At 42.7% G+C, this 286814-nt stretch overlaps 7 protein-coding genes and 2 long non-coding RNA genes across 29 annotated transcripts; 5 read left to right on the top strand and 4 right to left on the bottom strand.

Moving 5' to 3' along the window:
* Positions 1-54687: 54687 nt before the first annotated feature.
* On the bottom strand, positions 54688-64238 carry PRDM13 (PR/SET domain 13). Of its 2 annotated transcripts, none has more exons than XM_055811286.1 (4): positions 63500-64238; positions 61671-61802; positions 61452-61596; positions 54688-58057 (listed from the first exon to the last, which is right to left on the bottom strand). In XM_055811286.1, exons 1-4 carry the CDS (start codon positions 63638-63640, stop codon positions 56586-56588), a joined length of 1890 nt encoding a protein of 629 aa, XP_055667261.1. In that variant the 5' UTR covers positions 63641-64238; the 3' UTR covers positions 54688-56585. The 2 variants fall into 2 exon arrangements, with proteins under 2 accessions (XP_055667261.1, XP_055667262.1); XM_055811287.1 differs by having other exon boundaries at positions 61452-61572; positions 63500-64231.
* A 17307-nt stretch (positions 64239-81545) lies between these two features.
* On the top strand, positions 81546-99998 carry CCNC (cyclin C). The gene is made up of 12 exons (XM_055811291.1): positions 81546-81703; positions 82448-82554; positions 86397-86481; positions 86725-86794; positions 88307-88358; positions 91175-91230; positions 92464-92499; positions 94269-94360; positions 95075-95142; positions 95426-95505; positions 97458-97576; positions 98239-99998. Exons 1-12 carry the CDS (start codon positions 81672-81674, stop codon positions 98291-98293), a joined length of 852 nt encoding a protein of 283 aa, XP_055667266.1. The 5' UTR covers positions 81546-81671; the 3' UTR covers positions 98294-99998.
* Positions 99999-102980: 2982 nt separating this feature from the next.
* TSTD3 (thiosulfate sulfurtransferase like domain containing 3) lies at positions 102981-105559 on the bottom strand. The gene is made up of 3 exons (XM_013298688.3): positions 105109-105559; positions 104718-104877; positions 102981-103402 (listed from the first exon to the last, which is right to left on the bottom strand). Exons 1-3 carry the CDS (start codon positions 105542-105544, stop codon positions 103339-103341), a joined length of 660 nt encoding a protein of 219 aa, XP_013154142.2. The 5' UTR covers positions 105545-105559; the 3' UTR covers positions 102981-103338.
* A 3426-nt stretch (positions 105560-108985) lies between these two features.
* Positions 108986-169285, top strand: USP45 (ubiquitin specific peptidase 45). Of its 16 annotated transcripts, none has more exons than XM_055811276.1 (20): positions 108987-109118; positions 112679-112768; positions 114786-114843; positions 117461-117570; positions 119701-119870; positions 121467-121570; positions 122073-122173; positions 131396-131541; positions 132820-132915; positions 135013-135143; positions 149549-149636; positions 153313-153394; positions 154354-154460; positions 156528-156584; positions 161515-161655; positions 163520-164189; positions 165857-165954; positions 166333-166419; positions 166882-167035; positions 168170-169285. In XM_055811276.1, the coding sequence occupies exons 4-20, from the start codon at positions 117471-117473 to the stop codon at positions 168301-168303; spliced, it is 2466 nt and encodes an 821-aa protein (XP_055667251.1). In that variant the 5' UTR covers positions 108987-109118; positions 112679-112768; positions 114786-114843; positions 117461-117470; the 3' UTR covers positions 168304-169285. The 16 variants fall into 16 exon arrangements, 15 of the variants coding, with proteins under 15 accessions (XP_055667257.1, XP_055667253.1, XP_055667251.1 ...); XM_013298726.3 differs by lacking the exon at positions 108987-109118 and adding an exon at positions 109554-111187 and having other exon boundaries at positions 154369-154460; XM_027785946.2 differs by lacking the exon at positions 108987-109118 and adding an exon at positions 109554-111187.
* Positions 163793-175283, bottom strand: LOC114012000 (uncharacterized). Of its 3 annotated transcripts, none has more exons than XR_008748267.1 (4): positions 174835-175283; positions 170738-174245; positions 166107-166183; positions 163793-163913 (listed from the first exon to the last, which is right to left on the bottom strand). It is a non-coding gene; the product is annotated as an uncharacterized LOC114012000 (long non-coding RNA). The 3 variants fall into 3 exon arrangements; XR_003554176.2 differs by lacking the exon at positions 163793-163913 and adding an exon at positions 164183-164346; XR_008748268.1 differs by lacking the exon at positions 166107-166183 and having other exon boundaries at positions 163895-163913.
* A 118-nt stretch (positions 175284-175401) lies between these two features.
* On the top strand, positions 175402-203896 carry PNISR (PNN interacting serine and arginine rich protein). 2 transcript variants are annotated; one of them, XM_005236883.4, is made up of 12 exons: positions 175402-175583; positions 188356-188474; positions 189727-189912; positions 192914-193137; positions 194798-194984; positions 195258-195445; positions 196065-196202; positions 197251-197350; positions 198063-198116; positions 199411-199581; positions 202215-203316; positions 203564-203896. In XM_005236883.4, the coding sequence occupies exons 2-12, from the start codon at positions 188387-188389 to the stop codon at positions 203592-203594; spliced, it is 2469 nt and encodes an 822-aa protein (XP_005236940.1). In that variant the 5' UTR covers positions 175402-175583; positions 188356-188386; the 3' UTR covers positions 203595-203896. The 2 variants fall into 2 exon arrangements, with proteins under 2 accessions (XP_005236940.1, XP_027641825.1); XM_027786024.2 differs by having other exon boundaries at positions 175436-175583; positions 202218-203316.
* Positions 203897-206753: 2857 nt separating this feature from the next.
* Positions 206754-209114, bottom strand: LOC114012007 (uncharacterized). Its single transcript, XR_003554181.2, has 2 exons — positions 209006-209114; positions 206754-207825 (listed from the first exon to the last, which is right to left on the bottom strand). It is a non-coding gene; the product is annotated as an uncharacterized LOC114012007 (long non-coding RNA).
* COQ3 (coenzyme Q3, methyltransferase) lies at positions 208299-215252 on the top strand. 2 transcript variants are annotated; one of them, XM_055811288.1, is made up of 7 exons: positions 208299-208436; positions 209465-209576; positions 209938-210090; positions 210242-210341; positions 211970-212212; positions 213365-213524; positions 214966-215252. In XM_055811288.1, the coding sequence occupies exons 1-7, from the start codon at positions 208346-208348 to the stop codon at positions 215160-215162; spliced, it is 1056 nt and encodes a 351-aa protein (XP_055667263.1). In that variant the 5' UTR covers positions 208299-208345; the 3' UTR covers positions 215163-215252. The 2 variants fall into 2 exon arrangements, with proteins under 2 accessions (XP_055667263.1, XP_055667264.1); XM_055811289.1 differs by lacking the exon at positions 208299-208436 and adding an exon at positions 208749-209329.
* Positions 215253-227575: 12323 nt separating this feature from the next.
* Positions 227576-250064, top strand: FAXC (failed axon connections homolog, metaxin like GST domain containing). Its single transcript, XM_055810675.1, has 6 exons — positions 227576-227922; positions 228464-228599; positions 233522-233718; positions 242065-242282; positions 247961-248077; positions 249608-250064. The coding sequence occupies exons 1-6, from the start codon at positions 227648-227650 to the stop codon at positions 249889-249891; spliced, it is 1227 nt and encodes a 408-aa protein (XP_055666650.1). The 5' UTR covers positions 227576-227647; the 3' UTR covers positions 249892-250064.
* The last annotated feature ends 36750 nt before the right edge of the window (positions 250065-286814 follow it).

The raw sequence follows: 286814 nt of genomic DNA, 5'->3' as shown, positions 1-286814 counted from the left end.
CACTGCCTTCCCATAACTCTTTCCACCATGCATAAATTAAAGGAAATCCACCAAGAAGCTGGAGATAGAGCCAAGTATGCACAGGTGAAAACACTGAAGGAAAAAGTACCAGTAGCATAGGTACAGCCATAGTAGGGGGATACACTCTAGGCTAACCATGTTGACTTGGCTGGTCACTTGCAAACATGGGCAATGATGGATTACAAAATTAACAATCCACATATCAAAACCATTGGGTGTATAAACAATTGTAGAACAAGACCCTCATCTGCTCACAAAATTCTCCTTGGAATTGCAACAGAGAGGTTTTCTAGTGGAAATAATAAATATTTATAGATGGGAGGAGGAGAGAATTTTGTACCAGAGATAAGCTCATGTTATTGGTCCAAGGAAAAATTGTTGATATTTAAGTGCAGGATGACCATTCTGTCTGTTTTGTTGGCAATTCATGCTTTATATGACACTAAATTTAAGTAAGATTTTCTGTAAAATTAGAGGAGAAAAAGCAGCAAGCATAATTACTTATCTTCTGGCATATTTTTTCTACAATTCAATTATATACTTATCCCACCAAGGTGGTCACACTCTCAAATATCAGTGTGACACTGATCCATGGCAATTTACTGTGCTTATGCCAAAACACATTGCTCCCCATTATTCTCTCATTGCACATGTGCCTTAACATAGGTGCACAACTTTTAGAAGCGTTGCATTAAAATTGTGATTCAACCAGTTTTGCTTAGTCACTGCAGAGATACACAGAGATACAGAGCAGTGGTGATAATACCCAGACGAGCAACAGGCTGAAGACTTTAATGATCAAGTAAAGCACAGCTCTGCACTTGCACTGGACATCTAGATTCGAGCCCTCAATTACTTAAATACAGAAAACATATTTGTGACATCTGTTTTTTCTTTTGTGACACATCACCCCTGACCTCTAACCATTAAATAACCATCTCTCTGAAAATTTATTGCTCTGAATTTCAGTATTATATGCCAAACATTTTGTTACTTATTCAGATGAGATTACCCACTACTGAATTCAGTGATATTTGTTGTAAAAATATTGTGACCAGTATTCAGCTCATTTTTATGGGAAGGATTTCATCCAGTGCCCCTAGTAGACAGGAATTGTTTTTTAAAGATAAAAACCAAATTTACTACACAGCCCAGATTGCAATAGATTAAAACGCAATTGTTAATATACAGGGGTCCTCCTCTCTCCTGTGGAAAAAAACAAATAAACAAACAAACAAAAAAAGAACAAAAAAAACCTCCAAACAACAACAAAAAAATATCAGGCTTTCAGGCAGCAAAGTGGTAGCAGAAAGTTGGTGATTTTCCCTTCCTTTCTACATACCTAACTCAATCCATTTGCAAACCATAGTGTCTGCACCACGCTGCCTCAGGGATGGGAGACCAGAGGTGCTGCAAACCAGGACTGATGTGCCTGACAGAGCTGCACAGCAAAGTCTGAGTGATGACCTGAGCCATGCCCGGCAGTAGCCAAAATTATGAGTCGTTTTTCTTTCCTGGAGCGCTGCATTCAACTACAATCACAAATGTGGCATATGTAGTAGCCAGTCAGCTGCCAGTTGATTCTATATATATTCTCACATTAAGTTTTTGAAAGCCATGTAAGGAAAATATTTTACATGCAAAGAAATATGCTGCAGCTTGGTGATTTTCAGAAAGCTTTAGGGGCCAAAGCCAGAGTGGTACATTGGGAGATATTGCTTGGCATACACAAGAGTGCTTTCTCTTAAAAGAAACGTTCAAACCTGAGATATTGCCGACTAGATAAGTGCTGTAGCTTGTCCCAGTGCAGATGGAATTTGTTTAACCTATTATTGTGTCCCAAATTAATGTACCAGCTGGGAAAGATGGTGTTCAGCTACTTTACTCATTTATGCAGCAACCAGTAAAATTAATCATATCTCTTTATGGCTGTATTTTGCTCTAAAGGTGTTCAAATGTAAGAATAGAAGTATCTCCTTAAAAAATAAAGGGGCCAAGGAACACAAAAGGGTCTATCTAACAAGTGAAATAGCTGAAAACAACAAACAGCTTTTTTAAAATAATTCTAAGTTGCTAAGTCAGTGGAGTAGAATTTAGGTAGAGGACGAATCTTGGATTATACTGAAAAGGAGTCATGAAAGAGTCATACCCTTTCATGACAGCTTGGAAACTGGGAGCTTTTCACTTCACATTGCCTATTATTTTGTAAAAACATGCAGCAGTCATTCTCAGACACTGTTTTATTGTCCGTTACTCTGTGTATGTTCATGGACGAGTAAGCACTCTGAAACTGTGACTAACTTACAGTTTAACAGTTAGTTTTCCAAAGTGTCCGTCGAACATCAGTTCTAAAAGGTGAAAGCCTGCACTATCTGCAGACTTAAACTTGGATCTTTAGGTTTACAACTCTAAATCATTTCTTTTGCCACTAAAGATAGTAGTGTGCTTGAAAGCTGGTGACCTTTGTAGTTTAGCCACCTATAAGAACTAAGAAAATGCTAAAAAAAAATAATAAAACCACATATTATCGCCTTCTTGACACACACATGCATACACACAGAGAAAACTAGCAGCTCTGTTAAGAATGGGTTGGCATGTGGCTTTTCAAGATCTTCCATGTATTTTCACTGAGAGGTCTAGGAGAAAAGCAATTGGAAAACTAAGGACAAACAGCCAACAAAAAAGTATTTTCTTTTTTCCCCTTTAATTAGAATTCGGTTTAGCTACAAATGATCAGGGAGTAGTATCTGAAAACCCACATTAAAAAAAAACAGAACTGAGAATAATTTTGCAACCTCTCTGGGAAAGGAAATCAAGTCTACAAGCTTTTGTGCTACAGTTCATCCTGATATAATTTGTAACAGCTAGGAAATTAATGCTAAACAATGAAGCTCATAATGAAAACATTGTGAATGACAACATTAACACAATACAGAGAGCGACTCACTTCCCATCTACCAACAGCTAAGGTCCATTACCCATATGCAGGATGCTCAAGTAAGGAAAAAACAGGCCAGGTTTCTAGCTGCTAATCAGTGTTGATAGAAGAGCAGTGTGCAGTAGCAGAAGAAAAGATGAGATTAAAGTGAATATTGTACTAATGAGCATGTTCTTCCTGATGAAAGATTCTAATGTAGACTGTAAATCCCTTTTTCTCTTTCACATGCTTATCACAGATGTCTCTATCAGGTAAACTTAACCACAGAATTATGTGGGTAGATGCCAATGGACATGTATTTAGGTCTGCAGCTAAAAAGGATTGAGGTGTTTTGACTCTAAACCCTGCAAGGCCCTACTTCAAAGCACCTGAGTGCAGCAGCAAATTCCAATTCCTGTGCTAGGTCTGTAATATTGTACACGACACCAGGGCCAGGTTAGGCTATGTCTGTATCAGGGAGTACCGCAGCCCAGCAGGACACACCCTGTAGTGCAGAAATGCTGGTGCTGGGAACCCAGTCACTGCAGAACATGCATTTCATAGGTTTACATCACATCATCCTAGTCTGGTGCCATGGACCAGATGCTCCAGCATGGGAGTATGCCATGTGTCCTCCCGGAACAGTTTCTGATTTCGTTTCTTGCAAAAGAAACCAGATTGAGCACTGTGAGAGTACACTGCAATGCAAAGCAAGTGCTGTGAAGGGGGATCAGTGGGAGAATCAGTTTAAGAACATACTCCTGATCCAAACAAATATGTTAGTGCACATACTCTTTGCTGCCTCAAACCAAGCCATTGAAACAAGCTGCACGATGAGCAGAGCCAGGACAAGCTGAAAATATCAGTGTATGTTAAATCTATCCACCTTTGGAGATGAAGTGTCATATTCACAAACAGGTTAATGTTCCTCATCCAATTCATATCCATGAGTCTCCACAGAGCACAGGGGCTTCATTGTGATGAAGACCCTAAAGAAGCACCTCAACCTTTTTATTCAGTTAGTGAGTCCTTAAGATAGAGACTCAGCCCCTAGATGCCATCGCTGCACACCTGTATCATCACACACATCACACTGACTGAAAAAGCTGCCAGACTTAACAGACCAACTGCATCTCATTCCCAGTGTTCTCTGAACCCACTGTTGTCTGACATACTGTCTGAACAGGATCCATGAAGTTCCCACCTGTACTGTGGGCTGCACAAGTCCATGTTTTATCTCTACCTGCAAGGAGTCACAACTCCTAGGACTCAGCCAGGCAAAGTGAGGGAATGCTTTCTATCCCTCCTATGAATTTATTCTGTTATACAGAAAAAGAGTTCAAAATGCACTGAGATTTAAAAAAAAAAAAAAGAAAGAATAGCAGATCAAACAAAAGTCTGTAGATCAGCAACCTCTATATCCTTCTCAGGAGAAGCATGGCTAAGCAGGACTAGGCAGAGCAGGAACAAATACAACTGATCAGAAATACAGGTCTGTACAAGTCTGTGTAGCAGGTCCTCCTTGCCATGGTGAGTAGAGCTGCACTCCCCAGAGTGATCGCTGGACTACTGAATAATCAGTAGAAAAAAAAAAGAAGACATGGAACCTAGGTCCTCTCCAGTCTGCCTGAGCACTCTGCAGACTGGGTACCTCTGATCATGACTTCTCTACTGCTGTGTTTTAAAGGAGAAGCTGCTGACTTAGTGTGGATCTCGGTATGGGGTGTTGTTGGCTGTGCCCTAGAGAAGCCCCATGAGCTCCAGATACGCGGGTTGTGAAAGTGCTGGACCATAGGCCTGCAGATCCCAAGAGGGCTTAGGAATAAACTGAGATCCAAAACATAATCCTCTACAATAAAAAAAGTTCAATACAGGAAAAAAAAAAGGGGGGGGGGGGGGGGGCGGGCAGCGGGTAAATAAGCTCCAAGAGAATTTCAGGGCTATTAGTATTAGACAAGTGTATTCAAGAGCACAAGACTGCAGCATTGCTGAAGAGCTTTTAGAAGTTGATTTAGGTGTTCATTGCTTTTTTAAATTAAAGCACTCAGGTATAGCATAACTTAAACTATTTGTGTGTTCAGGATGTAATTTTAGTATCTATATCCTGCCTATTTCTGCCTTAATTGTCTTTTACTATGACTTTACAAAGACTACTTGACATTCTGTATGCATGAATCTTATCCACAGCTTGTTGAGCAAACCTGAGATGCTCTTGGTGAGTCTGAGAACCAAGAAAGGGAAAAAAGGGCAGCAAAACAGACAGCAGTTATGTTTCTTGTTCCTCACTGAGGGCAAAAGAAAGCAACTGTGAGCAGCAAGGGAAATGTTTGGTCCCATCACAATTTACAAGTGAGTGAAAGTTGCTGTAATTCCCCAGGATGTGCTCTGCTGACTAAATAGCACCAGACTGATGTCTCCAAGGAACAGTTGCTAACTACCACTGGGGCAATAAAGGTGTACAGATAGTTGTTCCAGCTTAATAACAACTAAAAGCTGACATCCAAATCCCTATTTGGTTCCATGGGCCAGTTTTCAGGCCTCTTGAAATCTCTTAGTATCAGATGGCATCTAATCTATTGCAGTTGTATCTGAATTAGAAAGTATTGATGTAAAATTTAGTGAACCTTCACATTCCAGACTACAGAGCATATAGTAATGCAATAGCAGCTGTATTTTCTGGGTTATTTTATTAACTTTGAACTAGTAATATTAAGCTCCTTTTCTACTCTGTTTTTGACTTGTACAACTAATATTTCATTAAAGAATAATTTTAAACATCCTGCAATCATTTCAACTGCAAAATTATTTTGTTTACAGATCATTCAGTAATAAAAAATGAACTTCGGCCATGGTAAAAATAGCAATTAATTGACTCCCATTTTGAGTCACATGGTAGCCTGCAGATGAAATTATGGTTTTGTGTGACTGAAAATAATGAATAATACACAAAGGAATTCATGCAATTATACGTCTAGTGTCCTGTACAAAGAACCAGTGAAACCATGAGATCCTTATGTTAGAAGAGCTACCTAAAAGGCCATCTGCAGTTGCCAAATGCTGGGGAAAATATTATTGCAGCCAGAAACACCAAAACCAAACCTATTTATCTGAACTATCCCTGAAGCATGAGTATAAAAATGAAATAAAATAGACATTGCTTGTTGGAAGCACATATATTTTGGAGCAAAAAGTGGACCCGAGTGCTCCCATTTGGAGAATGAAATTAAGATGGGAACACTATGCAGCGTTGTAGTTCCACCCTGACATGCTATGAATCCAACTACAGGCTGCTGTATTGCCCTTCTTTTCCCGTCTCAGACCCCTCCAAGCTCTGGTTATGTATTCCAGCCTACCTACCTTGAGCCAGAGAGGACAGCTGATCTGGCTGAAAAGCCATTTTCCCCACACACGTACAGAGGCTAGTCTGCAGCTGTTCAGTAATTTTTTTACACAATCTAAATCACCTCTTCACCAAACACTAATTTCAATATGATCTTCTAAAACCTTTTGTCCTTCCTTGAGCTAACCATGGAGCCCTGCACCTACTAATCTGACAGTCTGGCAAACACAATTTGAAGTCAGCCATGAGATACCCAACCACTGGATACTCAGTGGCAGGGCAAACCTTTAATTCAGAGCAGCTGACACTAAAGGCTGTCTTTAGTGTCTTTAGACACAAACTGTCTCTCCTAGCACCATAATCATCATTTCAGCACAGAATGAATAAAGGTCCAGGCTTCTCTCTCTAAATGAAGGGAATGAAGAGTTTATAACATCAGAGAAGCTCAAGTAAAAAAACTATACACTTTTAAGATATATTTTTAACATTTTATTTGCTGTGACAGAGGACTGGACACAGGGCTCAAAAGCTCCTCTTCTTTTAATTTCCTTCACATAAATTCAGTGACACAAGCCCAGCAGGGGCTATTAGACATAATGATCGAAATTCTGGCTGAGGTAGTCCCTAGCATGGTGTCTTCTGGAAGCTTGAAGGGTATACAAGAGGGGGGATTAGTCTCCTATCAAAACTTTAGTGTTTCAGGTACACTTTTCCTTAAATATCTACTACTGGCCTAGAAGAAGGCATGGGATTCACCCAACCTTTGACTAAATCCAGAGCACAGCCAACAACATACAGAACATACAGACACAGGTTGAAAAGAGCTCTCCCCTGTATCCATTTCTCCTGTCTTACATAGTGAACATTAGGGATTGCTTCTTAAAACTGGACCTTGGGAAGAAGCTACAGTAAGCTTTGGGGAAAACACAGCATGGAGATCTCTCGATCAGAACAGGGTATTTTATCAGGGTACCAGGTAAATTGAATGAAACAGTAAGGAAGTACTGAATTATAAGGGAAAGAATGCTACAAAAAGTACAAGGTAGGATAGGATATGTAAAGAATATGTAAAATATGTTCATCAGTATAAAAGAATTCCTCCAGGGAATCAAGAAAATATAGAGGAAAAGAAAAATTAGGGGTTTTTTTCTGTTTCAAAAGTCTTTAGTAATATTCAGCAACAGGGGGCTATTAAGGAACTGACTATAATTTTCAGATTAGTAGTTTGAAGATTAGAATTTAAAATGAATGTGAGGATGAAAGAACAGCAACAGTGCGTTTTCTGTATAACAGATGATAAATAGACATAATTAAGGCAGTATTGCCTAATAGAGAGAGGACCTATGGTAGCTGGCAAAGAAAAAACCAAAAACCTGGGGTCATAAAAGATGCAGGTGATTGTGAAAACAGTTGGGCTGTAAACTCATGAGCACAGAGGCAAAGTTGAAGGTTTAAACCAGGGGTCCTCAAACTACGGCCTGTGGGCCAGATATGGCCCCCAAGGGTCCTCAATCCAGCCCCCAGTATTTACAGAACCCACCCCACCCCACCCACACCCCACCCCCACACCCCCCCGCCGGGGGCTGGGGGGGGAAACCAAGCAGCCGCAGATGACTTCCTGCCACTTCATCCGCACGCCGGCCCCTGTTTAAAAAGTTTGAGGACCCCTGGTTTAAACCCTCAGCAAGCAGTGCTGTAGCAGCTGTGTGCACATGAGCAAGCTGTGCATTTGAAAGGCTGATAATCCAGCAGGCTGCACTTTGAAAAACAAGCATGAGAAAATTGTCCTCAATCCACCCAGGGAATACATCCCACAGTTTGGGAAGGGCTAAGCTGCTTTTAGAGCTTGAGATATGTTCTGCCATCTTTTTCAAAAGGTGGCTTCACTCACCAGGCCCAGTCGATGCAGGTGTGATTTGGCCCTGGGCAGCTGCTGAAATCCCTTCAGAGTCAGCTGAATGACTCTGGCTCAGGGAACTCACTGTAAGCAAGGATGGGTTGCGATGCAATGGCAAGTGTGATTTGCGTGTCCTTCTCAACCACTGCAGTCAATGAAAACATACAGCTGATGAGCAGCAGAGGATCGTTCTTAATACCTACAAAAGCCAGACCATTTAGCCACATTTGGAAGAATATAGAGTGATATGAGCGTCGTGATAGACCACCAGCACGTCCTGAACTCACATTCATTGAGTTTAATCAGTTTGTTCTTCCTTCAAAAAATACATGCAAAATATGCAACATTCAAGCAAACTGGGTAGTGCCCTGTCCCCCAGAAGCAACGAGCTCCTGCATCATTTCCAGCACATGCAGCAGCTGTTCCCTTGTCACTACCCCACAGCTGCAGCTGACCAAGACCCATAAGCCTATGAGCCACCAAGTACCGGGACATGCAGTGGGAGCCAGACCTGGATCACACACCTCCCACATAAAGGGAGACAAAGGCAGGATGCAGGAGGGGTGTCAGAGGAGCATGTCCTGCCTGCTGGACCACTCTCAGGCAACAAGGAAATACCATGTTCACATCTAACACCTGCCTGAATCCACATCAGCACCTGGATGAAACAATTCTTTCCCAGCCCACATAGCCAATTGGCTATACGCTGGGGGAGGAAGACAAACTTCAGCTTCCCACAAGTTGGATGAGCTCTGATAACTGCTGGTTTTCAGCACTGATCACCCTGGATTACTGGCTTTCACCCAACAAACAGGTAAGTTAAGGCCTACTGGGAAAGAGTGGGAGAGTCACCCTTTTCAGAAGATGCCATAGCAGAACTGTCAGTGTGCTGTCCTCAGCAGCTGGATGTGTTTACTGAACCTCCTAGTGCACAAGAAAAATAAAATGTGCGTCTGTACCCAGGTCTGACATGAGGCCTGTTTGCTGTTTTAGTCCCATGGAAGATTCCATGGGACAGTGTAACTCAGAAGCATATTTGGGGATGATCCAAGGCACAGTTTAAGTTTCGCTTCTCCAGATTTGAAGAGAGCTTTGAAAGATATTTTTTCTTCAGATCAACCATGGATTCCTTTTCCTACCAAAAAAATTCACTCAATTTCTTTTAAATCAGCAAGCAGGAAAACTCAAAGCAAGTATTTTTGCTTTGAATCAAGTTTCTAAACAGTTTTCCTAAATTGCCGCCCAATTGGCATCCTGTCCCTGCTAATGGCCATGTTAACAGCCCTTCAGGTGGTTGGTTTTTTTTCTCTTGGCTCCAAATCCCCTCTTCCCATATCCACTTTTTCGCCCAACCACAACACCTCCTTTCTGTGTAGTAACGCTTCCCAGATCTCCAAAAATACCTTTTGTCACAATGTTCTCAATTTGCTTGTGCCAGTGGGAGACAATCTCCAGAGCCAGGCTCCCTCCTGCCACACATCCTTCACCAGCGGAACTCCAGGTGCTCAGGTCCCACCTCCCTGTACCCGCTCCGCTCTGGTTCCCCCATACCCACCTCCCCGGTTATTACCTTCTCCATCGTGTAGACTAAACTGTTCCACTGCACTTCTAAACTGGATCTGGTAAATTATCTAATCCCAAACAAAAGAGAATAAAAGAAAGTCTTCCTCCTCACAAATTGGGGGGGGTGGAGGTGGGGTGTGTGTGGAGGATGTGTTGAAACAGCTTGTTTGGCAGATCCAGCCCAGAGCCAGGCTGCAGGAACAATGGGAGGAGCAGGGCTGAAGGGGGGCAGCAGCCTCCCATGGAGGTGGGTGGGAACACACAGCTGGGGGAGGCAGAAAAAAGGTGGAAAGCTCTTCAGTGCTGCCAAGGAAACATAAGGGAGAATTGCAGGTGTATCTTACGAGCTGCATGAAATAAGTTAAATTCTATTAGTGGGTAGGTCAATTTAAATTAAGAGTGGAGTGCTAAAGGAAACAACGGAACAGCAAGTGACTAAGGGGCAAGTTTTTTCTTGAGGAAGCTGCTCGTACACTACATTATTTTCTGGCAAGAGTGAGTTTTTTATTTCATTATGTTTCCTGGTTTTGTGTGGCTGGATGCCTGACACAGGTAAATAGGAAATAAAATGTGTTCTTCTCTTTCTTTTTGTTCTTTTTATCAATTTCTTCCAGTAGTCTATCTTTTTTTAATTTCTGTAAAACTAGGAAAAGGACAAAGAGGAAATGCATGTGCCGGTGTAAAAGTGGATGTTGACAATTACTAACTGAATCTGAATATTTCTCACACAGGAAAGAAAAATACAATCCAATTCCAAATTATATCAAATAAGAATAAAATTTAATGTAATTTTGTATCATAATATTAGTTTTTCTTTTTTAATTAGCACTTTTTAATTGCTTTGCAAATTCTCAGCGCTGTGATCTACACTACTCTTCTTAAGTAAAACAAGCACTATATTAACAGAAATCACCCTACAAAAAAAGCCAGATTTTAAGCAAATGTGACATGTGAAAATGTGATACATTTGACTGACACTTACAGTGAGTTGCATGAGTGTAATCAAAGTTTCCTTGTATGAAAGACTCTTATATAAATACAGAAATGTGCTAATATTAAGTGACTAGTACTCACAGCTACTCACAGGCAAAACCAGCATAAGGCAAAGAATACTCATAAAAATAGTGAAAACACTATGTAGCATAGGATTGCAGAGGCCCCTGAGGTTCAAAAGCAAGTTGTGAAAGCAGCTACAGAAGGTTTAGCCCAAAAACACTTTCACGTGGCCAGTTAGTCCATATGGGGAAGAGGGCTGACAAGCAACGCAGTAAAAGTCACAGCTGTCTGCTACCTGCAGACTGGCCTGCAAACCTAAAACATGCACATCTGTAGGTAACTGCAAGAGCTGCCTCCAACAAAATACTTACTTTGCCACATGGCTAGAGTAGCTCTCTTGACACAAGCCGCAAAAGGTTTTGCATTGCCTGTTACACTGCCTCTCCCAACAGAAGTGCTTGCTGCAGCTTGCCACCGGCACACAAAAAAGCAGCTATAGCTCCACCACAGAGCACAATTGCTCCAATAAACAAGCGTTAATCATGCACATTATGCACAACATAATACATGTGAGCTTGTCAGCAGGCAGAGAGCTCCATCTCTGAATAAGATCCCTTTCCAAATTACGAGAACCAAATTACACAAGCAGACAGCTGTTTGCTGACCTACCTACAAAATTTGGTGGTCACAGTCCAGTTCCTCCCGGGCAGGTGTCTGCGGTGCAGAAAACATCAACACCATTTGCATTAGTGACAGGCCGGCTAGCAGGCTCAGCAGGCAGGCCAGGACAGGGCTGGCCTTGCAAAGGCTTTTTTCCCCTGGCCCCAGGGCTGATCCCCCCAGGCAGGGAGGACAGGCTGGGAATGCTCGTAATGGCGGTCAGCCTCCAGCTAGAGGCTAAAAGGATGGGCATGAATTTCCAGTCATCTCAGTCTAGCCCACAAATAGTCTGTTCCACTGAAAGTGAAAGAAAGCACAAGAACCATGTCAGTTAACTAATTAAAACTCACTAAGCACTGATGGATTTTGAGAAAGAAAATCTAGGATATCACAGCTCTGTTTAGTAGGAACCTTGCTTTTATCTGTCTAGAAATCCTGTCCTGAATTCAGCAATAATGGACTTCATTCTCCACAGCTTATTTATTTCCAGTATCTTCAAGCAAAGCACGAGTAAGAAATAAAGATCATGGGCTTTTAAAAGTTTGCTTTTCACTCTCTGCTTGAGGTTTTTATTATGCTGTAATGATTTGCACTATTCTAGGGAATTAAGTCCGCTGCTTTGTACCCATTCTGCATACAAGAAAACTCATGCAGAAAGAGCTTACGTATTTGACAGAAGCCAACTACATACCTCAGGTGTAAAGCCCAGGGAGAGAAACAAGATATCCCAAGTGTCAGCACATACATTTAAGCTACCAGTGTATAAACTCAGTCGTTTTTCCATACCAAGCTTTAAGATGCCGAGCTTCAAAATCATCCAATTCTCCAATCAGTCTGAAAGGACTTGTATAAGCATCTTCACAACAAATTCCAGAAGTTTCACTTTTCCTTCCAGCTTAGAACAGAGTAGACATAAGAAAGACAACTGATAAGTCTGGAGTAGATTCTCCACTCTTAGTCTTTTCACTGCTTGAAAAGAGCATTAGGACCACTGACACTCCAAAATGGTACCTTGTCCTGAGATTCAGTAACTAAGGAAGCAGCTCAGCAGGTATTCATATAACATCCAAGTTACTTGTTTGAATGCTGCCACATGGGGTTAACTGGTGTCACTACCACCTTCACTTGTTCCAGAAACTCTGAATTTGAATGTCAGGAGCTTTTGTTACTGATGCATCTGTAAATAATTAGCATTTCTTTGTTGAACACTAATTGTGTCTGCCATGCAGCTGTGCCAGAGAAAGTCTCAAAATAGATGTCATAAACAGCAATGGACCTAATTGTCTCCTTACTCTTGGCTGACCCCAGAACATCAGAGCTGTAAGTCAGAGCACAGCATGGCCTCAGGGGCCAAATTCACCTCTGGGTGAATCTCTGCTGTTCAGTTTTATGAGCCATGCATTTATTAATCAGCCTCACACAGTGAGAAGCTGCTGTTTGTCAGGAACAGTCACGATAGCTGGTAACCTCTTTATCCAGCCTTGGGCTGGCCATGTGACTTACTGAAGAAGGGAAGACCAGGGGGGATGGGGCGATAAGCCACACACCTTGCACTCACTCAGCAACAGCACTGTTTTGAATTTCTCTTCTAAAAAAAGAGCACACCTGTGGATCCTACTGCAATGGTCTTCATTTTCAACGCTCTGGATATTCACAATGCTATAGACAAATAGATCTCTTCTCCATCAGTCATACCTCTTTATGTCAGTGAGAACATACCCTCCACCTGTAAAAGAATACTTGCTACTCCCAAAACACCCTCTCTGCAATTATCTTACTCTCTCCACCTATTTCCACAATTTTTCCCACATCCAGCCCCCCCAGCTGCCCTACGAATACCAGTTCTCAATCCCATTCTTATGCCCCTCTTCCTTCATCTGTATTGGTATTGTCCCTTAATTACTCTCCAATTTCCCAAAATATCAACAATATGTATCTATGACACCAACACTTCACCTATATTCCTCCTGCATATAGACACTGCGCACATAGCTACACACATATAGCCACTATCTTCCTTCTCTAATTTCAGCTCCCTCTAACATCAAATCATGATTTCAAGTGAGATGGATTATTTTGGCTTCTGAACTAGGAAAAAAGGAGCAAGATCAACTTCCCCCTTCAGCTTCCTGAGACTAGCTTATTTCCTTCCTGACAAGTGTCAGAGCATAAAGCACTCAAGAAATTCCAAAGCAGTTTTTAATATGTTCTTCTCATGTTTCTTTTGGCTGAAATAACTATAAATTCATAAACATTAGCCATCCCATGACTTCATTTTTCAGTGAAAAGTTATTTGTGAAAGAAAAACAACATCTCTTTATCATCTAGTGTTTTCTCTGGACACCTATACCTTCTCCTGCACTTAACAGCACTTCCACCTCCTCAGCATCAGATTTCCCTCAAACTTCACCACATTACAGAGTAGCTGTTATTGGAGCATCTCATCTGCTGTATCCCCTTATTTCTCCCTCAGTCCATTAGATTCCCCTCCAGATTGTATTGATTTTTTTCTTTATTGTTTTCCACTTTTCTTTAGGAAATTATCACCATATGCTTGCACTATTGCAATTCTCTTTCCCCAAGTGGCATCTTCCTTTGGCCATTGTTAAAACTAATATACTTGACTAGGTCTGACTCAGTGTGGCCTTTCTTATGTTAGCCCTAATTGAAAGTACAGCCTCAATCTCTGCATCTGTCTTCTTCCAGCCAATACAATATCCTAGCCTGCCACTACGGCATTCCAACTGAAATATTTAATCTCTGTCATGAATTTAACACAACCAGAGCTGAATTCTTGAGCTTGAGTTCTTGACCACAATATGACAACACATAGGCAAATGGTACTCAGGTTTTAAATCTCATTCAGGTTCTATTGAGGTTGCAAGTCCTTGCAACTTTCTAATGTCTGTACTAAATGCCCTCAATTTGTGAAACACTGTGACACAGATGACTCCTGAGATTGTAATTTTGACTGTCATTCCCATGTGTTAACTTGCTGCTGTTCCTTTTGCCAGATGAAATTTCATACTTAGACTTTCATTCTTGATTTTGAAGGCTAAGATAATTTTACTTGTCTCAGCCTTGCCTCTTCATGCCTGTTTCCTTAATGACACCAGCAAAGACAGTCTGAGTGCAGTGGCTGTTTTCTCACCCTTTGTCCCATCCTGCTCATGGGTGGCAGAATGGCCCAGTCAGTGATATCACCCCATTCCAACCCCTGCTCAAACCTACTTTATTTCATGACACTCACTTTCAACAGTTTATTTTGCTCATATTAGAAGTATCGAAAGGAGAGGAGACCTGGGAAGGACTCTAGTACAATAGAAACATGACTGCAGGAGTCATGCAATGCAGAACAGTGGATGGAGGTTGAGAATTTAATATCCTTTAACCAGAGGGTGGGGAAGGCGAGGCCCCACAAACGAGCCCATTGATGATTACTGAGCTGAAGCCTGATGTATCCACTTCCCTCAGCTCATCTGTATTTTTTCATACTGTGCACCCTTAAGAAGAGAGAGTGTGCTATACCCACAGATAACTATACAGCCAACAACCTGGCTCTAGTAATTATTCAGAAAAGATACACCCACATGGACCCATAAACAAGGACTGCTGTGTTATTAAGACTCTCGTTAGGACTTTGTGATAGATACCCTGAAGTGGCCAATCTTCATACAGCTGCAGTAGCTGATTACTTCTGCCCCTCCACCGCAGTGGATGCTGTGGGGTCTGCGAGCAGAAATGCCCTGGAGCCCTGGCCAGCGTTTCCACCTCTGGGGTTTGAACTGTGCCCACTTACTGCCATGTGGCAGCTCCTGGAAAGAAATTAGAATAAAGGCTCCTCCTGAGGAGAGCTAATGTTGCAGCTCGGGCAGAGGCTCTCCATCAGCAGCAATGAGATGCTAACATAAGGCAGCGCAGTTTGCTGGATTTTAATTCAAAAGGCTGTCTTTCTTTTAGTAGTAAAGTCAGGAGCTGGAGGGGGTAGGGAGCTGCATGAATCCTGAATAATGGTGCAATGCTAGCCAAAACAAAAAATTCTTTGTAGTAGGAACCTGTGGGCAACTAGCCCCTTGAACAGCTCACACAGTGTAGAATGGACTAAAGCACTTGCCAATTTAGAATGCAAGTACCACTGGAAAAGTTGACTTGCTGGACTGTATGTTGTATCTTCCACTGAACCCAGATGAATTAATTAAGAAGACCAAAGTCCAAGAGCATCTTCCTGACCAGAATTAACATTCCCATTTTCTTTAATTTCACAGACTTGAAGTGATGGGCAGTTCTTCATTATTTTTATTCCTTTTCTTATCTTTGAAGCGATCTTCAGATCTCTTCTCATCCCCACAGTACCAAACTACAAATTAGGTTTATTTCTTTTTGAGATAGAAGTGCTTATAAGCTGACAGTGCAAAAATCTGTGCCACAACATTACACACAAAAAAATACCAAATATCCCATGAAATTATGTAACATTTTGTATATCTAAAGGTAATCATAAATACTAATCCATGCTGCTTTCTTCCCAAATCAGATTTTCTGCCAAACTCCTCCTGAATTCTCTGTTGTATCTGAGCCAGGAGTCAGATCTTTCAGTGACTTGCACTTTACAACCTGTATCCAAGTAACTAATGAATGAGAGCATCCCTGAAAAAAACTTCCACTACAAGGACTGAAAATTTAAACCACAATATAAATGTTTGATGTTTCCTCCTTAAACTCTTCCCCTTATTTCCACTCCTGCTTTATCTTCTGCATCCACCTTTGTAAGTGTATTTCTCATATTTCTATATTCATGCCTCCTAATCATTTTTTCTTTTTTTTTTTCTTTTTTTTTTTTCAAATGGAAAGCTACTGGCTTGAACAGTCAGTAATTTTTGTGACAAAATGTCTTTCAGCTGGGTACTATGGACATCTGAGCTCCTGCTCCCACCAATAAACAATTAATTTTAGAGTTTCAAAGCCTACAAAGCCTACAAAGAGACATTACTCTGGAAAACCAGTATATCAGATAAACCCAGCAACTCTGGCTTGGGTGGAAGGGCAAAGAGCATCCAAAATGACAGTTCCTTGACTAAATGTACATCACTATATTTTCTTCTTTGGTGATATTTTCCAAATGCATTTACAAATTTCTTTTACACATACCCTTTTCTCAAGTCTCAGAAAAACAAAACCAACCCCAAGCTTTCACTTCACTTTCATGAAGTCCTAGCCACTATAACTTGCAGTCACAGATGCCTCCCTTCTCATTTGCTCTGTCTGCACCTCCTGCAAAGCAATCTCACCAGAATCACCACTTACTTGAAAATTCTGATACAAGTCCATAAAAAATAAATCCGAATATCTCTAACCGCATGTGCATGAGGCTCCAAAAGAAATATTTTAAAGTTGAAAAAATTGCAACCTAACATCAGTATTTTTCCAGCTGCAGCATGTTTTGGGGATGATTCCCAGCTTGCAGTACTGAAAGCAAAGTTATTAGCAAGAAAAAGTAAACAAGCTTGGAGTACACATTTCAGTCAGAAAAACTTCCAATGCATGGGCATGCAATTTCCACCCTTTTAGATTTTGACAAAATTAAAGCCCAGTGGCCACAGTAGATCAGCTGGACTTTACAAATTCCTTCTTGTGATTTTTGTTTAAAGCCATCCACATTGTCCCAAGTAGTTAGATCAACTTCACATATTTTTGTCCCACAGTCAAATAGATGTCAGTCTGCTTTACCAGCTGCAACGATATAGTTACTTGATTGTGTTGGATTGGATCTGTAACAAAAAGTTAGCATGTAACAGAACTGAATTTACAGAGCAACTTTGGCTGGCAGATTTCTGCTGTAGCCATGCCCACAGAAATCATAGCCCAGTTGTTTCTGTCATTGTGACTTTTAACAAAATACGCATATCAAGGAGCTATTTTTCACAATGCTGTCATCAAAGGACCTGCATCACTAGCACTGCTAGTTCTATGTCATGACATTTACACAAAGTAAGTGCCATGTGGAAACAACACAAATGTACACACGAATTGTTGTTTAGAGACATTTGTGCACATGATGCCCCACTTTGCACCTATTATCATAGGAACTGTGCTTGCAAATAAGCCTTGTCCCTACGCTGAAACATCAATCCCTTGATGGGACTGGCTACTGAATTTGCAAATTTTTCTTAGATTAATAAAGCTCAATTATGTAATCATTTGTGCATGTATTTCTATTGTTTCCACATGCTGTGTTGAAGGCAAATTTTACCAGTAAAGGCCAAGGCAAAGCAGGCACTGAGCAACTTAAGGGCCTTCTCAATATCCTTTGTCACCAGATCCCCTAGTCCATTCAGCAGTGAGCCTAAATTTCCCCCAGTCTTCTTTTTGCTGTAATGTACCTGTAGAAACACTTCTTGTCTCTAGGCAGCTTCAACTGCACATGGACTTGGCTTTCCTAACCTCATCCTTGCATGTTCAGACAGTGTCTTTTTATTCCTTCCAAGTCACCTCTCCCTTCTTCCACCTATTGTATATGTTCTCCTTACATTTAGCTTAGCCAGAAGCTCCTTGTTCCTCCACGCAAGCCTCCTTGTTTGCAAAGATGAGGTCCACAAAGCATCTCCCTTCACTGCTCCTTCATCGCCTGTGCCAGGAAGTTACTGTCAATGATCTCGAGAAACCTGCTGTATTGCCTGTGCCCTGCTGTGTTGTCCCTCCTGCAGATCTCAGGCTGATTTAAGGACCCCATGTAAACAACATGGCTTGTGAATGTGAGGCTTTTTCCAGTGGTCTGGAGGAGGCCTCATCTACCTTTTACTTGTCAGGTGGTCTGCAGCAGACTCACACCACAACATCATCCATAGTGGTATGCCTGCTAGTAGCAAAGCTCTAGGCTGTTTCATCATCCATCCCTAGGCAGGACTCCACTCATCCCTGCCCTCATCTTCTGCCAGGCACTGAACCTATTTTGGAGCATCAGATCTGCAGGTGAGGCAGGAGCCATTGTCTGGTGGCAGAGCTCACAAGTTCCCAGCCTTCCCCACCCTGGGAGTCTCTGTTTTCCCAATTCCATAAGCACAGATTCTGCCTCTGCACCTCCTTTGGTACAGCTAGGGTTCAGGCTCTGGTAGCTACAGGGTCTTGGAGAAGATCCAGTCACTCTCCCCTTCATCATCCTCTGAATCTGCACTTTCCTTTGCTTTAGGAAAAGTCCAGTCCAGGGCTGGTTTGAGATGGTTTTCTTTGTTAAAAAACAGCCCCAGTTAAGAAGAGATGCCAAGGCAATAGAAATGTTATCCTTCAGAATTATTTATAGCTAATGATGAAAAATGGGAAGGTTGATATCTGGGAGGCAAGAAAGGTTAAAGCAGTCCAACCTACAAGTGAGGCTGCATATACACAGAGCAGCAGTCACATCCTCGGGTCAGTAAGCCTCCCATAAGTTTCTATAATTGCAAATATTTTATAAGGAAAGTTAACAGTAAAACTGGTACATCCATGAGTGGCCAGAGAGCTAAGGGCAATTCTTTAGATATAGGAAGTACAAACAAAATCTTTAAAAACCCCAAAACACCTGTTTATTGTAAAGAAATGGTTTTTATGTTATTCTTGTGTTAAGTAATCTGCGGATTTTGAAGGCTTATTCAGCCTTAGAAAGGAAAAAACCTCATTGGCTTTGCTAGTAAGTATATATTCAGGGAAGAAATTTCTGGTGGTAAGTAGCTTCTTCATGGATCAGATCAAGGTGTAGCGGTTAGAAAGTGAAATAACACAACCCTAGCCACAACCAGGGGGGAGAATTTTCAACAGTGAAAAATGTGAGGCCCTGAAACAGCCACAGACATGGTGGCATGTCACCATTTGAAGCCCTCAAATTCCAGCAGTACTCTTTCTCAGAAGTACATCACTTACTCAAGCTGGTGTTATAGGCTTAATTACAGGTACTGGATGAGGATCTTCACATGTGATCTACAAGCTGCCAGACTACACTATCACCCATAGATATTTAGGACCACCGGGAATTCTGATGCTAGTGATCTACAAAACTAAACACAAAGAATGAAAACATTTCCTTGTATTTGGAATTTCTGAACCACTTATGTGTTGTGTACTCATGTGTACTGTAGAGTTGCTGGAACACCTTATAATACTGCTGTAAGAACCTGGAGGAAAGGATATCTGGGTTGGTTTGTTTTTTGAACAGATAGCAGAACCCATAACAGAGCTGTTGCCTGCCACTGGATCATATAAATGGACTTCCCCAAAAGATTCCAACACTGTTTTTCTCCCATTCTAAATGAAAAGACTATTCTACTACACACCACAACACATTTGTAGATCAGGTCCATGCAGTAGTGGTATACCACCTTTGTGTAGTGAATAGCAGGGAAAACCACAAGCTGTATAATCAGTATTCTTTTATTAAAAGATTCCTTAACTTATTTCCTTAACTGATCTGTTAATTTCTTCTTTCCATATTCATTACCTGAACCTCTCTGAAGAATGTACAGATTGATATTTTCTATATATAAATAATTCCATGATCACTGGCACGTAGCAACTCTTTACTGGCACCAGCATATAATGATGTTTGCACAAAAGACCAGACTCAATGTCGAGTGCTTCAGTTGCTGGACAAGGTCTCAGATCAATAGGTGATATCTGTGGAACACATGCTACCTTATTAGAGGTGCAATTAATTCTTATTCATTCATGGGCATCATGCATCCGGGAATGAAAACAAAAAATACCTAATGCTGCTGTGAACAGATAGGACATAATCTGTCACACAATAAACAAAAATAAACTAGAAAAATCCTTCTGGATGCCGTAAACACAGTGCAGTATGTGAGGACCAATAACTCGCCGGGAACCCTGAAGAGGGGCCATGGGAGCAGAGGTCTGCTCTGTGCAGACCTTGGAGCAGGTCTCTAAATTACAGCCTCTGTCCCACATGGCACTCTAAATTATCCACATGTCCACATAAATCCATCAGAACTATACCTCAGACAAACAAAAAAAAAGAGTATTTCACGACTGACCTATCCTGGTCAACTTTTCCTTTTTTAAATGCCCCATGTCCAAATAGAGTTGTATGAAACTACCTGTGTCTGTAACTAGAAGGGAGTTATTTCCAGAGACTCGGAAACTAATTCAATTTATTCCTCATATTTAAAATATTTTTTTAGATTTATAGAATAATTATCCCACATAATGTTCCAAAGTAAAAGTAAAATAGCATTGAATCTGTTTGGTCGGAGCTGATGTTAAGAAGCACTTCTTTAAACATTTACATTAGCATGTATGGTTTTTGTTGGTTTTTCTAGACCAACTAGAAAACCTGACCTGATTCTGAGAAACAGCAGCTTTAATGTTTCGCAAACAAAACCTGAAAAAACCCTACCGATATCAACCATGGGGACGAATCCTCTGTAACAACCTGTGGCTTGTCTGCAGACCTTAATTAGTTAGAGAGATCATGATATAGAGCCTCTTCAAAGAGGGTAAGAGTGGTAGTTCTCTATGGAGAAACAGAGCAACCTTTTGTACCTGGTAATTTAAGGAGCAGCAACAGGCTAATCTGCCGCCAACACGGGGCGTAGCATGTGGTGCGGTTCTCAGCAGAACAGCAGGCCCCTAATGAGCTCCAGGAGTGGATAGCAGCTGGTAAACTCGGTGCTCAAGTAGGAGGCTCGGAGAGCCTTTATTCACTAACAAAAGGCTGCAAATTGCTCAAAGGCCCAAGTAGGCAATGAGAACATGTTCATATGGTCAGCCAATATATAAATTTTCAAAACAAATATTACAATATATATGTTTTCATTGCAGTGGGCAGCAGTGGGGGTTCTGAGGACGGGGCAGTTCAGAAATCACTGGCACAGCGGCCTACTAAGAAATCGAGTCCTCCCAGAAATTACACCTGCTCTTCTCTCTGTATTGCAGCAAAGGGACTACGCATATGCATATATTATATTTGCATGTAATTTTCAGCATAAAATAATTTCAGGTGAGCTATGCACATTAAAAAATGTTTTTACTGTATTCCACTGCCACTTGAGTCTGAGAATTTTATTGGCTTCTGAAGTGTAACAGGTGGGGAAAGATGGACTATATATCAATCAAAGGGCTTTGAGAAAGGGTATCATAAACCATAAGTTCAAAGATCAAGTGTTTGAACAAGATTAGAAGCTGAGATTTACCCAAATTTTGTTATGCTTCTGGCCTTATTCGTTGCTTTCATACATTATAGTGTCAGTATAATTCCACTGGTCCACAATTTTGTTTAATTACATGTTATAAGTATGTTTCAAAAGCAGCACACCACTGACAAAAGATCAGTCATTATTGCTACCTCAAAACTAAACAGGTCTCAGCCCCCACTGGAACATAAGGATTACTTTCTGTTATCACAGCAAACACTAATGTAATTTGTTAATTGTTTCCTGAAAACTATGTAAACAGGAGATAGAATCAGATTTTGATTTAAAAAAACCCTAGCAGTACATGTTCCTTATCATTGTAACAAAAAGGTAACACAATTATAGGCAAGTAACTTTAAAATCATTTCCATTGAAGCTCTGGTAATAACAGAAACCCTAAAGACAAATGCACTTGAGGGAATCTGGTCTCCCCATCTGGTTGACATTTTGTTTTAGAACCACAAGGTGCTATAGAATGTCTTCAGGACTTTTTTAAATTAATCAGGCCCAATAACATTAATCTGGGACAAAATATATGGCAAGCTTTTACCTAAAATTTGAGCTCAGTTTTTTCCTGATCTGTGAGATTGGAAATTACTTCAAACACAGACTCAGAGATTCTCTTGCATTGTTCCCATTAATTAAAGTCTAAAAAGCACCATATTTCACCAGGCTTGGAGAATGAGATTACATAATTGTCAAGTAATACATCAAATACAGTTATAGCAATCTTGTGAAATCAATTTCTCCATTAAATCCCTGTACTGCCTTTTCCCGGCCACATGAGTTAGATTAAGAATTCTTTTTATTAACCTGAGGATAAGGATAAACAGAACATTTTTCTAAGCCTTCTTCTCTCAAACAATGAAAATGTGGGTTGCAGCACTGTTCATAAATGAGAACTTTGAATCCTCAACAACAGGAGTTTCCTAGCTTTGCTGCAGACATGAGGACAGTTTAAAGACTGCCACGCAAAAGCAGTGAATAAGCTCAGTCTCGGTACTAAACCTGAGCTGGCAGTTTAAGCCCAGACATTTACAACGCCAGAGAGTGGCAGCATCTCAGCAAGGTGCTGAGCCTCTTTGCGCTCACCAGCACTGCTGTGCTGCCCCGTGCCCTTCGCTGGCAGCAGGGATGGGTTTCCACCAGCCTCAGTAGAAGCAAAGGCTGTGTCCCTCACTGTTTTGCCTCCTGGGTGGCCTTTGCTGCAACGTGGCTCACAGGCTGGGGAGGGGGCTCCCCAGCAGCTCCCCCAAGAGATAGGGCAGGCAGCTGCCAGTCACTGTCTGGCCCTGCTCCTTTTAGGTCAGGAGATGCCTGCTGGTGACCATTTTTTGGCAGGTGCAGTTTTGGAGGAAAGCATCAAAGGAATCGGTAGACACAAAACAGAAGTAGTTTATTTCTGTCTAACAAATATGGCTGTTGGGTCAGTTTCTTTTCAGTAGAATCTGTTGGGCAGAGATGCAATGTAATATTTTACAATTGTACTGGTATAAGAAAATGAACCTCAAGGCAGAATATAATTTAACTAACTCTATTGCAGGAAATTATGATTATCAGTACTCACTGAAGTTAGACCAGTGTGTAATCATCTGCAGCTTTCAGAAAATATATGCTACTTTAACTTTGATGAACTTGACTCAATAGCACACCATCTGAATAGGTTCTCATTTGTGAGTATTCATTATGTATTCAGAGAGCTTTTGGTACAAAATAAATTCTCAGGGCTGTAGGACCAGAACCCTGCTAGACATTTAATAATGCCACAGAGGCAACATGTTTGTCACGGTTTCCTCCTTATAGCTTTATTTTAAAGCAGAGACTGGAAAGATTTTATACTGTCTTTAACAACAGTGCCAAGCAATCAATAAATTTGAAAAACAAATATTCAGGTACCTATAGATATAAAAACATGATCATATGGGCTGTGTATTTTTGACTCAGTGGATCTCTAAGCCTAAGAGTAGGCATCTAAAAAGGGAAAGAGAGCAACAAATTGCCAGATTATGTTAACATCCATTCACAAGTATAAGTAGAGCAACTTGAAATGAAAACTGGCCCGTGAAGCCCTTTAGTAGACTCTAGCAAAAGTGCATGTAAATATCGATACATGATCCTGCACCATGAAGTAAATACATACAGATTTTGCCACAGGTTACACTGGGGCTGAAATTCAGTCTTTAAAGAGTACATTATGTAGATTAATTGATAGAGATAAAACAGCTTAATTTTGTTTTGGTAAAACACTTATTAGCAACTATTGATTTGCTTACCAGAGATATAAAATGCCAAAAAATGTGTAGTAATATAGATGTTCATATTTTTACAAAAGATAGATAAAAAAGCAGAACTTAGTTTTAGTTTAATTCCTGAGACAATGGAAGCAGAATTTGACCCAAGGAACTAAGTGGGAAAGATGAGAAACATCCAATTACTTTTTATACGCATGTGTATTTGTGAATGTTCTGTCGGTATGAATATAAAGTTCTGCAATTTACTTCATAGTTACAACATGTAAGAAAACCAAGTGTCACACCTGTTATTAAAATACAGTAATTCATCTGGTACAGTAGATTATTTTATTGTTATCAAAAGGCACTATTGATTAATAACTTCAGTGTTAATTGTTCTATAGGTAACTCCATAAACAAACTGTGAGTTTTATTTTCATGATGTTGCATGTGAAAATAATTTCAACCACCTCACGCTCAAAAGCTGCCAAATGGCTACAGAAAATCTTCAGATACTGGGGGAGGGCAGGGAAGTCCAAGATTATTTTAGTCTTTTTAAAAACACATTTATCAACTTCATTGTTTCTTGGCAGTGGTCTGTCTCTTTCTGATAGACAGTTTGTAGCACTGGATGGGGACTGAGATGTAATGCAAAGAGAATGGCTCCCTGGAGGAAAGTTTGAGATGGGGCCAATTGCCAACAAGAGAGTCCAGGTCTGAATAAAAGGAGTGAAATCCTGGCCCTATTGACATTAATGGCATACTCCCAATTATTTTAATACAGCAAGATTTCAACCCTGGGGAGAGGGAACAATCACCATCAGTGCAGGGAAAGATACACTTTACTGCTTGTTTTATTTCCCTCATCCTTTTTAAAAGAGAAAATATTATTTATTCCATGTGAGATCTCCTCAGCTCTGATGCTTTTTGATACATCCTTGAAAACTAAGAACTCAAGAATAGGAAAAATATTGTGTACTTTCTGCAGTTATTTTCCTTTCCCAAAACCTTTCACCAAAGAGACTACTGAGCCCAGAAGGGGTGCAGCAGACAGTTGATGATCTCACACACCTTTTTTGCCTTTTCAATCGATAAACCAGTTTCAGATCATCTGATGTCAACAGTAAGCAGCTTTTTTTGTTTGGTTGGTTGCTTTGCTGGAGGCTAGCCCTAAGGACCTGGCTGTGTAACAGCCTCTCGCGCTCAGGAGGCTCTCAGGCCTGTTGTGGCACCGGCATCTGCTTTGTGTGCGGGGATGTGCAGAGAAGCTTAAGTAAGTGTGGGAAAACAGCAACTGCAGATCAGGATTTGCCATAAGGCAAGACCTAACACATAGTTCTTTCTGGTTCACCACAAACAGATGGAAAAGCACATAATAGGCTCCAACTAAAAGTCTTCTGTTCTATTCTCTTTCTTATGAATATACCACTGAGAAATTAGCAAAGTTTTTGAAGAACACAAGAACACTCGCAGAGAAAGTAGCTGCATAATTGCAAAGCCTTTTTCTATTAATGATTTTCATACAGATATGGGAGACGTAATGATTAAAGGAATATGTGTGCAATGTAGTTCACAATGAACACATTCATTTTTACATACCACAATTTCTGAGCAACGCAGTAATCTTTAACAGCACAAAGGAAAATGAAGCTGGTCACATTCACAGCCTGAGACCTCATATGCAAAACAGGGGGGAGGTTCTTCTGCAGAAAAGACTCCCCCCTGCCCCCCTTGCCTTTTTTTCCCCGTGTGACCTTATAGGGTGGTGGGAACAGAAACAAGCAGCAGGAAGAGACTATGTCTATACTTGTGGCTGCTCAGTGAAGCTCAGGTAAAGCCCCTCCAGATATAGGGAATAGTATATAAGCCTTTTCTTACCAGCTGGGCCTTTTCCTTGTGCCAGAATCAGCAGTTCCATTTGCTGAGATTGATAGCAGAAAGTCTTGGAGTTATAATCTTCCATGGGCATCACATGCTGACAGCCTTTAGGGGTGGTGGGGGAGGTATGGGTGAGAATGAGCAGAGTTTTCCCTACTGTAAGTTGGCCAGGGTGGGTAGTTTTGCTGGTTTGTTCCTCGTGTGGTCCCCTAGCACTTCAAGAACCTGGGGGCTGTCAGCTAAGAAATAGGTTCAGAGAGGCTGCAATGTAACTGGTGCTCCCCAAAAACACTGATAAAATATAGAAGGCAAGTCCCCTTTAGCTCTCATAGCAGAAAGCTAGAATTTACAGGGCGACTAAAAATTAATTCAATCTAGAGGGGCTTAAAATTGAGGAATGTAATTAGGTACCTTAGCATGGTTTCATGTTCTGTAACCTGAGACCTCTACATCTCTAAATACCTGCAACCCAGTTAATCATCCAAACTGTATAACCCATGGCAATGAATGGGCACTTCTAAGTTACATCTCATCCTAAAATAGACAATAGGTCAGAGGATTGTATGTTAAGAGTGCCTGTTTTTCTCTCCATCAATTACAAAGGGAGCCTATTGCAACTACCTCAGGACCAGGTACCTGAATAGATGTCGCTCCCACATTCCCCTCCAGGTACTGCTGTATCCCCACTGTCTGGGCAGCCCTGCACGTCTCAGCTGGCAGGTGATCTCCACATGCTGCCACAAAGTAAGATGACCTCTGGCAAATCTTTCTACCCACTCCCTGCAAAACTTAACCAGCCTCTTGGTTGTGCACAAAAGCACCTTCCCCTTCCTTGCCAGCAGGAAGGCCTGGCACACCCTGTCTGTCTGCTGGTGGAAAGCAGGAGTCCTCCATGGTACCCCCTGACAAGGATCTTTTCATCAGTTGTTCAGAACTGAGCCTGCCAAGCCGTTATGGACTGACATGGACTGCCTTGTACACCACCTTGCACATGTGTTAAAAGCGTATACTTAGACAACCTTCGAAATTATTTTCTCTCTTTCTCCTAGAGATGCCCTGCATTCAGTCTGCAGTAGGGTACTTGGGATAGCATCCTACACAGCTTTGTCCTTTGTTCCCCCAGGGTGTGTTCTGCTTGCCCCCAGGTGTGCATGGAAGGCACATTCATTCCTAAGGAAAACCTGTGTTTCATGCTATATCACTAATATACATCCAAAACACAATCAGATTAAAGCATTTCCCCTCATTTTGTCTTTCCTTTTTTGTTTGGAGAAACCAAACAGGTATCAGTGATCCTGTATGGACAGATGAAGAGCCTCAGCATCCCTCCTCTTACATCCACCTGCAGCCACAATAATTAATTTGTTTCCCATGGAGTTATTTTCACTTCATATGAGTGGGCAAGAGGAGAGAAGTTGACCCATTACCACTTTCTCAGAGCTTTAATAAAAATAACTCTCTTTCTCAGGCGAGCTAGCCTCCGGTGGCAGTCATTGAGGAGCAGAGATGTCTGCCTGCCTGTCCTGGTGTCTAACAAGAGAATACAGACCGAAAAACAGTTAACGAAAGATTGATGCCAAAAGGCAACTGCTCATTTATTCACATACATGCTTATTATATTGCACTGGAAGCAATTAAAGCAAACCTGTCGTGGGAGTGCTGCAGTTGTGGTGTAGCTCAGTGCCAAGTGGTGGAAGTAATGGCAATGCCTGAGCCATCTACTGCTGAGCTGCAGAAAGAGCTGCGTTTGGCATGCTTTTGCCTGAGGAAAGGTCCGACGAGCAGATGGAGAGATGGGCTAAGGCTCTGACGCGCTGTTAGCCAGCGCGATGGCAGCAGTCTCATTCAGCGTGGTGTCTGGCTGCTGGCAAGGGCTTTAGAAGACACCCTACTACTTGGCCAACACTAACGAAGTTACCACCACAGGAGTTAAGCTCCTGCAGCTCCAGAATGTTAAAGAAGGAGGGAAGTAAGGTAATGCTGGGTACTTAACAGCAGGCAATGCCCGAACAAGAAGGCCAGGTGGAAGGAGTGAAAATATCACCTTCAAGGGTCTGACCCCAGATGGGAATGAGAGGAATTCCGTAAAAGTTAAGAGTTAAAAACAGCCCTCATCCCCACATCACAGCGACAGACAGCCTATGAGGCTGAGAGGGAAAGACTTGTGGTTTCAGCCACCCGCTGTCCTAGAGCACAGGCACAGCTGGCCTCCCAGCCCAGCCCCACCCAGCACAGCTGGCTGGTGACCGCCACCATCCAGCCAAGCGGGAGGCTCCCACTGAGCTCTGTGAGCTGCATCCACTGCCCTCCCACCAAGATAACCATTTGGGTAAGCATCAGAGCTGGTAAGTCCCCCGCAGCTCAGTGTCCCATGGCTGGCATCTTTCGAAGATGCCAAGAAATACAAAAACATCTTTTGCAGAAACAGGCAGTATGCTTTTTGCTTTAGTGAGTTCTTCTTCAGAGGAAACAAAAATCTGAGTTATAAATCTAGCATGAATACCTGCACCATTTTACTACTTTGATTAAACATATGAGAGTAATTCCAGATTCTGGCTGCTGCTGGCATTACATCTGAATGTACATTTTGTTACTGGATGGAGAGTATCCACAGACATGTTCTTATGTATATTAATTTTTTTTATGTAATTGTACGTCTCTTAAGCAGTTTACCTGGTCTTGATCTTTAGATATTAATGATATATTAGTGTAAAACAAATTAGCTTTTGGTTACTAATATATTATTTGTGGGGTTTCAAATACTTACATGAAAAATATACAAGGCCATGTACAAGACTCTGCTATAGTATTGTGACCCAGTTCCCTCTAGACTATGCAAGAGACTCACAATATGTTCTGATTTCTGATATTTCCTCTTAATGTTCTTTAAAATAATTATATGCAGTTACAAAAAAGGCACATAAAGAGAAACTGCTTGTAATATTATAAATTACAAGTCTAAAAACACAGAAAAAAAATTGATGGCTGATCCTACAACTTCTAAATTTCCTTAAACCCTTGTCTCCCACGAGACTGATAAAACCTAATGAAAATAATTCTGCACTGATTAAGCTGCAGTTATTAACTGAAATTCCATTCAATAGACAATAATCTACTAAGCAGTTGTACTTGTTTCAGCAGGTGACAAATGGATGGGATTCTAAGACACAATCTTCTTTCTAAATTATTGCACATCCAGTATGCTAATTTCTAAATACAGGTTAAATTTTGCATTTGCCTGCATGCTCATTTTATCTTAATAGAAGATTAGCAAGGGATCTAAAGAATCACCCCTCCTATTTGTTCTTTTACTTTGGCCCATGCAGCAAATAAATGAAGAAAGGCCCTGAATTTGGCCAGCAAGTTTTCTAACGTGCAAGGTAGAACAGACCCCCATTGGTCCAGAGGTATGCATGGGAAAATTTTGCTCTACAGAGGCTCAAGACAATACTGTAAGTCTTTCATTTTCATTTTCCATTTAAATGTGCTATTCAAATTCATTTGTAAGCATGAGACAAGCCTTTCAGTAAGTATAGAAAGGAAATTATAACTGAAACTAACTAATGTTGCTTGGTGGGCTCATTTCACCATTCCTCCCATTGAGTCAAGCACCAGCTTCTTTGAGCAATTTGCAAAAGAGTAGAAAACAGCCAGTGACGGCAAACTTTCCTACACAAAAACAGAGCTGCATGCAGGTCTGTGTAGAGCTACATTTCACAACATAATGTGTTGCAAATCTTTTCTTACACAAAAAGAATGTAAATCTGCAGTATCTGGTCACCAAATTTCCAAGAAAGAACTCTGTGCTATCAGCAACACTACTTACAAGTTTTATTCATATAACTGTAGAGATGGCAATGTTTTGCATGAGCAGCAGACTCAGTTAGTTTTCAGTCACATCCTGTGACCATTAAGACCACACTAGGATTTAGTTAAATCTTACCTTAAAACAGGTGAACCATAAATATCATCTGTGAATTTAAATTCCCTGCAAGACTTTTTGCCTCCCTATCCAAAACTTTTCTAACATTATCTACGCAGAAATGTCAGATGTTTCTTTGCAACTCATAACCTCTTTACTTGTTCTACAAGTCGTTAAAAAATCATTCTTTCTTTTGATTGCATTGTGCCTTTCAGCTCCAGCTTCCACTTAGATTAATAAACTCACATTTTGAGGAAGCATTTTCTCATATTTTGTCATAATTAATCTGCTAGCATAATACTCCAGTGAAAAGGTATGAAGAAATCTTTTACAGTGGTTTTACAGAGGTAGCATCTTGGACCTACATCTTGACAACTGGTCTTACGAAGAAGGCAATTTGGTTGGAGTTGTGTTCTTAAACCTGCGGCTCCCTGGCATAGCCATGGAACACATTCATTTTTGCCTAACAGTATCAGTTTCCCCTATTACAAGAAGAGCAATCCAAAGACAGGTGTGGCAAGTTGCTGGCATTATGTTCAATGTTTCTGGCAGAAATCAATAGGGCTTCCCTATTTCCCTGGTCATCAGAAAGGTTAGAAAATATCCTTCTATTTCAATAGGAAGTAAGTAGGTGGAAATACTAATCTGGGGCTTCGTAGCTCCCTGTCACGCTATGTGTTGATATATGCAGCTGGACATCGTTCAGGGCAGCATTAGTTGGTCCTCCTTCGTTTCATCATCACTGGCTGCTCTCACCAGGGCCACCCCTCCCACCATTCACTGCTTTGGCAAACACCGATGCCTCACCGTCACTGAGAGGAGGTTTGTACTCAAGGAATAGCTTCTATATTATTTATTTAGTTCTATTATATATACAGAGACTGTACCGAGTAATATCTTAGAAATATGATCCTGATCATCTTTATATTACATCAGTTTCAATTTCTATGACCTGTATGTGATCTGCAAAAAGACATGTGCTTTACAAGAAAGATTATTAACATTAATTTCTAGTGCAACAAATTGCATGTAATAGTAACTCCTATTAAAATAGCAAGAATGATATAATGGAGTCACAAATACTGACAGTTGCTGGAATATTGGCAGAGATTAGTAACTAAATGTTAGAGAAAACCAATTTGTTTCACAGGTCTGTAAGCAGATGAGGTAAGACACAGGTAGAAGCTTTGTTCCAAGCTGAAAATAGCAATTATCTGTAGTAGTGTCAAGCTGCTGAAATTGATGGTCCCTCCATTTGAGATGACTGTGGGAGGTCAGTGCACTCCTGCAAGGGACACCCATGGTGGCTGGTCCTTCTTATCAATACAGAATAGCTGAACATGAGTCCCTGCAAATCTGTCCAACATTATAGAAATCATTGATGTAGGAATTTCTAAGAAACAGTGAAAGGCAACATGTTCATTTTCTCTTTCAATAGCTTGTTTTCTCTCTTCGGCACTCCAGGACTCCTTTTAGTGGTTTTAATACAATCATGTTATTTTTCAATATTTATACCTCTTCAGCAAAACTAATTTGTTGAGCACTTTTCTACTTTGGGATATGATTCTGAGAGCACAGCATCAGTTGGAGTTCAGGGTATGTTACACCTCATAAATCACCTTGCAGAGCATACATTATTATGGGTGGCATCTTCATATGCTACAGTGAGCAGTGTAATAAAATGCTCTGAATGCAGGCAACAATTTTTAATACATAGTATCAGCACAAGAACCTTTACTACAACCTTTGTCTTAAAAAATACTCAGTTTCTCGAAAGCCTATTTTGGTTTTATTTTAACCTTGCTACACATCAAAGGATGAAGCTTTGTTCCTGCTGTCAAGACAACCACTGCCTCTTCAGCAGAAGGGAAAAAAAATCAAAGACTTGTAGAATGCCAGCTGAGTTTGAACCTGAAGGCCACGGTCTCTGCGCACACCTGGTACTCCCCACAAGAACAGGATACTCAAGAAAATTGAGGCTTCAAATGAGCTTCCATGTAACAACCTATAATTTCTTTTCAGGGAGTGGGGGAAATGTTAAAGGAAAATTCAACATGACAGTCCCTTTGCTGAAGCACAAGGAGGAGTTCAAGATGATCTTCAGAATGCTGCAAAACAAAAGCCTCATTACACGTAATAACTGCTTACCAGTACCCCAGATTGATAACAAGCTTCCTCTGCCAATTTTACTCCATCATTATACTAAGAGATAATTAAATTATTTGACAAATCAACTTTCCTGTGCAATATGGAGTTCTTGACCTCAGGTAGAACAGAGCAAGGTTAGGTAGTGAAGGGGGCTAAGCGGCATGGCAACTTTAAAATGGCAATATTTGTCCAAAACTTAGCTACAATACACAGGAAATATTCAAGGTAACTAGTGAGCTGGTATGTATTTGAAAGCGAACAAATATATGTTGTGGCTTTATAGGGTGTGCCAGCCTTCAGGCAACACCTTGTATGTATTGCCTCCTTCTCCCTGGCATGTAGAGGAACTCTCCCATATGTAATGGTTCCTGGGCTTCCCTCCATCTCCACATGAGCCCTGTGTGGCAATGGCTGTCGTGGTCAGCTCAGACCAAGCAAGGCTTCCCAGGCTATTCACAGCAGGCTGCTCAGCTCACTTCTTTGCCCCTCTACGGGTTTCTGGAACAAAAGACCAGCTATGCCACAGGCCACAGCAAAAATGCTGTACAGATAGTTGCAACACAGCAGCTGGCCATGTACTCTGGTCCTGTGATTTACTGGTGCAGACACAACCAATTTTTTCCACTTCATCATTTCAAAAGACATTTCTCCGATAACCAGGATGTTGGGGGGGTGTTATTCCCTCATTGCCCATTTGTAGTCTTTCTTTTGAGGAGCAGGAGGTCTACACCAATTACCTTTTTTTTTTCCTGCTGGAAACTTGCAATCTCAGATCCTGCAATAGGAAAAATATGGCCAAGAGCAAAAAAGATGTCTTGAGTAACACTAGCTGAATCTTCTGTGCTGAATCATTCTTACTCAAGTGATCATGACTAAGGTTTATGCAGAGTTCAGATGCTGTGAAAGTGAAAACAAGGCCACACACAAAGGTCACTTTTGATAAGCAGCCCCACTCTTGGTGAAGTCAGCAGCAGGCACCTTTCCAGGAACAGCTTCTACACAATACCAACCTACTGCTCTGTAAGAAATGAACAGCCTAAATGTGAGCCGGCAGCTTAAGTGAGATTGGGGTGGGTAAAAGCAAAGATCAGGCTGATGTAGTAGTGCTCTGACAGTGCACAGAACTAAGCTGCATAACACCCCAGTACAAGTATATTCCAAATTAGCAAGTAAGAGGTGTAGAAGAAGAATCGTCATCTGGGGACTGAGTGGGGAATTGCTCCTTCCACCTAAAAGTGGACACAGAACCCTCACCATGGCCAGAGCTGTCTTGTCCAGGCTCAGCAGATCAAACCAATGCTTCTTCATTCCCCTACACAAGGTAGTCCCAAGCACCCCCAATGGCTTCTCCAAAACTCTTCTGCTTCATACCTCACCTTAGCCAGCAGGCAACCACCATCTCATTGGGCCAGGGTGCAAAAAAGGGAATCGTAAGTTTTCTGACTCATTCACATGACCTCTTGGCCAGCTGAAACAAAACTGCTATCCAAAGCAGGTGCTGGCAGTAATTGGCTCTTTCTAAAACCCATGAGTTGAGTGCAAAAATGGCACTACATATGCTAATTTCTCACTGTAATATGTGCATGAACTGTTCTCTTCTAAATCCTTTATTTTGCCACATGAGTGCTTTGTTTTGAAAATCCGATGCTGTGTGGTTTCACACAGGCTCTGTTGTGCTCTCTGTACTGTGATTGGGGCTGGTGCCTCCCACTGCACCATCCATGCATGGCCACGACAAGTCTGTGGTTGTATATGTGCACATTATAAAAGCAGAACCTGGAAAGCACAGTTCACTAGCACTTTGTAAAAACATGTCATTGAAATTGAAGGTCCTGCTTTCCTTATTTGTTTTTATCTCAACTTTTCATCTCTGCTACCTAAAATACTAATTATATTATTCACTTGGTCTAGAACATAGTTCAGCTATTAGATAGGGTATATGGGATTCTTTTTTGTCTGTTTCCTCTTTCTGTTGTATGGTTATTTAAAAAGATACCAGGAAAGAGTCATGTTTTTATAGAGGATTTGTAATCTTACCCATAAGCTGTGTAACACCACTCTTTTACAAGCAGCAAGTAACTATCTACTTCCATGTCCATAAGACTGTCACACAGAGGTTATCAAGTTCATTGCCCCTCCTCTGGATAACATCCCCACCCTCCTCCACAGGTAATAACTCCCATTGCCTGTATGCTTGCCTAACTGGTTAAAAGGATTATATTAAACTCAGACAAATTGTTCTCAAGCAGTCTTTGCTCTCTGTGTTTCCAGAATTACATGCACACCAACAATCATCATTCTTTCCAGCTTTTCCATTCTTTCCAACTCTGTAAGTTGCAATATTAAGTTATCCTATGATTCTTGGGTTTATCATGTCTGTGATGTCCAGAATACAGCAGAAAAAAATATTTTTTTCCCAGAGTTGTGTTTTGAAGGAATTGTATACGTCTTCCTTGAAAATCAGGACTAAAATGTCAAAGATGCAATTACTGTCTCTTGAAAGTGTTCTCTTAGTAAATGGTAGTTTCTCAGCTCTCTGTATTAATTCCTGTTTGTTATGATTAATTTCTGTAAATGTATTTGACCTATTGGATGGGAATGTTATATGAGCACTACATTCTCAGATTCTGGTGACTCCCTTGTGAGAGATATTTGCCACAGTAGTTACAGAAATCTGGTGCACACGTATTTCTTGTTTTGGATCACGTGGTTCTTCCATGGACAGATTCATTCAGTACTTTTTGATTTGCAAGAAGTTTGCTCTTGATTATGAGTTTGGTGAGATCAGAAGACATGCCAGAAATGAGAAAGGAGGTATTAGGAAAATACTTTCCAGGACATGGTTGTCCCATAGTACAGGCTATAATTGTGTAAAAGACTCTCTATAGAAATCCTGTGTATGATGGTACATGATTACTAGGAATATATGACTTAAGGAAAAGGTGCTTTTGGTATTGTAAAGAGGTGACACAGTTAGATACCCAACTTATTTACCCAGAGGTATTCTTTAAAGGTGACTGGTGCTCTTTAGTTTGGTAAGACAAAAAGCTTTTCCAGAGCAAATCTAAGGCCCTCACAGTGTCACCTGAGATCTCAGCGGCAAATTACAAAATTTTCAGCATGTTTTGGAAAACTTTGATTCTGTGGGAGTAGGTTTGTGATATTTTTTATGTAGTCATCTGTATGTCATCATTTTCTTGATGATGGATTATCTCTCTAAAGGGTATGTGGATATAAGAGTACTCCAGCCAAAGACTGATGAAACGATGACTAACTGATGGTAGAAAACTGTGAAGTCAATATTTTTAGGTGATGTAAACAAGGTTTTCTTCTGAATTATACACGCCTGATTCATCCAGAATGCTACATCTCAGAGCACTAACAAGTGTCTTCAAGGGTCATCTTTACATCAAAAGCATCAAGACTCTTTGGGACATGCTCATGTCTTAGTCATTCAGGTGCTCTCAATGTAATCAATAGTACAGTTCAGAAAAACTAGCAATTGCTTTTGCAGTCCTCCATTGGAACTGCCCCTAAGCACCCAACCACTTGCAAAAATGACTGTAAAGCTGAGAGTTTCCTTGTTCATTTTACCACCCTCTCACTTTAAATAATATTTAGGCTCTGTTGTATTCTCATTTTTAGCAAGATGATCCAGAGTCCTACTCTCCCACAATGATGTGAGCAAACTTTTCCAGGTAAAAGCACAGCAGTTCAATATGGCATTTAGAATATGGGTCACAATTCTTTTTCTGATCTGTGAAAGAAGCATTAATAAGCTCTTGGCATTTGGAGAAACAATCTTTTTCTTTCCTTTTCTTTTATTTTTTGTGCTTATTTGAACTTTTTTTTCCTCAGCTTTCAACTTCTGTAAGAAAAAACCTTGGAAGAAAATTAAAACTTCTTTTTTTAAACGCACCACAATTTGTTGATATTTTCAAGCTTTTCAGTATAACTGCATTCACAAGTTGAATGTGTGTGCTGTTTAACATCAAACAATTGTTTTAGTGCCATTTCAAGTGTCTGGCTGTGTTCATGCCTGCTAATTAAATGTTTTATTAAAAAAATACAGCCTAAATTGTGCAAAACTTCAGCTACATCTGCTTCCTCTATGAAAAGATGTCCTTGGAACAACTCCAGTATATTAAATAGAAAGCCATTTATTGCAAATAAGACAGTCATTTACCTGTAGGCTTTAGCAGGAGTTACCATGTATTAAATTCACCATTCACTTGCTATTGATGGTCAATAATGCAAATGTCTCTGTGGGACAAAAAAAAAGTATTATTTTAACCCTTTTTAGATGTGTTATGTTATGATGTTTTTGGTGTTTGGTGATAAACAAGTATTTCTGTCCCATCTCCAAAGACTTCAGGGTGGAATAAAGAAGTTGCCATGTTTCATGCTCACATGCGGCACAGAGGGTCATCACAGGCTGCGGTGGCAACACCTCTGGGTTCCTTTGGGACAGGGCTCACTCTTTCATATGCACCATTGTCAGTGAGAAGCCTTTGAGGGAGATGGTGAGACAACATCTGTTACAGTAGGCAGACAGCACATGCATTTACACATTATCACTTTTATATTGTGTGTTAATAACACCATTCTGCAGCTTTCTCAATACCTTGCAGGTAAATGAAAAGCAAAGGATATAAATACAAGCAAGATGGAGCCAGTGGTGCCAAGAACAAAAAGCACTATGGAGAACCTTTCTTGTCTGGACCATCTATCACAACAGTGTGATGCAACCACTAGGAAACTGTTGGGATTTTGGACTCCTCAAGGCTATGAAAAGCCAAACTGTGATCCACTCAGCCATCGCCCCCCAGACTGCCCATTGCACACTTTTAGGAAAGAAAATCTTCCTCATGCTATCTAAGACACACCATAAGACCAAACCTAGCCTCACACATATAGCTGCTTCTGTCACAAAAATACATTTTCTCTGTATTTTCTATATAGTGAAACTTTCAATTAAAAGCGTGAAGCTTGTAATGCAAGAGAAGGAGTTCCTAGAACTCAGCACTGAAAATACAAGAATAGTTTTTAAGTTTCTTTGGCTTTCTTCATTAGATTTCTTTCGTTAAGGTTCTTCACAAAAATACACACACATATTCTTCTTAACCAAAATGGCCACAAGTCCTTTAAGGCACACACATTTTTCTGCAAAGAGACTGGAGAGAGGCTAAAAGAAAGCAACAGAGTCACATTTTTCTATGCTTAAGGAGTCACTGAATAGATAAGGTGCTCTGTAATAAACATAGAGATGTCATAGCAGCATCAGATTCACCCAGACTGATTTTCCTGCCCCCATTTTTACCCAGGTAACTTTGCCAGTCAAATTTCTTGATGTTCTCCTAGCAACACATGATCACAGCAGGTATGGAAAAGTTTGTTCCACATACTGCAATATACTATAAATCTTCCTATAGATAATAATAATAATTTTAAAAAGACTTACAGAAATTGATGCATGTTTCTGTGGCATAAGCTGGAACCAGTCTTATCTAAAGTGGGCGGGAAAAAATGAGGTGAAATACAGTATGATTTCCCTTGAACACATAAAAGCCTTTGTTCACAGAGTTAGAAGATCACCATAGCACAACACATCTGGCAGTACTCAATGAAGAAGCTGTCAGCTTGTCTCAAAAGAAAGTAAAAAATGTGACTAATCTTGGCATAAATACCTTTAAAGTTTGAACCATTACAATGTGATCGCCTCAAAAGCTTCCAAAATATTGCCAGATCTTTTCAAGAATGGGTAGAGGCAATTTGGTTTACACTGAATTTTGAAACTAAGTAAATGAAAATGTTGAGACTTTTTCCAGTCAAAGTTGACTGGCATTTTTGCTGTCACAAGTTCAGTCATAGCAAAGCATTGTTGCCTCAAATATTATCTTTACATATTTATCACGATGATAAATGTAGTTAATTTGAAAGGAGAAAATTCTGCTACTTGCTAGATAAATATACATTATCATTAGGAATCAATTACATCTTGTGTATCCGCTGATCATTACATAGCCTGCTTTCTTAAGCAATAACTGAATAAAATACGTGGATTGCTGAAAACAACAGAGATTTGTAATTAGATATGAAGTAGGATTGTTAAAGATTTAGTGATTCTTATTATAATATCTAATATGACAGACCCATTTGCCCTTACATTTTGATGAATAGGGTTTTAGCTCTAACCTGAACAAAGGCGATTTCATTAGCAGCAGAACGAGCAACCCAGTACCATCAGCTGATGTACTTCCATACCTTACAAATTTGATTCCACATAAAATGCCTTTGCCAAGTACATGACAGACCCTTGTATTAACTTGTGTTTCCTCACTGAATGCGCTTCAGAGCTACAAGGAGCTGTCTGAAGCAGGGATTGCTTTTGCAGCAAAATGTAAACACAGACCCATGATTACGAGGAACCACCGTTCCACTCACATGGTTCTGGCTTAACTTTCCCTTTAATGTTAGCTCATTAACTGCTGGAAAGGCTCAGCGAAAAACTGAAGAGGCATGCAGGAGATATCTGCATATGGGTATGCCCTTTCGCCCTGGCTTTCACTGCCATCAGCAAAGGTTTAGGCAAGACTGTCAGGGGGGACCAGAGGGTGACTCGGCTCCCCTGGGACAGACACCTCTGCATGGGCAGCTTGCCTCTGCTGAAAGAAAGGCTTCAGTGCAAAGGGAGATGATGGGAGCATATGCAGAAGGTGTTGTAAAGAATAAGAGTGAAAGTAAAAAGTAAAAATATTGCAGGGGAATTGAGAGCATGGGGATGTTCAGCAAAAGGAAGAGCATACAAAACCATGAGGAACCAAACTCTTACCCGCTGTGCTGCTGAGAAAATGTTTCATTCCACCTTTCAAACCACAGTGTTTCAGATCTGGGACTTGATCTAATATTTTGGAAAAATGCCTTGAAACAGAAGTTCAAAATCTATAAAGCCATACCTGTATGAAGACAGTTCATAGCCAAAATCAGGTGTTCAATATCAAAACATTCAGAATGTATGGCTGCTTATGCAACTGAAATTCCACATTCTTGCACCTACTTGTTTCACTTGTCTGGCCAGTCATCACCCAAGAAGCCTGCACTAATGAAGCACAGAGCCATCACTCTCCAGACTTCCTACTGTTCAAAAAGCACACTGCACAAAGCAAAGACTGGGTAACTCAAAGGGCAATTTTCAGATCCCAGTTCTGGGGAAATTTTCATTAGAACAGCAGAAGGGCCAGGTCAAGTTTCAGAATTATTCACTCACCCATGCTACCAATTAAAAACATGAGTTATTTAAAATTTGGAAAAAATAACACTGCGGTAACACCTTTTTTCCCTCTTGGCCACCTTCTTGGGAGTATTTCTGCCAAAACAGAATCAAACCTGTGATAAACACTGAAGCATGAAAAACATCTGTCCAGATCCCTATTTTTGAAGGAGAATTTGGGGCATTCTTGACAGTGATGTCTCTTGCAGCTTTACATGTATTAAACTCTGCAGCCACTTCATCTCAGTTGCCATTAGATTCATGGCAGGCTGGCAGATGCAGGTGTCTTCTTTGTACCAGTCATTTACTGTACCTATAATATCATGCCACCACAGAAGTGATGATAAAGAGACTGCTGTTTCTGAGCATTCTCACATTGTAGGGGTCAAGTATATAAAATTGCTGTAGGCTATGAAGACTGCTATTCAGGAACTCTCCTACCTGTCGTTCAGGCCTAATCAACTGAGAGTCTTCCACCTTGAGGCTGCATATCCAGACTGCTGTCAAGCACTAGGTCTCCTGTCTCTGCAAGACTTAGACCCAGCATGTTCCTTCTGTCCCAGTAATTAAAGTCTTGGTGCAGTACATGACTGTATCATCTACAGCAACCACCTTTTTTCTACACTTACCATCTCTAGCAAATCAGAAAGGTGACCGTGGTGTTACACAGACATAAAGTTTGTCCTTCTGTCTGAAAAACAAAAATACATTTCATTATGATTACAAATTCTACTGTGACTTACAATAAATAATCGTAACAACTGGACAGCAAGAGTAGTCCTGCATCTTTTTCTTTTAAAATTTTATATATACTTACACAAGAGATGGTAGAGCATCAAATCTCCAGTGGACCCCATAGCAACTGGAAAAACAACATATACCGCTTTATGTTACCTGCATGTTTTCTATTGTATTACTCTTAAATCATAGCAGTTACAGGTAATTAGTAATTGCTAGTTTCTATTAACATTTTAAAAAACCATCAAGAACAGCTCCTTTTTAACAATGGCACATTTCAACTAGCTTGCCCAGGATTCTTGTTTCTATGGCCTGGGCTTGACAGACTAAGAATACACCCAGCTGGTTTTCAAACCAACACTTTCAATAGTCTGGGGAAGGGCTGTGTGACTTGTCATAAAAACAGCTGCCTCTGTCTCCCCAACCAGCCAGGAATAAGCTGAAGAGAACAAAACCTTGAATGAAAACACCTCGACTTTTCATGCAAGGACAAAAGGTGGTCATTATGCATACCAGGAAGGTTCTTTTATAGCTGGTAATTACATATAAATTGGAGACTTATAATAAAAAAAAAAATCATTTCTCTCTTCATTTACCTAAAATGTGATTTCTACAGCCATTATATAATTACTGGTATTTTTCAGTAACATTATTAAGAACAAATGAGCTAGCGTTTCTGAAAGAATCATAAAGACGCAAATACTGAAAGTTCCTTATTAGAACTGGTTGTTCAGCATGAAGCAAGTGGCAGGAAAATAATCTTTTCTTGCAAACCACAACTGAACTTTTTCCAGTGTTGAAAAAGGATCAATTTCTATCTTTCTACTATCAAGAAATAAATTATCCCTATTATCTCTAACACATTATTTCAAGCTGTCCATTTTTCTCAGTTTCTCATTTGTTCAGAAAATGTCTATCAACTACTGACCTCCAGCAGCAAGCCTAAAATAAGATGTAGAAAGATCAAAAAAATTCCTAAAAGAACAGGAAAATTCCCTGTTGTCACTACTCTTCCAGAAAATGTCAGTCCACTATGAAATAAATGTTATTCATGACACTTAGTCAAGCACTCATTCACATGTGCAAGTTTGAAATGTTTGAGTCTAAGCAACAGTAAGCAATGTGTTAGGGAAAGAATATAAAAATAAAGAATAACCATCTTCTAGGAGATACTTATATCTCCATGAACTACAGCCTAGATAGCTTTTAGACAACTAAGTTAGATGATACACTTCACCACAGTAAGCAATTTCAGGTATCTTGGAGGATGAAAATCCATACTAAATATTACTAATATAGGGGAATAAAAGGAGTGATACAGACAACGAAGAGGAGAGGAAGACTTGTCTGTATTTCAAGGGAGAAGGAGGATTGGACTCACATGCATGAATATCGTCATGTCATCACCCAGCCCACCAGTAACTTCATGTATCTGGTAGTGTTTCTGTAAACAGATAAAAACAGTCAGAAGCACAAGAAATGCAGAAGCAAATATCCAGTCCTCCAGGACATTTTCTGTTGGTAGAAGGTGAAACAACTCACATCTCCCCAAGAGCCTTGGGGCTCTGGTGTCAGCATTTCCAGCGTATTCCTGCTGTCCTGAGCTACCCTGGGCCACAACAGCAGCAGCAGGTTCCAAACAAAAAAAATAACATAACCCAAAATGTGGGAAAGCAGACAGAAATCTATTGCATGGACTCAATGGCAGTCCATCAAACTCGTGTCTCCTTTCCCTCAGGCCATGCACTGGGCCACCAGATGCTTCTGCCTACTGAGGCCTCCCTCCCAGGGCTGGAAACTGTTTTTCTTTGAGTAGGAAGCGACAGGTTAGACCTGAACTGATGGTAAGAAATTAAGGTTTCACTACTGGGATGAAGGGGTGAGCAAGATACCTAATTTTCAAGAAAAGTTATTTATTACTTTTTTAAAAGAATGCGGGGGGGGGGGGGTAATTATAGCAAATAACTTTTTTGACACATTATAATTCACCTGACTCCTTGAAAATTTCATACCTCCCACTTACTCCACTAATGATAGGAAGATGCTCTGTCCATTGCTGACTCAGACTACTGAAGTGGCTTCTTCCCAGCTAATTGTTAATCATCCTGGTTTAGCATAGTTTTGTTGCCTTGCTCTTTCTCTTGTGATTATGTGTAGAGTTTTAGTATCTTTTGTGATACTATTCCTTATTTGTAATGGCACCAAAAATCTTGGAGTAAAATTACATACATCTTAGTTTTAATCTTATATTTTGAGACTTAATTTTAATATAGTTTTAAAATAGTTTAAAACATAGTTTTAAAATAGTTTTAATCTCAGATTTTAAAATTCATAGTAGCATCCTAAATTTGCCTGTGACTACCTCTCCAGTATTTGCTGGTACAACATGTAGTGGTATAAGGAGTTATTCCTTCCCAGTGTCAGGACCTGCATAGAAGTCAGTCATGAATTTTCAATCTGTTAGCAGGAAAAAAATCACAACTTATTGATCAAGTTATGTGATACACATACTAAATATGAGAAATACGTGAGTACCTGAAAAAGTAGTCACAGGCTTGTACGGACCTCATGCATTCTTCAGTAAGATCCTTTTACTGGATTCATATCAAACACAACATTAATTTACAAATTAGTGTCTTTTGCTTTGTTTGATCACAAAATGTACCTTATTTACATGTCTGGTTTTGCACTGAAGTATTTACCAGTCTTCTTTAGCTGGTACAAACACTACCTGGTACTTGCTATTTTACACAAGACACTTATCAGCGAGTACAGCTGGGGGCAGGGAGTTTTATGAAAGTGGAGCCTGGATACAATAAATAAGTCACAGGAAAAAATTAAAGGTGGCAAATAATAAAATAATGTGTATGTGCATATGAAGCATGGGGTTATGGCTGTCTTTGAAAAATGCTTCTTCTTGCTCGAGCCCAACTGCCAGACTGCAGTTTCCCAATGCAGGTTTGAGTGCACCTTTGCATGGTCACTCCATTTTCTGTTTCAGTTTGTACCCATTGCCTCTTGTCCTGTCACTGGGTACCACTGTGAAGTGCCTGGCTTTGCCTTCATTAGTCACTCCCATCAGGCATATGTACACATTGATCAGATCCTCCTGAGCCTTTTCTTCTCCAGGCTGAACAACCCCAGCTCTTTTAGTCTCTACTCATATGCCAGATGCTCCAGTTCCTTAATCATTTCCATAGCCCTTCACCGGACTCACTCCAGTAAGTCCTTGTCTCTCTTGCACTGAGAAGTCCACACCTGGACCCAGCACACCAGATGTGTCTCACCAGGGCTGAGTAAAGAGGAAGGATCACCTCCCTGCTGGTGATGCTCTGCCTTATCCAGCCCAGGAGAATGCTGGCCACCTTTGCTGTGAGGGCACACTGCTGGATCATATTCAATTTGTTGTCCACCAGGACTCCCAAGTAATTTTCTATAAAGCTTCTTTCCAGACCATTGGTCCCAAGATGTAGTGGTGTACGGAGTTATTCCTTCCCAGTGGCAGGACCTGCATTTCATTTTGTTGAACTTACAAGACTCCTCTCAAACCATTTCTCAAACCTGCCAAGGTCCTTTTGAACTGCAGCACAACTATCTGGTCTATAATTACTCCTCCCAGTTTTGCATCATCTGCAAACTTGCTGAGGGTGCACCCTACCCCATTGTCCAGGTCATTAATGAAAACGTTATTGATGAAAATTATTGGCCCCAGTACTGACCCCTAGGACACACTTCTACTGACTGGCCTCCAGCTGGACTTGAAGTTGCTGATCACAACCTTTTGAGATCATCAGTTTGGAAAGTTTTCCATTTATCTAGTTCATTCTTCATCAGTTTGTCAGTGAAAGTGTTGTAGGAGATGGTGTCAGATGCCTTGCTAATATCAAGGTAAAGAACTATGCAAGACATTCTCATTCTTTTAACTATGATCAGCCACAGCTCCACTGCATTTACCAAGTCTCCCAAGCCCTGAAAAACCTGGCCTGAACAACCCTGCACCAACCCTGCTGTGAGCACGAGATTGGGCTGGATGGCCTCCTGAATGAGCCCATGATTTGTTATAGCAAAACCAGCTGAATTGCTCTCCCCCAAGACCAGGACCCAGGGCTAGGCTCTTCCTGCTACAGAAAGGAACTGGGATGGGCGAGCCATGGAACTGCCATGAAGGATCAAGCTTGCTTGTCCTGTTGGGCAGAAGGAGGACAAGAGAGATGAAGGCAGCAAATGCTGCTGCTGGAAAGGTCATTTCCCACATTCAGCACTGAGCTACTGCACCAGCCCAGCTACCCACAGCCCAGCACCCACCACACCAGCTGTGGGAGCCCCTCACTCCAGCCTCAGCAGGCTGCTGCTCTGGGCGAGCCCATCTGGTCATAAAGAGCTCTGGCTTACAGCGCTCCTTTCTGACTGCCAAAGAACATCTCCTGGCTGCAGGAGTGAAGGTAAAGCCAGAGGATTAAATCTAGAAGAAAAACAGCAGAACGTGGTGAACAACAAGAAAAGAACATCTGACCATGCAGACTTACCAGTGTGCAAAAGGTTGGATTTTTTCTAATATTATCTATTGTTTGCTCAGAGATGATAGACTTTCAATAGCCTACAGTGCAGTGGGGAAGGAATGCAGTTATTAGATTGTGCTAAAGAAACTCAAAGAATATGAGATCATAGAAAAAAGATACTTCTAAAAGACAAGATTTTTTTTTTTTTAAATCTCAGACTGGTGATTTCTTTTTATCATTTAGTACACCTGAGACTGTTGAGTACACCTGAGACTGTATTGTAATGTCTGTAGCTACATTAACCCAAAATCTGCTTATAACAAGGATCAGAAACACAAAATTGAAAAAGTAACAGTTAGGTGATTCTCATCTAGATTTCTAAAGGTTGCAGAACCAGACTGTAAGCTTTAAAGGGAACATAAATAATGGTACAGGGAATTGAAAGGCAAAGGCAGAGAAAACGTTACCCTGAGGAGGTCATAAATTGCAAAACTAGGTATCTGGCTAACAGTGTCTGACATTAAGGTGGAAGTCTGTGTAAACTTGACGAAGTTATGTTGAACACAGGCAGATAAAACTGAGGTAACGGAGAAGTCAAGAAATCACTCTTTAATGTGGTAAGATGTTGGAGAATGGCTGGATGAGAAGGGTCACAGATCATTAGAGCTTTTATATAAGCAGAGCCGAATCTAACTGGTGTGCTATCAAGACTAGGCCTCAGCTGAGGTTGGCAGCTGTGCTGATGGCTGCGGAATTGCAGGGACACCACGGCCTTAACAGGCTTCACAAACAACTCTGAGGAGGTATGTGCAGTAGAGATAAAGAAGTTATGTAAGCTAGCTAACCGCAAGTAGGAGGACCATGTAAATGACTAGGTAGTGATTCTAGCCAATCATAGACTGCTGAGTATGCATAATTAGATACACTGTATAAATAAGAGCTATTCGGGCTAATAAACGGAATCATACTTTATCACTCATATTGAGTCGGCTGTGTGCTATTCCCCACTGCTCGCGGTAAGATAAAATAAAATCTCAAAAAGATAAAATTCGTAAGAATTTGGGGAAATTAAGCATGCACTAGCAGGTTGAAAGTACACCAGATGTTACATCCTGTTGGTCACTTTAACATTATTGTGAGGTTGTTAATTTGAGCTGTCCCTGTGAGAACATCCAGGACTAAATCATCCTTCTCCATCCACAACACACGGCACTTTTAGAGGCTCCTAGTCACATTCATGCTGCCCCAAATATGTCTCACTGTCCTGTTAGGTCTTACTGCATACCTGGCAAACCTCTTTCTCCTGGGGTGTCCACAGTCATTGCTGTACCATGTGTGTCCTTCACAGCCTTTTAACAGACATGTCATTACTTTTTGTTATAAACCAGAACTAAGAAAGAGGGCCATTGGAAACAGGACTTTTCAGTGGGTTGTAGGCCTTTTCTTTGCTCTTCCCATGCTTTGAATTATTGACAAGCTACACAAAGCAGTGAATATCTGCTCATAGGACCGGCTCATCCCAGTGCAGGGGGCTCCTGCAGGGATGTGGCACACTGTCACATCTCATGGTGTTCATTTGTCATCTCCCCAGCATGTGTCCTCAAGCCTGGGCTCCCTCGCCTCGGAGGGAGCCCATGAGCCTGGCTCAGCATCAGCAGCACTCGCTGTTACCCAGGGACATGGCCAAGGCTGGTGGGGAATCAGGGGCCTTCTTTGATTAGTGTATGTTCAGCTGAACCCTGAAGCTAAGGTCCTTCCCCAGGGCACTGATTCAGAAGACAAGATACATGTCAACAAATAAGTTGTATTTTATTTCTGCCAGAAACCTCTACTGCAGTCTGAGACCATAATTTCTACCCAAAGAGATCTCAGGCAGAGCAGGGCCTTTTAACACCCCACTCGTGATTATCTAACTCAATTCACAGAGTGATCTGCCTCTCAGTTTCAGACACCCTGAAGTCTGCCACTCACAGAGTCAGGCTCAATCCACCGAGCTGGGGGCAGGAGACCTAAGGAAAAACAGCAAAGTCCAGAGATGTCACTCAAAGGAAACATCCCACAAAACCCAGATCTCTCCTTCTGAGCCATTAAAACTGAGAACTAATTGCCTAGGCAGCCAGGAAAAAAAAACTGTTACAACAACCTCAGTCAAGCTGCCCTCTTACACAAAAACCCTGAAAAAATAATTTCCCTCAAATTTTTCCTAAGATCTTTTAACTGCTTTTTCTAACTGAGTTTACAAAGGAGAATGGGCACCCCTTATTAGGACAAGCAGGAATGGGTGTAAAGCAAAGTTTGGAGCTGCAGAAGGGCAGAACTGAAAATTAATCATTCAAGCGTAAAAATCTTCATTATTGTGCACACCTGAGACATCTTCCTGAGCAGGCTAATTTTGAAGGCATCTGAGAAAACCAGAATTATGACAAAAAAGTGGTTATTGCAGTCACGCTTGCAGTGGAATCCTTGTGGATATATAGCAATTCTGTACAAGCAATGTTAAAATTGTTTAAACAATGTTTAGAAAAGCTGGAGAGTCCAGTATGGATCCCTACTTGATCCTACCCAAGGCCAGAGCAAAATGCTCAATGCTGATGTCATCATTCTGGATTGTTTTGCAATATAAAATGTAGACAGAGGTATCTGTCATGAAAAAGATGGTTTAAAAAGTGGTTTGGAAATAGACAAAAGGGGGCAAGTGCAAGCTGACTAGTTAAGAAGGTCTATCTGTGTATTAACAATACAAAGCTCCAAATCAATATATCCTGCTCCTCATGGCTTAAAACTTGACCCAGTAACTCAAGTGAGGACTACAAACTGTCTTGGCTTCTTCAAAAGAGCTAGAGCTAACTCTACTGAAGAGCTAAAACTCAACTCTACTAAAGAGCTACTACACATTGAGAACTCAAAAGAGCTAATTCTGCTGAAGAGCACTGAAGTAAACAATCAGTGATTTCTATTTAAGATTTAAGAAATCTTTCACATATGACATCCAGGGTTTAATCAAAAAACCAACCAGCTTTAGCTCAACATCATTACTGCTTACCATTTTTCTCATAACTTTTGTTTTCTTCTGCTTGATTCGTTTTCTCTGACACCTTCTCTGTCCCCAGAGGCCAAGCCTCTAACAAGGACTTGGTCTAGCAGGGCATAAGATGCATTTCCATTATTAACAATACAGTGTGGTCCAACATGAGTGTGTTGCACTGTTGAGTATTTTTTGGTTTACCAAGCAGAGAGTTGCTCCTTACATGTAGTTCATTCTCAGTACTTGGGCAAGGTCCATACAAGAGCACACAGAACTGGCACTTATTTCTTGTATGATTTCTTTCTTTTTACACTTTAACATTCTCCACTAGGGAAAACAAAACACTTGTGGTCCCAGAAGGCTTTTAACTAGCAACTTGCAAAATTTAGAAAAAAAAAAAAAATGATTGCCAGAAAAATTGGAGGTGAGTAGGAGGAAAAGGGGGCAGTTTGAGCCAGGCAAGGCAGGCAAGAAATGAGCTAGGAGATAGAAAAAGAAAGACAATGGGAGATAATTTGCACAGGACCTTGAAGGAAAGAACAAGGAGTCTGAAAGCTAAAACACAAGAGATTTCTCCGTAAACATTCACACTGAGGGAATGATATTTAAAAGCTTTAATAAGATAGAAATTTGGGTAATGCTTTAATTGCCTTTCTGAGAGAATGACTCAAGTGATCCAAGACTCAAGACTGTTCTTCGTGTTGTTTCCCCCATCTGCAGAGTCACTAAATACTCATGCCATTATTGTGATTGAGGCCTCATTTCTGAGGAATTTCAGCAACACCTGGATATACTGACATTAACTGTGGTTCAGTGATTAAACTTTCTGCAGTTGCTTTAGTAACCCGTTCTTTGATAGGATTAAACAATTTGTTACTTTTTTGAAAACACCACTAGTCTCTACTTCACTAGTCCACTGATTTATTAGTAATAATTCTTCATACTTACTAACGCACTGACCACCATAAAACAGCACTGATCACAGGACATGCCTTCTGGGGTGATATTTGAGAATGTCTTTGCAAATATATCCTAGTTCTCCTCAGTGTTTGAACAGGCTTTTTTCTCCATTGAATATCTAATCAGCACCTGATGAAGGATCCCGAGAGGGTATTTCTCCATTCCAGAAAAGGCCTCTGGGAGGGCTGTGGTGACACTGCTTCTTTCATCCTCTAGGTCTCGTATAAGGTAAATGAGCTGTAGCTTTGCATGTCTCTTGATCTATGCCTTTCCTAAAAGCAGAAATGTCTCTTCAGGATCTAAGCTAACAAATTGTAACAAAGGTTCTTACTGTCAAGGCACAAATCAGCTTATTTTGCAAACTACTGCATTTGGAATTTTCAAAAGAGCCCTGAAAAGTTATGCACCAAATGTCCATTGCAATTCCTCAAGAGTCAGACACCAAGCTCCTTCAGCCAACAAATTCAATTATGCTGACACACAGGTGATGTGACTGGAGCTGACTGTACTCTGACAATGTCTCATGCTGGCTGTGGGCAGGAGAGCACAAGGGCAGGAAGACGTTAGAAGCCATGTGGCATCCTATGCTTTCATGGTTGTGTATGGTCACTTTTGCAGCTCTTTTACCTGTAGCAGCTTTAGGTGCCAGGCTGCAAATAGGCACTTCAGGTGAGCCCAAAAACCTACTGAGGGGCAGTCTGAGCGCAGGTCTAAACAGGCACCCTTCTGAGCATGCCCCAAATACCACTTTTTCATGGAAACGCATCATACAGCCAGCACATGGCAGACAAATTCACTCCAGAGCCCACCCCAGGAAGGGCCCTGTCACATGCCGAAAGGGCAGACAGGATTTGTAAGCAGCTGGAGTCCAGCTTGGCTTTATAGTGGCATGGCTGTACCTGCCAAAGCCAAGTCCAGCAGTGTTGACACACTGACTTGGACGAGGAAAAGTGCCACACTTTTGGGATGCTGTGGACAGAGGCTCTAGTGCAAAAGATAAATGAAGTTTGTGTAAACTCCTGTTACCTCTTTAAGTATTATATATCTGCGATACGTATTCTTTAGATAAAATGCACCTTTTAGAACTGACTGTAATTCTGTCACTCTGTCCCTTGTTAGCTTTGGCACCCTTCATAAGCACGATAGAAGCAATTCTGAAAGTCTTGGAAGGGTGCAGAGGAGACATCAGGAAAAGCATGCACACCACAGAAGACTGTGCCAAAACAAATGAGTTTATAAAGATCACTTTGCTATGTAGTCTATTTGAACATCGTACATGCCATGTCTTTCACTGTATATTCTTCAGACTATAAATAAATCAAATTGACATATATTCACAATCTAGCACCATCTGCTGCATAAAAGAGGAAGGCATTTTAAAAGCAAAAAAGGATCTGTTCCTTTTCTTGCACAATACATCTTAATCAGTGAAACGTATTCCTGTTTTTACAAATGTGTAGCTTGACTTTAAATATAACAAGTATTTGAAAAGAACCATTTGAGGAAACCCTTCTGACTATGGATTCTCATTCACTATTACTTTCTGCACTGCATTAAAATTCATTTCTCTCCAAAACGCTAAGCTGAGAGCAAGAAGCAGGAAGGTCTTATTTGAAGTGTGGTGAATCAGACCTGTGAGGAAGAAATGCATACAATCAGAGTTAAGGGTTATGTTTTACATATAAATTCTTCTAATTTAAGATAAACATTGGATTTAATAATGGACATAAATAATTCTCTGCATCATCGTATAGTGTTTTAATTTGGTAATTTTATTTTTCAGCTGTTTTATATATACCCTTACAAGAGGTCTTTTTTTTTTTTTTTTCATTAGCTATATCAAAAGCAGGGGATATTATTCCAACAAATTTCACTCAGGAACAAAAGTTATAAATTTCTTTCCTATTTATTATTATTTATATTTTTAAATATATTTGTATATGTTTTTATATGTGTGTGTGTATATTTTTTTCCCCTGAAATTTTAAGTGTCTCTATCTCTTTTTAAAGTTTTTGGAAGATAGTGGCAAAGCATAGAGATATATTTTAAAATTCATACAGGCTGCCTCAAAAAATTAAGCTTAAGCAACTTTGTTGCTCTGCATGACAGTAAAATTAACTCATTCAGAAATTTAACTCTCCTTCTTGTGCTTTCTCAACAGGATGCTTTAGTCCTGTGTTGTGACTAGCAGGATTTTTTGTGAAGCACCTCTGAAAACCCAGGTATCCAGCCTCTTTGATTTTTCAATAAATATACTAAAAAAGTACACTTTCTAGGTTTTTGATCACTTCTTTTGGTGAGCTACTATACAGTTTACAGTACTAGGAAAGGGAAAAGTGGAAGTTCTACACAAATAAATAGGACTCAGAGCTGAAATGTATTTTTAGTACTCTTCTGAATTGAGCTAAAAAAATTGCTCATGCTGTAAGAACCTGTCATATGCTCCAAAGTTAAAGACAAGCTCCAGGTGCTCTGACTCATCAGCAGGTTTTACAAACAACTAAGGAGCATAAAGGCTTCACCTCTGCTCATTCTTCCTAATGTTTTCCCCACGCAACTGCAAGGAGGCTGAAGTGATGCAAACAGCAAAAAAGCTATGAGTTATTCCTTAGCCCTCTGAACCTGAGCTTATTGATGCGGTCTTTCTAAATCACATTTTCTCCATTTCAGATCAGGACTTCAAATTACCTGGTACCAAATCACTCTCCTCAGGAGCAAGCAGTCTACGATTCCTAAACAAGAACACAAACACAAGCCCTTCCATTACCCTTGAAACAGGATAATGCATTCCAAAGCAAAACAGATAAAAAATTATGAAACATTAAGCATCAAAAAAACACACCTGGCTGCAAATCTACAGAAAAACCTTGTGAACTTTGCTCATAGTTTTCTATAATATTTCAGAATATCAGATCTAAACATAGCTGAATATATACCTCAGATCTAGTTATATATTTCTTCAGCTATGTTTTTTCAGTTGCTAAGAAATTTCTTTCTCCTGTTTCTTATAAAATACAAGTTTATTAACATCCCATGTGCTGTAGGGAATCATTCCTCATTGGACTTACTTTGAATATACCTGAAAGCATTTTGTTGCTCCTAGATTTTATCTACTATGGTCCAATGAACTTCAGTGAGCTTGACCTCAACCTTGACATGTTGCTCTTTATCTTCAGGTGATAATTCAGAAAGTAACTGCTCACAGTCAAGTTTAAAATCATTCTTTTCAGATGGTTTTGAGGAAAACAAAATGATCAAAAGCAATTCTTGACCTTCACCATTCCCTGATCTGAAGCCAAGTGCAGTTAGATTCTCTCCCATCCTCATGTCTCCCCATCACATAAGACTTTTGAATCCAAGGCTTGCTGCTCATTTCACCAAGTGCAGGTCTGGGGATTCTTTTTTTTGATTGAAAATACAGCTTACTAATACAGCAACTATTACAAAATGTACTTCCAAGCACATAACTTCCAGTGAAGACAGAAAAACAGTTCCCTAAAAATATTTTCAGCATGAATGCACCCAAATGAATTCATAGGCTTTTCTGAATCAATAAATAATTTCTTTGCCACATCAGAGTTGCAGCCATCAAAAGAGACGCTTAAGAACACGCACGTTTTCATACCTGTAGCAGAGCTTTCTGATCAGATCACATCTGTGCATGTATGAATCTAAAAGATGACCTTAATGCAAAAAGCTTTGAAACTATAACCCTTGATTTATATAGAGCCATTCCCATGCTCAGAAGTGACCAAGTCCTCCCTAAGTATTGCACTAGCAAGCAGTCTAAAACCTAAACTCATTTGCATTGCAGCAGACTACATCTATCTCATCTATATGTCAAAGAACTTGGCAAGTTTTAAACCAGTCCCACTAGCTTCACTGGGAAGAGTAGGTATTTAACACCTTTGCAAAATCAGGTGATTTGATGGGTTGTTTAAAGCTGTAAACTCAAGTCTTTTGTGTTTAAACCCATTCAGCAAGGTGTGTTTAAACCCATTCAGCAAGTTCGGAGGAGTAAGACCTAGATCCCTGGTCTGTAAGACCCTGCCCTACAGCTTCATCATTCACAGTGCTATTAAACTCCCATGTGCATCCTTGGACTATGGACACAATAGTAATTTACAGCATTAACTAGTAAGATACATGGCAGAGTATCATACAGCAACGAAGATTGGTTGGAAAGCAAAATTACCCCCAAGATCTTTACAGTCTGCTTCTTGGCAGTGCTTTGCATCTCCTGCCAGATGCACCCAGGCTTCTTGATGCTGTTTCTAACAGAATAATATAGGGCAAGTCAAAAATCTCCAAAACTGTTTCTCAAATTTAAAAAAATGTTAATCAAATCAAGTTTCTACAAGAATAGCTGGGGCTGAGCATGAATTTTTAGAAGCTGAAAGACCAGTTTCCAAAATGTTTAGGCTAGTCTCTAATAATGTCCAAAAGCCACTCTAGTGTGTGTATTCTTTGCTCCTGACGTGCAGCAAGCAAATAATGTTCTGTTCTTCACTCACAAAATGCACTCAGAAAACCTCAGTTCTTCCAGAGAAAATAAAGTAGGGAAATCTTGTCATTTAACCTCTACAGCCCTTGAGCAAACAAACCTCTCAATGAGCAATACTTAAAGGTGATAATTTTTCTTCAGCCTCACCACCATTCTTCCCGCCTATGCTTTCCAACTTTACATGGATCAAAACAGCATGTTTATTCACATCTAGAAAGCTTTTTCCCTGTGAATGTGATTAATTATTTTCCCCACATTATAAAATGTAGAGGACATACTTGCTTTACTGCAGCTACCCATAAATGCAAATCCAGAAACTAAAACCATTTGTTCTTTTTTTTTTCCTAATTGCAAATGTCAGTCACTATGGCAGCCAGCCAGCAGCAATGATGGACCTGGAGACGCTAAGCACGCAAAATCCAGAGCATATTGCACCAAGGCAGGGTCTGCGGTCAGCTCTGCACATAACCTGCAACCCGCAGGTTTTCCATCTCCATTCAGACCCAAATTTGCCTCCGAGGAAACCGAAGGGCGCAGGAACCGCCGTGACTGGCATATGGCTTAATGACCCCACGGGCTGCATCCCACCGGGCCGGAGGCAAACCGGCCGCGCCCACGGGAGGATGCTCCCAGGCCCGCCCCGCGCCCGGCCGCCGGTGCCCCCCGCGCTGCCCCGGCCCCGCCGCCACCTCGGGGCGGTGGCGCCCCGCGCGACCTGGCCAATAGGAGCGTGGGCCGCGGGAGAATTCAGCCAATCAGCGTCCGCGCCGGCGGCCTGGGCCCGTGCTGCGGGAGGGCGCGGGGGCGGCCAGCGGCACCCGGGACCCGCCGCCTGGGGCTCGCCGCCCACCCGGGGCCAGCGGCCGCCGGTCCTGAGCTGCGCCCGGCGGCAGGGTGCCAGGGCCCTGCCGGAGCCCCGCGGCTGCTGATCCGCGCCCCGCTTCTCCCCCGAGATGCTTCTTCCCCTGGCCCTGGCGGCAGCCCGGGCTCCCGACGCTGCCCGCATCACTGAGGTATCGGGAGAACATTGTCGCCTCGCCCCTGGGAACGGGGCAATAAAACAAAACTGAATAAAATTGAACAAAATAAAATTTTGAAACGCAAGAAAATTTAGAAACAGTAACGATCAACCAGCTCTCCTCCCGAGAAGGCTGCGGCAGCGCACCGCACGGCTGGCAGAGCGGAAGCCGCAGCCGCAGAGGCCTCCGGAGCTGCCCGTGGCGGCGGGCAGCGCGGCCGCAGCCCGGGCCCAGCGGGGCCGGCGGCAGAGCTCTGCCGGGGTCTTGCCGCGCCCCTGCGGGTCCCGGGCGGGGACCGGGGCACCGGGGCTCGGCCCCTGCCCCCCCCGCGCACGGACCCGGCGCGCTCGGTGCCCCATAGAAACGACACGGGGCTGAGTTTCTCCCTGCGTCTCCCCTTGAGTTCTGCACTTCGATTTAGCCGCTGCATAGCAGTTACAAAAAAAAAAAAAAAAAAAGCAAAACACATTTTTTCTTGTTTTGTTTTGTTCTCGACTTTGGTTGTTACAGTTGGTTATATTTAGTTCGGTTTGAATGTTGTTTCTTATCTCAAAGACTATATTAATGTTTAGATATACAGACCGTGAATTCACACAAATTTACTTTTTTTGTAAAGGTAGCCCAAGTATTACGATTGACAGGACACTTCTATTAAAACACACAAACTCCACTGACGTGTAAAATAATTCCCGGACCATACCTTTATTATTCTTCCCTTTCCACAACCTCATAGCGTACATGACGCCTCTCTCCCCAGCAGCAGCTCCATGATGGATGCCTGCCTTTGGGAAAGCAACAGACAAATATTGAAATAAAGAACTGGCCGGCTAAACTGTTGGTCCCGCTGCCGGTGCTATAAATGACAACAGAATTTTCGAATCCAGCGACAGATGAGCAAAAGGAGAGAGCTTTTCCCATTTACTTTCATGACAGAAACACCACTTTGTCCTGGGATAAAAGCGAATCGACTAAGTGGGTATTTAGTGAGCTAGCCCAGACAAAAAAAAATAATTTTTAAAAAATCGTAAATCCTACAGCTTTTGAATCCAAATCAAACCTTTAAAGGAAATCCAAGCCTGGCATTTGAATTCCGATTTCCTACTACTATCGAGAACGTTTAGCCTTAAGTGAGCAAACGCAGGATCAATTTTATATCTGAGACTCTTTCAGATGCTGGTAGTAGTTTGTATTTACCATTGTGTCACCTACACCCTGGACTGAAATAAGGCCCGATCCTGGAAACTCAGCGCTTTCTAACTATCCGCATCCACCAAGAGATTTAATATCTGCTCCAGAGTTGTTGACTACGCGAAATCAAGAAGCGGGGCCCCCTCCTGTCCCCTCTGCCTGCCCGGGTGCAAGCTCCCACCGAGAGCACCAGCTCGGAGCTGAGCGCGGAGACCCGCGGAGCTGGGCTCACTGCCGGCACCGCGGCACTGCTTCGCGTGGGGACCTGGAGGACTTGCCAGGGGAAACAGTCATTTTTCTGACAGTCTTCTTTAAGTTAAACGCGTTTCAGGTTTGTCATACCACCGGCATAAGGAGATTTTCCTCTCAGATAAAAGTACCAACGATTCTAAAGAAGAGTGTTTGCAAAAGGGGCACGTTTGACAGAACACAAACAGATAAAGCAGACTAATAACGTTCAGCCTTTAACATCTCTGCTAAAAAGAACCTAAAAGCAACAAAACCAAAAAGCTTTTCCAGAAGTCGCAGGCATAGGGAAGAACGGATTGGATTTTGCTTGGGTTTTGCTGGTTTCTTCTGCTGCATGAGAGGAGGAAAATACTCAGACGAAATACTCGAGGCAAATTCTTTAGAACTTGACCCAAAGACGATGAATACGACGAGATCTGGGCCGAGCCTCCCAATCATCAGGAGCGTTACAGAGAAACACGAGATCTTGCTAACGACCACACATCAGTGAACAATTAGACAAACAGTAGTTTGTCAGTAACTTTATTTTTTTCTTAAAAAATCGCATGACAAACTGGAACCAAGACCAAAATACTGTATCCACTGTACATCAGTCATTAGAAAACAAACATACACCACATTTGTATTCTACCAAACAGAGAGTGTATTTCCTTTAAAATTATATAGTGCGTGCTTTTAAATTCATGCTTTTCAATATTTATTTTACATTTGTTACTCAAATATTATCTGTTATAAATAATTGCAACTTGATCAAATGGTGCACCTGTTATACGCGAACCTCTTCAGTGCTGCAACTGTAGCTTTTTGTTGCCTCTTTCTTACTTTCTTTCTTTTCTTTTTTTCTTTCTTTCTTTCCAAAAAGCTGTTGGTATTGCTTTATTAGGACCCGAGAAAGCACATCTGAGGTGTCAAATAAAGTGTACAGATGCCAGAGGCGCTTGCAGACCCGGGTCTGCTGCTGAGCCCCACGGCTCAGAGCGCTGGAACAAGTGACGGGAGAGCACATAGAAAAAAATCGTTTCCAAAAGGCACAATTTCCTCGACACAAAGGTACAATAAAAATATATGGCCACTGAGATACGGGCGCCTATGGGGATGCGGTGCCTGTCCGGTGGGATCCCGGGCCCGCCAGGGCTTCGCCCCCCACCCTCTCCCGGCCTATCTCCCCGCACCGCGGCTGCAGCGGCGGGGGGACGCAGCGGCGGGAGCCCCGGGACGCCCGCGGCGAGAGTGCACTCCCGGCTGCCCCGCCGCCAGCCGCGCAGTCCCCCGCGGCACTGCCTCCCGTGGGACCACCCTGGGAGGCCGGGAGCTCAGAGTAAGGGGTAGGGGGGGCTGCAGCGCGCCCCCGCCCCGCCCCGCCCCGGCCGCCTCCTGCATCACTGCTCGCGGTGCCTGCTGCCGCTCTCCGGGTCGCTCTGGTCGTCGGTGAAGCAGACGTCGACGTCGCTCTCGTTGTCAGTCTTTTGCTCCTGCTCGGGGTGCGCATAGCCAGAGTCATTCTTGTCCTCGGCCGCCTTGCCGAGGCTCTGCCCCGGGTGCCGGGACTTGACGTGCCGCTCCAGGTCGCGGCGCCGCACCAGCACCTTGCCGCAGTGCTCGCAGCGGTAGGGCGTGTTGCCCTCGGCGTGCAGGCGGATGTGCTTGTTGAGGTTGCTGGGGTCCCCGAAGGGCCGCAGGCAGACCTTGCACTTGAGTGGCTTGTAGCCGGTGTGAGTCCGCATGTGGATCTTCAGCCCGTACTTGCGGGAGTACAGCTTCCCGCAGTAGAGGCACAGGTGCCCGGTCTTGGGCTTCCCGCCGGCCGCCCCCGCCGCCCCTGCCGGCAGCGCCTCCAGCCGCCCGCGGCCCTTCTCGGCCGCCAGCTCGGAGAGCTGCTGCGTGTGCATGGCGATCTCCCGGTCGATGCTGGCCAGCGAGCCCAGCTCGGCAGCATGCAGCCCCGCCGCCGGCCCCCCGAAGTACGACACCGACTCGGGGTACTTGAGGAGGCCACCGAGGTGCAGCTTCAGCGGGTAGTAAGGCGCGGCGCCGTAGAGCAGCTCCCCGTTGTAGACGGTGAGCGGCATCACCGGCAGCCCGCACTCCCCCGCGTACGCCTTCAGCCCCTCGAAGGGCGGCAGCGCGAAGCGCTCCAGCGCGCCGCCGGGCAGCGGCGGGTAGCGGGCGGGAGGCAGCGCGGCGGCGGGCAGCCCCCGCTCCACCTGCCGGAAGGCCGAGGCCTCCTCCAGCGGCGAGAGCAGCGGGAAGGCGCGCAGCCCGCCGCCGCACGCCAGCCCCGCCGCCGCCGTCGCCGCTGGGGGGGCGGCCTCGCCCGGCAGCGCCCCGCACTTGGGCGGCGCCTCGGCGGCGGCGCGTCCCGCCTTCAGCCCCCCCAGCAGCTTGGAGAAGCCGAGGGCGGTGGCGCCCCGCGCCTCCTCCCGCAGCGGCCCGGCAGGGCGGAAGGCCGAGCGCGCCCCGGGGCAGAGCGCCAGCCCGTTGCCGCCCGCCGGCCCCAGCAGCAGCCCCGGCCCGCGGGCGGCCCCCACGCTCATGTCCAGGGCGCGCTCCTGCTCCTCCTTGCCCGCCGCCCGCTTGGGCAGCCCCGGCTTAGCGAGCGGCGGGGAGGCGGTGGCGGCTTCGCGCTTGACGGCCTCCCGCGGGCCGCAGCCGGGCGGCGGGTGGCCGCGCAGCGCGGCGGCCGGCGGCTCCTTGGGGGGGAGGCCGAAGGCGGCGGCGGCGGGCCGGCCGTGGTCGTGGTGGAGGAAGGGCCGGCCGTGGCTCAGCGCGCAGTGGAAGTGGACGTGGGCCTTGAGGCTGTTGGGGTACTTGAAGGTCCTCCAGCAGTACCAGCAGATGTACCGCTCCTCCCCTGCGGAGGCAAGCGGAGGGGCCCGTCAGCGGCCGCCGCGCATCCCCGAGCCTCCCCGCGCCCCCGCCGCCCCGGCTCCTCCCTCCCCCCCCCACCCCCGCCCCGATGTCGCGGTGCGGTGCGGGCGCTGTGCGGTGCGGGCCGCGCTTCCGCGGACGGGGCGTCGTGGGGCCGTGGGGAGCAGCTGCTGCCGCGAGTCGTCTGTCGGGGGGCCCCATCTGTTGGCGTTTGCAGAGGAGGAGGTAGCGTATGTCAAGGAGTCGGCTGCACCGAACAAAGGCCAATCTAATGATCGTGAGCCCTTCATTACGCGGCGAGACAATATCCGATATGTATGGGCCATATGTAATCATTCCTTTTCAGAGGACAATGCCCTTTGTGCCCCGTCCCCTAAACATTTCGGCTTCTCTCGAGCGGAACAGACCTCGGTGGCCGCGGCTGTGCTGGCTCCCCGGCACCGCAGAGGCACAGTCTTCGCTGGCCCTGCTTTGCCAAAAGCGTCCTTCCAAGGACAACCTCGGCTGCCTCTGCAGGCAACCTGTCTGTCTGGGTATCTTTATTCTTTCGGTTTTTCTCTTTCTTTCTCTCTCGCTCTTTCCTTCTTTCTCTTCCTCTTTCTCTTTCTTTCTTTGCCTCTCTCTTTCTCTTTCTCTTTCATCCTTCCTTCCTCTCCTTTCTCTTCTTTCCTTCCTCTTTTCCTTCCTTTTCTTTTCTTTCTCTTCCTTTTCTTTCGTTCTAACGCATTATCCCCCCCCTGCCCCTCTCCCTTCCCTCTCCTCCCCTTTCTTCTATCTCTTTTTCTGTCTATATGTATCCATCTTCCTCTCTCTCGTTTCTCCCAGTCACTACGAGGCACCGATGGGACGTTTCGGAACCCGCGGGCCCCCCCAGCCGCTGCCCGCCCTGCACCGCCCCAGCTGCCCTCATTGCTCAGTTAATGCTCCGAAACGCCAAAGCGGAGGCCAAGTGCCACACGGAACCGAGAGGCCGCTCCGAGCCTGGGCCCAGCTCCTCGCGTTTTGGGGGGGTCCCTTGGGGGGCGATGGGGGTGCGGTGGAGCACAAGGGACGAGGATGGGCGTGCTTCGGCCCTGCGCTGCGTTCCGCGGCAGCCGGGGCACCCGCGGGGTGGCGGGTCACTGTGGAGCACGCGCTGGCTGCCACCAGCCTCCCGAGAGGGCTCTTAACGCAGCATTCGGGCCAGGGATCAGCCGGCGGCCGCCTCGGGTGAATCACGAAGTCTTCGCTCTCCACGGGAAACTCGAGGGCGAACTCGCGTGGGAGGATCCAGCGCTGTTGCCCGTGTCTCGCCGCCCGTGTCCTTGCCGTCGTGAGCGGCCCTTCCTCGCTGGCCGTGGAGCAGCAGTCCCCGGCCGTGCAGCTCTGTGAAGTCGTCGGACGTGGCCTTCCGCCCCGTCGGGGAGGGAGGGAGGCGGCAGCGCGACTGCCCCGGCCCGGGTGGGGCAGCGGCGGCGGGAGATGGAACCACGGCCGCAATCCCACCGCCGTGCACGGGAAAGCGGGTAAAGAAGTGGAACGGGCCGAAAGGCGTGCGGCCTCAGACCTCTGCGGGCTGCCTCCCACTGCCTGCGTTTGCCTTTGCGAGTCTCTACAGCGATGCGGTTTGGCCCCACTTGTCCTCGGCAAAAGCTTGGCGGGACCGGCGGGACGGGCTGCCTGCTAGGGCCGCCGAGCCCGGCCCGGCGCTTTCCCCGGTTCAGCTCCAGTTCAGCAACTATCGCTCGGAGAAAAAAAAATGCAAAAAAACCCCCAAAAACAAAAACGAAAAGCACCCTTTTCTCATCACGGTAAACCCATATAAATGGGGTCAAACACAAGATCTCCAAAGTTTTGTTTTGATTTGTTTTTTTTAAAAAAAAAAGCTCTCTGGATTTCTTCCGCCCTGTTTTGTTTTCTGTTTCTTATTTCGGCGTACTATCCTTACAGGAAGAGCGCTTTAGCATTTTGAGACAATTCTGAGTCCGCATTATTTGGTCTGGAAACTGTGGGGCTGGTGTCGCAGCAGATCCGCAGGGTCAGTCTGCAGCTGAGCCTCACTTCGACGGGACGAGGAAAGTGCCACACGCTGGGTGCTTCTCGTAGACCAGAGATTTCCTGCCTTTATTTTCCTCCGGGCAGCGCTGGTACCTATCCGCAGGCAGGAGCTGCTGGAAGGGTGGGAGAGCGGGGATAGGACCCAGCGCCGTGTCCTCCTTCCTGCAGCCGAAGTTTCGCCAGAGCCCGGGCTTTTCGAGGGGGTGACCCTCGGCAGACCCGTGGCCTCACTGACGCTGCGGGGCGGGGGGAGGGGGGCAGAGAGGTGACCAAAAGTTTCTTTTCCAGGTATAGTTTTAGTGCAAGGAGGGATCTGGGCTCTTGCGCATTGCACGAGTCGGATGGGACGTGAGCAGCCGGCGCCCGGCGTTTCGGCAGTCACCCACCCCTCCGGGCCGCGTTCCGGTCACCCTGCGGAGCAGCCAGCCTTGAGCGGAGGGGAGGGCGCAGCCCCTCCCCGGATCGTGCCCTTCCCAGGGCCACAGCCCAGCTGAAGCATCTTCCGCGCAGGGCAGCAGCAGGCGGGGGCCCCTCGCCGCTCCCTGAGCGGGCTCAGCCCGAGGCGGGAGAGTGCCCGCGGGTCGCGCCGAACCGCCGCCGCCGTCCCGGGGGCCGCAGGGATCAGCGGGAGGCTGTGCCCGCCGCCGTCGCGGCACGGCAGGTGAAGGCTGAGCGGTTTTGTCGTCTTTCCTCCAAGTTTACTGTGCTGCCATTTTTGTTAACCATTGGTGCAACTCCACCTAAGAACCAGCCTGCAGATGGAAACAAGCCGTCCCAGGCGGGTGGCTTCCCTTTCCCGATATCCTCATGTGATTTGACGCCGACTTAATTTTTTACCTAACGCATCCTAATTGACAGGGACCGCCCAGTAGCCGTTTTGACGTGACTATGTGAATCTACCCCACAAGGTAACCTGAAAAGGGGCTCTGAAGCTCTGTCAGAGGAGCACAGAAGGTGAACGCGATGTTTTTAGAAACTACCAAGCTAAATTGCCGTCTCGGAAAAGAACACTAGCGTTGTTTCATTGAAATCCTATTTGCCTATCAAAAGATCATTAAATTGTGCCGATGACGGAACGACTCGAGGCACGGGGGCCTTCCCATACGCTACCGAGTTAACAGATCACCCTTTAAATATAAGCAGATGGAGTCTTAGCTTAAAGGGTAGCAGGTTAGAAGTCGCTGCAGCTGTGCTGGCATTAATTTTCCTGAGGGCGCAGATTTGAAGGGCCCGCGTATGCCTATCGCAGTTTGAGCTCCCGTCAAAGATGTCAATTTTAAAGAGGGCTTGTTTTGTTTCGTTTGATTCGGTTGCTCTGAAACGAATACCCGCATCTGTACCTTTCTCGTCGTGCGTGGGGGTGGCGGTGACGGGGATGTCAAACCACTGCGCCAGGGGGTTGGAGTACCAGACGGTGAGCTCCTCTCCCGGCTGGACATCTCGCAGCGCCCGGTAGAAAATCTGGGAGGGAGAGAAAGGAAACTTCTTCAGGAGGCTTGAGAGGGGAGGCAGGTGGCGGAGAGCGGTGCCAGGCCGGCCCGGAGCCGCGAGTGGGGTACCTGTCCTCCTGGCAGATCCGCAACAGCCTCCAGTGTCTGCTCTTGGGAGTTTCGGGCAGCCCGGATTAACCCTATCCACTCCAGAGCTGAGCTCCCGGCTTCATCCACTAATTCCCCTCTCACCATCCGCACCTGGAAGACAGGCGGCACCGCTGTCACTTACACGCGAGACGAAGCAGAAAAGAAAGCAAAAAGCTTACCCGTCCCCTGCCTGCCTGCCTGCTGCGCCCTGCACGGCTAACCGGCTTCCCCACGCCGGGCGGGCGCCTGGGCATCGCGGCTCGGCGGCAGCAGCGAGAGCATGTCGTTCCGCCGCCGCTTTGATTCTTCCCTCCTCGCCCGCCTTTGGGCAGCACCTTCCCCGACCCGCGGGTGCCCTGGAGAGCTGCGGCTGCCCGGAGGGGGTTGCTGCTCTCCGGGGTAAAGGTGGAAGAGCCCGGGCCCGGTGGGCACCTGCAGCTTTGCCAGGGGAAACGGGATTTTTCCCGTGGGTCGCACTGGTCCAAACGCACCTTGTTCAGTCTCAGCTGCTACATTTAGCTTAACGCTATATTAAATGAACAGGTAAGGTGGTTTGGTTTTGGTTTTGGGTTTTTTTGGAACGGTTTGTGCAAAACAATTGCGACATACACGACTTGTCAGGAGACGGGGAGGGGGCAAGGGGAGGGTTCTGCTTAGCTACGAAGTCCCTGTAGCTCCGTGCTTCATAATCTGCTTGCCCATACAAAGAGAAAATGAAGTGCCCGTTCCCTGAATGACCGTGCAATAAAAGTCATCGGAACAAAGCAGTCTAAAGCGAGAAACGAAGGGAGCCAGATGAGAAATAAATTTGAGTGGGCTGGCAGAGCGTTTAAAAACAATTAAAGGGCATTAAAAATCCGAGCGGAACGCGTGAGCCTGGGCTGCCCTGGGGGTGGACGGAGGGCTCTCACCCGCAGCCCCCTGACGAACCTGATGGACGGGGCGCGTACCCTCCGCCGTCTGCTCCTCGCTCCTCAGCTCGGGCGTCGACTGACCCCGGAGCCGGCAGCCCAGCGGCCGTCACCCCCTCCCGCTCCGGCTGTGCGGGCAATTAGCGGCTCCGGGTGTAGGAGCGGGACCCAGGCTCTGGCTCTGCGGGGAGGCCGAGCTGCGCCGGGCTGACCCGGCACCTGCGACTCGCACCCCGCCGCCGCCGCCGCCGCCGGGGGGGCCCGGCCCGCTTGCCCCGCGCTCCCTTCCGGTCCCAGCCAGAGGGTTCGCAGCCAAAGAGAGGGACTGTGCGGGGCACAAACCCGAGCCGAACGCAGAAATAAATCGGTGCACCTGCCTCTCCCCCTGCCCCTTCCCTGGACAAAACCTGGGGGCTGTGAAAGCCGCGTGTCCCCGCCTGGCCGGGGCTCCAGATCAGGGAAGGGGCAATGCCCGAGCGAGCGGAGCCCCGCGGGGTGGGGGCTGAGCGGCGGCACCAGCGCCCTCCGGCACCGGGAACCGGGTACCGGACTGCGGTGGCGCGTTCAGCGTGTCTGCGTCCAAGGCGGGGGGCGCGTCCGCTGCTCCGGCAGAGCCCCCGAGGTCTCTGGCCTCGACACGGAGGCCGGCGGGGCTAGCAGGGCCCCGGCGCTGGGGAGGAGGAGGAGGGGGTACGGGTGGGCCGGCTTTCCTGGCAAAGCCACGAGAAGACATCTCGGGGACGCTCTGGAAACTCTTCCCTTTCCTTTCCTGGCTCGCTCTAAGAAGGGAGGATCGAAGAGAGAGGGAGGAAGAGCAGCCTCTTCTCCCAAGCCGGCTTCCCCCGAGTCAACGAAAAAGCAAGGTCCAGCGGTGCAGGAGAGACCGTAGGAAAATACCTTTTTTTTGGGTCCTGGCTCCCTGCGGTCTGACAGGTACTTGCCCAGTTTGAAGGTGCCCGGCACAGGACCCAGCCGCAGCCCAGCCGGGATGCAGCTCTCCGCGCTCACGCTGATGGCCGGAGCCCTGCTGGTTTGCATCGCTGCCTCTGGGTGCGAGCGTTCGGGAACCCAAAGTACTTAAGGGGGCCGGCGTGACAGCGGCAGGCGGCGGGAGGATGAGCACAGGCGTATCTCCGCCCGCAGAGTGACGCGGCGGTGTGCGGGCGCCGGCTTTTCAACGGGAGCAGGAGGGGTACCCCTTGGCAGGGGGATGCTCTGGGGCGCAGAGTTTGGTGAGAGAGTTTGGCTTCTCGAGCAGCTGCGGAGTCCCATCCAAGAGGGTCACATGGAGCCTTTCCCTAACCCTCCTGCATAATCAGGCGGAGTGAATGGCTGGCAGACAATGGGCCAGGCGACCTTCCCATTCCTAAAAATCCAATTTGTCAAGGGCAAAGAAAAGGCGTTGGTGAATCAAAGGTCTGGAGGGACCATTAATCCTCAGCATGGGGTATTGTCCCCGAGACAGTTACGATATTTTAAGTGACAAATCCACTGTATAATTTCTCCATAAATTTTACTTCCTTTTATTGTTCCTCGACAAACCAGTTTTGGAAAATAAGTGACTATTTTAAGTCTACTTGGCTGAGCCTTTTGAGGTTTAATATACTTCAAAGATTTTTAATTCTCTTCCCTTGGCTTTATTGTAAAGGAGATTAAACAAAGAGATGGGGAATGTTTTGAGGACTTGTTAACTTCTATTGATTCCCGGCGTGTGCCATACAGAAATTGGGCAGGTACTTGATGGGAAAACACCAGAAAATACCTACACTTTTTTTTTCCTCTCTCTTTTTTTTTTTTTTTTTTTTTTAAAGAACGACCATATTACCATTTCAGTGGGTTGGTTTCAGGCCAGTAATCTGTTCAGAAGAGCTTTGATCCTTAAGGAGGATGAATAGCACAAAATATGAGCCGTCGTAGCCCTTGTAAAACACACCGCTGCATCTGCGAGCACTGCGGAAACTGTGTCTCCTAGTTCGTGCGATTAAGAAATAGAGACGGGAGGAAATAGAGACATACAGCCACCAGGAAACAGAGAGGCACGGCCAGCAGATAACACAGATGTCTAACAAACAGCGTGCAGCTGGATTCCTTGTTTAAATACATCCACAGGTTCCTCTCACGCACGCAAAATAGCTTGCACCGAGCCTGCTTTCGGAGGTGGAACCGGCAAAAAGCGATTGTAAATAAAGCCAGAACGAAGTGATTCGAACGGTGTGTCTATGTCCTTCCTCCTCGCATAAATATTGTAATTAAGACACAACGAGGCGCTAGGATTAAGTCATTTTATAATTCAGGCTGGGTATCCCAAGAAATCTCCAGAATCTGAAAAGGAAAGGTGTGCGACATTTTTCTTACACGCATGCAACAGTCCAGATGTGCCTGCCAGACCAAATAGTACAGTAACAAATTCAATTTTCCACTTTCGCTTTTATAGTCCTGTCTAATTCCCACTAGCAGGTTTTCTCCTCTCCACACCTCCTAAGTCTCCAAAAAGAAGATTTCTGACCCTTTCTCCTACGGAGAAGTTGCACATGCAGATTTTATGCATTGCATTCAGAAAAAAATTGCAGATATGGAGCTTCCCTCCCCCCGGCGTTCTTCTAACAGTCAGACCTAATAAATTTAAAAAGAAAAACCCAAAAGCTACGCTTAGAGGTGTGTCTGCCGATGGGTGCCAGGTAACTGAGGGGACTCTTCTCAAGTAACCCGGCTTCCTGCAAGATAAACCTTGGTACGTCGCTTTCGATGTGATCGTTAGTGTGGGCTTTGCTCTGGATTTGTTTGCCGCCGTCACGAGTGGCACCGTGGAAGCGAGGGCCTCAGGGATGCGCAGCGGGGGGAGAGGGACTTTGAACCGGCAAGTCTCACGAGCTGGCGGTTGCAAAGATGCCCTTTCCCCTCTCCCTGGCCGGCACCGCACCGGGAAAGCAATTAAAGCTCAGCCTGGCAAGTTACCGCCACCGCTGCCATGACGTTTGCCCACGCCAGTGGCAGTGGCTCCGGCCCCGCCGCGACCGCGCTGCCCGCCCGCCCCGTGCCAGCCGGCTGCCCTCCGCCAGGCACCGCCGGGGCGAGCCCCGAGGTGCCAGCCCCTGTTCAGACCGGAGGGCGGCGGAGGGCGGCCTGCACGGCCCGTTCCGCCCCCGGCGCTGGCCGCGGGCGCTAGTCGGGGAGCGCGGGGGCTGCCCCGGCCGGGGGGACCGCGACGGCACCGCGACGGGCCGGGGCCGGGGCCGGGGCCGGGGCCGGGGCGCTGCCGCCGCCTGCACCGGGGGCTGCCGGCCCGCACGGGGTCCGCGTGGGCTGTGAAAGTGTTTTTAGTAACGACACATACTGGCGCGCACAGGAGATAAATGTCGCGCCTGCCCCCCGCGGCATCAACGATCATCGATCGCATCTCTCCGGGGTGCAATGGCAGGGACAGTCCCGGGAGCGGGGGCGGGGGTGGTGGGGTGGTGGTGGTGTTCTTTTTCACTTCGGCAGGGACGGGAAGGCGGAGGGGGGGGGGGGGGGGCGGGGAGAGGATGTGGGGAACTGAAGATGACCCCTTTGATCAGCGGCCTGAATGGGGAAAAAAGGATAAACAAGAAGTTGAGGGCAATAAATTTAAGCCATGAACATGTCCCTGTAACCTCTGGCCTGGCCACTTAAGGATGAGCCTGGGCTGAAATTCCGGGAGCCGCAGAGGTAGAGAGAGGGCTTTTAAGGCGACCAAGGTATCCTACTGCTCCGGCTCGGGATCCGCTCCCTCCCAGGCCTTAATGAGTCAAAAAGCGTGAACGACACGCGAACAATTTTATCAATAGGACCATGTAAAGGCCGACTGTGAGGAAAGTTATTTATTAATATAGCCGATTGTGGCTGGTTCCCATCCACTCAGAAAAGAAAAGCCCTTGCTCTGGAAGCATTCACACCAGTTCTCCAATTTTTATTCTGTCCTGTGGCTCAAAGTTGAAGTTCCCCAAGTGAAATAAATTGTCCACAAAAGAGGAAAGGAACCACATTTTCTTTTATTTTTCCTTCCCTAAAAAGGAAGGGTGAAACCGATCTAATGTGCCCACTGGAGCAAAATGCAGCATGAAAGGCCGGGTGTTAAAAGTAAAAGCAGCCTTTGGAGCAAATGGGATGGAAAATTAAATGAAATTAAATAGCTTGAACGACCGTATTGTCCCTTATTAAAAAGACACATTAATTACATGGTTTCAGCTTTATTCAAAGACAATGTTTAGACTCAATCAAAACATTCCACTATCGCTCTTTATATACTTAAACCGGGCTACTAGAGGCACCATTACAGCGAGATCACTTTTGCCCAGAGATGCGACGAAAGTTATTTTCCTCGGCGGCCCTTATTTATGCCCACCGCTGAACTGCCGGTGCCCCTGAGTAACACTTTGGCACACTGTTCTCCCTGATTTAACAGGTTGCCCCATAATGAGGCATGAATGTTAAGGAACAACAGTCATCCAAAGAGGCACAGTTGCGGAGAGCAATGTCCCACCAGGGAGCTCCATTCAAACCATCAAACCGCTCCGGCACAGAGAAGGTTCAACACCACATTCAGACCAGCATGAATGCCTGTATACAGGGCCCAGCTCATTGTGCCGCAGAGCACCGCAGCGGAGGCTCGAACAAAATGCTGCAAGTTCATTCAGCAGGCCATACTCTGGCGGGACGGCCCAGCCGGCGGCTCCTGGGGTGACCTTTCTCCCAATGGCTTTGCCCCGCCGAGACGACCCCTCCCCGGGATGCGGGATGGGCCGGCCCGGGGCTCCCCGCCCTGCCCGAGTCGGCCCGGGGGCGCCGCCGCAAGGGGCTGGGGATGCAAGGAACCGGGCGGAGGGCAGGGGGGAGGCTTGCTGAGACCCTGCGACACGGAATCCCCTTTCAACCCAGAGACCAATACGGTCTGAACGTCTTTTCGCTTTCCTTTCCTTTTTCCTTTCCTTTCCTTTCCTTTTTCCTTTCCTTTCCTTTCCTTTTTACTTTCCTTTCCTTTCCTTTTTTCTTTCCTATTTTCTTCCTTTTCTTTTCTTTTCTTTTCTTTTCTTTTCTTTTCTTTTCTTTTCTTTTCTTTTCTTTTCTTTTCTTTTCTTTTCTTTTCTTTTCTTTTCTTTTCTTTTCTTTTCTTTTCTTTTCTTTTCTTTTCTTTTCTTTTCTTTTCTTTTCTTTTCTTTTCTTTTCTTTTCTTTTCTCTTCGCTTCCATTCCCACTTCTTCCATCCCCTTTCCCTCCCTTCCCTCCTTCCCTGCCTTGCCCCTTCTCTCTTCTGCAATTTCTGTGTATCTCTTCCTCGATTCCGCTCACTTTCGCTCTTTCAGCCACTCTTTCTCAAACCTCCTTCCCTTTCCCACCCTTTCCTCCTCTCTGTTCCTTCTCACCACACCATTCCTCCCCCGTGACGCCGCAGCAGCAGCCGCAGCCGCAGCCGTCCCGCCGCGGCGCTGCCGGTGCCTGGTGCTGCGGGCGGGCGGGGCCGATCGGCGGGGCCGGGCGGCTGCGGCCGGGGCCGGCGGCCCCCAACCAGCTGTGCGGTGCAGACGAGATGCGGGTGGGATATTAAAGCAGCTTTTGAATAGTAATGCAGGTTCTATGGGAACCCGGGCAGATGACAGGAGCTCGATTTGGTATTCGTATTGTTAATCGCGACCGTCAGCCCAGATCGGATCCAAACACGTTTTGTGCTTGTTAAAAATTCCAGCGTAGGGGCTGAGATTTTTTTTTTCTCTTTTAGCCCAGCTTCAATTGGAGGCGAAACTTGCCGCATGAAGTATTCAAAGTCTGTCTAAAGTTGCCTTTTAACCGGATTCTCCCCCTCTCGCAGCCCCCACCGTATCTCTTGGTTCTTTCGGTTGACATGGTGCAAATAAAAGTCAGTAAACTTGTTGCTGAATTGCAATGTTTCGGTGTACCTTTATAAATTCATACCTTTTCTCCCTCGATCGCCTCAGAATGAGCCCCTGCCTCAATTCGATTTTCCTTGCTGTTGGGCACATTTAGGAGAGAGTCTATTTGTGAAGTTCATTTCTAGGCAAATGTATTCAAGAGCTGATTGGGATGAATAGGACCGTGTGTCAGCCGCCCCTAATTGGGATTAAAGCACTTCGGACCATATGCAGAGAGTGACAGAAATTCTCAGGTTTCATTGTGCTCAGACTTCCACCCGCCTGGACACTCCCCCTGGAAAAAGGGGATTTAGAAAGATTTGGGGGAGAAACTGAGGAAATAAAGGAGACGCAGAAAATGACCGGGCTAATGTCCCTCTGCGGGGCTGCCAGCGTGGCGACTGCCGGCGACAACGACAGGCAGAGGCGGGGCAGCGGGGCGGCGGGGCCGGGGCCAGGCGCGGCCGGGAGCGGAGCTGGAGCAGGGTTTCCCGGCGGAGGGAAGTGGAGGGAGCGAGCCCCAGCGCTCTCACACCCGGCTCGTATTCGGTCTGAGAAACGCTGGGGGCTTTATGGGATAGGGATGAAAAACCCCACGGGGAAACTTTCCCGGGTGTTTCTAGCCTAGGGGACAGGCTCCCAGAGGAGGAGGTAGGCAGGGAGGGAGGGAGGGGAGATGCGAGCCACAGGCAGGGGCCGCTCCCTGCCCAAGCCCAGCACCGGTATCAAGACAATGGGGGTTTTTGGGAATGTGGCCCTGCTGCAGCAGGGGCTGGCCGGGGGCTGCGTGCCCTGCGCCGGGCCTGCCTGATCTCGTGGGAGACGCCCACGGCCAGGGCGTTGGAGGTCCCTTTCGACCCAAACCACTCCGTGAGTCTATGTTTTTAACCCAAAGTTGCTCCACGTCCATACCCAGCCACCGCCCTCTCTGCCTGTCCATCTGGGTGCCAGCTGTGCACGGGTGACCCTGGCAGGGTGAAGCTGAAGGCTCTGCACTTGTGGAGCCGTAGCGAGAGGCGACGTTCAAAGCCCAGGCCTGGCCCTCACACTGTGACTAATCCGGGTGTGATGAGGTCGTCTGGATGCGGCAACCCAAAACCTGGTGCTAAAAACCACGAGCCTGTGCCGCTCTTAGGGCCTTTGTTTGCAGAGGCTACTTTGTGCCAGCCAGGCGACCGAGAGCTGGTGACCGTCCGCTGCTCTCGGCCTCCCGACGCTCTTCTGCAAAGTACCCATCGCCCCGATGGGGCGGTTTTGTGCCATGTCCCCCGCAAGCCCGCGTGCCGCTGGGGGCACAGCCCGCGTCCTGGCAGGTTCGCGCCCCGCTGCCGTCCCCGCGGGCTCCGGGAGGGCTCAGCACGGCGGGGTGACACGGACACATCCTGGATACAGAGCTGTGTGTCCCCCCGGCACGGGAACACGTTGGCACTGTCTGCAGGCTGGTCCGTAGCGGTGGGAAGGGTCATGCCCACACCCCATGACTAGGCGATAACGCCACTCACTTACGCGGGCACCTTGCCGTGTCCCGTGGGTCTGGCCGGGTGGGGAGAGGACCCAAGCGTGGTCCAAGCTGGGGAGAGGCTGACCCAAACCGAAGCGTGCCCGGTGTCCCTGGCATGGTGCCTTATTTCCAGCGCTGAACTGGGCTTGGATACGACATGAGAAGTCCGGCTGGCCTGGAGAGAAGCAGCGTGACTGTTACCAGCAAACGTTGCTGAAGTACCAGGTCAAGGACTGAGGTCCATTCTCTGGTGTGAGTTTGCCCCTGCAGCCCGTCCCTGGTAAGCGGAAGGTCTGGTTTAGCGGGCCGGGCCGGGCCGGGCCGGGCGAAGCGGAGCCCCCCGCGCCTGGCCCCGCATCGCCAGGCACCCGACGTTCCCATCTCTGCAAGACGAAGCCCGGGAGGGAGAGACGGCGGGAGGAGCGGTGGGCACGGTCGCACGTGCCCGTGTGCGTGGGTCGGGGCATAGTGGTCGCGCCGAGTGGCCGCCGCTGAGCCCGGCGTAAGCCCAGTCCCTGACTCAATTTCGCCACAACCGCGTTGGTTACGGACCGGGGGAAGCGCACAGCGCTGCCGTGCCTCCGCCGCCCAGAGGGCTGCAGTACTTCAATATAAATGGAAGGAGCATCCCCGCGCCAGCCAGCAGCGCTGCCCCAGCGCTCCCGGGGGCGGGGGGAAGCGGCAGGTTTGCCCGCGCAGCCTGAGCCCAGCAGGGGGGCGACCCGCGTTTGCCGCCCCCGTCCCCCGGGAAGGGATACTCGGGCTGCCCCGCTGCCCGGAGGCTGCTCCTCGGGTTAAAGGCAGAGCTGCGCGCAGCTTCCTACAGCTATAGCATCTCATCTATACGTATCACGCGTATACCCACAGGCACCTCAGAAGCAAGAGCGATGATTTTGCCTATGTGTCCGTACATATGCACCCGGGTACGCACACACGTAGAAATTTATTTATAAGCTACTATGCTGGAGTCACTACAGTCCTGTTTTTTCCATGGGTTTCGTGACAGGAGCTCAGGAGGAAGGCCTTTCCTCTCCATGCTGGCCGCACCTGAAAGACAGGGCTATAACTTTTGGAAAAGCGTGCTCTGCGTGCAGAGCCAGCAGTTACCGTACACGTACTGACCGATGCGCTAGGAAGCATCTACAAAGGTCTGCGTGGCGCCGGGGAATGGACCTGTCCCTGTGCTCTGGAGAGGAGCAGAGCGTGCTCCCCTCCCTCCCTGTCCCCCAGCGTCAAAAATATCCCCGGGAATCCAATTCATAGAGCTCTGTTCTGATCTGAGCTCCCTTTGAGTCGGGCTTTGTAAAGACAGCGGCTGTATCGCTTAAATCACATGGTCCTTCCACCTCTAGGCAGGCAGGCAGGCTAGCGCTGACTTTTTATTCCAGCCTGGGCTTTAATTGTTTGGGGTTTTAAATACAGTGGGAGTCCCCTTCTCTGAGCATTTCCCCAGACTATGTCTATCCATCCTGACAGCTTGATAGATCCGAGCCCGACTCCGAATCTCTTCCAGGGATGAAATTGTGCGGCGGCAGAGGAAGCCAAGGCACGCCGGCAGAGCGCGCATCCCGCGGAGCTCCCTCCTCCTCCTCAGACCCCTCTGCCGCGCTGAGCTCGGCTCAAGGAGAAAAAATTCTTTATACACAGAGTAAATTTGTTGCGGTTTTCCTCAAGAGCTCACAGGGGGTCTCGTCTCTTTTAAAATCAGCCCTGTGTTTACAGAAGAGCTGCAGCTGTAAACCGGGACACTTATTTTCTGCGAATCTTCTCCCCGAGGGGCAGCGTTACAGTACAGTAACCGCAAGGACACAGCTGGGGCTGACGGGGGGCGGTTCACAGGTAGATGCCAATGTCCTCGGGAGAAGCCAGTGCCGTCGGTGCCGGGGTGGGAGCGGGGAGCCGGGGGCACGGCGGCGGGAAGGCACCGGCCCACTCCCGCCGCGGCTGCCCTCGGTGAGGGGTCGAGGGTGTAAGCGGTGGTTTTCTGAATCCGGCACTTGGTCTGAGAAGAGGCCGGGAAAAAAATCATTGGCACGGAAGAGAGAAAGGGATGAAAAAGTAGTAGCTGCTGGAAGGAAGGTCTCTCTCTGCAGTGGCACCAGAGAGCAGGGCAGAGTTTGCTGGCTGGCTGGTAACAGTGTAAATGGAGAGATAGGTTTTGCCAGCAAGTAGGAGAAAGGGCTATAAGAGAGCTGACTTCCTAATAAGCGCATATAATGTTGTAAAGGGTTTCAGCATTTTATGCTTTTAAAGATACGACTATCAGCCAGAACAAAAACAAAAACAAACAACAAAAAAGAACTTGAGCAAAAATGCAGCCATCAGAAACTGTTCATTACACTCTGGTAAACATTCCCTCATGGTGAAATTGTTGGTGGGGGCGGAAGGAAGGGCAAGAAAACGCGTGTTCTTCTAGTATGTGAAGCTCTCTAATTAATGAATTTGACAAACTGAAAGTTCTTCTTCTGGTTCCTGTGAGCTGGCTTATTTTTTCTTTTTATTTTTAAACCCAGTGTAAATATTCGAAACATGAAAATATGTGATTTAGATATGCAGAATAACGGAGGTTAAATCCATATTATGTAGGACTTATCTTAAAGTACACCACGAAGTACAGCCCTTTCCCTTCTCTTTATTTCGGCGTTGCATATTCTGATGCTGACATATGCATCGGTTTTGACAGCTTTGGATTTATGAAACCAAAGAAACTTGTAGGTGTCATTTGTCGGAAACCATTTTCCGTTACAGCTTGTAGATTTAATGTTGTTCTTTGTATTCATTGTTTCTGTTATTAAAATAAAATCTAAATTTTTTTTTCAGTATTTTTGCCCAATCGCCTATGGACTGCTGCCCTCAGCTTCGCCAGTGTCATCATCTTTCAGTCTAAATATTCAAATATGCGTTTAGAAGAAGAAGACAGATTAACCTCAAAGTTTCTGTCTCACTCTATGTCTCTCACACAGAAAAATTAGGACACACTTCGGACGCACACATACAAAAGGGTTAGCTCGTCCGAAACGAGGAGGAAACCCCCTATTTATCTTTGAATATTTATATCACGACTTGGTATTTGTCGGGGAGTCTTTTTAATAAGCCGACCTCCTTAAATTATTTGTGGAATTAATCTTTCTTAAAATCGGGTTTGAATTAAGCTGCGCTCAAAATATTAGAGTCAAGCTGACTCCTGCTTCTGAGTCACGGGTTTTAAAGCTAAATCATGATGCCCACCGTATAGGTCTTTCTGCCTGAGAATGGTGACTTGCCATCATTGTGTTTAAACCCGTCTCTCGAGGTATTTGAAGAAAAAACCGAGTGTGCACACTCAGCTACCGCTGAGAAGAGGTTTTCAACAGCCCGTGTTAGCCAGAGCAGTCCCCCGGGCTTCAGGGCTCGCCCCCGGGTACGGAAACTGCTCTCGGATGGGTGCGGAATTGGACTCGCAACAAACGCAGTCTCATGTGGAGGGAATTACCGACTCTCAGACATCCCTTATGAGCCTTCCAGGCAGCTTTTCCTCGGGAATTTGAGACCCAGGCCAGCCCCCGAGGTGCCCGCACCCCCCGGCACTAAGCTCCCAAAGCCGCACCAAGTGTCCGCACCCGCTGCCCCGCCCCGGTTTGCGGACTGAGCGCTGCTGCCCTGCCCGCTCCACAGAAAGCCCCTGCAACCCTAGGCAGCTTTTATTTGAGAAAGAGCTGTCCCGTCCTACAGCCTGGGCATCCCGTAGCCGGTGTGCTGAGATTTTCCACTAGTGCTGTACCTTGCAAAGGGAAAAAAACCCAAACCAAAACCCACAAAAAAACAACCACACACACACACCCCAACCCAAACAAACAAAAAAATACCCCAACGACTTTTCTTTTAATTCTGAGAGAGAAAAATATGCTTGTCCCCTGGGATGATTTCCCAGGAGGGAAAATATCTGGGTTTTCATCATGGCACACCTGAAGCTGTCACCCCTCTCCGTTGTGCCAGTGGTCACAGCGAACCCCGCTCTCTGTGGTCCCTCAGTTCCGATGAATATCAGCCTTATCGGCGCCCCCCTGCAGCCTGCCCGCCGGAGGGAGAAGCGGGCTTGGACCCGCGGGGCCTGCAGCGCGGCCGCGCAGGCTTGCGCGGAGCGGCTGAGGACTGGTGGGGGGGCGGGCAGGCTGCGGCACCCCCGTCCCGCTGCCCCGCCGAGCCGGTCCCAGGGGCGGGTTGTGTTGGAGGCGGTTGAAACCTGGGGCGAGAAGTCGGCAGTTTGTCAAACTCCCTTTGGGAGCCCGCAAACCCGGCTGGGAAAGATGAGCTTACAGATGTGCATGTGTATGCACGCATACGAAACATGTCCAGGGGAATATAGACACAGAAATGCATAATGCGGCTGTGATATATTTTGTCTCCTCGGCTATATAGATTTTCACCACCTACATAGTTTCAGAACCCCCCTCCGAGCTTCTGGGTCGGAGAGAAACCGTTTGCTACCAGATAGAGCGAGGCAGCAAAGCCTCCCCTCGGAAAAGCGTCTCTCAAGCGTGATCCGGCGAAGATGCAACTAATTAACTCGCTTCTCTGTTTTCCGCTCATTTCTCTCCGGTAATGTCAGGGGCCTGTCGAGGAAGGGGGGCGGTTCTCCTCGGGCCAGGCTCCGCCGTGCGCACCGGGGAGCCGCAGCCCCCTCCCGCCGGCCGGGTTGCCTCAAGGTTACCCAATACCTTCGCGAAGTCGTGCAGAAAACCCAGCTCCCGAGGTCCCAGGGGACCGAGTCAAGCAGGAAAATACGTGTTCCTAACCTCATCCGAGTTAATAAAGGCGACACAACAGGTCTGCAAACGCCGGAGGCTCGGGCTGAAGGCGGAGGAGCTGCTCCTGAGGGGGCAGACGCAGGTTTTTGAGTGAAAACGTGGAGGAATAAGGAGGAAGGAAGGAGAGGTCCTGGGGCGGTGGGGAAAGCCCCTGTGCAAGCCTGGGGTGGCACCAGAGCATCCCCGATGCCCTGCTGGGGCCCGCGAGCCGTTTCCATGGTACGGCAGCATCCTTTCCTCCGGAGGGGCCAAGAGCTCAGCACAAAACCCGACAGCTCGGGGCAGGTTCGCTTTCTTCAGAAGGCGTTTAGGGTGCGGGGGGGTCCCCCGGGCCACCCAGGGGTGCGGAGGCAGGTAGAGAGGGTTCTTGCCCTGAGCTGGGCGGTAGCCTTAGGCGGCCTCCTGGCTTCTCAGGACGCCTTTCATCGCCCACAACAGCTTAATGTTTAACTGAACGTTTGCGAAGTAAGAGAGGCAAACTCTCCCCGCCAGGTGCAGGCTATCTCAGAAACCTTCAGCCCCCTCCTCGTGTCCCGGCGGAGGTCCCCAGCGGAGCCACCGTCCTACTGCAGCACCAACACAGGGACAGGAGAAGCCGTGACTCTGCCCAGGCACTGGATCTGAGGGGGCAGAGGAGGGGCAATGCGCAAAACACCCTTTCAGGGGGGTTGCATTTCACCGTGGGAACTTGGTCTTTCCAGGAGGTAAAGCCCTTCCTGATGGGACATATGCCCCATGTGAGCGAGGGGCCACCCGGTGTCTGGACTGCAGGTGGCTCCCAGGGCCTGAAGGACAGTTTGACCCCCGGCTCAGCCTGGACCGCGTGTGCTGCTCGGGATCCGGCCCCACACTCCGGGGCCACGGCCACACGCTGCACGGAAACCCTGAGCATTTCCAGCTGACCAGAGGGAAAAAAAGAATCAAACCAACAGAACACTGATTTGATACTCTGTCCTGTGTCCGTTCTTGCTGTGTGTTTTACTGAGAGGAGGTGGGGTTAAATGCCAGAGTGTCTGTGACCCAGAAAGAAAAACCCTTTGAAATAGCAGGCTACTGTGTGGGAGTGCTGGCGATTTTTAAGAATTATTTTAAGTGCAGGTTGGTAGGGAGATGGCTCATCTTTCTGAACCAGCTACCATCACCAAGGAGTTCTCACAACAGAGCTGATGCTTTTATTAAACACCCCCATCTCTCATTATTAATCCTCATGTTGTAAACTGGATCATCATTATTTTAAAGTCTTTCCCTCATCTAATGCAATTATCCTGAATGTCTTCTACGTAAAATGTAAATGGTTGCCTTTGCAAGAGTTTTTTTTTTGTGTGTGTGTTGGGAGGGGGCTAATGGTGCTTCAAATAAAAAATTCTCCAATACAAATCCTTTGCCCCTGAAATTGTCAATCAAGAACATCAGGATCCTTACGTGCATAACTGAGCAGCTGAATTTTTATTTTGTATGTATAAACATTATTTGTGGATACTTCCTACTGGTTTGACATGGGGTCATGTCCAGAGTCACCACTCATTCCATCCACCTACCTCATTGCAAAATATAGCCTAAAAGACCACCATTACTGGGAAAAATATCAGACAACTGTCACATTACCTAACTTAGTGAAATCATAAAAAAGGCTTCCATTAGAAGTGACATAACATAAGCTAGAAGGGGTTTTCAATTCTACTTACACTTCTTTTCCTTGTTCCTTCCCTGAAACGTCTCACATTCTTGGCGTGTTTTGTGGAAGCTTGATTAAAGTCAGGAAATCTGGTTTTGTACCACTCATTCATTTCCTGAGGGGATATTATACAGAAGAGGCCAAACAGGAATGCTTATCATCAGATCTGTGAGAAGATACATACTGTTTTCAATTATTAGATGAATATGTAAACATGTGAAAACCCTGAGATTCTTAGTAGAGACTATTTTTTGTGTGCAAATAAGGGAAAGGGCTAAAGGAAAATGTTGTATTTGGAATTGTGGAGGAGAACCCATGTACAAAAACCTGAATGTTCATTGTTCTTCCATCATTTTACATGTTGTTCATAACACATGGATTGGAAGAAGCATTTATTTTGAAAAAAAAAAGAAAAAAAGAATCTATTCAACTATCCTGTGTATATTTATATGTAGCGATGGACTACTAAGTATACTCAATATGTTTGTGACGGGTTTTATTAGGGGGGCAGAGGGGGAAGAGATCAGTGAGAGCTGACAGATAATTTTGTCTCACAAATATGACAAAGGATAATTTTACCTGCAGGTTCTTGGCTGCAATTTTTTCATCCTATATCTGGATGTCCCTCAGAGCAGCAGCCAGGTCCGAGGCTGAGCATGAGACATTTGCACACACAGCAGCACTGCACATCTGTTTCATGAAATCTTTGTTTGCCTGTTTGACAGAAACACACAGAGAGGACATGGTAAATAAAGCGATCCTCCACACAGCTCCTGGAAAGGAAAGCCTGCAAAGCAATGTCAAGGAGAAAAAGATCTGTCCTGTCTGCCCCTTGCCATGCCCTTGCCCAGGAAAGCACCTCCCAGCTGGGCCTCCAGGGAGATGGAGCCACAGCGCATCCACATCCTCCAAGGAATGTGGGAAACCACACATTGCCATCAGTCCCCCCTGCACTGTGTAACATTGCCCCATGGCTCCACACCAGCCACAGGACTCCTGGCCTACCGATGGGAATCCCCAGCATGCCCCAGTCAAGAGAATCCTCTGCCCCTTTGCTCCAGGGATACTGCAGTGCTGGGAAGGACCCTCCAAGGCCCTGGGAGACCCCTGGGTGCCATGCTGCTGGAAGGATCTCCAGCATGACAGGATGTCCCTTTGTAGGGCACCAGGAGGGTGGCTGAGCAGAGCAATGTGTGTCCCAGGGAGGTCTTTGCTTCTGTCTGTCCCTGGGTCTGTGGGGCAGGGAGGGATTCATCCTCCATAGCTCTAGTACTGGTGTGGTCTGCTACAGTGCTGTGAAATGGGTCATGCAATAGGAGGCCTATCCTGCTGGGAAAAGGCCAGTCTGGGAGTGGGGCTGGCAGGACCCTGCAGTGCCAAGGGCTCCCATTCCAGCAGCGTTAGACAGCCCCTTTGGTGCCATGTGCAGGGCAAGCGGAGCTGTCCCCTGTGCCCAGTGTGCAGCAGAGCAGCAGTATTTATCATAGCTATGGCAGCCTCCTGCCCAGTCCCTACTAATTGTTTCCTGCCACGCTGCAGCATGCAGAAGCCCAAATTGCCAACATGAGGTAACAAAACACAGGTACCAAAGCAGAGGAAGAAAAAGGCAAGAGGGCAGGTAGAGAAGGATGATGAAACAAAGAGACTCCTGCTTGATGTGATAAGCAGGAACACGAGGCCTGCTGCTATTTTGGTTGCTGTAGTATGTTCAGTGAGGGAACGACAGGCTTCTTGGTTGTACAGCAGCTTCTCTCTCTGCTGGCTCCTGGGTGCTGTGCTAGGTGTGATGCAATTGTGGGTGGCTGCAGTCCAAAGGCATGTGCTGGCAACCTGGTTCCCCTCTTTGTAGCTTTGACATTGAAATAGTGGAATAAGGGCTTTCTTCTTTGAGTTGGCACATGCTCAGCAAGTTCTGCAACGTCTGGATGGCTTTTTGGAGAAAGGTCAGTGTGCCTCCATATAAATCCCACAGAAACTCAACCTGTGGTCTCCATCATGTCTCCTTGCACTGAGAAGGAAGAAGTGAAGGAAACACAGCCAGGGTATGCAAATTGTTTCTCCCCTACCTCATCCCCACCCTCAAATTTCTACTTATAAGCAGTGTTAGACTCTGACACGTCGAAGAAAGGTGTCTCACTCTGCCAGCAAAACCGTTTAAAACCACCATCTTTTCCTGTGTATCTTCCCTCTCCACTTTATAGTTCCTCAAACATCTCCAGCATCTTGGCTACACCATCAGCAACAGACCACTGCAGAGTCCTGTGGGACTGGGTCTGAAATGCCTTTCAAGTGTACTTGGTCAGTCTAAGGACAACCATTGGGTGTTTTTCACTGCTCCTGCCACCCAGAAATTCTTGGTTTACTGTTTCCAGTCCCTAGCCCCTGCCAGTTTCAAAGCAAAGCCCAAATAAAACACCTCGTATGCTGGAGGGAGAGGGAGGGACATTTACAGACCACTCTGTCATGACAAAATCAAGATAGCATTCAAGTTCCTCTACACAAATATGTATGTGTATGTATACACACCTGCTGTACCTCTAGGCTCATCTTTGCCTAACACAATGCCAAATATATTCATATAGATGTATGAATATAAGAATATCCCAAAAGAGACCCAGAATTACATTAATTAGATTCTCAATAATTTGCTCACTGAATATGTAGAAAGTTCCTATGTTAAGTTTTGCTGAATGGGGACATTTCCTTGCTTTTTGGTGATGGTGGTGTGGGCTGCCTTGCAGGATATTTACTTCTTGCTCTGCAGACAGCCTCTCAGCTCAGGCTGATGAAGCTGAGGGAGGTGTTTGAAGTGGTGGGCAGAGATGTAGAGAATTTGCCCATTGTGAGGAGAACCCCTAGGGAGCCAGCAGGCTGCTCTTTGAACAGTATGCTGCATGCAGATGGACAGGCATCCTTAAATTTTAGAACAACTAGTTTTTTCCAGACCATACAAAAAATAGCCCTCCTGCTCACAGGTCTTGCCAACCATTTGCACCAAGCACAACCTTCCCAGTAAGATAAACCAGGAGTTACTTCAACTCACTGAGGATCCGCCCTGTGGGAGTGCTTCTTGCTTCCACCGTGACTGCTGATGGACACTCTTCTGACTTTTGTGGGTGCAGGGATGGGTCTGAACCCCAGCCTGGGTTCATGATGGAATGGGCAAGGGATGAGAGCTGCAGTTTTCCCACTGCTGCTGCCAGCTGCTGTCCGTCTTGTGTCCAGGCAGCCTTCCCCTTCCTGCCTACATTCAGGCCTGAAAACTGGGCTTGCAGGAGGGATGAGTACACACACACATTCAGGTGTAAGAACACATGTATGTCTCTGGGTGGGGAAGGAAATAACCCCTTGATCTAGGTTCTGTCACAGAAGAGTCCTCATTAGAGGTAACCAAGTCAGACTGTAGATTTTGGAGTAGGTGTGGAAATGGGCAACGCACTCAGGACTGACTTACTCAATCCACAATTTTGTGTATGGTCTATGTGGAGGACAGGGGAGGGGAAGAGATGAATGTAACTTCTGGCACCACTGAACATAGGCAGAGCTTGCTTTCAAGACCCCATGAGTTTCATCTCTTTAACATTTTTAGTTCATTAGCAAACTAGGAAACTGTTTAGGAAAGCAAAGGCAATAAAGGGCAAAAGCTTGATTTAGACAGCAGCTTTAATGCAAACATGGTTGGGTGAAATATTAAATCTCATGGAACAAAGAGGTCCCTTTTAGTGCATCTGTCCTGGTGCACCATACACCATCACAATGTGCCAGGGTCCCGAGGGCACCCACAGCCCTGGCTGTCCCTGCCCACCCCCTGCGGCTCTCCTCACCCTGCCCACAGCCCAGGACCCATCTCAGCCCCAAGGGCTGTCGGGCACTGCTACATGCTGCTAAATGGCATTAATGAGCCCTCTCCCAAAATGCAGAGTGGGATTTTAGCTAGAGTGTGATAGGAATGTGGATACTTGGCCCCTAACTGCTTCAGTTCCAGCAGCCTTGCTCAGGGTCCCTTGTTGGTGGCCGTACACTCCCAGCCCTGCCAAAAGCCAGGCAGGTTTGCTCACCTGGGAGGCGACAGCTAGTGTCAGTCAGACCCCTTCAGACTTTTTAAATACATCCTTTTTTACTGATCTCGCTGCAAAACTCAGGCATACTTCCCCTAGTGACAGTGCTGCTTGAGGAAATGAAGGCACCATCCCCCCCTCCCTCCCTCCCTCCCTCCTTGTGCACACTGACAGGAGCGCTGCATCCCAGCAGCAGGGCAGGCACGGGGACCCACGGCTCCTGCCTTGACGTACCCTTTCCAGCAGTACGCGAGTTAATACGTCTCAGATCCCACTCAGAAGCTGAGAGTTGTGAGCATTTTGTATGCCACTGCAGGGAAAAGCATGAATAGAAAGCTCCAAAAGATTTAGACTCAGGTTCTTACTGTGAAACTTCAAAAATTACCTCCAGAGGCTGTCTCCAATGTGGAACATTCCAGCCCAGAGCAAGCTGAGCCCTGACACCTTGGGAATGGTAACATAAATTTAAGGTGAGGTGGAGACAGCGTGAGACAAATAAGTGGTCTTTTTGGGACCACCAGCCAGTGGTGCCAATTGGGGCCTTATTGTGAGCAGACTGGTACCAAATTTAGACAGCAGTGTTTTTACGCTGAAAGAGGGCTGGTTTAGACTGGACATAAGCAAGAAATTGTTTATGATGAGGGTGGTGAGACAGTGCAGGAGGTTGCCCAGAGCAGCTGTGGATGTCCCATCAGGGTGGACGTGCCTTTGAGCAGTCTGGTCCCTGGTCTGGTGGCAGGTGCCCCTTCGGTTGGCCTGGACGGTCTCCGGCGGTCCCTCATGGCCCAGGCCGCCCCGTGCCTCTGAGGGCAGCGGGGCGCAGGGCGCCCTTCTCAGGCGGCGGGACCCCAAGCGGCTCCCACGGCCCGCGGCGGCGGGACTCCGGCAGCCCCTGTGGGGGCCGTCAGAACGCGGCAGCTGGGCCACGGCACCGGGCCGCTGTCAGCTGCCCCCAGCCGGACCTGCGCGGCCTGGCAGGGCCGGCGGAACCCGCGCGCAGGGGAACGGTTCCCAGTGCCGCATGTTGCCGGCCGGCGGCAGCGGCGGGCGCGGGGCGGCGGCGGCCGCCTCCTTCCTGCTGCCGGCGCGGGGGCGGCAGCGCTGGCGCGGCGGGGCCGGGGCATCGCGGGCCCGGGCGCCTCCTCCTCTCTCCTCTCCTCCCCATGGCCGGGAACTTCTGGCAGAGCTCGCACTAGTGGGTGCCGCGGCCGCGGGGTGGGGAGCCAGGGGGCAACGGGCCGCCGCCGCGCTTTGTCCATTCATTGCAGGGGCGGGCGGCGGGGCCGGGCCGGGGGAGCGGGCCAAGGCTCCGGTGGGAGGCCCGGCGGGGGCGAGGGCAGCGGCGCGGTGCTGGGCCGCGTCTCGCCGCGGCGGCGGGGCCTGCCCACCGCGGGGCCCCGGCGGGAGCCGGGCTGGAGGGCGAGAGCAGCCGGAGCCGCGCCGTTCTCCCCGCTGCCGCCGTGCCCGCCGGCCTCGCCCCGCCGTGGCTTCGGAAGTGCTCGAGCGCGCCGGGAGCGGGCCGGTGGGCTCAGGCGGCCGGGTGCGGGCAGTGGCGGTCCCAGGGCTGTGCTGTGCCTATCCCCAGCGGTGGCAGCCAAGGCTGTGCTGCGTTAAGAGCCTTGGTGCTGAGGGCGTCGAGGCGCACGGGGGTGCCGGCGGCGGGCTCGGTGCAGCGGAGGCCCTGCTGGCGTGCGGCGGTGCCGCGGGCCTGCGCAGCTGCCGCGGTTCCTGCCAGCACAGGCCGGCCGCAGCCTCTGCCGGGTGCTGGTTTTTCAGATGTCTTGACTTCGAAAGCCCTAGTGAGCGCTGCTTGTGAAGCTTGTTATGTGGCTTGGTTAACGGTCATTAGCCCTTTAGCCCCCAGCCTTAGTCGGTGGCCTGTTTGTACAGGCGACTTTGTCTCATGTTGGCAAAGCTGTTGAAATTTTTTTCCCTTCAGTTTACAGTGGATTTTGGATAAACAAGATCTATTGAAGGAACGCCAGAAAGACTTGAAATTTCTGACTGAAGAAGAATATTGGAAACTACAGATATTTTTTACTAATGGTAAAACTGTTTTATTTTTATTTCTGCCACAGAATCTGTACAGTATCTGCCATGTTTAAATGCAAGGTTGAATTGCTTAGAGAATGTAATGTTTTCACGATGGTATTACATATACTTTCACAACCTGTTTTAACAATGAGCTGCAATATCAATAACATTGTCATCTATTAGTTGTGTTAACGCAATTTCAGGAGAACTTACAGACACGTTAGCAGTAGATACAACGTTTTAACCTGTGATGGAACAAAACGTAGTACATTTTCTTATCTTCAAGAAGTTCTTACCAAAAGGAGGAGAAGTGAGCAGAAACTGCTAAGCTAGCATATTAAAGGCTCAGTGTCAAGCACTGATACTCAGACTAGGTGGGCTCTTAGGCTGTGGTAAGTATTGGAGCTGACCTGTGCAGGCCCATTAAACTGCAAAGCTTGGAAACTTATCTGTGTTCAGTTACATTCTTTAAGACCTGCGCCACGGCCTGTGTCTTGCCTCGTGACTGATTCCTCAGCACCGGGTGGCTCTCAGATTGTCTACAAGTTTTTAATAGCTGTTGGCAGGCAGCCTGTTCTCCCAAAGAGTTTGGGGCTTGTCTGTGAAGTTATCCAAGACTTACTTGATCCTGCAAAGCATTTAACCATATGAATAGTTGCATTGGAGAGTATCAGTTTACGCAGGCACTTAAACTCTTTTCTGTGTAATTGTTCAGCATTTTAAAAAAATCTCCCTAAGCAAAAAGTATTGTTAGAGTAGTAATTTGTTTGCAGGCAGCTCTTTAAACAGTTTTCACAGCAGTCCTTTAAAGTACAGAATGCTTATTTTTTCAGCTGTCTGGCCAGACAGAGAAGTTAAATGACTTTCCCAAGGTCCCTGGAAGAATTTATGTCAGTGCTGGAATGATATCTGTGGAAGATCTTTATCCCAGCGTCTCCCTTAGCTTAGCTATTTTTGTAATAACTGGATATGCTACACATGTGATTGCTGTGGATACACCTGTGTTATTGCTTATTTGGCACCAGGAAATCAAGCTAGCAATGATTTACCTATTTGATCAATTCCTGAAATTCCTTGAGTTTAAAACAAAGTGTCATAGTTCATAATGCAAAAAGAGAAGATGGGATTCTGATATTTCTAAATCTGTATTTGTATGCTAATTTTCGCTAGTGTTAATTTGAATTATGAAATAGGCTTTTTTAATAAATGTTCCACTTCAGTATTTTTCTTGAGTAAATAAGGATTTATAAAGTAGACAGGGTGGTTTCAGTTTGTGGTTCTCACGCTTCTTTTCCTTGGCACTCCTTGTCTCCCCTGAAGGTACAGTGTGTGACATGTGGCAGCTGGAGAACAGCTCTGCCAGTATCACCCTTGTGTGTGTAAGGACGTGGCCTACCCTGGAGGAGAGAGTGCTGCTGGGCGTTCAGCCCTTCTGTAGCAAAGAGAGGCATCTTCATGGGGGGAGGACAGTCAGGTGGGACTGTGTACTGTACTGGTGGGAGCTTGGGCAGAGCTTGCCATGTTCAAACCCTTGGTACATGTTGTATCATCACCTGCCTCTGAAGAGGGACCCTGCTTTGAGTTTATAGAGCCTCCCTTTCTTTGCTCCTACCTTGTGCATTACCTGGGTAGGAATACGAGTGTCAGCCACAGCTTGTCACATTTAGCATGTGTCTGCCCAGGAGATGGTTGTTCCTTAAAGCAACCCAAAAATTGCCTGGAGAGAGGCCGTTTCCTGCTGCCTCCTCATTGGAAAACAAGTGCAGTAGATCACCAACTGGCTGTATGGCCATGTGCAACTACTTAGAATACTGTAGAGAAGGAAAACTATCATCTTCTAAAATAGTTCAAAAAAAGGAAATTGATGTTCATTTCTCTCTTTGGATCACCGAGTCTTAATAGAGTTTTTGATTAAAAAGTGCATTAATTGATTTCCCTTTGTAGTTTAGGGCAGAAGCTGTAATGTTTGTGTTACAGGCTACTGAAGATACCAGATTTGAAACAATTTTGATTTAAAAAAAAGCCACTGAAACCACTTTTTTTTGTAAACACAAGGAAATAAATAATGCAATAGTTATATTTTAATAACTAATTATATTTATTTATAAATGTATATTTTATATAGCAATTGTTTATATTTATATTTTATATTTATTAATATTTATATAGTTTATTATTTATATAATTATAAATTTAATTGTATTTAATAATTATAAAATATTTAAAAATTAATTGCAAGTATTGGACTTTGTCCCAGCATATACAAGCTTCCATTTCATTAAGTCTCTCTAGGCTCTTGTCCATTTTTTTTCCCTAAACTGCACTTGATTTTTCTCTGACAGCAGATGGCCTAACTGTTCTGAAAATCCCATGGGACTAAGAAACATATTTGGAGAATTCTGTTTAGCTTAATATTTGAATTTTTCTGATGCCCTAGTAGTAGGACAGCTTTGTAGCCCCATAGTCAAATCAAAGGGAAAAATCCTTTCAAACCTCTCAAGGTATGTTGATAAATGTTTTAACATTTGTACAGACATTGCATACCAGGCTTAACCTCCTTTCTGGCAGTATTGCTTGTGCTACTGTCACTGGCAAACTAGTCTCAGTTTGCCATTCTTCTCTTCAGGAAAAGAGTGGTATGACATGGACAGGGACTAAATGTGGCTTTGGGTAATCATAGTGGGTGACAGATTAGTTATTTTTTCCTGTGGGAAACAAAAAAGTTACCAATCACCAGTGCTGTTCAGCATGGTTTTCTCCTCCTGTGTTCAGCCCTTTCCTAGCCAACAATGTCCTTGATATTTGTGTGTTTTAAAATGCTGTGATGTTAATGAAAAGTGAGAGTAGGGTGTACCCTGACTGTTCCCAAGGGATACGGGATAAGAGTACAAGGAAAAAAATCTGGACTTGCTTGCTTAAGTAGAGAGTAGGAATTTAGCGATGCTTGATAACAGAATTGTTTGCTTTTCCCATTGGTGGTTGTTGTCTTGATCTTGCTGTGTGTATTTTAAATATATACTTAAGTGTATTTTAAATTATTGCTTTGGACATTTCTGGTGAGGGATGTGAAAAAGAAGAGGGAGTCTTCACACAGCTGAGCCTTGCTCAGAGTAATGGCCATGAAGAAGTATGGGAAAAATAACAAGTAACAACCTTATGTTTCACTGTGCCATTCTCTGTATCCAACCCTTGCTCTTAATCCCAGCTTGATGCATCTAATTTGCTTGGCACCTTTCCTTTGCCTGGGAGGCCAAACAAGAGCTACCTGCACAGATGACACCAGGGTTGTTTCTTGGCCAGCTGGCAGAGGACCACTGTGATGGAGCAGCTGACTGCATCCTCTGGTCTCCCACCCCCTCTCCCTAGACTAAATATGTCATTTTTTTAACACCTGCTGTCTCTGCCAAATTTACTGACCATGTTTGTGTTGGCAGCTTTAGTTGCTTGAAAAAACCCCCATCCGATCTGCATGGCACTGAAAAGCCATGGGCTTATATTTTAAGTGTTTAATTTGTTTTGCTCAAAAATGGAATACCCAAGCTTTACCCTTCTGAGATTTGTGTTGTCATCTTCTTAAAGGTCATACTCACTTCGTACACAGTGAAGTCAAGTTATCTTTCCCTTTTTGAAGGTGTCCACGAGCTTCAGGATGCAGTGCTGCTGCTTCACTTGCAGGTCTGTAGGTTTGCAGCAACATGTTGCCTCACCAGAACAATGTACCTGAAGTCAGGGAGAAGACTGTGCTGCTGCTCCTTAGAATCTCCAGCACTAGTCATGCTTTGAGGTCCTTTGCTTTTTGGTGTAAGATTGTTGTAAAAACTCAACTCAAGCTTTTGTTAATTTTTTTTTTTAAGTTATCCAGGCTTTAGGTGAACACCTTAAATTAAGACAACAAGTTATTGCCACTGCTACAGTCTACTTCAAGAGATTCTATGCCAGGTAGGACTGTTTACTATGACGGTACAAGAATAAAACATTTGCTAGGCACATTTTGGTAGCCCTTTTAAAATGCAGTTCTGTCTTAAAAACAGTGCCACTTTTGTTTTCTGGATGGTGTAAAGCTTTTATGCTAATAAAGTTAACTTAAGCTTTGCGTTTTCAAAAGGAAGTGTGGTGCTCTTAATAGATTAATCGTTCTACATGTATGAAACAACATATTATAATTTTGTTATAACATTTCAGATATTCCCTAAAAAGTATAGATCCAGTATTAATGGCTCCTACGTGTGTGTTTTTGGCATCCAAAGTAGAGGTATGAAGTATTACAATTTTTTAATGTAAAATTATGTGATGTATGAGAGAGAGAGAAAACGTTTAGGACTTTTAAATTTTTTGTCATTCTTCATGGTTTGGGGGTTGAAACCTTCTCTTTTTTTTGTATAGATTTCTATAGCATTTAAGAAAAGGACATGGAGAAGGCCTTCAAACATGTTATTTAGTATTTGATCTTTCATTACTTTGTCTGAATTGCTAACCCTGAGGGGTGTCTGAAAATTGAAAAGGGTATTTTAAATAGCTGTTTCACTGTGATAGTGTTTACATATTTACATACACTATATCTTACATTGTGTAGTGTCTCCTTTCTGGTGTGTTTTTCCTTATCTATGTTTACTCAAACTTTAAAACATAATTTCAAATTTTTTCCTTATTATCCTTTTCCCTTTCATATAGTGAGGGATCCTCAGAGTTTACCACACTTTCATTACTTGAATTAAAAGTATGTTGTAGCTTATACACTGTCTTTGAGAAATTATAAGAAGGAACTGACCCATGAGGGATAGTGGTGAGAAGGCTCCACTCCTCCACTATTAGAAGTCCACTTTGACTGTGGACAAGGGTTAGCATCAGCTGGGTGCTGCTTTTAATCCTCTGTAATGCAAGAAGTTTTTCAGCTGTTTGAGAAGTGTCTGCATAATGGAAAAAAATCAAATTGGCCAATTTATGATATGTCAGCACTAATGAATTTTACAGGAGGAACTCAAATACCTAGTAGATGGTAGAAGCAGTCCTGCTAAACCAGTGTCTACATGTGATGCTGTTGTCTGTACAAATACTGTGATACCTTTCAGTGTTTGGAAGAGATGAAGGAAAGGAGAAAGATGCAGAATATTGGAGAAAGTCGTTTTTTTAATCAGCCTATTAATTATGCCTTTAAGAAAGTACAGACATGGAGTGTATATATACAGATGCACCTTGTATTTTAGAACAAATACAAGTCTGTGCAGCCTTCCTTATGCTAAAGCTCCTGCAACTTTAGAGGGCAGATACAGCAATAATGATTCAGGTATGCACTTCTCTAAAAGAACACTATACAGGAAGTTTTCAGCTTGCTGACTGTCTCAGCAAAGGAGCTAAGGCTTCATGGAAACTAATAAAAAAAGGTAGTTAATGACAGATTTCTAAAGGCAGTTTTCTCTCCAAGTGGGTAAAGTAGTAACAACATGCCTTCTTGAAGCCCTCTTGTCTATTTTATATGTAGCTTGTTAGCTAACTGAGCTTTTGTGGCTTTAGTACCTCTCATAAGTGTTAACTATTCCTCACAACTCAAACAACAAAGTAACTAATCAATGAAAAACTATTTACTGAAGAGTTTACCCTATTTAACTAAAAAAAAAAAAAGGAAAGAAAAAGGGGTGGGGGAAAAAAGAAAAGAAATGCTGCATAAATAAGCCCAGTTAGTAAGAAGCCATTATTTTAATGGGATAACAGTGCGAATATATGGTATTTCAGGTGGTTCACCTTATTTACCATTCTTTTTCTTCAGGAATTTGGTGTTGTTTCAAATACAAGGTTGATTTCTGCTGCTACTTCTGTATGTAAGTATCAGTGATTTTCACTATACTTAGGTATCTCTATAAGGAGATCAGACATTTTCTTTGTGAGTTTTTTTATTTGCTTGTTCTTAGAAGGTAGCTTTTTATCAAGTCATGGGGAGGTTTGCATGTTGACTGCTAGGGGCCAGTTAAAGCCATCTAGAATAAGTAACTTCCCTTTCTAAATACTGGAACAGAAGGGTCCTTTCTGTATTAGTATTGGTTTATCCTGGTTGGAACTTAGGCCAAGCATAAATAAAAACAAAGTAATAGAATTAAACTACTGAGGTTTATAAACAGTCTCTAGTAGTAAATTGAATTCTGAACTACTCAAAGGTGGAACTGGAAACTTAGGGGTTTATTTGTCTGTTTTATAAAAGGTATGGCTCCATGGAAGTACATGTTCTCAGAATTTTTGCTAGGCTATATAACTTCTTATTTTTTTAATCCTTTTTTCTGCCATCATAAAATCAGTCTTTGCACATGGTACTTATTTCTAAAAATACATTTAATAACCTATATATTGTTCACAAATAAATGCAATAAAATCACACTGTAGTTACTTTATTCTCAATCCCACTTGCCTTACATTTCCCAGTTCCTGTAACTTGCATCTCACCCATCATGGTCTTAAAGTGATAGCTTCCTTAACTGAATGCTATAATTTGACCCAGAAGGTCCAGCTGCTCTCAATAAGCAATTCCTGGCTGTGCTCTTCAAAATATAGGTCAGCGCTTTCAAAATCCCTCTTAGCCGTTGAGGGGACAGGTGACTGGCTGCATCTGTAGCCTCCACATGCAGTAAGTGTATCAGTCCATGGGCTGGCTGTATGACAGTTCCACCACCAGGAACTGAAACACATATTCAGTGCCAGCATGACCAATACCAGTACTGGATTTAACAATAACAGTTGCTATTTTTACATCAGTAGCATCTCAAAGCACAGATAAATGTGGCAGTTTTGATGCCTCAATGAAAAAGTTAGATGGATTTTGGTAAATATGCAGTAGCTGATTTTACTTGGGCTTCTAGTCCTGAGCTGTGCTGTTTCTGAAAATCATGAATCTTGGAATCCCACAGAAGATTTCCTGCACAATTCTTCCTTCAGACCTAGAAGCCCTGCTTAACCTGATAAGTACCCTGGATTTCATGGAAGTGGGGACAAAAAGACAACAGGCTTTTTTGTAGCTTTTGGGTCTTTTATTCTACTTGGCTTTACTTTACCAGGGTTGTTACAGTAGCACACAGCAGGTTTTTCTGGAGGTCTTCATACAAAAGGAAAAAAAAAAAAAGAGGCAAGGCAAGTAAAAGAAAGCTAACAAAAGGGGTAATAGCAAAATAGTGGCCAGTTGAAAAGATTTGTTTGCTTTTTGTTAGGTAGAAACATGAAATTAGTAACACATGCTTCTTTTGTAAGGAAAATAATCTCAGATTGGTTTCTGGCAACCTCTTCAAAAGCTTTTTGCTCTGTTTCCACAGCTTACTAAAAGGACAGCTCCATATGGTTGTGTCTGCAGCTTGTTTTGTGGGAAAAATATTTTGTTTCCATATCTTCCCCCTCAAAGTGGTTTATTTTTTTACTGTGTATCTTTTCAGTTTGTGTGCTTCTTAGGAAACCTGTTTTACTCATTCTTCTCTTTCTTGAAATAATTAAATTTTACAGCCAATTGCCTAGTCTTACTGTCCTACAGGAAATTTTCTAGCAAAGTCCACCATAGGTCTAACTGTTGAAGTCTTTAGTCCAGAGGGCCGATGCTATCTTTTCATCAAAGCAAACGGCTGACTTTCTGGAGGTAGTATCAGTTCATAGTATGCTTTCTGTCATTAATACAAGGAATATTGTCGACTTCCAGGGTGTTAAATATTACCTGTTTTCCTTGGGGGAAAAGGACTTAAAATAGATTTTTTAAAAGTTTCATTTGTACAAATCTCAAATTTGTATCTCAAGTGTACTTAAGTTTTTCTTTGCTCAGCATTCTAGTATGAGATCATTCTGATTTTTGCAATTTAATGTAATTCTTATCAGTGCGCTATTGGTACCTGTTTTCTGTGTAAAATGGATGAAGATAACTAGGTATCTAAATCAGTGATCATCACAAGCTAGAAAACAGAGGATGTATTTAACATTCTTTTGGAGGCAAGTGTCTTGAATCGTATGATATGCTTAGCTGTCTCAGAGAGAGAAACACCCTTGAAATGTCTGATAACCAGTGCCTAGGACATTATTGATCTGCACTGTGGTGAGTTGACTTCTTGCTTTGCATTTGAGCCTGTTTTTTGCATATCCAAAATCTTTACATGGTGGACATGCAAGATCTCTTGGCTGAGCTCCCTCACCCTGCCATTGATCTTGCTTTTTGAAGACTGCATTAGTGGTTTAAACTCTTGCATATTGAAGGATCAAGCATATGTAAAAAATCCCACTTGAAAAATCCAGTTAGATTTAGCATTGGAACTGAGATCCTGAAGAGATCACCACATTTGGGGTGACATCAGTAGCTTGATAGCTCTGTGAATGATAACTTGTGGGAAGTTAGGTACCCATAAGCTAGTTGCTTGTTAACCAGAAGATTTAATAGTGCCCAAAGCAGCAGACAGATGACTCTGGCAGAGTATCTGTGCAAATCTGGATTTCAGGTGTATTTTCCTTTCAGGATCTTGAATTTTATAACTTTTTCAAATACAAACCTTTTGTACTGCAAGCGGTTGTGCAACGAAGTGGATTTTAAGAGCTATATACAGATGAATTAATAGAAATGGAAAGAAGTAAAAAGTATTAATTACATAATTTTTAACATACTGATTTCTCTTTACTGTAGTGAAAACTAGGTTTTCATATGCCTTTCCGAAGGAGTTTCCTTATAGGATGAACCATGTAAGTATGCCGTTTGAAATACAACTTGATCAAAGAAATTAAAAGACAAGTAATTGTTAGCGGGAAATTAAGATAAAAAATATTTTTCATACTCATATGTCAGGTTGCTGATAATTAGTTTGGATAGATTATTGGGAAAGTTAGTTTTAAAGTAATAAATCTTACATAATCTCCTTTCCTTAAATCATTGACAGGAATGCTATAAAGAGAAGTGACGTGACTGGGTGACTGAAATAATAATTTTTATATGGTATGATAGAAAAAGAGATTTAGCTTTTTTTGAATCTTCTTGTTTACAAATACATTGCTCCAGGGAAGGTAAATAGCCCTTGCACACATGAGCAGTTTTATTTTGCCTGTAAAATGTAATGGCCTTTTAAAAATAATTTGTATTTATTATTTAAAATTTAGATTTACCAGTGGTTTGCAAGGCATTCTCAGTCACAATGCTGAGAAATGTAATTTTTCTTGAAACCAGTTTTGACCTGTGCTGTAGTGTTTGAAAGTTAAACAGATCTCATTATTTTCAGATTGACTGTGACAAATACTACTTTTTTGTTGATTTGCTTTTCACCCAATCTAGAAAGCCAAATGATACATCAGAATATAAAATATCTTAAGACCTTGCAATAAAACTGGGCTGCTGCTATTTTATAGATAAAGGCAAATGGAAATATATTTCAGAGTACTGCTTTCCTATAGCCAAAGCGGTCCTGTCTTTTCCTTGATATCACTAGTACATCACTAGCTCTATGGAAAATGAGAGCTGATTTAGTTGTTACAATTGAACAGAATATTTCATATGAAATTAAATCTGAAAATATTTCAAAAGGCCATTTGGCATGTTAGTGGCCTGATAAAGAGGCTCTAATGCTACAAAAGAACTTCTCTATTGATGTTAAATGTTTATACACTAGGAACGATTTGCTGCTGCCAGGTGTTGAAATAAATCAGAGAAGTACTGTCTGTGAAGTAGTCTTTCATAGTAAACTTGATCCAAAATGTTTAAATGCATTGTTACTATGACTAGAGTTAAGTTATAATCGTGGTAAGGCAATGGCTAATAATAGTTTGATTTTTCTTTGGTCTTGTAGTTTCAGATGAAATGCATTTATCACTGTTGGAAATGTGTTGAGAATTCCTGTGCATTCATGATGTTAAACTGAATGCCAGTTAATTGTTTCTACTGTCTGAAACATGCTGCTTTTTAACTGTGATTTTACTTCTTTGCAGATACTAGAATGTGAATTCTATCTCTTAGAATTAATGGTAGGTGGTGGGTTTTTTTGTGGTTTACCCTTTTTTTTTTAAATACTGTTGCCTCAGTTTACTTTTTACTGATGAATAATATTGTGAATTTTGTACTATGAAATACACATTATGCTGCCTTGTTTTTTTTCCCACTCCAATTTTAGAATGATGTCCATGAAGGTCTAACATTTACATTTTCAGCAGAATGCCATAATTACTGTGCTATTATCTAGGCTGAGTGAGGGCATTCTCACCTCTTTGTGTTGAGGCTGGACTTAGCAACAGTAAGGAGGGCAGCCTGTGAGCGGTGGGGGCAGAGTGTGTACAGCTCTGCATCCTAGTGATTAGAGCGCTGCTGGGAATGGTAAAGCCTAAGTTCTCTTTCCGGGATGGCTTCTGTTTTTAAAAGAAAGGTAACTATATTTAAGTCCTGATGCAGAGACTAGGAAGTCAGTATCCTTATTTCCCCAGATGAGTGGCCTGTCAGGAGCATAAAGGGTTGTATTTTTCTATGGCCTCCTCTTCTTGCCTGGAAGAATCTGGAGCTATACATATACGTTACAGCTTCAGCAGAAGGTGTGGGTAGTATCCCACTCAGGCTAATGTATAACCTGGTAATTAGAGACATCTTCTAGGAAGTGAGATGTGGGTTTCAGTCCTGTGAGGAAGAAACCTGAGGGCCTCCCATTTCCTGAGGCGGTGCTGTAACTATTAGGCTGGTGGATGAAGGGAGCGCAATGTGACATTTTCTTCCAGCCACTTTCACAGAAAGAAGGTGTACCTGCTTTTTGTAAGGCTTGCTATCCCATTGCTGTGTTTTCTAGGGCAGTTGGAAGAATGCAACCCAGGCTTCTCAGGGGGCTTAGTGCCTAATTTATTCATAAGGGTTGGACTTGGATGGGTTAGGCACCCAGCTTGCTGTACTAGAGTAGTTCTGCTCAAGTGCCGAGAAAAGGAGAGAGAAACCAGGGAGGAGCCTAGTGAGTTAGGCAGCAACTAAGAAAGGATGTGTTTTGGGAACAGGACACAGAGGAGGTCGGATCCAGGGATTTTTTTGTCTGTGCCTACAGTTGTTATAACTCTTTTTTTAGATATCCCATTTAGATTTAGTCCTTGATACTGGTGCTGTACACGGCAGTAACTGTTGAGTTTTGTAGGCAGGAGTTTTATCACAAGTAACTGCATTTGCAAGAAGTTACATTTTGGGGATTAACTTACTTTTCCAGTATGCTATGCAATATATAGTATGGATAATAACTGTGTTGTGCTTCAGTGTTCAGCACATGTAACTTAATGCAGCTTTTCCCTTATAGTATCCATACAGTTGGCTGCTTTCAGCGAGGGTTATTCCTTCTTGTTTACACCAAGCTGGGCCTGAAAAGAGGGGATTTGAGAGCAGTGGACTTTTTTCTTTCTTTCCTTTTTTCCAAACCAGTGTCAATTATTTTGGCATGCTTTCTGTGTATGGTCTTTAGTGACAGACTGTTTTTTGGCAGTGTTTTGTATTTCCAAGTGGGAATTACGGGTTTGTAAGCAAATGAGGTTTCAGTGTGCTGCAGATGTGGCTTTCTCTCTCTCTTAGGGGAAGGACGTTGACAGACTGGCAACCATGCTATGTAATGGTATTCTGGAGAGAGCACTGTCCTCATTAGAGCAGGGTTAGGTGTTGGAAAGCTGCTTAAAAAAAATAATCAGTAATTGACTTGTGAACCGAATGTTTTTAATATGAACTGACAAAACATTCTGCATTGTAATCTTAACTTTTATCCCACTGACATTTTTCCTAGGACTGCTGTTTGATAGTATATCATCCTTATAGACCTTTGCTCCAATATGTGCAAGATATGGGCCAAGAAGACATGCTGCTACCTCTCGCATGGTAATGAAGACAGTGGTTAACAATAGTGCCTCCTTTCAGCAAGAAAGCAAGTGTTCTAACAGTTATGCTTCAAAGATGGTTAACCAAAAGTAGGCTTAGCCGTATTTGAATACAAAAGGTGCCCTAGTTAGCCTGTGCAGGTATACGTCCCTGACTTAGCGTGTTCTGTCTTTAACCCTGTAATGAGTTTACTTTGCAATGGTCTATTTTTTATTTTTAGACTAGCTCTAATAGCACAAGTTTTTACACTACTGGTGACCATGAGTAGAAGTATTGTTTCTACAAACGTTGGCTTTCTGTTGTATCTTGTAGGAGGTGGAAGCAGTATGTAGGAGCTTTTTAGCTGTGTTAGCAGTCTTGAACTGTTTTTCAAATATGGAAAGACAGTAAAAATACTACTTTTATGCTTGCCCTTACGTATTTGTGAAACATGGATTGTTATTTTATGGTATATGTTAACACCGTCTGCAGAAAGACATTTATGGTACTATAAAAGTGCTTCCAGATAAACTTCAGCTGTGACTACAAAGGAAAAAAATGAAAGGCTTTGAGAGATTTTCATAAGGGAAGAGATCTCTTCCCTTGCTGTTTTGCCCTGCAGCTTTACTGCCTCTACCATCTGGGAAACTGACTATTTACAAATTGACTGCAGTTTTTGAAGTCATATAGTCTAAAGGTGAATAGGTCGATACTTACAAGTTCTTTTTTATACAGGAGGATAGTGAATGACACATATAGAACTGATCTTTGTCTGCTGTACCCTCCTTTCATGATAGCTCTAGGTAAGTAACACAAGTAATGTCTCTTGTCATCTTTAAATGAATGTATTCTGTGCACCGTCTTACCAACAAGCATTCCTTAGAGTGCCCTCATAAGGTGCTTCAATTTGTGTTTCATACAGTACTGACACAGTTGCCTTGAGACTTAAAAAGTCTTGAAGAAAAATCAGAATATTAATCCCAAGTTTTCTCTGTTGAGCTGTGTAGTGTTTATAAAAAATAGAATGTTTCTGACTGTATCAAGAGTGGATCTTTGTTCAACATCCATGTTACCTGATCTTTGCAGCTTGCCTACACGTAGCCTGTGTTGTCCAGCAGAAGGATGCAAGGCAATGGTTTGCTGAGCTATCTGTTGATATGGAAAAGGTACTCTTTAATTCCTGCCACCTCTTGTGGACTGATCAGAAGCGGTAGTCATGGGTATAGAACTACTGTCTTACATATCTGTGGTACTGATTTGAACTTCATTCAGTGATCATATGTTAGGTGCTGTTGAAATTAGGTAGATCTCTTGGGGAGGGAGACAATGTCAGGTCATTCAGTTATCATCCCGCCCTGAAAGTCAAGGGAGAACCATTGCATAACAGCATGGTGTTGCTGGTGCTGCCATTTTCAGATGGAAATATGAAACCAAATATCCTTCGCATTTTTTGCCAGAAAAAGAATTCCCAGGGTTTTTCATCATTCAAGATTGTCAGTATGAGTTTGACTTTTAAATTCTAGTGCATGTGATTTTCTGATTAGCCTTTCAGCATTGTGCCTACATACTGTTCTCATTTTCTCCCAATAAATGTGCATAGTATAGCAGAGTGTAAAACATTCTTGACACTTCCAGGATGACCAGAACTGTGACTTCAGTCAACATTAAACAGGGGGACGTCATGATCATTCAGTTGAGTTTCCTGCTATTGCAAATGCTATGTCAAATAATCCCTTTCATAGACTGATAAGGTTCTGAGGTGCAGTAATGTTCTTCATCTTCACTAGTTCCTTTTACTTTTTAGGATGATTTCTTTAACCTTTGTTTAGCTCCAGCAAGCAAGCCAAACTAGTACTTATATTCCTTATCACGGTGTTTCACTCTCCACGTATTTTTCAGTCTATCTTTTTTGAAACTGATTGGAATTAAATAGCACATTATGGATGAGATGTACCATTGCCCTCTGTGCCATCAGTGTGGCCCTTTGTACCACTGATGATATCCTGGCATCGTATTTGTATTCCAGGATTCATCTACAAATTTAAGCACAGTGTGGATGCAATGCTGCATCAAGACCTCTGTGTATTATGCTGCCATGCGTGTAAAAGCAGGCTGATAATAAATTGGCAGCAGAGGAGAATCAACCTGTATTTGACAGATAAGGTTACCATAAGCTTGATACTGAACATGTTTGAATGTTTACATGTCTTGGTTCTTATGCCAGCAGTACAATCTAAGCTTGATTTTTTTACAGTAATGCCATGGGCCTCTTAGCCAACTATGACTTTTTTTTCAAGGATATATATTGTTCTAGTACTTAATCAAGACCATGTATTAAAAAGAAGTCGTCTACTTTATTAATTTAGAGAATGATGAAACAAATTATGAACCAAACATTATCCACCTTTTATGTAGACTATTGCACTAGAAATTTAATTGAAATATCCACCTTTTATGTAGACTATTGCACTAGAAATTTAATTGAAAATTAAGGTAGTTGAGGTGCAGTAGACAGATGTCCAAACTTGTAGAAAATGCTTATGCTTATAGAAGTGGAAGAAGAAATGTCAACAATTACATTCTTATTCTTATTATCAACAACAACAACAAGTGTTTAGACACTCCTAGGCTCTTTGTTTGTTGGGAGGAAAGAATTCAGACCAATGTTATGTGGTTTTCAACTGTTTTTTCCCTGCGCTGTGCCTCTGCCGTGTACAGAACATTGATAATCATCAGTTACTGTATTGGTAATCCATGGTCATCTAGCTGCAATTATGCTGCTGGGTGTCTGTATTTTCCCAGTAGCATAGTTATAAGCTGTGGCAGTAGTTGAAAATAAATAAATCAAAAGCTATTTAGCTTGCAGGGGAGGAGAAGTGGTATATACAGTTGAATGGGAAGGAAAGTATTCTGTTCAGGTTTCCATTCACAGTTAAATCAAAATAATAATGGAAATGGTTGATTGTGAGACCAGATTAAATGTGGGACAGCTCTGTCTGTAGTATGAAAACTGTGCTGCTTAATTTCAGTTCGGGGCATGTTTAATACTTAAACTGACTATGACAAAGATCAAATCACTGTTGTGTCTGACCTTCGAATATCTTTTCTTTCTAATTAGATTTTAGAAATAATCAGGGTTATTCTGAAGCTGTATGAGCAGTGGAAGAACTTTGATGAGAGGAAAGAGATGGCTACTATTCTTAGTAAAATGCCTAAACCAAAACCACCTCCAAACAGGTACTGTATTTCCTTAATACATATGGAAAAACTGGACTACTAGCTTAACAATGAGTAAATGTTTAATTTGAGGTATAGTATATGTTTTTACAGTGCAGACCTTTCTATTACAGTCAGCCTGATTGTTAGGAGCTAGCAAGCAGCAGAACATTCATTGTTTTATGGAGACACTTAATGTAATTAGAATGTGATCAATACAGCTTAGAAAATAGGAGCTGCAGTGTGGGGCTCCATGGCTGGGCCAGATTCGTTGGAACCAGGCCTGCTTGATGTTGTATTTAATTACTGTGGTTAAATGTCACTGGGAATCTGCGCATGCAAATTCCTTTGCACATGCTTATGTAATGTCAACTTTGAAATGTTGACTTCAGAAGTAGATTCAGCAGACAGCTGCATGGGGATATACTTAAATTTTTATCCAAATAGATACACTGAAGTTATTAATGCATTCTGAGAATAACTTTTGCATTTTTTATGAAAATGGGCAGAATATCTTAACCTATTTGTGTATATGTTGAAGTATTTTGCTTCAAAAGGTTTTTACTACTTTCAGAGTACCATATTTTTAATTAAAAAGAAAGATAAAAATGTAATGTCATGCTTCTTTTTGAAGACATGTGGGTTTGCTTTTTATTTTATTTTATTTTTTTTCTTTCAAACAGTGAAGGAGAACAGGGTCCAAATGGTAGCCAGAACTCTAGTTATAGCCAATCTTAAGACATTCCAAAGAATTCCTTTATGGACCACTTTGACTCACTCAAGACATCCTGGGATCTTTCCTGTGTTCATGAAATGGACAGAAGGTTTTAGTATCATCTGTGACAAAGAACTTGAAGAATAAATAGCTTGTGTCAAGCATTTTGAAAGCTTTTTCTCTAAAACCGCATCATTTTCTCTGACGCTGGAACAAATGTACTAAGATTTTTCAGTGTAAGGAATCAAATGTTAAACCAAGCTGAAAAAGATTAACACTATCCACTCAAAACAAATAGTTCAATATTGGTTTTGTTTCTTTGAGAAAATTGTAACTTGCCATTGAAGTGAACTATTTTTAAAGCGACAGAAACCTGAAGCCTAAGTGTAACTGTATTAGTGACTTGTGTTGTCTTCATTTTGTTTGTGACTGAAGGAAGATAGTGCACTCTATGTTAAATCTATTCATTACCTTGAGTTTTGCTGATTTTTAAAAAATGAATATGGATCTATAACATGTAACAGAGCAGTCTTTCAGAAACAAATCCTAGAAGAGCATTCAAAGAATATTGTTACAGTTTTAATGAAAGCTGCAGGAAAGAAACTCAGTTTCTTTTTTTGGATTAGAAAAATGCTGGTTTACTCAGTAGATGTATTTGGATAGTTTTGCCATGAAGCGTAATAGCCCAGCTTACCAGAAAAGTGCAATATGTACAGTGATTCTGCAGTTTTCCTAAAACATTTCAATTATTAGGAATTTAAAAACCCCAACATACTAGGATTTCTTTTTTTTTGAAAGTAAATGTACTGTATAGTACAATTGGAATATTTCAGTCAAGTACAAATCTGGATATGATTGCTAATTTTTATGGTGGATTTTTTTGTACAAGATATACACTGTTAGTCTGCCTTCACTGTTAGTGTGAATTTGTGTGGTTCATTAGAGAATCTATTTAAGAGGATCAAGCTTTTGGTGAGCTTCATGCTGGCTAGTTATTTTAATTGTGATGTTAAGAGCAACGCTGTAGAATAACTGAAATGGGATTCCTTGGTTAACTATGTGCTGGAGAAAATGAGATTCCTTCAACCAGAAGGCCATATCCTGTGTTTCTTACTCAGGCAGATACCCACTGAAGTCAGGAATTGGCCTAAATCACATTTCTTTATTTTTAGTAACTTTGTTTCAAATTAAGTTCTGTACAACTTCATTTTGAATGATAATGCTGACTTGCCCAAGTATAAAAATTGAATGATAAAAAAATAAAGTGCAGTAACATTTTTCAGCTTTTTTTTTTCTCTCTGAAGCAACACATTTCACTGGTCTGAAATACTGGAGGGAAAATCTTAAAACCCCTTGTTTTAAGATATGTCTTGGTTCCAAAAACTGACCCCTTATAAAAACCCAGTTTTTGCAAATACTTGTCTTTGTAATTGTCTGGTCATTCAGTGAAATATAACTGAAGTGTATGTAGCCCATTAGGCTACTAGCATTTATTTCTGTTCAGGTTATTTTCATAAAACTGTAGGTAAACAAGCCCAATCCACTGTGGTGAGATAAAAGATATATACATTTTGGTCTTTGCTACTCTTGTTGCCATTTGATCCATACCTTTTTATAGACATTTGATTGTTGAAGTGGAATTCGGCTATTTGCCTTTGTTTCTTGAAGTCTAAAATGTGCTATTTGTAATGTGGACTCGGGGAGTAGAAATAAATCAATGCAACTTGACCACTGTGTGGAGTTCTTAAACAGGTGCTGTTCTTGAGGTAAAGATCAGTCTTCTCGCATATACCACATAATCTGCGAAGAAAGCTAATGTTTTGAAATTAGGGATTTCACACTATTAGTGAAGAATTCTGGGTGGAATGACTAAGTTTTCTTGCTGCTTAAGAGCCTTTGCAGACTTCACTTAACACCTAAATTACTTATTCGATGTAAACCTTAGAGTTAAAATATCAGGCACTTCTTGATGGTAAATAGAAACATCTTAAGTCATTTCTCTACTGGGGAGGTGGGGATAGTTTTAGCAGCTCTGATTCCAGTGTAAACAGTGGAAGGCAATAAGCTACAAAGGAACTGGATTCAATGATGGGTTTTAAAAAGAAAAGATGTAAATTAGAACAACAGGAAATGGAACATAAGGTTGAATTCAACAGCTTTGCTACCAACCAGAGAGAAAAAATACCTTTACTGTGCTTCATTTCAAGTGAAAGGAATGCATAAAAATGAGGTATCTCATTAGAAGAGAGCCAGCTGAAAGTTTTGATAGATTATATGGTTACAGGTGACAGTGGAGTGTCAAAGCAAACACTATGCCAAAAAGACTTAAGGAAAAATCTAAAAGGAAGCAAACTGAACTGCATCAGACAAGTTACTTAACTGAAAAAGCATCATTGGAAAAAAAGCAACCTTTATCCATGTAAGGAAGATACAGAGGAAGACACAGAAAGGATCATCAACTTTAACAAGCTACAAGTAGTTTGAGAAACACCTTGCAAAAAACTACCAAGACTAATAAAACCTAAATCTACCAAGACTAATAAAAATAATGAAAATAAAGAGGTATAATACAGTGGCTTTCCTATTAAAAAAAAAAAAAATCTGCAACTCTTCAGCTCAGAAGAGAAAACAGAGGTCTAGAAAAATCATCAGTGGTGTGAAGACCAAGGTGGCAACTGTTCATCACTTCTGACAGAAGCAGGAGCATCCAATGGAAATGATACATGGCAAGTTGACAAGCAACAAAGGGAAAGACTTCTCACAACTTATTGTTAAACCCAATGCAGCTTGCTGTGACTGCTGGGAGTTTGTGTTGAAAATTTACAAATACCCAAATATACCAAGACATGCAAAGCCTGAAGGAAGTATCAAAGTAATCTGAGTTGTAAATGAGAGTAATCTGGGGATTGTGTCCCTACCTACTCACCCCGTTTTATGCTTTTCTTCAGTTGTTTATTACCAGTTGCTGCCAAACAAAATAATGGGCTAGACAGACCTTGATGTGATGAAATGTAACTGTTGTTTGTTTTTTGTGGCTATGTGGTTTTAGATGTTCCCAACAAACTTTGGTGTAGCTACAAAAGGAAGCATTGGCCACTTCAGACTAAGTTGTGACTAAGTTTAGTTGATTAGGTCTCCTTGCTTTCTTCATCTAGATAGCGAAGTTTGGTGGCTTGGTCAATACAGCTAGGCATGATTAATTACACATTTAGCTAAATATTTTCAGTGCATCTCAAACTTTCTGTACGATCTGATCTTAATGATGTAGATCAAAAGGCATCATTAGTCCTGGTGAGGCCTGGCACAATGCAGCCAACAGCAGGCTTCAGTTGCCCCTTTGAGCATGTGCCCACAGCACTGTGAAACTGACCACCTAGCTCATGTTAAACAGGCAAAATTAATAGATAATAGCATCTGGCTAAATGAAACGGCACTGTTGGCATCTGTTATTCTTCTATTTCAGTCTGAAAAAGACCTTCAAGAGTAAGATAGCAAGAATTGTAGAGTAATTGATCACAGCAAGATAACATCCATACTCATCCTGCCATTTTAATTTCATCTTACTCCCACTAAGTCATCAGTTAAAATAAACTAGTGTTTTGGCAATGTCTAAATCACGGTTCTTAAATTGTTTGGGGTTTTTTGTATGGATTAGAAATAAAGTATACCAATAAGACCACCAAAAAGGCAATGATATTTTAAAGAAAAATGCCCTCGTTACTCACTATTATGGCAGTAACACTACAGGGTCTCTTAATTATTAGTGAAGATGAGAGAACAGAAACCTCTCTAAGATAGAATGTTGGGGTAGCACAGCTGGCTGTGGTAACTACAGGAGTTGTCCTCTAGAAGCGAATGACTGCAGAGAGACTGTGGAACTTACTCGAAATAAAATGCTGGTAAGATTAGTTATTTCTCTGAATTTGAGAAGGTGTGTGTTTTAGATCCTCTTCTCACCATACAGACTGCACTGTCAAATGGAAGAGCTGTAGGGTAAGTTCACGTTGCTTACAATACTGATTACAGCAGAAGGTGAAATTTTAATTCCTTTTTTCAAACGTCCTGTAGAGTCCTCAACTTCTGTGCTATGACTTAAATTTTCTCAGGGCCAAAGCAATTCACCTTTCTACTTCCCCTGAACTACTAACAGCATTAAAAAACAAAAAATCCTTAAAGTTATGACTATGCAGAATTATAGGTAGGGATGGGATGGGTTGGTTTGTTTTTTAACGTTTAAGACATGAAAATTAACGTGCATAAAAACAAGGCAGGGAGTTGGACACCTCAGGTTTTCCATCCTAAAATGGTTTGTAATAATAACTTCAAATATTGGCAGGTTGTCACTTGCTACTGAACTGCTGAGGGAACTGCTGACGACTGAATGCAATAGCATTTTGTGTTTAGAAACAGATCTACATATAGAGAAGGATATACTTTTAAAATAAGGAGTCACACAACATTTTCAATAGTGAGTATTCTATCATCAGGTCAGTTTCCCTTTTTATTTTCTGACCAGTAGTGAAGTTTTGGCCTTAAGGTCACACTGCACAAACCTAAAAATCTGTACTCTACTTGGACTCTTTGAAAACACTGCAACTGTTTTAAAACTTCAGTTACACATGAAGTATAATGAACAGTGCTCAGGGCAGTTATCCCAATTCTATTAGAATACCTGCAGTTTAACTATTCTAAAGAAACTACCCAACACAGTTATTTGGAAAAGAATAATTTTATTTGCCTTATCATCAATAGTTTAAACAGTCATAAACTACATCATACAAAAATCTTGGTATGCGTAATAAGCACTTAGGTTTTTCTTCATATACCTTCACCAAAAAACATAGCCCAAAGTAAACACTGAACAAATATTATGTCCCCTGTTCATGTTGTAGTCTTTACATATAATTTAAACCAAGCAATTGATATACATGGCTATTTGGAGGTGAATGTCCATTTACACAAGAAAACAGGAGTGAGCTAGCTGTATTCTGGAAGTGGAATGCACGTAGTTTGATTGCTAAAACCAACAAACCATCCTGAAGCCTTGATGGGGCAACAGTTGGGGCAGTCATTTTTTCTCTGGAGGTTCATGTTTTACCCAGTCCTGAAAGCCACCAGCATACTGCTGAACTCTGAAAATATGCAGAAGATACAATGTCAAGAAGGACTCTTCCTGAAAAAGATGCCTAAGAGGACATGGCAATAAACCCAAACCAAAACAAAAAAGAGAAAAAAAACCATGAAGAAATTCACTGCAATCAAATACACTTGCACCTAGGTTCAATGAGCTAGATTGACATTACTTGCACTCTAATACTGCCTGCTTCCATGCAGTGTGTTCTGCAAGCCTTTTTTTCCAAATTACACTGTGCTGGAGATCAAGCATCAAGCAAGTAGTAGCAGCCAGATCAATAAAACCCATTGCCACTTCTTTTTTTTTTTTTTTAAATGGACTCAGTGTGTGGGAGATTTGCATGTTATTACGTCCAATACTTGAGATGTCATCAAATAAAGGCAGTGCACTGATCTTTACTTCCTTGCAAACCTACACACTCTATAGATCTGACATAAGCCTGCATAAAACTGGAAAACAAAAACCCACCGTGCAACACAATACTGGCTGCTTCAATTAGGCAGCATAAAAAACAGGTAATGGAAGATATTTTACACTTATTAAACCCACATATTTATAAAAAAAGAATGTGGTTCCATACTTTTGACTAGAATTGGCATGGATATTCCAGTTAATGAATTGCAGTTCAGTGAAAACATGTACAAACAACCAATTTTTAAAATCTTCTGCAGTCTTCAGGCCAGCAAGGCACCTCTCCTGGCACATGTGTAACAATTATGCCAACTAAACGCTGCTTTTGCTTTCACTCTGTCAATCTCATTGTCTTCTTAGCCACTGCCTTCATTGCTTTACTATGGGAAACAATCCAACATTTTACTTAAAGTGAAGGTGTACTTTGTCAACAGGGAACTGCACAGATAGAACTACAACTTAACAAAGGGTGTGGTTTCATCAACTATTTAATCTAAGATTGCACTTCTACCAAAGCAAGCAGTTCTCCACTTTTCCAGTCATCCTCTGTCTCAGGACTAGTGCTTATGAAGCTGTATAAAGAAACAACATCTTGGGGAGGGACCCCTAAGAAGCAGAAGGACCCTTCAGTGGCAGCACAGTCCTGCAGCAGATTGCGTCACCTGCGGCACACATGCAGAGCTGCTGAAGGGTTGTTTCACAGGGCAATACACCACACTTTGCTGAACACCCAATGGTGTCTTTCAATGTTCAGCAGAGACAAGAGGCAGTGTCTAATTCAAATACCAGTTTAGTTCATATCCCACACTTACAATTTTACCCTTGCCCCCAAGAAGCCAAGTATAAGTTCTGCTTCATGGGGGGAGGCTGCACTAATCCCATCCTTAACACACACGTCATACCTGCTGAAACCCAAGGACGTGGCAAAACCAAGTGCTTGTTTACTTCTTGTTCCTGCCAAACAGGAGAAAACCACAAGGTCTGTCTTGGTTGGCATTTTTTGATTGTACTGCTCCTTGAACTCCGCTGGGTCCATTTGTAGAGCTTCCACTAATTCACCCACTGGGAAATATAAGGGGTGGTGGGGGAAAGGAGGTCTTGTTTATTCTCCATTCACAGACAAGCTTACACCGTAAGGCTTCTAGTTCCTCTGGAGGAAAAGGTTAGCCTCGCAACACAGCAGCAGCGGCCTAGCAAAGCTCCTCCTTGCTCAGTCATGGCCACCTACCCACAGACTTGACCGCCAAGACAAGGGAACACCCAACGCCTCCGTGTAGCAGGTTCATAACTTACGCGGTATGTTGATGGATGCTGGGATTTTTCCGGATCTGTCGATCTCCCACCTCTCCCGCACGTCGATGTGGAGGACGCCGGTCTTCTTCAAGTCTTTGAGCTCTTGGTAGGAAAGGCCGGGCGCCCCGCCGGTGCAGAGGCCGCGGCTGGTGGCATCCGCCGCGCCGGGACCAGACCAGGAGGCGCAGCCCGTGAGCCCGGCGCAGGCCCCCACTGTCCCCGCCCCTCGGGGAAGGCCATGGCCCCCTACGAGGTTTAGCACCTTCACACGGTGACTACCCCGGGCGCCGGCAAACCTCACCCCACCGCCCGCCCTCGGAGAGGCCCAGCCGCCCGCTCCGCTCCCCGCCTCACCGGGCGCCGCCGCCCGCCACCAGCCGCTCGCCGCCCGTAGGGCCCGCGCCGCCCGCCGCCAGCACCGGCCTCCGGCCGCCATCACCCGCCTCCGAAGATGGCGGCCGCCCCCGCCGGCGGGGGAGGAGACGGCGCCCCGGGCGGCACCGCCTTCTTCTCAGCGGCGGGGGCGCGGAGGCCTTCAACCGGCGCTGGCCCGGCCCGTGGCTGGGAGGGCGCCAGCGGCGTGGCCAGGGTGGGTTAAAAGCAATCCATTTTCCGGTTTGTTTTCCTTGCGAATCCCTCCGATTTCTGACAATTTATGACTCGATGTTGATGACACAGCCGAAGAGCTTAAGGCTGGGCACCGCCAGTGAGCCCCTGGGCTCAGGGCAGGCCTGGCTTTGGCCAGAGCCGCATGGAGCCAAGCGGCCCGGGCCCACCAGCCGCGGGCGAGCCGCTTCATGAGGCAGCCCCCAGTGCGGGTGTCAGTACAGCCAGCAACTGCCGCTGCCCTGGCATGGTCATTTTCACAACTCAGCCAAACTGTTAAGAAGCCTTGAAGTACCAACTGCTGGGGGGTTTGATCAGGGATAACTAATTTTGATACCATATCCATGCAACGCAACTAAAAAAACCCCAACCTTCAGTGTTACACCTAAGGAGAAAAGGTGATTTTAGCACTGGCCTGCATCGTTTTCACCCTTGCCATTCATTGCTCTCTTACAGCCACAGGAGCTGTGGTCCAAGGGCAGTACCAGCATCCCCAGTTTGGGTATGCTTTGGTTTTGAAAGCCATCAGTCTTCCAGCACCAGGGACTGACAGCCGTGTTTCAAGTGGAGAAATGAGGGCTCAATGCATTTTAAATCATTCTGTATTTACTATATACCTTTGTAGATACATTGCCTTGCAGCAGTTCCAGTCTTTAAAGGCAGACATGCTGGATCTTTTCTCTTCATAAAAGATGCATTTTGATGAGTATGTTGTTGAATCTTTACTAATGAAGGTTTTCCTTCTCAAAACGAGAACAAAATATTTCTTGGTACTGTAAAGTGTGACAAATTGAACTTGGCACATATAACTGGTTCACTAGCTGCCCTTCTGCCAGCCTCTCCATATGGCCCCCTTGACAGGCATTTGCAAATTCTCTTTGAAGCAGTAAATCTATATATGAGTCAAAAGTTTTATGTGATTGCATTTTCAACAAGGTTTGGGTAGAATAGACTTCTAGAAATTCTCTTTACTAGGTATTTTATCTGTAGTAAAATAACAACCACAGTCTCCATTTATTGCATATATCACTATAAAGTGTGTGATGTGGAGTGTCAGGACACTTGCATAAAATGCATATTCACATGATGTTGCATTTTTATAAGTTATTTTACGGCTTTAATTTGAGCCTGGATCATACATACACACACACAAAGGGAGAACACACTAGCTTGCTTGCGGAAATAGGAATGACCTACTAGCTATCTTGTGAAAGGCAGAGTTTGAAGTCAGAGGAGATCAAGTTAGGCAAACTCCCCCAATCGGTGAAAGGGGGGAAAGCAGCACGTTTCAATTCTCTTGCCTTCATGGCCTGTCATCTAGCAGTCACTCAACCTTTCCTCAGCAGCTTTCTTAATTTCACCTCTTGGGACTCTCTCTCCATTTCTGCACAGCCTCCCTCGCTCATCGCCAGTGGCACGATTAACCCGCTGCATTACCCTTACACATTCTTTATCCTCATCTCACATTTCACTGAAGCCTTTGTTGATTGAAGAAATGGTTCTCAGACCTAGTTTTTCATCAGGTCTTACTGCCTTTCTGATATTTTTGTTACCACATCTTCTTTTTCTATCATCTGCCTCCCCTCCCAACTTTTCAGCCTTCCCACAGTACTTTTAATCATGCTCTACTACTTGTTTTTGGCTGTCCCTCTCTGCTTTCTCTTTTCTTCCTTTCATGCCTCTGATTGCTGATGCTCTTTGTGTTTCTTTCTTCTCTGCCATTGACCCTTCATTGTCTCTAATTACCAAACCCCAAACATGATTCTATCTCAGCTTTGGCTTTCTTTGGCTCTGCTTTTGCCTTGTTGAGTGCTTCTGGAGGAAAACTGGGGACCTGGCTGATTCCTGTGACATATCTGTTTTCCTAACATGCAACTCTAATTTATATCCCATTTTTCTCAACATGATGGGAAACTATGCATAAAGCCTGCTGTCCTTATTCTCTGCACAGAAGTCAAACCATTTCCTTTGGGAAAAATTTTGTCACATCTTTTCTACCTCCCTTGCTTGCCTTCCCCTTCTGCCAGTGCCCTGATGTTCTACCTTTTCCACATATTTCTAGTCTCCTCTCCTGTGCTAAATTAGCATATTTCCCTTCATGTTCACTTTTCCCTCCTTCTCTTTAACCTTTTAGTTACTACTCCTGCCGTGCAATAATTCTCTAATCTCTCCTGTGCAGAGAAGGAAGGACCCACCTCTTGATCCAGTTTGTTTCAGGTTGCTGTCCCATACTCTTTCACCCCTTCACATACAGACCCCACAAACATGGTGTTCACAACCCGTGTCTGGGCTCCTCTGTTACATAGTCTGCAGCCTGCCTGCCGATCTTTGTGCTCGGTTGTCACCACTGTCACTGAAGTGCCTAAAGAATTCTTCCTACCTAAATCAAATCCTGCTTAATCTGACAACCTCTTTCAACAATACCCTTCCTGACATCTTGCCTTTGCTTGGTCCAATGACTTCTACGTGCTTCTCTAACCATTCTTTCAGTCTGCTTGTCAGCAGATCCACTACAGGTTCTCCATCCTTGGTTTTTGAGGGGCAACACAGCAAACATCTCCTTTTTGCTCTATGGTTTACCACTGGATAAGCTTATTCCAATAAAACCATCTCTCAATCCTTAATTCAGATTTGCCTTCTGTCCAAATAAAGCCTCCCTTGCTGTTTAGCCACATGTTGAGTTTAATCTCCATCCCAGTTTCCACTAGCTCCTCGTCCCTTTCACACTGGACCCCCTCTACTCTGCCAGTCCCTCGGCTGGGACAAGCACCTTTGGCTCTGACCTCCCTCCAGTCACTCCCCAGTGGCTGCCCTGAAACCCCAGGCAGGGCCCAGATCCCTGTGCACAGCCTCTAGGTACGACCATCCGCACCCCTGCGCACAGGCGAGCCTGCTGGCCTGCTCCCCTCGCCCACAAACCTACTGCGGTGTCCCCAGGTCTTTCAGCCAAACTCTGATGCGGAGGTGACCCCGTCACGTCCCCCTCCCTCCGCACCCCCTGCCCTTCTCTGCACTGAGTCCCCAGGGCGCCCCGCAGGCGGACCCGCCGCCACCTGTCGCCCCTCGGCGGGCCACGGCAAGCTCCCGCCCCGCCGCCCTTCCTACCGGGAAGACGCATTTCATCCCCGACCCGGCACCACCCCCCGGTGCCACCCGCCCTCCACGCTACCTGCCCCCGGCCGCCCCCCCCTTGCCAGCTCCTACGGCGCCGGGGACAGCCCGCCCGCCCGCCCGGGGCCTGCGGGGAGCCGTCCGGGCTGAGGCTGAGGCTGGGGCGGGGAGCGGCGCGGCGGGGCCGGGGGCGGGCCGCGCCGGGCGGAGCGGAGCGGAGCGGGACTGGCTAAGGCCCAGCTTCCTCTGCCGCTTCCTGCCGCCGCGCTCGCCTGCCTGCCGCCGGTCGCGCCGTGAGTGCGGGGCGCTCGGGGCGGGGAGGGGGGAGGCCGCCGGCACAGGCCGCGGGGCGCCGTGTCCGCGGCGGGCTCCCCCTGCGGAGCCCGGGGGGCCGTGGAGCCTCGGCGCTGACGCGCGCGGCCGAGGCCGGCGTGCCGGGCCGGGCCGGGCCGATCTGCCCCGCCATGACGGGGGCCGGGCCCGCGGCCTGTGGAGCCGCGTCCCGGGGAGCGCAGCGCAGGTGCAGCCGGGCGGGGCGCGGGGAGGGGGCGCGACACTTGTGCCCGGCGGGGGGGGTGGGGTGTTTCTGCCTCGCCGTGTCCCCGGGCCGGGAGGGCCGCCCCCGCCGCTTCCCGGCGCTCCTCCCGCGACGTTCCGCACCGGTGGCCGAGCGCAGCCCGCGGGGACGCGGAGTGGGTAGGTGCCGGCCGGCCGCTTTCGGTCTAAAATAGGTTGGCCCTACCGTAACACGAGGGCAGCAGCACCGGGCTCTCGCCGTGACCCGCAGTTTCTCTGTCTATTAAGTCAGAGAGGGTCGGTAGCGTCGCCTTTGGTGGGGTTTAAACATAAGCTCTGATCACTTTGCATTAGGCAAGTTAGCAGGTGAACGCTGTTATGAAACGGTCTTGCTGCTCTGTGTCATGAGGCTGGCGTGGTTATTTTTGCCCCGCTCTGACAGCGTGGCATATGCTGGCCTGGTGATGCCACTGCCGGCCTGCTGCCACTCCTGCGTGGCCGCGTGAAGGCAGGCTGTGGGCTCCCCGTGCCAAGTGTTGCAGCAGGCGGTTCGTGTGGCTGCAGCGCTGGCACTCTGCTACCTGAACTTTTGTTTTCTGTGAATGCAGACTGGTATGTTCCTGGTGGTTAGACGACAGCCTGGTGACAGTCCTCTTGATTAATCAGAGAGGTGGTATCTTAGACCCCTGTCTGCAACTCTGCATATTGTATTTGAGTTAATGTTTTGATTCTCTGATTCCTGGATTGTCGTTCCACCTTTTGCTGTTGATGGTATTTTGCTTTAGGACTTCATCCAGCTCTTGCTATAGGTATGTTGCTACTTGTGCAGTTAAACAGAATGCGCAAGACAGCAAATTGAACACAGATACCGAAGAGTAAAGTAAGACATCAAGAACATAGAAGCAGATGGCAATAACTCCAGGTGGCGCACTGTATTCTTGTTGGTCATCTTTAGCTACAAGTATTTCCCAATTCCATTAAATAATCCTCTCATACTGGCATATATAGCAAGGTTGTGTTTAAAGGATTCTTTCCACTCTCATTTTCTAGCTTTTCAAATGGAAGCATAGTAGTGGAACGAACATGTGCCAGATTGGTAGCAGAGTATGCCTTTGTGAAATCGCTCTGCAGTTTGCTACGGTTGTAAATATTTTGTCAGCTTTCTTCATGAAATATTGAAGAACTGGTGCTCTGTAGTTTTGTTTCTGCGACGTTCACAGAAATGCAGCTAGTGTCTCATGGGTTCTGCTGTAAGCATCAATCGTAGATCAAGGACAAGTTGTTCCACTTTAGATGTGTCACCAAAGCAAACTGGGGCAGTTTGTATGGAGGAAGAAAATGGAATGAAATGTTTTGTTCTGGGTGGCAAGACTTTGACTTTCAGAGAGCTCAGACTAGTCTTCTGTAGCCCTTGATGGTTTCATTTGTTCTGCCCCATTAATTAGCTGACTCCCACAACACCCTTCCAGAGGAGATGGGATGTTAAGTGCAGCCGTTGCCTTCCTTCATCTGTACCAACTTGGCCCTTTAGGCAGGGATGCAAGGTGAGTCTTAGCATAACGTATTATCTTGTGTGGGCCTGCTGTCTCACATGCTGTGCTGCAACCACAGTTCCTTTTGTTTTTTTTTAGATTTGACACAATCAGTATTTCTCTGAAGTTCATCCTTTGCTCATGTTGCCCTTTATGTGGTCTTACGACAACTGGACCACTTTTTTCCAAGTTTTTGTCCACATGGTTATCCTGCCAAGATACTGTGAGTTCACTGGTTACTCTCCAGCTGTTCCAGTTGTTACACCCTCAGATTTTCTGTGGCGATGGCACTGTTGTATTGGTGTTCATATCATGTGAGTGCATAGTCTGTCAGCTCTGCCATCTGACTGCGTTTTCACTTGTGGGCCAACATCATTAGTTACAAGCCACAGCTCTTTTTATGGTGCTTATGTGTTTGGCTTTTTGAAGCATGGATTTGTAAGAAAATCCATGTTAATTTTTCCCTCTTGGTCTATTCATATTATTTTTAATTATATTTAAGGTGGAATAGAGAACATAAGCAAAAGTTGTTTGCTGTCTGAGGTTGGGTATTGATGGGTATCCCTGATAATTTTCCGTAAGACCTTTGCTGTAAGATATTAGCAAAAATATGTCATCAAAATGCTGTTCCTTTTACCCACTCAGTCCTTTAATTTACTTTAGTCATGAGCCCAGTTACAGGGTCTTTTCATTCTTGTTTCTGGACACATCTGGTTTCTGTTCATCCTTAGAAGTAATTTTTCTGTGGCAAATGGGTTTCAGTAGGAAATCTGAAAACATGAATGCTGACAGGCCATATTTAGCATGGGTGGCTGGATGGAAGTATTAATTAAAGTGAGAAATGCTATGGGATTTTTACTGTCACTTGAAAAGTTGTATCTAGTGGTCTGAGGGCTCCGTCTCATCTTTGCGCAGAAAGTACATCAGTGTCTCACCCTTTTAGGACTGTAATATAATGTCAAGATTGGCGTTTGAGCTCCAGTGACGGTGTAGGATGTGTGATGTGCCTTTGGGCTAGGAAATCTTGGAGATGACACTTTCAGAATTTCAGATGACATTTTCCAGGGGAAGAAGTGTTGCTGCCACTACCAGTCAGCAGTTCTGGTCCTTTTACTGCTCTAGCAGGCAGCATGGGCTTGTTTGCCGCAAAGGTTTCGGTGGCTGTCAAGAGTGCTGAGCCTCCTGGCCCTCTGATGGGTGACACTGCCCGGTTGCTACACTGTGATGGATGCAGTTCTTGCTCTGATTGGGTGACATTTGATCTAGCGGCGAGCCAGCCAAAATGCCACAGGTAACGCTCGGAACAGACATCCAAAATATATTAAGTCGTAGCTTATATCAAAACATGTAGCAATTCTGCAGAGGATCTGGCATTACTGACCTGTGCAAGACTCTTCTTTCTGTACTCTTACAGTTTCATGGAAGCTCATAAAGACCCTTCATGGATGTGCTAATGGAGCATCTTGGCCTTTGCATTTAATCTGCACATCAGTGCTGTTCCTCAGCCCCTTGCTTTGGTGCTAGGCTGCTGTTGACAGCTGGACAGTTCTGTTAAATTAGTTGAAAGTGATAATTTTTCACTGTATTTAGTGCATGCTGTGACTTTTCAGTGTGATGCAGGGTTTTTTTTTGCATTAGCAACATAAAATGGTATCATTTTAACTTGAACATAGGACTACAAATGGTGAGACAGCTGGAATTTAGAGTACTTCAGATGAATTGAGGGACTGAGGTTAATGTATTTGCCCCAGCTTCTTTGAATTCAGGTTCTCACTGATAAGTAATTAACAATATTATTTTCACAGTTAATGGGAGGTCCTACTGGGAGAGTCTTACCCGTATCCAAAATAGTGCCTGGAGACTACCTGTAGATTCACTTGACTATATTTCATGAGGTAAGGATGCTTACATGAGCTGGTGGTTATTACACCAATTTTTTCTTGTTTGCATTCTAGCAAAGCAACTGTAATCCTCCTAGTTAATCAAGAATCAGGAAAAATGTTGTGATAAGTATTACACAGATAAGAAAAAATACGTGGCATTTGCCTGAAAGAGCTGGCACCCTAGTTACAAGAGAAGGGCAAAAGTGGGTCTTGACAGATGGATACAGTGATGTGGTAGTAGCACAGCAGGTTATTTCTCTAATGTACTGATGATCTGGTTTGGGTTTCTAATAAGCATTGTAGCGAAGGCATCATGAGAAAACTCACTAAGGTGGCACATTTCAAAATTTAGCAAGTGAGCTGCACACATTGTAGGAGGAAGGACTGAGCCTCTAAGGAAGGAGTGCAAGATGATAAGATGGGGATAGGTTTTGGGGAGTCCAGACAGTGAAGATATAGCTTGCTTCTCCACCTCTCTTGCATAAAAATGCTGTGAAGAGGAATGACCTCTTTGGGGTTTTTTTGTGTGATGTGTTCCCCCCCCCCCAAAGAAAAGTGAATTCTAGTTCACACTAGCCTTGTATCTTTTATTGGTCCTAGCTCTATGGAGTTCCAGTAAAATAGAAATTTTTTAAAAATACCAATTATGTATTTTGGGAGCTACACCCATCTATTTTTAGTTTCTAAATATATACTTTATGAAGAGGGTGCATTTCTAAATATAGAAATATTAATGCTGTTAAATATAGACTGTTTCAGGTATACCTTACATTTAAAATAGTCTAGGCATAACTTAGATTTAACTTAAAAAATTTAGTGTGTTGATTTCTGGCATTTTGTCAAATTTGAAGCTTTTAAAATTAGGTAGGCAGATCATTCTGCTGCTTTTGAAGTGATTTGTTCTTTCTAGAAAGATTGAAGTGAGCAGTTATGAGGAGCTTTTGATCTTAATCAGCTTTTTGTAGGTAAACTGGCATTAGGAGTCTTAAGAAGCGAAAAAGTAAATAGAATAACAAGTGATGATGATTACACTTCAAACTCTTGTATGCTGAGGTCAGAGAATCTGAACATGTTTTGCAAGGACTAGTTCTTATTTTTGTATGAAATGATTGTTTAAAAAGAAGAGATTTAGCTCCTTATATTTTTATTTTTTTCCCTATGAAACTGTGTAATTTCTACTTGAAGATTTTTACTGTGTGCCAAATGGAGATCAGGGTGGAGCTAACATACCTACTGAACTCAGCTTTTTCTACCACAAAAATCAGGTTTTTTTTGTCAGATTCATTAGTCAAGTATTTGCACTGTGACTTGATTTTGTGTCTACAAAATGAAAAATTTCCCATTTAATTTGGTTTTCCATCACAAAAAGAAACTTCAAAGCAAGGATTCATGGAGACTGCTTTCTGCATAGGGAAAGAGAGAGCGTCACTCTGCAGTTGATGGCTGTAGTGACAAATTACTCACTGAACACATTCAAAAATTAGGAGAATGGGTTGGAAAGAGGCAAACCATGGGAATATTGCCATGGTTTTTAATCTCAAGTGTATTGAGTTCATTTTGTGCAAATAGTTTGTTTCTCCTCTGCCTGCTTGTTCTGAATGGCTTGTGCCCTATGGTCAACAGGAAGGTTCCTATTGATTTTCTCTCTTGCTTTTTTCTTAGCTGTATTTCATTCTTTCTTGGGTCTGTGTTTCTTCAGGGTTTTCATTCCAGTAAAATCTCAATCTTTTCTTTCCCATAAACTGAAATATTTCTGAGAAGTAATTTCTGAAACACCTTAGATTTCTTCCTTGTTTATCTCAATTAAATATAATGATCCAATTCCTGGCATAAATGTTTCGATTTGAAATGTTGATCATGTTTTAAACTGTTATATGAGATCTTTTATTTGTAGTGTTTTCTGTGTCTGAATATATGGGAAAAATGCAGATAGTACTGCATATATACTGTGCTGCTTGCATTGTAGATGCATACAGAGTAGCTCATTGCTCTTACTCTTTGATCCCACTTCCATGCTTTTCAAAATCAGGCACAAACCCTGTCTGGTTAGGTCCTTGATACGCTGAGGCTTTTCCAAGAGCTCACAGGTCAGTAAACATTGTCTGATGGATGCCTGTCTGTGTGTGTTCATGAGAACTGATCAATCTAATGGTCCATGTTACCTTTTGTTTTGGCTGCTCTTACTGAAATAAGACTCAAAAGTCTGTGTGTTGCTTGGTGGGTTCCCAAACCTGCAGTGTGAATGCCTGCTTCTCATCCCAGTCTTCATTTCAAATGCCATGTCAGTTATGTTGGGCTAGAAACACCATTTTTCAGTTGTTGCGGGTACCAGATGACACTGTCTTTTCCACGTGTCCTGAAGGACCTGAGAGAGTGGATTCAGTGGTGGGCTGTGTGTGCCCCGATCTGGATTGTATCACCTGGCCTGTGGGCCACAGGATTTCACAGGTGGTAAAGACTTCCTTGTATTTCAGCTGGTCAGGCCCATAATTGTTCTTCCATGAAGTTACCCAAGATCTTAAAATGTACTGATACAAACGTGACTTTCATTGGGGTGAAATCTGTGGTTTGGACAGTCTTACATAATCTGTCCAAAGAGATAAAAATTCTTGTGCTGAAATGAACTCATAGATTGTTTATGTCAATGTTGAATAACCTAAACACAACTACGTTCCTTTAGGGAGGATGTTTTTGCTGTCTTTGCTATTGACTCTTTACATAATTTAGTTAAAAATCATGGGTTTTCTAACAGAAGATGTATCAGCCTTACTATTTGATGAATGTCTCGATGAATCTTGTGCTCAGTTAAGCGGCACTGTGGCAAGCAGTGATAGGTAGTTTCACATGAAGCTTGGGTATATATGATAAGGTGCCAAGGCAGAAATGCACAGTTGAAGTTGTTTGGGTCTGAAGCACCTTGTCATGTTCTAGGGATGCCATAATGCAGGGATGTTGATGTCAAGGCGTGCTAACATTTGTTGAATATAAATAGTCAAGAGCTGGAATATTCAGATCTTACTGTATGAACATGACTTTGAACCTACAAAATCAGCAAAGCTGAATTCAGTGGCATTCACTTACATGTCTGAACATTTGAAGCTTTATACTCTTAAGTGCAGGAAATTTTGAAATCTGTGACTTAAGAACATAATGTTATTTAATATAGTGTAACCTGATTGCTATGTAAATGTACCATTCTGAAAAAAATGGAAGTGCATTTTGAAGGTTGAGGAGATATGAAGCCATTGATGCAATGAAGCCATTGATGCAATGAAGCAGAGTAAAGGTTTCTTTCATACTATATAGAAATTTGACTTGTCCAAAGTAAATCTGTAATTGATACGTTCATGCAGAAAACCTCCAGCACTAACAGTGTGTGGCAGATGTAGAGATGTGTGTCCAGATATGTAGGAACCTGGAACTGGAGTTCGGAGGTATGGATTACCTGCTTCACTTCAGTGAAGGCTGTTCAGATACCAGTGATGGTGGTGCTCCAGTATTGATATTGATGACTGTTCTGCTGATCAGCTTAATGGATAAGAAAGGAGAGGGAATACAGAGTTCAATATAGAGGTCAATTTCCATGTCTCTCAGAGCTTCAGTAACACAAAGGTCTAAATGCATATGCAGAGAGGATTTAAAAACTTAGACAAACAGTCTAAACTTTGGCAAACTTATCTCTTCGATCTGCAGCAAGAATGTATCTTTTGCCGTTCTGAAATGTTGGACATTTTAGAGGTTTCCTATACATAAATGTGGATTCACAGTTGAAAACATCTGGTACTGGTAGCTCAGGCAACATTATTAAGCTGTTTGTGGTACACAACAAGATGTTATTTTTTTTCCTGAACAGAGTAGCTCACAGGGTTGCAATGTATGAATATTTGACTATCTTACATTCACGTGCTTCGTATGTGAAAACATTTTCTTTTTAATCAAGCACATTGTTAAAAGACAACCTGTAAACTAAACCTCAAAAGCTCTTTGTGTGATGCACAGCTATACTCCTTCAGTGAATTTGCATTTGGATGAAATCTCTGAGGATTTTTTTTTTTAAAGTTTAGTGGCAAATATTTATCCTTTGATTCTGTTCCTCATAGGACTCCTTGATTAGTGACCCAAATTTCCTATGAGAAACTTCATCCGTATGGATTCTCTGATGTTTAATAGAAGGGTCAGCTTGCATGCCAGTCTGTTCTCACTCATAAGAGAGGGCACTTTCATGAGATCATGAGATTTGGAAGACTTATTTTATTGAAGTGTTTGGAAATTGCTCAAAAGCTTTTGGGGAATGTGCAAGGGTAAGTGGTGACTAAAACCTTTCATAAGGGAGATATGTTAAGGAGGAAAAGCTTTTATTTTGATGAAGTTTTTCTGGTAAGGTATGGCTGGAGCTCTGGAGTATGTTACAAAGAAAATCTCAATATCTCAAATATTTAACACCCCTACGTGGGAGTGTGTGTCCCCTGTAGCTACAGGTATACTACATATTATGAATTGTAACTAATTGATGTTGCAGCATTCCTAAGAGTTTATGCCTGACACATTCATGTTCCTTGTTACACAGGAACTGACATTAGTCAAAGCCTAAAACTGTGTTGGTGAGATTTGAATGTGTGATTTGATCTTGTGCTTTTAAGAGTTCAAACTGACTACATTTGATGAAGCATTTAGACAATAAAGCAACCTGTTTCTCTTTCCTAGTGAGTAACAGATGCGGGTGAAAGATCCATCAAGAGCCAACCCCGAGAAACCAAAGCGAAGCAAAAGGCCTAACAGGCCACAGGATGAGGACTCTTCAGACGATATTTCAGGTAAATACTTTAGGCGATGTCTAGCCCTGAGGTTGAGGGCTAACGACTTCCTTGATGACTGATGAAAACCACAAATCAGTGGTACCATGAAATACTTTCCTTGTTTGAATTTGTAACAGAAATATCCCCAGTCAAGTGTTTATGACATGATTGGTTGTTACACTATGTGACTGCCCTGAAGGGCTGGGCAGTTGGTTGATCTTCGATGACAACCTCTTCAGAGCAGGAGAATGGTCCTTGCCTGTGTGTGGAAGGTCAGACATGTAGCAGGAGGCTGCTTGGCTGAGTGGGAAGCTTCCAGCTGAGCTCAGAGGCAAAACAAAATGGCAGAGGGTGGGTGCAGGTTTGGGCTGCTCTTGCAGGGCCCCTGAGTGTGCAAGGATGGGATAAAGTAAGCCAGCCTCAGTTAGAACTGAATCTGATGAGGGGTGTGAAGAGTAAGATGGGCTTGTATGGATATTGTGACAGTAAAATGAAGGCTAAGCTAAGTGCAGACCTGCTGCTTGAGGTGGCAGGGGACCTGGGGACACAGGACAGGGGAAAAGGCTGAGGACTCCATCCTTTGCCTCTGCTTCCACATGTAAGCCCTGCACTCGGTCCTCCCTGGTCCCTGAGCCTAATGGCAGACTGGGGGATTTAAGCATTGTCCAGAGTAGAAGACTGAGAGCTGATAAGCAAGTAGCATGTGCACAAGTCCATAGGACCAGATGGGATGCATCTGAAGATACTGAGTGAGCTAGGTGATGTCATTGTGAGACTACACTCTGTCATCTTCATGACAACAAATGGAGGAGAGCAATTGATACGCTGGAGGCTAGGTCTGCTATTCAGAGTGACCTAGATGGGCTGGAGGAGTGAGCTGGCAGGAGCTTCTCAAGAGTTCAGTAATGGCAAGTGGAGAGTTTGGCATCTGGGCCAAAATAACTGTGTGCAATTACAGGGTGGGAATCAATGGCTTGAAAGCAGCTTTGCAGAAAAGGTCCTGGTGGTCCTAGTGCACATGCTGAATAAAAGCAAGCAGTGTGGCTTGTGCCTACTGTATGCTGGACTGCATTAACTAGTGCACAGGGTGAGGTACGTGATTCTTTCCGTCTTTTCAGCACTTGTGAGGCTTCATCTGGAGTACTGTGTTCAGTTGTGGGCTCCCTGTTGCAAGAAAGACATTGACTTGTCGGAGTGAGTCCAACAGCAGGTCACCACCTCCATGTTGTTAAGGAGATTGAGAACATGATGCATGAAGAGGGGCTGAAGGGAATGGATTTTCTTTAGCCAAAGGAGTGAGAGTATGGTTTCCTTCTTTGACTGCCCGATAGGTGGTTATAGAGAAGGCAGAGCCAGACTCTTCCAGGAGGTCCACAATGAAAGGACTAAAGGCAACAGACAAAAGTTAGGGCAAGGAAAATTTGGCTAGGTGTGAGGAAATTTACTTTATTTTCACCCTGAGCATGGTCAGACAGAAAGCTGATTTTCTAGTGAGTTGGTGAAACCTCTGTCCTTGGAGATATTCAATACTCAGCTGAACAAAGCCATCCCATCAGCAACCAGAACTAAATTTATATTTGGCCCAGTTTTGAATGAGGATTTGGACAAGATTGCCTTCAGAGGTTCCTTCAAACACAGGTTATTCTGTGCTATTATAGTGGAATTTATGTGAAAAATACGACAAAGAAGAAAGCTCATTGATATTCGTGTTCAGAATGGGCAGTTGTAGTAGGGGTGCATGGGTATTTGAAAATCTTTATGGATTGAAAAGGAGGTCAGCTGCCTGTAATGTTATAGGCAAAAATAGACTTACGTAGTATTTTACTGTGACAAAAAAAACAAACCAAAAAACCAAGGAAATTAATTTTGTAAAAAAGTAATCTTTGTACTTTTGTACAAAGTAGTTTATCTGTTTTTAAGAAGTGGTGTTTATTGACTTGAAAAGGATTTTCATTATAGAAAGACTGAAATAGATCCTTCGTAAAATTCAGTATATAGGGAGCAGCTAGCTGATTTTTTGTATTTTAGTTCTTTGCTATTTTTTCCTATTGCTGAATTCATTGAAGACTCTGCTTTTAGTGTACAGGTGCTCCCTTTCATGGGTATTATTTTTAATGTATGAAAGTGAGTATGTGTTGTTTTCTCTAGGCTTAACCTGCCAGCATGTGAGCCAAGCAGTGGATGTGCACCATGTGAAGAGAGCGGTAGCTCAGAGTGTCTGGTCAATATGCGCAGAATGTCTGAAGGAGAGGCGGATGAGTGATGGTGAGCCCGTGGCACCTTCAGACATATGGCTGTGTCTCAAATGTGGCTCTCAGGTGAGCATATACTGTACATTTACAGAGGTGGATCAGCCCTGATTTTCTAAAAGATATCACTGGTGTATCCTTCTCTGTTTGGTATCCCATTACCTTCAGTGAACAGTGTGACAGAGTGCTTAGTTGTGAGAGTTTATGCTTCAGCTTCTTCAGTGGAGTGGGATGTGGCTTTACATCTCGTTTTTGGTTAGTTTTATGTGTGATGGTGTGGTTTGGCATCGCAAATAGCAAGTGAAGGTCCTGCTTTTCTCTGTTCATCGGCATGCTCTTACCACTTACAAAGAATTGGCTTCAGGAACTGTGTGGTTGCAAATGCATCCATTCACCTGGCTCATCTGGCAGAGGATTCTGCAAATGCAAATTAATGAAAAAACAAATAAGTATATTGCAGAATCAACTTGTACTGTGGACGCTCAATTGCTAGATTTGATTGAAACCAGGGAGAAAGGACTGGGCTGGAGTGAGAGTGCTGCTTTTTGTGGCAGCTAGCCATTAGATTGGGTCAGTTGTGATGTCAAATTGTGGCCTCAGAGTTTAAGATGACACAGGTCCTGACCCCAAGGGCTTGCACAGGTTTCTACCCTGTGAGTGAAGTAAAGCCTGATACAGAAGAAATCAAGTTACAGGCAGTGTTACACTTTATTCAGCTAGTAGTTGCCTAAACAAAGCATTTCACAATTTTGTTAGACTTTCAGTAGGTTTTAGTGTAGTAAGGACAGAAGCAAACTCCTACAAGTGTTATCTGAACAGATTTAATTTTGGAAAAAAACATGCTATTCGCAGGCTTCAGAAGATAGTTAAATAGATCTGAGGAGGACTCTCATGTCTTGTCTCTGAAAATTTATAGATAAGGAGGGCTTTTAAAACAAGTTAACTCTGTGTGCTTTTTCATGTTTTTGCTGTTAATAGCCTCCAAAGCTCATGCCTCATTTAGAGGCCAGTCCTGAATCTTCTAAGTCCCACTGTGTAGATACTGAAAAAATAGCAAATACTTTCTCTTGAAGTTGGTGTGCATAAATGGTGTGTTCTGAGTAGCTTTTTAGTACAAAACAATTTATGTACCTTTTGTGTTTGCTGTCTGGAAAGCATTTGGAAGTCTGGAGCAGTGGGTGTTACCTGTGCTGTCCTTTCCTTGATATTTTGTGGACCAAATATTCTACATATTCATTTCATTCACATCTTTTTAGAGAATTCTAACTTCTGTGAATGGCATAATTTTCTATTGATACCTATTCAATACTTATTCAAAAGCTAGGAATTGTTTCTGTTAAGTTAAACCAATAATTTTCTATACTTTTAACTGATTTTTTCCAAGTAGAAAAGATGAGATTTTGGTTTTGTGTTGTCATGGATTTTCCTTTATTAGTAAAAAGAAAATTTGTTCATTTAAAAAAAAAAGTTATTTGATATCTTTGTCACACTGGATTATAAAGAATGTTAAACCCTCTCAATCCTTGAGAATGCTAAATGAGTATTTAGGGCAATATAGCTTTACGTCTGATTTTGAAAAGTGAATCTTTTGTAGTTTATTTACTAATAATACACTCTTTTCATGCTTCCCTTTTTTCCCCTTTGTGTTGATGTGTCTGTTTTTAGGGATGTAGTAAAAACTCAGAAGGCCAACATTCTCTGAAACACTTCCAGACAGCACGCACAGAACCCCATTGCATTGTTATCAACCTCAGCACATGGATCATATGGTAAGAATGAGTGCGCAGGTGTTTGTGTATGCTTGTATATAAGGACTACTCATATCTTAAAGCAGTGTCCTCTCATGATAAAGAACGATTCTGAGAGATAAAATGAATACTTTATAGAGAGGAAGGGCAGGCTTTTTGGAGAGAAAATTACTTTGTCCTTAGGACTCTCACAGGGGTCACAGATCAGTACTAGGCTAGAAGTTTGAGTCCATTGTGCTCTGTGGAGAGTTGGCTGGAGCTTGTCCTTCCTGCTTGTTTCTGTATGATTATTTGCAGGACTATAGACTGAGATTTTTTAAGTCTCTAAGTATCACAGTGAATTGAGACTAATTTATCGAAGAGCATATATGAGATGAGAGAATTCAATTTTATTCCTCTTTTTAGTATGAAAAATTGAAACCTAGAGCTTAAGTAATTTGTACAAGGTTGTTTGAGAGGTTTGTTAGAGCTGGGAGGTGCATCCAGATATCCTGAATTCTAGTTCATTTCTTCTTTTGTTTAGGTGTTATGAATGTGATGAAGAGCTGTCAACACATTGCAACAAAAAGGTTTTGGCTCAGATAGTTGACTTTCTTCAAAAACATGGTTCCAGGGCTGAACCAAGTAAGTTTACACAAATAGTTTTATCTGGAGACATCTGTAATGTACTGTCTAAAAACAAACATTTCAGGTTTTGAGTCATGTTAAACATAAAATTGAAAAATTATGTATGGTGTGAGTATAATGCAATTTGTAATTGCACAATTACTTGGGCAAGTAATGTCTATCAAAACATAATGTCATTTCTTTTCTATAGTATGATTACATTTTAAAAATATTTTGGGCATTGTAGGACAGTTTCTTCAAATTTTGTCTTTAATGAAGAAAGTTTATTTTACAGAAGACGTTACCTTACATAAGATGCCATAGAAATTAATGCACAAAAGCTATATAGAAGCATAAGTAAATTGAATTTTCCTCAGATGGATGTGTCACACTTTACATTTTTCTGATTTAAATTTGTTTTCCACAGTAGTGAGATTTAAGTGGATTTTCTAGTTCTCTGTTGTTGGATGTAATGCTTTCTGTTAATTTATGTTACTGGGTTTTAATTGGTAGTATGCACATTTCTATTAATAGAAAATATTATTAAGTTATTTTCTTATGTTAGGAGCCTACTATATCTTCTCAATGTATGTAATAGTAGATAGAACTTGGTAACTGTGGCCCTCAGCTGTCTACTTGTGATAATGTTGATGATATTCATCCTTGCTGTAACACACTCGGCAGCATTTCTGGCTTGTGACTTAGAGAGTGCATTGGATTCCAGATTTTCTTGACAAAACACAGTTTAGGGTAAACTTCTAGAACAATTGGTTGCAGTTTTTAGCAGAGATAATCAACTACTTAGAGGTAAGTATGGAGAAGCATTGCCTTACTTGAATTAGACGTGGTATTCCTCAAGCTGCATGTGCATAAATTGGTTTTAAGAGGTGTTACATATTTTTTGAGGGGAAAAAAATGAAGGGTCGCTCGGAAATACAAGTTGTATGTTAAACTATTTAATTGTAATAAATTGGTAAATTGCTTCTTTTTGCTTAGAGTAATGAAAATACAGTATGTCATTCATTTCACTTTTGTTCACAGCTCACATTTATGTGTAGTAAATGGGTGTTGCAGCTTGCTTGTAGATGAAAATGCTGTAGTGTTTGTTTCAGTTAATTTAATGGAAACAATTTCATTCTGTTTGTGTATTGCTGGATAAGACTTTGCTATGACTCTGTGCTTCATAGTTTAGATTCTTAATTTGTGACATTTAAAAATATCTGGTTTTCAGAGTATAGCACTTACAAGTTTTCTGTGAAATATCTTAAATTAAGCAACTGAAATTCCAAACTAACTCAGGAAAAGTAAGCTTAAATTAGGCGCAGGATTTTTTAAAAATCAGATGTTTATAGCAGAGCAGGGCAGAATACACTGCTGCTGTGTATGTTTTTGTGTTTCATTTTGATTCTCTGTTTTGAAAATGCATATATGTCCTTTTAGTATTCACCTGATAAAGACTGGAAACTCTTTTCTATAACTGGAAACAAAATTGTACTGTTGAGGGCATGAACATTTTTTCCTCCCCCTCCCCCCTTTTTTTTTTCCTATTTTGTTTAAACCTGTTTTCCCTTCAGTTTCTGAAAACAGGTGTTGAAATGAAACACTAGCTAGCTTCAGTTTGTGGTTGCACATTTTGTGGCAGCAGTGCACTGATTTGGCCCTGCTTGCTTTGGTGCCCTGGAAAAGGAGGTTCATGGCAGTGATGTAAAAGGTGGTTGGGTGCCAGTGGTGATGTCAGGTGAGCAGTGTTGTGGGCAGTGTGAGGGTCCTCCTGCAAAGCGGTGGGACGTGCAGGACAGTTTTACATTGATGACAGACTGAGGAGTCTGCTTTCCCAGCGTCTGGGACCGCGTGTTACCAGTCTGCGTGGTTATGCTTCCTCCTTCAAGTTCATGCATGTGCTTGGTTTTGAGTGTGTGGACAGTTGCGCTAGTGTCCTTCAAAGCTAGAGAAGTCATGCACAAGCCTTGCAGGGTCGCCGCCTCAGCAGCGAGAGGTCTGAGCGTACGGAGGTTGCTTCTGCAGGGCAGTCGTGTCTCCTGCTCCTTGCTGGGCAAGGGCTGAGGCTCATGTGCAAGCTTCACGCAAAAAGTGTGTGCATGTACTTCTGGTAATGTTTTAAAGGTGGAAGTCTGTGACCCTGTTCATGTGGCAGAGTATGGCTGCGCTGAGTGGTTTGGCTGCCGTTCTTTGAGAGCTCTGGGAACGTTGGCCCAAAGATAATTTGTTGGGTTTTCTTAAGTGGCAAGGAAAAAAGGAAAAAGCTGTTTGGCATGGTCTGTTGCTTTGGGCCAGGCTTCTCGCTGGAAGAGGCTGGGAAACAGCTGTGTGTTGATAAATAAGTGGTGTGAGAGGGAGTTCCCAACCAGAGTTGGCATTCCTCTTTCACTTTGATAAATGTAACTGCAGTGTCTTTTCTGTTTTATGTCAAATACTTGGGCTCACACACTTGCTGCTTCCCCTAAAGGAATGTAACTTAAGTAGGATTTTTTTCTTTTCTTTAAATTAGACTGCCTTTAAGGTTTTTAAAGTTTTTTAAAAAATTAAAATCAAAATGTAATTCATGCTGTTGTCCAGAACACAAAGGACACGAAGTCTAACAGTGAAAATCATCTCTACTATTGATAACCTAGGTTTTGAGTTTTAAAGTACAGCATTTTATTTCATGTTACAATGATATTTTCAATGTAACTGTCATCCTTTAAGTTATTAGTTGGTTTCGAATTTTTAAAAAATATTTTGTATATTCAGTATATACTTATTTTATTTATATGCATATATAAATATTATATATAAGAAGTATAAATAAGTATATACATATCATATTTATATTTTAAATATAAAATAATTTTAAATAAATGAAAATAACTTGTGAGAAACAATTAGTGTAAAACTGACAATTAATACTTTGTATTTCTCACTTAAAAAATTTGTCTTGTGCTTTTTTCCCTTTGCTTTTCTGTTTCTTTCTAAAAAAGCAGCCAAAGTGAAGATGTGTAGTTTTCATATCAGAATGTGGCACTGTAGCAACAATTCATCCTATGTCTGGATCTCTTTCTATTGTAACAACTGGTTGGCATGGTGCATCATTAAAATTCAAATAGCATTGTGTAGAAATTTCTGCAGAAATGCATTATGAGCATGGATATAAGTTAGCAGATGAGGGCTGCTAGGGTTTTTTAAGTTCTTGAAAGTGCAGGAGTCATTTAAAGATAAAATAATCAGTTTAAACATGGAAGGGAGGGTTATATAGATTTCCTAATTAATGCATCTTGGAAAATAAACAAAAGCAAAATGCTTGTCATTTGGTACTAATGTGGTGGAATAGTGTGGCAGCAGGATCCCTGCTTTTCACTCGGTCTCTTATAAAGATTCAAGTTCACTTCAGCTGTAAAAATGTGCAAATTACATTACTACTACATGACTGACTTTTGTAATTACATTAAGCGATTGAGATAAATCCCAGTGCTGGGTTCCCAAAAGAATGCTTGCAGCTGTGTGATTTTCGCATCTGATCCTATGGTTTGTTGTACCCAGCAATGCCTGCTTTTTTTTTTTTTTCTTCTTTTCCTTTTTTTTTTTTTTTTTAAGAGGCGTCTGTGTGGTTAAGAGGTCATGTTGGGCACAAGATGGAAGAATAAAGCAAGATTGCTTTCCAGGGTATACCACCCAGAAATTTGCTTTGTGAAAAAGGTTAGCAGGCCATGATGATTTTCACAGAAAGGCAGGTGCAGTATTGTCTGTGTGGCACACTTGTGAACTTCACATGGACATAATGCACATGTAGTACACAGAAACCATGCTGAGACATTGCGATCTGCATGTCTGCTCATTTTCTGGAGAAAATAAATTGTTTTGCAGTCTTAAATGTGAATATTACACGTATTTTCCTTTATAAAATCCAAATTAGATATTGGTGGAGACATAAGATTGCATACTTAATTATTTTTTATAGAGCAGTTAAATTGGTTTGTGTGGCAATAGAATGGGAAGGAAGAATATTTATTCTCAGATTTTGTAGTTAAATTTATTGTTGGGAAGGTCAAGCAGGGGAATTGCTAGTAAGTTCAGCTGCCCAGATTTGCCAGTTAGAAACTTGATTTCTTTTTTAATGGACATAATTGATGTAAAATAGAGACTAAAAGATATGTAATTATACAGTACAAGTAATAGGTGTTAACTTGTATGGAAAAACAAATAGTATGATGAATAACTTTTCAGATTTGCATTTGTCTGTGGATATTAGCAGTTGACAAAAGATCACACTGTAAAAATGAATTGTGTTCTTTCATAACTGATTTTTCACTAAGTGTAGTTTGGAGCTTGAAATCATATCAGTCCCTTCTGTCTACTTAAAAGAAAATTAACTCGCAAAACAAAGCAGAGTGTGTTGATTCTCCAGATCTGAGATACACTTCAGAAAAAAGACATTTTTTTTGTTGGTTATAAATTTTCTTTCAAGTTTACTTACTTGTTAGGGGCTGCTGTTAATTATACATGTTGCAAAGAAATGAAAAGTGAATCATTGGCAAAAAATTTTTTAGACATTCTATCCTTTTTATCCATGAATTCTTCTCTTTCCTGTCCGCATACTTACTTCCTTGTGAAGTGTAGTGTAAGTCATCTGAGTGATGAGAATTGAAACTGGTGCTGGAATAGCTTGCTCTTTCACACTGTGCAGACATGTTTTTTTGGTTTATAATGTTCTGGCAGAATCAGAGAAATAAAATTGCAGTTTGTAGTCTTTTAATTTGGTGGGATTGTAACACTGCAAGAGAAATAGGGATTTTAAAACATAAAGCTAGTGACCATTTCAGAAGAGAACTGTGTTGTTTTTCTAAGGGGTAGATTCTTATTGTCATACAGTGTTGTAAAAAAATAAAAACTTTGTAAATAAAAAAGGAGTGCCAGTAGCATTTAGTAGCATTTCATAATACAGCATGATGAGAACTTGGTAAAAGAAAGGCAATCTATTAACCTTGCTTTTACTGGGAAGACCTTCAGCTGAATTACCAGAGTTGTGTTCAATGTAAAAGCCTTGACCTTAGAATAAAAGTACATGTTCTGGAACCCTCATTTTTAATTAAAAAAAAAAAAAAGTTGCATTGAAAAGATGAGCAAAAATGCTTCCTCCCCTGTCTGAAATAAAAATTGGTTGTAATTTATCTTTTTGCTTGCATACCATCTGCACCCCCCCGGCACAGCTCAGTTTCAGCAAGGGTGGTACAGAAGTCCATGTGCACTGCAAATGTTTGAAATACTGGCAAAACAATTTGATAGGGAACCTGTGGTAAGTTTTCTGAACGTCTTTTACAAGTGGATGTGTCAGCACCATGTGTGTTTGTACACCTGGTACAGTGACTGCTCTGATTCATGGACTGTATCATGTCTATGTTAACATTGGGCTTAGGAATCTCAGTCATATACCTATCAGGCTGGTGCTGTGCAGCTGTGGGACAAAGTGATGTTCCCTGCCTCCAGAGAGCTTACAAGACAAGACTACAGGTGAGCAGAAGTAGGTAAAAAAATATGCTGAAGAGTGGCAAGAAAAGGGTGCATTGCAGGCAAGAGCTGTAGTGGAGGACCAGTCTCTGACTACTGTCCTCTCCTGTGAGTCTGGTGGAGAGGGGGTTTTCTGGCATGGAGGAGAGAGCAGAGTGATGTTGGGAAGCTTTGCCGAGCATGAAGGCTGTGCCTATGTGCAAATGCAGCTGTCAGAGAGCTTAAGGAGGGAGCAGTGGAGGTGGATGTCGTGGTGGGACCAGAGGCAGGCACTGACCTGGTGCCTAGGAAGAGGTGGTTAGTAGGGTGTGATGAGCTGGATGGAGAGCTGGACAGTGGGTCTTGCAGAGTGCACCAGCATGTTGTCTCTGCAGCCAGATACACTTTGTCAAGGGAAAAGAAGGTTGTGGTGATCGAGGCACAGCTTGGGTGAGAGTTTTCCCTGTGTGACTGGATTAGAAAGGCCACCTCTACAACAGAACTGCAGGAGTCTGAAGAGGCAGAGTCTGAATGGGTGAGCCCCAAAACAAGTTGCAGTCAGATGTGCTGTCCCCAGTGTGGAGGGACAGGCCTACTTGGGGCTGATACCAGTAGTGCCTGAGAAGGGCAGAGAGGTTGAGGGTCACCATATCAATGCTTTAAAAGAGGTAATGGTGAGCTATGGATAGAAACTGATCTATGACTTTAATTACTTTTATGCTTTTCACCCACCTTGCTGTCATTAACATTAACAAGGTCCTTTGTAACTGGTATTACTGCATGCAGACAGATGGCTTGGACTACTTGTTATCTCCTGTTTGGTCAAGAGCTGAAGGCCCTTGTGGGCAGCAGCAGATGACAGTCATTTCAGTGGAATCCTTCTGCTGGGGTCCTTGTGTCTATACTGGCTTAAAAGTCACTTTTTGTATCCAAAAGCCCAGCTATTAAAATCTTGCAGGTTGCAAGATTAAGTCGGCAAGAGTCCATGAAACAGTGCAAATTCACTTTAAAAAATTACATATTAGCCTTTTGATTACTAACATGCTTGCAGCCTTGGGTTAATCTTGCAGAAGGACCCTCCGGTCCCAATCTGTAGAAGTATTAGCTATTGCAGTCATTACCAGCATCTTCTAATAAGACTGACCAACTCTTCACATGTCAACTAAACATTCAGCTTCAGGCCTGTCTGTCATTTATCACAGAGCTGGGGACACTGAGCAGCGTTAAATTAAAACTGCTGTCCCTCCTGTAGCTCTGTATATGTCCTTAAAAATATCTGCATGGAGTGAGTGAGGCAGCAGATAACGTTTGGAATGGCAAAACAATACTTTCCTGTCAAGACTTTCATGGATACAAAACACCTAGTAAAATGTCATGTGGATTGTATGCGTAAAATTATTAAAAAATCAAGAGGCAGTAATTAAAACTTCCTGAATGAAAGGAGGTTCCTAGACTTGAGTAACAGCATGCAAGCCTTTTTTTAATTTACTGCTACTTCTCCTTATCCTTCTGCTGATTTTCAGCTTTGTGGCAGTTGGATGTCTTGTTCTCATTTATTGTGTTTTATAATTGCATATTCATCCAGCTCTTATTGCAAAGCTGGATGCTTTGGCTTTGTTTTCCCTCCCTTAAATAATTTATATGTAAGGTTCAGCAAATGGAACCTCGCTACTTGTGTGAAGCTGCCATTTAACCATGAAGTGAAATGCTTTTATCGAGTTTGCCCTGCAGATATGGTCCGCTGTGGCAGTGCTGTCCATATTTGGTGGCTGTGCAAGGAGAGCCAGGTGGTGCTGTAAAGCATAGCACAGTGAAGCGTGGACAGATCTAGGTTTGACATTTGTCATCCTGTACTGCTAAAGGGAAGAGAAAAATCTGCTTTTCCATATGCTTATGCTTTAATTTTTGCCTGCAGTTTTGTCCAGATGGCCTTGTGAACATTGTTTACTTTAAGATGCTGTCCCAGATGTTTTTGAATGCCGATGGATAAATGCAACAACTGTGGTATACTAATACACAAATTATTTACACAATTTTGGCTTCCCCCCCCCCTTTTTTTTTTCCCCCCTCCTTTTTAACCATCTCTTCTCCACAGCACCACTCTGTGTGGCACACTTTTCTGAGGTGAAGAAGTCTCTATTTACATAATTAAATTTCTGAGAGTGAGCAGTGCCTTTGAGTTGCAAACAACTGAAGCTCCCTTTCTCCTGCTGCGGTTCATTTGGAGCTCTTGTGGGTGGGCAAGTCTCAGACACTGTAGCGTGCCCCTTGTAAGCCTGTCAATTAAAAGGTGTTGCTGCATGTAGCCCATAAAACAGTGATTGTTTCAGGGTGTGAGCAGCTCCCAAGCTGTTTGTCGTTTGTTGCATTCAAAACCACTTCGCTTTCTGAAGAAGAACTTGGTCTCTTACTTTGCCCTTGTACTGTCTTAATTTTCCACATGAGTGGAAAGGAGAGTATTTTAAAGCTGTGTAAGCAGTATTACTAAGAACATGTAAAAATGTTTTTAAACAGCAAAGCACCTTTAACTATGTTTTGACAAACTCGGATACAATTTGGAAAAATAATTATGCCTTGATGGCACTACAGGATGCAGACAGACTGCATCAAAGCTTGTTGCTAGATACAATAGATATTTTAATGACTTATTTTTTATTTAATTATATTTTTTCATCTTCTAAGCAAGAAGCTACCTAGGAGTGTACATAAAAGAACCTTTCGGCATGAGCGTTTCATTGATGTAAATAAGACTGTTAGCTATTTCTCAAGAACACTTTAATGAGACTTCAATGTGAAACTCATTAGAACAAATATATGAATTCATATGTCAAGGCAGAGATTGCAGCATCGCAGTTCTTGGCATCTATTAAGTCCATAACTCGTTTACATTGACATGCATTGTTAATCAATATTTAAGACACTGCAGATGTCAGTAGTGTTCATATTTAGTCCTGCAACCATGACAATATGAAAGTTGCTAGTAGAATTTGAGGCTAAATATTATTATCTCAAGTCTTCCCATTACCTCTAGGCTACAAGTTAATGACTGTCTAACTTTGCTGCCCCTTATCTATTTAAATAATAAGGGAAATAGGGAGATATGTGGATGTTATACTGGTAGCATATTCCATTGCAGTTTCATAAAATTTTTGTTGTTTGAAATTAAAACACTAGCATTGCATATATGTGGGTTGTGTTATCAATTCCTCAGGCTGTGACAAAGGGAGGTGGGTCAAGGAGCAAATGTGGTGTTAGGGAAAACTATTAACAGAAACTGTTGACTGGGTTGGATGAGGCAATTCAAACAGCACCGTAATTGAGAAAGACTTGCGGCACTCAGGTGGTAACTTTTGCTTATGTCTCATCAAATGCACCAAAAAGCAGTCCTTGTGTGGTGTTTCCAGTGTGTTGAACGACTGTATATCTTAACTGCCTGTTGTTAATAAACTAACAGAGCCTGTTTTACGTTATTTATTGCTTGGGTAATTGAAGAAGTTACAGTCTTATGGGACAGTGTGATTATTGTGGAAGGTTTGGTTGGGTATATGCACTTGTTGGGGGGATATTTTTTTCCCCAGGGGTTTAACTGCTGATGGTTTGTTTTGTTTTGTTTTCTTTAAAAGATTGCGTAAAGCAGCTTAGAGTACCATCAAAGTATCTTTCTGCATATGTTAAAAATGATAAATGTAACCCATGGAAGGACTTGATTGATTAAACTGTGTAATTATATAGTAATATTAATCTGTAGTTTAATTACAGGTTCATCAAAAATCATACGACTCCGTGAAGAAAACAGTGAAACAAGTGAAATACTGAAAGGAAAAAGTTCTGCTAATGGTGCATCAGTTCCAGTTAAAGGAATAAATAATTTAGGAAATACATGCTTTTTTAATGCTGTCATGCAGGTAAGATGGAAAAATCATACAGCTTTCTTGTAATAGATTTCAGAAGTGATCTGTATAAACGGTGAACTTCAGAAGAGGTTCTGGCTGTTACCAGTTTTCATTCTGCTTTCTGAAGGACCTTTTCAAATTTTTTTTATTCCTTGCTATCCAAGCAATATTTCTTGTTATAACAAAAAAAGAATTCCTGGATCAGTAGCATTTTTCACAGTAATGAGACAAATGAAAATGTCAAGTGTTTTACACACTGCATATGTGTGTGGGTTGTACTCTAGCATATGGTTTTATTTGTAGTTCAGCATTAGGCAGTCATGAGTAATGCACAGTATTTACCATACTGGTGGGTGTGAAAAGTGGTACTTTATGCATAATGTAAATGTCTGCACAGTGCATTGTGATAATTTTAAGCCCCTGCAATGGGTGCAGTTATAAAAGTACTTATATTGATTACGTTGGGTTTTTTTTTCCTGACCAGAATAAGAGGAGTGAGCTATACTAATAGACTTTTATTGATGTTGAGTGTATAATTAATCCAACGTCCTCAAAAAAGGCAGCAGCCTTAGTGGGTTTTGTATTGGACTATCCTATTGCTTGTCAGTTGAGTGGAGACATCTGTATGTCTGCAGGCAGGAGTGAACAAAGGAGAGAAGACTGCTACAAAGATGTTCTGAAGTGGCACTCTTTACCTTGTGTTTATGGTGGTGATTACAAACCTCAGCAAAGAAATAGTAAATTTGTAAGGAGCAGAATTACTGCACATTGTCCTCTATCCATACTTGGGGCATTGTAGAAACCTAAGTGATCTGCAGTCAAAGTTAACCAAAAATAAAGAAACAAAGCTGAGATATGTTGAGTTGGTTTCTCTCTTAAATTCAGAGAGGTAATGCTTTTCAGTGTGCCAAAGCCTTTGTGCCTCTTGGGGCACAATGAGGGGGACTGCAGAGCTTAAAAGAAACAAATATTTCTGATACTAATGTGCTCACCATAAAAAAAAAAACCCTCAACCCCGAACCTTGTTGTTCAACAAAACCAACAAAGTTATTACTAGGAAATTGTTTTGGAATTACAGAAACAGAAGTAGATAAAATTTTAGAAAGAGTGCGAGATCAATGATTTTGGCTCTTATAAGGATTATACCTGCTTTTTCTAGTGGTCTGATTTAAACCTCAGTTGTACATTATGAAATATATCTGGTTTTGTGTGTCCCTGAAGCTATAATTTGTAACTAAAGAAAAATGTATAGTTGAAAGGTCATCCTGTGTTTCTTGGTTTTTTTTTAAGAACTTGGCACAGACTCACGTACTAAATGAACTGATGTATGAGATGAAGGAGAAAGGAACAAAGCTAAAAATCTGTCATACTTCAGACTCCCAATTGGTGAGTATGAAGTGAGGAATACAAATCAGGGGAAATGGGGGAAGAAGCTGTAGGATGGAAAACTGCATCTCTGTTAAAGACACACTCTTACCATTCCATTTCTTTTGCCTTTTAATTGTTTAACTGGTTTATGATACCAGTGAACTCACTTTTTTTACAAAATTTAATTACTCAGCTCTGGAGGAGGAGTAGTAATCGCTTCCTTTCACATTTTGTGACATTGACGTAGCAAATAATGCCTGACCTTGAGAAAGAGTGGCTGGATTATTTTTGTTTCCCATATCATTTTTTTCAGTACGAATGTGTGATACAGGAAATAGTATATTTGGTTCTAGAAAGTGTTCATGAAATACTTTATTCCAGTCTGTCCCAGCCCTTCATAGATAAGGCTTGTAAAATTTATTATGTGCTTTAAGGTCCAGAGGATTAAACTGAGAAAAGCAAAATTTCAGTGAGGACCACATTTCTTGTCCTCAAGCTCATTGCAGGCATATGGGAAAGAGACTGCTGTGGTTATTATCAAAATAATACTCTGCTGTTCCTGGTCATGTCTTAGAGACTTGGGTTTTCATAATATGTTGTTGGCAATAAAGATAATACCCTTGTCCCTCTGCTAGCTAAAGCGAGCAGTTTACAGAGGATGTTTTTTTCTTTTTCCTCTTTTTTTCTTTTTCTGCTGTTTCTGGGAGTTTCTGGTGGCAGTGAGGGTTGAGGGGTGGGATTCTGTTCCGGATACCTCTGAAATGAACATGATTTCTGTATCTTGCTGTTAGTGATGTTAGTAGCTTCTCCCAGCAAGAGCAGTGTGAAATTCACAGCATTGCTGTCTGTATTTCCTCCAGTGGCAGTTCTGAGCGGCAGCATGTTTCACTAAGTTATCCTGAGCCACAGCAGAGGTCTGGAGCTTGTTTGTGCTCAGAGGCTTAGAAAGCCAGTGGTACATTGGCTTACACTTGATGTGAAACTTGCACAACCATAAGGTTGAAAGATTTATTTTTTCCTTTAATGACAATGCTTGCAATATAAGTAAGATCTTTGGAGCAAAACCTGTGTTTTCTAGTTTTTGTATGTCAACACAAAATTAAAGGGCAGCAGTAGTCTAATAGTAATGTAGAAACTCCCAGTTTTCCACTTGGTAAAGGGCATTTTTCCACCTTCTGATAGTCTGTATAATGCAAATACTTCATATTTGTGTGTATCCATAGCGCTTATGTTTTGTGTGGATGTGCTTTCTGGATAAGGCAGCTTCTCTAACTGTTTGTCTGGCAGTTGTAATCTGTTTTTGCAAGAGTCGGGCCAGCTCGCAGGAAGCACTGTGGTCATTTATGGACCTGGAGCGTTAGGGAGGACTGGCGATCTTGTGTCTCTGTTGAGGCACACGTGGCATGTAAGCAGTGCAGGAATATCTCCTACTAGAAGACTGGCTTAGATGGCTGATGGCTGGCTCCTTCCAGCCCCAGGACCTGCTGTCCAGGGTGAATCTCACACCGGGAGGGGCTGTGTGGGATGCGCCTCGTGCCTGTCCCCCGCTGCCATGGCGGATCTGTGGGGTCTGCTGTTGGCTCCTGCTGTGAACCACAGCTGGTCGGCCTTCCCAGCGCCTGGCTCCTGGAGGAACAGCATATGTTCCAGTGGCTGTAGGAAGTGTGGAAACTTTGGTGTGTGGCTTTCCTAAGGTTAAGTAGACTGAGTGCCACTGAGCTCTGTCTGATGCTGGCCGACAGAGGAGGTCACCTGTGTTGTCTCTCCAACTGAATTTCAGTGCACGTGGTAGTAAGAGTAAAGCAGGTAATACAGGAGGTAGTCTGTTCTTGTGAGACAGACTGGCTCATTGGCATGCCTGTTTCCAAAACTGGTTACCAACCAATTTGCTTGACAGAAATAGTTTGGTTTTGCAACTATTACTGCTTAAATAATAAGTTTCCTTTTCAACTATTCCAATCATGTAGGTGACATCTACATTAAAAAACCCCAACAAACCAAATACTTTTAAGAATGAAAGTTATGTTGTTCTTTGTCATAAATGTACTAACTTGAAATAAGTCTTGTGTGTCATTAACTTTGAAATCTGATGTGCAATTTACCTTTGCTTTGAAGGATCCTTTGGTGGTAAACCTCTCCAGTCCAGGACCTTTGACTTCAGCAATGTTCTTGTTCCTTCACAGCATGAGGGAGGCTGGAAGAGGCCCTCTTTCTCCCAAAGTGCTGTTCAGCCAGCTTTGTCAAAAGTATGTATTGCCGGTATCTTTTACTTTATTTATTTTTAATTTCCAGTGATATGTTTCTCAGTGTGCCATGTCTGTTGCCTTTTCTGAGGTGCCATTAGATTTTTACTGGGCAGTCCAGAAAATGTCATCTTCATGTTTTAGAGTGGCAGGGCTCCTTCTTGTGCTCCAGGGTTGTGCCTGCTCTGCTCTTCATGAAATATATGGCCCAGTCCATAATCAATGACTTTCAGTGGGCTTTGAACAGAGTGTGAGGGGGCAGAAGAAGGCATGGTAAAACTGAAGGAAATAGAATTACCTTTCAAGTTTTATTGTATATTAGCATAAAGCTGTGCTAATACTGCAAAGTTTATGTAGGTATTTTGAAAAAAAAATGGTAAGCTTTTAAATGGAAAACCTCTGCTATGATGTATGACCTTGGCATCAATTTCAGAATTAAAAAGAGTCTAACAAGTAAGTACTTGAAGCAATACTGAAATGGCGTATGGCTCCAGATTGCAAAGAGCTTCCAAGCCCTAAAGAAAATCCTGTTTCTTGGTGTGGAAAATGTTTACAGTGGTGCTTTGTAGGTGCCTTCAATTATGATGCAAACAACCTTGGTTTTTAAAACACCTGTGGAAGACCTATTTAAAAGTTGATACAAATATTTAAATATTGACTTTACAAGTAAAAGGAGCTGTAGAAGCAGAGTAACTGAAGGATGATTTAGCTGAATCTTACATTTAAAAATATTAATAATGCATGTTAATTTATTTGCTACAGTATTCTTGTATGGAATTTTAAGTAGAAGAAAAGTTGCAGCCTCCTACCATGGCATTCCAGGGCAACCTCACTGTGCAAGCATGGGTTTAAAATATGTTATAAAGAAACAAAAGCTTTTAAATTGTCCCTGCTCTAGTCTAATTCTGATAAAGAAATTGGTTATTAATTTTTCTTTATCCTCAAAATTCAAGTTCAGAAACGTGATATTATATTTTTTCTATTGCACTTTACTTCTTTTTGATTCTTTTGAGCTATAAAAGGAAATGTGTATTAAGTGTCATTATAGTGATTTTGAGTTAAACAGCAGTGTTCTTTGTTTAGTATTATCTACCTGGAAGAAAAATGTATAGGGAAGAAAAATATGTTTCCTCACTCTTACTCCTGTTTCAGGGCTGAGTCCAAAATGTGGTTATAAGAACAAAATTCGGATGACAAATAGAAGGGAAATGATTAAATAGGAGTAGTAGGGTTTTTTTTTCTCTGTAAGTATTAAGGATAGAAAGGAAAAGATGATGTAAAACATGTTTTAAAGACCACTTTAGTAAAATCATTGTAAAATAAAAAGGATGCAGTGCACTTCGGATGGCACTGTATTTTTGTAGTGATAGCTATTCGGTATCTGCTGTTGTGTGTGTGTGTTTGTATTTCTGTAGTCATCAAGTGATGGCTACACAATGACAGTTACCTAGATGTTCTTTTGTTTGTTGCTGTTTTTTGGTCTGTGAGATGGACATACGCTTCAACTACCAGCTAAAATTGAAACATGTTTTTCAGTGAACAGCAGACTTTTGCTGTATCTGCCAGCTTCTGCCATCTCTTGCTTTCATCCCTATGTCTTAACATTTGTTAGCCTTGCAGAACACAACTTAGATACAAATCCTTTACTAGCTCTTCTATCAAAACCAAAAGTCTCAGCCACATCCTGGTGTTCAGGGGCAGTAAGTGCCTGCACATGTATGATAGAATTTTTTGGTCTTTTGATTATTTTGTTATTGATGGTGACATAAGCAAGAGAGAAGAAAGGGAGAATTTTGGCAAATTAAGCAATCTGCAGTGGTGGAAGTAAGAGAATGGGAAATCTTTACCTTTGCAGACTGAATACGCTTACTATATATTAACTTAAACAATATGAATGGAGTGTTCTGTCATGCCATGGTAATAAAGCCTTTTTTCATTTTTTAAAGTTTGCATTCTCCTCTTTGAAAAAGCAGAAATGAAAAAGAGAGAATGGAAAGACGAACTTCTGGAGGGCACACTTCGGCCCGTTTAGGAGTGTGGGTGAGTGTGGGTGACGGAGTCAGGTCCCTTGGCAGGCAGTCCTAAAAAGCAAAGGAGTCCAGGAAGGCTGGACATCCTTCAGGAAGGAAATGCTAAAGGTGCAGGAGCAGGTGGTCCCCATGTACTAGAAGATGAGCTGGTGGGGAAGACGACCAGCCTGGCTGAACAGAGATCTTTGGCTGGAACTCAGGAAAAAAGGAGAGTTTCTGACCCTTGGAAGAAGGGGCAGTGCACTCAGGAGGACTACAAGGGTGTCATGAGGTTATGCAGGGAGAAAATTAGTAGGGCCAGAGGCCAACTAGAACTTAGCCTGGCTACCACCGTAAAAGGCAACCAAAAATGTTTCTATAAATACATTAGCAACAGAAGGAGAGCCAAGTCCATCCTTTATTGGATGCAGGGGGAAACACAGTGAGACAAAGGCTGAGGAAAAGGCTGAGGTGCTGAATGCCACCTTTGCCTGAGTCTTTCATAGTAAGACCAGTTGTTGTCTGGGAACTCAGCCCGCTGAGGCAGAAGACAGGGCTGGGGAGCAGAATGAAGCCCCCATGATCCAAGGGGAAATGGTCAGTGACCTGCTACATCACTTAGACACACACAAGCCTATGGGGCCGGGTGGGATCCACCCGAGGGTGCTGAGGGAGCTGGCAGAAGTGCTCACCAAGCCCCTTCCCATGATTTATCAGCAGTGCTGGCTAACCGGGGAGGTCCCAGTTGAATGGAAGTTAGCAAATGTGACGCCCATCTACAAGAGGAGCTGGAAGCAGGATCCAGGGAACTACAGGGCTGTCAGCCTGACCTCGGTGCCAGGGCAGGTTATGGAGCAGGTCGTCCTCGGTGCCGTCATGTGGCACGTACAGGACAAGCAGTAGGTGATGCTGTCCAGCCAGCATGGGGTTATGAAAGGCAGGTCCTGCAAGACGAACCTGATCTCCTCCTGTGACAAGGTGACCTACTTGCTTAGTGGATGAAGGAAAGGCTGTGGGTGTTTTCTACCTGGACCTTATTGAAGCCTTTGACACCATCTCCCACAGCATTCTCCTGGAGTAACTGGCTGCTCATGGCCTGGGCGGGTGTGCTGTTCTCTGGGTAGAATCCCGTCTGGCTGGCTGAGCCCAGAGAGTGGTGGTGAATGGAATTAGATGCAGTTGGTGGCCGGCCACAAGGGTGTTCCCCAGGGCTCAGTACTGGAGCCAGTTCGGCTTAATGTCCTTGTCAATGATCTGGATGAGGGGATTGAGTGCACCCTCAGTGAGTTTGAAGATGACACCAAGTTGGGGGGAGTGCTGATCTGCTGGAGGGCAGGAAGGCTCTGCAGAGGGATCTGGACAGGCTGGATTGATGGTCCGAGGCCAGCTGTATGAGGTCCAACCGGGCTCAGTGCCAGGTCCTGCCCATGGGTCACACCAGCCCCACACAGCGCTACAGGCTTGGGGAAGGGTGGCTGGGAAGCTGCCGGGGGGAAAGGACCTGGGGGTGCTGGTCAACACGCAGCTGAACATGAGCCAGCAGTGTGCCCAGGTGTCCAAGGGGGCCAACAGCATCATGGCTTGTGTCAGACACAGTGTGGCCAGCAGGACCAGGGCAGTGACTGTCCCCCTGTACTGGGCACTGGTGAGGCTGCACCTTGAATCCTGGGTTCAGTTTGGGGCCCTTCACTTAGAGGTAGATGTAGAGGTGCTGGAGCGTGTCCAGAGAAGGGCAACCGAGCTGGTGAAGGGTCTGGAGCCCAAGTCCTGTGAGGAGCAGCTGAGGGCACTGCGGTTGTTTAGCCTGGAGAAAAGAAGGCTGAGTGGGGACCTTGTTGGTCTCTACAGCTGCCTGAAAGGCAAGTGGGCAGGTGGGTGTCAGCCTCTTCTCCCAGATAACAAGTGATAGGGCAAGAGGAAACGGCTTCAAGTTGTGCCAGGGGAAGTTTATATTGGATATTAGGAAAAATTTCTTTGCCGAAAGGGTTGTTAAGCATTGGGACAGGCTGCCCAGGGAGGTGGTTGAATCACCATTTCTGGTGCTATTTAAATGATTTGTAGACGTGGCACTTAGGGACATGGTTTGGTGGTGGACTTGGCAGTACGAGGTTAAGGGTTGGACTTTGTGAAAAGGTGTTTTCCAATGTAAATGAGTCTATGATTCTATGATTGCAGGAGTCCCAACTAGGAAATCTATGTTACTGCAGCATTCTCTGTAAACTGCTTTTTGAATCCTGCCAAGAAGTTGTGTTAGTAATCTTAAATGAATATACTACTTGCCTTCACATGTATTAGCACAAACTCTTAACTTTAGACAGCATCTTTCCTAAAGAGATGGCAGGATGAATGTGTATAAGGGATAACTACACTGGAAAAAATTGTTTGTATTTCAGAGAGATGTCAGAGAAAGACAGGTAACTGTGGGGGACAAAGGCATGGGGAAGGGCTTAGAATGTTTTGTTTTCATATATTTTATGTAAAAGTTTTCTGACTCCAGTTGCAATCTTATTTTTGTCTTTTTTAAAATTTTAAAATTAATTTTTTTTAAAATTAAATTTTAAATTCTTTCCCTTTCACAGATCTTGCTGTCTCATTACCACTCTAGAGTATATGATCATACCTTTCTTCAGTAAAGAACTTATGAAGCACATTGTGCAGATAGTATGGGATGTACTTGTTTGTGATGAGCTGGACTTAGTGACCCAGAAATTGTGTTCCCAGTCTTTACCATAAGATTATTTTGAACAGTTGCTTGTAGCTTGAGTAGTCATGCAGAATACAGACTTTTTGCTTCATACTTAGTGTAGTTACTTCCCAGTCCTACTCAGCTTCTTACAAATGTGAATGGTTGAAATGCTGAAGCTGTGAGCAGCTGATGGTATGCTGCTATTCTTTATATACTTAGATCTATCTACTTGTCAGGACTGTTACAGTGTGCTGCCTAGCCAAAAAGTAACAGCAATTTCCTAATAGTGTTTTTCTCATGTGTAGCAGAAGGCTGGTCCTTTAAAAATGATTGCTTTTCCCTGATGACACAATTGGATTATATATATAAAAATACACATAGATTTTGATTAAATTGGTATTGACGATTCTGGGTGGTTTTTTGTTTTTTAATCTTTTAACTGAATGGTGACATATTTTCATGTTGGATCAGTCTATGCAAGATATAGTAAGGGTAGTCGTATAATTTAACACCTGACACTTGCCCTCATTTGGAGTTCAGTACTGGAATAACACTTCCGAGTTTGATGTCCAGAGCTGCTTTTTTTAATGTCATTGTAGGACTTCAGGACTCCACCTGCTTCAGATGTTTTAGTATGCAAGAGTTTGAATGCTCACATTTGAAGTGGGTATCCTTAGTCAAAAATTGAAAAGTGCTCAGTAAAAAAGACCTAAGAAAGCAGGGAAGGAAGGAAGAGCTAGAAAGGAGTGTGTGTAGGCATGTAGGAATGCAGCTAGCTGTGGGCAAAGAGCCTGTAAAGAAAGGGAGCCAGGACTGCCTTGGTCAGCTGCAGCTCTGTCAGGGTACTGGGTGGGATCCCAAAATCTGCAAGTGAGAAATTGCAAGTGGATACATGTTTACTGCTCAAAAGCTGTAAGAGAACTGGGACACAGTTCTTTCAACTGTGAACTGCTGCTTTAAGAGTCTAGGGAGATCACAGTGTGAAGTTCATAGTCTTGTGTATGAAAGGGTATTTGTGGTACCCTTTTTTATTAAATAACAAAAGAAAAAATGATACTGAGTGTTAATTTTATCAAGTGGTGGGGTAGCCAGGTTGAAGAAGGGGAGAAGAAAAGAAATGGATGAGTCTTTCTATAGCAACTGTTCAGCGTCTGGTACTAATTCATCCACTGTTAATTTTGTTAATGTTGCAGCTGTCAGATGTTTTGTGAGGACAGATTGTGAGCATAACTATGGGGCCCTTCTGTTGGTTTTCCACTATGCTGAATATCAGGACTGCAGACTTCTGACTTGTCTGAAGACATAGTGACTAATGCAATACTGATGTATTAAGAGGACAGAAATTTTATTTTCTTTATTTGTTATGATTGAATAATTTTATTGGTGGAAGAAGCCTTAGATTTGTGTAGCAAGTAAATATTGCAGCATATAAGTGATGAGTCCAGAAAGTAGTTACAGAATTTAGATGCTCAAACCTGCACCAAACAAGTATTTAGAGGGGCATTATATTGCTACATTAACATGCAGGAGAAAATACTTGCCTAACAAAGGTTTTATTGGTGGTCACAAAATATACATAGGTCTTCCTTCCTCAAGGAGTATTCATCCTTCCTTCTCAGGTGCAGAAGTCAAGACAGAGGTTGGGACTGACAGAACAGAGGTCATGTGCAGTTAGGACTATCGATTGCTTTTAGAGGGAAGCCTAAACAATGCTTGGAGCATTCTGCATTTATTACTTCTAAGAGGAAATGCTAAGGGAAACTGAGGTAATGTTGTACCAGATTTAGGGGGTGAAGGAAACAGGATTTTTCTTATTAATTAGGAGTCTTCCTGAGCTTTTAACTTTAAAATGATATTGCTGTGGAGAAAAATCTCTTTTTGGAAAAGATTTCCAGCTTGCTTATTTTTCCCATTTGGCTTTTACCATTTAAAGATAATAGCAGCAGAACACACAGCTGATGTTTCCTTGACCAATTGTGAAGAATTATTTGGGATCACTGTTGTGCCGCCATGTGCCTTGCTGCTGGTGCTGTGACATGTTCAGAAGCTCTGTGACAGAGGAGATTGAACCTTGTTCATGCAGCAGCAGTGGAGGGATTGTACATCTTTAGTTCAGTTAGCTTTGTTGGAGTTCCCTTAATTTTAGGAACAAATTAACAAGCTGGATGGGTGAGGTTTATGAGTGCAAAGTAGATTAATTGCATATATAAGTAGTGTGCATTGGCAGGCATCATTTGCACTTGCTCCTAAGTTTTTTGTTCATTTCATCCACTCAGGAGGAAAACCTGTACAACATTTGGGACAACCCAAGTATTTGCAATCTGTGTGGTATTGGTGAGCTATGTAAGCAATGCTTGTAGATACAATGAAGGAGAAAACCAATAATTTCATTAGGTACATTGGAGGTGTATCCTCAGTACCAATGTTCATGTTAACCAGAATAGCGTGTTACGAGGTAAAGCCAGGTTGGAGCTTTAGGGAGAGGTAACAAAAATAGGAAGCTTTCAGGTCAAGAGGGACATGAATATTGGGAGTTTAGGCAGGAGAGGACATGAAAAGGAGGCATGACAGCAAGAGAAGAAAATAAATGATAGAAGATAAATTAGCTGTGCTTATTTAACTGCCCTCATAAGAGTTCAAGGAGCTGTCTGTGAAACTGAAGTGCAACAGATTTACAGCCAGGGGAAAAAAAAAAAGTGTTTTTTTTTAAAACATATTATATAGAGTTGACCTGTAGAACTTTGCCATCACAGAGCACTATTAAAAATCTTAGCAAGACTTAAAGGAAGAAAGAAAAGTTAGATGTTCATATAAAGAGAAATCTTTTTTTATAGGGATGCAAGACTTCACGCCTAAAGGCCTTCACCTGGCTGCCAGCTAGTAGGAAGAAATTTCCCGAGACAGTTATTTCCATTACTTGTTAAAAAGACCTGTATTTTCCTCCTGATGGTCAAGTGGGAAATAGCTCTGCTGTGGCATGTCAGCTATTGTGTCGGTTCAGAGCTACTTCTAAGAAGTGCTTTTTGCTCAGGTACCAGGGTTCTGGTGCATCGTAAGAGAGTAATGTTTCCTCACTTATCTTCAGGGAGAAGGTGAGACAGGAAAAGATGGAATTAATCAGCCAGCACATCCAAACGAGAGCTAAGTGCTGTCTATCCATGCCATTGAGATAGGACAGGCATGTCTGGTGTTGTTATTTGTTAGTTACATGAGGGGGCAAGCCCATGTTTGGTTGGGTTTTTTCCTGCCAAGTACCTCGTGGTAGCAGAGCTCTTATGTCTGTGGGGCAGATATAGAATTTAGCTCTCTTTTCTGTATAGTGCTGCATATAACTTGGGATCACTAATGAGAGTGATTGCTTTAGGAAGAACAAAACTTTACATTCTAGCTGTTCTGTAATGGCAGTGAATACATATTCAATAATGTCACTTGGAAAGGTAAGTCCTGTGAATTGTGGTAGCTTTTATAGACTGGCCCTTTGCATGCTTTTTTGGAACTTTCATTGGTAACTGCTCAGTCTTGAGAGATGAACATCTTCATCTGCAGATAAGCAAAATTTCTTCTCTTAGGGTAACCTTAAGTAAGCATTTTAGTTTGCTTCTCTATAGTGTACCGTAGTATTACAGGGCTTCCTCTGCATTTTGTACCACTGGAAAAAATCAAATAGTATGTTCTGTTTTCTGTTTTCAAGCACTTACTATTGTTCCTAAAGTTTTCCAAGGTATTAGGCTGCTTTCTGCTGAAAGGTGGTACTGATTGAAAGGATGGTTTTGGAGAGGATTTTTATTAGACAGTAAAGGTATGGCAGTTCTGTGCAGTATGATTGAATGACTGTAATTGTATCCCAGTTTTGCTTTTGAAGCAGCTTAATTTCCCTCAGATTAATATTATATAGGAATGAGAAGTATTAATATTTAGAGGACTGGGTTTTTTTTCCTTTTAAGAAGTACGGTATTGTGTAGGTTTTGTTATTAAAACATTGCAGGAAGCAGATCATAATGAAAAGTATTTCTTCAACTGACAGTCAAGCAATTATAACTGGTCTCCAGATGAGTAATGAGAGGCTAGATAAGTGTATGCATGTAGATGTCACAGTTGTCCTTCACCACTTATGGCCATTAGCAGGAGTTCAACCTGTTCTGTCATTATCCTGCTGACACTGTACAACAGGTTGTACTGCATTGGCACTGGCTTCCATATGTCAGCACATCTGTGAGCGGTCAACTCAACCAACCATCTTCAAGTCCCCCACTTTTGCCAAGGATCTTGCTTGAAGCATATTTTCAAGGAGACGAGAGCGCACATCTTTTAGTTGTCAGATTTCTGTGTATCAGCATGTTTTAATTCCTTTTTTTCCCCCTAATACTGGTATGTAAGTGTAGGAGTTTTCCAGTAAATGCATTGTTTGGTGTGAAATTCCCTCCCTCCCTCCCTCCCCTTTGTTTATGGTTTTTTTTTTGGTTTTCTATTGTGGTTTCCCCCCAAAAACAAATTCACTGATCTCAAATGTTTTTCCACAGAACATCAGATATTTAGAATTATACACAGCATTATATAGAATGCTATGTACATGAACGACAGATTAACCACATGTTAAGCAGTGTTAATAATGACATCATTTGTCAGTCCAAATAAATGACTTAAACCTTACACAGCATCTTTACAGGTCACTTTCTTTGCCACTTCACTTCTAAAGTGGTAGCTGTTACATTCCCATCATCCTTTTTGCCTTTAAAATTCAGGCATGTAGACTGATGTGAGATTGGAAGAAGATATAGTACAAGCACAGAGAATCCTAAATAATCTTGCCCTTGTAGATTCATTATGTGCTAATAAAATGAAGACTTAAGAGAAACAAAAAGCTGCCATGGCTGAGTTAATTTTCCCCCCTTTTCATTTAAGCTAATAAACCTATGTGGAACATGAGTAAACTATTTTCCCTTTAAATATAACTTGTAAATTTCCATCTGAAATGATTACTGCTTGTTCATCAGTGAGAGGTTACACTGCAAACCATAAACAAGTTACGAAAGGTACGCGTGGGGCTTTTTTCTGATTTGTGTCGGAAGATCTAGCTCAGTGAGGTGTGCCTGCTATGAAAAAAACCTCCTGTAACAGTGATGGGTTTTTTGCTTGCTTCTTTCTCAAGTAATTATTGTTTTTCTTTTTTTACTATAATGTCTTTTGCAGTGGCGCTGCTTCTGTGGCAATAAAGAAAAATATAAAAATCCCTATTAGTACCAGGATCCAGGTTGTGTAAATGCAAGATTTTGTTTTCTTGCCTTACACTGGAGTTACTAATGTGCATATATTGGAGGAGACAGGTTGAATATTCTCATTGATTCTCACTCTCTCATGAAGACTAGAAATTTCTCATAAATAAAACTCATGATAATACCGTGGGTAGCTAATTAAGTTTCTCAGAATTGAACATTTCAGCATCTGGGTTAAAAAAAAAAAAAAAAAAAAAAAGGATTCTTTCAGATTTCTGGCCATTCAATGAAAGAAACAATGACAAAACTGTTTTAGCAAATTAAAAAGTGAAATTGTACATGCATGTACACATGTGCATGCAGGTACATGTGTTATTTATTTTTTTAATGTATATTGAGTGTTTTATTGGATCAGTACTTTTCAGAATATATTTGGTTTTTACAATTAATTGGAAACAAAACATTTGTTATTAATAGAAGCAAAAATTCACATTTTAATAATATTAAACAAAATATTTAATTTTTAAGAGGCGAATTTGAAATGTGAATATTTTTTAGATTTTAAAATCGATTTTTGAGGTTGACCTGTGCATGCAAAAAAATTTTGACTTTAAAAAGAATGCTTTAAAAAAAAATCACCCACTCTGCTGATTCCAGATTTTCAGTAAGCCTCATAGAGCAGCACTGTTAAATCACTTTTAACTAGGGATGTTGTCAACTTTGTGTCAAAAAGTAGGTACAAATACAAATGTAAAAGTATCATATTTGTAAATGTGAATATGTTGTTTTGCATATGCAGGTCCAGATTTATTCCACTTAATTTTAGGCACTGACCTTAGAAGCCTTGTCACCTTAGATCCTTCTCCAGTTACATCCCAAAGCGCCTCCAGCGAGCAGTTCAAAACTGAGACCTTTGTGTTACTATCCTGCCTGTAGCCCAGGGCTGCTGTGCCTTAGCTTGGCAGCTTGACATCTTGCCCAGCTTTAAGTTCTACTGTTGTAAGCACGTTGCACGTCTGATGCATTTTCTGATCGCCTTTAATTTCTCCTGTCTGTGAGCACAAACTTCCAAGGTGAACCTGAGCAGCTTTAGTGTATAAGTGGGAAAGAAACTTCACCTTCAGGAACCCTAGAACAGCTGAGGAGCATGGCTGGGCAAGTAAGATCATTGTGCCTGGAGAAAATACTGATACATATTTACAGTTGGATGTACTGGTTAGCCAGAGCACACAGTGTGAGGTTGAAAATGAAAACTAGCTATTAAACTATGCGTTTAATCAAATGGGGTAAGTGTGTGTTTGGGTTTTTTGGCTGCTCTGCCAGTTTGATAAACTTCCTGCGTGAGCTCTGCTCAGCCAGTTGTCTCCTGTGCTAGATCTTGGAAAGAGGTGCACAGGGTTACACCTCCGTGTGCTCTTCTCAGTCTGCAGTGAGAGTCACAGCTGCCATTTGGTGGCATTACTGGAAATGCAAAAAAAACATCCTTTCAAATCCTATTTTAGATGAATTGGTCTAGGACTGTAATTGAAGATTTAAAGGGTAAGTTGCCTGGAAAGACAGGTATGGTTTGGCCAGTAAGTTACAGGTAATGTGAATAGAGATATGTTGATACTGAATATTTACGCAGTTTCACTTGGGGCTGCAGGAAGCTGGAGATTGAAATTGTTTAGGAGAAGCCTTCTAGCCATGGTTATCTTAGTAAGAATAACACCTTAAGGATCTGTCCGTATATTCATAGGTGTATTTTTAATTTCTGTGTAATCTGTGCTGCAAAATACGGTATTTAAAGTATGTTTAGATGCTGTCAGTAGTAAAGAAGGAGTCTGTGGTTTTTAAATAGCAGTGGTTGGGACTACTGAATGGCTGTTTTATGAACAGATGCAATGTCACCCCTGTGCAGTTGATTAAAACATCACTCGTGTAAATGGTAGTGTAGTTTGAAACAGATGTTTTTCCTGTTTTGGTTTGTGAGAGTCATACAGATGCTGCTGGTGGTCTAAAAAGATTAAAAAAGAATCACCTTTCCTGTGGAGCCCTTGGTTTTTGTTTGTCCTACATAGTAAAGCGCAAGGGTACAAACTTAGCCAGCATCAGTGTCCCTTCCATGTCCTTGGGCTGACTCACAAGCTGGCTCATCTCTGCTGGTGCTGTGGCCAGATACCATGGAGGACGACAGCTTGAAGGAGGGTGTAGTCTGAGAGAACAAGGGTGACACCAGATGTGTATTTGCTAAGGCATGTAGACCCTTTCCTTCGAGACTTTTAATTTATAGACAGGAAGGTTTGGAAGTATGCTGATTTTTTTTTAAATAAGTTGTTGCAGTCTTTGGCAATTTAGATGTCTGCTTAACCTGAGTAGCCAGTATGTATTATTCTTTAAGGCGGGCTTGTAGTATGGGAGTTTCAGGCAGTCATTTGCTATCACATATCCAAAAAGTAATGATGTTACTATTTATGCAGAAGCGGTATCTTTTCAGTTGCAGCCCTAATACTGTTTAGCTTGTGTGGATTTCATAAAACAAAAAAACCCTCCTTCATTCAACTTTATTGTAAAAAGGAGGACTGTGGCACACAGTTATACAAGAGGTACTTACCATTCACCTCACAAACAAAATCACAACTGGAGATCTACAGCCTTGTGCCTTTCTCCTGCAGGCCACGTCACATGCTCAGCCCGAGATGCTGTGCTGGTGTTGTGGGGATGGCAAGGGAAATCCCTGCAGGGGCTGTTGTGCAGGAGCAGTTCTGAGGGGCTTGGGGCTGGTTTATCTGCCTACCTGTGCTTACAGATGCAGTATGGGAATGAGGCTTTAAAAGCTTCTTCCAAGTGTTAGAAAGTTTGGATGGAATGGACCAAACTATTACCCATCTTCTAAACCTGATTAGCGCCAGAAAAGAGCATTGTATCTGGATTTTCTTTTTAATGCTGGTTATTCAGATTAGTAAAGTAAATGAATGTTGATAGGAAAAGTAGCAATATTAAATTACAGTAACATTGTAGATCATTTATGATCTTCATGGGTTGTCCAGGTAACTTGTTTTTGGTGCCCTCAGGTTATTGCAAAAAAGCTGAAATTTGTGATGTTTTTGTATTCAATGTGCACTGAGAGCAAATACTTGATATGTTTTGTTGTTGTGATGGGTAAGGAAGGTTCCACTAAATTAGCGGAGAAGACTTGTGAAATTTGAACCTCTGTCATCTCAGATTTCTTTGCTGTCAAAACCAGTTGGGAATACAATTCCCATAAACAGCTTTTGGGTGGCGGGTGGTGGAATCAGACAGTGCGTAGCCAATTTATTACCTGTCTTTGCGAACACAATAGTTTTTAGAATCTGGATTCAAATGTATTGTTGCAATTAAAACCACTGTAAAGAGATTATCTCATTGGTTTCAGGCTCTCTCCATTTTAGGTATGAAGCTACGTTTTGTTTGCTTCTGGTAATACTACATGTTTTAGTATGAATTTCAGTGTGAAGTATTGTAGTTAGACTGTAGAACAGGAGTTTGGTTGTGGATACTGTGTGAGTTGATAATTCATGATGCTAAAAGGTCTGTTTTTAAACTTCTGTGAAGCAACTCTGAAGGGTAACTCTTACCTAATAATGTAAGAGTGATTAACCTTTCCTACCCAGAAAAACCCAACCCCAAACCCTAACTTTTCTGATTAGAAATGCTCTTAGAATGGAGATCCCATGTTTAGAGCATTTATTGCCTATATATGTAATATTAATTGAAGAAATATAGCATAAATAAAAGTGAATACAGTGTAAATTACATATATCAGGATATCATAATTTTCTCTTAAGTTTTCTTAATAGCATTTAAAATTCATATGCTATGTGATATTTACCACCTTGCTCATTGACTTACTCATTGTTCAGTAAGATAAAGATTACTGGATTGATTGACTGTGGAGCCATTTGGAAGGGGTGATTATGCATACTTTTGTTTAAGAAGTTAAGAAATTCTCATTTGGATTCTGATGCACAGTTTTTGTTTGCTTGTTTTTTGAATAGCCTTGTGACTTCCATTTCAAGTTCGTGATTTTCCAGTTCAGATTATAGTGCTGTTTCTGGTTTACTGTATACAGACTGTTTTATGTACATTTGAGATTTCTCTTTGATAGAGAGAAGGGTGAGATAGCAAGGGAGGTTAAGCACTTTGAAAATCTTTTCTCCTCCATGACATTGGGAATAGCTGGTGATATAGAAGCACGAGTGTAGTCTGTCAGGACAGTGCTGCTATCATGGATGAAACTCTACTGGCAAAGCTATATTTTAGTCAAGCCATACCCAACAGGGTCAAAATGGTTCCCAGGTTAAAGTGCAGCCTGGTTGATGACATTGCTGCCACGTGAGGAGCAGCCTAAAACCCCACGAGGTCCAGCAGGGATTGTACCTATCTGTACTGCCAGCCAGCATCCAGCAAGAGTCTGCTGTAGACCCTGTCTCATTAAGACCCCCCCAAGGTAAATCTAAATTCCTTACTCTTCTTTCACAGGGCTCCTCGATTTAAGGGGTTCCAGCAACAGGACAGCCAGGAGCTTCTTCATTATCTGTTGGATGCGATGAGGATTGAAGAAACAAAGGTAACGTCTTTGTGCGTGTTTTTAAAAAACTTACTTGACTGTATGGAGAGCTGCCTAGTCATTGCATCAATGTTCTTCATGTTCTTAATGTTTTAGAGATATACTTAATGAAGTAAGAGTGGCTATTTTTGTTACCTTGAGAAAAATAATGACTTTTTTGAAAGACGTTTTAATGATGTTCATGTTGATATGTTAAAATTGCTGATTGGAATGAAAGTTTCAGTCAGCAATAGAAAGAGTATGGTAATTGGATCGTGGTAACTTTAGGAATCTGAATTGTTTGCCTTTATTTAAAAAAGAATAAAATGATCAAACAAAAGGACTTCCGAGGAGTCAAGAAGGTAGAAGTAGGACTTCTGATTTAGCTGACAAAGTGAATTTTAGAGCTTTGGGATGGAAATCAGCAGCTCCTAGCTGTGGGCCTGCCCACAATTTTCGTTGAAATCTAGTTCAACGGGAAAAAAAAAAGGACAAAAATAAAATCTTGCAAAGCTCTTGTATGTATCTCTTGAAAGTTTGAAGAACTACTTGCTTTATAAATAAGGTGCTGCTTTTCATTCCTTAAAATTTACAGCTAAGCCTGCAAAGTATATAGTTCATTATATTAAATATGCCCCTGTTTGGTTTTTTTTGTTTCTTTTCCTTCATTATTTCTGCCTCCTGCATTGTTGAATGCAAGAAAGAGTGTTTGCTTGCTTGAACTATTTTGACCATATCAGATCTCATCTGCCTGACCCTTCTGTCTTGGACCCTTCTTTTTCAGATGATATTTTGATAAATAGCTTTTTCTAAGTCTCCTCAAAAGGAGGGCCTTAAATCTCATACTGACCAGCATACTTCCTCTTCCCTCTCATTTAGTAATATGAATGCCATGATTCTGAGCTGAATTATCTTGCAGATAAGATACAAAGCTGTGTCTGAGCCTAGCCCTAGAGCACAGCTGAACAAATCCCCATCCTCCTAGATTATATTAATATATATTGGTCTTGTCAGCAGTATACTTGATCGTAAACAGAACTGAACCTACAGGGAGAAACAGCTAAACCTTGACACTGTTAGGCTTTCAAAATTGTGTTGAACAGGGCACAAACCAGAAGCAGCTAACTTCTGTTAGAAAAGAGTTACCATGTTTTTGCAGCAAGGGGAAAGTTTATTATTCTGTTTTGTTGGTTTTCATGTGTTAAAAGGTGGAAACTATATTTGCCTCACAAATGAGGATTCACTGAAAGCAGGATTATTACAGTTACTAAACTTCTTCTCTAGTAGGTGATTGTGCTTTCTGCTCAAGTCAGTCTCCTGTATTTGTCTTTGCCTTTTGAATCTGTTATTATTAGAGAGCAGTGACAGCTACCGTAGCTACCGCAAAAGAGTAATGGAAGATGGTGAGAATTTTAAGTGACCTTTTGGGCAGTATTTCTGCTTTCCCCATCACCAGGCAGGGAGAAGTTGGTCCCATCCTGCCCTGCAATTACACCCTTCTGCTGCTCTAATGGTGCATTACTGCAGACAAGTCTTTATCCCCTCAGGCTGCTCCTCCGCCACAGACAGTACTAGTAAAAGCTTTGCCTCTCCTTTTTTTTTTTTTGTTTTGTTTGTTTTGCTTTGTTTTTGTGATTATCCTGTGGTTTGGGCTTGTAGATGGTGTGCCAAAATGGCAAACGTCAAGCAGGTGGTGAGCGCTGGCTGCTGTGCCGGCCGGACACAGGCAGGAGCAGCCCCCATGGCCTCCCCACCACGTGGGCTCCGGCTGGGGACAGCCTGCAGCAGCATGTCTGCCACCAGAATCCTGTAGCAGGGGTTACAGCCACTAACCTTTCTCTTTCATGCCACGTTGAAACTTTATTCTCCCAAGAGGGAACAGCCCTGCTGAAAAGGCAGCCAGCTGCTTTGCCATCCACCTGCAAGAGAGCTGAACGTGGACATCCTTGCTCCCCTGTTCCTACCGGGATTAATTATTTTAAACCCTAAGAGTTTTGATGAGGAATACATATGACACATAACATGGTACTAGTTATAGTAACTAACAAAAAACCACAGTGCACCTTTGCTGCTTCTCTGTGTTTTTGTATCTTGTAGCCAACACCAGCATTGAACTTTTTCCTATCCCTGTAAAGGAAGTTAGAATGTGCATATGTACACAAGTGGATTTTTAAGATAAAAGCTTGTTGATACTGCAAGAAGGATGACATAGCTCTGCCGTTTCCAGCAATGTGGGCTGGAGATGGTTTCATACCAGGGCCTGAAGTGGCTGAACCCTGTTGCTAATTGATTAATGTCTGCTGCCATTGTCCGCAGCACCCTGCCCATTCAAAGGCTATGTCTTTCTTTGACCTAAATAAATGGTTCAACGGGCTAATCCCAACAAAAGGGTTGCTTATGGCCCTAAACCCATTTATGGTGCTCAACTTCATGAATTACCTATTGATTAGTCCTTTTAGTATATTGTTGGCTTTAAGATGAACAAAGCTGAGCTCTGGGCAGCAGGAGTTAATTCACAAGCTAGGTCACATACTCATAAGGTTGGAGTATGACTTGGTCTGATGGGTGCCTGAACTGGAAATCAAACCTCTAATGCTGTCTGTCATCCTGACACTTTTGTAACATATGGCTTGAAAGTGTACTTTGCTGCCTGCAAACAGGAGCTATTTATTATTATTTTCATGTTATGACGTAGGGTTTCACTTACTTGCAGAAAGTTTGGTATTGCCATTTGTCTCTAGACTGGTACTTTGCTCTAAGCGTGACTTCAGCAACACATTTAACTATAAATGCCATTTGCACAGTGACACGGGAGACTCAGACATGTTACTGGAGTTTGTGGATTAGAGAGCCAGTACCTTTGCCCAGAAAAAGGGAAGCCTGGGTCATGCACGCTACAGTGGTCCCCTGTGCCGTTCATCCTCCTGCTTCCCTCTGTGCTGCTTACCAGAGGTTGGGCTGAGCTGCCTTTTGTCCTGGCCCGTGCAGTTCTGCTTGCCAGGGGACACCTCTCAGGAACACAGCATCTCCTCATCCCAGGGCAACTGAGAAACAGTTGTCTTGAGGTGCAGCTACAGCTCACCGGCATGAATTTGCTTCTTCCTGATTCTTCTCTCGAAAAATGTAGTTTTTACAGGGTTTTGAGCAAATGTGATGACATTTATATGGATTCATAAAAAGTTTTTTATCTCTCCTAAGGTTTTCTACCATAAGTCCAAAATGTGCAGTGTTAGAAAATAAATGTAAGTAATAAAAATACTGCCCAAATGGAGTCATTGAAACTGGCTATTGAAAGATATTAAAAAGCTGCCTTCAAGTATTTTGTATCCTAGTCAATCAGTAACAGTCCGTTCTTCAGTATATTCCACCCCCCAGCACCCCCCAACAGTGGAAGAAACAGATGGTATTTGTTCACTAAAAATCTCGTAGTTCTTGGTAACCTGTTGAGTGCTCTCCAGTGGCTCCCTTTTTAAGGGCAGGAAGTTTTTGGATGGTTATGTACTGAAAAGCTCATGTAGTTTTGACACTGCTAGTGAATAACAACAGTAGTTTTAAAATACTGTTAAAATACTGTTTAAAATACTGTTAAAATACTGTTATGCTTATTTTATGGAAATAAGAGTAGATAAAATCTAATCATAGTTTTTAGAATGTTTACACTTAAAATACTTGCTGAATGTATTTTTTTTAATTATAGCGTATACAAACTGGTATCTTAAAAGCATTTAATAATCCAACTACTAAGACAGCAGATGAAGAAACTAGAAGAAGAGTCAAAGGTATGCAATGCTTTATTGAAAACTTTTAAAAATGCACAGGTTTTTAAATACCATTTCCTTCATAACTATTGCAACAGCAATCCCGATGTAGTTGAAAGACTTTTATTCTGTATTATTCTGGTGCCACCTAGTGTGTATCTAAAGTTCAGAGAGCTTAGTATTTGCTGATTTGCATCTTTGTATCCAGGATAAAGGATTCCACTGTATTTATAATGTCTCCTCTAATGATAGATAGAATTTAATTTTGTTTTCTAAAATAGCCTGCTGCATCTTCAGGTTTGTTGTATGGCCACAATTATTGTATCACTCAGAGAGGCCACTTCCCATAAATAAAACAGATTTGACTAATACTGCGAGCACTTTAAATATGATTACAAAGCCAAGATAGGAAGCTGTTTCAAAAGAAGGCATGTTTTTTCAAAACAAGAGGTTTTTAAATTTTTCTGTGTGTGTATGTTTATACAAAAGTTTTAATTTGGGGGATTTTGTTTTAATTAAAGTCTTAATAATGATTAAGCTCTTTTGAAAGTCACCCTTCCCAAATCTGCAACAGTTAAGTCATAGAGATGTATTAGAACAGGCTTTTGTCATGTTTTTTAGAGTTTTATAGTTTCAAAAACCATTCAGAAAGGGTGACAACCTGTCTGCTACCCTAGTGTCTATATCAAGGCAATACAATATTACTTATTCAAAAGAAAACTGAGATTTTATTTAAAAGGCTTCTTCTTGAGAGGTACAGTATTATTAGCTTGTTACAGTAGGTCGGGAAGGGAAAGATAAAAGGGAACCATCTCATTAAAATATTTTTGAATGTTGAGATAATACAGTATATGATGCATTAGTTATTGTGTTCAAAACATTTTGAATACATTTAAAAATTGTGCTTTCATAATATATCTTAGAATTTTGTTGTACTTACAGTGTGGCATTGGATCTGTTATTTTTCACATTTAAAAAAGGCAATGTTTTTTCAGCGTATGGAAGAGAGGGTGTGAAGATGAACTTCATAGATAGGATCTTTGTTGGTGAATTGACTAGCACTGTCATGTGTGAGGAATGTGAAAATGTAGGTATTCTGGAATTTGGTTTGATGTGGAATAGATCATATACTGGTTTGATTACATTGTCTTGAAAGTATAAAATTGTATTGCCAATTTTATACTTGTTTGTTTGTAAAAACAAGACTTTATTGAAAGTTTCTCATTTAGAATGATTTATTCCTTCTTTAAAGCATTATCCTCCCAAACCTAAGAAGAGGAGTCCTTTGAATTCCAAAAGGATTCAAGTACTGGGCTTGATTTTACATCTGACTTAAGGCTGGAGGTTCCAAATTCTATAATTATCTGTGTTATAGCCCAGCTTTGTCTGATATTTTTAAAACATCTACCTATCTTAAAACAAATCCTCCTGTCTGCTTTTCTGGGATATGCCTGAAAATTGGGAATTACTTACTTTGAATTAGTGTGAGTGGGGAAATGCTAAAATGACTTCTTTTTTCACTGAAAGTATTTTTGATAATTAACATAACCCTAATGAACAGCATATTCCTTTCATAATTAATATTACTGACATTTCATCATAAATGCTTTCCATGATCCTTATAATTTTCTTTAACTTTGGAAGAGAAAAATCTTATTTGCATGACTTTTCTAACTGAATGTTACATTTCTGTTTGGTTTAAAACATTATATTTCATATTATAGAGATTAAGTAAGTCAATCAGTCTGAATAATTAAGCACAGTCCTGCAGTGCCAGGTAAACTTTCCTGTGTGTGATGTGCGGATTACACTTATGTGCTGCTGGTCTCAATGAAGAACTTTGACTATATAAAAAATAGAGGTTGTATGTATTTTGTGTGTCCCATTTATTTTTGCTGGATTTTTATATTCTGCCTGCACAGGACTTGGGACTTCGCTAGCTGTAAGCCTTTGAGGGAGAGTTTAGCATTCACTTTCCTTTGGCTGCATTGGCAAAGATATATTTGATTAAAGTTTGTTCACGCAGACTCACTCTTTAGAGGAACCCCTGTTTGAACATCACTCATCAGGCAGTCAGTCGTCATAGTTACAATAGTTTTGCTCTCAAATAGTTTTTGATCTTTATTGCCTTACTGGAACCTAAACTGTGCCAAGTCCTTCACACAACAGGTAAAAATTAAGCCTACGGTCCATATCAAATGTTGCAGGTGGAAGATAGGGTCACAAATACAAGAGAAGGGCAACAGTGACAGTAAGTGAGGGCATGACTGTGTTTGGTAACTTACGTGCACAACATGATTCGTATTTTTTTTAAGGCCTTATTTTTCACAGCCTTTCCAGAGGTAAGATGAGTCAGTTTTGGAAGGAATTCGAGAATGGCAAGGGAGAGAGCTTAAGGAACAGGCTTGGATGAGATGGTCTAGTCATAAAGGCAGATGAAAAGTGCTGACAGAGAATGTTTTTAGGTGTGGTTTGGCAGATATTTCCAGTTTCAGCTTAGATTTTGTATGGCTTATAGATGGCAAATTAAAACTTAAAAGTACAGAAAAACAAGGTGGTTTTTGTTTTTCCAATCCCCTTTTGCCCAGCAATTGATTTTATTTTAACCATTACTAATATATGTTATGGGATGAAAAATTCTAATAAAGCTTTTGGTTGTAACCAGTAAGGCTGACTTAAACTTTTCTGAAAGCATCGGGTTAGAACCTGTCATCTGACTGTCATTAGCCAGTCCTTACTGCTTAGCAGTGTATGAGGTCAAACACCTGCACAGAAGTGTCCAGGAAACCCTAGAAGTTGGCTTTCTGCAGAACTGTACCATCTAGAAGGCCCACATGACTTAAAAATCCATCTGGAGCTCAGAGAAACTGAGCACCATACTGCTTCTAGGTCCAGTTCCTGCCCAGATGAACAGCCTTGCCCTTTGTGTCTGTATGGTGAAATTTTGCAGTGTTAAGGAAGAAAATCAGATCTAACTTAAAATACATTGAAAAAAAATGTTTGTGGGAAGTTCTTCATTGTAGTTTGTTACATCTTGTATCTAATTTGCTTTTTGTATAGTTTCTGATAATAATTTGATTTTAAAAAGGGAGCTATGTGATAAATTCCTATCATGTTCTTTGCATTGAATATGCATTTTCTCTTTTTCTTCAAGATTTCAACAGTAAAAGAACCTTTCATTGATCTTTCACTACCTATAATAGAGGAGAGGGTAAGAAACAGAATATGTAATAAATAACTACTGCTTCTAGTGGATTGTTTTTACATACCTTTATGGAAGTGCCAGGCTGCAGGGTGTGCCCTGCTCTCACACCATTACGGATGGCAGCGGGGAGCAGAGCTGTGGGAGGTACACCCAGGCAGAGGAACTCCTCCGCTTAGTGACGAAGCTCCGGGAGGAGGTGAGTAGATTGAGAAGTACTAGGGAGTGCGAGAGAGAGAGATGGACTACTGGAATTGCACCCTACCTTCCCTGGGACAGGCCTGACAGGCTGACAGGACCCATGGTAACCCAGGATTCTGTACCTGATCTCTGCCTGGCTAAACACAGTGACTAAAGGGATAGGGGGAATGGGGACAAGTTCCTGCTTGGTGCGGCAGGTGCATCCCCTCTGTGGCTAGCCCACCCTCCTGGGTGCCTGGGCATCCTAGAGCTGAGGCTCGGCAAGAGGAACTGAACAATAACGAGGACTGTGGTTGCTCTAGTTTGGAGGTGTCACTGAGGTTAAGTCAGCCCGTCTTAAAGGGGGAAAAGGATCTTTGCACTGAAGTTAGCAGCGCTCATTGAAAGAGCTTTAAACTAGATTGAAGGGGGAAAGGGATAAAACCAGGCTTACTAGAGATAAGCCTGGGGACAGCACGCCAATGTTTGAGGGACACTGTGCTAGCAAGGTGATTCAGTCTGCCATCTCAGTGGAGTTAGGGAATGGAGATCCATGTGACAGCAAAGACGTAAGGGTTCTTGATGTGTTAGAAACTACATAACGGCCTGAGAATGCTCACACAGGAACTAGGGCTTCTCCCCCCAAGAAGGTGGCAGGATCAATAGCCCAACTGAAGTGCATCTACACTAATGCACACAGCATGGGCAACAAACAGGAGGAGCTGGAAGCTGTTGTGCAGCAGGAAAACTGTGATGTAGTTGCCGTCATGGAAACATGGAGGGATGATTCACACAGCTGAGTGCTGTAACGGATGGCTGTGAACCCTTCAGAAGGGATAGGCAAGGAAGGAGAGTTGGCAGGGTAGCCCTGTGTGTTTAGGGAGTGTTTAGAGCTTAATGATGGTTTCAATAGGGTTGTGTTATGGGTAAGAATCAGTGGAAAGGCCAACAAGGCAGATATCATAGTGGGAGTCTGTTATAGACCACCCAATCAGAATGAAGAGACAGACAAAATATTCTGTAAGAAGCTGGGAAGTCTCACAGTGGCTAACCTTTGTTCTCATGGAGGACTTCAACTTACTAGATGTCTGCTAGAAATACAGTACAGCAGAGGGTCTAGGTGGTTCCTGGAGCGCATGGAAGACAGCTTCCTGACACAGCTGGTGAGAGAGCCAACTAGGGAATGCACCCTGCTGGACCTGTTGTTTGTGAACAGAGAAAGATTTGTGGATGATGTGATGGTAGAAGGCCATTTGGGCATATTGATCATGAAATTACAGTTTTCAATTCTTGGAGAAGAGAGGCGATCAGCACAACAGCTACCTTGTTCTTCTTGAGGGCAGACTTTGGCCTGTTTAGGAGTGTGGGTGACGGAGTCAGGTCCCTTGGCAGGCAGTCCTAAAAAGCAAAGGAGTCCAGGAAGGCTGGACATCCTTCAGGAAGGAAATGCTAAAGGTGCAGGAGCAGGTGGTCCCCATGTACTAGAAGATGAGCTGGTGGGGAAGACGACCAGCCTGGCTGAACAGAGATCTTTGGCTGGAACTCAGGAAAAAAGGAGAGTTTCTGACCCTTGGAAGAAGGGGCAGTGCACTCAGGAGGACTACAAGGGTGTCATGAGGTTATGCAGGGAGAAAATTAGTAGGGCCAGAGGCCAACTAGAACTTAGCCTGGCTACCACCGTAAAAGGCAACCAAAAATGTTTCTATAAATACATTAGCAACAGAAGGAGAGCCATCCTTTATTGGATGCAGGGGGAAACACAGTGAGACAAAGGCTGAGGAAAAGGCTGAGGTGCTGAATGCCACCTTTGCCTGAGTCTTTCATAGTAAGACCAGTTGTTGTCTGGGAACTCAGCCCGCTGAGGCAGAAGACAGGGCTGGGGAGCAGAATGAAGCCCCCATGATCCAAGGGGAAATGGTCAGTGACCTGCTACATCACTTAGACACACACAAGCCTATGGGGCCGGGTGGGATCCACCCGAGGGTGCTGAGGGAGCTGGCAGAAGTGCTCACCAAGCCCCTTCCCATGATTTATCAGCAGTGCTGGCTAACCGGGGAGGTCCCAGTTGAATGGAAGTTAGCAAATGTGACGCTCATCTACAAGAGGAGCTGGAAGCAGGATCCAGGGAACTACAGGGCTGTCAGCCTGACCTCGGTGCCAGGGCAGGTTATGGAGCAGGTCGTCCTCGGTGCCGTCATGTGGCACGTACAGGACAAGCAGTAGGTGATGCTGTCCAGCCAGCATGGGGTTATGAAAGGCAGGTCCTGCAAGACGAACCTGATCTCCTCCTGTGACAAGGTGACCTACTTGCTTAGTGGATGAAGGAAAGGCTGTGGGTGTTTTCTACCTGGACCTTATTGAAGCCTTTGACACCATCTCCCACAGCATTCTCCTGGAGTAACTGGCTGCTCATGGCCTGGGCGGGTGTGCTGTTCTCTGGGTAGAATCCCGTCTGGCTGGCTGAGCCCAGAGAGTGGTGGTGAATGGAATTAGATGCAGTTGGTGGCCGGCCACAAGGGTGTTCCCCAGGGCTCAGTACTGGAGCCAGTTCGGCTTAATGTCCTTGTCAATGATCTGGATGAGGGGATTGAGTGCACCCTCAGTGAGTTTGAAGATGACACCAAGTTGGGGGGAGTGCTGATCTGCTGGAGGGCAGGAAGGCTCTGCAGAGGGATCTGGACAGGCTGGATTGATGGTCCGAGGCCAGCTGTATGAGGTCCAACCGGGCTCAGTGCCAGGTCCTGCCCATGGGTCACACCAGCCCCACACAGCGCTACAGGCTTGGGGAAGGGTGGCTGGGAAGCTGCCGGGGGGAAAGGACCTGGGGGTGCTGGTCAACACGCAGCTGAACATGAGCCAGCAGTGTGCCCAGGTGTCCAAGGGGGCCAACAGCATCATGGCTTGTGTCAGACACAGTGTGGCCAGCAGGACCAGGGCAGTGACTGTCCCCCTGTACTGGGCACTGGTGAGGCTGCACCTTGAATCCTGGGTTCAGTTTGGGGCCCTTCACTTAGAGGTAGATGTAGAGGTGCTGGAGCGTGTCCAGAGAAGGGCAACCGAGCTGGTGAAGGGTCTGGAGCCCAAGTCCTGTGAGGAGCAGCTGAGGGCACTGCGGTTGTTTAGCCTGGAGAAAAGAAGGCTGAGTGGGGACCTTGTTGGTCTCTACAGCTGCCTGAAAGGCAAGTGGGCAGGTGGGTGTCAGCCTCTTCTCCCAGATAACAAGTGATAGGGCAAGAGGAAACGGCTTCAAGTTGTGCCAGGGGAAGTTTATATTGGATATTAGGAAAAATTTCTTTGCCGAAAGGGTTGTTAAGCATTGGGACAGGCTGCCCAGGGAGGTGGTTGAATCACCATTTCTGGTGCTATTTAAATGATTTGTAGACGTGGCACTTAGGGACATGGTTTGGTGGTGGACTTGGCAGTGCTAGTTTAATGGTCGGACTCGATGATCTTAAAGGTATTTTCCAACCTAAATGACTCTTATGATTCTATGAAGATACTTATATATATACACACACCGTTTTCATTTGAAGTCTAAAAAATGTATGCTTGTCCATAAATACATGTACTGCCACACATCTGTTCATTATATGATTTTATTTATATATATATATAGGCATACAAGATCACAAGTGCATGTGTTTTAAATTAGTCTGAATCGGAATAAATGGCCATGGTAATTTACAGTATATGTCAGTCTGAGATGAGCTTAATTTAGTAGTAGGTTTAGTATATACTTAGATGAATAGATTGATTATAAACTTTTTTGAAGGTCAAGAAAATGACATTCTAGCTTATTGTTTTGAATCTGGAGAACCTGAGTCCCTTGGGCTGAAGTGACCTATGGGATAAGACAGTGTTAAAAACTGATAAGACTTTTAATATATATTTTTTCTGGCATTTTCAGCATTTCACAAGTGCCTACATTAGCCGCTGAGGAACTGTGCTCCTTTGAAGGCATATGCTCTGGGTTTTGTGGGACTTGGGGTTTTCATTTGAGAGTAATGGGGGTGGGTTGGGAGTGGTTCTTCCCCCATCCTGCATCTGTTCCTGTATATTTAGGGAAGAGTATTCATTGTAATGCTTAATCCTGTATAAAATGTATTCTTCTCTAAACGCCAGTTTTTGCTCATAATTAATTCTTCATCTTTGTTGCTGCATTGAGTGCAGATGTCTGTGGGGCTTTTAAGAGCATTTTGAGTACCTGGGCCCCTGTGCTTGCTTCTTGGCAGACATGTGTAACATGGGAACTTCATGGGTTCTGTCAGAGAGAGGTCTGCTGGCTTCTAGCAATCGCTGCACTTACTCGAGGACGTGCATTGGTTGTCTCTTTCCTTTAGAGTCTAGATATGCTGCTGCCATTAACGTGATGGGGGATGTGCAGCAGCTCCTTCACCACGTCATAAGGCGGTAGGCTGCACCAGAGACTGACTCATGGGGAGCTATGTCCCCTTTGATAAATGCATGTGTTTATACAATACTAGAATAGATCATTTGGTATATGCTCTGTACAGGAATTTTGTATCATTCCTATTTCTTTTAGCTCTCAGTTGATCCTTCAAAGATGTTGACAGTGAGTTTATGATAAATAAAATTAGAAGGTAGTCTTATACCACAAATCAGGGACCAGTTAATTTGATTTATCTAAGTTACTGTTTTCTAAAGGAAAAAAATCCACCTACATTCATCTTTTCTGTAGGCTGCAAAGCAATACAAAATTGGCATATTTCCTTTCCTAATTTCCTGTCTAATTTCTTAGGTTGCAAAACCTGTGCCTTTGGGAAGAACAGGTAAAGGTAAAACTGTACAAGAGGCAGATCTTGGTCAGTATAACTGTTCTATCACTACACTGAATAATCAACCCAAAATTGTCAAGAAACACGCTTTACCAAAAGATAAGGTAAGAACTTGAATACTTGCACTAACCAGTCATCTTGAGTTTATTCTGAAGTTTATAGGGTTACAGGTCTGGGAATTTTGACACCTATCAATGGGAATTTTTTTTGTGTACATACAGCTGACAGAGACTTGTTTTAAAATATTTAGGTCATTATTAGAAGTGTGAGAAATGACAGTCATTGGGAACCATTTAGTTTTAGTTACTGGGTTTCATTTGTAAGGAAAAAAAATCATCTGCAAGTTAGTTTCAGTTCATGTTTAGGAATCCTGTTTAAGAAAGGATTCAGGAATATTTTTTCTCTTTCACATGGACTTAATTTGGACTTAAGTTCTTGCTTAAAGTTTAAAACTGAGTGTGTGCTTGAGAATTCTTCATTAATTAAGTCTATGGTATATATTTAAGGGATATGCTCAACAAAGTTCAGTGTCGGAAAATTAGGCAGTTTTTGTAGTGCCTAGAATTTTGGTACCCATGACCTGGAGTGGGATCCAAAACAAAAACAGTCCAGAAACCCTCTCTACCAAACGAGAAGCTATGTAAAGGTAGTCAGTAGGAAATACTAAACCCAAGACCATGTCTGAAGTTACACCCTCACTGCTGCTTAGGCACGTATCAGGTGTGCAGAAAGGTATGCCCCTCGGCTAGGTTCCCCATTATGGAAGCAACCTGTGGAAATTAGTTTCTGTAGTTTGTTCTGTGAAAGCACTGATATGAGCTTAACTCATGCTGTGTGTCCCTTTGTTTGTTTAAAGATACTTTATTAATACCAGGAAGTGGAAGATACAAGTGCAGGGCTCCTGATGCAACGTGCCTGGACTATCAGGTTATGAGGTCATGGCAATTTTAGATTCTTGTACCTGGTATCTGACAAAGACCTACTGAAAGGGTCTCTATCCTGCTGGGGGCCATAAAACCTCTCCTGAATCAGGTCCTAACACACTAAATACATGCAAAGAAAAAATACAACAGAATAACCATGTAAAAAGACTGATAGGAGAAGAGACAGAAGTAGAAAAAGGACTTGTGGTAGAAACAAAGGGAAGGATGGAAAGAAGAAGGTACAGACAGTGATTGTTACAGAAGAAAAGGCCTAAAACTCAAACTGTTGAGGTGGAAGGAAGGATTCCCACTGGCATCAGTGGAATTTTGATCCAGCTCAGATAAAGGCAAAAAGCAAAGGGGAAGGAAAGTTGCTAATTTCTTTCGGAAAGCAGCCAAATGAAAGAAAGAAAAGAATCATGAACATTTATAAATCATCTAAAATTATCACAGCTTTGTTTCATTTGTTTTGTTTTGTTTTGTTTCTTTTAAGCTATAGTAGTAGTATTCTGTGGCAGCAGTTTTTTTTTCTTGCAATCTTGATAAAATGAAAAAAAAATCAACTTCAGATAATATACAAATTAGCAAACATACTACTAGGGATGCTTTATTTAATTTTAAGACAAGTGCCTACAAGGTGAGTTGAATATTCTTCTGGAGCTGCTCATCAGCTAAGGCCTGTGATGGGAGGCTAGGGGACTAGCTTAAACTTGAGGACCTTTCAGAAGCTTAAGTTAGATTAAGTGAAATGCCACTTCAAATGTGCCATCCACAGCTGTCATGAAGTGAATGTAATTAGTTGTGGGAGGTATTGATCTCACACTAAGTATAATGCTCTTAGCTGACTGGGGTATAGGTTTCTAATCCTAAATTGACTTAAAAAGATCTTAAGGAAATCAACTAATTTGAACACGTGAGAGCAGGAGAATATAAAACAATGGGTTTAATTTGCTTTCTGATTTTTTCATGTTTCAAAAGCTATGTTAGATCACAGATCTGTTTCTGTTTCCCCCCTAAATTACTGAAATAATGCCATAATTCACAGAATCAATTGAATCAGGAGAGACGGCTTGCCAGAAAAGCTTCCTTGAATGAAGAAGAAAGAAGTCCTGTTATCATGCAGGAAAAAAACAAAAAGCTTGAGCTGGAAGGTAGCTCTGGCATCCTGTACTCCAAAGACACAACTGCTGATTCTGCTGTAAATGGAAGTCAGACAGATGGCAGCGAGAAGGAAGCCAGCCGCTCTGAAAGCAGCTTTGATGCAGACAGTGAAGCCTCAGAAAGTGAAAGTGCTCCTAAACAAACAGCTTTCAGCCCGTCCAGCAACATGTCTGGTTTGCATGTCAACCACATAAACGTTAACATGCCACACAACAAACCAAGTGACAGTAGTGAAGAGATGATTTCCACTTCCATATCCAAACTCTGCTTCTGTGATGCTATAAATGAAGATAAAAAATTGAGCTGTGGAGATTCAGCATTAGGTTTATCAAATAACTCCATGTTCTCAGTAGACAAATGCCCGCTATCCCAAAACCCTCAAAATGCTTTCCAGACACTTTCCCAAAGCTACATAACCAGCTCCAAGGAATGTTCTGTTCAGTCCTGCCTTTACCAGTTCACCTCTGTAGAGCTCCTAATGGGGAACAACAAGCTTTTATGTGAGAGCTGCACAGAAAGGAAACAGAAGTATCAGAAGAAAACCAACTCCACAGGTGAAGTGCTTTTATCTTGTCTGAACTTTATAAAATTGCCTCCCCAAACTTGTGCATGCGCTGTTCTTCCATGGCGCCAGTATGGGCTTTCCCCTTGTGGCTAAATAGAAAATGTCTCCCCAAGCAGAACTTGCTTCTGACAATTTAAAACTTCATCCTGCAAAGGCAGCAAGACTGAATTTTGTATTACAACATCATCGTTAGATGTAACTTAGAATTGCATCTTTTCTTTATTTTTTTCCAAGATAACTTAAAGATGACCATAAACTGAATAGGTGCATCGTTCAATATTAATCTTTGCTGCTGTTCCTGTTTTTGCAATCCTAGAAGCTTTGAAATAAATGGTGTAATACTCAGCTCTAGTAACTTACATTCTCAGGGAAGCAACGTAATGAAGTATGTGAGAGGGGCAAAAAAAGACACTTGTAATGAGGGGGGATGGGTAGGGACAGGGCACCTCACAAAGATTTGCGAGAACGGATACAAGAGAGCGAACTACCTTCTTGTGACAATATTTTTTCTCAATGTTTGTATAGCCCAAGCAGACCATTAGGGTTCACTGAGTAAGAAAAACAATTTAAATATAACGAAATATAAACTTTTAAAAAGGACTAGAGGATTTTTTTGATGTATAGTAATTCAGAAGGATGAAAAAGTTAAGCTCCTTTGATTATTTGTAAATAAAATATAAAGGGACGTCTTACAGTAACAAAAAAATGCCCATTTGCTGTGCATTTGTAGATATCTGGAGAGATACAAGTTAAGCATAAGTAAATTCAGGAAAATTAATTTAAACATAGTATTTTGTAATCATTCATTTATCATTATTGGCCTGACAGTAATATTTTGGTTCCATGGGCACATAAAAAATGGAAAAGGAAAACGAGTTTACAACTAATCATTATTTTTTCCTTCTGAAACAAAAGGTTGAAGTCACCTACTTTTACATTAAGTACTCCATTCTACCTCAAATGAAATATTTTCCTTTGCACATGTGTAAAACCAGTAAATCAGTTAGATTTTTTTCAGTGAAAAAAATGCTGGTGGCACATTCCCTTTTACCGTATAGCTAATCACTGAGCTACTTTTGGTAAGAGCCCTGTGTTCAATTCCCAGTGCACCATGTCCCAATCCTGTGTGCTCAAGCCAGCAGGTTATGAGGCATCCTGAAGCAGACACCCCTCCTCAGACCTTTGTCTTACATAAGCACAAAGTATGTAGTCATTCAGAAAGAACTGAAGAATAGTAAATTAATCTCTGTCTTAATGGTTAGGACATTAGCACAGATAGACCTGTGCTTTCCATTTTTTTGTTCCAGTGATCATTTATTTCAGGTGAAATGGTTTTAACAGGAAAGTTGGGTGCTATAATGACAGAAAATGTAGGTATGTCAGTGTGCAAGCTGACCTAGATAGCGTCTGTGCTTCCAACTTTTGATCTGAGTTGCAAAGGATGGGCTAAAATAACGCTCAGATTTGGCAGAATATGTTTATTAAAAACTAGAAAAATGAGAAAGTGTTTTTCTGTTACTCCACAAAGTTTCCCTAGCATATTATATAACATGTAAAAAATAATTGCAATATAGATATATTCTGTCAGATGTTTAAAAAATACTTAAATTCTGTGTGAGTGCCTTCACTTTACAAATTTTTTTAATATAAATACAGAAAAGAAGATGGAAGGTGTCTACACAAATGCTCGGAAACAGCTGCTGATTTCTTCGGTTCCTGCTATTCTTATTCTCCACCTGAAAAGATTCCACCAGGTAAAAGGCCAAAACCCTCTTGTAAATTCTTCTGCCCCACTGGTGGACAGGCAGTTCTTTAAGAGTCATTGTGCATACTGATATTTGCTTTTTATATTGGAGAACTGGTAGAACCACTATTTGAAACGTGCCTATGTTTTTTTGACTAATACCTTCAGAGTGCATTTAGCCATTCTGATGTATCCAGGGAAACCTCTTAAGTCTCCATCATGCTTATGTGTAGCAGGCACTGTATTGAAAACATAACAAAGAATGTTTAAATCTGTTACAATCTTATTCTTTGTTTTCATTTATTTTAATAGTATAGTAATGCACCTTAGCTTTAAAAAGCTTCCTAGTAAAAGTATTTATTTTACAGTCTTGTCTTTTCTTTTGAAGGCTGGTTTGAGTCTACGGAAAGTGAATAGGCATGTGGATTTCCCGCTGATACTAGACTTAGCACCATTTTGTGCTGCATCTTGCAAGGTAGCCATTTCAAATCTTATTTTTAATAATACTTCAACAGCAGTTGTCCTGAGCTGAAGTTACACTGGATTGACGAAGATGATGCTGATGTTTATTATTACTTCCTCTCCTAGAGAAATTACAGAGTGATTTTTTCAAATAGTATCCTGAGATCAGAATGTTAACTAATTGAAATTCCATTCATACAAAGAATATCATGGATGTCAACTAGTAATCATTAAGCTAATCAGTGCCCTGATGGTGTTAGCGTATCTAACAGCATTAAGGACAAGTATTGCTGCTTCCATGGTAACTAAATTCTGTTAATAGACTATTAAGTATTTTTAATAGATGTATTTCACCATTGGAAATGCTGTAGATATCTGTTTGCTTCTGTTAAAGTAAACTGTTGATATGTAGTTAAGATATATGTACAATTGATAAAATAATTTACCTTTGTTTTCTGTGTTTCTGGGAATGCAGAATGTTACGGATGGTGCAAGAGTGCTGTATAGTCTTTATGGAATAGTGGAGCACAGTGGGTCAATGAGAGGTGGTCATTATGCGGCGTATGTGAAAGTCAGGACACCCTCCAAGAAATTATTAGAGCATATTTCTACTACTAAAAATGTTCTGGGTATGTACAAACAAAGCCTCCTTTCTCTGTGAGTAAAACCAAAAGTAACCCCTGGCTACAGCTCCTTACCCTTAAGAGGATTTATAGCAAATAATTGTTTTAGCTCATATTAGTTATTTTTAGGGCTCCATAAATAAATACTTTTTTTTTTTTCTGTTACACCCAGTAAATTACCTACTTCTGTATTAACCCCACAAAGACCTGAATGAATAATGAAATTTTGGTTCAGTTATTAAACAGAGAATTGATGGAAAATTAGTCCTAGTCAAAATAGTATGCCAAGATATGAGTAGTTGTGCCCAGTAAAATGTAACTATTTGGCATATTGAATATTTGAAAATGTTCTAGTACAAGAGCTGAATCCATGACGGTTTAAATCTTCTATATAGTTGAGCATTTTATGTATTTTAGGACTGGAAAATTTTTAATTTAAAAAAGGTATCTGGAATATTCTGGTGTAATGTGAACAGCAATAAAATTTGTCATGGAGGGTGTGACGTTTGTGGTAGGGTTTCTGTTGGCATTTTAAGAACAGCACATTAGTTCTTATTAATATGTTTTGGATATGCAGAATGAAATAGTGAATGATTTGTAGAGGCAAGAATGTTGAGATGTCAAAGTAAGGTAAACATATTTACTGTTTCCCTTTATGGAGGGAGAACCAAGCTCTATCCTGTGTAACATCACTTTGCATTTGAAACTTACTTCCCAGAAGGACAATTTCTTGTATCATCTTTGAAATGGGAGTACCCCTCAGTCTTACGCTTCCCTTGCAGTGATTTCTTTTTGTGTTAATTTCACACTGGTCATCTTTTGACATATGACTTTTTTCAAGTTGTGTGCTAGTATAACTTACTGTTAGAACTCAGCAAGCTGTACTTGAAATGTCTTAAGCTTTTTTAAAAAAATATGAAGAACACAATGGCGGTGTACATTTGTAAGTGTTGTCTTCCACCGGGTTCTCTTACAGTACTCTTTGACATGTAAATTTCAAACTACAAATACTGGATTGCACCTAAGTCATAAGTTATTCCTGTGGGTTAGAAGGTTCTCTTGCTTTTTTAAATATCCACTGTATTTGTTTGATGATGATGTGAAAGATGAGAAATAACTTGTTTTGCTTGTGCATTTCAGGTTTAAAAGAAGCCATGGGAGCATCAGGAGGACAGTGGGTGTATGTTAGTGATGCTCATGTTCAGATGGTTCCAGAATCAAGAGTACTAAATGCACAAGCGTATCTACTTTTTTATGAAAGAGTATTACTATAATTCTCAACAGTTTAATATAAAAGATGGTAGTGGTTATTTAGTTTATTTTACTTAAAGCTGCAGTGGTAAGAGTACCTGTAAATATTGTGCCTTTATTTTGCAGAGAATTCATCATATGTTGACTCTGAAGTTCAGTCAAGCTGTTAAAAATATCTGAATGGCTCTTAAAGTACGCACTTTGCCAAACATTTAAAATTCCTGGATTCATTAAAATGCAGTACCATTAGAATGTAAGATGATGACCTGTCCTACTGAGGCCTATGGAAAGGTTTTGATATTAATAAAGATAAGCTTTCACCCATAGTTCTAAAATAGTTGAGAATAAAAATGCTGGTAGCGTTAAGTGCCTGGATTTGCTGGTGTACAGTAACAATAGAAAGTATTTCAACTTTTTGTGATCTAGCCCAGATCCTTCCCATTGCTGGGTTGAATGTCAGCTGTTAAGATTTCTGCAAACAAGAACCTGTCAAATCATGTCACTTCGACATGTAGTAATTGGAAAGCACAGTGCTTCCAGAATGGAGTAACAGCTGTCTCTGTGTAATGCTGCAGTGCACTTTCCTGATAGAGCTGGGAATAGATTGGGAAAATGTGGCTTCTACAAAGTGAAAGTGAACCCTGAGATAACCCTTTCAACTGTCTCTATCTGGCACTGGTATAGCAATGTACTCCTTGTTTCCTATAAATATATTCTTCATGTGCATATGTATATACATGTGTGTGTGTGTATATACGCACACCATAAATCCATCAATATATATTGTCATTTTACCTACTAGGAAAGAAAATTGCAAATGATTCTGTATTTAGTAAATTTTCAACCTCGTAATTATGACAATGTACAGCATATGAGCTTGTGTATGAATATGTATGAGGTTTAAGTGTAACTAGGTAACTGTTACTTTTGGTTCTGAATATGAATTTGTTTATCTGTCCTGTATACTTTTCTCACAGGAGTAATAAACTATAAATTATTTTTGCACTGTGTGTGTGAGTTGGACAGTAAATGATGACGTTTGCCCTCTGATACGTGTCTGGACATCCCTTTGTCATCAGCGGAGGACAGCAGGTGTCCTGCTGGCAGAACTTGTCTCTGTATCCTGTTTGACTGCCCTGTGTTGAGTTATTAATTCTTTTGGTAAATTCTCATTTCCATCCCAGAGAGTAATAGATACATTTTAAGGTCAAAATCTGATTACTACTTTGACGCTATATGGCAATTCATTTATTTAATAAGCAGTTACTTAAATAAAAATTACTTCTGTAATGTTCCATCCTGTCCAACTTGGTCTTTGGTAGAGGAAAGCTATGTTTATTTCTGCTTAGCATTTTCATTTATGGAAATGTTTTTTGGCGAAAAAACATGCTGTCCCAATCTCTGCTATGTTTCTTCACACCTACTTGCACAACTTTCCTATTTGCTAGTTCTGTTTCAGAGCTGCATCCCACCTGCATTCACTCTTTTGCATAAAAAGTAGCAAAACCTGCCACAGTTGCATTTGCTCCAACTGCTGAGGTATATTTCATAGCCACATTACTTGTACATACTTGTGCAAGCACTAAGAATTGTTAGGCCATACAACTGACTGTCACAACACAGTGAGCCTCTGGTCTGAATTTTATTTTCCAAAGGAGAACTCCTATTTGGTCAAAATTATGCTTTGCATTTTGCCAAACAATCATTTTTTCACTCCACAGATTGAAATTGTCTCAGTGTACCCAAAAGTAGTAAAACTCAGAGAAACCAAGCAGTCAACTTTAGCCAAGCAAACACATCTTAATCTGAGTCTACACTAAGAAAGAAAGAAAATAAAATAATCATGTTTAGACTAGAATTGGTTAAAATATGTTAATTCTCTTTACCTCCTTATCTTCACATACCTTTCATCTCCCTACACACACCTCCCCCCTCTTTGTATATAGCTGATCAAAACTCAAAATTAATTCTGTGCAAGAGTCACAGCAAATACCAACCAAGTTTCACTTCTGTGATACACTTCTGCTAGGAGACCACAGATGGCGTCTATTTCATCCACCTTAAAGCAGACAGACTACATGAGGTCTGAAGTTCCTAGTTTTGCTGACTTCTGTGAAACTTGAACTTAAAATACCTTCATTAATCTTCTACTTTTTAGCCTAGAACTACCTCCCTAGAGTGCAAGACTAGGAGAGAACAGAACAAGGGTCTTAACTTGTTCTTATTTTTAGTGCTGTTTTCAGGAAACTCTTGAAGGGGTCTTCTCTTAGCTTTAACTGGAATTCAAATACAGGTTGTACCACTGCAGTCTTCCCAAGAGGACATTCTGACTAGGATGCCGTGAAAGATGCTGGCAGGATCATTTCCTCATTAGCAGCCAGGGAAAATTTCCTTGCTATTAAAGTATATTATAGAACATGGAGAGAAAATGGTGTGAAAAAAAGCCAACACCTTTACCTGAGATAGCCATCACTGTTGCTCCTCGATGAGGCTTCCTGAGTTAAATAAAAAGCAGTGTTAGCAGCAACTCCAGCAAGTTCAGAGTCAGGAATAGATATGAAAATGTTGTGGAGGGGAAACTCTCTAAAAATGAGGGCAACGAGTGAAATTAAAGCTTTAGAATGAAGAAATGATGACTAATGCAATGTCACAATTTTAGATGCAAGTCATGCTCAGTGTGTCCTTTAAGGCGTGGGGGCTGTGGGTGGGGCAAAATTTGGCTCCAAAGCAAGTGGTTGTATGTAAATATGCACACTTCAGATGTTATAGTAGCTTATCAGGAATTGCAAGAGATGGTCAGTGTTCCAGGAAAACAGGGGTGTACATCCTGTATTTGCTAAAATGTTAAGCATGATTCTAGAGGCTATTTGCAAACATAAGGAACTTGCAGTTTCCTGCAACTGCCAGATGTGTGTACACTACTGAAAAGCTGTATGTTTTCAGAATTTAACTGTAGGGCTCTGAAGTTAAGACTGTCCTTAAAATATCTTCTGTTACCAACCAAAAATCTTCTTAGACCTACAACATCTGCTCTTCATAGAGCTACCCCACACCATTGTGGTCCCACCCCAAGAAAGTGCTGTAGCCTGTTTCTTCACGTGCAATAGCTTAGAAATGGCTTTATTTTCACCCCACCCCTCTCTTCTTCTTACAAGGACACCACTGGTTTCATCAGCCTCATCTATTCTTTATGTTTCCAGGGTCTCCACAAGCCTCTGTGTCAATGTCTGTTCTTTCATTGATCCTTAAGCATGACATAACGTTTCCCAGTCCCATTGCTTGTGTTCCATCAACTAACAAAACTTCTACTGGAAGAGGTGCTGTAACTACAGTCTTGCTTCTCCACACAGACTACAATACAGGTATCCGAGAAAAGCTGTGACTCCTGAGCAGCAACCTGCCGACCCATCACAAGACAGTGCCTTTAAAACAATGAGAAAGCAAAGCAAATAGTTCCTCACTCCACAGTAAGTAAACCTCATTTATGAGAAGTACTTGATTTGCAGGGGGTTCCAGTTGTCCACATGCAAAAGTTTCCACAGAGCAGAGGCACCAACAGAGACAGCTGTATCAGCTAAGGAATTAGTCTGGATTGTAGTCCTTCTCCTCAAAAAGAACTCTGTTATCTGGATTTACATACAAGTTACACTAAATACTTCAAAAAGTGATGGGGAAAAGGTTTATTATACTATCTACACCAATACATGTACAGACATCATGTTTGTGTAAGTCTGTTCTCCTAAGAGGACTACAGCTATGCAGTGGTGAAGGGAGAACAAACAAACCTACCTTAACCTTCCCTGCCCAAAATGTACGTGCTGTAATCATCTTTGTTTAGAAAACGAAATCCATGCAGTCTGCCAAACCTTCCTCTATTCCCATCTGCACCCTCTGTGTGTATCAGTTAAGTGCTCTTGCTTATGGATTTCAAGTGGTACCAGGTGACAGTGGCTTATAAATTCATTAAAAGTCTGGAATGTCTTAACTTCGTCATTTGCTTCTCTTTGAACTTTTTTATGCTAACACAAATTGAATAATAAAAGGATCTGAAATTAACACATCTACGTTCTCAACCCATTATGAAAATCTTATCTGAACATATTAGTAAAAAACTAAGCTTTGGAAAGTAACAATTTCTTGAGGAGAAAATTTCAGATATATTAAAATGGAAACAAAGAAAGAATTTGATTACAACAATTCTTCTGTTAGCAAAATTAACAATTCCAATTTTAATTAAAAAGTGGCTTCATAGCAGCCCTGATTAAACAAAAATTTGATATTCCTCAGTTTTCATCAGCTGGAAACATTTTTGCTGTGCCCTCTACACATTTTTGCACCTGTAAAAAGATTTATATATCTACGTAAAAGAGATGCCACTAATTTTCTGTAGAACCGTTTCAGTCTAATTATTTTAGAATGGCTTAGTTTGGTTTCTGTACCTATTTACAGTGTCTTAGCATGTAATTTTGCTAGCTGTTTTAGCTGTTTGTACCTCTCCCATTGGCATATAAACTACAGAAACAGTGGGAAAGTGTTTATTCAGAATAATTCAAAATTATTTTTTTTGTAAACTTAGATTATATATTTTCAGACAGAACTGCACGTCAAAACACTTCCTTTACACAACAATATACAGAAATTCTTAAGTTATTTGTTATAATAAAACAATTGCAATGCATTGTAACTACTTCAAGACTACTTGGGATATATTACATTTATATGAAGTTATAAATACTTCTGTCTACATTGATATAAGTAACCCCCCCTATTTTTTAAGAGTAAAAACCTATTTTTTAAGTGTCAAGAACGTTTCTTACATCTATTGCAGCTTCCAGTATTTTTCTAGTTCAAAATATAAAGGTGCTAAAAGAAAACAAGAAAAGCATTTATTTTGAGTAGGTTTATGACTTCTTAACGCATACCTCATTGCTTTGCTAGGTTAGATTTTTGGTTTTAAGCTGTGTAACCTGGGGTTCATTACAGTGAACTCTAATGAAACCACCATGGCTGCCATTCCCTGTTTAGCCATTTCACAAAGCTGAGTTCTGATTCTACTGTTACTTATGCATGGGGATAATTCCAAATATGTTCATATGTGCTTGCGCTTACACAAAAGCCAATTCAAGTAATCAAAAAACCTGTTGCCAAGTCCGAAATACTAGTGAGCAATAAATCAAGCATGTTAAAGTTTCATCTTGTTTTCATTCATTTACTTTTTTCATCTTTGAACTAATAGTCTAACTCTACCTTGCAGGTATTTAAATAATAGTTTTAGAATTTTACTACAGTACTGATAGATTGTACGCTTTATTTGTAGCTTTTAATTCCAAATATTACTAAGAAAACAGGGCCTTAAACACAAACTGTATTTAAAAAACAAGAGTCTGATCAGTTTTCCAATCTATCTTAGTTGCTTTAACAAGTTTCTCAGAATAACATTGCCATTTGTCTTCCATTATTTTCTTCTATTATTTTTGTCTTTTCATCTACATTATATATTATTTGACAAATGTATAAATAAAACATCCAACCATTTGGAAAACTATATTGTTTAAATACAAGCTGTATGTTGTATAATTGAGTTCACAGAGCTTCCATTTTCTTCCCAACTAAAAAGAGAGTATTTTTTCCTTTTATCTTTTGTCACTTCATTGCACTTGGAAGAGCTACCCAGAGATGAGTCCATATCCTTGAACACTTGAGCTACACCACTTGTTTTCCCTTGCCTTACACATATGCCATAGGTCATAGATTAAGAAAACAGTTTGCTCCCTTTACAAGAACCAAGTTCTGTAATTCTTTGACAAGACCAGGACCATCAGTGGGTCCCACTCACATCCCCAGTTTCGGTAGTAGCTTAAAGCTTGCGCATCCCAGGTTCCAGCTGTGTGTTGGTTGATGCTGGACAGACTTAAAAGTTCCACACCACTTCTCCGCACAGAAAGCATTCTCAGTCCAGTCATTCCTTGTGACACAAAAAGGGAAAAGTCTAGAACACTTCAGTTAACAGTAATAAGTAGCATAAGTGGCACCAATAAATCTTACAATGAAATCATTATGTGAAGTAAAGTTTCTTGAAGCTTTCAATTTTCTATAGATTTATAGAAGTTAATTTGTTCTGTTACTCCATGTGGGTATTAATATTACTTTATCCAGTGATCAAGAAGATGACGGATGTTTTAGGCATTCCCGTCAGGTGAGGCTGAAGGCAGGGCGGGCAGTGATGACAGCCTCATGAAAATCCCTTCCGCAAAAAGCCACGAAACCACCAAGCCCGTGCCCACAGACCCAACCCCAGTGTCGGTACGAGAGCTATTTACCAATGATGACTTTGGTTTATCTTCACACATAAAAAATATAATGATAAATTCAAGGTATACTTCATGACAACGTAAAAGTTAACTTGGCTATTCTGAACAAACTACTTAAAGCATTGTCCTGCTCCCCGAACGCTCCAGATATGCATACACTGACCTAACTTACACGACAATCTGCCGCTACGCAACATGTAAGTTACTTACATATTTTAAGGCAGCATCATTACCTAGACTTACATCCGCCTCACGGAGCAGCTTTATACACTTCTTCCCGCGGACTTCAGCCTCCGCGCCGCAGCCGCTGCTCCTGCCCTCTGACTCGCGGTCGCCCGCGGCGCTGGTGAGCTCCCTCGGCTGCCCCCGCGGTGACGCTCGCAGGGGGAAAGTGAATCCCAACTGCTTCCCACCGCTCCCGGCTGCGCTCCAGCCCCGCGGCGCGGCCGCCGTAAGGGCCCTCCGGTGCGCTGCGCCGGCAGGGGGGCGTGGGGCGAAGCAGGAGGGGGAGGGCCCTGCCGGCGGCACAAGGCTGCGGGGCGGCGCCCCAGCGCCCCTCAGCGGCGGCCGCTGGCAGGGCGGCGCTGCCGGCTGGGATCGCTCTCCCCGCGCAGGGGGAGGCTGGCAGCAGCGCGGCCCCGCCTGCCTCCCCCGCTACGGCTGCCATGGAGAGCGGCGAGCGACAGGAACTTGTGTGGCTGCCCGCAATAAAGATGGCGGCGACGCGGCGTTGCCCGCGGGCGGCCGCTTCCCGCCGAGGGAAGGGGGGAAGGGAGGCACCGCCCTCCTGCCCGCGTACCCTTAGCAAAGATGGTGGCGAGAGGCGTTCGCGTGTTGAAGGCAAGGGTCAGCACTGTGACGCGTTTAACTTCCGGGTGAGCGCCAGTAGGCGCCATATTGTCTTGTTCGTGAAGACGGGGAGCGAAAGAGGGGAGAAAGAGGCCGCCGAGCGGTAGCAACGGCGGCGCCTGCGGCGGGAGGCGGGGGAGAGTGTAAGTAGCGGGGCAGGCTGCGCTCGCCAGCGCTCCCGGGGGGCCGGCGGGCGTCGAGCTGACCCGATCTTCCCCTTCGCTCCTCCTCCTCCCCCAGCCGAGGCGAGTCGAACCGGGAGGCGTTGTGAGGGCGGCGTGGCGGCAGCTCCTGGCCGGGCGTGAGGAGCCGGCGGCGCCGCGCAGCAGCCAGCGGAAATCGCTGGCCTGGACGAAAAGGGACGACTCGAGCTCTTCGCCCTCCCTCCCCCGCCGCCCGGGTGCCCCACTGCGCATGCGCGGCGGGGGCGCGGGGGGACGAGTGGCGGCCAGCGCCGGGGAGCCCTCGGGACCCCGTCCCGCCCAGCGCGCATGCGCCGCCGCCTCGCTGGGGGTCCCCGGTGTCCGCCGGGGCCGGGTCCCGTTACCTGCCAGTGCGCATGCCCCGGGGCCGCGCGGGGGGCCCGGGGTCGCCGGGCGCCGCCTCTGCCGGGGGTGAAGCGGCCGCGGGTGCTGTTGGCTCTGCGGGGTGGCCGGGCAAGGCCCGGGAGGAGCGCACGTACGCAGCGCGCCGGCGGCGGGAGCGCGCAGCTGACCCCGGACTGCTGAAGGAGCGCTGCTCGTTGTAGGAAAGCAACGCCTCTTAATGCGCAGGGGAGAATGTCTACTTATTTAGCCAGTAACCTAGTTAGGAAGCAACACGTGCACCAGGATTTCGTAGTTGACTGTGGCTTCTGCAGATACAATGTCTCTGTGGAATGTTTGTGCTGTTTCATGGATTTCCTGGCAATTCTCATGACTTTGTTCCACTGGAGGGCTCCAATGAACTGAAGTTAACAATATCATCACATGCAGTAACGTTTGTAAGATACCTGAACTTGGTTCTGCAGCTTGGCAAACACAGGGTGTTTCTAAATGGATGCTTAAACAGACAACGGGTTTGCAAGCCTTTTTCCATTAAGCGTTTACCCACACAGACTCTCGGTACTTCTGTAGACAATCCCTCAAAGTTCAGTGTTGATCTAAACTTTGATGGGATGTGCTAGGCTTTACGTTTAAGGATGCGGCCACAAAAATGGTCGGTGGGCTGGAGCATCTCTCCTTGTGAAGACAGGCTGAGAGAGTTGGTATTATTCAGCCTGGAGAAGAGGAGGCCCCAGGGAGACCTTATTGCAGCCTTTCAATATATAAAAGAGGCTTATTAGAAAAATCGAAGCAGGCTTGTTACCAGGTCCTGTAGGAACAGGACAAGGGGCAACTGTTTATAAACTGAAAGAGGTTTTACACTTGGACATAAGGAAGAAATTTTTTTATGATAAGGGTGGTGGGACAGCGCAGTAGGTTTCCCCAAGAAATTGTGGATGCCTGAAGTGTTCAAGGCCAGGTTGGATAGGCCTTTGAGCAACTTGGTCTAGTGGTAGATGACCCTGCCTATGGCAGGGGGGCTGGACTAGATGGTGTTGGAAGGTCCCTTCCAACCCTCAGCATTCTGTGTGCTATCCCAGCTGAAATTTGCCAAGTTTCTGAAACAAATTACTATACAGAGTATTCAGCCACCTTGATTGCCCATCATTTCTTCTCTTAGGGTTATACTTGTAAATGCTTATATGCAAACAATATTGAAAAGCGTGGGATACAGGGAGCAAGGGATGCTCTGAAGGATTTGTTTTAAGGCCAGGGGTAAGCCACATTTTAAAGATGAGGAATGGTAGTCTTCAAAGCATAAAGCATGTCTACCAGCAGACAATATTCAAGCATCTTTTTTACAAAGACAGGGTTACAAATAACACGCCAGTCCATCTGAAGTCCAACTGGAGTAAGAAGCCCCTTTTGAATTCTAAAGTCAGGCTCTGCTGAGGGATGGTGCCTTGGAGAGGTGACAGATGCTGCAGCTCCCCCCCGATTGTAGAACACAATGGGAACTGGGAGCCTCAGCTTTGTCCAGGGACAAGTCACTAACATTACCGACAAATCAGTGGCAAATCAGAAGACCAGGCACTGATTTTTGTCTGAGGCAGCAGCGACCCTTGTGTGTCATCTCTGCTATTATGCCATTAAGAGACTTCCTGTGTTGTCTTTTGTCACATGTGCCATGCAAACTCCTGCTCTGAAAGAGTGGTTTATCCCCTTTGGGGCTCAGAGGTATTACAGGGCTTAAGAGTCCACAAATTTAGCATTCTGCAATTTTTTAGTGGACAACTCACCATATAACCTGTAGTGGTAGAGGGGAGTCTTGACCGTGTTTGGTTTACAGTTAGGTGCAGGATTATGGAAATACATTATGGAGACAGGAGTGTCCAGTCTCCCTTCTCATGACTGAAGTAATGATGATCATAAGTCTGCCTTTCGCAAGAAATAATACTGTGGGTAGGTTTTATTAAATGTTTTTACTTCCATCACTAGCTGATATCTCTTCCTTAAATGATAACTGTTTATCATTGGGGGTAGTATCTGCTCATGACCAGCAGGGAGTAGTTGTTTATTTAGTTATTGGTACGATTCCTTTTTTGTGCACAGCATGTTCATCAAGGAGGAAGTTGCAAATGGACAGTTCACTTCAGAAAAAAAATAATGCTGCATTACATGGCTAATTGAAAATTTCACATTGTGTCTTCTAGTGGAATGATTACATGCAAAAAATAATCAGACCAGACTCCCCCCCGCCCCCATCCCCCCAAATCCAGTAGAGTTTTGACTCAAACTGCCAAAATTACTATGATGTTTCTGTATAGTAAATATTTTAGCAGCAGTTTGGTGCTTTATTATACTCAAAGTATGTGTTTGGCCTTATGTCTTAGTAATATAAAAAAAAAAAGGCAAATGATACCTGAGTTGCCAATATCTGGTCCTTTTGTTCTTTTGAAAGTGTTGGCTTCAGCTTGGTGGATATGTAGATTTAAGTTTAAAATAACAAACCTTGGAAGCTATACTGCTTGAATGACTCACTGAAGAAGTTTTCATAGTACCTTTTTTTTTTTTTTAATTTGGCCTTTGTTCAGCCTGCTTCATTTTGGTGACACTGTAAATATTAGTCCGGCATGCTGAAGCGTTAACCAGGTTCTGGAAAACTTTGCAGATATCATACAAGCTGTTTTCTTCAGTTCTTTTTCTGGTTCTGTCTTTTGGATCTTGGTTACGTGTTTGGAAAGCCTGAGAAAGAATAATTCTCATGTTAAAAAATGCAGTGGAGTAATAAAGTTGACTTCCAGCATTCTACTAATATACAACTGTAAATGGCCTGGAAGGATTTTGCACATTTTTTGACTGGACATCTTGCTAACAGATCCCAGGAGGCACATTGGTGTAGCTTCTGGTTCTTGGGAAGAGAACAGATGCATGGTATCTGGGCATTAAATATCTGTACCAGCTTAGGGTGATGTCTCAAGTGATGCATAGAAAGAAGTGTTTTGCCAACTAAAAGTGGGATGGGTAAAAGACAGTAGCAGTCAAGATAGTTACTTTAACTGTTTTTACTGATTTTTTGCAAACTTGGCTCACCCGATAAATGTTTCATTTTCTAACCAGCAGCAGAGTATAATACAGTCCTAAATTTTTTTTTCTCCAATAAAGTGAAAGCTGGTATGTTTTAGTTTGAGTAATGGTATACATTTGTTCTGACTGAGTGAATGTGTGTCTGCAGCACTTATGTAGTGACTTCTAGCATTTGTTCCTACATGGGTGCATAGGTTGCAGTGCTTTTCCATACTCCCAAATCTTTTCAGTTGCAGAGGTGTTCTGACTTACCTGGGTCTCCTACATTAACACCACCAACTGATGATTCTTGTGGTACTCTTCCTGCATTAAATTTTTCTTCTTGGTGGAAGAGGTCCTTTGGGTGTGCAAGGCCATTTTTCCTTTGCATCTTTCCTTTCAGTCACACCTGTTGTGTACAGATTCTTACAGTAAAGTATTCCTTATTCCAGTGACGCAGTCATGGAAGAAGTGCTCAGTTTACATTTCCTTACGGTTTGGAGTACATTGAGATAGATACTCTTGGAGTTTACACAGTGTGTCCTTTATTGACTTTGGACTCCAGCTCAGTTAGATGTCAGCAATACCGTGGGTGAGCTGCGCTGTGTAATTCCTTGGGAGAAACCTGTGAACTGTTGGGGTTGTATCCCTAGGGGTTTTATCCCCCAGTCCTTCCAGCCTCATCAGTGAGGTCTATGCTACCATGACCCTGATGAAGCAATAGCATAGTGGGAGGAAGGCATGGGAGGAAACGGCTCTCAACACTGTTGAGCTTGAACTCTTGGTGGCATTGGTCTGATTCCTGTCTTTCTAACAACTGCTTTTGCTCCAGTTGTTGTGAATGTATGGTTAGATTAATGCTATTTGCAACTGAATGGTTTCACAAAATTCATCATGGGAATTCACCGTAAGCCTTAAGTCAGTGTGCTAAAACTTCATGGAGTCAATATCAGCTACCTTGAATGAAAGGAAAAAACCTTACATTAAAACAAGGTGCTTGCACAAAAGATCAGGAGATCAGGCTGTTCTTTTCAAGGACCTCTGCTTCTGAAACATCTCTATTTTCCTTTAGGTCCACCTCCATAGCCTAAACCTATATGGGACAGAGAAGCTCTGCCCACAGATTATGTGGTGCTTTTGAGATCCTTCTCAAGGTGTGACGTGGATGACTCCCTGCAGCCCAGGAATTCCACAAAGAGCATCAAACAGAGACTGGTGTACCTTTGCTGCTTGTGTTGTCTTGACCTCATGCCAAAAGATTGCCTGGCTAGTGACACTGATTACTTAATATTAGTTTGTTTCAAAAGCAGTATTTGCAGTTTATTACAAACGAGGACTCCCTACCTCTTGGAGTCCTTCCCTCCAGCTGCTCTGTAGACCTAAAGATAGTCAAGAAGTCATGGCTGCAATGGCAGGTTATCTTAGAAGAGATGGAACATCTGTTTTTTTACCTAGATATCTGATCTATGAATGGAGTATTAAAAAGAGTGTGTTGTCTTTAAACACTGGGGCCCAAAGACTGGCTGTGTAGGGGTTCTGAAAGTATGCATGATGTCCTGCGATTTCAGCTTTGCTTATTTAGATAGTGGATACTTCTCTGCTAAAATGCAATGCCTGTTTGGAAGGCCTGCAAAACAAAATCTTTGGTTGCCATAAGAACTTCTGCAGCTGTGTATTAGAGCTCAGATTGCAAGTAGAACTTGTTGGGCCATCTCATGTAACATATGGACCTGCTGTTCAGGGATGATGAGTAACATCAGAAAGGTGATGCATCAGCCTCTGTTCTGCATCAGAAAGCACTTGTTTATTGGCTCTGGTTCTCTAGGCTCCAGAATCACCTGTCTAGTCTACCTGTCTACAAGGTTGAGTAAACCAGACTGCTAGATTGTGAGCTGGAGATCTGGTCAAATGATGATGTCAGATGTAGGAGGTCCTAACCTTGATCTGTTCAGCTTGACACAGCAGAAGACGCCTTTTACTTTCCTCCTTAGCGACAGCCCGAGTCTTAGGCTGTCTTCTGATTTCTTGGAGTTGAGGTAATCTTGCTTCTAACAAATAACCCTATTTAATTTCATCTTCCAAAGAATGCTTGTTTTTCATGGCCAAGTTATTTCACTTCCATGAATTTCCTGGGACAAGCCATTCAGAATCTCCAGATCTTTTCTTCTGCAGAAGCTGTTGATCTGTAAGGTATTTTGCATAGTTTGGATGTTGTGTGACATTCATACTGGGCAGAAGCATATTGTTGCAGTGGTGGAAGGTTCTTGGAAGGAGCAAGAAAGAGTCTGCTAGATGTACTCATCTGGCCAACTAGGGATGGTGGGTAGTTGTCTTCCTCATGCTTTTCTGTAGCTGAGCTAGTTTCCTAAGTCTCAGTGCTTCTTGTCTTGGGCCATCAGCATGATTTGGAGCAATTCAGATTATCTCTTAGCTCTATTTTATTTAGGGGCAGATTTTGCTTATCTTTCCAGGGGAAATTTCTTGGTATTTTTCAGTTCTGCTGCAGCCAGTGTCATAAGGTATGTAAAGGGGATAGCATCTCCAGAGTGACAAGTGGGCTTTGTCTTTTGACATTGATAGGGCTGAGCCTCACTGCCTGAGACTGCTCCTCTCCATTGTTGAGAAGTGTGAGCATAGTTACCTCTGCACAAGCGCTGTTGAACTGGATAACAGATTTTATGAGCTTATGCTATGAAACTGCTGAGTTGGAGTTGTCTGAGGAATCTGACCGAGTCTGCTAGAGCTCAAGTTCTTTTGGTGGCCTTGTATAAAAAAATGGATCCATCTTTTACATCGGTGGACAACTAAGTACGGGGGCCTTCACCAAGTAGTGTGCCATTGGGAAATCATCAGGAAGCCATGCTCTACTTGACAGTGGCACTCCTGTTGGTGTGAAGGTCTGTAATTTGCTTCAAGGTAACTATGTTTTGTAGGGAGTACTAGGGGGCGTTTTTTAAAGGTGAGCGTATGAATTATCATTCAAAGCTCTGGTTACTGGTAAGTAGCTTCTATTTGTATCCTTTTCACCACGTGTGGTGTGTCTGGACACATCATACAACTGTATTGGAAGGTATCTTATTTTGCAGATAGGAAGGTTGAAAGAAATACCTTTTTTTCCTAAAAGAAGAGGTTAACACTGAGATATAATCTGTAGCTGAGATGCACATCACAGTTCAGGAGTGGAAAGGTGCCTTTTAAAATATCTGTTCTTTCTCTGTCTTAACCTAGTATTTTTTTGGGTAAATACTGAAGTATAGTAGAGAGTTTGACACCAGCTTTAAATTTTTTTGAGTGCTGTTGGCTGTCAGAGGTTGCTGTCTGCTGGGAAACAAGGTAAGTCCTATCTGTGCCACTATGTCAGCTTTTATTGACAGCAGGGGAGCTTTCACCAGCAGTCCTCTCAAAGGCGACACATTTTAGTACCAGTAACTTGCTACAATAAAACTTCAGCATATCCTGTCTTTGAATAAAGTTCAGTAGGTCCAGCCTTTGAATAGGAGTATCTTTTAGTTTTTTAAATACACAACAGAACATATTTCAGAACATATTTGCTCTTAAAAATAGCAAAATTTTGAAATGCCACAGTAACTTTTTATAATCTAAGTACATGTAACTGGAATTAAATGTGAATTGATGGGCAGTTTCCCTCATGTGATTGTATTTCAGTACAAAACAAAAAGAATCCTGAATTGGCTTCTGTTTCTTCACTGGTAAACAGATTTTTAATAGATTCAGGTTCCTGTTCTGTGATCTGACATCAGTGAACAGCTCTTGAAGCACCAATAAATGTTCTTTTGTTTATTTGTTTTTGCTAGAGAGAGAAAGCAGAAAGGCTATGTCCAGTTAAATTGGGGAGCAGAATAGCTAAGTAAAAGAACCTTAACCCATCGTTGTAAGGGATGGTAGTATCTGCATTCTCCTTTGCAGGCAGGTACCTGTAAAATGGATCTGTTCTTTGAATCTCTCTGCTTTTCAAAACCTCTTGTATGCACAGGTGACATCAGAACCAGAGTGTCTTAGTGTCTTCTCAGTTGATATACGCCTTCTGTTAGTGTCTTGCTAATGCATGAATTTAGTAGATTGTAGCTAGTGTTCATCTTCCTTTCCCACCCACCCTTCAGTGGAGAATAAAGCTTGTTTCACTGCGGTTTGGATGCTCTGTTGTGTATTTGGCCTTGTGTCACTAGCGGGAGGTAGGCTTAGAGCTGTCTATTGTGTTAGGTGAAGCCTCTTTCTTTGAGGTGATGCTGATTTGGGCACTTTGTAAGAAATTAAAACTTGTTTATAATAAATGTGGCAGCATCCTAAGTTAGTTTTGGCAATGCAGATTTTAATTAGGTGGGAGAGGACTTTGATTCTCTTTTTTCCATTATTACTACTTGATGTATCTCAGGAAAATAATGTTTGCTTCTCATCACATATATTAGTACAAGACATTTCAGCTGTTTCAAGCTTTTTAAAGTTACTGATTTGGTGGGGGAGAGGCATTGTTTGTTGGTGTTCGGTTCAGTCCCCCCCCCCAGTATTGGGGGTGAATCCCTTGCAATGAATTTAAAATTACTAACAGCAGGGTACATTTTCTTCATTGTGTTTTGTGAGTTCTTTTAGAAGTAGTTTGTGCCCTTTCTAGTTTATGGGACTGAGGTTCAAAAGTGTGATTTTGGTAACTCACATCTGGTTTGTTCATTATTGTGAGACTTTCCTCTGTTTCTATTTTTGGCATCTTTGAAATAGCATCAGTAGCAAAGGAAAATGTCAGGATGTCTGATGGGACAATATTGGGATTCTGTTGAAAAGTTCTTACATACTCTTCTCAGCAAAGTTTCACAAGTGATACACAAAGTCATGTTACTTTTATGTAAAGAAGAGTAACATCAAATAGCTTACATGCATGACATTTAATACATGTGTCTGTATATAAGATTTATTTAGTTATCTTTCAGAATATAACTTAAAGAGCTAAAGCAAGTTTGCCTCTGAAACTTAAAAGTGGATGAAACCATTAAGCACTGCAGTGCTTAGCAAAACAATTTGTGAAGACAATAAACCACCTTTAAATGCATGTAGCCTCCTTGTAGTAAGTGAAATTTTATATCAAATACCTTTTTTGTGTTTACTTTATACCATTTAGTGAAGACTTGGAAAAAGTGCAGGAAACCCAAGCGGGGAGGGAAGTCTGTTTCACAGAAGGTAATGATGTCCTGCTGTTTCAGGTCACCATATAGATAGAGGCCTTACCTCTTGTGTGCACTGGCTCTGAGTAGTGCATATTAAAATATATCATTTAGTTTCCAATACTAAAAGAATCTGAATAAATGTGGTCTTCTCTTTTAGTCAGTGTATCTTGAGGTTAGTTTTATAAACATTTTAAGGTGCTAATTTTGTTCCTTCCATACCCCATTCCTGTTTCTGTCCAAAAAATCGCACAACAACAAAGATGAGTTGAAATAAATAGAAAATTAGAAATAGTTTTGGCCACTTTTCATATGATAATTAAAAAAGGGTGTTTGCATATACGGTTGCATGAAGGAAGTGATGTAGTTGTTTAAGTATTTGTGGAGTACATATTTCTGATTAGTAAAGTTTTTACACTGAATTTGGTAACAAATCTGTGTACTTGAAATCCAGCATGTTTTATAGTCGCCAGCCTATGAAAATCAACATTTCTTCAGGAAAACAGTGAAAGTACAAATGCAATACAGAATTTAAAGCTTTCAAATACAGTTCACAGACTGAAGTTAGCAGTTTCAAATGGCAGTGATTTTAAATCAGTCTGCTCTGGATGACATAAATTGCGTTAATAAAATGTTGAGGTTCTTCAAGGTTTTACGCAGTTGTTGCTGTCTTGTCATACTTTTGTGCATCAAAATAGAAATCAACTCCATGTTTTGACCTCTTGCTTTGCACTTCCCAGCTGATTTCTCTCCCCAAAATAGCAATAATAAGGTGAAATAATCACTCTGGAGAAAATTGAAGACTCTAGGCCATATTATATTGCAGAGTCATGGATAAGCAGCTATGTATGCTAACAACGAAAACCTGACTGGGTTTTTTACTGTGGCCCTGAAGCCAGCTGGCGGTGAATGAAAGTCTCTGACCTTCCAAACCAGAATGGCCACGTCCTAACTGCCCACTGGGTGCCAGGTTTGTGCTGACACACAAAACATGCTTGGGAGCAGTCTGGAGGAGTGCTAGGTGGCTTGGGTTGCTGCTGCTCTCTAATGGGCAGATGGTGGAGTCCTTCGGCACCACTTCCCTTAGGAGTGCAGACTTGGCCTTGGTGTTCTAGGGCGTGATAACTTGCTGAAAGGGAAGCCAGGAGGGGAATGAATGCTGCTGCTGCTTAAATTGACTGCCTGTGAATTTAATTCTGTGTCCCTTGCTCACTTTTTCATATACCAATTGATACAGCAGCAGAATAATTTCTCTCCCCTACAAAAAGAGTTGAATTTATTTCTTTGAACATCTTGTAAAATAGTAAGGTAGTTGCTATGTTGGGGGCAGGTTATACAGAGGACATCTGGAGGCATTTGTTAGCTTAGACCTTCTTACACTCTGAACTAATGTTTCGCTTTGCCCACAGTGAGGATCAGGGCCTGAGAATAAAGAAAAGTCTAGAACACTAAACATCCTTTTCAGTGCAGAAACTGTGAGAAACAGATAATTGATAAGCATTTTAACAGGTACAAAAGTTTCTTATAAGCTAATTGTGTGAGCTGAAACATGTAAAAATCTGTAATGTCCAAGAGTTTAGGACTGAGATATAGCCAGTCCAGTAAAAATAAATCTCATCTAATCCTATCAAGTAAAAACTGTGTGTAGGAGGTTCCAATTCAGTTGACTTTGTAGAGGTGCTCTTAATATTATTACACTTCCATAAGATAAATTGATATTTCTGTAACTTGGAAAATTTGGGGGTTTGGGCATTCAGTTATATGCCCAAGTGTCACTTATATTATTGATGAAACAGTTCAATCTTCTAAATCTTTTGCTGAGTTTATTTTAGTGAAATTTCACAAACTTCTTCCAAGGTATGATATATTTAGGTAAAAATTGCTACCATATTTTACTGAAATATATTTTTATTATTGCTAGTGTGATTTGACAGCTGGAAACGGAGTGGCACTGTGAGGCTGTGCAGCACTCTAAAGGCTAGTGGTTAACTTGAACTGCAGTTGTTAACAATATTGTTCTAAGATGTAAACAGGTTTGACAATTGAAAGAATTTGGATTCTGTATGGAAAGATGAATGGAGGCTAGGAAGAAACAGTTCCCTTTTTCTTACTTTAGGGTGAAAATGGTATGTGAGGTTAATTCTTCATGCTTAGTGTATGAAATATTTATATATGAATGCTTGGAGAGCTAGGTATGGCAGGGCCAGGTGAAACGTTGCATTAAGTGCATTATTAGCCACTCAGACTGAAGTGGTATAAGAAAGTTAATGTTCTAGGTAAAGATCAAAATGTAAAAAAAAAAAGCTCACTGACTTCAGTTACTATAGGTTTTGATATCATAAAGATATCATTGAAATGGACACACCACACACACACCACACCACACCCCTTAATTTGCAAGAAAAGATAGTGAAAATAGTGAAAAGTAGGTTTGGTCCAATACTCCCCCCTGTTACCAAAGTTGCTCTGGTCTTGTTTAAAGCCCCCCCCCAAGCTTTTGCAACTGAATTTTTCCAAGCCATGCATGTGTAATTTTTGTACTAGCTTGAATATAAGTGGTCTCAATCTCAAAATGAAGGTGATCTACATTTTTTCAGATGCATACTTCTGGCAAATCTTATTTTTCAAAATATGAGCTTGCATTCATCTCTGTGTGACCCAACACAGCATGATGTTATGTACGGCATTTTTTGTTGTGCATTTTTGTAGTGTGATGCTCTCTTCCTATGCAGTCATGCAATTATTTGTATGAACGTATAAGCACTAAGCAGGAGATCCCTTTGCAAGCAGGATCCACTGTAATTGCTGCTCTTCCATCTACTGAAAGCCAGCTCTGTGTGGCTGCATGCGTCCTACTCGGAATGGTTAGGGTTGTGTTGCTGGCTGAGCCCCCGAGTGGCACTGGCTGCTTGGAGCTAGCTTCCTCTGAAGTGGACAGGCTGTGTTCATCTGTTCTGTATTGTACTTGGCTGTGAGCCACAACTAGGTCTTGTGGGCTGCTCCTGTGACCTCAGGGAATGAATTTTTCTCGTTTGGTGGTTTTTTTTTTTTTGGGGTGTCTGAAACAGCTTACATGGGTGACTTTTTTATGGCATAAAATCAAGGGTTATGTGTTGAGTGGTGTGAGGGTGTATCCAGTGAGAGTGGAAGGCCTCTTGAGAAGTTGTTAACAGACTGGGTAGGACAGAGGGAGTCACGGTGCAGTCTTACCCATAATGGTGTTTGGGAACAGTTCCTGGAGTGAAGTGTTCCCAAAACTGTGCCCAGGCTTTGTCTTCAGATAAGCTGTTTGGAACAGTGTAGGTGGCCGCTCTCTGTTCCTCTGTCTGTAGCAGGTTAGGTGTACACAGGAGGTACAAATGACCGGAATCGGTATGCCATTATAGGCATACCTACCTGGTGGACTGCTGTGCCTCATCAAATTCTTGCAAAGCCGGTCCTGGAGCTTCATGTAAAAGCAGGCTGTGGAGCTCCCGTGCCGTCAGGTCCTAGGGCTGCTGCTGCCTGCTCTGTGAGGATATACAACATGGCGCCAAAAAATGTTTCTTGCAATTCTAAAGGACCATGTGGTAAATGTGTAATTATGCGGAGATACTTTTTTCTTTCTTAGATTTGAAGGCATATGTTACCTAGAAATTACAATGAGCCTCTACAGTGCATAAAATGCATGTGGACACCATCTTGTACCTGTGCAGTTCTCCAGTGCAGTCATTAACAATGTTTTACCATTCAGTGATTTTCCTTTGTCTCGCTTCACAGCCTTGCATGGCACTTGTATAGAAAAATACACATTTTTCCCCTAAAATACAAGTCAAGGATATAAGTAATATCTTCTATATTTTTACTTACTTTAAATTGTATTTATTGACAGATGAGTTCTTGTCTTAGAAACTTGTCATATCTCTCCTTGAACGTCATTTTGTAGTTAATTTCCTTGCAAAAATACAGAGAAAGCATACTAGGCTTCTGAAATCTTACAGTAATATTTTCAGATATTACTCTAAAGGATGAACCATGTCCTCCAGCTTAAAATATTAAGCCAGCATTGCTTCAGCTTGCTTTGCAAGGCTTAACTATATCTGCAGTTATGTAAGTTTCAGTTATGTGATATTTCATGGGCATCTATTTAAACATACAACTATTATTTTTAGTTGAAATATAGACTATATAAAGACTTAAAAGATGTGGGATCAAGGTGGACAACCTTGGCAGCAATGGCCTTTGAACCAACAGCAGTGGATGCAGTCATTTCAGCACCAGCAAGACCCAAGTAAGTATATAGAAAGCTTTGTGGATTCTTTTTTTAATCTGTTGTCATTTGAATTTTTGTAACTTTGTTACAGAGCATGACTGACAGTTGTTTTTTTTTGTAGCTGCTCTCAAGATAATACATTTACGATGCTTTTCTGAACAGCTAGAAAGAATGGAAAACATATATTGATGTGTTTTGACATAGTTAATATTTAATATGCAAAATACAGGCAAGCAACCTGAGTTATCCTGGACGAATTATCAACATTTTACCAGACATACAGATCACTAGATACATTTAGACCTCATGTGGTTTTACAGAATCTATATCCCTGTCAGTTCTTTAGCCAAGCTGAGTCATTTATTTGTTTGAGAAAATCAGCTTTTTATTCAGTGCCTTGTGGCAGAAGTACTAATGCAGATGTATACACAGAAAAATTCTCACTGGAAGATTAGTATATTTGGGTTTTATGGCAGCAATGGTGATCCTGATCTCTTGTTTGGATTTTTTTTCCCCACCAAAAAACCGAAATATTTAAACAGTAGGACATAATATACTGTAAATTGAGAGTGAGGTGACAACAAAAGTATCAAGAGAAATACAGAAATGGATAAAGAGAGTGGAGGCATGTATTTAATATGCAGGCGGAGTCATCAGGCACACTGATTTTACATTGCTTTCTGTCACTTCAACTTCTGTAACTTCACTAGAAGAATTTATTGCCTGACTTGGCAATAAGCAGAAGACATACTAGTGTCCTCGTCTTGAGAGTCCAATTTATTTACTTACTGGTAGGAATGCTGGTAAAGAAAAAATGGGGGGAGAGAACTGGTAACATAAAACAGTATTCCAGAAATCAGGGGTTATACAAAGATTATACATTCCAAAATGTAGTTTCTGCGTATTTCTTACGCTTGAATCCTCATGAATTTAAGACTATATATGTATTTCTTGCTGATACCAAAATTAGTTCGCTTATGAGAAAAGTGTATTACTACCGCCCATTCGGTGCTAATGTGAACCTAAAGTAATCTGCCTTATGGCGTTTTGAACATATGCAGAGAAACTCTACTTCAGCAAGTATGCACACTGACATTTGCTTTCAGTTTGGTTTACTGTACACTGTGAATGAGTTTAAATGGTGCTCATGGTACTTGCTGAAGGTAAACGTTGGCTGTTTCTCTTGAGCAAAGAGACATGTAATTGAGAAACAGTGTTAAACTTCTGACATGTGAATATTAACCTTTTAAATTTCCTATGTTTATTTTAGGCCAGATTGACTGGGCTGCATTAGCTCAAGCATGGATTGCTCAGCGAGAAGCCTCAGGGCAACAGAGTGTAGTGGAACAACAAGGAATGATGCCAAATGGACAGGATATTTCAGGAATAGAGTCTGGTACAAACAACCATAATAATTTTCAGGGGGATCCCAACTTCAACAGAATGTGGCAGCCAGGTTTGTTTTCCTTCCTATTAATTCCTTTTTTTCATGTAATGATTTTTTTTTTTTTAAATCAGACACTTTTGGGTGTGAATATGCCCTGTCCCTCAGGTTTCAAGATGCAAAACTTCCAATAGCATCAATTAATTAACTGAATATCAGAGCTGCTACTTTCCCATCAGGTGTTACACAAAATGGGTAACAGTACAGGCACAGATGTCAGATAACACAACTCAGTAATCTCTATATAAAATAAATAACTTGGTTTTATAATATACATGCGCAAAAGATTTGTCCTGCCCCTGAACGTTGTAGGAAGGTAAAGTGTGAATTGCAGTCATATATTTATTTCCCTGGATCTTATTTTTAAATCTTACATGTTTTATTGTTTATCCCACTGCACTAGGAACAACAGCACTGAAGGCAACAGGATGCCTCAGAATTAAAGAGCATCTGTTGCCCTCTCCTGAAGTGTAATACCTGCTTCTGGCATGATCTTGACATGTAGAATGAGTTCACAATGTAACTGGCAGATGCTGACTTTAGGTATCTTAAAATCATGAAAAAGGAGATGAGCGAAATTCTGTGTGTAAAATAATGTTTTTGTTACATTTGACATACGTAGTATTTGCCCTTTTTTGCTTATGTATCTGATTGTCATCTGCATAAGTTTTCGGTTAGTGTCAGTTAAAGCTGGTGGAATGCTTTTTTTTTTTTGTATCGATTATTTTCAGCTCTTTGTAATGTCCTCAACAGTTCAGTTTTGGCTGAAAATTCATTTTCTTTCTAAGACTTCATATAAAATAAGCTGGGCAATAAGCATGGGGTAGAGATTGGGTATTTTTGGCTAAGAATTTTTCTGAAATGTTTGTTATGTCACCACACTATGTTTGAAATGTGTGAGCAAGGTGGTTAGTACGCCTGCATGCATGCCTTCTGTTATCTTGGTGAAGACAGCACTTCATGCTTGATATTCTAGTTGTGATTGAAAGAATAACATCTCCAGTTTTCACTGTGACTATTCAGATGTAAGTGCAACGTTTAATAAAAGTAGGCTTTAAATGTCATTGGTGGTTCTTACATCTGCATAACAAAAGGGAGGTAGCCATCAGATTTCACTTGCCTGCACTGGGCTCTAAGTTATTTTAGCCACATGTAAGAATTTTTACTTTATATTTCACAGTACATAGAATGTATTCTAGCTGTATTTCTGTATAGTAAGTAGAGGTTTTCCACAGAAATACTGCATCGTTACTGGACAACTTTGTTTTTCTTATAATCCTGTGGTGATGAGTTCTTCCTCTTACACTTTTTTGTCTGTGAGGTGAACTAATATCATAAATGGTGGTTGTAGCAAATCATCACAGAATGGTGAAAGTGAGGAAAACATTTTGCTGATATTTATAAATGTTTGGTGCCCAAGCTCACCTAGAAAATACAGAACAGGAAAACATCTTAGGTCTAGGAGTAAGAGTAATGTAACACCTTTTTGTTAACAAGAAACAATGTACCAATGCTTTTCCTTATCATTGGATATATTGGTCGAAGAATATGTTGTTTTCCCAGGTTTTGGGACACTAATAAAGACTGCTGATGCAGATAACAGCCTAGCTTCCTTTAATTTGGTCAGTGTCGTTCTCAATGTATAAAAGTAGTCACAGCAGATAAACTAAATCATAGCGTGCATGGGTAGCCAAAGTTCTCTGTACATATCTACTCTGTTTCTACAGAGCTTCATCTTTCTCCATATCCTTCCAAGTTTCTTTTTGGATCCAAAAGTCCTTTATGCACCACTAATAAAAAGCAAAATGGCAATCTGAAAACCATGCCTGTAACTAGAAGACAATTAATTTTGAAGGGATTCATGTTCCACAAGTGAAAACAGCATCTGTTGTATGCAACTTGCAAGCTTTCAAGTCAGTTAACTTGAAGTAAACGGGGCTTTTAAATAGTGTCAAATGTTAACCCATTACAAACAATAACTCTTGTAAGCTGTACTTAAAGGATAAAGGATTCTGTACTTTAGAATATTTTAAGAGCATTGACTCTTGGAAAAAATTTGATTAATCAGCTAAACATGACCTAGGAGGAAGACAGTGAGAGCGAAATGAGTGATACAGTCTTTGAACATAGAGAAAAAAAACCCCACAACAATGCACCACAAAAGCTATGTTAACCCTCTTTAGTTGCTATAGTAATGGATCCAATTATGATGCAGATGGTGGGAAGGATAGTAAAAACCAGAAAAATTGAAAGAATTATTAAGGGACTGGTTGGAAGGTAGGAATTAACCTCAGTGGTATTAATTTTGTTACTGGTGAGAGTTACAAGGTAGTTCTGTCACAGTTTATAAATACCTGTTTAGTAGACATAATTAATAGACTGATTTCCTATGAAGACAAAGCTTATGGCTACATCAGCTATTAATTAATTCCTTAAACACTTTTCACCCTTATAGCCAATTGTAACTTATGTTTGATGGCTTGTGACTGTAGCTTATGCTAGGACCTCTACTGGATATTGAAGAATCCAGGAAATCATCCATTTTCAAGACAGAAGATTTTGGAAAGCAAGTTTCAGTGGTTGTGCTGCTCACAAAACCATTTGCTTTCCATAGTAGGTCTTTTAAGTCTACTATGCAAAGGAATAAAATAGCTCATTACCTTGAAAGTTGAGAGGTAGGAGCAGTTCTTTAACAGTTTACACAATTTGTAACTGCTGTGGCGGATTCAATATCACTAGACATTTATAAAAAACAATTTACAGCATGTCTGTTTCTGTCCAGTTCTGTCCCATCACCCCCCTATTTTAGGTCAGCTACAGCTATTTGTATTTCCTTCATTTAGTTGAAGAAATTATTGAGATAGTATAATACAATTTGTAGATTGATTCTTCATAATTTTATCATCTTCGTTGTTTTGAGGAACCTTGTGATAAATACAAGAACACTGAGTGATTGGTGGCTCCTGTAAATCATACTAACTTGGTATTGAATTGTATTCTAAATCCTAAACAGAATGGGGAATGCCTCACCAACCCCCTCACCCACCTCCAGATCAGCAGTGGATGGCTCCAACCCCAGGTCAAATGGAAATCGTTCCTCCATCTGAAGACAGCAACAGTCAGGACAGTGGGGAATTTGCTCCTGACAACAGGCATATATTTAACCAGAACAATCACAACTTTGGGGGACCTCCTGATAACTTTGCAATGGGGCCAGTGAACCAGTTTGACTATCAGGTGAAACATATTTGTTGCTTTAATATTGTAGACGCGCAGAGTCCCTTCCGTGGATATGTTCCTCTAATATCATCTAGCGGCGACTTTCATTCTTCAGTTCTACAAACATCTACAGAATCTGTTATCTGCTAAGATACATTTTTGCCAAATACTTTACGGAAGAGACTTTAGAGTTTTCAATTCTGTTCTGAGGCTAAAGGGCTTTTTTTTCTATACTAGTAATTAGAAATGGCTGTTGTCTGCAATATTAAAATGGATCACTGTGTTCCAGTATATAACTTAACATTATGTAGTCTTGTGTTTATAAAAAAAAAAAAGGAGGAAAAAAAGAAGTTCAGAAATAATACTTAAATACACTAGATAATGTACCATAGGGAACAGTCCTGTGTTTACAGGGAGATAGACTGGATGATCCATTGATCTTTTCCATATCTATCTACTGTGATTCTTCAAATAAACAATGGTATTTCTAAAAAATTCACATAATTTTTTTTCTTCATTCTAGCATATAAATTGCATAGCATAATACATCTGTAGGTGGTTTTAGCACTAATAATAGCAGGGAGCATTGCACAAATCTTTAAACACAAAAAAGTTTGGGATCTTCCCCCTGTTTTTAATATTTTTCTTTCAAAACTCTTGATATAAATGACAAACTATACCTTTTAAAACACCTACCTCCTGTTCATAAACAAACCTGAGGGAAGACATGCAGAAATGTCTTCTATGTTCTGGCCTAGTTTTCTCTGTTATTAAATTCTCTTGATCAGCAGTATTGTTAGGAAGTGAACCAATTTTCAAATACACTAGTTTATAATTACTTTATTTACTGTTGTGGGATCAACTCTTAAAATTAATTTCTCTAAATGCTACGGAAAACTTGTTTTGCAGTGAATAACAGAGGGATGCTTGACCTGAAATTGTAGTGGAAGAGTGCTGTTAGCACTAGTGACTTAAGTAGTCAATAGAATATAAAAAAAAGTATTTGATGCCATAGCTTTCTTCCTAAACACTCTTAAATAGTTTTATTAGGTATTTCTGAGCAGCAAGTATTAAAACAAAAAACCCCTCGTGTATGCCTCAAGACTTCTGACTTCTGGATTGCATACAGCTTGCTCAGAACCCAGAGTCTGTAATAAACTTCCATATTTATGCATTTAATAGTTTATTTACTAGTAAAAGTACTAATAACATCTGTGAGTAATTACTGGAAAGTGCACAGTGCAAAATTACTTTTTAATAAAAGCTTGAACTTTTCATTTTTATCCTCATGTTGCAGTTAAAAGGAAAGACTGATAACATAGCTAGACTTTTAAACCTTCATTTTGTATACTGTTCATTTAACTGCATGCGCTGATGATAAGCTGGCAAGGAACTGCTGGAGATAGGTGATGATTATAGAAATTAATGTTTAGCACAATGTGAAAGGAGATTGGCTGAAGCTCTTTCAGCTTCATTAGTATCCCTGCTTAAATCTAAGTTTAGTCATTAAATATTTAAGGAAAATTGTTTCTTGGGGACCACAGAAAAAAAAATTGAGAGATCTCAGTAGCTTAGAAATTGTGGATTCCTACTTGCATGGATTTCTGTAGACCGACTTGCGCACATGCTGTATTTAGTGTTACCATGTGAAGAAAAATAAACTGCATTACTCTTTCAGCATGGGGCTGCTTTTGGTCCACCTCAAGGTGGATTTCATCCACCTTATTGGCAGCCAGGACCACCAGGGCCACCAGGTCCACCAGCACCTCCTGCACCTCCTCAAAATCGAAGGGAAAGACCCTCATTCAGAGACAGACAGCGTTCACCTATTGCGATGCCTGTGAAGCAGGAGCCTCCACAGATTGGTACATGTTAACCACTCCTTAATGAAAAAACATAAAAACTGTGTTTTAAAAATAATTGCAAAATTTGAAGATTTTTTTTTCATTGTTTTCTTCTAATATATAAAGTAAAAAAGAAGGGAAAGAAAAGCCATTATAAATGTTTTTCTCCCCACAATCAGATGTATGGCTTATTTGGATTGGAGTAGAGTGTTTGCTTCTTTTTTATGTTTTTTTTTAAATCTTTTTTGGAGAAGGTTTTTTCTTCTTACAAAACTATAAACTTTGCTTATGTAGATGCTGTGAAGCGTAGAACTTTGCCTGCCTGGATTCGTGAGGGCCTGGAAAAGATGGAACGAGAAAAACAGAAAAAATTGGAAAAAGAGAGGATGGAACAGCAACGTTCACAGATGTCTAAAAAAGAAAAAAAGGAAAGTGAGGCTGAAGAAGGGGATGGCCCACGGTTACCTCAGAAAAGTAAATTTGTAAGTAGAAGGGTTTGCTTTTGCTCAGGTTTGTATTTCTGTGAAGGTATCAACTTGTTTTGGTCTCTTCGAAAGAGAGGCTATTTGTTCCTGGTTATCTCTTTGTTTCTGTTGCTTAATGTAAGGTTAAGCTACTGCTTTGTTGATATTTACTTGGTGTTTTGAAATTAATGTCTGAGAGGTAAAAGTATATTATCTGATCTGTGGTAGCAAAGAAACAGTGATGAAATTGGGGTTTTTTCTTTTCTGCAATTAGGGAATGTGCATGATCTTTGAAGGTTTGAATCCTAAATCAGTAGCTGAACAAATTCAGATGCGTGTATTTGCTAAATTGAGCCCATTAGGAAACCTTGTGCTGTCTTCACTTTAGCAGTTATCTCATTTGTTTGCAGTTCTAAGTACCTGTCTGGCAGTGAACTGACAACTATGTATTTTCCTCTCTTGTGTGGGTAGAGGGGTACCTGCATGTTTATTAGGAGGGGAGAAAAGAAAGGGTTTTATGGTAACTGTACTACAGATTCCAGTACAAAGTAAATGAAGTTGACTACCATAAATACCTTGACATCTAATGAGCTTGACACGTCAGTGTTTCCTGAAGTATATGATGCTGTTCTTGTAGGACAGTGATGAGGAAGATGAAGATGCTGAAAACACAGAAGCTGTAAGTGTTGGGAAAATCAGTAGGAGTCCATCCCCGGCTCCCCAAGAGGAGCAGAGTGAACCAGAAATGACAGAAGAAGAAAAGGAGTATCAAATGGTATTAGTAATGTAGTTCTCACTAAGTATTTTGGTATTCTCTCTTTCGGTTCTAAGTATTTGCTCATATTTTTGGGACATAGTGAAGTAAAACACTTCTCCTCTGCCTGATACAGTCAATAGAGGTATATTACACATCATACAGTAAAGCAAAGTTAGAGTTGCATGTCTCTTTATAATGCTGTCTTTCTCATATAGACAAGGATACAGATTATATAACTCATATTTAGCACAATAGTAAAAGACTGTAATGACTGTAATCTTTACATTACTTAACTTGTCAAATTTCTGAAAACTTACAATGCTTAAATGCAGCCATCTGAAATCTATGCTTCAACCTCAGTTCCTGTGAAAGGGAATTTAAGAAGTTTTTTCTTGCAAGCAAGTGCTAGAAACCTAAGTCCTAAAGACTAGCAACAATTTCACTGTGTCTGCAGAAACCTTGTACTTTAAAATCACAGTTGTATGTTACTTATACAACTGAAACCTTGTTATTGAAGACCCTGAATTCTAAAAAGTTCTGTGAATATATTTTTATAAAGCACATGGCCAGACTGAGAAGCTTGGAGGACTAGCTACCAACATTTCTATTTTTGTAGTAAATACATAATTATAATACCCTATATAAGTAACTTCTGATTATTTTTGCAGGATTGGGGTCAGTGAGACAGCATACCAGACAGAAATGTGCTCTTTATTTTTTGAAAGAATAAATGGGATCAGTCTAAGTACATTTCTGATTTACACACTCATTTGTTATATCATCTTGGACATTGGGATCAGTGTCCTGTATAGCTGTGTGTAATACACATGGTTACAGTTCACAGTCAAAATATCAACTCTTGAAAGTTTTGAAATCAGGTCAAATTTAAACAGTTTCAGACTTAACGTTTGTTTGAAGTCATGTTTGTTGAAAGAAGTCACTAAATAAAATGTTCTGGAGAGCACTTTCATAGCCATCAGAAGAAATGAACCTCCATGGATGTAATTTGAATGCAGCATTTATTAAAGAGGTTTTGGCCTTTACTTGTATGTACAATTTTCTTCAGATGATGCTGACAAAAACGCTGCTGACAGAGATTCTCTTAGATGTCACAAATGAAGAAATTTATTATGTGGCCAAAGATGTTCACCGTAAAGCAACTAAAGGTATGCGGGTTCTTTTTTTGTTTTTGTTTTGTTTCTTCTGTGAATATTCTATATTTGCATGTCTCTAGAACATTTAAACTCCATAGTTATTCCCCAAGAACAATTACAATATAATGCATCCAGCTTGGTAGAGTTAAAATCCAGTAATCGTGTACTGTTGTCCTGTGCAGTGTATTGTGAGTTACTTCAGTTGTTCCATTTCTCTCATACAATTCATTTTAGTTAAAACGGTACTTGTGTGTCAATGGCTCTTGAGTTGTAGCTGTTTCTTAATGCTGTCATCTTTATCTCAAGTTCTTAGCTATTCAGCAGTGAAAAGAGATGAACTTTGAGTCCTCAATTAGTAATTATTTGCTTTCACTATTAACATGTATTGTACGTACTTAACAGATTTTTTTTTTAACATAACTGAGTTAATCTAAATATGTAACTACTGAAACTTGGAAAATTATGTGCAGATGCTGTAACTTGGAAAGTGATTTATGAGTATATAGGTTTTTTTTCTGTTCACTATTAATTTGCAGTTAAATTCTAAATCTTCGTGGTCAGAAAATCTAGAAGTGGTTTTAAATGGATGATGCGTTTTTAATGTTTCTTCTCTCCCTCCAAAGAACAGCAATAGTAGTAGATTTAACAATACCATAGACTCATGACTATGAAATCGTGGCTATTTGTGTTAACATGTTGTTCCTGTTGTTGATGTGATACAAAGCTCCTGCAAAACAGCTGGCACAGTCCAGTGCACTGGCTTCCCTCACTGGACTCGGTAAGTATGTTCCTTATTTTTGAGAGGGCTTAAAGGGGGAGTTTCACTCTTGCCTTGCATTTCTAGAAATTGCATTTTGAAACTAGATCTTAATTGCCCAGGAGTTTGGGCCACTTTCCAATAACTTTATCATTATCAGCACCTTTGTTTGTTCCACAGGTGATACTACTGATATAAGTGGGATAGGTTTTGGAGTAAAGGACTGGTTAGTGTGAGTTAGTGTATGACAGTCTTGCCCTAATTTTGAAAATACATAAAAACTTTAGATAAATTTACTTTTCAAAGCATGACTGTTTCAGAAGCATACTACAGTCTTCAGAGAGAGGAGTACTGTGTTATATTTTTCTCCTATTTTGATCCATACAAACAAGAAGGGAAAGTTGATAGAAGAGTAACATGGAAGTCTATAAATAAAAGTATAATGTTTAGAATTATTATTTTATTGCAAAGCTACATAAGCACAGAGGCTCTCATATCATATATTACCAGAAAGAACACAGGAAAAAGGTTGAAATTCCAGTTTGAGACACAACAGCAAAAGACTTTTCCCAATATGCTTTTTATCATCTAAAGCATAATACAGTAGTCAGTGATCAGTTACATGTTTGTTACGTGGAATTCCAATGGATTAAATGGAACGTTATCATCACAAGTATTGACATGTTTTAAAACTAACTCAATAAAGATCCTAAGAATCGCAGACTGAAAGAAAGTAAAATATCTCCATGTCAGGTGTTTAAATTGACTTTATCTTTCTTATCAGTCCAGTAGTTATTGATATTTCTAGGGGAGAAGAAAGCCCATTTCTGTTACATCTCCGTACCTGTCAAAGTGCAGTGTTTTCTAAATCAATATAGAAAAACTGATATGGCATTCAGAAGTTCTGTAGCCTTGGACTACGGAAGCGGCTGAAGTCAATTCAGAGATGTCTTCTGGGAAAGGTCCCAGGAATTTTCTGTCCGTTGCTGATACAGAGGCAGGCACTGTTAACGATCTCCACAGGGAGCTTTTTGGCCCTTCCATACAATGGAAAAAGTACTGTGATCACAATGGTTGCTTGCCGAAAATAGACGACCTGTTCCAGAAGGAATAGAACCAGACAGTGAGTGTCATTGCAGATATGGGGGGCCTTGATCACACCATCCAAACAACATTGGCAATTACCAGAATTAAGTGACTTCTTCAGAGAAGAGGAAGTGAAGGAAGGGCAATGTTACTCTCCTCTTTGCCCTACAGAAATATTAAGAACAAAGCTTAATCTTTCCTCGTGATAGACTGGACTTTATGCACGCAGGTGGACTGGGTGGTTATGGATCAGGAGACAGTGAAGATGAGAGGAGTGACAGAGGCTCTGAATCATCTGATACTGATGATGAGGAATTACGACACAGAATCAGGCAAAAACAGGAAGCATTTTGGAGAAAAGAGAGAGAACAGCAACTACTACTAGAAAAACAGCTAGAAGGTAAATCATATCTTCTTACTGTGCTGCTGTATATGGAGTTTACTACTTAGTATATGTAAATTGGTGGGAGAGAAAATGCATTTTAAGCCACAAAATATGAAGCCAAATTGAGAAATAATGTACTTTTAATTAAAAGTTTTAACAAAAAAAGATGTTTGAGCTACTTGATCAAAATGGGGTTTGCTTTTTTTCCTAATAAGAACAAAATCCCTGTAGTGTTTTCCATAAACTGTTCTATTTCAGTGTTAAAAAAGCAGACATGGCACATACATATCTATATGCTGTAGATATTGTACTGTATAAATAATAGTATTGCTTTATAAAAATGCATGTTTGTGTGTAATAATTTTTTATAAATTACTAGTATCTCAGCTGTGACTGAGGGATGTCACCTTTCTGCACCAGACTGCCGTTTATATAAACCTGATTCCTTGGAGTTGTATACTTTTAAGTATATTTCATATTTAAGTATTTAAGTATTATTTCATATCATCTGAAAAACTTGCTTTTCTGTTACATAATCTTGAGCAGTGCACCTTTCAGAATGTACAGTGAGAGGCTGCAGTTTCTTTGAACTCACTGTTCTCAGTTTTAGTTTAGGTTTGTTTCCATACGCTGCATCTTCATAACTGGGTTTTTATATCTAACACTGGGAAAAGATTACTGAACACAGTCAGTTCACACTTAGCCTCTGAGAAGGTGGCAGGCTTGATTTTAAAAAACCAAAAATAAATCTGTGATTTACTTCTGCTTCTTCATACCAGGTAAGGCTTGTCCTTTTGTAGCAGTAATATAGGTCAAAAGGGTATCACAGTCAAGTCACCTTGCACTGCTGAAGGGCAGTCTAGATCAACAGATGAATACAATGGTGAGAAGTTGGGATCTAAGTTCATAAGCTGGAGGAGAAAGGAAGTACTATTACAATAGCATACTATTTTCTTATTTTAAGATGGATTGATTAAAAGGATGATTTCCTCCTTTTTATTTCAAAAGCTTAGAAATAAGACATATGGATCCCTTAACAAAAGGCTGAACTAGCTAAACTTTTGGTTCCCCTAATACTCCTGAGTATTTTAAGATTTATACATACAAGGATGGCCGTATGGGGAGTGACTAAATCGTGGCCTGTGATCTCTGTCTTCCTAGTGCAAGAAGCCAGATGTCCATCTGGGGACATCTCCGTGGGGCTATTTACAGAAATACAAATCTGGAGTAAAGAAGCTGATTCTATACATGCAAAATACCAAAGAATACTAAATGTGGGGTCTCATTTGCAGTAGTGTTTAGGAAAGGCAGAAAATTACTAATATACAATACAGCATCTTCTAACATACACTGGCTTCTGCCTGTATTACCTAATAACTTAGGGACCAGATGGAACGATTTTCTGGGTTAGATTTGACCATCAGTTGCCATTTGGATCACTGTGTATTTCTGGATGCAGTTTTATTCCCTAAGTTAATTCAGAAACTGATGACCCACATCAAAAGGCCATTTTTTTGACTAAAAATATTGTATGTCAGTTAGTTTTTCTGGGTTCAATTTAAAATGGGAAGGGGAGATGAATTTGGCCAATGATGCAAAGGATCCTAGGTTGAATAGAAATAAGTAGAACTTTAAGAAATTTGGTAACCTCTGGAAAATACTCTGGTGCTTTATTTTGCTGTATGAAAATCTTGGCCTGATACTCACTATGTTACTTTAAAGAAATGTATTTTATGTCTTCTGTTGTCTTCTTACCATGTTTGTAGTATTTGCTGACTACCAAGCTTACATATACTCTCAACTGACATCGACTTTTTGTTTTGTTAAGAGCTTCACCAGCTATCTCTATTAAATGCTGTGGTCTTAACTTCTGAGCTGAGTGTTAAGCAAAGAACTATCTATGAGTCTCTTTTTTTATACTACTCCTCACTTGCTTGGAATTAGTTTGCTATAAAACCTGTTAAGAAGAAGGAAAAATGTGAATTGCTTGTGCTGTTTAGCATTTAGGACTAATCTAAGTTATCTTTGAAAAATGCCATAAACCCAGTATTTCCTTACAAAAACCAAATGTGTCACTACAGCAGAAGGTACTACTCTTAAGAATTTTTGGGTAATGAGGCCTACAAAACATACAGAGTCAGTCAACATTATTCTGAGGGTGGGAAATACAACTTCTTCAGACCAGCCAGCGATTACTCAGACCTGGATGAACAGGGCTGGAAGGCAGGCAGGAAGCGTAGGTACTGCTAAAGGAGTGTTGTAGGAAGGAGAAGGGGAGAATTAGGTGTGTGGAAAGGGTGCAGGAGGAAAAAAGTATGTGTGTAGATGAATTCCGGTATTCTGGTGCTCCAGGATATTTGAGAAATTTGTCTTAAACCACTGAAAGATGAAATAACATCAAGGACTTCTAAAAGTGTCTGGGCTGTATATTTTTTCTAAACCTGGAGGACAAATTTTCTAGAATTATAAAAAAAGAAAAAACCATGTTGTTTGGTAGGTGGTTGTTATGATGGCAGGCCATGTATTAATTACAAGTATTACAAAAGGTACTTGAAAATTTGGTTTTGCCAAAAGTAACAAGATGGAAATTGTTGGCATATTACTCCAAATTAATTGCGTTTTCCTTTTGTATACTTTTTTTTTCCTAGAAGAAAAGCTACAAAATGAAAAAGTTTCAAAAGAGATGAATGAATTTATCAACAAAGAACAAAACAGTAACTCAGCATCACAGGAGGCAAAAGAAATTGAAGCAGATACAGGTCATGAAAAGAAAAGATCTCCAAATGCAATTATACTTGATGCAGAACTCAAAAAAGAGGGTAAAGAGAGGCTAGGAAGGAGTGGGTCAAGAAGCTCTAGCAGTGGTAGCACTAGCAGCAATAGCAGAAGCAGTAGCAGCAGCAGCACTGTATCTAGTTCATCCTATAGCACTAGCTCAGGTAGTAGTCGCAGCTCTTCGCGTTCTTCCTCTCCTAAAAGGAAGAAGAGACACAGTCGCAGTAGGACGCCTTCACATAAAGTTAGGCGCAGTAGAAGCAGGAGTTACTCCCACAGAAATAGGAGAGAGAGGAGTAGGAGCAGGGAGAAAACGAGGGAAAGGAGACGATCTAGTAGAAATCACAGTGCTGAAAGAGGGGAGAGGCGAAGAAACCGGAGTCCTTCGAGAGAGAGAAGCTGGGATAGACGTAGAAGTAGTAGCCGTTCAAGAGACAGGCGAGCTAACCGTGCAAGCCGCAGCAGAAGCAGGGATAGGCGTAAAACTGAAGACCAACGTAGAAGCCCTACTGGAAATAGGCACAAACATAAAAGTGAGGGTAAAGATCAAGAAAGGAAGAAGGAGCAGGGCGGAGGTGTAGATAAAGACAGAAAAAAAAACAGAGAAAGGGAGAGAGATCAGGAAAAAAGAAAAGAGAAGCCCAAAAAAGAGGAAAAAGAAAGTAAGGCTGGCAATCATGACGACAGTAGATTAAAGAGAAAAAGAGACAGCGAAAGAACTTTCTCTCGCAGTGATTCCATATGTGTGAAAATAATAAGACAGGATTCCAGACAAGAAAGCAAAAAAATTACTACCAAAGATAGCAAAAAACGGTCAGGCTCCGAATCTAGTGCAAGGAGTAGTTCTGAATCACCAGGAAGCAGTAAAGAAAAGAAGGCTAAGAAATCGAAGCATATTCGGTCATGCTCCATGGAGAAATCTCAAAGGTCTGGTAAGAAGGCAAGCCGCAAACACAAGTCTAAGTCACGATCAAGGTAGTATACTTTTTAAGTATTTTGTCTGACTTTTTTTTTTATTATTTTTTGATATTCATCTTCATGTGTACGACATATGAATTTTTTTAATAAAGTATGGTATTTATTAATTTTTTTGTCTTAGGCAAAAGTAACTTTGGAAAAATCTTTAAAAACTATTAATTACTAAGCCTAAAGTGTGTGTGGGTTTGGGGGTCTTCTCTTTTTTCCCCATTAACTTTTTCCTCCCTTTTCCTTTATTTTTCAGATCAATGACTCCTCTTCGTCGTAAACGCTGAGGAATTTATGGCACCAGTGCTATGACATTTAAAAATTCCATGAGTTATAAAAGGCTTGTCTCATTATAGAGGCACATTGTGGCTATGTAGGTGAAACCAGAATCCTTTTTTTAATCTGTAAATAGGTGTATTTTTTCCAAATGCTGCTCAGAATTAAATACCTAATAGGGTTTCTTTGTATTACATTTTTTCAAGAACGGTAGTGCTTATTAAGAATATAAAACAGGCCATTCTCTTTCAGCTGTAATGTTCTTAAAATTACTATTGAATGTACTGTGATGTCAATAAAGCTCTTTAGTTCATTTTTTTGTTTAAAATTCTTGCACCTGAATTTTGTGTTAAATTGTAGAAAGTACTTTTTTTAAAAAAAAAGAAAAAGGCAGCTTTTTTTGGTATAGCAAATTTTTAAAAGTACTTGAAAAAGATTTTAACGTAAAACACTTGTCAATATATGTAATCCGTGAACATGATGAGATGAAGTGAGGGGGGTGTGTGGAAGAACAAAGCAAAGACACCTTACTTTTTCTTTAGATATATGTAATAGATTTTTAATATTTTTTTATTTGGACTAGCAAGTAATATATGCTGTGTGTGTAAAATATGGGTCACTGTAATACAAGCTATACTTAAACAGACTGAACCCCATTAGGAATATGTGCAACTAACTGATCTTGTGTGACAGTGTTAAGCTCTGGAACTATATTCCTCACCCAGTTTTAAGAGAGAACTTTCTGGATGTTCAGGTATATTACAGGAACAAGACTCAATATTTTAGATGTTTTTATGGAATATACTTACAGATGGCACTCAGTACACACCTGAAAACTGACAATAGATTAACTTTACATTTTGGCACATGCATTAAATGTGTAGTAAACATAAAAGCTGGGGTTTTTGTTAGTGTTATGAGAATTGTGATTCCTGTAAAGCTAATACACTGTTAGACAGTGATGTAACAAAATTTTTGTTGTTACTATCACCATAAAGTGGAAGAGGTCACTGATTACCTCCTTCTTCCGGAAATGAACTACTGCTGTTAGTAACATGAGTGTGAAATAGTATTAGTTAAAAAACAACAACAAAAGAGCAGTATACACCCCTAGGCCAGTGACTATTACAGAAGAACATTAATTCAGGCAAAGATTGGAGATCTGTGCCTAGAAGGTCTGGTATGATACAAGTTGTGAAAAAGATAAAAGGCTTAACATCAAAGTAAGATCTGTTTGATGGCTGTATCTTCTAAGAAAAAAACGTACAGGCAACTTGCAAAGAATGTCTTCATGAACAGATTAATCCATTTAACTAAAATTAGAATTCATATATACAGCATTTTTGCCAGTGTAATTTTACTTTTTTTTTTCATAAATTAGATGCAGGGATAAACTGCTTCCATGCAAAGAATCACATTTTAAACTCCATGTTTATTAAGCAAGCTAATGGCTGGTGAATACATGCATGTTTATGAAAGCAGTGTTACAGATAACTAATTAGTTAATCAGTTATAAATAGCATAACTGCCTCACCAGGTAAGTCCTTACCCAGAGTAAGTAGTCATACCTGTGAGCAAAATAAGGCATAATTTGCAACATAAACTTTAACTTGCATGTGTATGGATATAAATAACTGTATTGAACCAATCTCAGTACACTATTGGCTCTTGGTAAAGTGAGGAATTTTTTTGAAAAACAGGTAGCAGAAGAGTTCAGCTGTCTTAGAGGGATGACTTTTTAGGGAAAGAAAGTAGAACTAAGTTTAAGAAAAGCTATTGAGGAATACAGTTTCCATGATGCATTTAATTTGATTTTTCAGTTCAGATTTTATATTCTCTAATAATAACAAAAGATTGTGTATGAAAAACTTTATATACTCTGCCAACACCTGGAATTCTGTCACTTCCTGTAAATATGAAAATTATTTTTTTGACACAGATGCACTTACATGGGTAGTGACTGTATGCCAATAAAACGAGCATACGATCTCTGTATTTAACTGTTTCAGAAATCTTACTAAACAGTATATTCAGCACACCAATAATTAAAAATATATGGGTACCATGTCAGCTTCACATACATTAGACTTCCTTGTGTTTTAGTAACTAATTATGAATGTTTTTAATGGTAAAGGCTAAAGTAACATCCAGTCCTTAATTCCATACATTGGAAGTAATCTTAAATTAGAACGTGCAAATATATACGGAAATGGGAATGTATCATCTTGGAAAAGTCTACACTGGGTTGTTGCTGTATTTTACATTTTACAATAAACTGCAAAAATATTTCAGTGCACTGTAGGAGAGCAAGGCATGCAATTTTGAATGTCATGCAGCAACATGACATTCAGAGGCAGTTCTCTTGAAAAAATTCTTTTAATTAATAAGGGATGGTGTGGAATCAAGTGAAAAATGGTTTCCATGCAAATGGTTTTGAAGATGAATAGAACAAAACCATTGTGAATATGTACCCCAAGGTACCTGTTAACGCTGCCTAAAAAGAGGAGCTGGCTGTAGCCATGGATAGGACAAAAAAAAGTGGTTGAATAAAATATTCTAACTTTAAGATTGAACAGCTACACACTTTATGAAATATGGCGTAATAACTTTTTTTTTTTAAATATTTGTTGTTACTTGTGTCTTTGAGGCTCTGTCTTGTGGGAGAGGTTAGAGTCTAGGCTGCTGCTTTTAACTGTTGTTTTCCTAAAGCCTGTGTTCAGTAATAGAAAAACGAAATGGCCACCTGTAGTTTAAAACCAGCTTATCCTGTTAAGTAAAATACTTGCCAGTGTGCATGTATTTGTCACTAAATTTTTAAGTCACAAATATAAAAGTGATGGCAATATAAGGATTGGCTTGCTTTCTCCAGATTTTGCATTTGTTTTGCTAAATAAATGAAAAGTAATAGATGATGTTTCTAAGTAATATACAGAAGCACACTTTGAAGGAAGGCTTAGTTTTGTGTCTTAAGGAGGCCATGTGTCTTAGCATAAAGGATTTCTTTGAGCTGTTTTTTCAGTAGCTCTGAGGTGTTACTAATGACTCCTAAGTCTGCTACATAAACTTTACTGGATGGAAAGTAGGTAAGCAGAGAAGTGGTGCGCACACACACAAACAGGTTTGCTGAACATTTAATTGCTGCCGAGACAAGCTTTGAGACCTTTCAGTAGTCCTTATTTAGCTTTTATTTAAAAAAATAAAATTTCCAAACTTTTAACTACTAGGTGAATTACACTATATTTGCGGGAGACTTGTAAATGGGCAGTTTTGAAGCAGTGAGGGTTGTAGCATCAAGCAAGGTCAGTTAATAAAATAGCGAGTGGCATCGGTTAGAAGAGTGAGTCAAACCGTGACTGGTTATGCTACTCCAACCCTCCTACTGCCTTGAGCATGTTCTTGCTCCTGTCTTTGTGCAGGCTGCGGCTCTTGCCTGTGGATACCTGCATCTCCATGGCCGGGCAGGGAAGCCAGCTGCTGCAGTCATACCCAGAAGGCATGGGTGTGTGCCGGCTGCTGCTTTCATGGCTCACCCAGCCTTGCTGCACAGTGCTTCCAGCCAGCCAGCTTTGGTTTTCATGGCACTGTCTCAGGAGACCTGCAGCTCAATGAAGTGCCGGAAGATGGTTCTTTTTAAAAACTGGGTTAATTCTTTACCATTTAAGCATGTAGCTCACCATGGGGATCTGAAAATGTGGAAGCCTGCCAAGGGGAAAGAGGAGGGGGAGAAGAGCTCCCCGTGTCAGCTCTGAACCACTGGGAGCTGCTTGCTGGGGCACAGGGGTTCAGGTCCTTCAGCTGAGCCTCGGTTCAGGGCCCTGGGCAGCAGTGCCTGGGCGAGGGAGCAGGGACGGCAGCCTTGTCCCTCCTGGGCCACAGCCTGGCCTCTGCCTGTAAACTGTGACACGGCGGCCTCTGCAACAGGCCACAGCAGCAGCAAACCGGCTTGGATGGGTTCCCAAGAGGAAGGGCTTGGGAGTTTGGCTCCAGCCTGGCCACCTTGGGGGCCCCAAGAGCTCTGGTCTGTGCCACAGATGTGTAGCACCAGCTGTTGGGTGCTGCTTCCCTCCTGGGCCTCCCCTCTCCGGGAGCGAGAAGCCCCGCAGCTTGGGCCCTGCCCTGCCAGCCCAGTCCCTGCTCGGTAATAAAACGGCGTGAAAGCTGACAGGCAATCACGGCGTCACCCTGCAAGCCTCTGCTACTGGAGTGTTTTCTTGTTCCAAGATGTGCAAGGATCAGGTCCACCTGTAGGTGTAAAGGGGCATAAATTAAAATAACATTGCTGTCTTCGTTTTCAGCAGAGCTCCCAGTCGAGGCCACAGCGAGGGGCACCAGCCAAGCGGCGGGGCTGGCGGGCACCGCCAGCCCCGGGGTGCCCAGCCTGCTGCGGCGGTGCGTTCCTGCTGGGGAGGGAGGGGTAAATCGGATGGGGATTTTGCTTGTGCCGCACCTTAAACTGGATTATTTTTTTTAAACAAGCTTGAATAAGCGCTTGCAACGGTCTGAGCACCGTTTTGTTCGGCTTCCCTTACATTTTATAAAATAAATAGTCATTAAATGTTAGTAGAAAATAATTATAGGTATCTACGAATAGGTTTTAGAAAATATTGTAAAAGGCGGCGTTGGGCTGCGGGCTAGGCCGGCCCGCGGCGCGGGGCGGAACCAACCTTCCCGGCGCGGCCCCCGGCGGCGGCCGGCACCGTGAGGCCGCCGCACGCCCGGCGCCGGGAGGGGGCGGGGCGAGCGGGGCGCAGCGGCCGCGGCGATGTGGGGCGGCGGCGGCGGAGCGGCCCGCGCCTTCACCCGTGCCCTCGGGCGCACGCGGGCAGCGGCCGTGCCGCCGGGGGTTGCGGGCGGTGAGCAGGCAGGCGCGGGTGGGAGGGCCTCGGCGCGGCGCCGTGCCCCTGGGCGGCGGGGCCTGGCCGGCCCGCCTCGGCTCCGCGGCTGAGGCGGCCTAACGGGGCGTCGCTTTACAGGCCCCCTCGCAGCAGGGCCCTAGCCAGCCTCCCACCGGCTCCGACCTGACGGCTGCTTCTGGCGGCGTCCCCCGGCCTCGCCGGCCGGCCTGGGCTCGGCGTCCCGGCCGCGGCCTGCGCCCCGGCCCAGCGGCCGTGCGGCAGCGCTGGCGGGAGCGGCCTGCCCGGCTGCGCTCTGCTCCTGCGGTTGCGCCCGCCGGCCGGCGATGCCGAACCAGCCTCAGGGCGGCCCGGGGGACTCCCACCCACCGGGCAGGGCTCTCCCTGGGACGCACTCCCCCCGCGCTCCCGTTGCAGCCCTCGGCCCAGAGGTGTCTGCAGATCCGGCCGTCGGTCGCCGCGGCCCAGGCACACACATGGGCCGAGCCGCGCGTTGGCAGAGCGGCGGCGGGGGCACTGCCAGGCGCTGCCCGTGGGCTGTCTGCGCACCGGCCGTCAGGTTTCCTTACTTGCGTCTCCTCACCGGCTCATACCACGCACAGCGAGCGTGCAGCTCTGTGTTTCTTATTTCGATATACAATGGAGCAGGAATCGGAGCCGTGTCGATGACCGCACGCGTGTGTCTGTGTGTGTGTGCGCGCGCCTGTGAGCAACTTGTGGTCAGAGTCAGCATTGCGGTGAAATTCTTGCTAACTGAAACATTTCAACTGCACAAGAAGTTCTTTTTCATTCAGGCTCTGAAAAATGTCATCATATGTAATCTGCAAAGCACTGGAGTGGTGAACTAGCACATGCTCTTTTATTTACTCCCCGTGCACTCCTTAAGTACGATAGTGAATAAATGCATAAGGATTTGGATGGTTAGTGTCACTAACCATCAATTAGTGTCTATAGAGTGGCATTATGAAACTGGGTTTTTCATAAAGGTGATGTTTTCTATTTGGTTGCCTTTCTTTTTATTTATGCAGGTGACCATGCTGCTCTGTCTATTCAGACAGGCCTCAGAGGTACCCTTCAGGACTACTGCTGTGAAATACAGCTGAAATCCAGTAGTACTCTGCCTGAAATGAAAAGCAGCATGTAAGTATTGTATCTAAAATAATCCTGCATGACAAGGACTATCATTTTCTGTAACGGTTTAATTTTACTTTGTGGCAGTGTCACATGAAGTAATTTTTAAGTTTCACAAAAATTTAAATGTTTGATGTGGTTTATTTTTGTTAATTACTTACTGCAGAATTAGAAGTATGTGGCCATCTGTTTTGGAAGATACATTGCACAAACTGTGTAAAATCTTTGTTACTAATCAAGTATAACTGAAGTCTCTAAAGGAACATGAGTTTTATCCTTTTTTTCATTTTATGATGCAGAATTTGTTTTTCCCATATTTCAGATGACATGAAATAGTGGTATTTCATGACATTCAGGTTTCATTTTTTAGGCTCACTGTGAAGAGACTTTTCTGCACTTCACACTCATCAGTGGATTCAAAGGAAATGAAAAAATTCCAGCACCTCGCACATAAGTGGTGGGATGAAGAAGGAGAATATTCAGCTCTTCATTCTATGAATGATATCAGAGTGCCATTTATTAGGTATGGTTTTGAAGACGGGCATTTTTTATATGTACTATTTCTGCATAACCTCAGAAAACATTGTAAAAGAAAAGCAGTTACCAGTACTTAAGAGACTGCATCTATAAACCACCTTGTGTGTTTGCCCTTAATCACATCCCTTTTCTCTCAGAGATACTCTGTTGAACACTAGTAGTAATTATGATCTGGGAAGCCCACTTTCTGGAGTAAAGATTCTTGATGTTGGCTGTGGTGGTGGACTGCTAAGTGAGGTAAGAAACAGTGTGCTCTAGTATCTCTTGTTAGAAAGCATGCAAAGTATTTGAATTGCTTTACTATTACACTGCTTCATTTCTAATCCTCCAAGTAGGAGCTTTTCTCTTCTGTGATACATTAGTTGCTGAATGTTTTGGAGTGCAGTGCATTCTGAAAACGCCCTAGAATATTTTGTTAGCGTAGCGGTGGTGGTTTACAGAAAAGGAGGGAGCTGGTAATGAGAAATACTAAAATTCTGAGGTTCATCAGAAAAATAAGATTTCAAACATTGTAAAGAAATGGAGAGGGGAAGAACAATGGAAAAGTCTTCAAGTATTCCCTTCAAGTATTCCTCTGGGTAGTCATGGTATGACACCACTTTCTTTTTTTCTTTTCTTTTTTTTTTTTTTTTTTTTTACTTCTGAGACTAGGCACAAATGCTTTAATCATGCCAGTCCTTGTTACCAAAAAACCTATTTTCTATTATAAACTTGTTAATTTCTTTGAATTGCTTATCTTAATTTTTTATATTGGGGATGGGGCAAATTCTTGCCTTTTCTTTGACCACTAGGAGAAGCATGGAATAATGTCAAACACCTGAGACATGCCTCCCCCCTGTCAGGAGAGATTTTCCAGGTACAGGGGCTGATGTTACAGCTGCATCCTGAGGAGTGTGCACAAACTTGAGACTGAGAAGTAACTGCTTGTGGTGGAACCCTTTGCCCACACAGGCTCTGAGCAGTGCTCAATCCTATCAGTAGACCAGGGATGGTTTGTGAATTTAGGATTACAGATCTGGCTGAGTTACCCTGGGAACTTCATCAGCACCTGAAACTAGGTGTTACAAAAGGACCTGAATCTCTCCCTGTGTTCTTCTGTGTGTGTGGTCTTTTATTCTGGGCAAGATCCTGTAGCCTTGTGAGAGCCCACTCTCTGACAAGGCTGACACAAACCTGGTGTGCTGTGTCACCTTCTCAGGCTGAACAACTGGTGAATTTCAGGTTGGAATAACATACATGTGGTCATGTTCTGCAGCCTGTTTCAGTTTCAAAAGAGGTGATGGGTGAGGTGTTAACCTATGAGTAAGAAGACACTGGAGAAACCTGAGTGACAGCCAAGCCTGATGCTATCCTAGAAAACATCAGTGTTTAGTTCTCAGTAGTGTGAAAGTCCCAGAGATAATAATATATTAAGTAACCATTAAAAAGATATGAGGATTTACCATTACAGGTGGATGTTGAAGAAAGTAATGACAGTAATTAAATATGGCGTTGTTTCACCCCCCTTTGAGTGCTGTGTTGTTTTTCCCCCTTTGTTTTTCCTCTATTGGAGGGTAATAATGGAGGAAATCTTTATTTGATATAACAAAATAGATTCAGAACAATTTGTTCTAAAAGATAATTTAAATGTGTATATTCCAGTATTTGATTTTCTAAGCAAATTAACACCAACTCCTCTAAATCGAAGGTTTTCCTTGCTTTAATAAACATTTTAAAAAAACCTGCTGGATCAGAGCTCATAATTTACTGTTTGTCTTATTCTCCAATGGATGTTTTCTGCATCATGTGTATAACATTGCAAAGTTGCAGATGCGTTTAAGTAAATTGTTTTCATGCAGAGAATAAATTATACTCTGTATTATTAGCCTTTAGGTAGACTGGGAGCTTCAGTTACCGGAATTGATCCTCTGGAGGACAACATTAGAACAGCAGAGCAGCACAAGTCATTTGATCCGGTCCTGGCCAAGAGAATACAGTACAAGTTCAGTTCGCTGGAGGAGATTGTGGAAGAGTCTATGGAAACCTTTGATGTAATTGTAGCTTCTGAAGTAGTGGAGCATGTGGCTGACCTTGAAATGTTTATCAAGTGTTGCTCTCAGATGCTAAAGGTAAGAGAGCTTTTGCTGTCATTATTGGGAATATTTATTCTCTTTTATTATTAAGGCTTTCATTTGAAGCAATGTGAAAACACCTACATCTGCATTCATTTCTCCACCTTGAAGTCTGAACCATGCTTTGGTGGTGCCTTCCATTCTCTTCCATGATGCAAGTACATCTTCCCAACTTCAATAACTAAAGTTAGAGGAAGTTTATTTCCCCAACCCTGCCTTAGAATGGCATTACCTAGCATTGCAATGTTGCTTTGCATCAAGACCTTAGGAAATCTGGTTGTCTGATTCACCCAGGTGAGAGAAAACATGGCAGTGCTGCTGCTGCTGGACAGCTGTGGCTCAGACTGCATTGAAGCTGACTGTAATGATGTTATTGTCTCGCAAGGTTCTGTTGCAGCTCTAGCATCACATCAGATGTGCTCCTGGATTCCTTTTAAAGGGTCATAGTTATGCTTGGAGATCATAAAGCATTGTTTATTCCTCTTGATATTACTTCATTTGTAAAGAAGGATGGTAGGCCCAGTATACAAGCAGCAGCTTTCCATTAATCTCTTGATTTATCTTTCTGCTCATTAGAAGGAATATAGATTATTTGAATGGAATGCTTAACTAATTTACAGCCTGCTGGGGCCATAGAAATTATCCTTTATTTCTACCAAATGGGCTCTTAAGTACTTGGAATTCATTTCTGGCCTTGTTTTTCGAACCCATAATCACTAAAACAGGCATGGCATTCAGCAGTCTCAAAAAATTAGGCAGTATTGCACATTTTACTTTGGTTTTAATTAAAAAAGTGTTTCTTTTTACAACAGATACACCTTAGTACCTTTTATTTACCCATTTTCTGGGCAATGTTACATTATAAATTACTTTTGTTAGATGTTTTTTGGGCAAGGAAATGATTTTCAGACTGCCCAGGACCTTGATTATGTTGTCTTTTTGAGGACTACTGAGTCATACTGTTAGAACATTATATTCTTTATTGTGTTTAAATGGTATAGTTGTAAATACCTATCCTGGGATGAAATTAGTTCTTATTCTTGCAACATGTGGACTTGTAGATAGGCAAATTATGTGTTTTAGTGTGATTAAATTTACAGTTTTTTAAAAAAATATTCTTCTAACTGAACATTTTGATCTTTTAATTAGCCCGAAGGTTCTTTATTCATTACTACAATCAGTAAAACACAGTTGTCCTATGTCCTGGGAATTGTGGTTGCAGAAAAAATAATGGGCGTTGTACCAGAAGGAACACATGAATGGGAGAAGTTTGTTCCTCCTGAAGAGCTGGAGCATCTCCTGGAATTGAGTAAGTTCCAGGCCAGGCCAGATGGTGGGAACGCAGAGTTATGCAAATGGTCCCTGTAGAAATGGCGAGGGGATAAGCTAGGTGGGGTGAGTTCTAGCAACAACACACAGCTTTTTCTGTGTGAGTTACCCATCATATATTACGAATATAATTTCTGGCTTAAAGACACTGCTGCTTACTAGATTTTGCATACAATAAATTAAGTGGAGCCCAAAGAATGCAGAGATGATTCAGACAAAATCACTGTTACAGCTGCCCTCCATTTGACAGCCTAAATGAAAATTCCAAGGTTTTTCATCCTGTTCGGTGACAGAATGTATGCTCTGAATGAGGTTCATACACAGTAGGTCAGGTTTGAGAAAATAAATGTATTGGCGCTCCAGAGTTGCACTTCTGAGACTGCATTGTTTGTCATCTTTCCCTTGGGACAAGATGTTTTTATTTTTGGTTGCTGCTTCATGTTGTTTATTCATACTATGTTACTAAAAGATTTCTTTAAAAAATGTGAAGCCACAAATTCATTAATTCTTGAGAAACCATATGATACTGATTTGAAGAAATAATTAAATTGCCCTGGTTGATTGCTTTTAAAAGCAATCCTGAGCTAGGAATTTCGTAAGCTAGGAAGAGTTCTGTCCATTGTCCTCCTTCCATGCAGATGTTTTAAAACCCTCTCACTGAATGTTTCACTTTGCTTTAGTTCACTGTAAAGAAGCTGAAGTATGAGTTGAGCTGTTCTCTTGGCAAGGTCTTTTCCTAACACTTTGCAGTGATGCCATAAGGAACATGACTAATACCGGTTCACATGCTGGTGGTTCTTTCTGTTCCTCCTTCAAAAGAAGAAGCAGGTGCAGTGCAGTGATTTGTTTTGATAGGGTGTTTGTTTTCTGCCTTCTGTCACCTATCCTGCTGGGACACAGCAGAGCCATGCAGTGAACTGAGAGCTGCTCAGCAGGGAATGCTCAATCACTCTTTACTTGCACTGAGTCCTTGATGGCATTCTTCTGCCTCTTTCTTATATTTTTCCATTCCTAAGGGGAATCTGCAGAATCCTTCCAAAGATATGCTCAGATTCTGGTTTTGAAGCGTGTGACGTCAATCTGAAGAATGTCTGCACTGACAGAAAATGTTACCAGTCACCCAAGTGTGATGTTGTGAGGTTGGAGTTTCTAGCATACCACTTTGCAGTGGCTCACCATTTAGCATTAACAGTATGTGGCCTGGCACAGAGCTATTGCTGCTGCCACTAGCAGGACCCACTGTCACCGGTGATGCCTGTTGCCACTGCTTGTGGTGTCTGACAAAGGCTGGCTTGTGAAGCACTGCTCCGCAGCTCCGAGGAAGAAGCGTGTTTCAGACCTGCTGTTCTAAAGGGTTTGATGTTGCGGTGACTTACAATATTTAAGAACATTGGTTGCTTTATGGCTTCTTTCTTTTATAGATGGCTTTTCAGTCAAGACTGTGAATGGGATGTTGTATAATCCCCTCTCAGGGTCGTGGAGCTGGATGGAAAGCAGGAGTGTTAACTATGCATTGCACGCTGTGAAGTCTGGGGCTCAGGGACAGTCGAGCCCAACAGATGCCCTGTCAGAGATGGGAAGTGAACAGCGCTCAGCCACAGCTGGCACTGCCCTGTGACTGTCGGCGATGTGTGGTGATGGACTGTCTCCAGGAACAGAAAAGAAGGTTTTACCCAGATGGACATAATAAAAGCTTTTGTAACAACAAGCTTGCTGTTTGCATTAGTAATGGTTATGCTATTTTAGGCCAGATATTTCAGGGCAGTCTCAGAAAAAAAAGTGCCCATTATCTCAAGAATCTTTTAAGATTGAAATGAGCAAAGCTTTTAAAGAGTAAGTACTTAAGTACTTTTATAAGAAAGTAGTTTCAAGTTGTTGGACAGGGAAATGCAAATTACTGTGTCAGTAGCTTGGAGGAAGCTCTTGTATGTGATGACACTTTCAGTCCTACCAAGAAAACTCAGATCTCCGTAGGATAATAGCTTGAATGTAGAATGAGGTAAAAACCATGACGATGTATGGTAAATAAAATGCCTTAGGTATTTAAGTTACTCAACTCAGTTAAAATACGTGCAACACGTAAGAACCACAGACACTTGCTTCCTGGCTTTTGCTGGCTTCATCCTGTCTTTAGTAGCTATATATGCATTTCCCTCTGAAATCAGCCCATCTTAAAAGGTGCTCAACAAAATGTGCTCTACTGGTTTTCTTCGCTGCAGGCCAATCTACTATTATGAGTGGTTAGACTTGATCTTAAAGGTAGTTTCCAGTCTAAACAGTTCTATGATTCTATATTATGCCTTTCCCCCCAAGAGGAAGAAACAAAAAGAGCAGCAAACCTTTTCTGTCGGGTCATGCTATTTCTACAGCTGATGTGAGCTAATTGTGCAGTGGAAGAAGAGTCTCCCAGACCAGAGTGCCTCAGCTGTCAGAAGCCTCTTCACCATAAAGGCACTTGTATCTGTGCCTATTATTTCAACTTTCTCCCTCTGCCCAAATAAAGGAAAGTTAAGCTGCAGGTAAAATTTTACTAAGCAACCAGAGCTCTATGGTAGAACAATGATACGTTAGCAGTCTGTCCTAGACTGAAGTGCCATACCTGATCAGTCTTAAAGTCCTAGTGCCAGGGTAAGGAAAATTGTTTATTTACAGTGAAAAAGAACTTTCTAAATAAAATGTCATGTGTGTCTTTCTGTGGCTTTATCTCTTTCCTTCCTCTCATCTTTTGGCTTTATGTATAGGTAGAGGGGTGGCCTGGCAGTGTTTGCAGGGATGAAAATTAAACTTGGTTTTTTTTCCCTTTTTTTTTTCCTTTTCCTTTTTGTTGTGTGTTTATCCTGCTGTAGACGTTTGGTGGGCTAAATTACTGTTTTACACATTTACATTCTTGCTGCTTTGCTGTATCTGTGTGTTGCCTTGAGATCCAAGTTCCATGATGGATCTGATGATGCCCAAAAGAATGTAGTTAATTTGTAATGGAAATAATAGTAATTCGTAGGTATTAGGACTAAAAGGTATTACCTAATGTGATCATTTCTATGACAGTAAATTCTGCTTTATAATATTTTTTTGAGCTATTAGCTTGGCTTTAAGAAGAAAATGTCTTCATGTGAAGTGTTCAGTGATGGAGAAGCCACTGTATCACTAAGTTGTTCCAAAAGTTCATGAGTTGAAGCAGTCTAACAGATCCTAGCCAGTGATGTCTCAGTGTCTTCATTTTTTAGGTTAAGGACCTCTCTATCCGCTGTAGGTTTGAGTTAAGTCAGCCCTTAATTTTCTCTCAGGTAAACGGGCAGAGATTGTCTCTACAGTTATTACCACCCCAGTGTAATGTTTTGTCCTGGTTTCAGCTGGGATACAGTTAATTTTCTTCTTAGTACCTAGTGCTGTTCATATAAAATGTTGTGGTAAGCATCCTTTCTGAAGATGACAATGGAAATGGATGCAGTGTTTCAGTAATGGCTTCACTAATGCTGTCTGCAGGAGGAATACGTAATTCTCTTTCTGCCTGATGTTGTTCTTCATGGGAGTCTCTGCTCCATTGGTCATGCATGCAATGTGGTGCATAGTGTTCAGGAGAGGAATGACACTGGGAAAAATGTGGAACCAGAGCAGATAATCAGCAGGTTTTGTTATTGTGTTTGGGCATGTTAAACCATCAGGCTTGACTAAGTTCCCCTAACAAAGTTACCACCTTCAATCTTAAGTTATTACAGCTGTATGACTGTTTGTTCCAAATTTTGCCAACAGTGGATTGAGAGAAACTGTATCTGAATAGCACTGACACCTGGACAGATTCCTGGGATAGTCCACTAGAAACATCCCCTGAGGGTCACAGTCCCCCCTTCACCTATGTTTTGATACCTGTCAAGTGAAATAAACCTCATGCAGACAAAACTGGGATAGAACAGCTGGTTTTTGTTTACGTTAAAAGCCCTAAATCCAGATACTTGTGTTGTTATTCTGGCTTTCTCATCCTTTCCTTTCTTCCTGCTTGCTTGCAGTTTAATGAAAAACTGTGAGCCGCCTAGGGAAGGGACTGTTTTTTTCACTACCATTTCTATTGTGCTTAGCACAAAAATCCTTTGATGCTGCTTGAGTTCTCTGCCCAGGCTTGCAAGAGGGATCCATACCTAATCAACAATGACTGACATTTAAGCAACAAGCACATGGTTGTCCAAGGATAGCTCTGCTTTTGACAAAAACCTTATTGCAAGCACCTGACCACCTGCTCCTACACATGTATAGGAGCCCTGTCAATCTGGGAGAGTTTAGTGACTGATGTGAGGACTACTTGAGCAGGTCCTTTTACCCATGGCATGTCTTCAGATGTCCTGATGTGCTCCGTCCTCAAGTCTGTAGCCCTCAGTTTTTCTTTCCTGGTGAAGTATCCTAACTCTTCTGGCTGTATTTCATCCCTCTGCTTAGAACAACTGCCTTTCAAGCTAGAAAGTAAATGATTGCGCTAGAGAGAATTATAGTGAGATAACAAACACCGCAAGAATATCCTACACCTTGTTTTTTAGATATTTTTTTTAAAGCCTTGCATTATTCATAAATGTGCATCTGTGGCACAGTGTAATCAAATTCAGCATGGTGCACTGAATACATACTACGTATTTGTGCTGCAGGAACTTAAAATATGTGCATAGGAAACCAGTCCAGACTTCACACTTCTCTTAACCCAGTTGCTGTGGAAGTTTAATAGGTGCTAGTGAAATGAACAGAATTTAAGTCAAATAAATTTGCAGATCTTTTGGCTTTCCTGTTGCAGCTTGTTCCTGAGTATGGAGCCATAACTTTGGTGCTTACAGGAATAGTGGTGGTAGGAGGTATGAAAAGTAATGTTACAGCACCAGGCACGCACCTGGGACTGGGGGTGAGGCAAGAGATGATTCTTGCCTTGAGACTGGGAAAAAGTTATATTTGAGGCTTGCTTTTTTTCAGCCTCAGTTTATTTATGGTTGTAGACCCTTGACTCTCCTGTTCCCAGCCATTTGTTTCTGCAACACAACAAACCAGAGCAAGGAGCTGATCTGGCTAAAAAAAACCCCACAGACCAAACGATGTTCTGGGTGGTCTCAGCTGTTCAGCTCTATTGTGGCTCATTATGTTGTCTCATCTCTCCTCTATGGCTCCACATGGTCCCGGTCCCAGCCTTTTGCTGAGACTGATGCTTGTCTGAGTTGTGAACGTTTGGGGTTTTTTTTCCTTCTTTCCCCATGGGATGCTGCCGGTGGTTGTGCCATTCAGGGAGCTGAATTTTCCCATGGGGGAGGACTAGGTAAGCAGTGGGAGCACATGGCCAGGGAGAAGGTGGGGCAGAAAAGCCCCTTGAGAGGCAGTAGGCTTTTAGGTTGTTGTTTCTATTGCGGAACAGCACTTTCAGATAATAATTGAAACATTAATTGTACTCAAGCCCAATTGAGTAGTATGAGAACCTCAGTGGAGATTTGCATTTAATCTCTTTTAAGTAAAACCAGAATTTAACATTTCCATGATGTCCTGTTACACTATCTCGTTGCCCATTGTTCCTTGATGGTCCAGTGACATTTCATGGCTGTTTTTGAAGGACTTTAAAAACTATTGTACTTAGTTTTCCACAAACACCCTGTGTCAGGTTCCTAAGGAATTGAAAAAAGGAGGGAGAAAGTAGTGGTAAAGGAAATGTGTAATGGCTGTGAGTAGAGGTAAGAATAAAGACTATCTTGTATAAAGTTTTTCTGAAAATGGCTTCTCATTTGTTGAAATCTCAGCTTTAATTTAAAAAAAGCAGCTTATTTTCCACACACTTTTAAGAAATGCCTGAAAAGAATAATTGCATGCAGTCTGGTGGTTCTGAAGTCAAAAGGCTCAGCTTCTGTAATTAGCCAGCCTTGTGAAGCAGACTGGAGGATGAAAAGTGGGACAGACCATGAGTCATCATGTGACTGTTGATACTGTAGTTGCAGGGTTTAGAGAGGCACCCAGGAGTACCTTGCAATGGGGGACAACATAGAAAAGCCAGAAATTGTAGAAGGAAGAAGAGTGATACCTGTAAGATAAATATGATTCTGATAGAGGTAAGAAATGTGAAGCAAAGGTATAGAGAGCAATTGCATTCAAGTGTGTCTCTGAAGAGGAACTACTGATGGTTGGGAGAGTGGCTCTGTGTCAGACTGAAGTGTAACAGTACAGGTATTCACAGCCTCCCACTTGCTTTTGCATGTTAACCTCCAGTGCCCCATTCCGAACACCTACACCCTCGGTGAATTCCTGGGAAGGAAAGGTGGGCTCCTCTCACTTCAAACTGAGTGCTGGTTTGCTTAACTACTAAGTTGCTGCCAGCTCCCTCATTCATGGTGCTCCCCATGTTTGTGTAGAGGATCTTGTACCCTGCTGCATGCAGATGTATTCCCACTATACTTCTTTGCATTTAATTCCCTTTTATCAGGAGCCTAAGCTAGAGCAAAACTTCTTCACTGTCTATTCCAAGATGCCCACAGGTATGAACAACTTGTATCCTAAAACTGCAACACCATTGACCTGAGTCAGTTTAATAACATTACTAACATCTTGTTAAAGGGAAAATGCAGAACCCCAAATGCATACTTTCTCTTTCCCATCACTTCCCCTTTGAAGTCCTCGCACTGCTGGACAGCACTGCTTCTCCCATACTGCCTCTGCCGGGCTTTGCTGAGCCTGTGAGGGAGTATCACCCTTCAGTACCTCTAAAGTGGAGTTTGCAGGTTTATTCGGTTCTGTGCTGTCTCAGAATAAATTTCTATTTTTCCACCTCAGGGTGAATTTTGTGGCGTTGTCTCCTACTTCATGATGAGTGACCAAGCAATAGTTCTTTTTATGTAATGCACTGTCTTGCCATCATAACTACAACCTCTCCCCAGCCCCTTTGCCAATGGAAAGTAGAACGCTGCTTTTAGAACCCTTTCAAAATAATTTCATTCTGCTTAGACTGAACAGTACTATAAATTTGAATAAAAATAACATTATTTTCAGATTATGTTTTTATGATAAAAATCAGCCTGTTCCTCCAGCCTATAGGACAAAATTCTACTCAAAGTTTGTGCTAACAGTAATTTTATTTGTATTGACACACATCTCGTTGAAGCAATATAAAATGATGTCATGTTTTGTTCTAGCTAGAAGGGCTGGGATTTCACCTAGGCTGTAAAATCACCTGACATGTCTTGACTTACACATGCATTAATTGCACAGCCACCTCCCAATGCATTAGGAGTTCAGGATATATAGTTTGATCTGCATTTTACTGTGCTTTTATTCCCTCATGGAGTCACTCCAGCAATATAATCAATATTCACTTTTTCTAAAATAATTTTTTTTCGGCTTAAAAGGGTTGTGAAGACCATTAGTGTTCCATTAATAAATCTGAAACTTCTGTTGCATCCTCATGAGATGTGTTAACTTAAAAAAAACAACAACCCTGAAACAACTTGGAGATTGAACTGCTAATACTGCCTTGTACAGTAGTTGTATTATAAAAAGACACAGAAAAAAATGTGGTGTTTATTTTACTGAATTAGAAGAAGCACCTACAACCTGAAGACATATCAAAAGGAAAGTAAACAAAACATAAAAAACATAAAAAAACCCCAACAAAACCCCCCAAAATAAAGAGGAGACACCAGAAGAATGCATCCAACTGGAATAAATAATGGTCAAAGTTAGCAGATGTAGTTTGAACACCCTCTGATGAAGCTTAGCCCCAGCACTGAAACTTGGGGTTTAATTCCCAGCTGTGCCTTCCGGCTGTTGCAGAAGCAGCAGCTCAGTGCCTCACCTCCCTTGACCCACCTTGAAGTTGCGCTTTACAAAACTAACAGGACCTTGCTACCCCAGAGCCCTGGGGGATCTGCCCTTTAAGGGGGCTCCCTGTCCTGCTCCCCAGCTGTAACTGAGGAGGTCCTGACCTGGATGGGCACATCACCAGCCACCGAGTACCTGCAGGAACACAGCACTGGGTCTCTGCCACACCCTGGGATGTTAAAAACCAGTAAACCCCAATGTTGTTCTTTCTAAACAAAGCAGTACCAGATTTCCTTTCAAAGAGGGGTGTCCTCCTGTTCATTACCCCTCTCACCACTCCTCCCAATCCTAATAGTGAGACCATCTAACTTCTTGATGGTGCAAAGCTTTTGAACACTGAGGTTGTTTCCTGATGATGGGCTTGCCTGGAGGCCTCTGCTATGCATTTCTTGGTACACCATCGTAAGAAAAGTCCTGCTGAAGCTGCCAACAAAAAGGCATCAGCTAAGGAGGAATGCATGTGTGGATGATGAGATCTGGCTCACCCTGCATTTCAGCATGGCTGCTGACAAAGTACTCTGGAAACACCTTGTTTTTTTCCTTCTCCAGAGGAAGCGTGAGACCCTAGATGAACCTAGATGCCAGAGTTTCTGAAACTGTAGTCAGATGAGATGATGTCCCATGAATGGATGAGAAAGGGAATAAGCTACGTGGGTTCAAGGACTTCATGGCAGGTAATGGAAGAAACTTCAAATGGCCTGTCCAGGCAGGACAGCATTCCCATGCATGTCGTGCAGCATCTCTCCCTTATTGAATCTTATCTGCAGATAAGAAAAAAACCACTTCTGTCTACAGGACTACTTGATAAGCACCTTTTTCCAGAATCCAATTTACAATAAACCAAAATCCTGCTGTCAGCTATGGTGTTCAACGGTTTGCCTTCTCAGAGGATGCAGGCTATCGGCTCTGCCACTGTCCTTCCCCTCCCTCTACTTCCAGAGCTCTCGGGAGATGAAAGCACAGCCTTGGCCTCAGGGACACAGCCTCTGGTAGGGTTCTCCTGCCACTGCCTTCAGCTGGGAGTTGATTTGCAGACAAATGTGTCACACTGGAATGATCTCCTCCACATTTTGTGGTCCTGTTTCCCTGGACTGACAGGGTTTGTGCTCGCTAATGGTACATTGCTCCATTTTTCAGGGTCTGCAGCAGCTAGCACTTTTATCTGTCATTACCACCTTAGGCTACTTGCTAGCTAATCTAGGACAGATGCATTAAACAACTCATTTTCCTACAAAAAACAACACTTCTTACTTAACGGGGTAAAATCTGAAGACTGTGTATAATCTTTTGAAAAGAGTAAATACAGTAAAGGAAATCTGCATAAGGAAATCTGCAAAAACTTCATGCATCTCTATGATTTATCAAACATGAACTGAGATGCTAAGCATGTCACAGCAATATGTACTGCAAATCTTACTTCTTCTGTGGATGCTGTAAATGGGAGAGCACTTAAGAACAGACAAAGCTGGGAGCCACTGCATTGCAATCTGTAACTGGTTCCCAAGACTATTGTGCTACTGGGAAAGTTTTACATGAATGATCTGACTATAAAAGGCTGTAACTGCCCCCATGACATTATGAGGGTTGTTAGTTGTCCAAAAAGCTTGTAAAAATGTGTAATAAAATTAAAAAAACCCTAAAGAATTGTGAGACTGTAGGTCTGTCAACTGAGTTGCACAAGCTATACTCAGTTGCCAGTCTGAGTACTGCAACCTGCAGAAAGCAGGTCTTATGCAAAGCTTTTTTTCCTTTTTTTTTTGGGGGGGGGGTGCAAAAGCAAGGAGCCCTGAGTTATTTACATCATTTGGGGCAGCCTCAGAGCATGAGTCACCTCAGAAAGTGGCTTTGTTTACCATAAAGCGCGAGGTAAACCCTGGGAAACTGCTGGAACTGCATTTAATGTGGACTTAGATGTAGGTATTTATGTATAGCACAGAAGTAGTTTAGATTCTGGATGTTTTGCATTTCCTATGTATTTGTATATTTGTATGTCATTAAAGTTATTAACCTCTTTTCTAAATTCAAACCAAAACACAGCATGACCGTTTTGCAGCTATACCTTGGCTATTTTTATCTGAATAGTTAAAAAGACATGTATATGAAACTCAAGCTGCCCAGAGAGATCATTAATATTACAACAAAATGAATCCTGACAGCAGTCAGTGATTATTTCAGAAGGATCTGCCAGTGATGAAAAAGCCTTTTTTTCACCCTCTCATAAACTCAGCCCTCACCACAAAACCCTACTAAATTACGTCTCTTGCAGACAAGGGCTGAGGAAGTTTGGGATATTTTGAAGAGAAGGAAAGCATTTCTGTACCACTGTAGGATGCCCTGACAGCACATGAAGCGAGAGCCCAACCTAAGCAGGGGTGTCACTTTGGGTGGGGATAGCTGGTCACTGCATGGGCACAATGAGATGCTTTCACTTCAGGCAGAGCAACCTGCAAAAATTACCTGTATCCAATGAATAGAGCCGTTAAAAGCTCTGTGCTGCTCAGACTCTGGCTGCTTGGGACAGAGAGAGGCAGTGAGTAGACTCTATGGGTGATACCAGTGCAGGAGATGAGTGGCCCAATTTCTTGTAGCCTCAGGGGAGATTTGGCAAGTGAAGCTCCGCTGTTCAAACCCAGTTGGCAGCAGTACAAGAAAGAAGAACTTGCGGCAAAGCATTCTGCGTAAGTTCTGATTTTTAAGAAGCTTAGTGCTCAGCCAAAATACAGATGAGACTGGTTCTGCAGTGGGACTCCACAAAGACCCATTGCAACCACTGGGGTTCAGACTGTGGTTTTTGACACCTGCCCCCAGCTCTGCAGGCAGCTCACCATGCTAACCACAGGCTTTTTTAAAAAGGTGCAATGAACCCAAAGTATTTACAGAAAACAATAATAGATTAACCTAATGAAGATCAAGTCTTCATACCGACATACAGAATCTAGGTACACGAATGATTTTATTAGTACCTCTCTGCTCTCAAATCCATCTGCAGACTTCAGATGAAAAATTTGGCTTGCTGTATAATAAAGTAGGCTTTAATTTGTGTTAACGAGAAAAATCTACTCATTTGATTCTGTTATTTTGTCTACCTTTAGGCAGCTGCACTAGAACAGACTACAGATAAAAATACTTTAACGTACATCAAGCAGAGCAAAACAAGATCTAGTATCTGAGGCACGACTGTTGCAGACTGTGCCGCACTTGGTATGTGTTTGCAGCCAGACAGGCATGTGGGTGTATGACTGTTAGCTGTTATTTTCCCCACTAAGAAAAATGTGGTAATTTAGCAAAGGTGCAGAGCTGCGTTCCAATTTCCCCTGAGCAAGACAGCAAGGTAGCTGTCAGTCCAGTGGGCACCACCTGTGACCTTTGAGGCGAAAGTGGGAACACCAGACCATATCTCAGGAACCAGTCAGAGATTGCAGCACCTGTGATTCACAGGAGCAGAAAGCAATACCCCCCACCAGACAATGTGCTGCAGCTTGGGTTCCTGGGTGCTACTGCTGGCTAATAAGCCTCTTTAACACAAGTCATTGGCCACAGGCAATAGTGCTGCCTTGTGAGGCTGTGCACTTTCCCTGGAGGAATGGATGCTGCCACCTTCTACAGTCAGGGAAAAGGCAGAGATGCTCTTTGCTGTTTTGCCTGCAGATAAGCTTGGCTACCAGACTGCCTGGCCAACTGGATTCAATACCTGCTGGCAAGCGACTTTGAAACCCCGAGGAAAGAGTCTGGCAGATCACCACTATCAAGTCAACGGTGTGGGACAGGTACAGAACTTGTGTTTTATCCATGTTCTTTATTTGCTGTTGTTAAACTCTGGCTGCTAGGATGTGACATTGGGACCTACACCTTTCAAATGGTCAAGTCCGGTCAGTGCTAAGCAGGTCATAACCAACATCTTAAAATCTGGTTCATAAGTAGGACAGAAAGGCTGCCAGGGTGTCTGTGGGGATCTGTATCCGACACACCACGAGGCACGCGGGCTCTGCTGCTGAGGCTTTCTGTGCTGTGTCCTGGGAGGCATCACTGTGCGCTGGACCCTTGCAGCCTCCAAGCAACACTGCATCCAGAACAGGTGTAACAGAGCATAAGATTGCTCTCCAAAAGAAGGATGGTTGCTGCACAAATGTTAAACATCTGACTAGGATGCTGCTCTAATACTCCCGGGGCAACCGGTTTGCCTTACAGTCTCCCTTGCATCTGTATGGCATCTTAATGCCAGCAAAGGCACAAGCTGGACTAGCAAACACAGCATCAGCTTTCAGAGTGTAAATTGCAGTAATGCTTCCTTCAAAAGCCCAGGTTTACTCCCTTGTCTGGGGCAGCACCGGGATGTGAATGATTTACTCACTACTCCTCTGTTTCCTCCCTTCACAGGTCTTCCCCACTTGTACTGACTACTGATTCAAAACATGGGTTTTAGGATTGCTCATTTGCCTCTAAAAGTCAAGCAGTGGCAGCAGCTGGGATGTGGATGGCCAGGACCTCTCTCTGTCCTCATGGAAGCTTAGATCCCATCTGTAACTGGATCCCTTTTATCTGTAACACAGCAAGCAGCTCCCTTGCAGTAGCAAAAGCTGATACCAGCTACCAGGCTGTGATAGTCCAGATTTATTAGGCTGACCGCCACTTGACACAAATCTTCAGATTGAGATTTGCAGGTGCTGTAGCAGAGAAAAAGCACTTTTCTTCTCTGTCTCTTCATTGCCCTGTCGAAGAATTTAACAAAACCTTATGCTGCAAATGATCAGCTGTGGCATAAAGTGGCTGCTGCTCCCACGTTCCACTCTTACTTCATTACCTGTGCATCTGTGCATCATCTGTAGTGTGGAGTGGCCCAAAAGCTGTGAAGAAGCTGCTCAGGCAGCACCTCACTGAGGTTGGGGGCAAAGAAGCACAGCAGGTTTTAGAGGGAGCAACCTGTTTGTGGAATGAGATTCACCAGGTCCCTGGGACCTCTCTAATCCCATTGATTCCTGAAAGCAGGTCATCAGCACAGTATCAAACACATGTTAACATACCAAACACGAGGATCTTGTGCTGTAGCCTGTGGTTACTGAATACCCCTAAACAACAAGCTAAAAGTGAGGAATAAAACAAAATGCTGCAAGGAGCTGCTGCAAGAAAGTGTCAGAGCACAGCAGACTTCTTGCTGGGGCAAGAGGCAGAGACTGTTGCTCTCACTGATGTTGCACAGCAAAACTAAATGAAAAACAGGCACTTTACAGCACTTGGAGAAGTTGGCACATGCATGTAAACTCTGTGGCTTTGTTCAGGGTTCTCCTCTTTCTCCTCTTCCTTTGTCTAATCTGTCCCATACCCTGAGGTAAAGCACCTACACAGCTCTGGTTGTAGACCCCATCTATTGCCTGCTGGACACTGAAAGTTGCTCCATTTGTGTGCAGAATCTGGTCACTTCTACACCCCTGGTGGCGCAATACAAATTTAACTTGTGGGAGCTTTTTGGAGCAGCGGTGTACATACCACAGCATTTGATGAAGGACTGAGTATTTGGGTAGTGGTATTAATCAGCAAAGGGCACAGTCCGTGCACACACACGTTAGTGTGACGTGCAGAGCCACGGGTATTTGGCAGAATGTAACACGTAGTCTTGCTTGTGCCATCAAGGCGCACCCAAGGCTCCCACTGTAGCACAGGCTTCAGGCAAGGGAGCACCAGGACCCTCGGTGCCAGTGAAATCTCGCGGACTTGAGGGCTGAGGGATTTTAAGTCACTTTGCTTCCTTTCCCGCGTGTCAAGGTGTGCTCCTCAGCCACCTCGTCGAGCGCCAGAATAACAGAGCGAAAGTCCCCGCGGGATGCCAGGCGCCCCGGGGGCGTGCGGGTCAGGCAGCGGAGGCGATGCCGCGGCGCCGCTGCCCCAGCGCGGGGTAACGCAGGAGGATGAAGGCCGTTCCTCTGCGAAGGCACGGCGCGGCGGCGCTCGGAGCACCGGGCCACGGGCATTTTAACAGGACCGGCTTCGGCGGGGCACCGTCGGCTCGAAGCGCCAGCGCGGCTTTCCGCCCGCAATTTCGGACAGGCGCCGCGTACCCCCCGCCCCGGACCGGCGGCGCCCCTACGCAGGGGCAGGCCCGGCCCACCCCATCCCCTGTCCTCCCCTCCCCGCCGCCTTGCGCAGCCGCGCAGCGACGGCTGAGTGAGCCGCCGGAGCCGCCCAGCGCGGCGCGGCCCTCCCCGCAACCGCGGCTGGGCAGGGCAGGGCTGGCCGGGTGGGGGGCTCCGCGGGGCGGCGGGGGATGCGGGCCCCGGGCGCAGCATGCTGTGGGGGGTGGGCCTGGCGGCGCCCCGCTCCTGCGTGGCAGACCTGAGCCGCAACCGCAGCCTCTCGCTGGGGTGGTGCGCGGGGCCCGAGGAGCCGCCGCCCGCCCTCTATGGGGGCGAGATCGTCGCCTTCCCGCTGGCGGGCGGGGGCGCGGGCGGCACCATGGCGGCGCTGGGCTCCGACTCCTGGTGGAAGAAGACGCTGTACCTGACGGGCGGCGCCCTGCTGGCCGCCGCCGCCTACCTGCTCCACGAGCTGCTGGCCATACGGTGAGGCTGCGGGCGGCTAGCAAGACGGCAGCGGGGGCGGCGGCGGCGGGGCTTGCGGGAGCCAGGCGCTCCCCGTGGAGGGCCGGCGGTGGAAGCCGGGGACGCGCTCAGCGCGGGGCCGAGGCGGCGCTTACCTAAGGAGGGAGGGCGGCGCGGCCTGATTTCTCTTTTTCGCTGTGTTTTTGCTATTTACCTGTTTTTTGGGGTTTTTTTTTTTTTTTCCTCTTCCCCCCCCCCCCCCTTTACCCTTTGCAACCGTGCAGGAGCCGGCTGTGGGCGCGAGCCCCGCCTGTCCTCCACAGGTGGCCCGGGGCGGCCCCTGCCGCGGCCCCTGGTGCAGGGCGGGCCAAGACTGCCGCCTGCCACTGCGCCCTGAGGGCTCCTCGCTGCCGCAGCCGGTTCCGGGAAGGGGTGCGTGTTGCCTCGGCCGGGATTTCTCCGTTGTGTATTTAATGTACTGACGTATCACGCACCCGGCTCGTGGGTGTGGGTGTTGTAGTCATGTTTTTCTTTTTTTTAAATTCAGTTTTGTTTTTGACAGGAAAGAGCAAGAGCTTGATTCGAAAGATGCTATCATACTGCATCAGTTTTCAAGGCCTACCAATGGTGTTCCAAGTTTATCTCCGTTCTGTCTGAAAATGGAAACTTACCTGAGGATGGCTGATTTACCCTACCAGGTACACGGTGCCATTTTCCTTTACATTGCAGCTCGCTGTAATTGTCTGAAATGGCAAGCAGGCATCCAGTCTCTTCTGCCCCCCAGTCTGTCTCGCCCAGGGAGATGTAAACATACACCTACAGCTAGGCGGGTACACCCAGTGCTTTCATGTCTCCAGTTAAATTTGGTGTATAACCTTTAAAGATATGACTTGAATAAGATTGGTCTGGAATAGCTCTAGATTTAACTGGCAAAGCTGCATGAATGTTAGAAATTAACTTGGCTGGAAATGCTGAAATGGGAGAGTAGTCTGTAGTTTATATGAAGCTAAATAACGCCTCAGAACTGAAGCATAATGTTATTTGGTTTTTGAATTTCAGCATGCTAAAGAGATCAAGACTAGACAGCTGCAGCTTCATATTTTCATGGAGGGTATCTCTGTGGAGCTTTCCTGGGAAGACATGCCTGCCTTTTGCCTCACCTCCCATTGCTGGTGCTTCTGCCCCAGTGAAGTGAGACAGGATTGCTTTTAGAGGTCGTGAATACAGCTCATTAATTGTGGCTGGGTCATTCTGTGCCATCTCCCCACAGGGGATGCAGCCTAAGCTGCTCCAGTGAATGAAAGCTGTGAGAACAGAAATTTGAATCTTAGCAGCATTGCCTTTTGGAGTCAAGGTTTAGTTGTGATGCTGTGAGTCTAGTGTGGGTGTTGTTACAGTGTTGGTAATCTGTACAGCATGCTGGCTCTTCGAAACATGGGACAGGTTTCTCTGTGTAAAGCATTGAGTGCATTTAAGGTGATACAACAGTGGTGATAAATATAATGAGGATCATAGGTAGAAGAACTGTTGTTTGTTTTTCTTCTTTTCTCTGTTTTTTTCTAAGTGATGTAAATTTGGCATCTTTGTCTCAAAGAGGCTGAGCTGTGGGTAAGTTGCACGCTTACCCCACATGGGTTCAAGTCACTTTTTACTGCTGCATGCCAGGGTGTTTGGAAGAATGTTTCGTTTATGTCGCTTCCCAAAGATAACACTGCACATTTGTGTGATTCAGGATGGAGTCGTTTAGACAGCTAATGCTAGGTGGAAGTGAGTCACCCACCTTTTTGGAGATAGAAGGATTTACGGATTTTCTGTACTGAAGGTCAGCATTGCTTTTTGGTGTTGCACCTTACTTTATCCCTGCTTGCTAGCTGTGAGTATACTAAGCTGGTGTAGATCAGCAGGACCGCCAAAAGCAACAGTCCTGCCTTCAGTGGCTCCTTCTCCTTTCCTGCATGTGCTTTTCTGTGCCAGATCAGGCTGGACCAGAGTATGTTTGGTTTTAACCCAGCTCTGTCCCCTACATGCTCCATGTGCCACGCCGCAGGAGCAGGAGTGGGTTTTGCGAGTGCTGGGAGCACCAGGTTGCTGTTTTTAGTTGTGCTGGTTTATACGGGTTTAAGGTGTTTGTCAGGTTACAGACCCTATATGCGGGGTTTTAGAGGTGAGTTTGGTGGAGCCAAGCTTATGAGCTAAGGATGCAACATTTTTTCCGAAAGAGGCAAATTCTGTTTTTATCCTTGTGTTAGGAGTACAGCGCTGTGTTCGGCTCTGGCAGGTGGAGGAAGGTATAGGTGCTACCATGGGATTAAGTGGTAGGGGAGCAGCAGGTAGCGGGAGGGGAGCCAGAAGGCAATGCCATTCTCAGCTGGACTTACGAAGTTTCCTATGCTTGGACTACCTGGAGACTTTTACTTTGTTCCCTTGTGGCTGTCCTACCTGTAGGACACTGTAGGTGACGGAGCCATTGGGTACGGCTGTCGCAGCATCAAACACTTCACTTTCCTGTGTGCCAGCAGGGACGTGATGGAAAAGTGCTGGCAATCTGGGTGGCAGCTGGTGCCAGGGCTCACCTCTGGAGACTTGCTGTGGTCGTAACCTTCCTGGAGAAGGGCTGCTTTGAAGGAAGGGTTGTGGAACAGTGAGCAAAAGGCAGTGGGGTGGTCAGACTGATTTTACTCTTCCAATTCCTTGTGTTTATTATGGTACATCAGATTATTGAATAATGTGCTGTGTGTTACACAACATGCTTTAATGGCATGCAAGAAGCGGAATTGGGCGACACATTTTTACCTTACTGTCATCTGAATTTCTCCCAACAGCTGTGCTCTTGTAATGTGCTTATGTTTTCTTGAAGTTGCCTTTCTAGGTGTGAGTTCTCCATCAAAAATAATTTGGGCAGCCCCACCCTGGCTGGGCTGTCATAGTATCTACCTTTTTTTCAGAGCATTTATCTTCTTGATAAAGCTTGGTTTGAAAAGAGCCCATTTTGGGCACTTATTAGAGATTTTTTGGGTGTTCCTGATTCAGTCATGAATATGAAGAACTGACTGTTTATGTAATCCGATAAGTAATTAGCACAGCAGAAATGTGCTGTTTTCATGCCAGGTCTTTGAAGATGGTGGCCTCCTTGGGAAGAGATATGAGTAAAAGAAAAGCATAAGCAGCAGTAATTGAAAATGTGGAACCTAATTTCTTCTGGATAGTACTATAAAATTACCCCAGAAGTGCCCTATGCCATTCTGTTTATAAATTCTGCTATAAATGAGGTTCTGGGGAACTCTTGTTATTGTTGCTTTGCAGATTGCAGTTCAATTAAATGTACTATGAGATATGAGGGAATGTTTTTGTTGGGTTTGTTTTAGTTTTTTAATGATAATTGTAGAATGGTTTGGGTTGGAAGGGACCTTAAAGACCATCTAGTTCCAAACCCGCTGCCTGCTTTGCAGCTGGAACAATTTTTAAGTGGAAAATTGATAAATATTTGATGGCAATCAGTAGCAGCCATAAGGATACCAAGGTTTTAAGCCTGAAAATACCCATTTGAGAACAGTGGATACAAGAACAGTATAACAGATTTGTTGGGAGACTAAGGTTTTCTCAGGTTGTTAAAAGATGTTTCCTATTTTGTTTAATAAACTATATGTAATGAAACATGAAAATGCTGTTAAGGCTTTTCTAAGTTTAGGTAAAACAACTTTCCTATGAGAATTTCAGCTCTCATTTGTGTTTTTGAGTGTAATATTAATGTGGTACTAACGAGTTTTTACATCATATATTTAATATATATCACATATATGAATTCAAAGAAATGAGCAGTTGAATAATAAGAATGTGCTTTTTTTCTAGGTTGCAAATGATATGGACTACGGTAATTGCAATATGCAGTAAACAGTATCATATCTAGCAGGTTGTGCAAAACATCAGTGTTTGTGCACAAGAAGGGAAATCCCTTACTGAAAGGGCTTAACCAAGATTAAGCCAGAATGTGCCATATAGACATGCTATGTAGTTCTTGAAAAAGCTTATGATTCTGTAGTATGAAAAATTACGGAAACCTATCAGTATGTCTGAGTGCTGGAAGAGCCTTTTTGATGAAGGTCTGGAAGGTGGAAGGATGGGGCAGTGCGCTCCTTTCAGTTTCAGATGTTCAGTAGTTTTTAGAGTTTCTTCCATGGACCAAAGTAATAACCCCCATGTCACCCCCATGTGCAGGCTGGGGGTGGATTCAGTTGCTTTATTCACCCACACAGGGATGCAGTAGATGAGATGTTACATAATCTGATGTCCTTACCATGCTGTTTGTTTGGGCAGAAATCCCAGAAAAGTCTATAGCCAGAAGGCATTGCTTTCCAGTAGCGTTACCCATTTTGTCTGCTTTCATCAGCAAGGGAAAAGCCTCTGGGAATGGCCGCGTGTTCGTAGTGCATTGTACATCTGCATTTTGTGCAGTAGCCAGAATGCTGTGGTCTCAGACTGAACTGGAGGTGCGTTCTGGTGTACACTCCTTGCTGCAAGAGGACCTTAATCCATCTTTAGTGGATTCAAGACAGGTAAATACTTGAGATCCAAACAGGGCAATCCAGGACTGCTAACCCTAAACTGCCAGCAGTTAGGGGCTAGATCCTGAAATGTTTAGGGTGACTACCAGAGACTGAGTACAGAGCCTTTATTGTGAGCCTTTATGGCTCGGCTTCCTGACCTAGGATTTTTTCATTCTCTAAATAACAGGAATGCGAGGATGGGAATCACAGGAAAGGAAGGAGGTTCTGCCTTATGTCTCTGCCTTTGGGAGTAATAGAGAATTGAAGTCAAATGACTGATTCACATTTTGGCAGCCAGCAATTCCTCTTGTGTTTGTCAAGATGAGGCATAAATTCTTTAATCTGTGTTTCATCTTCTCCAACTGTAAAATGGAGAAAATACATTGCTACTTCTGTGGGAGTGCTATGCTGAGCAGGTAGACCAGTGTTCAACAACGCACTAGTGCTGGACTGGTGCTGGGCTGGTGGAGACCCAATCGTAACAAGTGTGTCTGTAAATGTATGAGATTCTTAAGTTTATGAAGTTGCAAAAGCATGTGTAAAGGCAGATTTCCATCCCGCTCATTTGGGCAATGATATGCCTTTCATTATATGTGCTTGTGACTGGTTGAGATTTATCCTTGGAGGTAATGCAGCTATCTGAGGTAGGTAGTGAATTAATCTTTATAAAGTACATTTAACCTGAAAGCTGCTGCTCTATGCAGGAGCCAAAATTAATTGTGAATCCTGTGTTTAAAAACTTGTTTAGAATAATAGACCCAACTTTTGGGACATCTGAACATCTCCAACCCTTAAATAGTCTGAGTACTTGAATAATATTACATCATGTGGCAGCCTACATAAACACGTGTAATACCTTGCAGGACCTGGGAAGAATTTTACCTGAATTGTCATATAGGGTAAAGCTGTTGCTCTGATTGAACAGCTACTATTCTAGAGTATTAATTTTTTTAAAAAAAGTTTGTTGGATAATGTTGCCTTTAGAAACACAGAAGAATATTTAAAAAGCTTTATTCTCATTGAAACAGAATCTGAAGGGCTTTTTTTGTCTGTCTGTTTGTTGCTTTTTTTCTTAGAACTATTTCGATGGAAAACTTTCCCCTCAAGGGAAAATGCCCTGGATTGAATACAATCATAAGAAAGTATCTGGCACTGAGTTCATTATTGACTTTTTGGAAGAGAAACTTGGAGTGAATTTAAATAAACACCTTGGTCCGCATGAAAGAGCTGTTTCCAGAGCTGTGACAAAAATGGTGGAGGAGCACTTATACTGGTAAGCTTGCATGGCAAGGCTGGCCACGTTCTTGTGCTGTCAGATCTGTCCCTGTGCTTGTGCCTGGACGTGAATACTTACTTTCTCTTGCAGAAAGCTTGGGTACCCACTTATTAATTTCACCACTCTTCACCCTAGAAAACTGCTTCTTCTTTCTGCGTACGCTAGTATGAGCCGGGGGTAATTCCCCTGAAAAGTTGTCATGCTGTGTAAGCAAGGTAGGGAGCTGGGCGCTTCGCCTGCAGCTTTGCAGAAGGGAGCAGTAGTGGGCTCTTCCTCCGTCCTGTTTGGGATGAACTCTGCCTTGTTAGTAAAGAGCAAAAAAATCAGGATGGCTGAATACATTTGTGGTTCGAGAGGTGCAGGGGAACAAATCCATTGTTGATAGTGAATCTGGGATATGGTGTTCTTACAGTTACTGATTCTAATTATCTGTGTGTGCCATTATGATATGAATTATTGCCTTTCCTGTAACACGGGGTATTCCTGTTAATAGGTCTTGTTGACAGTGCTGCCAATTGATAGGATACGCTATTAGTCCCAGTATCCTGAGAAGCTGAAGTATGTATATGAATGGAAAACATAAACAGAACCTTGCTGGTACTGTATGCATTTTACTGACACCTTTGAAAGTACTACCTGTGATTTCCACTCTCACTTCACATTTCAGTCCTTTTTAAGTGCCTTTTTCCAGTCTGGATTCATAGAAGTAGCCGGTGGATGTGGCACCTTGGGTGCTGCATTGGCTGCCTTAGCAGGCACAAGACTTTTTCCCAATATTTGGGAAATACTGATTTCTAACATGCATTTAAGTCCTTGCTGTACTAGGTCTTGCATTTATGTTGCACTTTTTTTCCCTTCAAAACAATGTGTGACTTAAAACAGGTAAATGTATCCAACTTTTCTTTCACCTTGTGATCAAAGATGAGCAGCAACATGTGTACATACAATTCTTCAAATAATTTTTAGTGTTTCCTGGAAACAATTTTAGCATTCAGTAGACAGATTTAAATTATGTGGTTTAGAAATGTAAACCCTACCTTCCAAGAAGTGTGACCTTCACCAGTTATATCCATCAGCAGTGCTGTAGCCTCAAAAACCTTATCCAGGCAGCCTATTAATGTAACTTTTTTTGTTGTTCGTGCACCCCCCCCCCCGCCCCCCCTCCATTATTATGGCTGCTAAAGGGAAGACGAGGCCTTTTAATCCCTTCATGCTTCATCTCCTTGCCTTAGTGTTGGTTGTTTCATGGTCAGTAGACTTAGCTGCTTTAAATGTAATGTTACAGAATCACAGAGTGGTCAGGGTTGGAAGGGACCTCTGGAGATCTAGTCCAACCCCCTGCTAAAGCAGCTTCACCCAGAGCAGGTTGCACAGAGTCGCTTCCAGGTGGGTTTTGAATGTCTCCAGAGAAGGAGACTCCACAGCCTCTCTGGGCAGCCTGTTCCAGTGCTGTGCCACCCTCAAAGTAAAGAAGTTCTTCCTTATATTCAGCTGGAAATTCCTGTGCTGCAGTTGGTGCCCATTGCCCCTTGTCCTGTTGCTGGGCACTGCTGAAAAGAGCCTGGCCCTGTTGTCTTGACACTCACCCTGAAGATATTTGTAAACATTGATGAGATCCCCTCTCAGTCTTCCCCAGGCTAAACAGCCCCAGTTCTCACAGCCTTTCCTCATAAGGGATATGTTCTGGTCCCTTAATAGTCTTTGTAGCCCTCTGCTGCACCCTGTCCAGTAGTTCCGTGTCTCTCTTAGACTGGGGGGCTCAGAACTGGACACAGCACTCCACAGTGCTGGCCATGCTCCTTCTAATGCACCCCAGGGTACCATTTGCCTTCCTGGCCACCAGGACACACTGCTGGCTCATGGTCAACTTGCTGTCCACCAGAATTCCCAGGTCCTTCTCTGTAGAGCTGACTTCCAGCAGGTCAGCCAGCCTGTACTGGTGCATGGGTTATTCCTCCCTAGGTGCGGGATCCTATGTCTACCTTTATTGAATTTCATCAGGTTCCTCCCTGCACAGCTCTCCAGCCTGGCCAGGTGTCACTGAACGGCAGAGCAGCCTCCTGGTGTGTCAGCCACTCCTCCCAGCTCTGTATCACCAGCAAACATGCGGAGGGCACACTCTGTCCCTCCATCCAGGTCACTGATGAGCAAGTTGAACAGGACTGGACCCAGCACTGATCCTGGGGCACACCACTGGCTACGGGCCTCCAGCCAGACTCTGCACCATTGATCACAGCCCTCTGAGCTCTACCATTCAGTCAGTTCTCAGTCCACCTCAGTGACTCACCTAACACACACTTGGGCTTACGTATGTGGATGTTACTGAGACAGTGTCAGAAGCCTCGCCGAGGTCAAGGTACACAACATCCACAGATCACCCCTTGTCTACCCAGTCAGCCATTCTATCATAGATGGCTATCAGGTTGGTCAGGCGTGATTGCCCCTCAGTGAATCCTTGTGGACTGTTCCTAATGACCTTCTTTTCCTCCACGTGCTTAGAGATGACCTCCAGGGTGAGCTGTTCCATCACCTTTCCAGGGATGGAGGTAAGGCTGATGGGCCTGTAGTTTCTTGGGTCTTCCTTCTTACCTTTTTTTGAAGACTGGAGTGACATTACTGATGAGAAATTTAAACTGCTGTTGTGTCTCAATTACAAATTGCGCTTTCCTCTGTGAAGCTGTTGCCTGTCCATCCAGGCTCCCTCTGAGCTGACTCGGCACTGCTGGGTGTGACATAGGGGAGCGCAGGGTACAGTTATGGCAAATTCAGGTGCTGACCCATGGAGGTAGCATTGAAATGAGTGGACAAAGCTAGACCAAGTAAGAATAGAGATGTGCGTGCCTGGCTGTATATCCCCGTTGCCTTTCCTGTTTAGTCACACAGTTGAGTTTCCCTAAGGCATGTATATTTGCTGCAGTGTAGTAACATACCCAACTGTAAGTCTTACTGTATGTCCCTGCTGTGTGGCTGTACCAGAGGCTTGCTATATTGGTGAGGTTACACCATGCCAATTCTCTGTACTGGGCAAAGCCTGAGCTATGAGGCATTACAGTTGTACTGCTGTAATTCCTGGATAACAAATTTGACCATCCTGTAGTTACACCAAAATAAAATCAGTCTAGGACTGTGTTTCTCCCTGACAACATTGCATCTGTGGTTGTAGGATTCCTTCACATCAGTCCCTGAACCTCCCCACTTCCCACCAGCAACTTAGGGTTTGTTCATGGCGTCCTCAGGTCCCACAGTGAGGAATTTGTAACTGTGGTTGCCTTTCTTCAGAGTAAGGTTTATAAAATCAAGCCTCCCAAGCAGTGACATAAAATGTGATTCATACTGTTACATTGCCAGTAGCATGCAAAGTAGCTTCATCATAAATAAGTAATACTGGAGTACATTTATCAAACAAAGCAGCAAGGTACGTCCTGTGGTGTGCTGTCTCTGGATGGAGCTAATCCTGGCAGGTGCTCAGCATTTCCTCCTGAAATGTTTAGCTTTTGCCAAGGTAATTGCTCATCTTCACCAGTTAGTGCCTTTTACAGGTGGAAGTTGCTGCTCTGCCTGGAGTTGAGCGCAGTGCAGGGCTGTTGTGAACCTCAGCTTCTAGACACCCTGCCTCTGCCCCAGTGGTGTCAGGGGTCAGGCAGAAAGACAACAAGCAAGTGAACATACCTATTTTTGTGTGGGGACTAGAGTGTATTTCTGAGATGCACAAGACTGATGTGGAGCTGGTGCTAGAGCTCCTGTCACTGGAGAATGCTGTAACTATTAGGCTTTTGGTATTTTAAATTGGCCAAAGAAGAAAGTTTGCTAACCTGAATGGGTGTTGGGCCAAGTCAGCAGAAGAGATGGGAGGAGACCAATTTTGTGGCTCTTGCCCCAGGTCTGGGATCTGCTGCAGACCTCTTATCAGCTGAAGGGTTGCCCTGGGTCGCCTCCACTGCTTGCAGCAATGCATGGGCCCTCAGAAACCGGCAGGGCATCCACAACTACCTTCAGGATGCCTTGAGATTTTGATATATTTGCAGTATGTCAGTGGGATTAGACCTCAGTGTAAGGATGTCCCATTCTCACATCCTTCTGGTGCTGCATGCTGGGCTTGGCAGCACTGCTGGCATTCAGTCCAGGCAGGTTCTGGTGCCTGGAGGGCAAGCAGGCACTGCGAGGTGCTTTCTGGCACTTGAGTCTCAGGAGAGGGATCTTGGGCTGGAGACACTAAAGTGCTTAGTGAGAACCTAAAGCCTTGAATATGTAGCTTAACGAAGCTAACCCGTTAGATTGGTTTGGCTGTATTGTCAAACACAACCTTAGTGATTTATGAGTGTGTATGCGTGTGTATATGTATGTATACACATGCACATACGTACTTAACTCATTTCTTGCTTTGTCTTTCAAGAAAACCATGTAAACGTTGCGTATGTGATGGGTGCTTGATGTACAGGAAAAACATGGTATGAGAATACAAATGAATCTGACTTTGGTCAGTTTTGAGACTTGCCATGTATTAAACATAAAATATGTTTATGATATAAATATGTTTAAATACAGCAAGCCAGTTGTAAAAATGATGTCTCTCCTGCTATTAATGATGATGAGGCTTGAATGCTGCTGGTGGTTTAAAAGCCAGTTGCTCTGGGAAGTTGCACAGCAGGTGGGGTTTCTGCAGCTGATTGTGGAATGAATTTGTTATAATCCTTCTGTGTATCAAGAAATTCCAGTCTGCACAGGTTCAGATAGGAAAAATAACCCCCAGTTCACATCCTTGCCTTGTTGTTTAGGCAGTTTGGAGATAATCAGGCAAGCTGCTGTTGATGAGTCACTTTTTCAATCTCCTCTCCTGATTTATGTATTGAGGCCAAAGCTGCTGTTACATTTAGATTTAAGATTTGCTTTACCCCCATAGCATTGCTCTTTAATGCATTGTTGTTTTATTTATACTCTATGATTTGTACAGGTGTGCTGGCACAAATGGGAATGTTAATGTTTCCCAAAATGCTTAGTTTAGGCCAATATTTAAAATAATTATGTCATCCTGTAAATACTAACTGTAGTTTAAAATGTGTAGTTATGCTGAAGTAGGTAATGTAGACTACCTGATTTTTGGCATTTGCTAACCTTTTGTAATGTTGATAATACTTTAGTAATGTAGTCTGAGCAGAGGGGTCAGCGGGTGGGATTAAATGCAGAGGAACATGGTTTGGTAGGAAGCACGGGGTAATGAACCTTTGAATAGAATTCTTTTAACAAAGTATTTGTAAAGCCACTTTAAAAAGTGCCTGTAACTGCCTCTCTGAACCTGAGCCTACTTTTTTCTTTGCTTTTGTGTGCTCAGAACCATAGCATTTTAGAAGTAAACTCTGTGGTTGTCTATTTAGCTGCCTTTGTTGCCCATGTAAATTTGAGACTTGGGACATGTGACAACTTTACTCATTCAAAGTGACAAGCAGATGTCTTAAGATTGTGTTTAACAGTTTAGCCTAAGCAGGATTACCTAAATCCTGTTCAGTTCTGCTCTTCCTGTGCTGCTCTCCTGATCGTTAAGCACTTGATCTGATCTCTACCTCTTCCAGACCCAAAGACCATGTCTCCCAGAGCAAGCGAGCGATGGGGAAATGTACTTTTGCTTTAAAGTATAGGCTAATTAGCTTTGTGGGAAACCTTGTTCATCCTGTCTCATGAAATTAAAACTATCCTGGATGTGGTTGATATTCTCAGTGCTGTGCCAGCTCACTGATTTGGTTGGAGTGAACAATAGTGATGGCAAGTCCATAGGGCTGAATTAGACTTGTATAGCTGGGGTGACTTAAAAAATGCTGCAGTGGAGTTTCCTCTCATTTTCTGTTTTGTTTTGGCTTCTTTTTCTTGTTGTCATCTCTCTCCATGCCCAGACCTGTTGTCCTAAAGCAACCCAGTTGTGTTGTAGGGTTGCTGAGTGAAGCCAGTCAGGTGTGTGCTGGGGAAGGAGGGGCTTTACAGCGAGGCACACAGCAGTGCTCTCAGAAAGCAAGTTTTATATATAGTTTTATATAAGTTTTATAGCTTATTCAAGTAATAAGTAACTTACACATATAGATAGTACTTGTAATTGTTTCGCAGTGTTTGCATCAAGACCGGAGTTTTTCTTCCTATTCAGACCTGTATCTGCTTAAGGGATCCTGTCCTTTCCCAGGCCCATGAGATGTCACTGCTGCAATGTTCTGCTTTATGGAGTGCCCTTACACTTTCAGCAGTCTTTCCATCCTTCTTAAATCCTGTTTTACCTTTGTTCCTAGACCAAGGCAGTCTCCACATCTTCTAGCTGAAGTTAATACTTCTGAAGTTTCAGTAGCTGTTTGCTCCTGTGCTTGCTGGCTTCATGTTCCCCCTTTTGTGCTGATGCCTCTCACTAAATCTGGCTTTGTTTCAAACTCTGCTGTGCTGAGACCAGCCCAATGACTTCAGTTGATCCATCCATTCTGAAAAACAAGGATTGTGCAGAACACCCCCATTTGACAAATGAAGCGTGTGAAATGTCAGCAGTGTGCTTTTGTCATATTAGTACAGTGCAAGAGGTTGTGGAGAAACCTGTTGAGGATAAAAAACATCAGAAACATAGCAGGTGCATTCTTGTTCTTCACTGTTGTGCATTTGCAGCAAAACCCGCACATGGCTCACTGTTACGACTTTAATGAAATCATTAGAGCAGAAGGCATTGTCCTGCAGTGGACAATTTTTAATAGAATTAAAATGCCTTTCACCCACTCTGTTAGGAGCATTCTAAATTTTAGCTGTGAATAGATTTTTTTTTTTCAGCTGTTGTGCCAAATATTCTCCTTTTACCTCATCTCATTAGTAATTCAAATAAAGAATCTGTGAAAACTTAAAGATTAGAACATTTTACTACTGTAAAGGTGGTTTTTCTCTGATAGTGGTGCTGAATTCAGCTTCTGTTTATGACATACAGGGGTTTGATAAAACGTACATTTTAAAAAAGATAATCATAGGAGTTTTCTAGGAGATACTGCTTTGGTTTGTATTTTTCTTCCTTAAATTAGGCGATCCATATCGGCACTAAGGAAATTATGTGCAATTAGAAATATGTTCAATGATAAAACTGGTTACCAAAGTGGAAAAAAAAATGGACCTCTGGTCATATTTGAAATGGAAACATTTGGTTATTAAGTTAATATTTAACATAATTGTGTATATGAACTTGCAACTTCTGATAATTCAGATTTTCAGTCTAGCTTTGCTTCTAGTCTATCGTGTCTCCATGAGCTTGTTTTCCTATGTTCTCACCTATGTAAATCCATTTTTAGATTTTTCAGTTTGGAAATTGCTACAAACATAATGGAATATGGATCTGAACTCCCAGTGTATCTGAGACGCTGTTGGCTTCACATGTTTGTCATGTCTACTTTGAGATGTCTTTAGCCCTTTTTTGAACATCCCTTGAACTTGGTGACAAAAGTCATACGGTCTTTTTGGTTTTCTTGTAATGTCAGAAGATGCTAGATATTAATAAAGCTAGTGTTTCTTTTTTCATAAATTTCTTGAGTAGCAACAGCAACAGATCTATTTTTTGTTTGCCTATGATAGTAGGAAAGAACAAAAATTCATATAGGAAACAAAAATTTCAACTTGTAAGACAAACTTTTATAATACCAGCTTTCAAAATCATATATTTGACATTAAATAAAGATGAAGTACAACAGATCCCTTTAGAAATGTGACTCATAAAAATTAACATTTTGAAGAGAAGAGAAAATACAGGAGAAAACAAACCCAATGACACCACCACCCCCTTCATTGTTTAATGGATATTTTAAAGATTGTGTCATTGTTGGTTTGAGGTGAGCAGAGGTCCTCTGAAAAATGACTGCTGCAGTGTTTATGTTGGGGCAGAGTTACTGCTTGGCTAAGTTTCAGCAGTATCGCAAGCAAGAACAACAGACTGCTGGGAAATACTGGTTTCTTTGTGGGCTGTTGTTTTCCCCAGGTCTGTGCAGTCGGTTATCTTTAGCTAATAAATCCTTTTGGCACTGCATTTTGTTATGTGAGTTTAGCAGAATTCGGCAGCTTTTATTTTATATTTCAACGTGAATCTCATTTTCTCTTGAAGTGGTTAACGATTTACTGAGAGGATAAGCACTGGGCAGTCTGCATAAGCATTGTAAAGTCAGTTTCTCTGCTGTTGCTCTTGTGTTGGATCAGGGTCTACTTTTTACTGGAAACTGCCTCTCCATTGAGGCGGTGAGCACTCAGCGTTAAGAAAGCTTGCTGCCTAACCTGTCTGTGAGCCTTTGCAGGGTGGTGATGGGCTGTCTGGGTATTGCACCACTATAACTTATTTTTGCATCCTTCTAGGACTTTAGCTTATTGCCAATGGGTGGAAAATCTTCATGAGACGCGAAAGATGGTTTCACTTTTTGGCCCCTTCAGTGACTTGCTGAAGTGGATCCTCTGTCATCTGACCAAAGGGATCGTGAAGCGGGAAATGTATGGCCATGGCATTGGCCGCTTCTCGGAGGAGGAGATGTACATGCTGATGGAGAAGGACATGCGGACTCTAGCAAGCCTCCTGGGTAATGTACAGCAAATTAGGCATTCTCTTTTGTTCATAGCTTGCTGTCCACAGGATGAAATTGACTGTGAATGCTTCCTGGCAGCGTGATCACATACACAAATAATCTGATTTTGTCAGTAGGTAGAGTCTACACTGCTGCTGTCTTTCAGTGCCACCCAGATTCTGGCAGGGACAGTTTTTTTCCCCACTGTTTGCTACTAAATTGTGTCTCTAGAGGAAAGGGGTAAGTGGCTTTCTTCTCTGAGCACCGGGTATGTGTATCTAGAGGAGCAGAACGTGGTCTGTGATTTTTGGAAGAGCATTTTGCTATGTGAGTTTAGGAGAACGTAGTGTTTAGTTCTGCAAATGAAACCTCTTACTTAGGTTTTGAGGTCGTCTCATTTTTTCTACATTGGACTCATGGCTGTCTGATAGATTGTTATGAGGCTGCCATTTGAAAACCCTTTGCAGATGTTACTTTGAACTGGATTTTGTTGTATTTTGTTGGTGTTGGCAGCTTTATTCAGAGCTGCTAGTAGGAGATGGGTCTGTGTTGTCAAAACAGGTGGGTTTAGGCTTCTTGGTTGTCATGGGTGGATCCCATAGGGTTAGCCTTAAGGTTGACCTCACTTAGCTAGAACCACATGAGCATCATTTCTGTTGTGCAGCTCAGGCTGAAGTCTTTATTGGAGCTGTCTACACTGTGCTTCTTGCCTTGCAGCCTGCTGAGAGCTAACTGTATTGTGCTTCTGTGTAAAATCTGCATTTTGAGGAATTGGTTTGGGCAGTTTGTCGCTTCCCTTGAGGTTGTGTCGCTCTTGTACAAGGAATGAAGAGAGGTGGTACCTGTGTGGCTGTTTTGTTCCTCGTTATGGTTGCTTTGAAGAGGCAGCTGAGTGGAGGGCAGGAGGGATGCCACCCTGCCCTGTGCTCTGGGCAGAGGACATACTGCACATGCTCTAAATAGTTAAGTGTGGAGTGGACGGAGGGAGCAAAGTGAAGAGAGCCCAGCAGAATGCAGAAACAGAGTGTTTGCTGAGAAGGGGAAGGAAGAGAGATGCTTTTCCAGGGTGTTTGGGAAAGGAAGATACTTGCAGGAGACCTGAATGGGGCTGTGTAGAGTTTTCTGTAACTGTGTTCTGAAGCAAACCTGCCAAGTTGCTGGATTGAGAGCAAGGTGGCAAAAAGACATGTGATGAACAGGCACAGTAGGCAAGGAGAAGAGCTCTTCTGACGACTCCTCTTCTGTCAACACTTTGTCATGCTGCATTTTATTTGTCAACAAAATATTAACAAAAAAAGGTTGCCTATTCTAGTGCCTCTTCAAAGAAAACCTGGTTTTGGAGCTTAAGAGGTCCCTTTTCTTTCTGGGGTAGGAAGGGAGGGAGCAGCTCAGTTCATAAGAGGAGGTCCGGGCACATCTGCTGCAGAGCTGTGGCCAGCTCAAGGTGCCCTTCAGCTGTGGGACTGCTGTTGCCATAGCTTTGAGGTTGGCACTGCATGGCTCCATGTATGCTGCAGAGAGGAATGGGGTGGAGAGGACCTGGAGCAAGTTTAACCTATGACTTGGGAGCTCAGCATAGCCCCCTAGTTCTGGCTAGACGATGCTGGCAGGCTGAATGGAGCAGCAGTGGATGTATCTATGCTAAAGTTATCCCTGTCTGCTGAGAGTAGACGTAGTCTTGAAGAGAAAACTGAAACGTGTTCCCAAGTATCTGTGGAAGTCTCTTGGTTTGCTTATTTGAAGTCTGCATTATTCTGTCTCTGGAGTCTATACTGACACTCAGATTTGTAAAGTTTTAGGTTCAAAGGGATTGTTATATCATCTAGACAGATCTCTGAATTGCACTGCTTGGTTGCTGTCTTGAGGCCTGTGTCTTTGGTTTTTTTTCTGGCTGAAGTATGTATCTTTCTAAAAGGTATCCAGTTTTAATGATGAGATTTCAGCAGGTGGAAATGCCATCACTTTCATTAGTAATTGGTGACAGATGTTAGTCACCATCAAAATCTATTAAAAATCTGGCCTGTTGCAAATCAGACTTTGATTCCAGGCCTGCAGGCAGGCTCCTCCTAGTTCTTTCTCGGTCCCTGGGTAGCCTGGGTCATCTCCTTGTGCAGGTAAATTGTGTAATTACATAGTCTCTTACTGTTGTTTTTGGTGGGGAAAATCACTGGAAATCCTCAAGGATAAGATGTTTTCTTCACTATATCAACTTTTTTTTTTTTAGTTGTATGATACATATTTTATCAGTAGAGGTTTTATTTTTGCTTCCAGATTATTGATGAGAATGTTTTGAGTACTTCAAAAAGCCTTGATGGGCATCTGCTGCATTCCTGTTATTTTACTATATTGCCAGCTGAGTATTGTGTATTTTTTTCATCTTCCCCTCTGAAAAGGATGTCAGATCAGTCAGTGTGCTGTTAAGTGAATCATTGTATTTGCCCTTTTAATTATTGGTGCCTTTGTCTACTTTTCTGTAATTGCCTTGATTTTTCATTAACATCAGCATGCTCAGGTTTTTGCCTGCCAGCTCTTTATGGTTGAGTCTAGTAACTGTGGCCTCCAGGTAGTATCCTGAGACGGGGACAAGGAGTGGGACAAGGACTTACAGCCTGACTGGGCTTGCCTATTTCACAGGGTGAAGGAGAAGTCAACTTACTGCCTGCCCAAAGATCTTTGCAAGATTCCCCTCCATGTATATGTGCCTATATATATTTTCCCAGAAGAGGAAGTAGTTGGGATTTTGGCTGCTAATTAGGGGGCAATCTTAAAGAGCTTCAAGAGGATGCCTGTCATGCAGAATAACTGCACATAACAAACTGTAACTGTCAGTTATCATGCATATCAGATTAATGCTCCCCATTTTTTAACAGAGACCATTCACATGGGAAGAATAACTTAAATTCCAAGAGCTGCTTCCACAGAATGATGACTTGGCAGCTGCCAGGTCTTGTGATGCTCATTTTGATATTCCCAGTCATATTATGGGTGCTTTTTTTCTTTCTTTTTAATTTCTGAGAATCATTTTTCCTTCTCCCATGTACCTATTTCCCTAACAGACTCTTCCAGATCTCTTATAAACACGGAAATTGGAACCAACCCTCCTGTGATGGATCAGCCTGCCCCATTGGTATCAGCTTGCTCTCTGTCGTACAGTCTTTAAACCACAAACATAATATTCTTGTGTTATAGTAGTTCGCTACTATGCCTGGTAGTAGTGTAAGGAAGTGGGGGGAACTGGGCATATGAACTAGCAGTATATAAAAATATGTGCTTGGTAATTACTTAAAAGATGCAAGTGAGTGAGCAGTGCCCGTAAATCTGTTGGTGCCCTCTCAGCTGTCCGCCTGCCTCAGGCATTTGGGTAAGTGGGGATTTTGAGTAGGGAGTTGCAGGGCAAGCAGCAACTTGAACCAGCTTCTGAAAAGCATTTGATGTTTTGTGGAGGGCAGGGGTGCTCAGAGCTGAAACACAGAGGTGGGACTAACCTGAACATGATCCTCTAGTGTTGAAATGTCCCACAGCAGCCTCTGTGGGCTGTATACGCTGCTGTGGAAGGGTGCAGGTATCTTGCTGGGGTTTCTTGACACAGTGCTGAAGTAGCTGCTTTTGAATCCTCTGTTGCATGCATTTGTAAATAGCAGGGCTGTGTGCCTCTCTGTTCCTTGGGTAGTATAAGTTTGATCCAAGTCCAGTGTGACCAGATGATTGTGTTTCTGTTGGATTAACTAAGGGATGCAGAGAGGTGTTCGAGATGATGAGCTCAACGGCAGCCTGGATGCTACCAGGTGCTGTGTATTCTGGCGTGAAACTAGACACTGAGAGATACCTGGTCTGTCAGAAAGTCTTCTGGAAAAAAGTTGCACTAGAAGTTTTGGGAACAGATTGGAACTGGTAGAAGGAAATGTGCATGGAGGCCATGTTACGTGGTGCAGGGTGACCTAAAACCAGATTTACGATTTAATGGAACCACAGTTCTTTTTTCCTATCCCCTTTGTTTCCACACATGTGAAGGTGTGGGGTGTTGTGCCTGGGGAACCATTATATTTGCAAAAGAGTGGGATGGTTCAGCCCTTAATCACTGCCTGCCTTAGTTGTAGCAAGATGGGAGTGGTAGTATTACTTCCCAGCACGTCATTGCTACGGATCGAGTCTCAGACCAGTTTAGAGCGCAAAGTACCTAGTGTTGGCATGTAACTGTGGTTTGGGGACCAATTTTAGAGCTGTGTTTGAGACTGATGAATTCTAGGCATCACATAAATACTGGAAAGACACAACGTTTACCCTGTACATAGTTTTCAAGCAGTAGATTGATGCAACTGTGAAAGAGCTGGGGAGAGTTAACTCCATGTTAACATTACATCTGACAGGCTAGTGGAGGTTATTGTTATTGGTTATTCCTGAGCGCTGCTTTCCTACACTATTGTACAGGGGGATGACAGCATATGTTATACTGTACTCTGGAATTTGATGCATTTTATTGCTGGACAGTTTTTCTAAAGTCAGTCAATAACCTTAACATTTAATAACCTGCTGAATTACAGGCAGCTTATATTGGGCAGGGGAAGAATGTCCCAGGGAGATGGGATAACTGGATTTGGAGAATTCAGTTACGTACCACACTTAAAAGAATTTATAGCATTTTGTGCCAAGGCATGGACAGTGCAACCGTCTAACCTGATCTCTGCAATAACTGCATGTTTCATCTGTGTGCCCTATGTCCAGTCTTTGCTCCAGGTTTTGTGCCTGTGTTGAGGAAACAAGTTTACACTGGATGTTTCTTTGCAAACAGTGGCTTTGAAATGTGATTTTCTTCCCTGTCTTAGGTAGTTGTCCATCTCTTTGTGCTGTGGTGGGCACTTAAGACCATCATGGCATTGAGGTGCCCCGAGAGGTAAGCAGAATAGCAGTGTGGAGCAGACATGTCCCACCTCTGGACCAGGCACAAGCTGCTGCTGTTTCACTTGCCTGCCTGATGTGCCTCTGTTTGGTCCCTGTTAGGTAGAAACCAGTGTTTGGGGGTGGGGGCACTGCACTGGTGGTGTGTGAGAAGAGCTGTTCACTCCTGCCTATGTCTTTGTCCTCCTCCTGGAGATGCAGGTCATTTCTGAGCAGTCACTGCCAGTTTGACTGCTGCATCAGTTTCAGCTTGAACAAATGGTGGGAGAGGAAGGTTTTGGGTATGACTTTATTTTTGGTGTGAGCAGATGGGTAACCTGAAACTGGATCTGCGTGCACAAGAGATACCGGCTGCCCAGATCCTTTCAGCAAGTGCATTCGTGATTTTCAGCCATGGTTGAATGATTTTAGGGTTGCACTAGGGGAGAAAATCATGCTTTCAGGCATCTGCTGGCTGCAGAGAGGATTCTAGATGCAGAAAGTTGTAGTGCAATGTGTATGTGCTGCCAGCTGTGACAAGCAGAGGATGTTACTTGGGCAGTGGTGGCTCTGTAACTAGTTATAGAATTGCTGAGCACAGAGGAAGCTACAGTAAGAGATTTCACCTGCTGAACAGGTGAAAAGCAACAGCTTTTGAAACCTATTCAAAGTTGAATCCCTGCTTTTGAATGAGTGAACCTTTTCAACTCAGTGATTTCAATTTACAAAAACGCTAAAGATGTAACCAGGGAAATTTTTTTGTTAACTGGGGGGAGAAGTGACATCCAGTTGAGAAATATTTGCTGTTGTATTTACAGGTGACAAGAAATACATTATGGGACCAAAAGTTTCCACTGTTGATGCCACTGTATTTGGGCATCTGGCCCAGGCAATGTGGACACTACCAGGGACTCGACCAGAGAGACTAATCAAAGGTAAGAAAGCTTAAGTGACCTCTGATGAAAAACTGTTGGTGGTATTTGCCATGTTTCAACTTGGAGCACTTTGTAAGGACATTTGGATTGATTTGCTTCAACTGCATCGCAGGCTGTTCTTGCCTTTGATGTAGCATTTGTATCCTGTAATGTTTTCTCTTAAAATTCTTGTTTGTTTAATGTTCTACACTGTAATTATTTCTGTTCCTGTACTTGATCTTTTCCCTATTTAACATAGCAAAGACTGAATGCCTCTAAGGGATGAATGCTTGGTAAAGTACAAGGAAGACAGAAGCACAGGCTGTGAGCCAAATTCTGCTGAACTGAGTAGTTTTGTTGATGGTAGAACTGCAAGTGCTATTGTTGTACTGAAATTAGAGCCTTTGTTGTTGTTGAAGATGCTGGGCAAGGAACAAAGAAGTCCATCCTGACTTTGGAGTCACTGTGTTTTTGCATGAATTGGAAACCAACATACTCGTCCCCTTGACACACTTTTTTTTTTTTTGGGGGGGGGGGGGGGGGGGGGAGTGGTATAGACATGTGAAAGTATCTTCTCAGATTAAAACTGCAGTATGAAAAATGGGAAGGGCTAAGGAGGAAAATGATGTGAAATAGGTGTAAAAGGAATGAATCTGTCTTGTAGATCTACTCTGCAGGAGTGCTATTAAAGCAACAGTTAGGAGGTACAGACTTGCTCATTATTAAAACTGAGGAAAAAATACTTGAGATGAGGACGTAAGTATTGTCTGTATAGTTCTTCCCCTTGATGTCTGGGGAATCATAGATAAAACCCTGAAGGATCCATGGCTTTCAAGAAGGAATACTAGGTTTGTTGAACAAGTTTGTCTCTAATGAAAAGGTGGTAATGATGCAAATACCTAAGCAGTATGGATGATTCTTTGTACCCATCCACCTACTCATGTGATGGTGAGTATGGGTTTCACATACACGTTGCCTTTCATATAATCTTGTTTTTTTGTTCTTTGAAGTTTTCTGTAATTTATTCTCTAAGCACACTCTAAGCATACATATATGTGTAAACATAGACATAAGAAACTAACGCTAGGAACATCAGGGGTGATCAGTAAGCATATAAATTTAAAAATAGGAATTTATCTTGCAGGCAACGCTGCCATCTGGTGGTGGAAACCCCAAAATCAGTGTATCTATAGGATCAAATTTTGTCTTTAGAAACCAGGTTTCTGCAATATCATCAAGAATTCTACTGTGAAACATTACAGTATTAGTGTCTTGTTTTATTTCTTTAGAGGTTGAATTTGGGATAGTTATTTTGCTGTGTACTTTGATGCTCATTGCAGTGTAACCCTTGTATGTATATTGTTAATAAGTAACTTTCATGTAACTTAAAATACAAACCGCTGCTAAAAGGATTGATGGGATCTTGGAATTTTGAAACCTTTTTGGCAAGAACCTGCACAATTTGTTTCCAAACAGTTTCTGCATTAGAAGGTGAGTTAAAGCATTGTTGACTGGATGTATTTACTGGAGTCTTGTTGTGCTGTGTTGCAGGAGAACTGATTAACCTTGCTATGTATTGTGAAAGAATAAGGAGGAAATTTTGGCCAGAATGGCACCATGATGATGATAACACTTTGTATGAATCTGAGGAAAGCAGTGAAGCAAGCAAGACTTACTCCCCTTTGCAGGACTTCAGTTTTTATTCAAGGACAGAAACATTTGATGAGGAAGGGAACAGTATTTCTCAAACTCCTGACACAGATTACACTGGACACTCCCTCTTTGATTCAGATGTGGACATGGATGAGTACAGAGATCATGAACAATGCAAGTGATGTGTACAAGCATCTCCCATTTTGCAGAGAAGCTGTTTCTTGGGATCAGTTTTACTTATTTTCTCCTTCAGGTCAGCAGGAGGTTTATACCACTTTGGAAGAGACCATTGTGCTTGGCTCAGCTGTCACGTGCTACCTGGACTATTTCAACTTTATTTCATTTTGTGTAACTGTTCAGGTGGAACCAAGGTAAACAGTTGTTTAAAACACACACGGGCAAATGGAAGGTCCAGAGGGCAACAGGACTGGACCTTTCAGTCTACATTTTTGTTCACATTTGAAACCACATACCACAACCAGGTGGGACAGACCTCTGGGAAGTGGAACATTTGTGTTGATATCTTATCTTTACAAGAATGGACTGAGGACAAATATGGAAGAGGGATGACTGGCACACCATTCTCCCATCGAAGAAAATGATTGATGCTGTTATTGAAAAGGACCTGAGGGTCTTGGTTGACAGCTGGCTGAACATGAGCCAGTGGTGTGCCCAGGTGGCCACCAACAGCATCCTGGCTTGTATCCGAAACAGTGTGGCCAGCAGCACTAGGGAAGTGATCATTCACCTGTACTGAGCACTGGTGAGGCCGCATCTTGAATTCTGTGTTCAGTTTTGGGCCCCTCACTACAAGAAAGACATTGAGGTGCTGGAGTGTGTCCAAAGAAGGATAATGAGGCTGGTGAAGGATCTGAAGCACAAGTCCTATGACAAGCAGCTGGGGGAACTGGGGGGGGGTTTAGTCTGGGGAAAAGGAGGCTCAGGGGGGAAACCTTTATTGCTCTCTACAGCTACCTGAAAGGAGGTTGTAGCGAGGTGGGTGTTTGTCTGTTTTCCCAAGTAGCAAGTGATAACAAGCCTCAAGTTGTGCCAGAGGTGATTTAGATAGGTATTAGGAAAAACTTCTTTGCCAAAAGGATTGTCAGGCATTTGAACAGGCTGCCCAGGGAAGTGGTTGAGTCACCATCCCTGGAGTTATTTAGAAGATGTGTAGACATGACACTTGGGGACATGGTTTAGTGGTGGACTTGACAGTGTTAGGTTAATGGTTGGACTCTATGATCTTAAAGGACTTTGCCAACCTAAACGATTCTGTGATTCGGTGGAGTTCCAGGAGTATTTTATTTGATAGCTGCCTGTACTCTAGGTGCATGTTACAGTGTCTGTAGGAAAGAACTGCTCCTAGTTCTTCCAGAGATAGTTAAGGAAGGCAGGAGGAAGACATATTCCTACAGAAAGGAGCTTTTTAGTGCTTCTTGTTCTTTTTCGTTCAAAAGAAAGTTGAAATTGCTACTCCAGAATATTTTTATTCAGGAGGGAAATGTCAGTTTTAATGTGTAACCACCCAAACACTCATCTGGAATGTGTGTTGGCCAAAATTCTTCTGTGCTTTTGAATTACTGTGGTTTTACTTCATGCCCCTGGCTGTTGTCTGCTATTGTTAGACAAGGCTAAAGAATTGTGATTTGTTACTAAAACCCTAGTGCATCTCAGCAGTGGATGCTTTGTGCTTTTTACCAACAGACATGCCAAACCCATGAAGCTTGCAAAGTGATTTGGGGTATTTTTAGGCACGGGATGCTGTGAAAATGGAAGATGTTGGGCCAGGCAATCAAATGTTTTAGAGCTGCCTAGGAAGGTGCTTCCTTAGGTGCTGGCCACTGCGCTGGCTTACACAGTCCCTAAAACTGATGCGTGGGAGGCAGTTGAGCTAGGACAGCGGTGCCAGCACTGCTGTCTGTGGGGATTTCCAGGTGCTGAAACAATAACTGATTTTTAAGGAGACTTTGGTAGCACATCTGTGAATCTGGAACGCTAAATCCAGAATGATTGCACAGGTGCTGAGATACTTTGGTTTTGTCTCCCTAAATGCAGGTTAGAGGTGAGAATGAATCCATTGGTTTTACTTACCAATTTGAAGGTAAGCATTTACATCAGGGTTGCTTGGCCATGACTAATGGTTTTAAGCAGAGATAAAGCACGTGGAACATACAGATAGCTGCGGTATTTGTAAACATGCATATAAAATCAGGTATTTGCCTGCAGACTTTGGTGGTGGCCCATTTAAAAATACTTTAATTACGACTTTCTCAGTGATTTACAGTTAGATGAATCTGGATCCCTCAGCAGAATTTTTATAATGTGTTATTTGTGCCGTATGTTCTGGGAGCAGACAGGGCAGACAGCTACCTTAGGATGTTAATTGTTAGTAGTCGTAGTAGTCTGGAGCTTGAAACAACTCCAGCTTTCAAAGAATACCTCTCTTTTTTGTATCATGGAGTGTCTCCTGCAGGGGAAACTGCTTGCTCTGGGGAAAAACGGAGCTAGCTGTGGCTCTGAAAGCAGGGGAACACACGCGAGTTCCCAGGTCTGTTCATGCACAGGAGCCACCACAGTTAGAGCTGATGAGTTTGGTGTGGTCTGAGAAAGGTATGAATTTGTACCTTCCTCAGTTCCTTGGGCATGTCCATGGAGTCACGTCCTAGCCAGTGGTGTCTCCTGTTGTCAGCAAGTGTCACTTGCAAAGTGAACCAAAACGAAGAAGGAGGAGGATACAATCCAGTTACTTGGAACCTTCTCGGGAAACTAAGCACAGGAATAGGGCACAAGAAGATAAATTCTTGGGCTTGAAAGCACAGAGGTGATGGCCTGCAATGCCTGTGAAACTTCATAGCCAAGTCAGGGCAGAGTATACCTGCAAAAATGTAGGTATTGGTATTCTGGATAAAAGGCATCCATGTCAAAAAGCTCCTCTTTAAAAATGTTTGTGTGTTTGAAATTCTGATGGAAATGTTCTCTTGCATTTGCCCATGTGTGTTTGAAGGCTGTGCTTTCTCCATCTTTTCAGCATTGGGAGGGTGTGCTTGCAGCTGACGAGTCCCAGCTGTGAGTCACAGTTATTAGAAGACCAGCCTGAGTTCAGTGGATAGTATCACCTTTGTAATTTTGGTGGGCTGACAGATCTCTCTGTGGCAGTGTCCCTTGCAGCATCCTGAAACACAGGTTAACCAGAAGTCAGCAATGTCATTTTACCCTCCCATGTGCATGCAGCTGGATCTGGATTTTGTGTGGCCGCACACAGCCAGCGGTGGGTGCAGAGACGGGAAACGCCACCACGGTGCACAGCTGGTGTCACACCACAGCCTCCTTTGTCTGCCAGCACGGGGAGCTGCTGGCATGGTGGGTAGAGCCAGTGTTGCCACACAGCGGCATGGGGAGCCGTGCTGAGGATGTAGGTGCTTTGCTGGGCCGTGGTTATGTTCGCCCCTGCCATTTTTTGCTTTTGTTTCATGTAACTGGCAAATTGCAGCAGAGGCTTAATCTCACCCTGACCAGCCAAGTAACGGGCTTCACCCCTGGGTAGGGTGAAGAGCAGATCGGAAGGGGTTGCAGAAGGCAAAGTGGCTTTTTTCTGTTGGTTGAGTTTTTCAGGGTGTTAATCGGTGAGGTGAACTTACTTTGCAACTTGTCACATGCCTTCCCTTTCTGAGGGACTACTCAGGTTACTTTAGAGGAGAAGTTGGTTGGCTTTCTCCTCGTGACAGCTACTCTTGATAAAGTCTGTGTGTTTAGCTTTGGCTGTGTTTCAAACTAGAGGTGAAATTAGGAAATGACATCTCTTCAGGAGTTTCTAGGTGTAGTATTTTGTTCAGGTTTGGTAGGAAATACTTGCATTTATTTATTCCTTCCAGAAACAAATACTGACTGTTAGATCTCTTTAAAAGGATTTACTCCAAGCTTTTTTCTTTTGGAAGCTGGTCTTGGTAAAGTGTTCCAGGGAGGTGGCGGGAAGGGGCAGGAGGGGGCGGAATATGTTAAAAAAAGTTGTGTGTTGGTTTTTTTTTGTAAGCATCTATGAAAAGGTGAAGAGTGTAAGTTCATTTTCGTTTGCATGGGGAAAGAGAAGATGAGTTTTCTTCAAAAAAACCCAAAGAACAGATGTTTTTAACTTTCCAAAATTCTGCTGAAAGAGCAACGTTTTCTTAAGTACTGCAGTGTGTTTGGGGGCTTTTTTATTTTCCTCCTTCAGTCATCTTGGTATTTTGTCCTGGTGCTGAGGGGCTATGCAGATCTAAAAATAGTTGGAAAGCATCTTTATTCCCCCCCCCCCCCCCCCCCTTTTTTTTTTTGTTTAGTGGTTTTGTGTTTGTGTTGGGTTTTTTTGTTTGTTTGTTTTGGGTTTTTTTTCTCCCTCACTGATCAAAATTGCAAGCAAATCTGTTGTAGGGATGCCAGAGGTCCTGACCATGCTGCTGATCGGGGTCAGGGATGTCAGGTGTCCCTGCAGCCATGAAACCTGGGACAGCTGCAGGGTGCTGACTGCCCAGTGGGTGAGCTGGGATGGCATCTTCAAGTGAGAGGGCGATGGATGCCATGATGTCATCTCTGAGGTGACACAGACCACGTAAAGCTTTTCCCAAGCTGGGAGTCCTGCTGCTGTGGCCAGGCACTCACTGCAGGGTGATGTTAGGAAAGGTTCAGGGACTCTTCTCACAAGTCAGATGTCCATGAGGTCTCTGAGAGTATCACGGCTGTCTGTGGCAAATAAATGTGGTTGTGGTCCCAGCCACAGTCCTGGGCTGGTTTTGGGTAGGCAGCGGTATGTGGTCCTGGTGGGAGGAAAGCTAGCTTGGGCTCCTTCACACTGTCTGACCCCTCCCAAAATAGTGCAGGGGCCCTTGGATGGTCAGGGGAGGAGGCAGTGGGTGGGAGAGGAGAGGGTGGGATGTGGGGAGGGTGCCAGGTGGTGGGTTGCTGCAGGAGGACTTGGGCTGAACCTGAACCTGTGGCCTGGCTAATGCTGCTGTTCCAGCTGCTGGGCGGGAGCCCTGTCCTGCTCACGAGCTGGAGGATGGCCCCTCATCCTGGTGAGGAGACAGCACAGTTTCTCTGATTGCTTTACCTTAAATACCACCAAAAGCCAAGTATTGCCTTTGTTTCCATAGTGCTGCTTTAAGAGAGTAGGTAATTGGTCTGCTCCTAGTTTGGCAAATGGGAGTTTAAACCAAGCCCTGCATTTCCAGTAGAGTTAGATTTGAAGCAGTCTGTTCTTTTTTCATGTGAATTGCAGTGTTTGACTGTATAACACTCTGTCATGTCAGAAGGGATTCGTTTACCCCTGTCGGACTCACTGGCTCTTGTCAGCAGAGCTCACTGTTACCAAGTGGGGAAAGCAGACGCTGGGATGTATAGGTCCTACAGAAATCCTACAAATGTGGTGCTTGATTTAAAAACCAAACCAAACCTGATGTTTCAGATCTGGAGGACTGTTTCCATCCAATTATAGCACTGCAAGTCACACATTTTGATCTTTAAAACCTTGGCAATGTCCCTCCAGATCTGTATTCTCTTTGAAAAAATATTGCCTGAAATATTTCTGCAGCAACAGTTCAGGCGCAAATTTCCTTTTGTCAGTGATGTCTGCTCAAGTAATCATGACAGTTTCATACTGTTTTCATTGAAAGGGCTGTATCTGTCAGATGCTAAGCCTTACAAAATATTGCCTGCTGGAAAAGTGTGTTATGTGCAGATTTATGCAGGGCAGCTCACCAAGTGAAGTTTCTGTGGCAGGGGATGAATTCAAGTGGGTCTTGTCCTTAGATGTTTGAATAAGGATTTGAATCTGTTTTCTGACAAGTAGCTATTTAGCCTAACCTCCACCATCCCCAGATACTGCAAAATTATGAACTAGGCACGTGATCGAAATAAAGCAAATTATGCTGTCCAAATGCAGAATTACATTGGATGGCCCAGTAGCTGGCATATGGAAATGGATATACATAGCATAGGTGTGTCATGCCCATATGTGTCAGTGGCTGTGATCTGGAGGAGTGCCCAGGTCATGGTGTTTAATGCTGTGGACCAAGAGGATTAGAGGTACCTTTGAATGACTGCAGTGGTTTTCAGCAGTTGATCAGTGCTACAGATGCTCCTGTATGCTATGCTAGGCTTCGGGTGTTTGTTAGTGCTAGGTAGACCAGCGCAGGGACTCATTTTGGTAGCTGTGGCTCTGGTGAGGCTGTCGGCATGCTGTCGTCCCGTGCCTGTGCTGCAGCATTGGCTGCATCCCGGTGACGAAGGGCAAGACCCCGTTACAGAGCACTGCAGTGAGCACAGCTTTGAGCTTACTGGTGAACATGGGCTGTCTTGTTTAGCTGGTGCACTGTGGAGGGATGTGTGCCCCTGTACTGTGTGGGTTGCTGGGCGGGAGGGGGGATTTAATTTTTAAGCCAGTTAAGCTAGTCTTCACAGCTTTGCCTTAGTGGAGAAAAGTGTTGCAACATGAATCATCTCTGTCTCTGGTTTTGGGCAGTCCTTTCTTTGATAGCCATTGGGGAGGGCTTCTTTTGCGTTCCTTCCCTGTGGAAGTACCCTAATGTGAACTATTTCCCAGCAGAGGTTTCTGAAGCTCCCTGAGGAGTTTGGAAAAGAAATGGGATGTCGGTACACAGCACAGGATTCTCAGTCAATGAAAACATTGTGTGTCACTACAGTGCTAAACTGTTAATACTGCATTCTGGTTGCCACACTACCAGATTTTTAAGGCCAGAGGAGATTGTTATGAACATCTAGCCTGACTTGTGCATAAAAAGGATTGTAGGATTTCATGTAATGATTTTCACATTCAGCTCAACAAACTAAAGCTGAAGCGGAGCATGTGCTTCCAAAAGGCATTCAGCTTTTGCAGAAGAAATAAAATCCTGCCCCCTTTGAAGCTGCTGACAGAAGTGCAGTTTGCTTCAGCGGGGCCGGTGTTTCTGACCGAGCTTCCAAGTGACCCAGAATTTACCACCTCTCTTACTTCTGTGCCTAATTATCCTCACCTAAAAATTTGCCTTATTTGGGGCAGTAAGGCAAACAAGATGTGACTGTGGTTTGTTTTTTTAAGCTCTCTAAACAAAAGTGCTTTTTTTTAAGCTTCACTGGTTGTGTTGATGTTCTCACTGGGCACTAGTTTGTGTGTGTTTCCCCCTCCCTTCTTAGTTTGTTCTTATGACGAATCTTTTGTTGAATGTACAGGTTTTTATTTTTCAGGATACTTGAAGAATGGTAGTCCCAAAGTTTTAATCGTTGGGATGTGCAGTACAGCAAGAATGAAGTATATGCAGGTGGATATGGGGGAGGGATATATCCAGGTAGTTGCAGTGTACAAGGCTGAACTAACAAAATGAAGCAACACATTGCTAAATGAGGACTCTAATGCTGTAGCTGCATTATGTTGTTTGTCTATGAACTTACAGGAGACATACATTATTTTAGCACTGTTATTACTACTAGTTTATAAAGCCATATTTAAAATTGTACACTTAATTGTAACATAACTTTGAATTGTGCACTGTGTTGATCCATGTGTGTATATATATGAAAATCTGTATATTTTGTCTTTATGCTGTATGTCATTGGTGTGTAAATTATAACAAACGGATCTAAAATACCTTCCTGGTTCATGTCCTTATTCTGAATGTCTGTGCTTTCTGTAGAGCTGTGAACTATAATGGTGTTCTCTTAAGTATGAGAGCTGGGGGTTGCATGAAACTTTTAATGGCCAACGAGTTAAATGCTCATCTCCAAGGCAAATACTTTAGCCACTAGCATTATTTGGATGGGGTCACTGTCACTGCTGAGCTCTCCACTTGATGCTGGAGGAAGGATTTCGGGAGCCAGCACAAGATGAAGGACTGCAGTTAAACTTGGGCATGAGAGGGTTCTTTGCTCCCCTCTCTCTCTTGGTTTCATGACTACTGCTACCAGTGTGAAAATAAATAATCCTGAAAAGGGAACTCCATCAGGAGTGCATAAGCTTTAAAGTCTTTGCCCAAAGCACTGTGCTGGATTGTTTCGTTGTGCAGTAATATTTTGGAAATTTTTCAGCAAGTGTAAGTCCTTAACCAGACTTGGTGTGCTGCCCTGAGTGTGGCACCAGGACTGTGTGACAGGAGATGTGACATTGCTGGAAGAAATATGGGGCAACAGTATGCAAGTGATAAAGTTGCAAGACTTATGCACAGGTGCTTTTAGACCTCACAGAGGCTTGACATCAAATCCCACTTCTTAAGTGATGACATTGGTGTTGCAGATGCGCTTCACCTACCTGAACGTTAAAGGGGGGAGTCCAGTTGGGCCCAACCCTGTAGTACCATTCTGAATAGGTTTTTAGCTTTTCATGGCTTTACAGTTTTATGGCTGGTGAGGCTGATGTTTAGAGACTTTTTCTCCTCCATTAAGGTTAGAAATGTCAATGTAGTTAATAAGCAGAGGTCAGAAAAACGTGTACCTAAGGTTGAAATGCAGGACGTGAAACATAAATATTGTGAGCTCAGGAGAGCTGGCAGCCCAAGCTGAGAGCCCTGTTAAGGTTGATTCCAGTTAACTTGTGTCTTGGTGAAATACACACAAACTCTCTTTATCTCCCAGTCCCAAAAACTTTAAATTACAGCATGTGAGAAATACTCTGGATGTAACCCGGTGGTTCTGAGCCATGCAGGCACATGCAGCTGCTTACTCTGCCCTTGTCAGCAGGAGCTTGGTCAATCATAGTATGTCGTGGTATGCCTGATCCTTACTTCAGAGAGCACTGCTGAAAAGGTGAGGGTGCCTGTGTTTTCCACTTGGGGAGGTGGAGGCACATGGTCCAAGAATGCCCCAGGACAGCACTCTTAATGGAACTGCACAAACAACTTCCCTGAAAAGCTGTTTAGTAGTTGGCTGCATCATGGTGGGGAAATACTGTCCCTGCTCACTGCAGGGGTGTTGGACTAGATGACCTTTAAAGGTCCCTTCAAACGCAAACCATTTTATGACTCTTAATATTCCTCATTTTCCAGTGAAATTGTTAATGGCAGCTGATCAGAAGTCTCTTTATCGGGTCTGTCCCCATGCTGATGTCTGTTGCGAGGCTGGTGTTCAGTTGTCCAAGGTAGGTGCCCAGTACATCCTGAGATACCCTGGGAGACCTGGAACATCTGTGCTGAGCTGGCTGGCAGGATCCAGGGGAGACCTGAGACCAGGAGTGGCAGGTGGAAGCCAGACAGGCTATCTTAATGGCACGTAAATGATGTCTAAACACCTGTTTTCAGGCAACCAAATCCCACCCTGGATAACCACTTTAAAGAGAAAAAGAAAGTAGTGGTGGTGGTGGTGTAACTAGTATTGTTCAATGTTATGGTAGGGCCTAAATGTTCTGTCCAGCTTGAGTCCTTGCACACAGTCTTCTTCACGAGCTCAGACTGCCTGCTGTGAGGTTTGCAATCTCGGAAAAAGTGATGCAACAAGAGTGACGAGAAAGTCTGTTGTTTCGGTATTTGGCTCTGGATTGGGCCACATACATTTGATTTTATAGTAAGACTTTGCTAGGCATCTCTAGGTGTCTGCGTTGTTGCAATCCATGAAAATCTGCTCTGGGTGGTCTGTGCAGCCAGAAGTGTCTGCTCTCAGGTGAGCTGAACCGCTCCCACTGTGCTGACTGTATGGCCCAGATCTCCGTTGGGTGGCAGTGGAAGCTGAACGTGTAGCTCAGGAGTGTACCCTACAGTCAGAGGTCAAAATTATCTCTTAATCCCCAACTGAGTCCTATAACAGCTGTGCCTTTACCTGGAATCCCAGCCATCGCCTCTATTTTGATATGTTTTGAGGGAAATGATGTACCATTTTAGGTGGGAGAAGTTGTTCAAGGAAACTTCAGGTTGTAATGTTGAGCGCTCCAGTCACCAGAGTTCAATTGTCCATACAGTTTTAATGCCACCTCTTTTTGCATAAGCATGGAGTTGCAGATTTAAGTTCTTTTGCTCTCTCACTATTATTTTTTTCCCCCTGAAGACCTCTGCTTCACCTGGTGCAGGGGGTAGAGACTGGTGAATTAATGATGAGGTGATTTCATATGAAGTGTGACCCCCAAGCCTTATTTACCGTGCAGGATTTAAGCCCTACAATGGAAAAAATGATTAATTTCTTTGTGAGCTTCTCTGCGGTAGTCATTACCATGGTTTCTGGGTGCTTCATAAATGTTAACAAATTTATTTTCACAACATCCCTGTTGAGATGCTGTAATAGACAAGACTAGAAAGATAGTTGTCAAAAGCCTTGAAACTATGTGCGAGAAACTGGAATTTGATATAGGAAGAGCCAGTGGATGGACTCAAAGAAAGGAAAGACATAAACAAGCAATAGGCATCAAATATATTCTTAGCAGATGCACTTTATGTGGGTTAGAGCGTCTTGGAGAAGTACTGATTACTCTAGGATGGAAGCTGAGGGTTTAAAATAGAGCCTTGTTAGTCAAAGTAGGCAGGAAATGATTTAAAGGAGAAATGTGGTACCGAAATAATAAGATTTGGAGAGAGGAAGCATGGGCTGCCACCACACAGAGGCCCTTTCTCTGTCCTTCACAGCCAAATCTGCCGTGGCTGGGGGTGTACAGACCTGACAGCTGAATTTTCTCTGCCCAGGTGTGAAGGCTTTCAGGTTGGGCCATCATTTTGAAGGCAGCGTTTGTTTGGGAGCCACCTGAGGCACAATTATTATCTAATAAGAAGCTTTGATTCATCGACTACATCTATGCATAGAGAAACTGCCGTAATTTCACAAACAGTGATTCTCTGTGAGGAAGAAAACCATAATTATTCAGAGTGCAAGCTTCACCACATGCTAATACGGCTCCTGTTGGCATGGCTTCTCGACACCTTTTTTAACTTGTGAATACAGCATCACAGAAATAGGCAGCGGAGCAGGGAAAGGCGATTACTGCCAGGAGGATCCAAAGTGCTCGGAGGTGGAGCGACGTGCTTGCTGTTGCTTGGGAGGCCTGGGGCTGAGCATAGGAAAGGTTCTCCCTACCGCAGCCTTTCTCTGCACCCAGCCCTGTTGTTTGGTGCCACCACTGAAGGTAATCAATGATTCATTGTCACACAGTGATTCGTTGTCACACAGTGATTCGGAAAGGGAAAATGCAAAGGTTTGCTGATGGAAAAACAAGCAGTTGGCTCCCAAATGTGTGCATCTTTTATTCCTGAAAAAGCAAGGGGTGAAATTTGTGCCTCCTTTCTCCTGAGTTGTGCAAATTGTGAACAGTTCATGCTTTTCCTCTTACAGCTCCAGAAAACTTTAATATTTCAGGTGTAAAGTACTGTTACACCTTTTAAAATTAGGACTGTGGCTATTCTGCCTTCTCAGGCTTAGTGCCATCTGAAGAGTAAATATTCTCCCAGCTATCCTCTGAAAGCCAATGCCAGCCCTGCTATTCCCATTAAAATAATTCAAAAGACTACATTTACTTTAATGTACGCATCCTAACAAATATGAGTTGGGAAGTGCCTGGATTTCATTGTAGCTCATAACCAGCTACGAAAATCCTGCAGAATGCCAAGGGGTTGTAAAAGTTTGAGGATGATACGAAGAATTTCTAGCTGCTATAAGTATTGTTAGTTAATTTATTTGCTTTCTGCTGTAAGGCCAAAAGCAAACCTTAAACAAAGAGGGGGAAAAAAGTAACTAAATCTGATACACCATTTACATAGCTATGGATAAATCTAGAACTCACTTGGGGAATCAGAAAGCAGAAAAATCTTTTTAAAGGCCGTGTAATGAAATAGTTTACAATATCAAAGCCCTTAGATAAGTTGTTAAAGAAATCTTCAGTCTTTTATTGAAAGCCATGAAAGTATTAGTTACTTCTACAATGAGCCTAAAAATGTGACAAACAATAATGAGTGGTATGATTGCTAACTAATCTCTCCGTGGTTTTGGAGCTGGCTGACAAGATGGGTAAAAGTCAAGTAAAGTACTTAGATTTCCAGGACAAGATTTGCCTTGTCTATTATTATTATTATTATTATTATTATTATTATTATTATTATTATTATTATTATTATTATTATTATTATTATTATTATTATTTTAATCCATAGATAGATTTCATGAGAGCTTTGGAAACACGCATTGCCTGAGCCAGACAGCATCAGGCGAGTGTCAGAAAGGACCATGTATGTGATGCTTGCAAATAGCTGTGGCTGGTGGGAAAAAAGAGCAAGCATTTAAACAAATGGGGTAAAACAGAAGGTTTTGATAGGAGGAAGGTACAGAAGATGAGCAATTGTTATACACATGCAAACCTAATGGTTGGTACTTGAAGTTTTAAAATTCTGCCTAGTACAATTTTAAAACTCTGTGGGGAGAAAGAAGGGTGAAATCTATAGGAGGGTGCCTCCATCATATTTAACGCTACGATAAGCGACAATGGAGATCGACCGGCTGCAGTGGGCAAATTCCTGTTCGCAAAGTCTGTATGGAACAGCGTGCTTTATTGCAATGATGGTGTAGTCTGTCTCAGAGTAGCTGATGCTGGCAAAAAGGCCAGATAGGTTTTGTGGTAAACTTTTACCAGTCTAAAACCAGGCATTTTGAAGTGTTCAAAATGGCTTGTATCAGATTATCTTAAAATTGAGCATTTTCCATGCTAATAAGGTGAGAAGCTTCTGGATTTGCTGCTGGTGTTTGAGGTTTCTCTTTAGCATGAGTAAACACTAGCAGGTTTTGTGACAACTTTTACTTGCACAAATACAAGTGCATACTTATTTCATTGAAGTGTATGTCAGAAAGAGGGTCATTCAACATCTAAATTAAACATTTTCTGAGCTCTACAGACAATCTTGTATTCTACTGTCTTTTGGCGGCTGAGGAGATGGGAAGATGGAGAAGAAACTGAGATGAGGAAGGAAATGGTAAATAAAATAATATTCAGGTAAACATGTTTATAAAATCATAATTTGTACAGCTCTGATTACAAACTTCCATGATTAAATTTCACGGATACCAAAACATGGCTGGAATGACTCAGAGGAGACACATTATTTATTTTGGCTTGAGTACTTGCCTGCAGCCTGCTGGATGCTCCCCTCCTGGGCACCCTTCCCGTACGCACCGTGCCACTCAACAAGGCAAAAAATGCTGAAGCAGAATGAGTCGTCCTGCAACATTTCTGCTTACAAATCTTATGAAACATTCCTGTTTCCATCCCAATTCAAGACAGAAAGATGCTTCAAAGTGAAAATATTTCTAGGGAAATGAGTTTGACGTAGCCGTGGCCCGAGCAGCAGCCTCACACTGTGCTCTTTATCTGATTCCCTGCTGCTGGGAGGTGCCAGGGCCAGTTATTAATTGCTCATCCCCAAAGTTCTGTGCTGGGGTTAAAATGACAACTTAGGTGTCAATCAGCCTGATTTTGATCTGGTATAACAATGCCCCAAATAAGGAAAGGCCCAACAAAGTCCCCGTTTAGCTGGTTTTTCATTTTCGCTCTGTGTGTAATCTCTGTCAAACAGAAGTGCCATTTTTAACTGTAATCTAAGCCTGTTTGCCTCTGTACCAGAGTTGAGGGTAGCTCATGTCATCAGGCCACTGCAAACATAAGCAAACAAAGCTTTGTTAGGTAAGTAAATATTTTTTTCTTTTTGACATGTGAATGAAATGAAATAGATATGAGTGATTGACTGACACTGGAGATGTCAGACCCCTCGATGCCCCCCTCCTGGCCTAGTTTAGTCAGCATTTTGTTCCATACATATTCAAAATATCACTAGTTCTTTTTTATCCAGAACTCTAAATGAGAGAACGATGTTTGTAATTTAAAGTGCTGATCCTTCCCCTCCTTTAACCTCCCCATCCTAAGCAGGGTATAGTCAGCCAGTTTAGCATTCAAGCCAAGTGAATCATGCCACGAGCTTTCAGTGACACAATTCCATCACCTAATGCAGATACACCGTGTTTCTAAAACATCTAGTGGTCTCTACTTGATGCTTCATCTCTTGGCAGTTGTATATGAGGAAGCAGAAATAAATCATCCACTTTGCATTCAGCAAAACATTTTTGTGGATGGCTGAAGCTGGGCTTCAATTTGCCTTCAGTTTGCTTCTGCAGTTCAACCTCCTCCTACTGGTTCTGACAAGTCTCTAGCAGAGCTGGCTGCTCCTGCACATGGTGATGTGCACCCTCCTGTTTGTGTGGGCTGCCATCTCACTAGGAGAGGATCCAGCATTGAATGTTTCGACCTCTTTTCTTTCCTGGGGAAAACTGAAAGAGACTCTGAAGAGATCTGGAAGAAGCTGCAAAAAAGACCCTGACATCTTTCTTCAAGGGGTTGCCCATGTGGCACTGTTGTAGATTTTCATTATTTATTGTTACCAGAAGAGACACATGAGATGTCCCATCCAATCTTGCTGTATTTATACATCAGGGAAACGTACATAAAGCTGTTGTTTGTGCCCATTTCTTCTACTTTTGCAGAATCCTCTTTGATGATCAACTACTGTCAGCTGCAAGGAAGGTCCTTGCTGCATCCTGAATCATTCCTCTGAAGACATCTCTTCTGTGCTTGCATTGATGGATATGTGGTGGTAGTGAGGTATTGCTGCCATGCTCAGGTGACTTCTAGATCCCCATGCGGTGGCAAATCTGCCTCCTTACTTTCTCTTGTTTCCAGTTCCCAGCCACCTACTCTTCCTTTTATGGTGTCTGGACATAGCTGTCCAAGTGTACTTGCTTTCTGGAGCTGCTATGTTGTGCTGGAACAAATGCCTCCAGGCTTTGCTGTGTCACCACTTCAGCCATCTCTTCCATCTTCTGGTGGAGAGGAAATCAGGGCCCTTCCTTCTTCCTCCATGCTGGCTACTTACCGTGGAGACATATTTAAATAGGAAAACTTGTACGTTCTTCAAAATTGCCTCTGCGTTCCCTTGCTCAGGGGTTTCCTCACAACCACAGAGTGGCTGCGATGGGTTTGGGCAGCACGGGACATCCCTCCACTAGATTCCGGAACCTGCTGCTGCATGGAGCAGCTGCCCCCACCCTACCCTGGTGGGGGCATCCACAGCAGAGAATCATAGAATCATGAAATGCTTTGGGGTTGGAAGGGACCTTAAAGATCATCCAGTTCGAACTCCTCTGCCATGGGCAGGGACACCTTCCACTAGAGCAGGTTGCTCCAAGCCCCATCCAGCCTGGACTTGAACACCTCCAGGGATGGGGCATCTACAGCTTCTGTGGGCAACCTGTTCCAGTGTCTTGCCACCCTCACAGTAAAGAACGTCTTCCTAATATCTAATCTAAACCTACCCTCTTTCAGTTTAAAGCCATTGCCCCATGTCCTACCGCTACATGTCCTTGTAAAAAGTCCCTCTCCAGCTTTCTCGTAGGCCCCCTTCAGGTACGGGAAGGCTGCTAGAAGGCCTTCCCGGAGCCTTTTCTTCTCCCGGCTGAACAACCCCAGCTCTAGCTCTCTCAGCCTGCGTTCATAGGAGAAGCTTGCCCTTAATTATCACATCTGCACTGACGCAGCCTATGTCAGCAACCTGTCCTTCATCTGACCTTCAGCACTCACCTTTGTCGTAACAGCACATCTTTTCACATTATTTTCACAGAAACACAAGGCACCTGTGCAGTGTCAGCAGTGCAGCAGTAATTTAGCAATTTGTAGATTGCTGATTGGCAAAAGTGGGAGACAGCTCGTGCAAGCAGCAGAAATTCTGAAAAATATAGTCAATTTTTGATTTAGGATTGTTGAATATCTCTTAAACCTCAATCCTATACGTGTTGACAACAAATACATCACACGCCAAAAATTCTGCTGGATCAAAAGCCATGAAATAACAATTCCAAGATACTTGACAGTCCCCATCCTGCCCCTTTGGCAACAGCATGGGAAAATGAGTACAACTGTGTAATTCTATCTGCGCCTCATCCAGGTATTTTTCAGGGACTCCTGCATTGTATTAAGGAAAAATACAGTGTTAATCTCAGAGAATAATACTATTAGAGCAAGAGTTTTTATTGAATTTGTCACAAGAATGCACTATTGTATTTTTCTAAAAATTGTAGAGAACTATTAATACATTATACTTTGCCATGGTTTTTAAATTGTACACTTAATGTACCTTCTGGTTTTTTTGATTAATTTTCTACCACTGTTTAAGTTAAAAACGATCTTTCAGCCAACAGCCAAGCATTAAGTGCTGGAGAAAGACAACATAAAGACAATCTACTAATTTGGCAAATGTATTTGAAGGGGCTTGAAGAGGAGGCCCTCTGCTGCCAAGTGCTTTGGAGGTGCTTTACACACAGCCACGGGAGGGCAGTGGATGACTTGGATATCTGGTTTCTTTCTATTTTTTATCTGTTTTTTAATCGTTTCGTTTCCCTGCCACCAAGCTCCTATCTTGTCAAGAAATAAAAATTTGATGCTGATGCGAGAAAGGGGATTTGATTTTCATTTCCCTCTGCGGGTTTGGCACATTTCCTTCATATTCCTGTTAGTTCAGTTTATCATCAATGTGCGGAGAGCATGCGATAACCATCCCTGGTACTGCACACAGGGCAAGAGGGGAGCTGGAGAAACGTGTTTGTACAACTCCTGTGTTTACACAACTTTCGAGGTCAGGACTTCCTTCCAAGAAAAAGACAGCAGAGAGCCCACAAACAGTTTAATGGCTGTCTGAGGTGCTCACAAGTGATCCTAAATACATTCTGAATTCTTCCTTCTTCATTGAAAGACTTGACCCATGTTCAGCGTAGCTTTCAGCCAACAAGCAGTTTAATATAGCAAATTTATAGCTTTAGACCCTCCTGTGGTTTGCTGATGGGCTGATGTTATGTTTTTGCCTTAGCTTTTTGCTAAGCTAGCAAAGGGTAAAAGTTGTAATTATAATCAGTATTAAACATTTTTGCTAAAAACAAATGAAAATGGGTCTTCTTGTGATCAGTGTTAGTGGCCAGAGGGTCTCTGTGTTGAACAAAAGACAAGTGAAAATGTCAGGACACTCTCCAGACTGACCCTGTACCCCAGTCAAAGGCACAGAAGTTGGCAAATACTCAGGATCACAGGAAGTCCAGCCTCGCAGCAAGCAGAAACAGCCACATACCAGCTGGACAAGCGCTCCGTAGAGACTGAATACGAGTTTACAGTTCACAGCAGAAGTGATGTTTGAAACATTTGGAAGCAAGTTAGGGAGAACAAAGGCTGTTTCAGTGGCACACTGAGTGTGGGGAGGAGAGGAGAGCATCCGCAGCCTGCCAAGGCGGTATGAAATATATGCCTGTGTCTCAATATGCCAGAAGCTTCTGGGCTTTATTCCCAGAACTCCTACTGGCGTGTATGACCTTGTGCTAGTCACCCACGCTTGCTATGCCTCAGTTTCCCTATTGCAAAGTGGAGGCAAAAGTACCTCTGAACAACTCTCAAGGGGCTGATTTTGTAACTTTTTGATGCTAGGGAGAGCTATTTGTATTTGAGTAGTACCAGCTCTCAAACATTTTGGAGCTTTTTGCTATTTGCAGTAGAGTAGGCAGTCTTTCTATTGAGGCATTGCAGGAAAAGAAGGTCACAGCAGAGGCAAACCTAGCATTTCTCCGAGTACAAGCTCCATCAGCTAATTATAGAAGAAGATCTCCTGGTAGGTGACAAGGTAGGAGCTCTGCAACTTGTGCCAAAGTAGTTTTGACTCTGTGTAACAGGCAGTGTATGGATATACCGGCCAGATGCATACCAGTAAGTTATTGACCCATCATTTCAGCTGCCAGATTGGCTGGTCACCAGTTCCTGATGCAGGGTTCAACACGCCCATGCTGACAGGAGAGGATGCTCAGGTGGCACTGGAAAATCAAAAAGAGCCTTGACCCTTAATCGTGAAGGGCAGATGAGAAGCCACGGGGTGATTGATGAAAATCTCTGTTTGGCCAGCCTGATGCTTGCTGGGTCAGACTCCACATGCCCACTGTGAATGGATTGGACTCACTGTGTAGGTACATATGTGATTTATCTCTCAGTGGTTTTACGCAGATTTACAAATCTGGCTTATTTTGCATGAGACTACAGCCTCCCAGATCCACTTTGGGTTGCAACACATTTTTTTCATCTGAAGGCTTGGATTACAGTACATCTTAAACTGCATGTAAACTTCAAGAAGCAGGATTTCTCCATACTTGTGTTGCTTTCACTGCTCACCTATACCAGACTGAGCCTCCAGGCTTGTACCCAACAGTGGCACATGTACACAGATCCACACACAGCTCACCGGTAACTGATTTTTGGGGAAGGCAGGGAGAGCATTTCTGTTATTAGTTTTTTTTCCCTTTGATGATTGGTTTCCTCAATAATCAGGGCAATGAGTTTGTTGACAGAAACATTTCTCAATAAAGTAGGTTCTAAATGACTTTTGTAACACAACAGGTAGGAATTCAGAAACTGTATCTGCAGAGATGCTTGAGAAGCTTGCTTGTGTTACCCCCTCCAAACAGCGAATGCAGCATGGGAGTGGTGACCTTTTTGATTGTTTCAAACATTGGATATTGCAAACTGTCAGCTGGTTCCTTGTGACCTACCTACCAATAAGTAGACATTTCATTTTAAAAAAAAAATATTATTCTTTTATACTTTTAATATCTGGAGCTTTCCAGAGCATCTCAACAATCAGTTCTAAAAACTCCACTCCTTGCTGTGAGGTCTTGGCAGCTTACTTGGCCTCCAAGTTCTTTTTATAAATACTCTCTCATTTTTTCCTCTTCTGAGCAAAAGTACACTGGAAACTGAGTTTCCATGTCCTGCGATGAAGGGGGACATATGAATGCCTAGAGTAGAGATTTTTTACTTTTTTGTATTGAGTGCTGTTATCTTGGGAGCAATGCATAGCACATAAGAGTGTAGAAGTGCTGTGTAGAAGACTGGAAACCTGTCACGGTGCATAGAGGTCCCACCTGGAACATACCTACAGCGTTCTCATTAAAGGAGTACTGATGTTTCGCCTGGAAGAAACAGTTTTTGCTGCACGGAAAGGGAATTAATACCTATGGCTGGTAGGCCTGTGTCAAGTGAAGGTGGAAGAAGTAGTACATAGAAACCACAAGCTGTTTGCAGAGCACGATGTTAATTTTGACTGGCAGTCCCAATCCATAACGAGTTTTAAGCTTTTTCTATTTGAGTATTACCTGTAAATCATTCAATCACACACCAAATCTCAACTGAGTTAGGACAATCACTTATTTAAATTCCTCCTCTAATACAAACCTGATCCAAACTCAAATGTTTTCCACTGGACTGCTGTGTGGTCTGTAGTGATGTGATCCCGGTTTCTTCTTCTGAAGCTGTTCTGCTTTGCATAAGTGCTCTGTAGGTCCATAAACACGATCGAGACAGGGATGCAGTCTCCACAGTCCCCAACTCTACACCTGTAGGTTCAGGAGGAGGACAAAGAAAATGTATTGCAGGTTTGCGTTCAGCCTCATCTGCCCTCCAAAACAGAACCCCTCACTGTCATTCCCTGAGAGACGAGGAGGGCCAGGAGGGACCGCTGGCGATTTAGAGCACCGCTCTGAGCAGTGGAGGGTTTCAGTTCAGCGCTGTGCTCTCAGAAAAGCACAGTTATCCCCATAGGAATGCACTCCAACCTCCTTCAGAGCCTTCAGCACCAGGTCACAAAGTCCTCCCCATTACAGCCTGCCCCTTCGTGGGAGATATTTTTTGACAGTGACTTCCCCTCGGTGATCTAGTCTTTGCCAAAAGTGACCCCAACTGCAGCCTAAATTCACTGGAACTGTTGATCTGAGTCAGCCCGAAGGAACATTTTGGGTCTGACAGCTGTTTCTGTTGCCTGTAGAGCTGAAAGCCAAATATGCTTCTCCCAGGCTGTGCAGTGGAAGTGGATGGTGGAAGGGGAGAGAGGGACCGAGGTTACCAAGATCAGGTAGTCCACACTACAGAAGTTTTGAGACAAGTCTGGTTTTGTTGCTGTTGTTATTTTTAAGCCACTAAATAAACAAGAAATATTAATGACATCAGTAATCCCTCCTGGACATATGCCTGGTCATTAACTTCTCTTATTTTCCTAAGCAAAGGCAACAGCATCACATTGTGTTGACAATTTTTCAAGAAAATATCACTAGCAAACAATCCTCTTAAGGAAGTGCAAGTGGCTGGAGGCAATGCTTGGCGGCTAAAAAACACAAAGTGGACTCAAACCAAAACAACTGCTACCCTCTGTGCTACTCTGCTGCTGGGCCACTGTATCAGAATACTGATACGAAGAGATCTGGTTAGCCGGGTGTTGGAGGAAAATGCCAGATCAGTGCTACTGTAGGCTGTGTACCTCAGCTTTCTCCCCTGTATAGCCCCAGACCAGGACTGCAAGCGCGGTCAGCAAATAGATGGTAGACAATAAAAGTTTAATATTAGTAAGACTGTACCTGACAGTTCAAAGAAGTTTCTAAGAACAGAAGACCCTGACCTTTAGGAGGCTGAGACGGTGGAGACTGTCTATTGTGATTACTCAGAACTGAGAAGTGCAGAACCTGAAGCGATCATCCTTGAAAGAAAAAGTAAAATAGCGAAGTGGTCAAGATATAGAACAACTTGTGAAACCGACTGTCAAGATAATGACTGATAATAGACTCATTTTGTAGTCAGGAGATTATGTAATGCTTTGTAGAAACTATAAATGTAAAGCTGAAAATCTTGTAAGCTTGTCACTCTCTGCGGAGGTGACCCAACGCTGCTGGACCGATTAAAACTGCAAACCTAGAGTAACCCATATGAGTTCGAGTCTCTTCTTTTACACAGGTGCTGGCTCACAAACCAAAAGGTTTTGACCCCTTTTGATTGATCAGTGAACATTGTCATACCTTATAAAGGGTAGAGGATAAATCAGGTAGCAGATAATTATAGTGTCAAAACAGTAGATCAAGTCTTTCCCTGCTGCGTGCCAGTGGAATTCGGATATGTTTGACCAAATTTATTCAGTATTTTTACTGGCGATGTCAGCTCTGGTTCAACTTCCAGCAAAGGTGGTGCTAGCTGGTTTCCAGTGGGCCTTCAAAAGTTTTTTTGCAGATGTTCCCAAACTTGATGCTCTACATAAGCCCAATTTAAATTAAACAAATTTATAAGGCTGATGAAAGCTATGTGCTTTGCAGCCTCTTTGTCTTCACATCTGAAGAAGGTTCTGAGGACTATCCTTGTGCAGAAATTGGCCCTGCCGACTAGCATGGCTTCCTGAACGGTCACAGATGCATCTCAAGAGCCTGATGATAAGCTTCACAGGTGAAAGCTGCAGAGGGGGAGTACAAGGGATAAGGTTTTCTATTATCTTGAATCGATATTCATCACCAAGACCATTTCAAGTGAAGATTGCATTTAACCTTCTTGGTTTTTAACAGTTTTGTTTATGCTCCCCTGTACTTAAGCACCACTGTTTGATGAAGACAGGTCAGAGCTCCAGGCAAAATTCTTCATTTCAGGTGCTGGGGCCTCTCTTAAATTTTGATTTAGATATTTGGACAGTCTCGGGTTCCTCTGGGCTGTTTGCTCAGAAGTGATGTTTAAAAGCTACCCTCATTACTTTTTTTTTCCTCCCTTTTGTAACATTCCCTGTGATTTTAAATTGAAAAATGGCCTCATCCTCTAGACCTTCTCATCTTGCTCTGTCAGATTAATTTCTTACTGTGTAATCAGTCCTGGGGCTTCTTCACTGCATCCCTTAATTTTGATTCAAAAGAACCAAAGCATGGTGAGCTCCATGTTTGTACTGCCCATCCTGAAAAAGCTGCCTCACCTTTATCTTTTTTCTTTGTTTATTTTGGCAGGTTGACCCTGGCTGGATGCCAGGTGCCTACCAAAGCCACTCTGTCACTCCCCTCCTCAGCTGAACAGGAAAGAGAAAATATAACAAAAGGCTCGTGGGTTGAGGTAAGGACAGGGAGATCACTCAGCAATTACTGTTGTGGGCAAAGCAGACTCAACTTGGGGAAATTAAATTATTACCAATCAAATCAGAGTAGGCTAATGAGAAATAAAACAAAATCTTCAAAACACCTTCTCCCCACCACTCCCTTCTTCATGGACTTAACTTTACTCCTGATTTTCTTTACTTCCTCCCCTCCAGCAGTACAGGGGGACAGGGAATGGGAGTTGTGGTCAGTTCATCACACGTTGTCTCTGCTGCTCCTTCCCCCTTCAGGGGGAGGCTCCTCACACTCTTCCCCTGCTCCAGCCTGGAGTCCTTCCCACAGGAGACAGTTCTCCATGAACTGCTCCAGTGTGGGTCATTTCCATGGGTTGCAGTCCTTCAGGAACAGGCTGCTCCAGCATGGGTCCTCTGTGGGGTCACAAGTCCTGCCAGCAAACCTGCTCCAGCATGGGTTCCTCTCTCCGCAGGGCTACAGGTCCTGCCAGGAGCCTGTTCCAGCATGAGCTTCCCAGTGTCATGGCTGCCTTTGGGCATCCACCTGCTCTGGCATGGGGTCCTCCACGGGCTGCAGGTGGGAATCTGCTCCACCGTTAACCTCCATGGGCTGCAGGGACACAGCCTGCCTTGTCCTGGGCTTCACCATTGGCTGCAGGGGCATCTCTGCTCCAGTGTCTGGAGCATCTCCTCCCTCCTTCTGCAGCGGCCTTGGTGTCTGCAGGGTTGTTGCTTTCACATATACTCACTCCTGTCTTCTGGCTGCTGCTCCACAGCAGTTTTTTCCCCTCTTCTTAACTATGTTATCCCAGAGGTGCTACCACTGTTGCTGGTGGGCTTGGCCTCAGCCAGCCTCAGACCCATCTTGGAGCTGGCTGGCATTGGCAATAAGTGGCATACATGGAGATTGACCCCAAAGGCAGTGACTACTACAATAATGCTGGCTATCCAACAAAACAGGGATCACGGGCGCTTATTTGTCTTGCCAAACTGTAAAGAGCCAATGCTTAAGTCAGGAATGAGATTGCTCCTATACAATCAGAGGGGGAAAGGTTCCTCCAGAGGGCAATACCCCACTAAAGACATGACACTGCACATACGGACACTCCCAGAAGTATCAGTTTTATGGAGTGTGCTCCGAAAAAGTATCATGTGGACTATTTGATTGTGTGCAAGTGCATTAAATCCAGTTGTCAAACCAGCTGATCGGATACCTTCCATCCTTACCGTTAACCTCATGCTCTGAGAAGCATCATATGAGTGTGGGACTGTCATTGTGGGGGTGTAGCTATATTGATGGAGGTAGTTGACAGCTTTAGGGTGGCATTCATTTTGTCATTTCCTAACTCCTGAACACTTATATTACCTACTTATTTATTAATATAATAATAATTATATGAATGGCATGATCTTAGATGCTTAGATACTGGTGCATGTCTTCTGCTCTCTTTCTGTGTTGCTGAGGCAGTGGCTTTTGGCATTTTCTAAGGGCCATGATAACATTTTAGAAAGTGTTTTCTGTGCTAGACAGTGTGGTGACACTGGAACAGATGTTCTGTAGGACCTTCTCGACTAAATACCTCTTGCCCGGCCAGTTGTGACTGTGGCCCTGCTGGTCCTGTGCAGGGGGAAGGCAGCTGCTGGTGCACAGCCTTGGTTTGGCTGATGAAGTCTGACTGCAAGAGAAGCCCAGTGGTAACAGACTGGTGGGATTGTCTTGTGTTTTTAAGGTAGGAGTGGATTTCTTTCTTTATTTTGTTTTCTGTTTTTTCTCATTTCCTGTTGTTATTGCTAGAGTTCACATTGCACCCAACTCTTTTGCCTGTGCCAGGTCTATACGTAATTTCCACCAGAGCAGAATTTGGCCTGGACTTTTCAGCCCATGCATGGCCAATAGTAAAGCTGGTGGCACTGGCTATGAGAATTATGAGCTTATTTCCCTGGTCCGATCACAGAGAGATAAACCAGTCCTTATATATTATGAGGCAATTATATGGGCTAATGATCAAGTTTTCCTACTCAAATTGTAATAGCTATGCTTTCTATTTCCAGCCAGAACAAATCTGACACAGACTCTGGCCAGGCCAATAATGATTGCCAGTTCCCGTTATACCTTTAAAAGTTGAATAATATATGTAGCACTTGCAGTGTTTTAGTGGCACTTAACGTAGTCAAAGAGCTGAACAAGCAGTATTGCATTTCACACTCATTTCTGTCAAGCAGGTGTTCACAACTGCCATCCCCACCAGTATTCCTGCAACAAAAATAAGGTCTGAGGAGAGATGGGGGTGAAGTTTTAGCTGAAACACATCCATGCAGTAATGCAGCTCTTTGTATTTCATACTGAAGTGAGATTACATCCATCTGCACCCAGTCATGTAAGTGTGCCTCTCATGGCTGCTCATGTTTCCCTTTCTCCGCTTCAGTGTGGGTTTAATGGGGTAATGGGGAAAATCTTGTGTGTTTGGGGTTGTTTTTTTGCTGTCTGCATGCAAATTGGATTCTTTGCAGTGAATGCAGGTACACGAGCTGTTAGCCTGAGTCTTCCTGTGGTTTACAGCAGAAGGCAGAACGATGTATATGTTGGGGTCTCCCTAGCTAAATGTTCAGGTGGCCAAGCTCATCTCTGCAGAAGCTACTGCTAGGGTTTGGACCACTGCAATGCCAGCTGCTGCAGGCTCCTGCTGTGCTCAGCATCTCTTTGGGTCCATTGCACACTGACCACCTGGCATCACTATGTGCTGGGGTCACAATCTTTTCCTTTGTCTTCTGGAAAGGGAAGATGTCATTAAACAAAAGGAAGTGAAGTACATCCAACCTAATTCAGCTGTCTTAAAGTTAGGTGTCTAAATCAAAGCTAGTTCCCTTATGTCTCTTGGATGTCTACACTGGAATTAGATCATGAGGGCTGATGTATGGAACAGTATCTCCAGAGAGCATTTCATAACATCCTTAGACGGACACCAACAACAGTGGCAACGGATCACCTCTGGAGACTTCTGTTTCCTCCCATTGCTAATTAAAAAAACCCATAAATCAACAATGTCAGGCTTGGTGTTCTTTTTAGCCCTGAAAGTTAGGGCACATGGATCCTTCTTTCAGTGTGCTAGGCTTCCATGTTTCATTCCCTCTTTCAAAATCTTGGTCTTTCCTTGTTACATAATTATATCCTGTCTTCTGACACTGTCCAGGCTGCACTTTTTCTGTCATGGGGGTGGTTCAGGGATATTATTTTATTGTTAAGATCTTTGGGGCCAAGCATAATTGCACATTTTTCTCTTGTATGTCTGTAGCTATAATCAATTTACACTCTGGGAGAACTAGGCTCAAGACATGTCATTATGAATAGCTTAATGCATTGACTGTGGTGCCTATGGTTATAAAACCAAAAAGACAAATTCTTCCACCTACTGCAGAGGATTTGCCATATTCAGTCCTACTTATATGCAGGTCATGCTTCTTTCTCTCTCCCTCCCCTTTCTCCTTTGGTGGGAATGTTAGAATTTGTTCTGTATTACCTTACTTTAGCCTTAAAGCAAAAGAAATCAGACAAAATTTATTTTTGGACCTCATGTTTACAGAAAACAGAAGGAGTGATATAATGAACGTCTTAAGTATGTTGTACTGGGAGAGCGACAGCAAAAATAGCTCCTCAGCGGCCCAAGTACGAGGAAGTATAAGCACAGTCACGTGTTACTGATCTAGGGTGTAAACTTTTCCTTGTTTGGATGTAAATTTTCATGATATACAGGCTGAGAAATCAGCTACTCTATTTTATGGCAAGAAACAAATGGAGGAGGGTGGACGTGTCAACCTGGGCATAGAGCAGAGCTCAGGCAGGAACTACAGGGGCCTCGCTGAAAACTAAGACCAGTGGGAAAAAGTTCACTGACCTGAGCGAAGAGGTTATTCCAAAGACTATGGTGTTGAGAGTGAGGTTTTGAAAAAAGGATTTATAAAATAAACTACTTAATAGATCATAATGTGGAAAGTGACGATTTCTATTCTTAGTGAATACAAGGTAGCTTAAATTATTCTGTTTAATACAGTTCATTGGAAGGAATAATTTAAGCTACTCATAAATATTGTTGGGATCTCAGTTCAGCATAATCGAGAAAATAATTGGGATAACCGAAGAGCTCAGTGGAAGCTATAGGTGAGAGGACTGAAAGGTTGGCCATGCAAAGAATGGGGCTGAATACCAAACATGTTACAGTCATATCTGACATGTCATGAAGAAACAAATCATAAAATATGGCATCATCCAGAATTCTCGTCTAAATTCTTCTTCCTTTGTCTCAAAAAGAAGTGTGAAGCAGAAGCTGCCACCTCGGTAGCAGAGGTGGTTGTAAAAATAGAAGATGCTTCCATCTGAGTTATGGTTGAAATGACTAAGACTGCTTAGCTCAGAAAGAAGGTAAGGAAGTGGGAACGTACTGGCAGAATATGTAATACTCAAAATGGAGAAAGTAAATAGGTTGCATATTCTTTCTGGTAGTGCCAGATGAATATCTAAACTAAAAAGTGCTATTACTCCTTAAAATCCAAAGAAATGCCTTTTTAACACAGTGCAGAATAAACTTGTGAAGTTCATGGTTGCTAGATATCATAGAGGTCCAAGTGGCTAGCAGGATTAAAAGCAGATCGAACATTTACTATTAGGGCAATTACAGATAACTAAGAAATCTACAGTCACATTAGATATCATGAAAAATGCAAAAGGGATATAAAGCTTTTTGCCTGAGTGAATACAGAAGCCATTCAAGAGACAGTGTGTTAAACAGACACTTCCTCCAAGAACAGATTTCTCCTTAATTATGTGTGTGTAGACTTCTTGCGTCTTTCTTCAAGGCATCTGTCACTGGATGTTACCAAACTTTGGTCATTTGGCTATTCTTTTTTTATGGGGGAGATTAGGGGGAACCTGATCAAAACTGGTGAATATGGCAACTGTATGGCATTCAGGACCAAAATAGATACAACTGTTGAACAAAATGTAGATCACTTGCAAACCTGGTCAGAAACTAACTTTTTTAGGGGAGGGAGAGGAATAGTTTTATGAAATACATGTCCAAGAAAATCTAAGAGTTGGAAAGAAAAGGACAGGAAATATGATCCTGGAAAAAAAAAAGGGAAACCAACTAATTTTCTGGGCAGAGTGTGGGCTGGAAAAGGTGTAGAGCTGGGACTGAGGAAATTTCCTCTTGATTCCTGCCCTGCCCAGGAAACAGGGCATTGTATACACGCCTGTAAATAAAAAGGATTCAAAGACAGAGCTGTCTGCATCATCGATTTTAACTACTACTAATTGCCAGAATATAGGCTAATTGATCTGGAGAAAGAAGTAACTTCTGGTCTGTTCTGCTCTATCCTATCCTCTCTGTTCTATCACAATTACACTAACTTCAGTGTGTCTATGCTAAGCTTCTCCTAATCTGCATTAAACGACACCTATTTTATTTATTTTTTTTTTATTATTTTGTATTCATCCCAGGGCAGAGAACTGTGGAGGCATTTGTTGTAGGGTCTTTCAGATTTTTTAAAAGGTACCTTGCTGGTAGTGTTAAAGATGACAAGGATGGTGAAACGTGCTCTGCATATGGATCAGGGGAGAATTAGCAATGGTTCATCACTCCTGTGAGAGTTCATTCAGCTGCCACAGACTGGCCCATGAGAATATTTCTGTAGAGATGAACTTTATCTAATAATAAAAAGTCCGCTGACCTGCTCTCCTGTTGCAATTCCAATAGCATGAATAATTGCACCCTCTTGTATAATTGGCAACATTAAGAGTGCTAAGTGAAATAATTAGGAAAGAATCAGATTTCATGAGCACACCATGCTTTTACTTGAAGGACTTTATTCGTACCTCTTCCCCTCTCCTGGATAGTCACCACTTGGCTGTGTTTCTGCTGGGAGACATGGGCAAGCATCTGCCTCGGCAGCTCCTGCCAGCCTGACTCTGGCAGGGTGTCAGCAAAGCCCCCAGGACAGCGCATGGCATCTTCAGCATATCTGGCCTTTGGCATTCCAGCAAATGTGTGGTGAGATGAGAGTCCATGGCATGGAGTTTTGCACCAGGTGCCTCTGGTGCCTGGAACAGGGGTTTTCCAGGACTGGAGGTAGCAGTGCGCTCCCAGGCACTGAGGGAACAAATCATTCGGTAACGGCAAGGTCCCTGTTCCACAAATTAATGAAGATTGATCCTTCCCTCCCAGATCTTTTAAAAAAGTGTCAGTAACACGTTTATGGGAAAGAGCCATTTGAAGCTGCCTGGGAGTGAGGACATAGTTTTGTGGTGGGTCATGTAGAGTTGGTGGGAGCGTGCCATCTTTGCTGGGTCAGTCTGAAACTGAAAGAGAAAAATCCCTGACCATCTGGCAGGATGCAGCTGGCACCTGGGGTAGTTTAAGATCTTTTTGCTGGTTGCAAGGCAAGGGAGAGCTTGCCACAGAGCAGTGCATGCAGTTCCCAGACAACCCGAGGGAAAAACTCCAGCAATGTGTTCCAGCTTTGACTGGGACTGATCTGTGCAAATAACATGTTTGACAACCATCCACTGCCTTAAAAAAGAGGAAAGAAAGAAAGAAAAAGAGGAGAAGAAAACCCACAGAAAGACAGGAAATACGAACTGCTGAGATGTAACTTGGAATTAGGTGAGTATAAAATGCAGTATGATGCTTCTTAGGCCACATGTTGGGGTGGAAATCTTGCATATTGAATCATATGATGGATGCAGCCACATGCCCTGGATCATGCAAGAAATGTGTCCTGAGATATGCTGGGTTGCAGGCTGGGGGAGCAGGGTCCCGTAGGAGACACACTCCTTATGCCCTGCGCTGATGCTGCATTTCTGCAGCACCTGCATGTGACTGGCAGAGGGGCATCATGCAGACTGGGGACCAGGGGTAGTGGTGGTAGAGCACCTGCACCACCACCTGGAATATGTTGCAGTGAAGTGGGAGTGAGTAGGCACCAGATGAATAGGTCACACAGGGAATACCTGGCACTCCCTCTGCTAGGAAAAATAATGTGAGAAAATCTTGAAATTAGTACAAGCCAATTGTAATCTTGGGAGACGTAAGGGGGCAAAAGGAAGAGCTGGGGAATTTCTGGAGAAATACAAGAACCAGTAGTCAAACCAACTGCTTGTGAATAAAGAAGATAAGGAGATGGGAAGGTGGCCAAAGAACAGGTGACCTTCTCAAGATCCTGCATTGCCACAGGTTTGTGATCTTTGCTGCTCTGCAGCTGAACTCTGATTATCTGATGCCATTTGGGAAAGGCCAGGGGAATGAATGAGAGCAGAGAGTTGTCCTTAGGTCCTATTCTGGTGTATCTTCTTTAGCGTATTGTCCCTGTGACTCTTCTCTTGTGTGGGTCTCCAAAACACATGTACACCTCTCACACATAGTATCTATTTCTCCTGCACCCCTTCCCTGATTCACTAGATAACTGTCACAGACCCATTTTGCAGCACAGCCCTCATGTTATACTGGAGTTTACCTCCCCGGCTCATTCAACCTTAAATGTTGATGGGCACCAGTTCTGTTAGTGCGTCATCGTGTGCCAGCATTAACTTGGGATTTGCTTTCACAGGCTTTGGGAAATGGGTGTGAAGACAGGATGAACAGTGAGAACAGGCAAACAAATGCGGCAGAACAGGTCTGGAATGGGAACTAACAATGCAGGTCTTTGCAGACTGTTAAGCTGCAGCTATCACTGGTCCATACCCCTCTGCAGAGCACCTACTGGGAAAATATTGCAAACCAGGTCCCAGCTGCTCTTCATTATGCCAGCTATTCCTGCAGCCCAGTCTAAATACAGTTGTCTTTCTCCCTTACGATCATTAATTTCCATACATCAATATAAACAATAATAAAGATTAAGGGGGAAAAAGAATTTCTAGTCAGCTAGGATATAAGGAGAGGGGGAATTATTATCAAGAGGAGGTTCCAAGGCATGAAGGCATCAGCCTACCTACTGAGAATGGAGGAAATAAACACTGCTACAGATGATTTATAGGGAGATTTCTAAATGTGCTCAGCTGAAGCTGTTTCAGAAAGAGAACGGATCCAGTCTCTTAAGCTAGGCTTTAAGCTGGATTCTCCCTGTCTTAACACTCTTATTTTGGCAATTATAACATTTGTGTTTATCCGCACTTCTCCAACTTCATGTAATCTGAAGAGTTTGCAGTATCACGTAGTATGGCTGACTCAGATGCTAGGAACAGCTTATGTAGAGAGATATTTAGCATTTTTGTCACATTCTTTTGAGAATGTCACATAAACAAATAATTTCTGTATTATTGTTTCTACCAGCAGTAGCTGATGCAATATCATTGTGCTCTACGTCTTTTTTGATTTTGCCATTCTTACATGGAATAAAGAAACCAGAATAGTGAGAACCACATAATACTAAATGATGACTTACCATCTATTTTTAAAAAAATATTTGAATGTACTGCTTTTCACACAGTAATAATATAGGCTTATTGCTATTTCTAGTAGTAGCAGACAATTCTGACAAATACACAGTGAGCTCATAATTAATTTTGATTCTGTTTTGTGTAGCTCATCATTAAAAATTAGAGGTGTGCTGGACATTCAAAATACCATAACTTTGTCCATATTTGGAGTGTATGGCTGAGGCTACCTTGCCTTACAATCTAGTGGAGGTGCATACCATTTCTGCATAGCCTGCTCTAACTGTACAGAGAGACTCACTGTGCCTGGTGCCATTAGGTAAGGGTGGGAGAGCTGAGCTCAATGGTGCATGAAAGACTCATAAAGTAGGATTGTAGAATGAAGAAACTGATGGTTGATGGCTGGGATTGGCTAACAACTTTCCTTCCAACCTGCTTTCTCCAAATGGGAAATTGGTAATTTGATAGAAAAAAAGTAATTTTCCTTGAAATTGTTGCTTGTAAAATAAAAACTGTAAACTGCTTTTTTTTTTTTTGGCAGGCAATTCAAAGAATGATTTCTAGATTCTCAGCAAAATTTCAAAATTCTGGAGCAAAAGCTCACACTGTTTAATCAGTTCCCTGTGTGCCTGTCCCTCCTTACTCCCAGAATAGCTCCACACTAGGTTAAGTAGGACAGCTTGGGAAAGGTCATGTTTTGCAGATGCCCTCCTTCATCTGGATGTAAGATGCAAAGCCTGACAAGTTGTGTTTCTGTATCACTTTTTTGCCATGTCACACTTATGCCTTGGTCAAATGCTGCCTGCTTAAGTTATTAGCATTGTAAACTCTTATTATGTTTGGCATGCACTTCGTATGTCATTGGCCTCCAGCTGTTGGTGCTAGCATAGAGGAAGATGACTTGACCCTAGGTGGAGAGGAGGAGTGTTATGGGAGACCCTTGGAGTGAGACAGCCTGGGAAGCTGTCCAAGGGCATGTATGTGTAAAGTGCAGCTGTGAAAGGCAGGAGCTGCGCACAGAGCCATGCCCTATCACACAGATTAGCAGTTTCCTTATCGTTTCACACTTTTCTACAGTATCAACTGAGACCACAGCTGACGTGGTAGTATAAGTTAGCCATTAATGCATTAGCTGTTGTGTGATACCAGCACTTTCTGAGCAAAACCAGACAGCGTGTTGGGTGAAGAGCTAACAGCTAGCCCAACCAGTGCACCTCACGTTGGTAATACAAGGGAGGGACACATTTCACGTTAGAAAAATGGTACTGAAGACAGGCCATTTCTCCAAAGGGAAAGGGGTTTGGCTGCCTCAGTGGTAGAAGAATGACCAAGACTTTTTAATGTGGAAGAGATGTTCCATTGATTCAGCTGGAAGTCATTACAGACTATGGAAAAGGTAATTTTGATGGAGGAAATCTACTTGGAAAGACCAAGAAAACACAATTCTAAAGGATACCTTGACAGACAGAAAGAAAATGCATCCCAGGAGGCAGGAGGTGATGACAGAAGGAAGCTGAGAGCAGAAGAGCCAGGAAAGGCTAAATGGCTTTGGTCAAGGCATGGTGACAAATCTGTGTTTGTAACAGATGAAAAAATTGGCGGGGGATGGAAAGAGGGTAGGACGATAGTAAGGCCATACAAGGCCCTTTCACTCCAAGTTACCCCTGAGAACTGAGCTGGAGAAGTTGTTCTTTTCTGTTGTCATTAGCAGTGTTGCACAGTTTTCAGGAGCAAAATAACTGCTGGCGATGTCTCCAGAGGGGACTTCTTTGCAGTAGAGGATGGCCCTTTGTGTACAGGTGCTTGGTAAGGTACTTTGGGGGATTTTCAGGAGCACAGACAAGTCTGTAGGGAATGGAAGGGGGGGAGCTTTTCTGCCACTAATAAGACACCATGACTTTGCAGCTATGGCACCTATGGCAGCTGGGGAAAGAGACAGGTCTTGTGTTCTTCCTAACACTAAATCAGACCCATGGGTGATATGCTAGGCATGCTTTAACACTAGCTTAATTTCCATCTCTTTCAGTTTGGCAGACTGTATGTTTCAGAGTATTTTTATAGCTTTGGTACTAACAGCATAGTCATGACATAATAACCAGGAGGCAGAAAGTGGCTATTATAGGAAAACTTTAAGATCATTCCTTTCCAAAGCAAACATTTTCAAAGCGGGAGAACAGAAAGCTAGTAAATGCATGCTGTGCATCACACAAATATGGGTAAAAGGCTTGCACCTGAAAGACTCAGGTAACATTTCTTACATTGCATGTATACACATACACATGCCCAATTATTTATATGTATATGCATTTATGACTCACACGTGTACATGCTTAAGCACGTGGAATTTCTTTTTAGGATAGTTATTTCTAGGAAAAAAAATATTTAAGCATGCTGACAGTATCCTATAAACAAAATCTGTTAAACCCAGAGATGGACCACGATCTGAAATGCCCAGATGCCAGAACGGCTTGGGAACACGGCTGCTGCCTGCGATCCACACTGGACTTTGCTTTCTGGGGAAAAGGCTGTTCCCATTCTCCAGAAGAGGCTGGAGGATGGCTGCACTGCTCCCAGGCCCTAGGGAGGGGGGGACAGGGCAGTGTCTGGGTTTGGGCCCCCCTTTAGTTGCTAATTGTGTGAACCACTGAGTTCTGAACCCAGCCGAACGCCACTGCGTGTCAGGTTACACAATACAGCAGAATGGGATGTGATTGAAAAGGCTACAGATAAAAATCAAATGCGAGGGAAGAAGTCCTTTCTTCTAGCCATGACTATTTTGTTGTGTCTGTTATCTAACCCTGTAATTAGGACGGCATTCAGAAAATGCGAACAAAGTTGGTATTCTTTTCATAACCCCCAAATCTTTGCATTGCTGCATGAAACTTTTGGCTTCAGCTTTTCCCTGTTCATTAACCATGCCAAAATTTTTAATCTAACACCACTGTTAAAGAGTGGCAGGCTTCCAGGGAAATATATCAGCCAGGCTTATTAATTTCATGCCAAGTGCTGGAGGCGTGAATGTAGAGAACGCTGTTTGAGTTTGGATAATAGGAATCAGGCAGCTTAAAGGCAGGGGATAAAGATCAGGAGCCCTGTGTCTCAAGAGGAGGAGCAGGTGCAGGCTGCAAGCAAGGCCTTCAGGCCCAAAGGGGCAGCCAATGCTTAAAACAATCTGCAGTGCCTTTTTTTTTTTCTCCCCCCCCCCTTTTTTTTTTAATTTGGCATGTGCCTCTCACAGCTTAACAGACCGCTGCTCCACAAAGAGTGGTAAACAGAGAAAGGGAAATTAAAAAGGGAAGTCCCATGACAGACAAAAACAAATTAGGGCAAACAAATTACACAGAGTCAACAAATAAACAAGGGAACATCTGTGAATATATTTCTTGGATTTTCTGATTCTGAAAGCAACCTGAGAAACAGTGGAGGGATGTATAAAATTTAATGGGGGAACCAAGCCTCTCCTCCTCTCCCCCGGCCCCTCCTTCCCTGGGAAGGTTGGGTTGCAGCAGGGGATACCTGCACCATGGCTGGGGACCCCGCTAGCAGGGCACATGTCACTGCCTCCCCCATCCCCACCCCAGTCCCGGTCATGCTCCCATCCTGCTGCTCCCACCAGGGCCAGCCCTGCTGGCCCCCCGGGCAGTGCCAGTGGCAGCCGAGGTACCGCCACCGACGGTGGGACAGGACAGGCTGTGGCTGCTCCAGCACACGAGGGTTTCCCCTTCCCTGCTGCTTCCCCCGGGCACTAAGGCTGGGACTGCATGGCACGGGGCAGCCAATATTTTGCTCTCCAGCTCTCTGATGTATCACTTATTATAGCCATACATATATAGACAGGTAGATGGATACATCTAAATAGAAGTGTACATGAAAGTATATACATAGTACATACATATATGGTTTTATATAGAGATACAAAGAGATTCGTAGATACAGAGACATGGACACATAGCCTAAACACTTTGGGCTTTATTTTCTGGGAGGATTTTGCTGGGATACCTCAGGATCTGAGATCATATAACTATAAACTTGAACTCAGGTAGAAATTCTGAGACAAGCTCTTCAGAAATGAATTTGGTGAATCAAAAGAAAGCCCCCAAACAGATGTATTTACCTTTTATGCATACACTATCAGAAAAAGACATTTACTTTCCGGTTGTGGGAATAGATAAAAAAGAAAATGGAAGAAACTTGAATTTAGTGAACCAATTGTTTCTTTTGGCATCATCGAATGGTTAGGGTTGGAAGGGACCTTGGAGATCATCTAGTCCAAACCCCTGCTAGAAATTTATAGATTTTTTTCACTTTAGGAAAGTTTGCAGAAGGGTTCTGAAGTCCATGCAAGGAACACTCATCTGAGAGTCCATGCAAGAGCACAAAACAAGTATTTCATTTCTCCCTGGACCTTCACGTGGCTCTGAATAATTTTGTTCTCCTCTCTTGTATCTATTACACTAAAAGATGTTTTCAAAGGAAATGATCATGTAGACAAGCAGTCAGAAGAGATATATCAATAGTGTTCATGTTTTCTGAACATTGTTCAGCCCTTAATTTACCCCCTGCATAACAATCTTTGGTCATAGAATTGCATAATTTTTTTCCCCATGGATCTGTGGTCTTATTCTGTACATGGAAGGGACGATGCTTAATTAACAGGCAACTATTTAGCACTTTGGTTTTGGTTTATTCTGTGTGTGGTCTCTGTGTACTATTCAAACTTGGCTTGGCAAGCAGAAGTTGTTAAGTTTCTTGAGGTTTTGCTGTATTGTCCATCACTGTGGTTTTGTAGTGCTTCAGAAACCTTGTTTTGTTTCCATGGCTCTCCAGTGAGGGTGGTGATGGTGACAGTGCTGTTGCTGTCTTACAGATGAGGAGTGGAGGCAAGGAGGAGCTGCAGCTAAACTTCTTTCAGGTGGTCAGTTTGAAACATGTGGGACCTGGGCTTTATTTTCCCAAAATGCTTGTAATTTATATTTAAGCATATAACTATGCAGGTAATGCACAGCTACTGTTGACGCATCTTTTCTTGCAGATCTCTCCCCGCTACTCTGCTAGTTTCTGATCCGCAGCTCCTTGCTTTGTTTGTCCCAGCTTTGCATTCAGCTCATTTTCCCATCTTGGTCTTGGCACAATGCAGTGTGTCTGTTGCTCTAGCTGTATTTTCCTCTGTAACTCTTGGTCCCTCCTTAATTCCCAGACACCATTCACTCTCTCGATAGATGCAGCTTCTTCTCCTTTGCCCTTGAAGTATTACACAAGGACATCACAGAAAGCACAGGAACCCCAAATCTCATCTTGCTATAGATGTCAGTTGCAATATTGAAGAAAGCCCCCATGTAGTCCCATGCAGCATTGTGTCCCATATACAGGAAATTCATTCAAAGGCAGCAGTCATTTCAGGTGAGTAAGCCATAGCAGCAGGTTTAGGCAGTGACAGCTGGGTGAGCATCTCCCAATCAGCAGTTTCACTTTTGATGTAATTAACATAAATTAAAGTGATCTGGCTAAGTAACAACAAGTAACTTCAGTGAAAATGAAGAACTTTTCTATTTCTGGTAATTTTAGGGATAGATCTACAATTATATTAATCGATTGGCATCCTCTGGGCATTTGAAGGCATCCAAAACTGTCCTGAATAAAACAACACAAAATAAATACAAATCTAGCCAAAAGCTGAAGCAGAAAGCACAGGATATGGATAGAGGATAGTTCCTGCCTTACAGACTGATGCTGGAACTTTCCCCATAGATTTGGACGCTTTGCTGCTCAACTTTCAAGAGCAATTTTTAAATGCAAAATCTGGGAGAGAAGTTAGATTTCAGCTTGCTCTGAGTAAAAAGCATTTATCTGAAAGGAAAATCACACTTTTGAAATGCACTTTCTGCCTCACAGCTTTCATGTGGCTCAGTATGCAGATCAAACTGAGTAGGTGCTGGATAAACATGATCAGTAAAGGTTCATATCAGACCAATGCACACCAGACTGGTGGCTTCCCGTTATCCAGGCTGGTTATACCATGCGGAGAGAGGGAAAGAGATGAGGCAGAGAACACTGTCACTTTCTTTCTCTGTGATCAGGATGGCTTGGCCAGGTGCTGTAACAGAAATACTGAAAAAGTTGAAAAAACTTTTCCTGTCTAAGACTTGCTAAGGAAGAGAGCTGGAGGAGGAGGAGGAGTTACAAGAGACCCTGTGCATACCAACATACTCCAGGCACTTATGCTCCTGCACAGTCCTGAACACAAGAATGTGAAGTTCCGTTAGGAAAAATAAGAGAGTTATCCAGAGGCTTAGTGTAGAATTTCAAATTAAAGTTTTAAATGGCAGGGTTTTGTACTAACAGTGTTCGTTATTAAAAAGCTTGGCTAGGCTCCCTTTATTTTTCTTGTCATTCTTCCATCTGATTGCAGAGAAACATAGCCCAGAAGCTTAATGAGTTTTGCTGGCTGGCCTACCCCAGTCTAAGTGGAGGACAGGAATCCAGGGTGAATTTGTCTTTGAGGAGTTTTGTACCTTGCCCAAATGGTGCCTCTCTCCTTGGGATCAGCCCAAATCCTGCTCTGCCTCAGAGGGGCATGATGAGACACTCCATGCCATCCTGCAGTTGCAATGCTCTTTCTGTCCCACCCAGACAAGGCATGTTACCAGCTCAGCGTGCATACTGGGACACTGATTAATGCAAGCTGGCTAAGGGCTCATCCTCATGGATGTGCTTTGGGAAACATGTGGTCTGGGCAATCCTTTGGTATGGAGAGCACATATCCAGTCTCTGTCAAGAAGCTCTT

Source organism: Falco peregrinus, chromosome 7 (assembly GCF_023634155.1).
Source record: "Falco peregrinus isolate bFalPer1 chromosome 7, bFalPer1.pri, whole genome shotgun sequence".
Classification (NCBI taxonomy): domain Eukaryota; kingdom Metazoa; phylum Chordata; class Aves; order Falconiformes; family Falconidae; genus Falco; species Falco peregrinus.
This window is presented reverse-complemented; position numbering and strand designations above follow the sequence as displayed.

Coding starts and splice junctions, on each gene's coding strand:
- PRDM13 (XM_055811286.1), bottom strand. CDS start 63,640: ATGCAAACCAGCAGGGCTCCGGCCATCAGCGTGAGCGCGGAGAGCTGC. Junction 61,803..63,499: donor AGCCAGGACCCAAAAAAAAG/GTATTTTCCTAC, acceptor CCTGTCTTCCAG/GTGCGGATGGTGAGAGGGGA. Junction 58,058..61,451: donor CCCCACGCACGACGAGAAAG/GTACAGATGCGG, acceptor TTGCCTCCGCAG/GGGAGGAGCGGTACATCTGC.
- CCNC (XM_055811291.1), top strand. CDS start 81,672: ATGGCCGGGAACTTCTGGCAGAGCTCGCACTA. Junction 86,482..86,724: donor TTCAAGAGATTCTATGCCAG/GTAGGACTGTTT, acceptor ATAACATTTCAG/ATATTCCCTAAAAAGTATAG. Junction 97,577..98,238: donor CCAAAACCACCTCCAAACAG/GTACTGTATTTC, acceptor TCTTTCAAACAG/TGAAGGAGAACAGGGTCCAA.
- TSTD3 (XM_013298688.3), bottom strand. CDS start 105,544: ATGGCGGCCGGAGGCCGGTGCTGGCGGCGGGCGGCGCGGGCCCTACGG. Junction 104,878..105,108: donor AGCATCCATCAACATACCGC/GTAAGTTATGAA, acceptor TATATTTCCCAG/TGGGTGAATTAGTGGAAGCT. Junction 103,403..104,717: donor ACGTCCTTGGGTTTCAGCAG/GTATGACGTGTG, acceptor GCATATTTTCAG/AGTTCAGCAGTATGCTGGTG.
- USP45 (XM_055811278.1), top strand. CDS start 117,471: ATGCGGGTGAAAGATCCATCAAGAGCCAACCCCGAGAAACCAAAGCGA. Junction 149,637..153,312: donor TGAGGATTGAAGAAACAAAG/GTAACGTCTTTG, acceptor TTTTAATTATAG/CGTATACAAACTGGTATCTT. Junction 165,955..166,332: donor ACCTGAAAAGATTCCACCAG/GTAAAAGGCCAA, acceptor TTTCTTTTGAAG/GCTGGTTTGAGTCTACGGAA.
- PNISR (XM_005236883.4), top strand. CDS start 188,387: ATGTGGGATCAAGGTGGACAACCTTGGCAGCAATGGCCTTTGAACCAA. Junction 195,446..196,064: donor TACCTCAGAAAAGTAAATTT/GTAAGTAGAAGG, acceptor CTGTTCTTGTAG/GACAGTGATGAGGAAGATGA. Junction 198,117..199,410: donor GGCTTCCCTCACTGGACTCG/GTAAGTATGTTC, acceptor TTATGCACGCAG/GTGGACTGGGTGGTTATGGA.
- COQ3 (XM_055811288.1), top strand. CDS start 208,346: ATGTGGGGCGGCGGCGGCGGAGCGGCCCGCGCCTTCACCCGTGCCCTC. Junction 209,577..209,937: donor CCTGAAATGAAAAGCAGCAT/GTAAGTATTGTA, acceptor TTCATTTTTTAG/GCTCACTGTGAAGAGACTTT. Junction 210,342..211,969: donor GTGGTGGACTGCTAAGTGAG/GTAAGAAACAGT, acceptor CTGTATTATTAG/CCTTTAGGTAGACTGGGAGC.
- FAXC (XM_055810675.1), top strand. CDS start 227,648: ATGCTGTGGGGGGTGGGCCTGGCGGCGCCCCGCTCCTGCGTGGCAGAC. Junction 228,600..233,521: donor TGGCTGATTTACCCTACCAG/GTACACGGTGCC, acceptor TTTTTTTCTTAG/AACTATTTCGATGGAAAACT. Junction 233,719..242,064: donor GTGGAGGAGCACTTATACTG/GTAAGCTTGCAT, acceptor GCATCCTTCTAG/GACTTTAGCTTATTGCCAAT.